The sequence below is a fragment of the Dromiciops gliroides genome, chromosome 3 (assembly GCF_019393635.1).
Source record: "Dromiciops gliroides isolate mDroGli1 chromosome 3, mDroGli1.pri, whole genome shotgun sequence".
In the NCBI taxonomy this organism is placed as follows: Eukaryota; Metazoa; Chordata; class Mammalia; order Microbiotheria; family Microbiotheriidae; genus Dromiciops; species Dromiciops gliroides.
The window spans coordinates 109043692-109332049 of NC_057863.1; the positions used below are offsets into that span (position 1 = coordinate 109043692).

At 35.1% G+C, this 288358-nt stretch overlaps 1 pseudogene; it reads right to left on the reverse strand.

The window, feature by feature from the left end:
- Window positions 1-203838: 203838 nt before the first annotated feature.
- On the reverse strand, window positions 203839-204474 carry LOC122751930 (annotated as a pseudogene).
- Between the last annotated feature and the right edge of the window lie 83884 nt (window positions 204475-288358).

Sequence of the window (288358 nt, forward strand, 5' to 3'; positions counted from 1 at the left end):
ATGTATGCTCAATTTATGTTTTTATAAAAATATGTATTTTAAAGCTATGAATCATTTCTAGATTCTTCACAGCCACAATTGGTAGCTATACGGTTCAAGGGACCAGTACATTTTCTCCTGAACCTTGGTATTACAGACAATGTGAGTTATCTATATCTCAAAAACAAGCAGAAGTCAGTATCCCTTATCTTAACACCTTGACATAAAACCAGAAGTTGAGTTCAGCCTTGACTGATCCTCCTGAGGGTCTTGATATTGTGATTAAGTAGTGGTAGACTTTTGTCCTATGTTTAGTCTTCTGATCTCTAATTTCATCATATGAAAAATGTATCTGAATTAATTATATTGGCAAATGTATTTTTCAGGTGCCTGTCAGGTAAATTATCTCTGTAGAAAAGAACCAATTCAGAATAATGAAGAGCAAAATAGTAAGTCAGATTGAAATAACCCCCATATCTCTTTATTGTCACTACTAACCCATATTATTTGATGTGGGTAGTTCTCATTAAGGTTACATTCAATTTTAACTAATGTAGTTTTATTGAAAGTCTGCATCTAGAGTATGTCATTCAGCTACTACAAATATAATGTAGAATACAAATAGAAAAGAAAATACACTCAGAGATCAACACACCTGTATATATTCTGGAATACATGGGACAATGTACATGCTACAGTTAGTCAGCTACAGTGTATAGAGTGCTGGTTTTAGAATCAGGAAGATATGGGTTCAAATAAAACCTGTGACATTTTATATGCCTGAGAAATCATTACTATATTTGCGTTTCAAATAACTCCAAAGAATTTGAGGGAGGCAGAAATTTAGAACTGGAGAATTTTGATTCAAATCCTACCCTTTGTTCTCTATCAGATACCATAATCTTTCTATACAGGAAACACACAGAAACTGATTTGTTTAGTGATAGGAGATTTTAGATTTCCTTTCCAAAAGGACTAATTTATCCAAGATCAGAAATGATTTCTCATCTGAACTGTTTCAAAGAGGGAATGCCTATGTGTATACATTTTTACTTGTGTATACACACATGTGTAAAGGCACATAGGTATATGGATATATGTGTATGTGTACCTATATATGCAAATGTACATGCATATGCATATATGCATATACACACATATATATTGGAGGGGAAGGGGATAAGAAAAAGAGGGCAGATAAGAGGAAGTGCAGAATAAGGGAGACAGTGGTCAGAAGCAAAACAGATTTTTGAGGAGGGACAGAGTAAGAGAAAGAAGGATACACAGAAAGAAATTCAGAGAGGTAAATATACAATTAATAATCCTAACTATGAATGGGAATGTGATGAACTAACTCATAAAATGGAAATGGATAGCAGAATGGATAAGAATAACATAAGTAAAACATGAAGAAGAACCACACAATTTTTTTTTTAAGTGAGAACTAGGTTGTTGTTTTTTTCTTCTTTTTTATTATAATATGTATTTGAGGGATTCATGGGAGGGGAAGTTCACTGAAAGCTTAATTATCACAAAAACATAGAATTTCAAAGTTGGAAGAGGCCTCAGCTACCATCTAGTTCAGCTCATACCTGAAAGGGAAGCTTTAGAACAATATACTAAAACAAGTGATCATTCAGCCTCTGCTTGAACAATGGAGGAGAATCTATTGCTAGGTGGCCCAGTCCAATATCGTATGCTTCTAATTGTTAGTAAGGTTGAGTTTTTTTATTGTTTACTTGATAAATTTTCCATGTAGCAAATTCCAAGAAAGGCTCTTAGTTCTGTCCTTTAATGCCTCATTTACTAATAGTCTTTCAAATGTTTGACGACAACAATCAAGATCCTCTTCCCCTCAAATACAGTTGGTTTTTTTTTCTGGCTAAAATTCCCCAATTCCTTCATTGGATTTTAATAAAATATTGATTTTCAATGCTTTACTGTTCTGGTTATTTTCCTCTGGACATTCTCCAATAATGTGTAAAGCCCAGAACAGAGAACTGGGAAAGAAGAGGGAGTTTTGACAAATGACCTTATTCTTTTCACTGAACTATTAGGCTGGGTTCTCAGCTAAGAGGGTGGAGGAAAGGAGTTCCATGAGAGATTTTAGAATAGAGCAAATGCTTTTGAAGAAATGTTACTGTGAATGGCATAATGAGTCAATTAGGGAAATATAAAAGAATTGCCATGCAGCAGTCATGGCCCAATTGTGTTTATATAATAAAACCATAGTGGGCCTGGTCAGCTTAATGTTATATAATTCTCCAGGATCTTTCATCACCAAAAAGATAGTGAATGGTAGTCATACATACACACATCAACCTCACGTTTATACTTGCTAACATCCATTAAGACACTCATTCTTTTAGGTTCCAAGGTTGCAACCTTTTTAACTGACTCTTGTTTCTTCTTTAACCCCTATATGAAAGCAGTTTTCACAGCTTGGTGACTGTGTCTCCATCATCACAGAAGTGCATAGATTATGCACCAGTTTTGTCCTAATGTATTAGCACACATTAAGGTAAACACAGTCATTCTTTCTGCTCTTGACTTAGAATATCTAGCAAGTCTTTACCCTTCTCTTTGTTCCCACAATGACCACACATATTATGACCCTTGTCACTAGCAAGTGCCCCCATACCCAATTCATCTTTTAGATTATAGTCTATCTTCTCTCCAATTATTTTCATAAGATTGTTGTAAAAAACCTTCTTAAATCAAAGATCACTGTTGCTTCTCTCTTCAAAAATCTTCAGTAACCACAAAATACCTCTAGGATAAAATGCAAACTCCCAGTTTTATACATACTGACTTTTATAATCTGGCTTTAAATTCTCATTCTGTTTTAAATTCCAATTATACAGCTTTATGCACCCTACATTCCACCCAACCATAGTCTTTCCTTAACCAAGAATCCCATCTCTGTGTCCTCCATTCAGGTTTCCCTATGGCCCAAATATTCTTCTTACTTCTACTTACTGTACTTTCTTTTAGTCACAGTTAATGTTTCTGCTTTCTCTACAAACTTTTCAGAAGTACCCCTACACATTATAATTCTCTACTTCAAATTTATTTACCTTTATTTAGCTGTTTTGCATACACCTCCTTCCAAATAGAATGGAAACATTTTGAGATTAGTGGTTATGTGTTCATTTGTACAAAGCCACAGTCATTTTATAAACACTTAGTACCTTGCACAGTCATATTTTATAAACACTTATGGAATTGAATTGACATTTATTTTAATGCTGTAAATATCAGAAACAGCTTCAACACCAAAAATAATAGATGAGAACAGAATATATTTTAAGTAATTAATTTAACAAACATAAATAAAGTTATTTTTCCTGCAAAAGTGGTTAAGAGATACTATGTTAATTATTTGAGATCATGAACAAGCCAGAAAAAATTTGCTAACTGGAAGTCAAAAAGAGATCTCAAAGAGAAAACCAAGAGATCTAAAATAAATCATAGGTTTATGAAGTTAATTATTCTTATTGTGAGGCTAAAATGTTTATTAGAAAATATTGTTAATAGTGAGATTTATCTTCTGATGCATATTGAGAAATAATTGCAAAAATAAAAAGTAAAAGTAAATTTCAACACTAAAAACAATCTCTTATTTTCTAAAGACCCACTAGAGAAACAAAACAAGCTACTGAATTCAGCTAACAAGTACCTCCCCTAGTAGTATTCAAAATATATACATAAATATACATATGTATAGGTTCATATGCATGCATAAATTTGGAATGCTACTAGGGGAGGTACTTGTATGTATGTGCATGTGCATGTATGTATGTGTGTATGTATATGCTTGCATATGTATACATACACATATATGTGTATATATGTGTGTATTAAGGCATTTATTTATATCTATCTGATATGTCTATATCTTATGTACATATCTATTATACCTATACAGAGACAGATAGATAGATAGAAAGATAGATGGATATAGAAATACAGGGGCAGCTAGGTGGCGCAGTGGATAGAGCACCGGCCCTGGAGTCAGGAGTACCTGAGTTCAAATCCAGCCTCAGACACTTAACACTTACTAGCTGTGTGACCCTGAGCAAGTCACTTAACTCCAAATGCTTCATTAAAAAAAAAAAAAAAAGAAATACATAGATAAACATCCCACATATGATTCAAAAGAAGTAATGCCTAAGGTTTAGAGTAAAACTAGACCTTACAAAACAAGTAATTTAAAGAAGCTTACAACTTAATGATGGTTAAGAATTAGCAGTGAGGGGCCAGGGGAGGAGATAGGTATAAATAGCTATGACACAAGGGACAGTGCTTTAAATATAAAGCATAAGTTAAATTCTATATTTTTAAAAATAATATACTTTTTAAAATTTAAATATCTGGGTTCCAATTTTTATCCTTCTTTCCTTCCCTCTCCTCCCCCTCCCAGAGGCAGCAAACAATTAGATATGTATGAATATGTAAAACATTACCATATTTGTCATTTTGTATAAGCAAATTTGATTAAAAGAAAAAAATGAAACAGTGAAAAATAGCATGCTTCAGTCTGTTCAATCAATATCAGTTCTTTCTTTGGAGGTGGATAGTATATCTTATCAGTAGTCGTTTGGGATTGTCTTGCATCATTTTATTGTTGACAACAGTTAAGTTATTCACAGTTCTTCATCAAACAGTATTGCTGTCTCTGTGTACAGTGTTCTCTTGGTTCTGCTCACTTCACAATATATCATTTCATACAAGTCTTTCCAGGCTTTTCTGAAGTCATTCTGCTTGTCATTTCTTAAATCACAATATTATTCCATCATCATCATATACCACACTTTGTTTGGCCATTCCCCAATTGATGGGCATTCCTCTGATTTCCAATACTTAGCCACCACAAAAAGAGATGCTAAAAATATTTTTGTGCAAATAGGTCTTTTTCTCTTTGGGGGGATATTTTTGGGATGTAAACCTAGCAGTGATATTGCTACATCAAAGGGCATGCACAATTCTATAACCCTTTGGGTATATTTCCAATTTGCTCACCAGAAGGGTTGGTTTGTTCACAAGTTCATCAATAGCAGATTAGCATACCAGTTTTCCCACATTCCAGAAAACATCCAATATTTTCCTTTTTTGTTATATTTGCCACTCTGCAAGGTGTAAAGTGATACCTCAGAGTTGTTTAAATTTGCAATTCTCTGATCAATAATGATCTAGGGCATTTTTCCATATGATTATAGATAGCTTTGATTTCTGTCTGAAAACTGCTTGTTCATATCCTTTAACCATTTATCAATTGGGGAATAACTTGTATTTTTATAAATTTGACTCAGTACTCTATATAGTTGAGAAATAAGGCCTTTATCAGAGATATTTGTTTCAAGAAATCTTTCCCAGTTTTCTACATCCCTTGTAATTTTGGTTACATTAGTTTTGTTTGTGCAAAAGCTTTTTACTTTTATATAACCAAATGGTCTATTTTACATTTAATTTTATTCTCTTTAAATTCCTTGGTTCTAAATTCTTCCCCTGCCCACAAATCTGACAGGTAAACAATTACATACTCCCTTAATTTACTTATGGTATCATCCTTTATGTGTACATCATTTTGACCTTATTTTAGTATATGGTGTGAGATGTTGTTTTATACCTAGTTTTTGCCATACTGTTTTCCTCTTATCCCAGCAGTTTTTGTTAAACAATGACTTTTTGTTCCAAAAGCTTACATTTTGGGGTTTATCCTATACTAGATTACTATAGTCATTTACTATAGTGTAATTTCTATCTATTTTATTCCACTGATCTACCTGTCTATTCCTTAGCCAGTACAAGATTATTTTAATAATTACAGCTTTATGATACAGTTTAAGATTTGGTACTGCTAGACAACCTCTTTCATAATTTTTTTCATTGATTCTCATGATATCCTTGAACTTTTGTTTTTCCAGATGAATTTTGTTATTATTTTTTCTAGCTCTATAAAATATTTTTTTATAGTTTGATTGGTATAGCACTAAATAAATAAATTGACTTAGGTAGGATTGTAATTTTTATTATATTTGCTCTGCCTATCCATGAGCAGTTAATATTTTTTCCAATTTTAGAGATCTGACTTTATTTCTGTGAAAAGTGTTTTGCAGTTCTGGTCATATAGTTGCTGTGTTTGTCTTTGGAGTTAGACTCCCAAGTATTTTATATTGGCCACAGCTATTTTAAAAGGAATTTTTCTTTTTATCTTTTGTTGCAGGACTTTATTGGTCATATATATAAATGCTGATGACTTATGTCATCTTTATTTTCTATCCCACAACTCTGCTAAAATTGTTAATAAATTTAAGTAGTTTTTTATTTGATACTCTAGGATTTTCTAAATATTACATCATACTATCTGCAAAGAGTGATAATTTTGTTTCCTCATTAACTATTCTAATTCCTTTTATTTCTTTTTCTTCTCTTTTATTTAAAATTTTTGCAACAATATTCATTAGTGCGATTGGTCTATAATTTTCTTTCTCTTTTGGCTTTTCATGGTTTGGGTATCAGCACTATATTTGTCTCAAAGAAAGGAATTTGGTAGGACTCCATCACTTATTTTTAAATACTTTATATAGTATTTGGATTACTTGTTCTTTAAATTTTCGGTGAATCCATCTGATCCTAGGGATTTTTTTCTTAAGAAGTTCATTAATGGCTTGTTCAATTTCTTTTTCTAAAATTGGGTTATTTAAATATTTTATTTCTTCATCTGCTAAACCATGTAATTTATATTTTTGTAAACATTTATCCATTTAATTTAGATTGTCAAATGTAATGGCAAATAATTGGGAAAAATAGTTCCTAATAGTTTTGTTAATTTTTTCTTCATTGGTGGCAAGTCCACCCCTTTCATTTTTGATGGAAGTAATTTGGTTTTCAGGTTTCCTTTTTTTGATCAAATTAACCAATGCTTTATCTATTTTATTGTTTTTTCCATAAAACCAGCTTTTAGTTTTATTTATTAATTCAATGGCTTTCTTACTTTTAATTTTATTAATTTCTCCTTTCATTGTCAGGATTTCTAATTTGGTGTTTAGTTGGGAACTTAAAAAACACACACACACACAACTCCATGGTATTTAAATTTTTTCTTTTTGGCTGCTTGCAATACTTTTTCTTTGATCCATGATCTTTGAAATTTGGCTATAATATTCCTGAGCGTTTTCATTTTTCATTTTGGGATCTTTTTCAGGTGGTGATCAGTTGATTCTTTCAATTTTGATTTTGTCCTCTGGTTCTATTATTTCAGGGAACTTTTCTTTGATAATTTCTTGAAAGATATTACCTAGGCTTTTTTTTTTTCTCCAGGTAGTCCAATAATTCTTATATTATCTTTCCTGGATTTATTTTCTAAGACACTTGTTTTTCCTATGCAAAATTTTACATTTTCTCTTTTCTTTCTTTCTTTCTTTTTTTGATTTTGTTTTAATGCATCTTGGTATCTCATAGAGTCATAAATTTCCATTCCTTCAATTTTAATTTTTAAATAATTATTTTCTTCAGTAACCTTTTGTACTTCCTTTTCCATTTGGCTAAATCTGTTTTTTAGGGAGTTATTTTCCTCAGTAAATTTTTGTATTTCTTTTTCATGGTTCTCTTACATTATCTTTATTTCTTTCCCTAATTTTTCTTCTACTTTTCTAATTTTATTTTTAAAGTCCTTTTTAAGTTCTTCCAGGAATTCTTTTTCATCCTGAGACCAATTTGCATTTCTTTCAAGCGTCACCTGTAGCCATTTTGTTACTGTCTCCCTCAATGTTAATGTCTTGATATTAATATTGACAGTATTAATTGTAAATAGTCAAGGTTTTTTTTGCTCATTTTTGTCTCTTGATATTTTCATTTGATTTGTGCTCTATAAAGAATTAGTTGTTATTTGAGGTTTTCATGACCCCATTATTTGGCTAGAATTTAAAAAACCTGTAGTGTGCACTGGCCTGGGGCTCAGGTGCTGTGCCTTAGCAACAGCAGGGTGCTCCACCCACTGGTTGTAGCTGTTGCCATGGGCCTGGCAAAATTATAATGACTGCAAGCCCAGTGAGGGCAGTCAAGTGACTGTCAGTCAGGGCTACCAGCCAATTGGCTTGGGGCTGTGTGTGGTTAGCCTGGGGTCTGCTGGGAAGGAGAAGGGAGGATTTTCGCCATTCTAGCTTGAAGCTGGAAAACGACAGGATGCAGCTGTGTTTTCTCAGCTGATCCCTGGACGGTACTGTTATTCAAGTTGTATCATTTCCCTTCCCCCATTTTTTTTTCCTTTCCCTTAATTCTACTGATCTTGCTTTTGTTTTTAAGTTCGTTCTTGTTAATAAATAATGTTCTGTTTTTGAGGGAGTCTTTTGGTCTCCTTCCTTGCCCCAATATTGTGGAGAGCCTCCTAGCTAATACTCCCCAATTAAAATTTGTCCCCTACAGCTCTCTTTCTAAACTGTCCTAAGGTTTGTTCTGAGGCTCTGGATCTTATTAGTTGTTTTCATTGGCTTCAGGGCTTAGCTGCTTGCTTTTGATGGGTTGCTAAATTTAACAAAATCTTTCTGGTAGCTGACCCTGGAGTAGTGATCTTGTTGTTGGTTGGCCCCAGGGATAGTGCCTTGCTGCTGGGTTGTTCTGTTAGCAGGGCCCCTTTGTTAGTAGGCCCTGGAGGAGTAATTTTGTTTCCAATCTGCCTAAATGTGTGTGTTTTGGGGGAGGGGGTGGGGGCTCTGAGGCTGGTTTGCTATGGTAACCAGGTACTCTGCTACCAGGCCCTAGAAGGGTAATTTTGTTGCAATCTGCTGAGTCCATGGGGTTGCTTTTCCCTGGAAATAGTGAGGTCACAGGGGTGGGAATTTGCTGTTGACCAGCTTGGATGGGGCTTCACAACTGGTCACCGGTGAGGTTAAAGCCTCCCTGGTGGTGTGTGTTAGCTTTGGAGTACCTGGTGAGGGTCTCTGCTATGCTGCCGAGACAACTAACCTGTCCAGGGAGCTGCTCGCTTGCAAGTGGCTGGAGCCTCTTTGGTAGATTGTGCCAGGCTCAGAGCCCTGCCTCAGACTCCTTCTGTGAGCCCAGAAGCTCACAGAAGCAGCTACTGCTCCTAGATCACTTCCCTTCCACCCAGGTAAGACAGACCCTTTCTGCCAGGCTTGCAGGCTGCTTGCCTGCTCCTGGGACTGTTCAGAGGCAGTTTTATGTTGGTTTGGAGGGGAAATCTGGGAGAGCTTCAGTGGGTTGCTTTCTCACTTGGCCATCTTGACACAGAAAATTCTAAAGTGCTATCTTAAACTCATATGAATGAAGCACAGTAGAAAAGGAGAATCTATGGGGTAATCCCTATAACCTAAAAGGCAGAAAGTACCTGGAAGACATAGCCTAGAATAAATATCTTGGAAGCTTTGATTGAATAAAGAATATAGAGAAAAGAGAGAGGCTAGATACTTATGCAACTTGTAAATAACAGAACTAGGGTCTAGGGTAAATATAATGAGAAGATGGATAATGAAAAGACTGAAAGAAATCATTTTATATTTTGTGAAAGGGGACCAAAATGAAATTTAAAAATCTAAAGAAATCTAACAGAAGGGACAGAGAAGGGAGAATCTACTGGAATGAATAAAAAGAGAAAGGGGGATACGTAACCAGCTAAAAGCAGGAGAGAGGAACCAATAAACAAAACCTAAGGGGGAAAGGGTAACAAAAGAAAAGTAGGGATCAGGATGGGAAGGGATCCAGGGGGAACAGGACCACTTTATTTTTGTTTGTTTATTTATTTATTTTTCAGGGCAATGGGGGTTAAATGACTTGCCCAGGGTCACACAGCTGGCAAATGTCAAGTGTGCAAAGTTGGATTTGAACTCAGGTTGAATCCAGGGTAGGTGCTTTATTCACTGCACCACCTAGCTGCTCCTACAGTACCACTAGAAGAAGAAGAAGAAGAAGAAGAAGAAGAAGAAGAAGAAGAAGAAGAAGAAGAAGAAGAAGAAGAAGAAGAAGAAGAAGAAGAAGAAGAAGAAGAAGAAGAAGAAGAAGAAGAAGAAGAAGAAGAAGAAGAAGAAGAAGAAGAAGAAGAAGAAGAAGAAGAAGAAGAAGAAGAAGAAGAGATGTAAGTGAAGGGATATAAAACTGTGTTTATAGTAGAAGGGGGAAAAGTTTATACTGAAAAAATTTTGAGAGATAAATGGAGAAAAATGTAAACAAATCTTATAGCTTCATCTGTTTAAATTAATTTAATTCTTAACAAATTGAATAAAACAAACATTTCCATAATATAATACAATAAAATTATTGCACATGAAACAGAAAATCTTATACACCTTGCTATTCCTTTCTAATATACAATAAAATTATCATGTAATTTTCTAAAATTTTTTTCTTCTGTACCCTAGAGCATAGAGATGGCTATCATTAGATACACACATACAAATACATATATAAAATTATTCTATATATACTTCTATTTATCAGGTTATTTTTTTCTGGGTGCAGATAGTGCCTTTCCTCATATGTCCTTTATGTGGGTATTTTATCATAGTCAAAATAACTTATTCACTCAACGCCATTATTATAACACTATCACTGTTACTGGATACAATGTTCTCTGGGTACTGTTCATTTCACTCTTCATCATTATTATTATAATTATTTTGGCAGGGCAATGAGGGTTAAGTGACTTGCCCAGGGTCACACAGCTAGTAAGTGTCAAGTGTCTGAGGCCATATTTTGAACTTTGAAATCTTGGTGTGGTGTTTCATCATTATAATTTCTTTTATATAGTTATATCTCAGAACAATTCTTTCATACACACATTTTTTTTTGGGTCTGTGTCTTTTGTTTATAGTCCCTGAATCAATTTCAATTTTGTGTGTGTTGTGGTTCATAAAGCATGTATTCATTATTTCAACCTTTTTACATTTGTTTACAATATCTTTGTACCTTAATACATGGTCAATCTTTGTAAACGTTCCATGTAGGGAAGAGAAATATGTATATTCATTTGCCATCCCATTTTGAAGACGTTATAAATTTTTTAACTCTAGTATCTCCATAAATTTGTTCAGTACCAAATTTTCCCTTATGTTTTACTTTCTTTTAGACTTATCAAAAACTGATAAAGGGATATTGAAGTCTCAAGTCACCATTGTGTTACTATCCATGTAATTTTGAAGTTCTAATAATGTTTCCCTTATGAATTCGAATATAAGTTTTTGAATCACTTAAGTTAATGACATTGATTTGTTGCCTATGCTGCCTTTCAGCATAATATAATTTCCTTGTTTAACACTTTTATTTTTAGACATTTGATTTTTTTTTCCTGATAGTATGATGGCAACTCCTACTTTTTTGGACTGACTTGATTGTGAATTGATTTTGAAAAAAAAATCCATCCTCTGAGTTTTATTTTATATATGCATTTTTTTTTAGTGAGGCAATTGGGGTTAAGTGACTTGCCCAGGGTCACACAGCTAGTAAGTGTTAAGTGTCTGAGGCCGGATTTGAACTCGGGTATTCCTGAATCCAGGGCCAGTGCTCTATCCACTGCACCACCTAGCTGCACCTATCTATGCCTTTTTTCAATGTGCTTCTTGTAAAAAAATGTACTTCTTGTAAGTAACATTGTAGAATTGTGTTTTCCTTTTTTGTTGGTTTTTTTTTTTTTTTGGTGAAGCAATTGTGGTTAAGTGACTTGCCCAGGGTCACACAGCTAGTAAGTATAAAGTGTCTGAGGCCAGATTTGAACTCAGGTCCTCCTGAATCCATGGCCGGTGCTCTATCCACTGTGCCACCTAGCTGCCCCTAGAATTGTGTTTTCTTAACCAGTTATTCTTTTTTGCTTTATGAGATTGTTTAATCCACTCATATTTAAAGTTATAAGATTTATTTGACACAGTAATACCAATGCTAGGTCTATTTCCAAAGGAAAACAAAAAAAGAAAAAAAAAACTATATATTCTCAAATGTTCACAGCAAATCTCTTTGTGGTAGTGAAGAACTGGAAATTGCAGGGATGCCCATCAATTCGGGCATGGCTGAAGACATCATGGTATTTGATTATGATGGAGTATACTACTGTGTTATAAGAAATGTTGAGCTCAATGATCTTAGAAGAAACATGGAAAGTCTTGCACAAAATAATGAAGAGTAGATGGACAGCTAGGTTGCGTGGTGGATAAAGCACCAGCTCTGGATTCAGGAGGACCTGAGTTTAAATCCAGCCTCAAACACTTGACACTTACTAGCTGTGTGACCCTGGGCAAGTCATTTAACCCTCACTTCCCTGCATAAAAAAAAAAAGAAGAAAAAAGAAAAAGATGTCATCATGGGTCAACATAGTCTTGTTTTATTTGAATATATTTTCCTTCCTCTTTGAAAGTTTTCTCCTGATGGATCACCAAACATATTGTTTACTAATTGAATTGTTAATTTCACCCACTAAGTGATGTGAAGTCTGTAGCTTTGGGTTTTATTCAAGAAGCAATCTGTAATTCATTTTTTAAATATTTCAAAATTTCATTTTCTATATTCAGAGAATATCTACAGTTCTCTTTTACTACTTCCTCCAGTGTGCTTTTTTTGTCACATCATATTCTTCTAGGAAAATTAATTTACTTTGTAATGGATAGATTTTTAAAAAGAAAGATAATATCCTCAGTATGCAAATAATAAAGATCTCAAAGACAGGATATGTAGGACAAATTAAGAGTTATAGTTTTCCTAGATGAAGATTTTTCTGATAGAATCATGCTTATCATTTTGTTTTATAGTAAACTACATTTATATACTATAAAAAGGGATTTGCTTAAAATAAACCTAAGAGGTTGATAATTTCAACAACAGTAATCGATGACATTTATATAATACCTTAGACCTGCAAAGAATTTTCTTCACAATAGCCCAGAAAAATAAGTACCATACGTTTTATCATCATTAATCAATCATCATAATCATCCAACCAACCAAACAATCGTCATCATCATCATCTTACATTGCTCTTGCCTCTGCTTCAAATTTTTCCCAATTACTGTTGCTAATTGTGTTTCCCTCCATCCTATTCACTCCCCATAATATTTATTCTATTTTCTATCTTCTTTTACCCTTTCCCTGCTCAAAAGGGTTTTGCTTCTTACTGCCTCTCCCCCAATCTGCTCTTCTTTCCTTCATTCTTCCCCCCTTATTCCCTTCCCCTCCCACTTCCCCTCATGGCAAGATATGTTACCATACCCACTTGAGTGTGTATGTTGTTCCATCTTTGAGCCAATTCTGATGAGAGTAAGGCTCATTCATTCCTCCACTCTTCCCCCATCTTAAGCTTTTATTTGCTTCTTTTATGTAATCTACTTTGCCCCATTCCACCTTTCCCTTTCCCTTTCTCCCAGTGCAATCCACTCACCCCTTAATTTTATTTTAAAGACATCATCAATGGGCAGCTAGGTGACAAAGCAGACAAAGCATCCACCCAGGACCCAGGAGGACCTGAGCCCAAAGCCAGCCTCAGACATAAGACACTACAAAATCCATTAAAATGTGAACTGATTACAGTTGGAGCAAGGAGATGCGTCTGGATAAAAGAAACTTTTTAAAAGTAGAATTTAAAGCACTTCAGGAATTATTGGATGGGCCATGTGAGTGAAAGGGAATGGTAAGCGTCTAGATTTCCAAATTTGAGTGCCTGAATGGATACCACTGATATCAATAGAGATATAATTTGGTAAGAAGGATGGAATTTTTTTAAGAATTAAGGAATTCAGTTTTGTTCATGTTGAGATTTTAATACTGTCATTAAACTTTTACATTTTTACAAAGTGCAAAGATTTCTTACAAGTGTTTGTCAGTGTTTTCAAAAGACTGAGATAGAAAATAAATACATCATTCCTCTGATCTTCCAATATAATTATCCTACCAAAAATGTAATGAAGTTAATTCTATGTATTTTTTTAATGAGATAAGTTAGGATTCATTGAAACATGTAGCTTCTAAATATAGGAAAGTAATAGGTTTCTGTTCAGACCTTACTAGAGTCTGGAGACACATTGCTAAATGCAATTCTGGGTATAATAATAGAAGAAGGAGGAGAAGGAGAAAACAGAGAAGAAGAGGGAGAAGGAGAAGGAGGAGAAGGAGAAGGAGAAGGAGGAGGAGAAGGAGAAGGAGAAGAAGAAGCCACCTCCATGTCTAATTCCCTTACTTTACCCTTAGGCCTTTCAAAAGAAGCTACGTGTCCAACTGTTGGATATTATTTGGAGATCCTTTTCATGTTTGAATAGGACTAGATGGCTACTGAGATTCCTGCTTACTTTGAAATACTTTCATTTCTGTGAGTACATGTTGCCTCTAACAATCACTGTATTCTTTTGTATGTCCATGCAACCATCTAAAATGATCTAACCTGAAAAATACTGGCAATCAATGTCTCACCAAACAATAAGTAGTATTTTCTCTTTTTTCACCCTTTGAAAATTAAGGTAATTGATCTGTTTGCTTTGTTTTTTTATTCTTTTTTGATCCTTCAGAAATTCCCTAAGATTACCTAGAAGAGATAAATGATTTTTTTCAGCTCCAGGTAATTTAAGTAATCTAAATCTGAATATTTGATTTCATCTAAAGCAGTCATGTGTTATTCTACTATTTATTTTAGTAACTTAACCTCAATTTTCCTCTACATTCTGCTTCTTATAACTTAATGACCTTTTCTAGGTAAATTTTAAAAGCAAAATTATCAAAAAAGCAATAGCAGGAATGATGGCAGCAGTAGCATCAGAACTCATAATTGTATAGTTCTTTAAGTTGCAAAAATACTTTCCTATTAACAAGTACTATGATATTATCTCATTTAACAGGTGATAAAAGCAAGGCAAAAATAGGCTAAGGGATTTACCAAGAGTCATATAGCTATTAAGAGTCATGGGACTGGGGCAGCTAGGTGGCCCAGTGGATAAAGCACTGGCCTTGGATTCAAGAGTACATGAGTTCAAATCCAGCCTCAGACACTTGACACTTACTAGCTGTGTGACCCTGGGCAAGTCACTTAACCCCCATTGCCCCTCGCAAAAAAACAAATAAACAAAAAAAAACAGAAAGGTTCCTAAAGATTCATGGGATGTATTAAAACTCAAGTATTTTGATTCTATAATAAGCCATTTTTATGCCATACAACAAGAAATTTCATCATAATGCATTACCAACACAAGTATGATTTTGGAAATTTATCAATTACCAAAAAAAAAAAATGTTGGTGCCTTTAAGATCAAATAAGAAAAGGAAAAACTCCAAAAACTACCAAGAAAGTTTTTTGACTGACTTTAGCAACTTTACAGGGATGAAGGTTTATATTTTATATTCCTGTGTGTATACTGAACTACTGATGAAGTAAAAACAGAAAATTAACACTGGGCCTGATTCTTCCAAGTAATGTTCATATGGGAGTTTTGTAGAATATCTGAGATTGCAGTTTGGCTTCATTCATTTTTGAAAACTAAGAGCTATTGAATAAAATGATAACATTTAAAGCCTAGTGACATTTTTTTTTCAAAATAGTGTTCTCTGAATTTTGTGCTATATAGTGGATTTAATACAAGAAATATCTGGAGCTCAAAAAATAAAATTGCCGAGAATACAATACCCATACTTGCAATTATTTTGTTATCTGTTTAATAATTTAATCCTCAATATACCTCCTGCAGATGAGAAATTCCAGACACTAGCCTCAAGGGTCTATTTGTTAATTTAAAGTTGATGAGGAGAGCTATCCTATATGTGTAACTATCTGAGAATTTTTAAACTAACTTCTTTAAGGTCACAGAGCATCTTTGAAGTCCTAGTCTCAAATGAATAGAATTGTTTCTGTTCAAATCTGTGCTGCCATATTCTGGAAATATTTAAACCTAAATGTCCAAGCCTATGGCTAAATATGTCAGTGCAGCATATTTTAGAGTTATATGAAATGAGAGAAACCTAGTTGAGTGGATAGAGGGCTAGATTTAGCATTAGGAAGATCATGTGTTATATCTGAAATATAGTTGTATGATCATTAATCTATCAACCACTCAAAAAAGTTATTAAAAACTTGCTGTATGATTGCTAAGAAGTCTCTGAACTTTTCAGTGCTGTATATAACTCTTCCAATTCAATTTGATTCAATTAAACTTTAATTAAATACCTACTGCAAGATGCTATTTTAGGCATTGGAGTTACTAAGTCAAAACTGAAATATTCGGGGCAGCTAGGTGGCACAGTGGGTAGAGCACTGGCCCTGGAGTCAGGAGTACCTGATTTCAAATCTGGCCTCAGACACTTAACACTTACTAGCTGTGTGACCCTTGGGAAGTCACTTAACCCCAATTGCCTCACCAAAAAAACAAACAAACAAACAAACAAACAAAAACTGAAATATTCCTTCTACTTGAATAGTAAGGGCCTATGTAAGAAGGGACACTTGAGCTTGAGACTTGAAACAAACTGATTCCAAGAATTAGAAGTGAGTAATGGAGCAATTAAGGCATGGGGACTGTTCTATACAAAGGCATGAAAGCAGTAGATGGAATGGCAACTATTGGAACCAACAAGTAGGTCAGTTTGTTTGGGTCTTAGAACACATGATATAGAATGATAGGAAATAAGATTAGAAACATAGCATAGCACCATTTTATGAAAGATGTCAAATGTTATACATCGGTTTAGCATTTTATCCTGTGAGATTATTAATTAATAATTATCCTGTATAATTATTAATAATGGACTTTTTGAGGACACAAGGACCACCCTCCACTCAAAGGCTTAGCTCAGAAACTTTAGCTAATCTCTTTTGGGACCTGCCCAAGAGCCCATGGGTGGATCAATAGAAATGGAGAGTGAATAACTCAATAGAGATTAAAATCACATCTTTTCCAGAGAGCCTTTCCCCTCAGAGGATTTGTCTTTCACTAGACCCTGACCTCAACACTGCACAGCTCATTTTAATATGGACCAACCTTAGGTCACATAAACCAAATGGAACTGAATGATACTAGCCAGTTTGCTTTGATCAGTATGTAAGAGCCACCTCTATCAGAAGAGGAAAAGAGAGTGAGATCATGAAGTGAAGGCCATTCTGGGGGACACAGTAGGCACGGAAGGCTGCGGTAGCTAAGCGCTCTCTCTCTCTCTCTCTCTCTCTCTCTCTCTCTCTCTCTCTCTGTAATGTAGGACCTCTGAACTCTGCTTGGAACCAAGTGCTCCCTCTCTCTCTCTCTCTCTCGCTCTCTCTCTCTCACTCTCTCTCTTAGACAAGATAGTGATGGGTTTTTGGGGGGCTTGTGTTCAATGCAGTCAATACTCTCCTAACATTTAATATGATTTAATAAATGCTTACTATCTAAATGGGTGCAATAGCCATTAATTTATAAGTAGAAATATCTTAGAAACTCCAGCTGAGTTCCCTAATAATTTAGAACAGAGAGAGGGAGGCCCCCAATATTTTAAACAGCACAATCCTAGTTTGGGTTGTATCCCTACAAAGGTGCATAAAGACTGTAGGAATACTATCATCAAATAAAATGCTTCTTTGCAACCTATTTATTAATATAGAAGAACAACAATGAAAATATTCTATAAAATAAAGAATAATTAGTCCAGCATTGATTTTAGTTCTGTTTCCTTTCACATATTTCTCTAGGCTCTTTCACAAAATTTGGCCTCTACAACCAATACTAATCCCACTACAATGCAACAATGGGAAAGGAGGAAAATGTCTAGAAGTCAGTTTTACTGTCTAATCTCTACCTAGTCAGAAGAAGGTATTACAAATATAATGATTAGAATGTCGCCACCTGCTGGAGACTTACTGTAGGAAAGCTCCAACATGAGGAGAGGGTATCTGAGGGCTTTCTTTGGTGTCAGGAAGTGACGTTGGCTTGGAGGAGGAGGAAGGGGGAGGCTGGCACACTGGCTCACTCTCTTTCCTGTGGACTCTGGCGGAGGGTGGAGCTAGGAATGCTCTCTCCCTTTAATAGATAAGTGAATCTAGGCCTTTCTCTTTCTCTTCACCAAATTTTTATTCTCCTTAATAAATGCTTAAAAGTCTAAATCTTACTAAAGCTTATAATTTATTGGTGACCACTCATTAGATTTTAGACAGACTAGCTACAATTTTAGCCTAACTAAGAGAGTTAATGCTTGATAGAGATTCATGGAGTCTGATATTATAAGGAAAGAATCTTGAAGGGAAGAAATGCTAGAGCATTTAAAGAGTTCTTATATGTAAGTGTGATCATATGAGGCAAATTCAGTGAGTCAGTGAAGTGAGTTTTGAGTAGAGTTCTGGGTGGTACATTTTAAGAGTAGCATTAGCAAAGTGAAGGATATTTTATGAATAGTCACCATAATAATATGTGTATAACAGTTTATGATTTTAAAGGGCTTAAGGGATGGTTGAAGGAACTCTATATGGTAATTTATAATGTCAATTGGATCAGAACTGGCCTTTAACCTGTGAATGACTAGAGCCGAACCGAGCAGGATAGAGACAAGGGAGCCTGGAATTAAATAAAGTTTTATTTTCAGAATGACGTAAAAGGCATGGAAGCAAGGAAGGCTATAATAAACACATGTTCCAGGGCCACACCCCTAGTGGGAGAGACCTGAAGTAGTGTGGGGTGATCTCAATACTTATACTAGTGGCTGCCCAGTGGGCTGTAGCCCTGACAATGAGGGAGCAACAAGAATGTGACAAGTTTGATTGATTTCAGGACTTCCCGAATTTATCCAGTATTTGTCTTTGATCAGAGAACACCCATTGAATTCTATGGAAAGGATTGTTGTCCTTCTAAGCTCAGGGTACAGCTTGCTTGCTAGGCCTTAGCTCTGGAAAGAGGTTTAAATTTTATTGTGTCAATAATATATAGTGCTTTATAAAGTGTATATATGTGTGTATGTATATATAGATGTGTGTGTGTATTCATTTGTATAGTATTCATGTTAAAAAAGTATGGAGAGATATGTTTCCATTTTATAGGTGAAAATAATTGGTGAATAGAGGTATTGAATAAACATAAAGCTAGTAAGTTCCAGAGCCAGACATTAAACCCACATATAAGATAATTGGGAAGAAAAATTTTCCCAAGCCCACTGATTGAGTATTCTGCACCCAAAATCCATTAGGATGCCAGGTGCCCATAGACTTTTAGGACTTGGTCTTAGAATTCTTCCGAAATTGAACCTCACAAAGCTAACTATATCGATCTATCTTAGAGAGATATATTTAATTGGATAATCAAATGACATAATACTTATAAAGTGCTTAGCATGGTGCCTGGCATGTAGCTGCTTAATAAATGTGTGTTTCCTTCCCCCTACCTTTAATAGATATTAAAATGTATCACTTTACATATATTCGCTTGCCTATGATTCATTTTACCTTATGTTAGCCAAACAAAATGAGTTTATAATTATTTGGTTACTGTAAGCCTCTATAAGACATAGTGAGGATTATTTATCTAGAATCTATTTCTTTCATGTACTAAAGCCTATATTCATTATTGCTTATTTTTATAACCTAATGCTTCTTCTTGCTAGTGGAGGTAACTTTGAGTTCTCAAAGTCCAGGAAAACAAAACCACATCCTATCAAGCAAGAAAGGTTTTGATAAGGGGACTTATGATGGACTGTCACCCAGAAGCTAGACTAAAGACCTCCTTTTGAAAAGTTGTTCTCTAAATTCTGATTTTTCTTGGGAGGCAGTAACTCATGCAATTATCTTCTAAGTTGTTTGTGTCAGGGTTTCAGTCTGCGTTGGTGGAGTGAACATCCACAGGGATGAAATAACAGATCATGGGGAAATTCTAGTAAATATTGTGTATGATTAATATATCATTGCTATATGTATATTAAGATAGTTCATTTGCATTAATGTTTTAGTGCTATATTTATAATTTATTTTATTAAATCATATATATTGGAGAAAGGAAGTAGCTATTATCTCCATTGTATAAGTAAGCAAATGAGGGTTTATCTCTATATTATATTAACATACCAGATATGGTGATGAGGTTCATTAAATATTTACTCAATTTTCTAAGGTAATTTGTCTTCTTATAGCTGACAAACTAAAAAGAAAATGCGCATGAACATACATATGAAAGAAAAAGTAATAGGTAAGAAACTAAAAGTCTAGTGTTTCTATGACCTGGAAAACTTCCATATAAAAGAGTTGTATTAGCTACTGATTCCAGCAAGTAATATTCTGATTTGTTTAAGGTGGTTAAAAAGCAAACTCAGCCTTATTGGGTAATTGGATAAAAAAACAAACAAACACACAAACAAAAAACCCAGATACTTAGCTTGACTAAATAGCAAAATGACTTCTGGGAGAAAAATAGCCAAAAGATAGCTCAACCAATTGGGATTAAGTGACCAATGCGATTGCTTAGGTTAAGGTAATTATTGGTTTTCTATTTATTTTGATTTTTATCCTGCTTAATCATTCAATTAAATTTGCTGACTCTTCTATGGTTTACAGTACAGTCTTGCCTGTTAATAAATAATCCAACTGAAAATTTACAAGCCATTTTTCCATAGAAATGAAATAGTGTCATTGCAAAGCAATTCACAATAATAGAAAAAGAGACTCCCAAGAGAGTTAGTACTTGCTCTCCTTTGAGCATGATTTAGGCTGATTTTGCTTCTTTCATCAGAAAGGCATAAACTCAAGGGAATAACTTTCATTATAAGCAAAGGGTTTGAAAATTTGTTATTCATTATTGAAAATTAAAGACTAACCAGATTCATTAAGGAAATTAATTACACAGACAATTAGCTGTTGTTCTGTTGGAATTGCTTAAGATTTTAATTGTTTTGTTCCTACTCCAATATTATAAGCATATGACTCTGCTAATCTCTTAGCTGACTTTAAAAATAAAATTTAAAAGTGTGTCGATGTTGCACTTTTTAAAGCTACCATGTGTTACTGTTTTGGAAAAGAGAGAGGCCAAACAGAAAGTAAGGGTTCATGTTGAACTATGAAGTCTTTTGAATTCTCATTGCAGTAATAATGGAATAGAAATTGCCACAACGTGTTTAATACTTTGATTTTCTAGAAAGGTTTTATACCAAAAAGATATACTTCTGACCTCAAATGTTCTTTTTCTCATGTCCATTGAAAATTTCAATTTCCCTTTAGAATCAGGACACCAAAGCTACTCAGAAATTATATCAACATATTTAGTGTACTTTGAGGATCTATTTCATTAAAGGATGATATTCTATTACATGTGTAATAGGGCTGATAGTTCCATAATACATGTTTTTTCTTGTTTGTTTTGTTTTGTTTTTAGCAGGCATAGTTCAGTGTATTCATTGTTTATAAAAACAAAAAACAAAAAAAGCCATTGTATGCGGTTGCCACAGCAGCTGCCTGGGTCCTCTGGACAGACACTCAAGTGTGAGTCTTCACAAGATGGTTGGTGAATTCCTGAGAGGGAGACTTAGTAAACACATTCTCCTTCCACAGGTCTGGGGTTAGGTAGCTGTATGTTTTGGAGATGCTATCGAAGGTATCTTTAGCAAAGTTGCCCTGAGTGGCAGTACAGCCCCTTGAAGAAGTATAGCAGTGTGGGGCAGCTAGGTGGCACAGTGGATAAGCACCGGCCCTGGATTCCGGAGTACCTGAGTTCAAATCCGACCTCAGAAACTTGACACTTACTAGCTGTGTGACCCTGGGCAAGTCACTTAACCCCCATTGCCTGGCAAAAAAAAAAAAAAAAAGTATAGCAGTCATCAAGTCCAGCCATCACCAGGAGCTTCTTAGGCACAGGAGCTGAGACAATGCCAATACCTCCAGAGGAAGGGATCAGGCCACCAAAACTGATCCACAGCACCCAGGTCACTGTGTGAGGCTTGCCAATTTTGTTTCCCCAGTAGCCATGTCTCACAGGAATGATGGACAGCTTAGTCAGAATGATAGCACCATGAATAACTGTGGCTACTTCCTTGGACCACTTGACTCCCAAGCCAATATGGCCACTGTAGTTGCCAATGGCCACAAAAGCCTTGAACCTGGTACTCTGTCCAGCTCAAGTTTCATTCTGAACGGGCATGATCTTCAGAACTTCATCCTTCAATGAAGACCACAGGAAGAAATCTATCCTCTCAGATTCCTTAATAGGACGGGAGAAAAGATAGATCTTCTCCAAAGACTTGATATTTGTCCTTGACTAGCTGGCCCAGCTTGGTGACAGGAACACACTCCTTATCTTCGGCCTTAACTCCTCCTTCTCAGGCCCTGCAGCTGGGACCCAGGCTTTGACTGTGCCCCGCCCCCCCCAAGCCACTGCAGAAGCCCCCTTGACCTCCGACTCCGGGGTCCCGGGCCTCCAGCTCCTCCTGCAGCACCAGGGTCATCTGCCATTTGCTGTGAAAGAAAGGGCCTGGTCACCGGATGTGGAAGCAGATGCTTAAAGATCCCCTTCCTGGCCCCATTCAAAAGCTCAGACTAGCAGCAAAGGTCGCCCAGTGGCCCTCAGGGGTGCCACAGCTCCCAGCTCTCCAGAGAAACACCAACAAGCAGAGGTCTGACAAGGGAAGCGGGGCCCCATGACTGCCCAGCAAGAGCCTCCGCGGGGCTCCCCAAATGCTTCCATAATACTTTTTTTTTGGGGGGGACAATGAGGGCTAAGTGACTTGCCCAAGGTCACACAGCTACTAAGTGTCAAGTGTCTGAGGTCGAATTTGAACTCAGGGACTCCTGAATCCAGGGCCGGTGCTTTATCCACTGCACCACCTAGCTGCCCCCCTCCATAATACATTTGTACAGACAACATTAGCTTTGAAAATGAAAGGGATAGGCAAAATTATAGTTCTGAAACCAAGAAACTGTTGGAAAATTCACTCAACAATACATATATATAAAATTTAAAAACCCTTTTTAAAGCACCTACTATATTAAGTGTGTTGATTTTTTGTTGTTGTTCTTGAAGAGATACAAAGATAAAAGCAAAAATTGGGGAAAAGTGGGGCAGCTAGGTGGCACAGTGGATAAAACACTGGCCCTGGATTCAGGAGTTCCTGAGTTCAAATCCGGCCTCAGACACTTGACACTTACTAGCTGTGTGACCCTGGGCAAGTCACAACCCCCATTGCCCCGCAAAAAAAAAAAAAAATTAAAATTAAATTTTAAAAAAAATTGGGGAAAGTTTATAAAATAGGTTAAAGATTTCTTGTCCCCAAATGCACAATACATTTTAGTTTTTTTTCTTAATTCAGGGAAGAGTTTTTGATGTTTACAGAATTCTGTATCTGGTGCTAAAGAATATAAAAAGTTTAAATAAGACAATCTGAGAGGTTAGTATATTAAAATGCCATAATATCTATAGAACTTTTAGCATGGAACCTGGAACCAATTAAGTGCTTAATTAATACTTGTTCCCTTCCTACTCCTCCATTGTCAGTCAACTTGAATGCAGCAATTTAAACCATTGGCATCACTATTACACTAAAGAGAAAAATTCTAAGAATATAAACTATCTTAACTATGTGGGCAAAGTTCAGAAGTTAAAGGCAAAATCAAGCTTGGGTCCTATGACTCCTTGTTTACCACTCTTTTCAGTGAAACATGCTGCCTTACATAATGCTTCTATTAGAAGCATTGCTTCTATTAGAGTAACATCCCTTTGAATTACTCTTTTTTTTGGACCATAAAATTTTTATTACTTTCCAGTTATATGTAAAAATAGTTTTTGACATTTCTTTTGTTTGTCAGTTGCAAGGCAATGAGGGTTAAGAGCCTTGCCCAAAGTCACATAGCTAGTAAGTATCAAGTGTTCTGAGGCTGGATTTGAACTCAGGTCCTCCTGAATCCAGGGTAGGTGCTTTATCCACTGTGCCACCTAGCTGCCCCACAGCATTTATTTTTTATAAGATTTTGAGTTCCAAATTTTTTTTCCCTCCCTTTCCTCCCACTTCCCCAAGACAGAAAGCAATCTGATACAGGATATATATGTACAATCACATTAAACATATTTCCGCATTAGTCATGTTGTGAAAGAAGAATCAGAACAAAAAAGAAAACAAACAAACAAAAAAGAAGAAGAAGAAGAAACAGTATGGTTCACTCTGCATTCAGAATCCAAATTTCTTTTTTCTGGATGTGGAGAGCATTTTCTATCATGAGTCCTTTGGAATTGTCTTGGACCATTGTATTGCTGAGAAGAGCTAAATCTATCACTGGTGATTTTCACACATTGTTGCTGTTGCTGTGTACAATATTCTCCTTGTTCTGCCCACTTCACTCAGCATTAGCTCATGTAAGTCTTTTTTCCAGTTCCAAGTTTTTTTCTGAAATCTGCCTGCTCATCATTTGTTATAACACAATAGTATTCCATTACATTCATATACCAAAGCTTGTTCAGGAGTGTCCCAATTGATGGACATTCCCATTGATTTCCAATTCTTTGCCACCACAAAGAGAGCTGCTATAAATATTTTTGTACATGTGGGTCATTTTCTTTTTTATTTTTTTAATGATCTCTTGGGATACAGACCTAGTAGTGGTATTACTGGGTTGAAAAGTATGCACAGCCCCACAACCCTTTGGGCATAGTTCCAAATTGCTCTCCAGAATGGTTGGATTGTTACCACATGATTGACTCAGAAAATACTCAGCCAGGTACTCAAGGTAAAGAGAGAGACAGTTTATTATGTGCGGGGCCCAAAGTGGGGTCAAACCTCCAACAATGGGCCCCAAGTCATGTATATACAAGACTTGTTATATACAAAAAGAATAGGTGTGGTATACTGGCATAGTCATCACTACAGGACAGCAAGATACATATGTGTATCAAACAAGGATGAGGTCAGTAATTACCTTACAAAGGACAAAGGAGAGACAGGCCTGCAGCTGCAGCTGGAGCTGGAACACAGCAAGGCCAGGGCCTGCCTGAGACAGACAAGGTCAGAGCCTATATGTGATTTTTCACATCAGGATCACTTCACAACTTCAAAAATGCCTTAGTCTTCCAATTTTTCCACAGATTCTTCAACGTTTATTATTTCCCTTTTTTGTCATATTAGCCAATCTGATAGGTGGTACCTCAGAATTGTTTTAATTTGCATTTTTCTAATCAATAGTGATTTAGAGCATTTTTTCATATGGCAATAGATAGCTTTGATTTCTTCATCTGAAAACTGCATGTTCATATCTTTTGACCATTTCTCAATTGGGGAATAACTTGCATTCTTTTAAATTTGGTTTAGTTTCCTACATATTTTCGAAATGAGGCCTTTATCAGAAACAGTGGCTCTAAAAATTGTTTACCAGCTTTCTGCTTCCCTTCTCATTTTGGCTGCATTGCTTCTGTTTATACAAAACTTTTTTTTAATTTAATGTAATCATATTCATCCATTTTGCATTTTATAATACTCTCTATCTCTTGTTTGGTCATAAATTCTTCTCCTCTCCATAGATCTGAGAGGTAAACTATTCCTTTCTCTCTTAATTTACCTATGGCATCACTCTTTATGTCTAAATCATGTACCCATTTTGACCTTATTTTGGTACAGGTTGTAAGATGTTGTTCTATGCCTAGTTTCTGACATCATATCTTCCAGTTTTCCCATCATTTTTTGTCAAATAGTGAGCTTTTATCCCAGAAGCTGGAGTCTTTGGGTTTATCAAAGAGTAAATTACTGTAGCCATTTACTACTGTGTCTCCTGTGCCTAACTGATTTCATTGATCCACCAAACTATTTCTTAGCTAGTACCAAATAGTTTTGATAACTGTCACTTTATAGTTTAGTTTCAGATTTGTTTGCATTACTCTTAAGAGAAATCTAGGTCAATTCACTATAGGGATTAATCTAGATTAATACAAGACAAGAAATAATGCATTTCTTTGAAGACTCATTTTTTTATTCCAATTAAAATGGTACTGACATGTTTTACATATCTGTTCATTTTATATATCTTTTTCTGTCCCATCTTCTTTTTTTCCTAATATTTTTCTCTAATTCTCACCAATACATGGAAAATTATATATTATCCAAAAATCTTTCTCTCTTTGACTATATTTGCTTTCATTTTGCTTCTTATGCTAATTTTCTTGTATTCCTTTTTACAACAATCGCATACTTCATTAAAAAACAACAGTAACAACAATAAAATCACCTTTTCAGCCCCACAACCCTTTGGGCATAGTTCCAAATTGCTCTCCAGAATGGTTGAATTGTTACCACATGATTGACTCAGAAAATACTCAGCCAGGTACTCAAGGTAAAGAGAGAGACAGTTTATTATGTGCGGGGCCCAAAGTGGGGTCAAACCTCCAACAATGGGCCCCAAGTCATGTATATATAAGACTTGTTATATACAAAACGAATAGGTGTAGTATAGTGGTATAGTCATCACTACAGGACAGCAAGATACATATGTGTATCAAACAAGGATGAGGTCAGTAATTACCTTATAAAGGACATGAACCACCATTTCTTTGCATGACCATTTCCCCTACACATTCAGTACTTCAAATTAATTATTCCCTGTGGAGCCCATTTTCTACTGAAAGAAAAGCCTCCTTTGTTCTCAGCATAATACCAATTCCTTGAAAACATCAAATATTCTACAGTCATATCCTCTTCAGGACTTACCTTGTCATACTTACCACCTGTTCAGTTGAAGACACAGAGATAGAAGTTTACTTAACAAGATTTAAAGTTTAAAATTAACCTAGAGTTCATCATAGTCAATTTCTTATGTAATAGGTGGGTACTTGAGAAATGACTCCCACATTCACTGTAGTTCTCATACCTTTTATATAGACATATGAATTACTACTAATTCTTTGGGTTAGCTTGCATATTCCCACATACTCTGTTACTGTCAGGCCTGGGTTGCCAGAGGACTACCACAATATGATTATATTTGAATTCTTTAAGAGTCTTAAAGATTATCCTGTTGTACAGGAGTCCATACCACTGCCCTACTAACTTCATTAGCTTTGGAGCTCCCTCCCACCAGTGAGTTTCAATTGCTTAAACTAGTCACTATCAATGATGTCACTGTTAGATCTTAAACAAGCAATTATTTAGTAATAAGGCAAAAAGAAATAATATTCATGTTTGAGGGAGATTTGACACATAGAGGAACATAGCAAGAAAATATTCAAAACATGAAAATGTATATTCCTCTAGTAACTTAGAACTCCGGAATCTAGGTTTTGATGTCATTGATCTATTCAGAAATATCTGCAGTAAGGAAAGCTGCTTCTCTGCTAAGGATACATCTCGCGTCCTCATCCCTCCCCAGCTGGGAAATCCTTTGTTCTACTATACTTAAAATTACAACTTGCAATTAACCCTAAAAGAGCCTTATTGATTTGGACTTAAGTTCCCTTTTAGCAAAAAAACTGCAAGCCTCTTTGGGTTGGCTATCTCTGGGCACTACCGAATAGTCTTGTCAATCTATTTACTACTCAAGATGCTATGTTGTCTGATAAAATTGTAGCAAATAGAGATCACTACAAAAAAAAAAATGTTCAAGTTGATTCTCCAGGTAAAGCAAACAAGCCTGGTCAAATTTTGACTTACCCGAATTCTTTATGAGACAATTAAATCACAGTATGATTTCCTATGATGCAGCTGTCAAAATGATCTTTTACATCTTTCATTTTTTTATCCTCAAACAGAAGGGAGCACAAAAGTCCAACAGACACTTCTCAAGGACTTCACTTCCCTTGAGCTTTAGGGGAAGCTGAACAGGGATATGTAAGACCAAAGTTCTTAGCCAGAGGTTTGTTCTCTTTCCAAAGAACCAGGAATCACATCTCTAAAACCTCCTTTCAAATGATTTCTCCTACTACTGATCTCTTGAGCCAGTTCTGACAAAGCTGCTTTTTTACCCCATGATGAGTATTTTGCCAGTTTTTCACTCTTCTGCTTTAGCCTCAGATTTTTATCTCCTGTATCTTTCAGCAGTTGAAATTAGAAGCTCAAGGAATTCAATCTCTCACTTTCACTTAAAACACACCCATTCAACAAAATTTCCCCTATGAAATCAACAAGCTATTTTAAATAATCTCAGTCTATAAAAAATAAATGATTTCTCATTTTTAAGTATTTAGTTTATTAAGTCTCAAAACAGTTACATGTATTTATGAGGTATCAGATACGTTGCCCTTATGGCTCTTTGACCCCTTTATTAATCTCTATATTTAATTCATAGAATTTTTAAAATGTAGAGTTTTTTGAAATGGACAGACTTAAATATTTTAATACAAAGCTAACCAAAATAATTTAAGGAAATTCCTAGAAGGTTAACCAAATCATTGCTAGAAGAATGCAGATTAAAAACCATATTTCTGACTTTTTCTATTGTTTTTTCTTCTACTTCATGCTACCTTGTTCTTCATCAAGTACAATTTATCATTGACTCTATTATACAACTAGAGATGCTATATCAAGCTTCATACTTGTCAATTTGTACTACATCTATCTTACCCTCCCACATGCATTAAATGTGTCCCTTGACCAACTGCTGAATAGATTTATACCAGGTGCTATTGGCAGGGAGGAGAGGAGAGGAGAGGAAATTAATACAATGTTACCTTTTATCAAAAACTTTAAATCTTGCAGGAAAGAAAATAAATATGTGGAAATCACTGTGATACAATAATGAATGTGATAAAAAGGTAAAAGCACATTGCCTCCAGATCATAAGCTAAGGGGAAATTTTTGTGGATTGTTAATCTGCAAGGTGTCCAGGAAAATGATGTATTTGAATATAAACTTGAAGCTTAGGGAAGATTTAAACATGTAGAGTTGAGGAGGAAAGGCATTGCTGGCAAGAAATATGTCTAGAGGGGCATCTAGGTGGCACAGTGGATAGAGCACTGGCCCTGGAGTCAGGAGGACCTGAGTTCAAATCTGGCCTCAGACACTTAACACTTACTAGCTGTATGACCCTGGGCAAGTCACTTAACCCCAATTGCCTCACTTAAAAAAAAAAAAGAAAGAAAAAAGAAATATCTCTAGAGATGATAAAGTGCATGATGTCTTTGGGATATGGCAAGTAGTTTAGCATGGTAGAAATATAAAATGAGAGGAGGGCATTAGAAGAGACACATCAGGGAATATAGAGTAATTAAGACCTTGACTTTGTTTCACAGGTAAAAGGAAGCTATTGAAAGGTTTTGAGCAGGGGAGTGACATAACCCTAGACTTATGTGTTAGGAAGATTACTCATGCAATAGTGTGTGGGATCGGAAAAAACATGCAGACCAGCAGACATTTTTGAAGTTTGTTAAAATAATACAGTAGAAAGGTAACAGATATCTAAGCCATGGACGTTACAGTAGAAATATACACAAGATGCTGGATAGAAGTTATAATTTAGAGCTAGAAGCAAAAAGATGAGGTGCCTTATCATATGAGATGGGGCATAAAGTAGAGGTGGAACTAGAGAACAACTCAAAATTTTCTTGGGCAAATTAAATAGTAGCGATTGATATGTGGGAGATAAGGTGTAGAACAATTTAGAAAGAGGAAGATTAGGCAAAATAGATTATACATTTATTAAGATGAATGTATAGACACTAACAGGACATTCATATGTACCTAGCCAGTAAAAAGTTAAAAAAAAAAAGTGAAACCATACCTCTGAAGAAAGATTTGGTCTTTGGGAACAGAGGGCCCTCTTTCCTCACCCTCCATTCCCAGATGAAGAGTATAAGGAATTAATTGTGATTTGGGGGTTTTCATAACCCTATCTTTGCTTAATTATGGTCAGACTAAAAAAATGTAAGCTTGAAAAACCTACAAGAAGATGGGTGTATACTTTGGGAGATAACTGAATAAACAAGAGGAACTCTGACCACTGGGAACACGTATTGAAACTACATAACTAATCCTCCCTCTAATAGCTCCCCCATGCCCACATAGGTCTGGCCAGATTATAATGGGGACAGTCCATGTGGGTGTGCTGAGCCAATTGGAGACTCAGCATGACTAAGAACCGACCTCCCCCCTTCCTGTGGCGGGGGAGACAGTTAGAGAATGCTCTGAGAGAAACAGGGAAGAAAGGCAGACAGTTAGAGGAGCTGTTGGTGTTTGACCTTCTGACCAAAACAGAAGAGACTACAAAACTAATTCTCCTTAGAGCTACAGATTTCAGGTGGTGATGAGTTTTTTTTGTTTTGTTTTTGAAGCAAAGCTAGCTCTTTGGAGCTAGCTGGGCTGGAGGTGGGTTCAGGGTGCCTGGGGTCTTTTTACCCCAGAGATTTAGATTCCCTAGCTGTATTAACCTCACTTGTGTTTTGAACTTGTTCCCATTAATACACCTGTTTTGTTTTTTGAAAAAGGCTGTTTCCTTTCTTACTTCAATACTACAGCAAGTCACCCACTTAACTCTTCCCATACTAAATTTGGCCCTTACAGGAGGAAGGAATGAGAGTTGATAAATTTACTAAAGGAGGTAATTATCTGAGACAGGAAGAGCCTATACTTAAGGTAATGACAATTTTCTTCCTTACTTTAACTACTATTTCTTTCTCCTCTTCAGCTTACCCAATTGTCAGTGCAAAGAGGCCATTATCTTTGTAATTCCCTCAGACTCAGCCATACCTGTTGTTTCCTTTTTAAATAAACACATATTCTTTTTTTGGGGGGGAGGGGGGCTATGAGAGTTAAATGACTTGCCCAGGGTCACACAGCTAGTAAGTGTCAAGTGTCTGAGGCCGGATTTGAACTCAGGTCCTCCTGAATCAAGGGTTGGTGCTTTCTCCAGTGTGCCACCTAGCTGTCCTCAAATAAACACATATTCTTTCTTACCTGATGAAGTTTGGTTGTTGGAAAGTGGAAATATAGGTGATGGTAAGGTAACAAGTCCTCCTTAACTACTAAAAAGGAGTTAAACTCTTTTTTATATTATTCTTGAACACATATTACGGCTAGCTAACATGTATATAGTACTAACTATATGTTAGGTACTGTGCTAAGTACTTTACAATTATTACTCATTTGATCCTCACAATAACCCTGAGAAGTAATGGATATTATCTTCATTTTCAGATGAGGAAACTGAAGCAAACAGATTAACTGACTTGTTCACACAGCTAGCAAATACCTGGAGCAGGCTTTGAACTGAGATCTCCCTATACCTTGTCAATTCAATTTGATTTAAAAATTTATTAAGCATCTCTTATGTGCAAGACATTGTGCTAAATGCTGGGGCTACAAATAAGAAAAAAAAAACTGGCCTTGCTCCCAAGGAGTTCATACTCTAAAGGGGGAAGATAATACATTAAAGGAAGGAAAGAAGAGGGGAGAGAGGAAAGAAGGAACTTAGGGGCAAGATGATGGAAAGTGGAATTCAAGGAACCTAGCTGATTGGAAATTAAGAGTTACCTGGTCATATGAAGCCTCTTTAAATGGAGGGTTTGGTAGAAGTTCCGCCATCCAGTCAGAGGGGCTGATGCTACTGAGAGGACCAACACTCCAGCAATCTCCATGATCATGAATTTCCTTATCGTGGGGGATATGATGATGGTGGTGGTAGAGTCAAAACCAAGGAGTGCAAAGAAAAGTCCTTTCTCAAAAATGAGAGTCTATCCTGCTACTCAGAGCAGTAACTTCTGATCCCCGTTTCTGTGCATTTGGGACAAGTTGATTTTCTTTTCCTTACTACCCTTTTCACTTCAAATTTAAGGACTTGAAAGCTACTTAAAAAGTGCAACCAATTATAATGAATCTTAGGGATTTTATTAATTAAGCAAATCTTGCAAACAATGTACTCTATTGGGAAAAAAAATCATGGTTTATGATTTAGTTAACTTCACTGTGATACAATGAAAAGTCTCAGAAAAAATCTCTTGAATTTTAACAATTATAAATATTTATTGCAAATTAAAACATGTAAAAATAATTTTAACCATTTTTATAACCAAAGATTATTCTTCTGATTTAAACTGGTAGAAATCACTCAGTAATTTTCTTTGAGGGATGATTATTTTTATTGCTAAACTATTTTATATTTTACACCAAGCAAAATGCCAGTTTTCTTCTGTAGTCTACATAGAAAAGTTACACCTTACTCCCACCATACATGCAAACACACGCACATACAGACATTTAGTTCAGGTGTCATTTTGACTCAGCTTGGCATCCAGCAGTAAGTAGTAACAGATAAAAATAGAATTAGTAAAAAATGTTCATGGAACAGCTCACGTGATCTTTTATCTAACTCACTTTCAATACTGTTACTAAAATAACAGAGAAAACCAATGTGTCTATCTTTCAAATCCCTTTAAATAATAAAGTCCAAGTGATATCATGTTTTTTTCTATGCTTTGTAGGGTTTTAATTTTTTTTTTTTTACTTTTCTTCTCATCTTCCCTTCTGTCCAAGAGTAGTATAACCCTCTTTCCCACTCTGACTAAGGCTGTTTTTCTTCTACCTGTGACCTTAAATCCATCTTCTCTAACTTCTACCATAGGCTTGCTTGATAAATCATTCACTTTCCCTCTTTAATCTTTAATTTCTTCCTCTCCATTGGCTCTCCACCAATATTATACCAAGATACTTAAATCTCCCCTATCTTGAAGGAAAATCTCTCTGACCTTATAGTCCAAAAAGCTACCCAAAGGAGAAAATTTTGACCTGATTTTTTTTACATCCCTATGTTATTTTTCTTCTCACCCCACAGTAATGTATAGTATCCCTCAAATTAAGGATTAGAAAGCTCATTACAAAATCTAGTAAAGTATTTAATAAACATGCATAACACATTTCATTGAAGTCTCATTTTATTATCTACTCGAATTACAATGAAAATTAAATGGATTACCTTTAGGTTACAGGTTATATTATAAAAATAAATTCAAGATTCAATTCATTCAATAATATCCTAAATATACGTTAAAACACAATTTGGTGCTGTGAAATGGTTGGGGGACCTGGAACCAGGAGAGCAATCTGGATATATTTTCTTAACCTCCAGTGCATACTACTTTTGTTATTGTAAGCAAGTAACCTAACCTTTCTTCAGTTTCTTTTTCTAAAAAAAGAGTATGATTTCTGTAACCATGCTCATGATTTTATAGACATTGAGCTTTCATGCCTTCTTGATCTACTTTACACTGTTGATCTCTCCTTTTATTTTCAGCCAATAGAATTATAGACATTCAAAGCCTAAAGGAACTTAAAGATAATTCCTCACACATCTCCCATTTTCCATTTCCGATACTACTATCTTAGTTTGGGTCCTTATTCATTATCATGTATCATATCACAATGCCCCTTTACCTACTACCTCTATACTAGTCTGTCCTCATCCTAATATAATCTATAAAGTATGATTAGGTGGATGTACCTAATATATAGCTCTGACTGCAACTACATAACAAACCAAAAGAAATTCAAATCAAGGACTTTACTTCCTAACTAATAAAATGCAAAATACTTAGCCTGATATCCAGAGCCTTTAATAAATTGATTCTAGAATTTCTAGATTTCTAGAATGAAATGATACTACTTGCTCATCATGCAATCAATACTCTAGCTGAAAAGGACAACTTGTTTCCTGGTTATTCTCCATATTTGTCATATCTCAGTATGTTCATGAAATCTTTTACTTCTGAAAGTCCTCTTTCAGCACTCTTAAGTTGTTGACAATCTACCCTTCTAATCAAGGTCTTGCTCAAATGTTATTCTTTATGAAAAATTCCCTTACCAAGGCAGAAGGATTCTCCCCCTACTCAAATATTCAGAGCTCTTTGTCACCCTATGTCTTACATTATGTGTTGTTACTTACATAAATATTTTGTTTCCTCACATATATTATGGTGTCCTTGAAGACAGGGACTGTTTCTTCATCTTCTCTATCTAAGTACTTGGCATAATTCCTTCAATACAAAATATGCATCATAAAATCATATAGAAATTTATATGGGATATTTTTGTATTCATCTATTATTTTCAATTATTTTATCACAGATTACATATCTCATTGTATCTAGAGGAACATTTTACCTGTGTCTCACATTAGTTTTTGAAACTTAATGCAGCATTCTCCTAAACATTCTCTCTCTCTCTCTCTCTCTCTCTCTCTCTCTCTCGCTTTCTCTCACACGCTTTCTCTCTCTCTCTCACTTCCCCTGCATCTCTCTCTCTCTTTTTTTTTTTTTAGTGAAGCAATTGGGGTTAAGTGACTTGCCCAGGATCACATAGCAAGTAAGTGTCAAGGGCCTGAAGCCGGATTTGAACTCAGGTCCTCCTGAATCCAGGGCTGGTGCTCTATCCACTGTGTCAACTACCTGCACCACCACCCCCAACTCTTTCTATTTCACTCTGTATCTCTGTGTTTCAGTGTGTCCACAGGTCTCTGTCTCTGACTATCTGTCTGTCCCTCACTCTGTGAATCTCTGTCTCTCTTTCCCTCTCTCCCTCTCTCTCTCTCTCCCTCTCTCTCTCTCTCTCTCTCTCTCTCTCTCTCTCTCTCTCTCTCTCTCTCTCTCTCTCTCTCTCTTTCTCTCTCTCTCTCTCTGTCTGTCTCTCTCTCTCTCTCCCTTCTTCTCATTTTTTATTTGTAAAGGGAAGGTATAATTGCTTTGGAGTCCACTCACTAAAGCAAAATCTATGGTGTAACCCTCAAATGTTTGTAAGGTAGAAATTGCTAGTGTACTTTTGACTCTCTATTCTTTGTTATCTTAATTAATTATAGATGTGATCCAAATGAGAAAATAAAAGTAATCTAAAATGAAAGAAATAATGTCAAAAAGTAGGAAGCAAGACAAGAGGATTTTATAAGAGCTTTCAAAATAGCATACTTGGTCTTATTCCACTGATTTTTGCAATATAATCATGATTATTTCTATAATATTTTCTATAATTTTGTAGCATATTTTCAAATTAATTGGGGCACACAGTACTCAGTTTTTAAAAATGAATGATGAATGAAAAATTTCTATGTTAGCTGTGGATTTAAATGTGTGAGAACAATGCCCCCACAATGATCCTCAGGACCACCTACAAGAAGTAGTGAGTAAAACAAGCTTTATTTAGCAGTCTGCAGAGTGGGTGGACACATCAGAGAAGTGCCACACCAATTCCTGTCATAGCAGGCTTTTTAGCTCATAGTCCCTATTGCAAGTTCCCTCCCCTTGTTCCTCATTGGTGGAGTACTAGAGAGTCACAATCTTCATGTCCATCCTACTTCATGAATCCACCCTCCACATACGATACTCCTACTTCATACATTGCATGTCTCATTATGATATAAAATCTCCTCCTACGGGTGTGTTAGTTAATATTAATAAGTATTAAGCAAGTAAAGTTTAAGCTAGAGGTCTACTCCAGGTCAACACTAGGCCAGTTCTGGCTGGTCTGGCTAACTTCTCTATTCTGTGGTATGCTATTCTGTCCCTGCTCTATACTGATGGGCTGAAGAATGAGTACTACTTTCCTGATCCTTCTTGTTGCTACAGCATAGGGGAAGGGGATTTCCAAAGGTCTTGTGGCCTGTGGAACCTACAATTTAGAATCTTTTCTCTCAAATGTATCTTATTATTCTGTACATTGCCTAACTATTATGATCAAAAGGGGTAATATTTTAATAGTTATTAAGGTGAAGATTATTTTTAAAAATCCAGAGGACATGAAATATGTGTTTTGTTGAGAAAAATGGTTTAAAAAAGTCTATAAGGAGGATTCTTTAATATTATTGTAGAACAAAGTTTTACTAAGTCATGTTTTGAAAATCTTCAAAGAAAGTCTATTCTTTATTAATTAAGATTGACAGGAAGCTAGGTGACGCAGTAGATAGAGCACCTGCCCTGGAGTAAAAGGGGACATGAGTTCAAATCCAGCCTCAGACACTTAACACTTACTAGCTGTGTGACTCTGGGCAAGTCACTTAACCCCAATTGCCTCACAAAAAAAAAAAAAAAGACAAGAAAAATCTTGGTTATTTTATGTTTTATGATAAACATCATGATGATGGAGTTGGTGATAGTGTTGGTGGTGATGACTAAAGCTTTCACTGTCATTTTGTTACAACACGATTGACACGGAAAATACTTAGCCAGGTACTCAAGGTTGAGAGAGAGAGGCAGTTTATTACGTGTGGGTCAAATGGGGGAGTCAAACCTCTGTGGTAAAATATGAAAGTTTTTAACAGTCGGTTAGGATAACTGAAAGACGCCAGTTTTTCAAGGACCACCCTTTTGGGGAGGAGATGAACAGTCCGCCTGCTGCGCATGTCAGACTGCCTGCCAGGTACAGTCCGCCTGCTGCGCATGTCAGACTGCCTGCCGGGTTTTTTGACTTCCAGGGTGGAGAGAACGAGAGTAGGCCTTTTTGCCTGCTTGGCGGGACTCCTGGCGGCACGGCACAGACGGTCTCCCTCACTCCAAAGGTGGCCTTTTTGGTTTGGTGAGTTTTTATAAGGAATATAGACTAAGCCTAGATTTAAGACGATTTGTACTGTATTTCTATTTTCCTATCCTTCTAATCAACAACACCTTATATACAATAAAGGCTCTATCTAGAAAACCAGAAGCTTCTTCCATTTACTAGTCTGGGAGATAAATTAAGGGAAAAGTTAAGTAGGGGAGATTTATGATCTAATATCCAATTTTAAATCTCACACCTCCAACAATGGGCCCTGAGTCTTGTAACCCACCTGCTTATATACAAAAAGAGTAGGCATGCTATAGTGGTATAGTCATCATTACAGGACATACAAGTGTATCAAACAAGGATGAGATCAGTGATTACCCTAAAAAGGACAAAGGAGAAACAGGCCTGCAGCTGCACCTGGAACACAGGAAGGCCAGGGCCTGTCTGAGACAGACAAGGTCAGAGCTTACATGTGCTTTTCCATATCACTTTAACACTTGCAAGTCAAATTTCATATTATGTACTGTTAAGGGCTAAAATTCTAGCTAGTCTGTCTAAAATATCTAATGAGTGGTCGCCAATAAATTATAAGCTTTAGCAAGAGTTAGGTTTTTAAGCATTTATTAAGGAGAATAAGAATTTGGTAAAGAGAGAGAGAAAGGCCTAGATTCCTATCTATTAAAGGGAGAGCACATTTCTAGCTCCGCTCTCCACCCGAGTCCAGAGGAAAAAGAGCCCCAGAGTCAGCGCCAGTCTCTTCCTTCCTCCTCCCACTAGCCCGCGTCACTTCCTGACTCCTGGTCTTGCCCTCAAAGACCTTCCCTTCATGGGCAGAACTCTTCTACAGTAAGTATCCAGCAGGTGGCGTCATTCCAATCGTTACAGTCCTCCCTGTTGTTCCTCAAGAAACAAAATGTTTCCTTGACGGAACAGTAAAAACAATATAATAACTATTGCTAACTAATAATATGTGAACAACAATATAGAAAAGGAAGAGAGGAAAGTTTTGTCCAGAGGGGCGATTTTTTTTTTTTTGTCCTCATGAACCGACGCTTTGACATTAGTCTTGCAAAGGGAGGGCCTCTGCAGAGAATACATGTTACAGATGGTGTATATTATAACAGAGAAACAACAAAAACAACAAATCAAAACTGTTCATTTAAAGTCTCTGAAAGTCTTTTCTCAGATGTCCTCTAGGTGTAGTCGTGGAATGGAAGTCTTTTCAGGGATTGATGTGTGGATGCTGGTAATCAGCCAGGAAAATTTCCTACAAAATTGAGCTTAACACAACTTTAAAATAGCTTTGTCAATAATCAAATCAAACAATGAAAGTTCTCAAAAACATGTCTAAGGGAATTCAGAATCTTAGTTGTTACACATGAAACATATAATAAAACAAAAATTGTAACATTCTTTAAAATTAATATTAATATAGTCCCCCCCCCTTGTGGAGGGTAATTGAAGAGACAATTGCTGTGATATTAATTCTTTGTTTCATCACTTTTTGCATCATCTGCCTAATTATCCTCATGCCATTATGAGAAATTTTTAAATCTAATATAATTGGTAACAGATGTCAAGGCCAAATTCAACACTGTTATTTATCATGGCATCTGAGATAATTATGGGGGTTACCATAAAAGAACAAAGAAATGATGGGATATGAGCATTCCCACACTTGAGCAATATATACTGCTCATACAGTATGCCAGGCTTAAAATAGGTGGATGGAATATATGTCCAAGCCACCGAACATATTGGAAGAAACTGAGTCAGACTTAATCAGATGCATGGGATTGAGATGTCCATGGCATCAGGCATATAGGAGGGAGCATAGAAGCCAGGTGTAGAAGTGAGATGGGTGGGATCAATACTTCCAGCCATCTGTACAATATTGTGGGGAAAAATAAAATAAAATATTAAACCAAGAGAATCCAACCTCAACATTTGTCAAAAGCCGTTCCCTCGGCCATACCTTGACTTCATGCATGTCTCCCCTCATGTGACAGTTCAGTGTCTGCTCTTGCACGTATTCCTCTTGTGATTGGACTGGCATCTGATAACTCAGAATAAAGGCAATTAATGTCTTAAATGATAAGTTCCCATAATCCAAGTCTCATATGGATTTAAAAATTGAGGATAATAAATGATTGCAAAAAATGTGAATACATCTTGACTCAGAACACAATATATAATTATGCAACAATTTCAAATAATACCCCTTTTTTGTACTTAGTATACAATTACTTTTGTGAAAAATCAGAACATATTTAAATATAAGTTAAAGCACAACAGAATCTCAAAGAAAACTTTTTTTAAAAAAGAAAACTTTTACAAATGTTCCCCTCTTTTTTTTTTTTTGGAATATGCTTATCAAAAATAATACTTCTAGAATCAATTTACACTTGCCATGGCAACCAATTTGCCAGGGAAATGCTTTAAAGAGTTTGATCAAATAATCAGTTGAGAAAAAATAACAAAAACAAACAACTCAGAATATGGGAGCACAATACTCCTAGAATTAACATTGTATTATGAAATCAAAACCATGTTTCAAAATTAGATAGATGAATGAATAGAAGAAAATACACGTGGAATAATAAAAGACAATGAAATTCAAACTAGGGAAATCTAAATGAATATGAACTTAATATTAATAAGAGTATTACAAAATATAAACTTGATCGCATGACTATAAAAAGCTTTTACAAAATATTATCCTTGTTTTAGAAACTAAGTATAAGACACAATCTCAAAAGCATTAAAATCTCTATGAAAATAAACCTATACCATTAATTCCAAAATGTATATGTAATAGCATAGAAATCCTATGTAACCTCTGAACTGACATTAATAATCTGAGTGAATTCAGAACACTCTTGATTCCGATATCTAAAATCCCCAATACTCATATCAATACCTTGCTGCTTACTTCTACATTTCTGTAAAATATATACCCTTCCATGGCAAAAGAAGCAGAGTCTTGAACTATGTTGATGATTGTCATTCTTATTCGGCTTAAGTTTTTCTTCTTTAACCCCTCTATATTGTCTGTCAGTCTTTTCACCATACAAATGCTTTATAAGATTACTAATTAAAGACAAAAGCAGGTTAGCAAAATTATGAACAAATCGAGCATATCTGGAATTTAAAGGGTTTTCTAAGGTTGTCTCAGAAGCACAGCCAGGCCGGGGAAGGGCTGAGCCTGAAGCTGCAAATGCAGGTAGAAAAAGTTGAGCATGAGTACCAGATCTCTGGACTTCCCAGGCAGGGGAAGCTATGGGCTTGGCCATAGGAGGAGTAGAGGGTGGGGTCTGGAGAGGAGGGGAGGGACCAGAGCAATTTGAATCAGACTTGATTTTGAACTCAGGCCTGGATTCCTCTTCCCCCACTTTGCCTCCAGGTGCTAGGGGATTAAAAGCTTCTAGAGGGTGGGTCATTGCCTCCAGGCATGCAAAATTAGAGCAACAATTAGTGTTAGAACTGGGAAAAGCTGCAGGAATCTCTTCAGGTTTCTCTGAAAATGCATGGTTGGGAGAGGGAGAGATATTTCCTTGTGTGAGTAAGTTGCTGGCTCTTTTAACAAAAATAAAAAGAAAAATAGAAAATCCACAAAAACAAAGCATTAACATGATCTTATCTCCCATTTGTCTGGTTAAACAGACTAAAATAAAAAATAGGGTAATTAGGGAGGTCCATTCGAAAAAATTTAAAGGAAAACACAGCCAGTACACCAGTACTTAGCAGTTAAAGGGAGAGGGAGGGGAAATTTCTTACCCAACCAGTAGATCAGAAGAAGACTGAGGTTTAGCTTTCCTCTTCGTGGTCAGCCATCTGTTAAGGGGTAAAATTCTAGCTAGTCTGTCTAAAATATCTAATGAGTGGTCGCCAATAAATTATAAGCTTTAGCAAGAGTTAGGTTTTTAAGCATTTATTAAGGAGAATAAGAATTTGGTAAAGAGAGAGAGAAAGGCCTAGATTCCTATCTATTAAAGGGAGAGCACATTTCTAGCTCCGCTCTCCACCCGAGTCCAGAGGAAAAAGAGCCCCAGAGTCAGCGCCAGTCTCTTCCTTCCTCCTCCCACTAGCCCGCGTCACTTCCTGACTCCTGGTCTTGCCCTCAAAGACCTTCCCTTCATGGGCAGAACTCTTCTACAGTAAGTATCCAGCAGGTGGCGTCATTCCAATCGTTACAGTACATATGCATGTATGCATGTATGTATTGTGATAAAATAGGTCACCTTCCTATCCAAGCTAAAACTTTTCCCCCCAGTTTATACATCACTGGTGGGAGATGATACTTCTGTTGCCTCCTATATACAGGAATTACAGACTAGGCTACGTGAACTCCATGAGGCAGGAGCTGTGGTCCAGGCTGGTCCTTTAGATTTTTCCTTCCATGATTTAAATCTAGGGGACAAAGTTCAGGCCAGGTTGAATGTATGAATAACGAGCTAAAGAGTATGTGAGAGTGATTGACTGCTGATTAGCCTACTTCGAGTTAACTGGATTGTAATCACACCTGGCTAGCCCTTAAATTATATTAGATTTTAAAATTTCTCATAATGGCATGAGGCTAATTAGGCAGATGATGCAAAAAGTGATGAAATGAAGATTTTAAAAAATTCTTGTCTTCTCAATTCATGTTTTTAAGAACGTTCATTGTTTGATTTGATTACTGGCAAAGCTATTTAAAGTTGTGTTACAAAGACTGGTGCTGAAGCTTCTAATTTAAGGCGACTACAATTTAGATTTTAAACATCACAGTATGTGTGTATATATATATATATATATATATATATACACATACATACATACATATATATACATACATATATATACATATATACATATATATATATTATATATATATATACATATATATATATATTATGTTGATGGATGAAATATATATATATATATATATATATATATATTTCATCCATCAACATAATCTTTTAAAATATGTTTAAAACCTAATCTCAAAGTGGGGGACTGGGGGTATTCAATCCCTGCCCAAAAAGTACTTAGAAGAGAAAGGACATTCTAAACTGAATCAAGAATCTAGGCAGTATTTTATATATTCAATTAAGAGAAATGCATCCTTAGAGTTGAGTTCAACATTATCTTAGGTGTTTCTTAATACATAAGTTTATAAGATACCACAAAATGAAAATCCTAAATCAGGATTTAACATATGTTATATGGAATGTAGATTTAGAATTCTTATACTTACTCCTTTTCAAGAGGCTTTTCTCAGAGGAAAACAGACTCTTTCATTACTAATAGCATATTTTTATTTTATCTTGTTCTTTTTTGATAATTAACATCAATTAAAATTCTTTTGATAAATTAGTCAGATCACGAGGACAATTTACAACCCATATTTTATGAAAGCATTTGAAACAATTTGAACAATATTATACATTAGATTGTTGAGAAATAGAATGACATAATAGATAAAGCATCAATCTTAGAATGAGGAAGAACTATATTCAGGCCTGCTCTCCAAGTATGTTAGTTGATTGTCCATGGGCAACTGACTTATCTTCTATGTAGCCCAAACAACTATTTTAAGACTAAGTTATAGGTGAGTCACTGATCTGTAACCACGCAGGGAGTTCACACAGATGAAATCATAGGTGCCAAACCTATTTAATATCAAAAAAAGCAAAAGCTTAAATCAAGTTGATTTTATTTACTATGAACATTAATTTATTTACAATTTGTGATTGTACACCCTCCCTATATACTCAAAATAACACAGTCCCTAATTATCATCCATATTTCATTTGAAATGCTGGCATGTCACAGATTCTTGAGTGCTATTTGACTGATTAGATGATTGGTATTTTACCTCAACCAAAACATAAAAATCAAGAAATTTACTCAAAATGTATATACCAGAACATCTAATGTCATTATTGTTATTACACGTTAACCACAAGAAACTTGTTTAAAAGAAACATTGAAATTCTCAAAGAATATTATACCCAAGTGTCCCCATGAATTAATACTAGTTGTGAACTGCCTGGCTTTTAGAGAAGTCTTGTCAGCAACAGTTCTAACTTCAGAAAGTGAAATGATTCAAGTACTTTTAACTATTAAAAGCAGGTGTTTCCTTGGAAAAAATAAATGAATGGTGAGGATTTTGTATTATGTTGTTATTGACTTGATTCTTTTCTAGTTCACCAGATGATCAAATATGATGAGCCACTTGTTACTAAATGAAAGGATATAGGGATTTCTTTCATAAAATGCAAAAATTAAATTGTTCTTTTTAAAAATAGTATGGGGGAATTAAAGAGATAGATGAAAAATTAAATACTGACTTCTGCACTTCTTATGTGAGGGGTTGGTCTCTAAGTATCTTGGAAATATTTTGACATCTCTCCTCTCTGTCTTTCTCTCTCTTTCTTTCCCTCCCCCTACTACTGTTTCATTTCAGGACAACTGATTTCGTATGATATACTTTGATTCTGCATATATCTGAATGTGTCGTGAATGTGACATGGATTTCATCATTACTTCTAAGTATGTAATTTCTGCTTATAATTTACACTTTGGCTTTTAGACCATAACTCAATTTTAAATTCTACATGTTCTTTATATTTTGGGAAACAACTAGAGAGAAAATAAAACTTTTAAGTACAAGTTTGAAAGTTTGAGTTATTGTATATTTTATCTATAATGGATTTGTTGGTGGAGAGAGAGAGAGAGAGAGAGAGAGAGAGAGAAAGAGAAACACTGAATGAGAAATTACTTTGAGTGAATTAACCTGAGTTCATCTCTATATTACTTCCCTTGCTCATAAGAACAGTGGTATGTACCACTGGATAGAAGACACAGATTAATATCTTGGGGACAAAGTTCTAAGATGTTTTGTGGAATGACTGGATCTACCAATGGTAGAATTTGACATTTTCATTTGTTGTCAGCTAAAACAATCTGATGTGTGTGAAATAGAACCTCAAAGTTTAAAAAGAAATATTTCTATTGTTATTAGTAATTTAGAGCATTTTTTCCCCATATGACTATGGACAGCTTATATTTCTTCCTCTGAAAAGTGCCTGTTGTTATCCTTTGATCTTTTTCAATTTGGGAATAACTTTTATTCTTATGAATTTGAATCAATTTCCTATATGTGTTATAAATGAGACATATCAGAAAAACTCACTCATTTACCTGCCTCTCTTCTAATTCCCTCTCTATATGCATATATATATTTCATATATCATTATTATTTTTGTAATTTTAAAAATTGTATATGTTCAAAATTTTCCATTCTTCCTCCTCTTATCTCATGTTGGGTCATAATCTCATTCATTGTCCATAGATATGAAAGGGAATTTCTTCTTTGATTTTTTTTTTTTTGTGGGACAATGAGGGTTAAGTGACTTGCCCAGGGTCACCCAGCTAGTGTCAAGTGTCTGAGTCTGGATTTGAACTCAGGCCCTTCTGAATCCATGACCGATGCTTTATCCACTGTGCCACCTAGCTGCCCCTCTTCTTTGATTTTTAAAATTTGTTTATGATGTTAGCTTTTATGTCCAACTCATATCCATTTAGTGCTTATCTTGATATGTGGTGTGAAATGTTGACCTTTATCTTGTTTCTGTCATACTATATTATAGTTTTCCCAAGTTTTTGTTGAAGAGTGAATTCTTACTGTGATGAAATAATGAGATTTAGCAGATGCTCAAAGACCCACCTGGAGATTAATCTAGACTGATTGAATCAAGTGAGAGTGATTAACTGCTGATTAGCCTACTTCAAGTTAACTGGATTGTAATCACACCTTGAGAACATCTTCAGAATCAATGGATTTGTATGATGCCAACCAATCAGCTTGAAGCAGTGTGTAAGGACCGCCTCTGTTCCAGAACTATAAAAAGCTTCCACAGTCAGCTTGCTAGAGAGTTCCTGATTAAAGCAGGCTCGTGGAGGAGGACTTGAGGAAGAACCCAACCAGACTGGAACTCTAGGCTAGGTAGGACTTCTTTTTCTAAACTTTCTGAACTCATTGTAAATATCTGTATGCTTTAATAAATGTTTAATGCCCAAAGACTGGTACTGAAGCTTTTTAATTTAAGGCAACCACAATATAGATTTTAAACATCATATTACCAATTCTTGAGTTTATCAGATATTAGACTATTGTGCTTGTTTGCTTCTTTATACTGTGTAGCTAATCTGTTCCACAAACCAATATCTCTGTTTCTTTCTGTGATAGGACAGCAGTTTGTTAACACAGTTTTCCTTACCCTAATAAAGATTTCTCCCCATGTACCACCTGCAAACATTTTTCTTCTGTCCCAGTTTCCTTAAGGGATTCCCTGGTGAAGATTCTTCCTTCCATGAAATTTGATTGGCCCCAGATTTCTTGACATAGCTTCCTAGGTTACCATCAATAAAAAGATAGTCATACACACTTTGTGTCTCTCATACATGATGTGTGCCTGAGGTAATACAAGTCACACACTGACTGTTTGAGGACTGACCAGATGAATTTCCAGATAGAGATGAAAATGGCTTCATCCAGAGAAGGTAAGTACTTCATCTTTTTTACATATGTTTGCAGTGTTAGGACAAATTATATATCTTGCTTTGTTAAAAGTTTGAGTAACTTGCTGGTGCTTCATTTCATTCCAAATTTAAACCTAAACAAGAAGCTGCTGGCTTTAGAGCTATACCTACAACATGTAACCAGTATCAAATAGTTTGTATTATTACTGCTTTTTAGTATAATTTTATATCTAGGACTGTATTCTGGTCATCTGTAGACCAGACTAGCCAAATTTGAGACATGCATTATTATCCACTTCCCCATAGTATGATTTTTTCCAGTAATATTTTGAGTACTGTTTCCTAAGATTCGACAAGTGGAATTGGTTCCTGTGTGAAGTGAGGATATACCCACAGTGGAGAAATCATAGATTATTATATGTTGAGGTATCAGTAATTCATTTCTGCCTGAACTTGCAACATCATAGTAAAAACTTAGAATTTTGCTATAATTCAGGCAAAAATAAATAAATGATTTTCTTGTTCATCCTTCATTTTGGGGAGGGGGGGTTGTTTTTGTGTTTTTGTGGGGCAATGAGGGTTAAGTGACTTGCCCAGAGTCACACAGCTAGTAAGGCTCAAGTGTCTGAGGCCAGATTTGAACTCAGGTCCTCCTGAATCCAGGACCAGTGCTTTATCCACTGCACCACCTAGCTGCCCCTCATCCTTCATTTTTAAAGAGGACTGATGACATGACAGGTTGATGCCTTAACTTGCATGTAAATTGAATTTAAGTGAAGCAGAGTTGCACAAAGTCATCAGCATCATTCTATCTTCTACAGACATTATAGTCTACTAGCCAGACAAAAGTCAAGATGATTTGTGATAGACTGGGAGGATCTTGAGTTTTCCTTGTCTGACCAAGCTTTAAGTACTCCATAGTGTCTACTGTAGCCAACTTCATGGCTGTTGAGCCAAATTGTTCTCATCTGCCCATTCTGCCAAGAGAAGTTTTCATATACTTGGATAGGCATCCCCCTCCCACACTGATATGCTTGAGGTCTGCCATTTTATTCAACCTGGTTTAGCACATCTTCTGAGATGGTTTTCTGGGGTGTGGCCACTGTGCATACCACAGCTTCTTAGAATCACAGGTGAGAATTGGATGAAGGTGGACAACCAAGGAGGATGAGAAGCCCTTAAAAGGGCTGTACCCTTTGACACAACAATGCCACTAGATGCCTGTATATTCTAAACCATTTATAGCATCTCTCCTTGTTGTAGCAAAGAACTGAATTTGCAGGGATACCAATCAATTGGTGAATAGCTAAACAAGTTGTGGTTTATGATTGTGATGGAATACTATTGTACTATAAGAAATGATGAGCTTGATGATCTCAGAAAAACATGGATGAATTCACACAAAATAGTAGTGGAATGAGTAGAACCAAGAGATAATTATATAAAACACCAGCAATATTGTTTTAAGAACATCTTTGAATGACTAAGTCATCTTGACTATAAGAAATACCCAGATTAACTACAAAGGACCTATGAAGGAAGACACTAACTGTATCCAGAAAAAAAAGAACTTATAAGAAGAAGCATGTATAAAATTATTTTATTTCCATACATATACCTATGTATGTCTAATAATAGCCATCACTAGGTTGGGGGATGGGAAAAAAAGTTACATGATAACTTCATTATATATTTAAAAGAAATAACAAGTTATGCATAATAGATTTGCAGTTTCATATGCAATCATTTTTTCCATTCTACTATGTTGTAGAAATGTTTGTTTTATTTCCTAAACTAAAAATTAAAAAAAAAACATTAAAAAGAGCCTGATGAGCCCTCACACCAAAAGTGCTAGTCCAATATAAAGGTAGTCAATAGAAGGGCCTAGGATTGTCACAAGTATTCTGTCCTCAAATCATATTCTATTTCATCTACTATAACAGAAATTCATATTGCACCTAAAGTCTGCAAAGCACTTAGTATTTATCATAATGATAGCTTACATTTATGTAGGCTTTAAGTAGACAAAAAACATTCTATTTATTATCATATTTAATTAACAGAACAACTCAATCAGGAATCCCTTCAAGATATTATAATATACATTTTTAAAGGATGAAACTCAGGTTTCACAGAGTTTAAATGATTAGTCCATGCTCACATAGCTAAGAAGTGTCAGAGGCAGGATTTTATTTCATGTCTATCTCTACTATTTCTTTTTCCTCAGGACAAGTGCACATGAATGTTTGTATAAGTATGTTTTAATATGTAGGTGTGTTTGTGTGTGTGTGTGTGTGTGTGTGTGTGTGTGTAGGCATGGAACTTCCTTCTTTAAAAAGGTCTTTTGACAGATCTGACAATTCTAAAATTATCTTATGTTCTCAATTTGTGAAAATAAATTTTTGTCTCCCATTTTTGCATAGTGAGTCTATGTTTTACCATTTCTTTCTTAGACCTTCATACAAGAGCCCATATTTTTGAGATTACAGAAGGCAAAAGAAATAAAAAACACAGACTAAGTTGTTTCCCTGCTATACGTATGGCAGTGTTAGTTACAAGGACATAAGGAGATTCCAGAGAGATCAAGACAACACAATTTATTAGCCATGACAGAGTGAGCAAGTTGAGTGTGGGTGGACAGAAAGCACGATGTTAGAGATGAAGGTCACAGGTATGGTAGAAGAAAATACTAAAAGTTATGTAGAAGGAAAATAAAACAAGAAGGCCAAACCAGGACAGAAAATTACATTTGAAAGCTCTATGCATGGAGGACATATATCTCTATGAATTCCCTCAGGCCCACACATACAAAAACACATATAATATACCCTGAATAAAAAGATGCCCACGGGCTAAATGACTACACTTTTGAAGCTTATATTGTTAGAGTCTAGTGTAGCATTTCAACAGGATGTCATTGAATGTCAAGTTTTATGACAGTGTTAGAATATATAGTGGTTTAAAAAGGATATGATTAAAAAAGATCAGAAAGAAACACTGCATATACAATGTTTTTAAAAAATGAGAATCTAAACCCCCTGTTAAATTCTTATAGGGATAAAATGGGAAGAAAATCATATAGATATTTTTTTTTAATTTGAATGTTCATTGTTTTATGGCAAAGTTTAATTGGAAAGAAGTAATGATGATAGTGACGATCATGATAATGATTACCTGTAATTAAGAAAAAAATGTTGACCCAAATAATATAAACGGATGACGGGTTATAGAATCCCTTTAATTTTAGGTCTAGAAAAAGAGAATTTAGTTGATACAAAACTTATAATTCCTCTTCATTGAACTAGGAATGGTTATTGGGAATAAAATGAAGAACTACCCTCTAATCTTTAAATTCTATATCCATATTTCTGAAAGAAACAAAGCAACCCTTCCCCTCCCGATTTTTTTTTGTATAATGTAATTAAAATACTTAACCTACTTCTAGCTTCTTACATTTTCTACTATTTCTAGTATTTTAAGTGGATCCCAAATAATAGGGAAATATTTAAACCTTAAGAAATCATTAGCAAGAATAAACTCAGTTATCATGACTTATTAAAAAAACTTCATCATATTGGAGTGAAATCTGCATAAACTGATTTAAGGGGGATAAATATGAACACAAGGTGGCTTTTTCCTAAGTATTCTCTATATATTTTGATGTTTTGGGAGTTCCTCTCTATATTACTAATCTCATAGTCTCCTTCATAGTGCTCAAGGAGGCAAAGAAATTTTCCCCATGATGAGTCAAGGTCTTTTTCCAGGTCTATAAATTTGTGAAGATAAAAATATTAATTTTTTTCTGTAAATACCCTAGAATGACCAGTGATGAAAATAAAAAATGAATTTCATAGTAAAGCCAAAAAACAGTTCAGAGGAAAAAAAAAAGAGATCCTATTTTAATATCATTTTAAGTATTCCAGCTGCTTATTCTATGGATTTTATGAAAATTAGTTGTTGTGAAGTTACCAGTTGCAAATCTCATTGTAAACCTTATTTAAAGCACTACAAAAGGTTATTCTACTAAGGAAACATAAAGATTTATCAAACAGTCAAAGAACAACTTTTCTCTAGGGATCTCATTGTTTATAAGAACAAAAGAACCTACTTTGTCAGAAAGCATCTACTGAATACATCAAAATGCTGGTAGTTTGAAATTTCCCATGTCACTGTTCACAATAAGTAATGCTTGTTCTTGTAGCACATCTTGAAAGAAAAGTGTGTGTGTGTGGGGGTACATTAAAAAACCAGGGTTCCTTGCAGGTAGTCCCTGGACAGATTTTATAGGCTAAGTCAACTGATTGGGGGAAAAACACATTTTTATTTTCACTACTCTTTAACCACAAATTTAAATTTTCTTCAATGTTGGGTTTAAAAAAATGCATGCATTTTTTTTCCTGAGGGGTGTTGATATAGTTCACCAGAATTTCAGAAGACAATCACACACACACACACACACACACACACACACACACACACACCCCTTAAGAACTGATGTTTTAGACAATTGCACTGAAACAAATGAGTATACATCTATTCTCACAGTTCCTAATTATAGTTTTCATAGGTGGAGAAAAAAATACCTATATTCAATTCATTTCAATTTAATCCAATGAATAGTTATTGATCAAATGTCTACTACTGTCTAAGGTATTCCTCTAGGTGCTGGAGATAAAATGGCAATTAACATACAATCCCTGCTTACAAGGAACTTACACTCTATCCACACACTCATATATACATACATACTCACATGGAAACACATGGTGTACATATGCATATATATGCACAATTCACTATCTATGCACATATACACTGTATGTGCAATTGTTCATAATAGATACATTCACGTGTGCGCGCACACGTGCGCGCGCACACACACACAGCCACAGCCACAGTCACAGATACTCTGTCATCAGAAAGCACATAAAGCCTGTTATCAAAACCATCTTTGAGGCCTTTCCAGCATAATAGACTCAACCAGAGTTTATATTCCACTGTAACCTTAGGAAACTAGAGTCACTTCCTTGTTGCATTGAAGCATGGAAATAGGGCTTTAAGATAGTTCCTCCATATAAATAACAATTTATTTCTTAAGGGACCTAATTTTAATCATTCTGTTGACAGTAGTGATATATTGCACTGACCCATCTATACTCTAGGTTTCATTAACATCTAGTAGGAGTAGTTGAGACAACTTGCACAGATGTGGAATATTACATATATGTATTTATGTGCACAACTGATAAGCATTTTCTTTGAACATTTAATAATTACCAAGTTGGTTTGAGTTTTCCCTTTCCTCTGAATTAAACATCACTCAACACAAGGACACCATCAATTTCAAAAGGCTATATGGGCTATTCCACCCACTAAGTACTCAGGAATCCACATGCCTGCTGCTTTTGAACTCCCTATAATAGTTGCTTTTAGAGTTATGATCCTAGTTCATAAAATAACTACAAAGGCCTTAGCAAAATGGTTGATGGATGACCTAGAAAACTGAAGCATTTGGTTTTTTTTATTCAGAAAGTCTAGACATATTCAAAAAGGATTTCAAAGTTTAGAATCAGCAAGTTCACAGACAGCAACAAGCTTCGTCATTAAACATTTCATTATTTTCAATATGCTTCATAGTGAGTATAAAGCATGATGAAGCTTTATGTGTGAGAATCATTTATAAAAGCCTACTCTCAATTTTTACTCATGTAAAAACAAGAAAAGAGCAAGGCTATGGCTTAATATTTGAGGTAGCATGTGGTATCAGCAATGAAGCAGTCACTTAGTAGAATGTGTCCAGTTCCTTTCAAGCTGTAATAAGTTGCAAAACTTTAAATTGAATATGTGTACTTTAAATGTGAAAGGTCACTAGCCAATTTATATTGAGTTATAAAGCAAGGATCAAAAGTAGATAAATAAGAATGGAAAAATGGAAAGTTTAATTTCATAACTAATTGGCCTCAAATACATAAATAAGTAGTTGTAATGCTAAAAATGAAAATATATTTTAAGACTCACAGAATAATAAAATTTTGGATCTTAGAAAGAAACTCTCTGGCCTAATGCCCTTATTTTTCAGTGAAGCAACTCGGACTACAGAAAGGTTAAGTAACTGACAAGGTCATATAGATGGTTACAGGACGAACCAGGAATAGCATTTGGATTTGCTAATTTCTAATTCACATGCTCCAGTATCATAACTATGTTCTCTTTTGGAATTTTGATATTCAAATTTTTTCACTGTTGATGTAATTATTAAACAAAGTAATCATCATAGAAGTCAGATCCTATGGTTCCTATTGATGTAGGAGGCAAAAAGGGGTTAATAGAAAAACCTAAGACCCAAGCTCTAATTCAGATACTAGCTCCAAAAGGGAGTCAGACACCAGTTAATGGATAACTTATACTAGGTTCTTGTACCCACAGAAATCAGTGCCCATAATGGGAACAGAGGGAGAGAGGCCATGATGACCTTAGACTAAACGACAAGGGTATAGAAATTCTAATGAAAAATGGAGATAATCTGAAACTAGTCATGGGAACCAGAAAGAGACATGCTCAGAAAAGGCCAAATTTGTTCCCAGATTCACCTTATGACACATAAACCCCCAAAACACACCTCCACTAAAAAAGGTACCCGCCTTGGGGGTTGGCTTAGGACCCCAGGAACTCCAAATTAGGATAAACCCTCCCCTGAAACATCCCAAAGGTGGAGAATATTAAAATGAGAACAGGCCCTCCCCTGTACCTCCTTAAGATGGAGATGATTATAATGAGACTGATAATTAATTTATCCATACTATAAATATAACTGTCTTTTCTTTCACTATTTGAGAGATACCTTTACTCTTTTCTGGTTCTCTCCCTGTGGTCAATCACAGTATTTCAATAAAACTTGGGAAACTGAGTCACTGAGTCTTGTAATTCTTTTGGGACGACTCACAATCAATTTGACCCCAAATTCCATCCCAAATCACTATGATCTAGAATTAGAAGGGAATTTAGAGATCACCTAATCTAACTCATTTTACAAAGTAGGAGACTGAGGCCCAAAAGTATTAACTGACTTACCAAAGGTCATAGAGGTAATAAGCTCTAGAGTCAGTATTTGATTTCAGGTGGGACTCCAATTTCAGCATTACCTCCACAATCCCATAATAAAGATAATTAAACTCATTTTATCAATGAGAAAATTAAGGCCAAGGAGGGAAAAATGATTTGTCCAAAATCAAACAGGTAATAAGAGAACCAGAATTTGAACTCAAGTCCTTATGTTTTCATTTCCTAGTACTTTTCTCATACATTAATAAACATTTTAAACTACATATAATGTATCAGAATATTCCACTAGACATTTGCAAGTAGACTTTAAACCACAAAATAAGTTTTGTATCCTAAATGTATATTTTCCACAAGAATATTGTAAGAAACTGTTTCCTCCCAGTAAAATGTTCATTGTTGTGCTGAAATTATCTCGAGACTCTCAAGAGCCATGTATACCTTGGGAATCAGCAACAACTTCAAATTAGGGCTTATTTTTTTTGTTTTGTTAACTGTCTAGAATTAAGTAAGTAGTGGAATAAATAGAAATATTTCAGATTAAAGTTAAAGGTGTGTCATACATGAATCCTGTTGGAAAAGAGGTTCATTTTCCCACAGCACCAATACCAAATGAGGACTTTTTGACCCTGGTAAAGGTAGAATCCCAGGAATGGCAGCCTGTCCACACTCACAGACCTACTGTCCCATTTCCAAATGGTCAAATGGTGCAATATCAGAAATTATTATGGTCATATTAGTGGAAGTGACACAAAAGGTAATTTAATACAATTCAAGTTGCCTCTACATTTTTAGAATTTGAAGGCATACTCATCTGAATTGCTGATGATTCTTCCTCTATGTTTTATCTCCTCCTATGAAAATATGAGCTTCTCAAGAGCAGGAATTATCTTACTGTCAGAAACAACCTCCTTTCCTTTTTTTTTTTTAGTGAGGCAGTTGGGGTTAAGTGACTTGCCCAGGGTCACATAGTAAGTGTTAAGTGTCTGAGCCCGGATTTGAACTCAGGTACTCCTAACTCCAGGTCCAGTGTTTTATCCACCTAGCTGCCCCATAGCAGGAATTATCTTGCAAGATAATTGTATCACTAGTAAGACTTTGGTACATGACCAGGCCACTTAAAATGGAGGTGCCCTGGGGTGGCTAGGTGGCACAGTGGATAAAAACCTGGCCCTGGATTCAGGAGTTCCTGAGTTCAAATCCAGCCTCAGACACTTGACACTTACTAGCTGTGTGACCTTGGGCATGTCACTTACCCCCCCATTGCCCTGCAAAAAAAAAAAATGGAGGTGCCCAACTGGGAAACTCCTAAGACCAGGTTCTAAGAGAAAATGTGACTATTACATCTTGGCAGATTTCTCATTAACCTATTGTGTTTTGGAGCAACTTCTTTCTTCTGGCTGAAGAGTTGGAACAGCCTTTAAATCTAACTGGAACAGTCTTTCTCTTTTTTTTTTTTTCCTGAAGTATTCAGTGGTGAAAGATTTGTTCATTCACAGCATGTGGCATCATGCATTAACCTGGCAAAGACCTGAGGGCTATTTATCCTTTCCCTCAGCTAATGGCTCCTTAAGTAAGAACCTTGGGGTTTTTGTCTGTTTCATTTTTCCTCTTCAGTGCTATGTTCCTAGAGTAGAATACATGATCTGATATCTGGAACTATAGGGATCTTTTAGCCTTGGATTCTAGGGCGGATGTTGCAGTCAATCCAGCAGTCAAGTTGTGAGAAATCAGGGTCTTCAGAAGCAAGGGCAGAAGTGAGAGAAGGACAAAGACCTTTGGATTCACATTTAGAGGTAGAAATCGTGAGAAATATTTATTAATAATCGATATCTTGGTGGACCCAGTGATCTTCACTTCTTTCTTAGTCCTTATTCCCCCCTCCCCATACTACAAAGTCAAGTTTTCCTTGAAAGTAAGATGCATCTGGGTCAAAGGCGTCCTGGGTGGAGAAGGATCAATTTGTCTAGATAGCTGAAGGACTTTACTGATGGGATTTGGCATTGCACAACCACACTTAGGTGGAAACTATTGTGCTCTGATCCTGTGGGTGGGGGTCTTACATTCTTTCTCTGCTTTCATTCATGTTAAGATTTGAGTGACCAAAGTCACTTATTTCAGAATTCATTTTAATAACAACAAGCCTCCAAATCATGTTAGATTTGATTGCTATGTGATGGACCTTCTACAATTAGAAAGGTAAATAAACTGAGATCCCATAGCCATTAGGGGTCTTTAGGCTGAGAGAGATGCATAAATGACCATCCTTTTATTAATAACTTGCTGACCCATTGATAAAATTATGAAATTACCCAGAAACTATGTCTTATATTTTTTATTCATCACAGAACTGAATTAAACTATGAAAGTAATCCCTTTCCTCTCAGAGACAGATATAGGATAAAGAAGATTAGACCCGTAAGATGTTAGGGGAAAATGTTTGAATGTTTTCTATTGTTATACTTCTCAAGAAAAGTTCCTTTGTAAAAGCTAATCTGACAATTAAATGGAAGAAGAAATTGGAGTGCTTCAATTCCTAAAATTTGGAAAACTGCAATAGGTGGAGGCTTTAATGAGAGATCCACCTCCCAATTATTCCTAATAGAGAGGCTGGAGGTGGTGGTGAAAATGTAACAAACCTGACCGCATAGTAGGGGCCTAAACTAATCTATATTACATATATTTAGCATTTAGCACAATGCTCTGCACACAGCAAGTCTTTGATAGATGCTTTTTCATTCATTCATTCATTCATTCATCCATCCAAAGAAAGGGGAAATAAGATGAGTCTGGCACAGCATAATATTGATAAAATTATTCTGGTTCTTTGTGATCACTTTTTCTTTATCTAGATTTTTACTAGTCATCCTGTAATAATACCTTCCAGAATATTGCCAAGAATTTAAGTCAATACCATTTTTTCACAGCTCTCTGAATTCATTTCCCTGCTCTATTTTTTTAAATTGGTGCAACATTTTCTTTCTCCAATACCTATGGCATCTCTTCATTTAGCCATTGTACTTCCAAGCAATTGTGACATCTGTTCAGTACTATAGGTGTTATCTTGAACTTAGATTCATTCAGGAAGACCTGAGTTTATATTCTGTCTCAGACTCTTACTATCTGTGTTGCCTTAGCCAAGTAAATCATTTAATTTCTCTTATCCACAGATTTTTAAAAAAAACATAAAATGGAAATAATACCTTCCTAGTAGAATTGTTAAAATCAAATTAGATAATATATGTAAAGCATTTTGGAAACATTAAAATACTATAAAGATGATAGCTATATTTACCAATTTACCAGGGTTCTCCTTTCAGAAAGTTAGAATGAGGTTCATTAGTGCCTAGTGACTTGAACTCATCCATGGTAGCTTCTAAAGTCCCACTTATATCCTTGCTTATCTTTAAATTCAATTCCTTGTTGGCTATTTTTTTTAAGTATGAAGATTATGCTCCTTTGGAAGAAAAAACAGTCTCAGTCATTTGGCAATTACCATTGTTCCATCAAACCAGAGTTGCAGCCTTAATACTTTATGGAATTTCAGTGGCTCCCTATTGTCTCTAGGCTAAAACCAGAATTCTTCTGTTGGTATTTACAGCCCTTTGCAATTGTTCTCCAGTTTCTTTTTCCCAATCTGTTATAAATTAACCCCATTTATCTTCTAGTCAGACTGCCCAATTTGCTATTTCCTTTATACAAGGTTCTTTGTCCTCCCTGCATACCTTTGCATAATTTGTCCCCCAGGCTTGAAATACTTTCATTCTTTACTTCTTCTTTAAATCCCTAGCTCCTTTGTAGGATCAGTTTAAATGCTAGCTCCCACAAGAGGCCTTTTTCTGATTTTCACAATTGTTAGTACTCTAGTCTTCAAATTTCAAATATATATATATATATATATATATGTGTGTGTGTGTGTGTGTGTGTGTGTATATATATATGCACATACATAAATACTTATATACTTGAAATTTCAAGTACACATGTATATATGTGTGTGTATATGTGTGTATATATTCATAAATTTGTGAATTTATATTTGCACATATATATTTATATACATTTATTTGTGAATATATACACAAACTTACACATATATACTTATATATTCATATAGTAATATATGTATATGCATATACAAGTACACATACATGTGTGTGTCTATGTATCCACAGGTGCATTTGCACATGCACATGAATACCAATACAAATATGAATATGTTGCATCTCCCCAAGAGAAGGTCAGTTTCTTATAGGGAGGGACAATTTCATTTTTTTTCCATTTCTGGATCCCCTGTCAACTAACACAGTAATGGGGACCTTGTAGACACTCAATAAATGCTTGATGTTGGATTAATTAATACTTACTTCTTTTCTCCTTTTCTTTTCCTTTGCATTACTCCCAAACTTCTGCTTCTTCTTAGCTATAGCACTTCTGGCACTTCTTATTGTACTTTGCTAGATTTGTTTATTTATCCTCTGTTAACTGGCCTTGTTTCCATCTTCTGGACACATCTTTTTAAAATTTAAATTGGTCTATAAGTTCCTTCTGCATCAACATTAGTCTGTTTAGACAATTTTCCCTTTCCTCTTCACTGTAATTTTCATTTTTCTCTTTTTGTCTTTAGCTTATCATTCCCCAAAGCTAAGCATCAATCCTATGCTTCTCTTCCCATGTAGAATTTTAAGCCATGGATCTTACCTAGCTTTTCTCTGAATCCTTTGAATCTGCTTTCCTTAAAGCTAGTGTGCATGTGAGAATATTTTCATGTTTCCCCTTTCTCTATCGCAAAGTTATTATCATTTCTACACCCAGCAAATTGATAATCTTTGTGAGAAGCAGATCCACAATAGTTTTATTTTTCTTCTTAGTTTCATTTATCTCTTCCTGAAGCATAGTTCTGACCAGATTATTCCCCATTCAGTAATCTCTATTGACTTCCTTTTACTTCCAGGATCAAAATTAAAATCCTCTATTTGCCCTACAAAACCTTTCATAAGCTGGTCTGCTCCTACATTTCTAGTATTTTTATATCTTTCTTACAAACTATCCCCCCTCATTCCATCTCTGCCTCCATGTACTATACAATCCAGTAAATTGGGCCTCCTCTCTATCTTTGGAAAAAATACTCAATTATACTACTCATATAATTTCACTGGCTATCTCTCCATCTCTGGGATTTTCTTCCTCCTAATATCTTTTTTTCTTCCTGCATTCCTAGCTCCCTTTAAGTCCAAGCTAAAATTTCACCTTCTATGAGAAGCCTTTCCAGAGATTATCTCTCCCATTACAATTTGAGCTCCTTGAGAATAGGGGCTGTGTTTTGCTTTCTTTTCCCTAGTCCTTAGAACAATGCCTAGGATATTGTTATTTCTTCATTTGTTCATATGTTGGAGGAATCTGGGTGGCACATTGGATAGAGTGTTGAACTTTGACTTAGAAATAACAACAACAACAACACTTAAATAGCACTTTGTCCTCACAACAAAATTGGGAGGTAGATGTTTTTATCATCCCCATTTTAAAGATGAGGCAAATGAGGTATGGAGAGGTTAGATGGTTTGTCTAGGATCACATAACTAGTATGTGTCTGAGCACAATTTTGAACTCAGGCTTCCTGACTTCAGGTCCTATGATCCATTGACTATCCCATTTAGTTGCCTATCCCCAGTTGGCCCTAACTACAAATACAAATGAGGATGAAAGGCAGTTGAGTGGCATAATACTAGGCCTAGAGTCAAAAAGACCTGAGTTCAAATCCTGCCTCAGATACCTATTAGTTGTGTGATTCTGGACAAGTCACAACTTCTGGCTCACACAATTTCCTCACACACAAAATGAACAAATAATATATATTATCAAGGTTTTTGAGAGGATAAAAATAGATAATATTTGTAAATTACTTTACAAATACTTTTTTAAAAATAAATATTTCTTGAATGATAACTGAGTGATCAAGCATGGTGCCATTCAGTCAATTAAATTGTGTCACTCTTCATGACCCTATCTAGGTTTTTTTGTGTGTTTTGTTTTGGCAAAGATATTAGAGTATTTTGCCATTTCCTTTTCCAGGTCATTTTACAGATGAGGAAACTGAGGCAAAAAGGGTCAACAACTTGCACGGGGTCACACAACTAGTAAGGCTCTGAGGCCAGGTTTGAACTCAGAAAGATGAGTCTTTCTGACTTCAGGACAGGTGTGTTATCCACTGTGCCACCTAACATTTTAGATGAATAATATTTGGGGAATCTTTTTCTCCTGCCTTTTGTTTCCTCCCATTTTCTTTGAGAGAGGCAAACATCAATGTATTGAAGGATAAAATATAAATGCAGCATTTCCCAATGTAATACAATTGGATTTTTACAAAGTAAGATAATAAGAAAATTTTTCTTAATTTCTTGTGAGCCACTGCCAGATTACCTAATCCTGAGCAAAAGCTTTCCCATGTAACTCTTACTTTGGCATAAATCTACTTAGGACAACAGCATTTTATTTCATATAATTTCAATGTCCTATCAAGTGATGTTTTATATAACTACAGAGCAAGATCTGGAAAGACATCAAAGGAAGACTGAAAAAGATCTGAAGGATGCATAAAAGATCTAGATCGGCTAAACTTACACTGTTCCCCTTTGCCATTACCTTGGCTTTATAGCTGTGATTTAAAAGTATTTCATTTTTGGTCTATGCTGTGATTTTTATCAGAGAAATAACGATCAAACTAGTCTGAATTTATTCAAGTAGTGAGAAAAAAACACAATGTCTGATGATTAGAATCTGACCAACACCCCCCCCCCCCATTTGCTATATGTTATATGGTCTCCAATGTCTAGATACATTCATAGATTTTGAACAATTATAAATTAAATCAGAGAAATTATAAACAGATTCATACTTCACTGAGGATATTTGTTTAATATATCAAGAAATAAAAGCAATTTTCATAATACTTCAAAAACTGGTAATTCACATTTCTTTATTTTAATTTTCCATCATCTCCTTAAAAATGTTTTACTTCTCTAAAATGAGAACTCCATTATTTGGGCATTTTCAGTGACTGGTTTACTATGCCTGGAAATATTTCCCTCTTCCTCAACACCTCCTGACTTCCCTGACTGCCTTCAAATTTCAGTCAAATTTTCCCCTTCTCAAAGAAGTATTTTCAGTCCTACTTAATCTTAGTACCTTCCCTCTGAGATTAGCTCGAAATTATACAATATGTGCCATATTTATGTATAACTGTTTATTTTATTTTATTCATTATTTATTTATTTTTGCAGGGCAATGATTATTAAGTGACTTTCCCAGGGTCACACAGCTAGCAAGTGTCAAGTGTCTGAGGTTGGATTTGAACTCAGGATTTGAACTCTGAATCCAAGGCCAGTGCTTTATCCACTGTGCCACCTAGCTGCCCCAATGTATAGCTGTTTAAATGTTGTCTCCTCCATTAGACCATGAGCTATTTTGAGAGCAGGGAATGTTTGTTGTTTATTTGTTTGGGATATTTTAAGAAATGCTAGTTGACTGCCCTTCTTTAAATGATAAGTAAACAAGTCAATACCTGTGGAATATTACAAAAAGCCACATCTAAGTTTTATTAGTTAAGTAAATATTCAATGCAATAGAATTGGAATTTGGAAGATCATAGTTTTTCCCCTGACTGCCATTTGCAACATGAGTATTCTATCTGAATTTATGTATACATATGTAACATGCATACAAATACATGTATTATATAATTCTATAAAATGGACTTGCATGTGTGAATGTATATATGTTTGCGTATGTAGGAAATAAGAGCTTTGGCACCAAGAATATTTCTGGTTTTGAGATCTTTTAATCTGGACCTATAATACTATACTATATAACCATTTATAGCACTAATAGATAACCCTAAGTCTATGGGATCATAGACTTGGTATTGGAACAAATTGTTGAGGTTTAATTGAATCTCCTCATCTTCCAGATAAAGAAACCAAGATAAAAAAAAAGGTTACATCGTTCGACCCATGTCACATGACTAATGACATAGAAGGAATTCCATTTCTAACAGTCTTTCCACCAAACCATAGAGCCTCTTATAACCCAGAACATTCACAAAGACCTTTCACTATCAAGAAACAATTTGGTGTTAAGATTATAGCATGGGATAGTAGAGAGAAAAGATGTCCTTGGATACAGGACAACTTATGTTTAATAATTTCCTCTATTATAAGGTAGTTCCATAACTCTGTACAAGTATTTCAATCTCTCTGTAAACCAAGGAACTGTCTAAGACTATGATTTACAGATATTTTGCAGATTTGCATCAGTGGAGAAAGTGTTCACACTAGAAGCATCCAACAATAGTGAAATCATAATTCCAGACAAAATAATTATTATTTGGGCATTAATTCAGTTATCTTATACAGAGATTCGATGGAAATTCCTCTCAGTTAAGTGGGATGAACATTAAACATAATACTTTATTTAATTCAGGAATACTTATACTTCTTTTTTTTTTTTGTTTTGGGCCCATTAGGCCCAGACTCTAAACTCTGGTAAAGCCTATGAGGCCTAGTCTTATCTAAAGATATTTTTAATATGATACACAAAATAAAATACATAGGATTACAAAACAAAACAATTAAAATGAGATAGTATCTATATGTAGGCAGGGAGACTGTGATCATTTGAACTATGTAAATGTGTCCAGTAACAACTGAAATTTCTTTTTTTTTTTTTATGAGATATTTTATTTTTTCCGTTACATGTAAAGATAGTTCTCAACTTTTGTTTATACATGCTTTACAATTTCAGATTTTTCTCCCTCCCTCCACTCCCTCCCCCCTCCCCTAGACAGCAGGTAATCTGATATAGGTTATATCTATATATCTCTATACATATACATATATATACACACACATATATATACACATAATAACATTAATCCTATTTCTGCATTAATCCTGTTACAAGAGAAAGAATCAGAGCAGTGATGCAAAACCTCAAAATAGAAAAAAAAAACAACAGCACCCAAAACAAAAGAAATAATATGGTTCAATCAGCATCTATACTCCACAGTTCTTTCTTTCTTTTTTTTTCTTGGATTTGGAGATCCTCTTCTATCATGGGTTCCCTGGAACTCTTCTGTACCATTGCATTGGTGAGAAGAATATAGTCCATCACAGTAGGTCAACACTCAATGTTGATGATACTGTGTACAATGTTCTTCTGGTTCTGCTCATCTCACTCATCATCAGCTCACGTAAGACCCTCCAGGTTTCTCTGAACTCTTCCTGCTCATCATTTCTTACAGCACAATAGTACTCCATTGTATTCATATACCACAACTTGTCCAGCCATTCCCCAATTGATGGGCACCCCCTCAACTTCCAATTCCTTGCTATCATGTAAAGAGCAGCTATAAATATTTTTGTACATGTGGGTCCCTTTCCCCCTTCCATGATCTCTTTGGGAAAAAGACCTAAAAGTGGGATTGCTGGGTCAAAGGGTATGCACAGCTTTATCGCCCTTTGGGCATAATTCCAAATTGCTCTCCAGAATGGTTGGATCAGCTCACAGCTCCACCAACAATGCATTAGTGTTCCAATTTTCCCACAGCCTCTCCAACATTTATTATCTTCCCTTTTTGTCATTTTAGCCAATCTGATAGGTGTCAGGTGGTACCTCAGAGTTGTTTTAATTTGCATCTCTCTAATCATTAGAGATTTAGAGCATTTTTTCATATGGGAATAGATAGCTTTGGTTTCTTCATCAGAAAACTGCCTGTTCATATCCTTTGACCATTTCTCAATTGGGGAATGACTTGGATTCTTATAAATTTGATTTAATTCCCTATATATTTTAGAGATGAGGCCTTTATCAGAAGCACTGGCCTCAAAAATTGTTTCCCAGCTTTCTGCCTCCCTTCCAATTTTGGATGCATTGCTTCTGTTTGTGCAAAAATTTTTTAATTTAATATAATCAAAATCATCCATTTTGCATTTTATAATATACTCTATCTCTTGTTTGGTCATAAACTGTTTTCCTTTCCAAAGATCTGATAGGTACACTATTCCTTTCTCTCCTAATTTACCTATGGTATCACCTCTTATGTCTAAATCATGTATCCATTTTGACCTTATTTTAGTATAAGGTGTAAGATGTTGGTCTAAGCCTACTTTCTGCCATACTATCTTCCAGTTTTCCCAGCAGTTTTTGTCAAATACTGAGTTCCTATCCCAGAAGCTGGAGTCTTTGGGTTTATCAAACACTACATTCCTAGTGTCATTTACTACTGCATTTCCTGAGCCTAGCCTATTCCATTGATCTACCACTCTATTTTTTAGCCAGTACCAGATAGTTTTGATGACTGCCGCTTTATAGTAAAGCTCCAGGTTTGGTACCGCTAACCCACCTTCCTGTGAATTTTTTTTCATTATTTCCCTGGATATTCTTGATTTTTTGTTTTTCCAGATGAATTTTGTTATTATTTTTTCTAGCTGTATAAAATAATTTTTAGGTAGCCTGATTGGTATGGCACTGAATAAGTAAATTAATTTAGGCAGTATTGTCATTTTTACTATATTAGCTCTGCCTATCCATGAGCAATTGATATCTTTACAATTATTTAGATCTGATTTGATTTGTGTGAAGAGTGTTTGGTAGTTGTGTTCATAGAGTTCCTGGGTTTGTCTTGGCAAGTAGACTCCCAAGTATTTTATATTACCTACCGTTACTTTAAATGGAATTTCTCTTTCTATCTCTTGCTGCTGGACCTTGTTTGTCATGTATAGAAATGCTGATGATTTATGTGGATTTATTTTATATCCTGCTACTTTGCTAAAGTTGTTAATTGTTTCAAGTAATTTTTGAGTTGATTCTCGAGGATTCCTTAAGTATACCATCATATCATCTGCAAAGAGTGATAGTTTTGTTTCCTCCTTGCCTATTCTAATTCCTTTAATTCCTTTCTCTTCTCTGATTGCTAAAGCTAACATTTCTAGGACAATATTAAATAATAGGGGTGATAATGGACATCCCTGTTTCACCCATGATCTTATTGGGAAGGCCTCTAATTTATCTCCATTGCATATAATACTTGCTGATGGCTTTATGTAGATACTGTTTATTATTCTAAGGAAAGCTCCCCCTATTCCTAAACTCTCTAGTGTTTTTATTAGGAATGGGTGCTGTACTTTGTCAAAAGCTTTCTCTGCATCTATTGAGATAATCATATGATTTTGGTTGGTTTTCTTATTGATGTGGTTGATTATGTTAATAGTTTTCCTAATGTTGAACCAGCCCTGCATTCCTGGTATAAATCCCACCTGGTCATAGTGTATTATCCTGGTGATCACTTGCTGTAATCTCCTTGCTAATATCTTATTTAAGATTTTAGCATCAATATTCATTAGGGAAATTGGCCTATAATTTTCTTTCTCTGTTTTTGCTTTGCCTGGTTTTGGTATCACCACCATATTTGTGTCATAAAACGAATTTGGTAGAACTCCTTCTTCACCTATTTTTCCAAATAATTTGTATAATATTGGAATTAATTGTTCTTTAAATGTTTGGTAAAATTCACCCGTAAACCCATCTGGCCCTGGGGATTTTTTCTTAGGGAGTTCATTAATAGCTTGTTCAATTTCTTTTTCTAATATGGGTTTATTTAAGGATTTTATTTCCTCTTCAGTTAACCTGGGCAGTTTGTATTTTTGTAAATATTCATCCATTTCATTTAGATTGTCAAATTTATTGGCATACAGTCGGGCAAAATATTTCCTAATTATTGCTTTAATTTCCACTTCATTGGTGGTAACATCACCCTTTTCATTTTTGATACTGGTAATTTGGTTTTCTTCTTTCTGTTTTTTAATCAAATTAACCAATATTTTATCTATTTTATTGGTTTTTTCATAAAACCAGCTCTTAGTTTTATTGATTAATTCTATAGTTTTTTTGCTTTCAATCTTATTGATTTCTCCTTTAATTTTCAGGATCTCTAATTTAGTGTCTAATTGGGGATTTCTAATTTGTTCTTTTTCTAGCTTTTTAAGTTGCATGCCCAATTCATTAATCTCCTCTTTCTCTTTCTTATTCATGTAAGCATTTAGAGCTATAAATTTTCCCCTAAGCACTGCTTTGGCTGCATCCCATAGATTTTGGTATGTTGTCTCATTATTGTCATTCTCTTGGATAAAGTTATTGATTGTTTTTATGATTTCTTGTTTGGCCCATTCATTCTTTAGAATGAAATTATTTAGTTTCCAATTGATTTTCATTCTACTTTTCCCTGGCTCTTTCTTACATGTAATTTTTATTGCATCATGATCTGAGAAGGATGCATTTACTATTTCTGCCTTTCTACATTTGACTATGATGTTTTTGTGCCCTAATACATGGTCAATTTTTGAAAATGTGCCATGTACTGCTGAGAAAAGGTATATTCCTTTCTATCCCCATTCAATTTTCTCCAGACATCTATCATGTCTAACTTTTCTAGTAATCTATTCACCTCTTTCACTTCTTTCTTATTTATTTTTTGGCTAGATTTATCTAATTCTGAGAGGGGGAGATTCAGATCCCCCACTAGTATCGTATTACTATCTAATTCCTCTTGTAACTCATTTAACTTCTCCTCTAAGAACTTGGATGCTATACCACTTGGCGCATACATATTCAATATTGATATTACTTCATTATCTATAGTACCTTTAAGTAAGATGTAATTTCCTTCCTTATCTCTTTTAATGAGATCTATTTTTGCCTGCACTTTGTCTGAGATAAGGATTGCTACCCCTGCCTTTTTTACTTTACCTGAGGCATAATATATTCTGCTCCAGCCTTTTACCTTTACTTTGTGTGTATCTCTCTGCTTCAAATGTGTTTCTTGTAAACAGCATATTGTAGGGTTCTGGTTTTTAATCCACTCTGCAATTCGCTTCCGTTTTATAGCAGAGTTCATCCCATTCACATTTACAGTTATTATTACTGACTGTCTATTCCCCTCCATTCTATTTACCCCCTTTGTACTTTTCCCCCCTTCTTTCACCCTATTCCTCCTCACCGACATTTTACTTCTTACCCCTGCCTCCCCCGATCTGCCCTCCCTTTTTATCACCCCCTCTCTTTTCTTTACCCTTTTCTCCCTTGCTTTTGTCCTCCCTTCTATCAGTCCCCCCTTTCCCTTCCCCTTTTGTTTCCCTAAAGAATGAGTTAAGTTTCTTTATCCCAATGAACGTATATGTTATTCCCTCTTTGAGTCAAATCTAATGAGAATAGGGTTGAAACCATGTTCCCCCCTCCTTTCTTTCCCTCTATTATAATATGTTTTTTCCACCTCTTCATATGATATAATTCATCCCATTCCACCTCCCCTTTCCTCTCCTCCCCATAGACTCCCTTTTTATCCCCTTAATTCTTTTGTATCATCACATCAAAGACAATTTATATTTATACCCTCTATATAAAGTCCTTCTCTCTGCCCAAATACATTTACAGTTCTTAAGAGTTATGAGTATTATCTTCCTGTGTAGAGATATAAACAGTTTAACCTAATAGGGTAACTTTTTTTTTCCCCTCTGTTTACCTTTTTAAACTTCTCTTGAGTCTTGTATGTTGAGATCAAATTTTCTATTCAGTTCTGGTCTTTTCACCAGGAAAGATTGAAAGTCCCCAATGTCATTAAATGTCCATCTTTTCCCCTGAAAGAAAATGCACATTTTTGCTGGGTAATAGATTCTCGGCTGCAATCCAAGCTCCTTTGCCTTCCGGAATATCATATTCCAAGCCTTGCGGTCCTTTAATGTTGAAGCTGCCAGGTCCTGAGCAATCCTGACTGTAGCTCCATGATATTTAAATTGCTTCTTTCTGGCTGCTTGGAGTATTTTCTCCTTCACCTGATAATTCTGGAATTTGGCTACAATATTCCTTTGAGTTTTCCTTTTGGGGTCTCTTTCAGGAGGTGATCAGTGGATTCTTTCAATGATGATTTTATCCTCTGATTCTATGATATCAGGGCAGTTCTCCTTAATAATTTCCTGGAATATGGTATCTAGATTCTTTTTCTGGTCATGGCTTTCAGGCAGTCCAATGATTCTCAAATTGTCTCTCCTCGATCTGTTTTCCAGATCAGTTGTCTTTCCAATGAGGTATTTCACATTTTCTTCTATTTTTTCATTTTTTTTATTCTGCTTGACTGATTCTTGGTGTCTCATGGATTCCTTATCTTCCAACTGTCCCACTTTAATTTTTAAGGCATTGTTTTCTTCAGTGAGATTATGCACCTTTTTTTCCATTTGGCTAAGTGAATTTTTTAAGGTATTGTTTTCTTCAGTGAGATTATGCAGCTTTTTTTCCATTTGGCCAAATGAATTTTTTAAGGCTTTGTTTTCTTCAGCTTCCTTTTCCAAGCTGCTGATTCTTTTTTCATAGTTTTTTTGTTTTGCTTTCATTTCTCTCCCCATTTTTTCTTCTACCTCTTGCAATTGATTTTTAAAATCCTTTTTGAGCTCTTCCAGGAAGGCTTTTTGTTCTTGCGACCAATTCACCTTCCCTTGTGAGGCTTCAGATGTAGACAATTTGAGGCTATTGTCCTCATCTGAGTTTGTGTTGGCTTCTTCCCTATTGATACAGAAGCTCTCAATGGAGAGGGCTCTTTTTTGCTTCTTACTCATTATTGCAGCCTATTTATTTATTCTTTAAGTTGAGGTCTGCTCTGGGGGCACCAGGGTCCCTGTTTTGGGCTTCTTGTGCAGGTGTATAGGTGCTGTGTGACCGGGCTTTTACTCTGAGGCCTTTATGGTGTGTGGAGATGCCCCGCCCTGCACTTCCTGTCTGATTGTGCTCGGCCAGCCAGGCGAAAGACCCCGGCGTCTGATCCCGCCGTTCGTGGCCCTCTCGGCCGGTGCAGGTAAGTTTTTCCACTGTCCTTCTTGGCCACCAGATTTTTGAACCAGGTTCCGGGAGCCTCAGTTGTTCGGCTGTGGCCCGCAGCTCCTGCTGACTTGCCCCGACCCCCTCGGTGCTGGGTTGCTGCCCTGCACTGGGCCTCCCTTTTGCCCGAGTCAGACCGACCTTTTCCTGAAGTCTTCTAAATTATCTCTGGTTGGAGGACTGTGTCTCTCTGTCTCTTTGCAGGTTCTGTAGTTTCAGAATTCTGTCCAGAGGCTTGATTTAATGTTCGTTTTGAGGGAACAGAAGGAGAGCTCAGGCAGCTTGCTGCTTCCTCTCTGCCATCTTGGCTCCGCCCCCTCAACAACTGAAATTTCAAAGAAGTGTTGACAATAAACAATATTTTGAGAAAAATGAAACAAATATAATGTGAAATGAAAATATCTGTGATTTTTATTTTGAGAAAGTAATTAATATTACTATTCATACTACCATGATCTACTGCCTATAACCATAATAAAAAAGAAATTATTAATTTCAATTTTGCATCAGTGAAAATAAAGATATTTTTTCCTCCTCTATGTTGATAGTCATCCTGAACCAGGTTAAGAATCCCTCAGATTAGAGTCATTAACATTCAGTGAAATATATATCTCAGAATTCTGTCTAGTCTTTGAGTTAAGTGACTTGCCTAAGGTCACATAGCCAGTAGTATCTTTGCCTTGGCTTTGTAATAATACCCTGAATTGTGCACCCTGAGCAAACAACTAATAGTATATTTTCCTTAGAGGGTCTTGACCTCACAAAAGACACCTGCAAAAAAGGAAGCCAAAAGGGATATGAAAATGTTGTAGACCAGTAAGAGGAAAATGCTATTGCAGAAATCAAAGTATGAAGAAGAGGAATATACTTAAAAACTAAATTTAAATTTAAATTAGTATTTAATTTAGTATTTAAATTAAAAAAATAATAGTTAAATACATTTTTTTTAAAGTAAAACACTGGGGGCAGCTAGGTGGCACAGTGGATAGAGCACTGGCCCTGGATTCAGGAGGACCTGAGTTCAAATCCAGCCTCAGATACTTAACACTTACTAGGTGTGTGACACTAGGCAGGTCACTTAAACCCAATTGCCCCCCCCCAATAAAATGCTAATGCCCTTTACATAGAATGCCATGGTAACCTTAGGGTTTTCTTTAAATCATTTAAAAAAAACAATTTGTAATTATGTCACTTATCAATCAACTGACATCCTATATTTGATATTTTCAACTTGGTGTTCTTTTTTATGGTCTTTGCCTTTACCATCAATTTATGCTTATCACCTCCCATTTCAAGGTCTCTTTTTCTTCCTCTGCCTCTTACAAAGAATCAAGATTCTTCTTTAAGTTTTATCTTCCTCCTCTGCTTTCAAACTTTCTATAATTTCACTTAATGGAGAAAAATAATCTGCTTGACCTTTTTGACATTTTTGCTATCTTTTCCTAATTGCCAAGTGTATTGGTTGTATAGTCTAGATTAATCATATTATTTCCTTCAAATTCAAAATTTATTAAGGAAAATATTAAGTTCATATGAATTGTATCATATTGAATTATTTCTAATTTGTTATTCACTCATATTTTAACCAAGTAATTCCCTAAGAACATCTTTGTCCCTACCTTATTTGTCTTTTCATTCTAAAATTTCAAATCTCTCTTTTTTTTCTTCTAGGGATTTTTTCATTGTTATTCTGCCTTATAAGTCTTTTTGACAGGCTTTGGGGGGGGGGGGAGACTGGGAATTCAAGAAAACAGAAGAGGAAAAAAGGTACCTCCTGTGAGTGTTATAATCTTGGGTTTTTGCCCATATCTTATTTTGTTGTCATTATAGAAAAAAATCAACCAGGCATTATTTCACTCTATTTATTCTATCTCTTATGTACACTGTCAGTGAATAACCAATACCATTGTCACTTAAAGAAATATTGGGCAAATCGCACGATCATACTCTGCCTGCCTCCAATTGTTTAAAACTCCAACATAAATATCAAGGTTGTGTATCTAATGACACTGGACTTTAGAACATGCCCCAAACCTCAGGAATGTTTTGGAAAGATATCCATTTTAACTGTAGGCTATACAACCTCAGAAATATCTCTGATTATAAAACTAATGTTCATCCTTTCCTCGATATTTTGAAAATAGCTCTCACTTATCTTATTTTAAACCAGAGTAATTTTATTTTGTTTTATTTTTATTTTTCTTAGTTTTTACTTTATATTGGGAAGAGCATGAATTATTGAATATAATTTAGGGACTGAGTTCACAAGACCATAGTGACTATAACCTAGTATGATAATTTTAGATTTCATGTTTTTTTTTTTTTTGCATATTTTCCCCTACATCCATTCAGATAAGCTCCTTTATAGAGTAAATAAATTTGTAAAATTGGAAGAAGGGAAAAAGCGTTGTTCATTGTGAAGCACAGCACAACACAGCACAACAAACTCTAAGTGGAGTCAAGAGAATACTGAGCATCTTCCTACATAGAAGACTATAGGTATCCAGAAACTTTCTTAACAAATGGATTGGGGAAAAGGGAAGAAAAGCTGAAAGATTGATGTTAACATGTAGCAACTAAATCTGTGAATTCCATGTAAACAATACTCATCCTCCTTCTACTTCTTAAGAAGTAGAAACATTTTACCCATCTGTGCAACAGATTTATTCTAAAATAAACTGAAATAGGACAACAGAATATCAAAATTACTAGGAGAAAAACAAATTAAATTCACTGAACCAAGAGAGATATAAAGGATAACTTACCGAGGGACACTAGCTGTTCAAAAATGCTTTAGGCAATAAAATCAGTTAAAGGAAGAAACTATCTAAGACTGGTGGCTTTCTAGTCACATACCCACTAGCCCCTCAGGGAAAAAGACTTTACTCTGAGGTTAACAAATCTATTTCACTTGCTAAAAATTGAAGAAAGAATTTCCAATAATAAAGCCCAATCAAAAATGACGAGCATGAACTTCACATTTAGAGAATGCAGGTATATAAAGGAAAACTGTTTAGGATCAAACTGCTTATAGCTGGAAGTCCTAAAATATATGGAAACTTACATAATTTGGGATCTTAAATAAATCAAGGGACCCAGGGAGTCTTATATAACTATGCATAAAGACATCTGTATTCCTCTAGTAGTTTTCTTGTATTAATTTGTGACTTTGTAGTTGCTGCTTATGGCCATACATTTTTTTTTTGTGGGGCAATGAGGGTTAAGTGACTTGCCCAGGGTCACACAGCTAATAAGTGTCAAGTGTCTGAGGCCAAATTTGAACTCAGGTCCTCCTGAATCCAGGACTGGTGCTTTATCCACTGTGCCCACTAGTGGCCTCCCCATGGCTATACTTTCTTAAGGACTTCTGAACAACTCCAGAAGAAAACTACTTAAGACATCACATTTACTTCTAAAGATAGACTTTTTCAGCCATCTTGGTGTTGGTTTGTGATCAGAGAAGGGAAGGCAGCAAGAGTTTAAATGTTTGCAGGTATATATGGATGTGTGTACATCTACCATGCATGTATACATATTTTTATATATGCACATACACACAGCAGAAATACATACTCTCGCATGTGTTATTGTCCCTCACTCTCTTGGCATTCTGAGGAAATTCCTGGTGAGGAAGCCAGGAGTTATTTCTTGCCTCTAGTCTCAGATCTATCCATTATGGCCTTAAGCTTAGAGGGCAAAGAGTTCCAATATGATTTGTGGTAGGGACATGTCTGAGACACTCATGAATGACTGCTCTTACTCTCTTAGTCACAGTGTCTTCTTTTCATTGTCATGACTAAATCACATAAACATTTTTAGAACCCAGAGTCCCAACCTATACAAATATTATCATGAGCAAATAAAGAGTTTCATGGCAAAAAAAAAAAAGGAAATAAAAAATACCATGGTTTGTTCATGATCTGAATGCATTATTTCACACAACTCTCCTGAATCAATAGGTTAAATTTCTTCATGACATTTATATGTCTTCATATATTGTGTGTTTATATATCTAAGACTTTTTAGCTAGTAACATGTTTATAACATAACCATAATCTTAAAGAAAAAAAAATATATATCTTTAACATTTGTAAAGTACTTTACATATATTATCTTATTTTATATTCACAACAACCATATGAGATAGGTGCTATTTTTGGTTTTGGGGGTTTGTGTGTGTGTGTGTGTGTGTGTGTGTGTGGCAATTGGGGTTAAGTGACTTGCCCAGGGTCACACAGCTAGTAATTGTTAAGTGTCTGAGGCCAGATTTGAACTTGGGTTCTACTGAATCCAGGGCCAGTGCTCTACCCACTGTGCCACCTAGCTGCCCCCAGAGATAGGTGCTATTTTTAATCCTCATATTATAGATGGGAAAAGTGAAGTCAATAGAGATATAGTGTTTTGAAGAGAATCACATAGCTAATAATTGAGGCAGAATTTGAAATGAGGTCTCCTTGACTTAAAATGCAATATGTGATATACTTCTTTGCTTTGTTATATAATAAGAAATGACACTTGCAATAATAATATGAATATGAATAATATGACTATAAATCCTATACTTTTTTATAAATAGTATTTTATTTTTCCAATTACAAGTAAAGATAGTTTTCAACATTAATTTTTTAAATATTTTTTTTCAATTTTTTCTCCAGCCCCACTCCTAAAAATTGCAAGAAAGGATGTGTTATACATTTGCAATTTTTGCAAATGTATTTCCATATTAGCCATGTTGTGAAAGAGGAAACAGAAAAAAAGGGGAAAGCCTCAAAAAAAGTGAAAATAGTGTGCTGTAATGTGTATTCAGACTTCATAGTTCTTTCTCTGGATATGGAAAGCATTTTTCATCATGAGTCCTTAGGAACTGTCTTGAATCAATCATTTGCTAAGAGCTAAATCAGCCATAGCTGATCATCACACAAGGTTGCTTTTACTGTGTACATTGCTCTCCTGGTTCTGCTCACTTCACTCGGTTTAAGTTTATGTAAATCTTTCCAATTTTTTCTGAAATCTTCCAGATCATCATTTCTTATAGCACAGTAGCACTCCATTATTATGAGAATGCATCTAGCATAATTTCTTATGTTTAAAAGTGATATGTAGAGAAGTGAAATAATTTTCAAAAAGTCACACTGTAACTATGTGGTGGACAATGTAAATCATGACCCAAATCATCTGACTTCTACTCTTAGGTTCACTATCATTCCATTAGAAAGGTAAACAATATACATTTATATTATGTTTATGATAGAAGAAATATATCATGTAACTTTTTTTAAAGAAGTCAGTACAGGACTAGCTTGTGCCCAAAAGCTATTATTTTACTCAGTTTATATTGGCTCTTCAGAGCTAACAATTTAGATTTTAGATTTTAATGTTCTGCTGGTCAATGAATAAATGATGCCTGGGAGTTGATGGTAAGAATACGAATGGCCCATTAGTTCATATCATGCTGAAATCCCTGTTTTATTGTATACTAGATTAGATTTTGTACTTAGGTGACATCTGGACAGGTCAAGGAATCTTTTGAATTTGGTGCCTATTTCTCAAAGAAAAACCATAATATTCCTTGAGACACTGTGTTTTGAAGTGACCATATGATGAATTGAATTCCATAGAGACAGGGGTAAAAGAAGTGATATAGTTACATGAATAGTGTTATATAAATGGAAAATACATGTAATAACAGAATCAGCCAATCATTAAAGACATGTCAGAAGGACGCAGATGTATTTCAAAGATAATAAGAAAGACAATGTTATGAATCTTGGTATTCAATACATTTTCTGACTAAAGCATAAGGAAATATTAAGCGATCTGGTTGGATTTCTTGAGATGTAGTAAGAAGAACACCTTCAGTTATATTTGTAATTGTGGCTTCTGATAGCTTATTGACTGAAAATAGCTCAAATCAATCTCAAGATTATTGGGGAATATTTTCTTCTTTCAAAAAGAACATAGCTAATGCAGCAATAGATAAGTGAGAATATGATCCTTATTTTAAGGAGCAATGTATAGCATTCTCACCATAAATAGCCACAGCACCTAATTGTTTAAAAAACATAGAAAACAGTCAGAAATAGGTCAATGTAAAGGGAAAGAAACTAAAAGTACCTTACAGGGAATCATAATGGATATAAATTGCCTACTAAGTTGTTAAACATACAGTCTGATGTATAGAGAGAGAAATAAAGTTTTCCATGTAGAAAAGAAGCCATGTAGAATACCTATTCCTTATCTGTGTTAGAATATCAAATTGCTAAAAAAAAATTTAAAAACCAACACCAACTTAGGTTCTACTATTGGATTTTTTGTAGATGATGCTAGAAAGAGAAGAGTCCAATCCTTTATTTTCCCCTATAAATATGATTATAGAAGAAAGCCAAGCCAACCAAGGAAACTCTGCCAGGAAGGAAACTACTACACTCACAAACAGCAAACTGAAAACAGCAGATATTGAACAAAGTGATTCTAAGCTGAAAGCATATAACTAGAAATATTCGGAACATGTGCAGGGAAACGGCCAACTCAGGAGTCATACTGTAAAAGGAAATTTACAAAAGTGATTTGAGGAAGAGATTTGATTGATGATATTAGCTTTTTTTCTCTTCAAACTTTAATATATGTTTCTACATAGCCAATTCAGGGTCATATTGTGAAAAATAAAGAGCTTAAAATTAATTTATGAGTAATATTATTTTCCTTGAATAGTCTTATATACCACACACCAGTTAGCCCCCATCCTGTATGCTTCTCATTATCAATTCTCTAGCAAGAATTATTGAGTTTTTTAAAAAAATAATATTTCTAAGATAGTATAGTAAGAATAGTTGAATAAAGAATAATTTCCTTAAAATTTGAGATATTCTCTCTCATAATTGAACAGAGGATCCATGGAAAAAGTTGGATCAAGCTTAGCACATGTAGCAAAGAAGTGACTTATAGTTCCTGTTTATCAGAAATCATTTTCCTTCTTAAAGGAAAATTCATGACATTCTCTTTAGATATGGATCTCAGGTTGGTTCTGAGAATCAGTGCCCTAATAGAGTTCTGAATCTTTCTTTTTTCAGTGTGTACAGTTTATTATTGGTATGTTTCTGAGCTTCTCATGCAGATTCTAAAACTAGTCATTGCTTTTCTCTTAATACTGCTACTGATAGCAAGGTTAAAGTCATTTTTTCTAACTTTTTAAAATTTTCAAGGCTTTCATGTTTTCAAATTTATTTTCTTAGAAATGAGAAACATTGAAACTAGATAATAGCATGTATAAGAAGTAAGCACTTGATTTCTACTGGGTCAGTATATTATGCATATATTCCTATGTATGTGTTTATGTGTATATACACACATATGTATGTATATTCATGTGTATGTATACAAATATGTCTAATGGAATGTAGATAAATTGAGTTATTGATTATCCCAAGACACTTGGTCTTTATATCTTTATCAGTTGAGAAATCTTAATTGAATTAATCAATCAGAAATGTGAACTAAGTATGAACAAGGTCTAGATATCTTCACTGAATAAATGAATGAATGAATGAAAATATTTTGATTAGTTGTGATAGAAAGTCTTGTTCATATTGGTTAAGGGAGTTACTCATGCCCTGTATAATAATCATCAATTTATTTATGAATGAAGTATTAAAGCATCTGACAATTTTAGGTATAAGCCTTATAGACAAGCCCCTGAGAAGCTATGGCTTTAAGTGTGGGTGGGTAGGTGGTCAGAGTGCTCAATCTTTGGCCTCAGCCTTGTTTCATTCTCTTTTACTTCTCTACTTCCATTATTTAGAGAGGGACTTTGTGAACTTTTAATGTTTGGAAGATTTTGAACTTAACATCCTAGTTCTAGCAACCTTCCTAAAACAGTTGAATCAATACTTGAATTGGAAACAAAAAGAAACAATGTTTCCAAATGCCATAAGAACCCCTTAAACTGATAACAAATGCAAATGTAGCTTTCCTGAAGGAAATACTATTTGTACCACCATAAAAGGGAAGGAAAGGACTTTCAGCCACACAGTGTTCTGAATTACCCATTATATATACTCTAAGCTTGAGAACACTTTACTCTGTACAATGGACATGTGAAAAAAATTGTATCACCGACATTGGTGAAGGTGATATTTTTAAATCAATTTTTCTCATTATACTACCTTATTAAATTCCCCTTTCTAAAAGTTTACCAAATCTCTCTAATTGATATAAATTAATAATCATTATACATATTGATGGGGGCTTTATGAATCATAACATTAGAAAGGTAAGTCCTTAGTTCCTTGAGGTTAACTCTAAATTCCTAAAGAAATTAAATAAGTTCTTTATGGGCTCCTGGCCTGCCAGTAAAATTGCAGGTTGTTAGAGGAGCTCCAAAATCAATATATTTAACCAATATATTCCATATGGTGTTAGTTGTGGAAGGAAAACAATAGTATTCCTATTTATTAGCTCTGAAACATTTGCTAATTAGATTTCTGAAACATTGACTTATATGCACACATATATACATACAAACACACACATATGTCTCTCTCTGTCTCTCTCTCTCTATATATATATATACATATAAATGATTTCATACTTTTAAACACAAAAACAAAGCATTTGAAGGAAATTTATTTCAGGTTATCAAACATGAAATTTCATGTTATCAAACAATAAACGTATAAGTCCAATAAAATTGTAAGTAGGTGATTTTTTTCTTAAAATATGTGGTTGCCAATTGTATTTTGTGATCCAAATTGTGTTTGCTAAATTATTGCTACTTATATTAATGGCTATTTATATAATAATGGCTATTGTATCAGTTTAGGCAGTAAGTATTTATCATTAAAGTATGTTAAATATTAGAGAAGTTTTGACCACGAGGCAAGTTAACACAAGTTAAAAAACCCCCAGTGCCATATTTGTGAGAGAGCACATGTCCTAACAGCCTACCCTGTGCTAAGAGGGGAGTTCTCACCAAAGGACAGCAGGTCCAGATCAAGTGTGTTACAAGATGGTGCTGGCCAGGAGCCTCGTATGTTCATTCTTTTTATTCTCTTTTGATAGAGGCATGTCACTACATACTGATCAAAGCTAATTGGCTAGCATCATTCAGTTCCCCTGGTTGGGATGACCTGAGAGTGGTCCATATTAAAATGAGCTGTACCTTGATGATATCAAGGTATAATAGGAGGGACCCCCTGAGGGGCAAAGGCACATTCAGAGAGATGTGGTTTAATCCCCTAAATTCACTACCTAGTCACAAAAAAGTCTATCTCCATTCCTATTGTACTTCTTGCACAGGATTAGAATTCCCTCCTAAAAATTGACCTCTCTAAAGTGGAGGGGGTGGGGGAAGAAACCCAACTAGAACTTTGTCCCTGGGTCCCCCCAAGAAATCCCTTATGTTGATAAAAATTTTCCCAAATGTTATATCAGTGACAATGATATATAAATATCCCAGAATGGCATCAAAATCTCACCAGTGTTACTCTCAACTATTCCTCATTAGTTTCTGAATTTTATAAGTTTCTGTGGAGTAGCTCCAGCATCAGGATATTATTATCCTGTAAACTCAGTTTCATAACAGAGATAGTATTTATTTATTTAGCAGTTGAGAATATATAAGCAAAAAAAGCAGATATTATTAACTCAATTTAGCTTGAAATCTATGACTTTGTTTTTTATAAGGAAACACTATCAGGAAGTTATATAAATTAGATATAGGTCAAGGGGATATTTTTAAACTGTGCATTCCATAAACCTAAATAAAAAGTAACATTAGTGTTACTGACACCATGAATATATTTAATTGTGCAAGCTTACAAATTAAACAAATTTAATTCTCATATATAACAGCATATAAATTAACCCTTACTTTCCTCTCTTTTCAAGAGTCCATGCTACATTTTCCAAATGTTTTCTGCTTTTTTCTAATAATATCCATAAAAGATAACTTATTAATAAAAGTAAATAAGGAAAATAGTCTACATTGTCATATTGGGATATGTTATATATGTGCATGTGTACATGTATGCACGCATGTATGTGTATACACATGTGTGTACATATACACATGTGAACATTTACATATAGGCAGATGGTTTTAGGAAGAATTCTAGTTAAGTTTCACATTCACTCGTTCTTAAATCATTCTTGTGAAGCATCAAGTACTGAACACATTTTTGCATTAGTCTCTTCTTCCATTGCCAGTGTGGAAAGGGAGAGTATAAGCACTCATAACCTTTGTATCTGGAGGCATTCATTGTGAGACTACGTAGTTCCTAAGAAATCTCTCATCAATTTCAAGAAGAGTGGATGACAATGTTGATCTGTCATTTAATCATATTGCTACTACTGAACATAGTTTGACATATTTTGATTAAATATGTAGGGCAATAAATCATTCCCAGATTTAAGGGTAGAAAATCCTGCTGGCATAGTGTCTGCCAATCTATTTGTAAGGAAGTATACTTCTGGAATATTGATTAGCATGTACAAGAAGGTAACTCAAATAAGTAAATGGCAATAGGAGTGGAATCTGAACATCGATAAGGATATTGTGGTGAGAGAAAAGCATAGTAAGTGTTTGTGAAAAGGAAATTTGACTTCTTATGAATGTATTTTCCTTACTTTTGTGTTATCCTTACTGTAAATTTGAAACTAATAATAGTATTGAGTGTTTACTTATTATTCTTTGATTAAATAAGCAGTGGTGTCATTTTGTTATTTTATACTGACAGCTGTAAAAATTACAAATGTTCTTTTCATTGGTGAAAATATCTAAGCAGCCAGACAAACATTACTACTCTGATTTCCTTCAATTTAAAGCCATTTGCTTGTCTTCTGACTCTCTTTTCTCTTTAAAAGTTAAAACTAACACAGTGGGGGCAGGTAGGTGGTGCAGTGGATAGAGCACTGGCCCTGGAGTCAGGAGTACCTAAGTTCAAATCTGGCCTCAGACACTTAACACTAACTAGCTGTGTTACCCTGGTCTAGTCACTTAACCCCAATTGCGTCACTAAAAAAAATAAAACAACCTAACACAATGGTATGTAACTTAATACTGTCATCATTGGTGACAAGCTTTCAATGTATTTGTTTTTAAAAATTTTTTTCTATTATTAACTTAAAAACTGTAAACAAAGATTTCAATATATGTGCTATTATTAGGGAAGTTCAGAAGATGTATAGCTTTTGGGTGATACAGGCTGAAATTAATTCACTCTGCTCATCCTGTGAAATTCACACTGTCTTACCCAAAATGAAAATCATAGAAGTAGAATTCTTACTAACCAGTCACTGACAATGAGGCACAGATCATCTTCCATGATGATCTTAAGAATATGGCAGTAGGAAATGAGTATTCTTGAGTTTGTGAGAGGTAGATATTTTCTTGTTTTGATTTTCATTTCTCTTATTATTAGTAATTAGGATTCTTCCATGTGACTATGGCTTACAATTATTATTTTGAGAATTATTTGTTCATATTCTTTGGGGATATATATATATGTGTGTGTGTGTGTGTGTGTGTATATGTGTATATATACCCACGTATTTGTGTATGTATTTGTATATATGTGTATGTGTATATAGATATGTGTTATAATATTTATATACACATATACCTTATGTATTGTGGAATAGGGGAGGGAAGGAGGGTGAAGGAGAGAGAAACAGAGAGACAGAGAGAAGCCATCCCCAGTACCCCCAACAAATAAATGGACAAAGAATATGAACAAATAACAAATACACACACATATAACTTCTGGATTTATATGAAGTTTATAGAATCCCCAAACATAATATATAATACATAAATCCAAATACATACATATATATATATATATATGTTTATATATACATGCATGCATAAAAGTGGATTTTTTTGTTGTCCATATATCTTTTCATCCTAGATGCATTAATTTTGTTTGTATGAAACTTTTTAGTTTCATATAATCAAATCCACCTATTTTACCTTTTGTAATTTTCCACCCATTGTTTCATTAAGTATGTATTCCCAACCCTTAGCTGTGAAAAGTATGTGGATAAAGTACCGGCCCTGGATTCAGGAGTACCTGAGTTCAAATCCAGCCTTAGACACTTGACACTTAGTAGCTGTGTGACCCTGGGCAAGTCACTTAACCCCCATTGCCCCCCCCCAAAAAAAAAGAAATGTACCCTATACACACACACACACACACACACACACACTCTTACACTGTTACACACAATTATGCCTCTGTGTTTTGACACACTTATTTCTTTAAAATAGTTTAATAGTAAGTAATTAAGCATTTATTAAGTGCCTACTCTATACAATGTGTTGTGGTAAACCCTGCAGATGTAAATATAGGCAAAAGACAATCCATGCCTTCAAAGACTCATGGCCTAATGGAGACAAAAACCAATCATATACAAGATATATAGTATATAATTAAAAGAAGGAAGGCACTAGAATTAAGATGTGTAGAAAAAGACTTCCTGTAGAACATAGGATTTCAGTTGGAACTTGAAAGAGGACAGCTAAGCCAGGAGGAAGGAAAAGGAGACAAAGAATTTCAGGTATTGGGAAAAGCCAGAGAAAATGACCAGAGCAGTGATAGATTGTTTTCCAAAGAATAACAGTTATAAAAGCCTCATATGCAATAAGTCAGTAGAGCTGGATCAATTGTGTTTGGGGGCTCCCAAATCTCCCTCTGAAACAACATTAAGTCAAGCTTCTAAATGGATTCTGGAGCTGTAGAACCTACAAAAACACAGAGTGAAACAATCTTCCAATTTAACATAACTTAGAAGGACTTCAAAAAAGGTCTGTCTCACCTGGGTAAAAGGAGAGTACAGCACGGTGCAGGTGTCTGGGCAAGCCAGCTGAAGGCTCTTAGCCAAAGCCCAGATCAGCAGCTGAGGACTCTCTGTCTGGGCTCAGAAAGCTAGTGGAAAAGGAGGTAACTTCTGAGTTCCCCCCAGATCTGTTGCATAAGACAATCTGCTAGCTGGGTTATCTGTTACACAACAAGTGCTACTAGTCTGGGCCACACCTGTGCAGTGAACTAACCACCGAGAAACCCTGAGGTCTCAGAGCAGAAAGCTATTGATCAGACCTCTGGCCCTTAGCACAAGAAGCTTACGAAAAATGAAACAAAACTCAAATGAAACAAAACTCAAATGAAACAGTCACAAAATGGGTTAAAATATGAGTAAAAACAACAAAAAAAAAGAACTCTCATGATAAAAAACTACTATGGTGACAAGGAAGGCCAAAAATGCAAAACAGTGTAACACTATCAAAATGACCACATGTGAAGCCTCAAAAGGGAAGATGGATTGGTCTGAAGACTAAAAAGCCTTCTTGGAAGAGCTCAAAAAGGATTTTAAAAATCAAATAATAGTAGAACAAGTATAGAGTCATCAACAAACTTGGCTCATATTGATTCTTGCCATTACAAGGTATGTCTTTGAACCTCAATTTTATCTTCTGCAAAATGGGAGTAAAATACTTTCAGTACCTTCCTCAAAGGAATGTTAAGATCAAATGACGTATCATATTTAAATGCTTTCTGCCATTTTATGATAAATGTCATCTGTTATTAAGAGACCAAAGGAGTGGTTCCCATGTTTATGATTTCAGGTTCTAGGATCAGGACAATAGAAAAGATATTTTGACATGATTGGGGTGGGGTGGTGGTAATGGTAGATAGGAGAATCTCTCCTATCATACACTGCTTGTGAATACTCAGGGGTATTTATATGAATGAGAGCAGTAGACATATTTAAGGCAAACTTATGAGTTATTTGAGTTAGGAAAAATAAAATACTTTGAAATACTTTTAGTCTAAAAAACACATACACATGTCACAGGATATATTTCTTTAAAATAGAAATTTAGAATTCCAAGGTAAAGTCTTCTGTCTTTTACTATGGTATACTTCTTTTATCTGCCTATAAAATTATATAATACATAGAATTATATTTATGAAATAGTTTTTGCTCCCCCTGCAAAGAACACTGCTGGTACTCAGATGCATAAGAAATCACGAGGCTATCCAGCCTAAAGGTAAAAAAGAGCTATATTGAATTCTCTCGAGGTTTCCATAGTTGGAACCAGAATGAAGTTACTTAGACCTAGCATTTCCTCAAAAAACACACACACTAAGATGAAAAGACCTTAAGATTCAACTTCTTTTGTTGGTTGTACTGGTGACGCATATTGTCTTGTCACAAAGACAATTGGTCGACAACATCTCCAACCTTGCTGTTCAGAATATTGTTCAAGAGTATTATGCTTGGTTCTTTAGGTATAAGAAGAAGCCAAAGGACTCTTTATCTGCCCAGTGACTGCCAGTTTTTGCTGATGCCTAGTCACCATCTGAGTCACCTTTCTTGATCTCTTTGACATACACCCCCTTTGAAATTTCTAGTTGATCATTGTCACTGGCTGTATGCTGCAGGTATAAGCCACCTCAGAATGGCAGCACAAAGTAATGGATAGACAGCTGGACTTGTAGTTAGGGAGACATGACTTTAAATCCCACCTCAGACACAGACCAGCTGTGTGAGCAAGTCTCTTAAGTTCACTGTGCCTTATTTCCTCACCTATAAAATGAAAGAATTTAGCTCAAAGGCCTCTGTGGCTTCAAAATCTATGATCTTGTGATCCTATGATTTTGTGCTAATTATTTAGAAAATAAAATGTAATTATGTATTATATTTTATTATTTATTATTACAGAATATAAAATATTGTTAGAAAATATAATAGAATGTTATTGGAAGCAATTCAATTTATAAGAACAATAATATGATTTAGAAGCAATTAATACCATAAAAATTAAATTTAACACATGATACCAATGAAAATACTAATATCTACTTCTAAGTCCTAGTGATAAACCAGTTTCAAATATACTGGATGAAGTGAAGACAGGGAAGATAACATCCCTTACAATTCTCTTTTGTGTATTGGAAGAGTAGGAAGTCTCATCTGTGCTGGTCCTATCCCAAGAAAATGGGGAAGGATAGAGGGAGCTTGGCCAATGCTGCTCTAGTCTTTCAGCTGCAATCCAAGGTGACAGAGGGTAAGAGAAGTAGCATATGGTCATAGATTCCTATTAATTTGGCAGTACCGAATCAGGCTTTTCAACAGTCAATTGTTTATTAACATAAATAATACAGATCCCTTTGACCATCTTACTCTTGACTCCTATCAGTCAGAAAGAGATGTTAGCATCCAGGAATTACCCCTCTTTAAAATGAAGAGATATTGCATTATTTTGAAAAAAAAATGAGACTCTAGGAGCTCTGATGTTGGATATTTTTAGACTCATCCTTTATTTCTAAGAGATTCTTGCATTATGTTAAAAGATGCAAATTGAAAAATGGTATACTGAGTATCTCTACGAGTCCTATAAATCATTTTCATAAGACATATTAGATTTGTCCCGTATCTTTGAATCTTAGATTAGTATCTATCATGCCTACAGTATCATATTTTAATATAATTATATACTTTAATATTTCTACATGTGAAAGTCATTATATGGATCATGGCCTGGGCATTTCTTATTTTTCTCAACTTTCATAATTGTGTATAATATCTTTATTTTTTAGAAATCCAATGAATTCATAGAAAGCTATTGTTTGCTTTAACTGAAACTTTTCTTTTTGTTTTTTGTTGTTGTTGTTGTTTTTTGAGGGCAATGGGGGTTAAGTGAGTTGCCCAGGGTCATACAGCTAGTAAGTGTCTGAGTCTGGGTTTGAACTCAGGTCCTCCTGAATCCAAGGCTGGTGCCTTATCCACTGCGCCACCTAGATGCCCCAAACTTTTCATTTTAAAGAAACACAGAATACCAGAGTTGAAAGTGATATTAGAAAATATTCAATTTAACCTCTTTTTCAGTGTATGAATTTCTTCCACAGTATACCCATTCATTAGTCACTGAAGGTTCATATGGATATTTCCAATTACAAAAACCCTTTATTTTGTGAATGATTACATATTACACTATTTCCTCCATTTATCGTTATCAGTCCAGTTTCTGTGACTTTTAATATTGTCAAAAACATTTGATAATATCTATAATGTCTACAACCAGAGTGACTGAGTATCTTAAATACAAATGAATATAAGGAACTTTCAGTTACTGTTATTGCTATGTCTCTCATGTATATTTCTTTTTCAATCACATTGTTAAAACTGGGTAAGATATGGTGAAGAGCTTTTGTTTATGTTTGTTTAAAAAACTAAGCAAGATTTTTGAGGGAAATTTAGAATTTTAGAAATTTTAGAATTGTCATTACAAGTCTTTAACTTTAAATTAAATAATTATATATTGTAGGGATTCTAGATATAAAGCTAGAATATTATCTAGTCCCATGCCTTCATTTTATATATGAAACTAATGTCCAGAGCGATTATGTGTCCATGGCCTCAAATATAATATCAGAGTCAAAATTTAAATCAAGTCAGTCAACTATAAAAATGTATATTTTCAACACATATCTACATACTGGGAAATGTGTTGAAGGCTAAGGATGCAAAGAAAGGCATGAGGAAATGTCCTTGACTTTGAGAAATTCACATTGTAATGCTAATAACTATGTATATAGAATTATGTTCAGGGAAAGTGGCAGATAATCTAAAAGGAAAAAATAGAATTAGGGCATATAGACCAGAAAATCCTTTTGTCGAAGTTAGAATTTGAGGGGCAGCTAGGTGGCTCAGTGGATAAAGCAACGGCCCTGGATTCAGGAGGACCTAGGTTCAAATCCAGCTTCAGACACTTGACACTTACTAGCTGTGTGACCCTGGGCAAGTCACTTAACCCTCATTGCCCTGAGGGGGGGGGGAAAGAATTTTTACTGAATCTTGAAGAAAGGCAAAGAAACAAAGATATGAATGTATAGAGGGAAAGCATTCTAGAAATGGAGGACAATCAGTAAAAATGCATAGAGTCAGGTGATGGAGTGTATTGTGGGAGGAACAGGAAGGTCAGTTTTACAGGATTGTAGAGTATATGGTAGTAGAGTACAAAATTACTGTAAAGGTAGAAAACAGTCAAATTTATAAGACTTTAAAAGCTAAATGGAAGATTTTATATTTGATCTTGGAGGCAATATAGAACCTTTAGATTATATTAGGTGAGGTCCAATAACATGATCAGATTTGTAGTTTAGTAAGTTTAATTTGGCATCTCAGTGGAGGATGGAATACAGTGGGGAATGAATTGAGGGAAGTAGAACAGGCAGTAAGCTACTGTGTTGGTCCAGGTATGAGGTGATGAGGGGCCTCTACAGTAGGGTAGGTAATACTTAGTAAGAAGATTTCACAAGAAACTAGATATTTTGGGTTAGTGTGGGTGAGAATAAGTGGATGTATATGAGCATTGACATGAAGGTACAAAGAAAAATATTGGCAACAGATAAGATATGTGACTGAGAATCAGTAAGGAGTTGAGAATGATACATAGGTAGTGAGCCAGGGTACCTGGGAAGATGGTGATCTGGCATCGATACAAATTTGGTAAAGATAATAAATTATATTTTGGTAAATAATAAATTATAATTTGGTAAAAAATAAATTATAATTTGGTAAAGATAATAAATTATATTTTGGAACTCTGAGTTTGAGATATCTAAAAGGAAAATAGTTGTAAATCAAATTGTCACTTGGTGATTCAAGACTTGGATGTCAGGAGAAAGGTTAGGGCTAGATAAATAGATTTGAGAATTATTATCATACTATTGATAATTGAGTCTGTAGGAACAAATGAGATGACAAAATAAGATAGTGTGTAGAAAGAAAAGAGGACTCAGGATGGACACCTTTATTTCATGAGAGTGACCTGGAGGAATGTCAAGCAAAGTAAACTGAATAGGAGCAGCAATGCTAGGAGGAGAAATCAGAATGCACAGTACCATGTGATGTGCTCAAGTGAAAAAAAAACCAGAACAGTGTGAATGATAATATCAAAAGCTTAATAAAGGTCAAAAACGATGAGGATAAAGAAATGACCATTAGATTTAGAAATTATGTGACAATTGATAATTTTGGAAAGGACAATTTCAGTAGAATGTTGAGATTCAAAGCCAGACTGCTGAGAGTGGAAAGCAAGGAAGCAGGGCATCAGTTATAGACAGCTTTCTCAAGGAGCTTTGCAATGACAGAGAAAAGACATATAGAGAAATATCTATTGATACTGATAAGTATTTATATCAGGGAAGGGAGTTTTAAGGATGGGGAGAGATGTGTATATTGGTGAGTAGCTGGGAAGTAGAAAATATATTGGAAGATATTAAATATTAGTGAGAGTATAGAAATGATAAGTAGGGAAAATCTTCTGAAGAAGATGGGATGGAATAAAAAAAGATATATACACACACACATATATATATATATATACACACACACACACACACACATATATATATATATATATATATATGAGTTCACCTTTTCATAGAGAAGGGCCACCTCTTCATGTGAGAAAGGAATGTAAAGGAGAAATAGTAAAGGAAAGCATTTGTGATGTGACATGAAGATTAGGAAAAAAGAGATAGTTCTCAATGAATGACTTTAATTATTATGGGGAAATGTGAAGCACACTGGATCTGGTGGCCACAATAGAATGGGACTCTTGTCATAGTTCCAGGGCAGAAAATCAGGCCTGTGGTTGTTTACAGACCAGAGAACAGGACAGGAGAGTAGTAAACAGACCTCTTATTAAATCATGCTACCTTGGAAAAAACTAAAAATTTGCAAATCCCTAAAAGTATTTCTGAAAACAACTGCACAAACCCCCTGAAGCTTGAGACAGTGTGCCCTCCACAATGGAAGCAGTTCCCCACATTAACAAAGAGTTAAAAGTCAAGAAATAGACAGGAAAAATGAGCAAACAGAAACAAATTCTGACCATAAAAAGTTTCTTTGGTGACAAGGAAGGTCAAAATACACCCACAGAAGCAGATAACAAAGCCAAAGCTCCAAAACCCAAAGCTTCTAACTAAAACATGAATTGGTCTCAGGCCATTAAAGGACTCAAAAAAGATTTTGAAAATAAAGTGCAAGAGTTAGAGGGGGGAAAAATAAAATGTTTGGGGCAGGCTAGGTGGCACAGTGGATAGAGCACCAGCTCTGGATTCAGGAGGACCTGAGTTCTAATCCAGCCTCAGATACTTATCACTTACTAGCTGCATGACCCTGGGCAAGTCACTTAACCCCTATTGCCTCACCAACCCCCCCCCCAAAAAAAAAAGAGTTGGAGGAAAAAATGGAAAGAGAAATTAGTGTGTCATGAAAAAAAAAGGCAATAGCTTGTTAAAGGAGACACAAAACATACTGAACAAAATAACACCTTAAAAGACAGACTGGGCCAAATGGTAAAAGAGGTACAAAAAGCCAATGAGGAAAAGAAAGCCTTTCAAAGCTAAATTGGCCAAATGGAAAAGGAGGTACAAAAGCTCTCTGAAGAAAATACTCCTTAATAATTAGGATTAAGAAAATGGAAGCTAATGATTTTATGAGAAATCACAAAACAATAAAGCAAAATCAAAAGAATGAAAAAATAGAAGGCAATGTGAAATATTTAATTGGAAAAACAATTGACCTAGAAAATAGAACCAGGAGAGATAATTTGAAAATTATTGGACTACCTGAAAGCCATGCTCAAAAACAGCTTAGACATAATCTTCCAAGAAATTGTCTGGGAAATTGCCCTGATATTCTAGAATCAGAAGATAAAATAGAAATTGAAAGAAATCTACCAATAACCTCCTGAAAGAGATTCCAAAATGAAAATTCCCAGGAATATTATAACCAAATTCCAGAGCTCCCAGGTCAAGGAGAAAATATTGCAAGCAGCCAGAAAGAAAGAATTCAAGGATTGTGGAGCCACAGTGAGGATAACACAAGATTTAGCAGCTTTTACATTAAAGGATCAGAAGGCTTGGAATAAAACAATCTGGAAGGCAAAGTAACTGGGATTACAAACAAAAATAACCTACCCAGCAAAACTGAATATAATCTTTCAGGGGAAAAATGGGAATTCAATGAAAGAGAGGACTTTCAGTCATTCTTGATGAAAGGAGCGGAGCTGAATAGAAAATTTCACTTTCAAATATAATACTCGAGAAGCAGAAAATGGTAAGCAGGAAAAAGAAATCAAAAGGGATATTAAAAGGTAAAATGGTTTACATTCCCACATGGGAAGATGATACTTGTTAATCATAAGAGTGTTCTCATTATTGGGGTAACTGGATGGAGTATATTTAGACAGAGGGAACAGGTGTGAGTTTTATATGAAGGGAAGGTATCTTTAAAAAAATAAAAATTTAGTGGTGAGAGAGGAATGCATTGGGAGAAAGGGAAAGAGAAAGGTAGAATGGGATAAAATAGCTCACAAAAAAAAAACAACTTATACAGTGGAGGGGAAAATTGGGGAGGTGCTGGGGGGTGAGTGAACTTTACTCTCATCAGAATTCACTCAAAGAAGGAAAAGCATACACAGTCAATTGTGTATAGTAATCTATATTACCCTACAGGAATGTAGGGAAGGAAGGCAATAACAGGGGAATGTGAAAGAAGGGAGGGCAAATTGGGAGAGGGTGCAGTCAGAAGTAAAACAGTTTTGAGGAGGATCAGGGTGAAAGGAAATAGAAAATAGAGGAAATTCTGTGGGTCAGGAATAGGACAGAGGGAAATACAGTAAAGAATAACTGTGAAAAATATTTGAAGCAAGTTTGTCTGATAAGTGCCTCCTTTCTCAAAGATATAAAGAACTGAGTAAATTTATTAAAATAAGAACCCTTTTCCAATTGATGAATGATCAAAAGATATGAAGTTTTCAGATGAAATAATCAAAGCTATCTATACCCACATTAAAAAAAAAAAGTTTTAACTCACTATTCATTCGAAAGATGCAAGTCGAAACAATTCTGGGATACCACCTCCTACCTATTGTATTGGATTATAGGACATCAGAGGAAAATGGAAAATGTTGTAGAGCATATAGGGAAAATGAGGTATTGATGAGCTTTTTGTGGAGTTGTAAATTGATTCAGATATTCTTTACAGCTATTTGGAACTATGGTAAAAGGGCTATAAAACTATTCAGACCAATGTCCAAAAAGACATAAAAAACAAAAAGTTAAAGGACCTATACATACCAAAAATATTTATGACAGCCATTTTCTCATGCAAAGAATTCGAAATGGAGTAGATGCCCATCATTTGGGGAATAGCTGAACAAATTGTAGGATGAGATTATGATGGAACCCTCTTGTGCTCTAAAAAAATTATGAGTAGAATGCTCTCAGAAAAGCCTGGAAAGACATAGATGAGCTGATGCAAAGTGAAATGTACTGTATGAAAAATAACAGCAATATTGTAAGATGATCAGCTGTGAACAACTTACCTGTTCTCAGCAATGCAATGATCCAGGACAACTCTTAAGGACTTATGATGAAAAATGTGATCTCTCTCCAGAGAAAGAACCAATGGTGTCTGAAGACAAAGTGAATCATAATTTGGGAGAGTTTATTTTTCTTGAGGTTTTTTGGCCTCTTTCCTTTCATGGCCTGAAAAATATGGAAATATTTTGCATGACTATTCATTTATAACTTGTATTGAATTGCTTGTTTTCTTAAGGGGGGGCAGGGAGGAGGGAGGAAGGAAGGTAGTTTGGAAAGCAACATTTTTAAAATGGACATTAAAGTTATTTTTTATGTAAAATTGGAGGGAAATAAAATAAAAAAAATTATCTTGTAAATTCAGTCGCAAAATATTTTTCTCCTACCTCGCACCTCCCATTGAGAAGGCAAGAAAGAAAAACTCATTATAAATACGTAATATCTTGAAAAACAAATTACTGCTTTAAAAAGTCTTTTAAAAAGCAATGTGTTCCTAAAATTATAATTATTATCCTTATAATGCTTCTAAAACAGAAAGAATGCTTCTATTTGCACTCTAAATCCATGAACTTTCTTTTGGAAGCTGAATAGAATATTATATCATGAGTCCTTTGGCAGTATTGTTGGTCATTGGGTTGATTAGTGTTATTGAGTTTTTCAAAGTTGATTATCTTTACAATATTGTTGTTATTGTAGAAAGTGCTCTCCAGGTTCTGCCCACTTTATTTTATCTTAATTAATTTATTATTATTTATTAATTTATCATCATCATCATTAATTATAATTTAATTAATTAATTTCCCCCTAATTACATTTAAAAGCAAATTTTAACACTCATTTTTTTTTTTTGGTGAGGCAATTGGGGTTAAGTGACTTGCTCAGGGTCACACAGCTAGTAAGTGTGAAGTGTCTGAGGCCGGATTTGAACTCAGGTCTTCCTGAATCCAAGGCCGGTGCTTTATTCACTGCGCTACCTAGCTGCCCTTAGCACTCATTTTTAAAACTTTGTGTTCCAGATTCTCTTCCTCCCTCCCTCCCTATCCCCCTAAAAACTTAAGCAAGTCAATATAAGTTATACATATGTAGTCATGGAAAACATGTCTGCATTAGTCGGGTTATGAAAGAAAACAGACCAAAAAAACCTTTAGAAAAAGGAACTAACAAAAAATTATGTTTCAATCTGTATTGATACCATCAATTCTTTCTCTGTAGATGGATTGCATTTTTCATAAGTCCTTCAGAGTTGTCTTGGATCATTGTATTGCTGAAAATAGCTAAGTCATTCACAGAAGATCATCTTACAATATTGCTGTTATTTATATACAGTACATTTCACTTTTTTTTTTTTTTTGTGAGGCAATTGGGGTTAAGTGACTTGCCCAGGGTCACACAGCCAGTAAGTGTTAAGTGTCTGAGGCTGGATTTGAACTCAGGTACTCCTGACTCCAGGGCCAGTGCTCTATCCACTGCGCCATCTAGCTGCCCCCAGTACATTTCACTTTGCATCAGTTCATGTTAGTCTTTCCAGGTTTTTCTGGTTCTGCTCATTTTATTTTGAAATAAGTCCTCTCAGGTTTCTCTGAAACCATCCCCTTTATCATTTCTTAAAACACCATATTATTCAATCACATTTATGTACCATAACTTTTTCAGTCATTTTCCAATTTATAAACATCCCCATTTCCATTTCTTTGCCACTACAAAAAGAGATGCTTTAAACATTTTGCACATATGAGCCCTTCTTTTCCATCTTTTATCTCTTTGGAGTGCAGGCTTATGATCTCTTGAATGTATTGATTGTTTCATTGTGTATGGTGTGGGGGAGAGGAGGATTAATAGTACAAATTATTGAGGGGGTAGTGGCAGAAGTGCTGCTAATAGAAATTCCTGGGGGAGGAATTCTTTTCTTTTTTCTTTTCTTTTCTTTTTTTTTTTTGGCTAGGCAATGGGGGTTAAGTGACTTGCCCAGGGTCACTCAGCTAATAAGTATCAAGTCTCCGAGGCCGGATTTGAACTCAGGTCTTCTTGAATCCAGGACCAGTGCTTTATCCACTGAGCCATCTTGCTGTCCCCTAGAGGAGGAATTCTGATGATTATTCGGTCACTAAGATTAGCAGGTCACAAAAGCAATTGTTGTGTGTCCATTATTGATTGGAATCACTACATATACCACAGAAGTGGGCAGAATGACAGCAACCGTATAAAACATCAAACATATTAGAGTTCTAGATGTTCTACTCAGAGTTCACTTATTAATAAAACTTAAGCAAGATTGCATTAGTCCATTTCTAATGTACTAATAAATTTCAGGTGAAAATGGATCTCCATGGAATACTTCTAATGAGATTATAGCAATTTAGCATGTTAAAACCTTAGTAATAATCAGTGTATAGGGTAAAGATGCCACCAAAATGCTTAAGGCAATGACTACACCTGATACTTTCACTTTCTAGAGAATAACATGTGAATAACATATATGTATAAACAGGACTTAATCACCTATTTTTCCAGATCTCTCTCAAGAAGCTATAGATGGGACAGAACTTGGTCACACATTAGTCATTTTACAGATGTAGCATGCTCTCTGAATTATTTTTCCAGCCCATATCAGTGCTGACAAAATGGGTCCTCAGGAATGTAGGTATCACTGATCTGGATGTCCTAGAGGTGTTAATATCTTAACACCATATAAGCCACAGCTCATAAATCACCACCACAGGTATGACTCAGATCTTTAGCAAAGTCATCTATTAAAAGGCATAGCAAAAACTAATTAAAAGGCATCTGCCACCACAAGAACTGCAGTACAATTTTCCAATAAATAAAGAGTCCATGGGGAGGGGAAGAGTGGGAAAAACTTATAATAACTATAAAGGACCATAATAAGGTAGGGAACATATGTGGTCAAAGCAACTCAGAATTCTAAAATTATGGCATCTTGGTATCCTTACTTTCTTCAGAGAGACTTCATGAAGTTTTCTGTGAGCAATGCCATTGGTGTTTTACTGCTCATACCACTGCTCAGCAGTGTTTACCCTGAACAGGTTGGTGAGTTGGATTTACTCTTTAGTTATCTAAGCTTGCAATCTAGGTGTTACCCTTCATTCTTAATTCTCTCTTACCTCCAATATCCAAGTTGTTGCCTTTGTCTGTCTATTTTACCTTTGTAAGATTTCGTGAATAACCACACGGGTGCCGGCACTCATCCTGTACTCTCTACTATAGCAATGGATTGCTGGTTGGTCTGCTTGTCACAAGTCTCTTCCCACACCAGTCCAACATCCACTCAGCTGTCAAAGCGATCTTCCTAAAGCATAGTTCTAACCTTGTCACCTCTTTCCCCTCTACCCCCAACACACACACACACACACACACACACACACACACACACACACACACGTGTATGCATGCACACACACACATGCATACACACACAAAGTAACTCTAGTGATTCCCTATCATATCAATATCAAATATAAATTCATTTATTTGGAAATTAAAGTGTTTCATAATATTCACACACACAAACATGCACATGCATTACCCATTATAGTCTTCTTGAATTTAACAGCCCTCCACATGTGAACTTTTCAATCCTGTGATAGTGTCATCCTTGCTGTTCCTCATATGACATATACAATCTCATGTCTCCAAACCTTTTCACTGGCTGTTTGCCATGAATGGAATGTTTTCCCCCCTCACCTCTTGGCTTTTCTGATTTCCTCCAAATACCAACTAAAGTCTCATATTTCATGGGAAACTTTTCCTGATCCTTCTTAATCCTAATGTGTTTCTTTAGTCAGTTATTTTCCATTTATCCTGTATATAACTTATGTAGATGTAACCTCTTCCTTTAGACCATAAGCTCCCTGAGAGCAGAAACCTTTTTAAACCTCTCATTGTCTCCCTAGCACTTAGTAGAGTGCCTGGAACACAGTAGGTGCTTAATAAATGTTTATTTGCTGACTGTATGACTGACATCTCAGCCAATCAGATCAATCTGCTTCTGAGGTGAGTCAAGCAGATTTCTTGCCTTCTGAAATGACCTTTCACTGTGCTTGTCTACTGTTGAGCTAGATCAGTTAGCTGAAACAATTGCTATGCTCTTCTCAGGGCACAGTATCTCTTTTTCATGGATTGATTTGTCAATGTTCACTCTTCAGTTTTTTCTACTTTCAACCATTGGCTCAGCTGGGTGCCATGGATTCTCTTTAATTAGAATGTAACTGCTCTTTCCATTAGAGGAGGAACCCATAGCCTGTTACCACAAAAGCATCCCCAATTTGATTTTGAGCTGAAGTTCTAAGTGTATGCTCTCTTCAGGCAATATGTGGAAGGGGTCTAGCCTTTCCTGTTTTGCAACTCTTCCAGTCTCACAGCAAGTTCTCTCAATCAGGGACTGTAGCTTTAGTTTGATCTGGACAGTTACACCTCCCAGATTCCTATTGGGGTTGATGCAGAGGGGCTTGCAACAAAGGTATAAATGCTTTCTATGCTCTAAAGGGATTATTTCTGCGAGGATTTCTATATTCTGTTGAATGCTTCAGTACTCCCCTCTTTCTAAAGTGTGTAGAGCTTTCTTCTGGCTCTCAACACCTTACTATTCATATTTTAGTGACTGTCTTTTCCTCTAACATTTCCTCCCAATTTCAATTTTGTTAAAATGCAAATGGGGCATATTACCCTTACCAAGACATGATAATACGCATTGTTTAGCATCACACCTAGGCTACTTTTCACTAGATCAAATGAACTTGATCTCACCTGGTCACAAACCACAGCTTCAAAAATTTTGCAGATATCCAGATAACTGCACTTACTTGATAGAAGAGGATGATTGGCTACAATGGAATTATCTTTTTTCTTATACTTCTACATAATCTGATAAAGGTTCAATAAATTTAAAGTTTTTATGGTGTTTCTCATTTGATCATCACAATTTTAAGATGCTCCTCTAAAGTAGAATTTGGAATGCAATCAAGTTTTTTTTTTTGTTTAAATTCAGATATTGCTATATTACCAAAACATTAGTATAATTAGTGTTCTCCTTCTGTTTTTCTTTCTGTTCCTCATTTTTTTTTTGCTATAACATCCTACAAAATATATCAGGAAATTAATTTTTCCTCAAAATTCATTTTTGAACATGTGTTTCTCATAAAAGTATTTGTGTTGATATGCATTACTAGAAGATTAAAGCCATTCCTATTTAGATGAGGTGGGGTATCATCAAACCATTAAGGCACTTGTGCCTTTTGAGAAAAAAAAGCAGCATAAAAGAATAATATATTTTCAGTATTATTATTAATTTCTAATGCTTGCTTTCTGCCTTTCTCCCAACCCCAAGATAATGGAAATTTTCATAGCAAAGGCATAAAAACAGCTACACTTTTTTGAATGAAATGTATAAAAAATATATAAAAGTATACTTTCATTTCTCATAATTTAAATGTCATATATGACGATAATAAAGCACAAAGAAAATTGCTTTCTTCCTAACTTTCTGTCTGTATTATATGGCTCTCCATTGTTGAGCCACAAAAATGAAAGTGAAAGTTATGGGATTTTTTTTTTTAGATGATGACTATTAAGGTTATATGATCAAGATTCATGTAATAAATTTGATGCATTTCTTTGATGAAAAGGGGAGTCTGTTTTAAAAGTCACCATTTTGACAGTTTTAATATTTGTTAGTACATTACAAAGCAAACAAAAGAAAATAATGGAGTGAGGAAGATAAGGTGGGAACCCTGATTTAAGTTGCAGAAGAAAGAAGGAAGTCTCTCTCTGGAGAAATGGGCCATATTGAGACAAGGAATTCTTTTAGTAAGATACTGAAATGCACTTCCAAGAGAAAATGCAGAGTTGTCTTCTGTGTTTATGATATTTTTAAAGGTAGATAGATGTCTTTCCAAAATGATTTATTAGCAATTCCTAAATTGAAGCCAGTTGTAAACTAATTGTGCTCTTAACTAAGGTTTCCTTCATACTTAGGATTTTGTAATTAGGAGCATCCTCTTAAGAATCACATTTATGATTTACTTTCCTCATATATTACTGTCTTTTTCTATATAATTATTCTAATACCAACAAATCCTTTTGAATAAAACATATAAAATACAAAAGTCCAAATGGATTTCTCTGGATCTCCATGATGTGGTCATTGTTAGACACTGCCAAAGAAATAATAGTCTACAGGGAAGGGAAGGGAATATAATTCACATTTATATAGCAACTACTATACGCCAGGTGCTGTGCCAAGCACTTTATTATCTCATTTCATCATTATAACAACCCTGAGAGGCAGGTTCTATTTTTTATCATCATTTTGCAGTAGAGGAAATCATGGTAACAGGCAAACAGACTCTGACATGCCCAGTCTCACAGCTAGTAAATGTCTGAGGTCTGATTTGAACTCAAGTCTTCTTGATTCCAGGTTCAGTTCTATACACTGTGCCACCTAGCTGACTGAAGATTTATCTTTTTAAAGTGCATTTGATCACCATTGAAAAATCATTTAAACTTTTAGGGACTTATTTTACTCATACATAAAATGAAAGTATTAGTTGTATGAATTTATTTTAGCCTCTCTTAGGTTGAAAATTTGATGGCCATGATTCTAATCTTCCCAATTATTAAATGAAGATACACACAAAAGAACAGAGTAGATTTGCAATAAGGAAGATGTAGATTCCCATGATTGCAGTTTGAGAAGGTGATATTGTGATAATTTCACATTTAATATTAATTCTTATAAATGCATTTATTTATACTAATACCAGTTAATTCCACTCTTTTGGAGGCACTGGTGTTGTGAGAGTGTGTGTGTGTGTGTGTGTGGTGTGTGTATATGTGTGTGTGTGATTTCAAGTCATATTTGTTACAATGAAGGCCCAAAATCCTTAACAAGCAATTATACATGTTTAGGGACACATAACAACCAAAGTTAACATACAAAAGAAAAAGTTATTGATTTTTGTCAGCTAGGATAAGATGATGTCCTTGGCAACTGTTATTCAAATACAGAAAAAGCAAAAAAGCATTTCAGACAGAGAGACAGAGAACAAGAAAGTGAAAGAGAGAGAGGGGGGCGGGAGAAAAAGAAAGGAAGGAAGGAAGGAAGAAAGAGGAAAAGAAAGAAAGAAAGAAAGAGAAAGAAAGAAAGGAAGAGAAAGGAAGAAAGAAAAATTATATTATAAGCAATTTGTGAGACTCTTGTCCTTAGGGAACCTAACACCTAATATGTGTTTAAAATTTGTATTGCAAAGTTTGTAATTTGCCATATTGTATATACTAAAAGAATCATAAATCTTAAATGTCACTTGTTAGTTAAATTTCCTAGGTGGATTCTATACTTCAAACTGATTATTTTTTTTCCCCTTGAAGTAACAGGACTTCATAACTACCCTTATTAATATATTGTTGCAAATTTAATTATAATTGCAGTGTACATTTTCGGATCTAATGTTTCTAATTTCATTGATCAAACCATTAAAATAAGTGTTCTTTACAATAGTCTATTCAATATAATGCCTATTTAGATTTCAGATTTGATCTTGCCCATAAACTTCTTGAATAATATTAAATTATTTTTAGTTTTCAATACTTTACATTACCTCTTAGTACATACAAATATATATGTATATATACATATAAGCACTCAAGTATATATACATTTATATATACAAATATGCATGTGTATATATATTTGTGTGTATTGAAAAGGTATATATATATATACACACACACACACACGCACACACACATACATATACATATGCATATACACATATGTATGTGTGTGACTGGCTTTCAATTTGTCCATGAATCCCCTCTTATTTTAATACTATGTTTAATGACAAATCACTATCTTTTCTATAATTTGCTCCATGTCCTCTTCTAAGGTTCTCATGAGGAATGTGTATCAAGAAAGCATAGAAGAACTAATATATAAAGATGTTTTTAAAAACTGGATGGGATCTCAGAGATAACTCAGAGATCAACCCCTCCTCTTTGCAGTTTGAGTAGAGTGAGACATAGAAACATTTAATTACTTGACCAATTAACTATCAAAAAGAGTCAAAAGTATGAATCCCAAATCATGAAAAGATCCGGGAAGCTGAATATTTTATCAATTAGAGAATGTGGAACAGAGTTGAGGTGGGGGTGGAGAGAAATAACAATTATTATAATTATTTTTTAAATGTAAGGTGTTAGGTTCCTAGAACTTTTAGCAGGATAGAACCTTAGTACTTATTTCGTCATTTTACATATTTAGATAGAATACTGATAAATGAAACAATTATAAAAGAGGGTGTACAGTATGGTAAGGGGCTTCAATGCCATCTGAGGCTCAATTTGAAGAGAGTTTAGTTGTTTAGCCTGGAATGGTATATACTTTGAAGTGGGAATAATGATATCTTTTAATTGTTTTTCTAGCTACAATGTTTTGGAATAAAGAATTAACTTTTTTTTCCCTTGGGTTGAGAAAACAAAACAAGGAAAATATGAAAGTTGCAGATGGACACATTTTACCCTCTCAACAATCCATTTAAAAAAATGTAATCTGGAGTATTGGGAAGTTGTAGATTTCCTGTAATTATCGGTCCTTAAGGAGGAGTTGGATGGCTACTTTCCAGAGATATTATAAGTAAAAGATTCCTTTTTAGGTACTGGTTAGTCTAGATGACCTCTCTAAACTCTCCAAACTCTCCTAATTTAGATTTTGAGAGGCAGGGTGGTAATTAAGCCCAGGGAGATTAAGAGACTTTCTGTAGTTCACAGAGATCAAAGGTATCAAAGTTAGGATTCAAATCCAGGCCCACTAACTCCAAATATACCTCAATTCCCTTTTCAGCAAGACAGAACAGATAATAATGTACTGAGATCATAATAATGGTTATCAAAGAAGAAATCAAAAGTTAGGGGGAAATATTGGGTGCTTTCACTAATAATATGCAATGTTTCCATTTTTCTTCCTCCTTAGTAAGAGTACTAACCACCAATTATTATGAATCTGACAGTGAGCACATTATAGAGTCAGAAAAAGAATTTAATCAAAGTACCAAGTTCTATCTCTCTTTTTTTTTAAATTGTATTCCTACTTCATTGGAATTATTAAAGATTTCCTTATTCCCTGAGAATCCAAGAACTCCAATATGTAAAAGAAGGAAAATATAATCCTTGACTTTTTTGTGTTATTGATAAGAAAAATGCAATTACTCCGAGATTGCATTATTTTAGAAATCTATTATTAGCCTTTAAAAATAGAATCAGAGATTTAAATATATATTTACTAGATGGCTACTTTATGTTATTAAAAATGATATCTGGGCAGCTAGGTGGCACAGTGGATAGAGCACCGGCCCTGGATTCAGGAGGACCTGAGTTCAAATCCTGCCTCAGATACTTGACACTTACTAGCTGTGTGACCCTGGGCAAGTCATTTAACCCCAATTGCCTCATTTAAAAAAAAAAAAGATATCCTTGGAAATATAAGGTATTTGGGCATGCTGAGAAAAAAATTCTTAAATAAATCAGACTGAGGAAAAAAACATTTAAGTTAATCAATATGAAGGTCTTTTCCTATAATATCACCCCAAGCATACAGTCATTCTCACACCCTGTTTGCTAGAGATGTTTTCAAGGAATAACAGAAATCTTAATTCAATTTTTTTCATTTGAAATGGTTTCTCCTTTTTGTAAAAATGACTATTGTAGTATCTTATGTCATTCACAATTGAATACAATGTTGCTTTGAAAAGCTGTAGATTAGGAAATTCAGTAAAACTTCCTGGGTTAGGACACCATGTAGTATCCAGGTACAAACAGTCAGTGGGGTGTTAGGATATTTGGAATCCAGTGATACCTATACCATGGATAGCTTTATTGCCTTAGAAAAATGCATCACTTCCAGGGACCCCAATTTCAATGGAAATAATACTACACTTGGAGTCAGAGAATTCATGTTCAAATACTGGACCTGCTCCTTGCTATCTATTTGATTTTGGAATAAGTCATTTAATCCCTCTATTTACTTTCAATAAAATAAAAACTTTGAAATAGAAGACTTGTTAGGGCCTTCTGGTTCTGAATTTTGAAATTCCAAAATGTTCTTTAAAATTAAAAGAGTTGTATTAAATGAAAGACGTCTAATTTTCCCTTTCTCTTTTTTTCTTTTTCTTTTTTTTTTCCTTTTCGGTTTTGGTTTTGATTTTGGTTATGGACTCCTTAATTAGTCTGGTACAATCTATCAACATATGGATCTCTTCTAAGAATAATATTTTTAAATAAATCAAATCAAATCAAATATGTAAGTCTCCAAAGGAAGCCAAGTATGTTGAAATATTGGTTACTACATACCTATGAGTGTGTTTAAGTTAACAGATATTTAGGTTAAAAAATCAAGGATTAGATAATCACTGAGATAATTTGCAAACTCTATGATCTGGCAGAGAGATGAGGGCTAAGTAACTGTTCCATTTCTTCAACATTGACATTCTGAGAAGAGCGGTCAAGAAGGTATGGGGCTTGAAAGACATTTAAATTGTACTCAGGGCTCTAGGAATCCACTGGGTTTTATCTTCTTGTTCACAGTAAATTCTGATGTTCTAGCTATTTTCTGACATGTTACTTATCTGTTGATCTATGTACAATATGATGTTTAAGTGATAATATGTTTATAATATATCAAAGAATAATATGGATGGGGGGACATAATTGTTTTTGCCTTTGACATGTGTGTGTGTGTGTGTGTGAGTATGTGTGTGTCCTTTTTTAAATGAAGCTGTGGCATTAAAGCTAAAAAGTTAAAGGTAAAATGTAACAGTTTGTCACAATTATGTTTCATATTGGCAGGTGTTCTGAACTTTCTGTTTGATAACTAGACATATAAATTTCAGTTCTTAAAGCTTTGCAGCCAATTTAAGGCCTCATTTATTTCACTGACAGCAAGATGTATATGCTGCCTGGCATACTGGATGTCTGGGGCCAAAATCGGCACTTTGTTGCTTGCTTGTCTCATAGGAAGTAAATAGTAGCAATTTTTCAGCATAGGCATACTAGCACAAGGTGTTTAGCAAATAAATGAGCATAAGATGACCTGTGGTGTCCTGAAATTACTAAAATTCATGAATAATAAAATGATCTATAGATTGTTAGCAGAGGGCTACAGCAAAGGCTAATTTGCAGCCAGTGAAGCTTTGAAGGATAATTTATAACTTTTGAAAATTTAATGACTTCATCAGTTTTTACCTATTTTTTACCAATATAATCTTCTGAATTCCACTTTGAGCCAAGATCATCTCCTCTGATAAAATCATAGTCAACTACATTTTTGGATTATGAATATTTATCTTACTTTATATTTCTTCCCATCTTTTTGTATATACTTATGCTAATGACAATAATTAATGAATTGTTTCTTTTTTGAAAAAGTGAGACCCATGTATAGAAAAAAATACAATCAGTATGTACCTGCTCATTTTACAGATAATAAAATAGTGATCATCACTTCCATTTATGAGAAGTGTGGTCTTGGTAAATTAATTTAATTTCTCTGGACCTCAGTTTCTTGTAAAAAGAGGGAGATTTGATTAAATGACTAAGGTCCCTTCTAGTTCTAAATTTATGACCCTAAAAATGCTCTTCCGACATTTGTTTTTTCAGAATGCTAGTTTTTGTCTCTCTATAATTGCTGGCAAGTTTAAAACTGACGTAAAATGCTTTAAGGTTTTTGAAGAAAAGTTGTCCTCATAAAACTAGGTCAAAGGTATAAAACAAACCTAGACAATATAGATGATAATTAAAAAATAGTCATATTTATCCTTTTGATTTAGGGCTATTTATAAAGAGTATTGTGGCAATGGAGACACAGCATTGAATTTGGGCTTCACAAGATCTGGGTTCAGATCATATATCTGTCTAGCTCTGGAGAAAGCAGATAAGTGTATATGCTACCTAAGCATTAATTTTCTACAGAAGCCTTAATTTCCTCATCAGTAAAGTCAATAATTCCTGTAATATCTATCTCACTGAGTTCGTGTAAAGCTTAAATGAAGTAATATGCTTTGTAAACTTTAAATCCCTATAAAAATGCCAGGCATTATTAAGAAAGAATCTCTGGCCATAATTTTGTAGTATGATCTTAGAAACTATAATGAAATCATAGTTCTTTCCTTAAAAGTCAGAATTAATTAATTTTACCAGCTTCTCTTTTATAAACATACATTTGTTAAAATATATTCTTTGAATCTCAGACTTTATTTGGTCTATTTCTATTAGATAAGGATAGACAATGATGCTGTGATTTCTTTCCTATAGGGAAATCCTGGATAACGAAATTCTTTGCATCTTTGAGTTGGCACTTTCCCTATAAATGATAGACTCCAGTAACTGACTGGTCTCTTAAAAATTAAATGTGCTGCCCGAGGTCACATATCCAATAAATTGGAAGTGGAACTTGGACCCAGATTTTCCTTCCTCCAAACCTAAGTCTCTACAAATCGTTATTTTGACGTTTCTCGGTGACTTTCCCACCTCATTCCTATCCCTGCCACAGATTTCTTTTCTATGAAATTTTAAATTAAAATTTTATTCTATTCAGAACCAGTAATGCAGGATTTGGTTCATTCTCAATGGAAGCAAATATTCAATCTCTGAGAATGGATTGATTTTTGGAAGAAGTAAAAAAAATCTTTTAAAATAGAATATGGTATATATTAAATTGACAGATAAATTGAGAAATACAATTTAGGATAAAAATAAAGTTGTCAAATAATCAGGTATTGCAAACTGGGTAATACAATTTGGGATTAAAAATACTATAATGAAACATTTCTTTCATCAATTGTCTGTGATACTAATTCCTAAAAAGGAATTGCTAGAACAATTCTGAATTACTTAATTATTATAATAAGATAAGTAGCCATTGTCAGTGGGGATAAGGAGAAAGAAGCAGGGGTGTCATGTATTTTGATTATATACTTTTCTTGGATTTTTAATTTCATTAAAATTTTTTCATATTTTATATTCCTACTTCATATATTTAATTCGGTCCTACACAGTTTCAGTATTTTATTCTAAAAATGCCATCTGATAAGTTACCTAGTAGTTCAAACATAAAATATCTATTTCCTGATAAATTATATTAGCACCAGTAAATTTGAGTCCAATTTTATGTTTTATATTTCAAACATCTTTTTCCTTCTAAACTTTGTTGTCCCTCTCCCCATTGTGAGCTTCAGTTACCTTAGTTTGTGACAAAAATAAAATAAAATAAATATTTCTCTACATTTTTACTGATTCACTATCATTTTCCTCTGTATTTCAAAATTTAGCATTAAGAAATGATATTTTTAAGAAATATTTTTCTATTACAAATGAATTTATGACTCATTTCAGTGGCTTTTAAAAACAATTACATATAACATTCCTAAGTACAATAAATTTTCAGCTATTTATAATCCAAAACTTTATAATTTCAATTTCAATTTTAAAATTTAATCAGTTAATTATCATATATGTTTTAACATAGATAGAAAAAAGTGTAATTGTGGTATCAGAGATTTATTTAAAATACAGTTTAGACATATGAAATGATCAGTAAAAATCAGGTGTTTCCATATTTTGATCACCCCAAAAGCATTGTTTTCCATTATGTCAATTAAGATTTATTGAGAATCTACTATTTGTTAGACACTGTAGGTGACATGATATAAATATAAAGCATGGTCACCTTCCCCAAGAGATTTAGTTGGGAAAACAAAAACATAGATGATACATAGATACATGGATAAAAAGATACACACATGTGTGCTTATGCATATGCATATATGCATACATGCACACACATGTACATACACACATACATAGATGTGCATTTGTATATATAATAATTGGCAAACATATTGACTCATATACTCAAATGCTGATTTATAGGGAGTGGAGAAATTTGAGAAGGGTGGGGTTTTTTAAGACTTATGGAGTTATATCATAGATTAAACTAAGGTCAAGGACAGAAAGGACGTAGTGCAATACTCTCATTTATTACAAAGAAAGAAACAGAATTCCATATCAATGAAATTACTTGCCTAGGATCATCTGTGAACATATGGGAAGACTTCATGGAATCACTGGCACTTGAGAGAGAGAACTTAGAAGACAGAAATAAATTATTTACAAATATGGATCCTGCTACTACTTTAATTTATATTGATGTTGGAAACAATTGCTTATTATTTCATAAAAAAGAAGAAAAAAGATAACTTTCTAAGACCTTTTCTAACTCTAAATATCTACTCCTTACAACAACAACAACAAAATCACTTAGAAATATACAACAATTAGGTGTCACCTTGCAATCCAACTCTATAAAATGGCTGTCTTCATTTTTTAAAGGTTTCATTTAAAAAAAAGAAATATTCTACTTATGAACAGAACAGTGAATTACAGTTTGTAAGTGATGGGAGAGTTTCAGTATATCTGCATTTAGTAGTTTCTTTTCAATTTCCCTAGATTATACTTCTGACAGTTTCCCATAGAATTAGAAATATACTATATGACATATGTATCAGTCCATGGACAGAGGTGAGGAATAATCTCATGTGAAGTAGGAGAGATATGATTTAAACCCAAGTATTCTGGATCCAAATCCATTGGTCTTCTACCACATCATACTGTCTGTCGCCAAATATATCTTATGTTATACCTATAATATGTTGTTAAGTAAGACATATTTAATATTATACAGGTTTGTTGTCCCACTTCCCTTTGCCATGGATGATTTATGTGTGTGTGTATGTGTGCATGTGTGTGAGTGTGTGTGTGTGTGTGTGTGTGTGTGTACTACAGATAGCTATCGAGATGGAATGTTTGTTAATTGCAGAATTGATAAGAAGGAAAAAAAATGTTTAAGTAGCTGTGGGGTACCATGTACTCACAAATAAACACTCTTCAACAGCAGTCACAACACAGTCTTTTTGGCTCTCTGAGATCCAACTACTTATCTTTCTTTAACTATGAATGGATTTGTGGATATAATTGACTTATCCTACTGTAAAAAAGTTTGTATTGTGCATTCTCTTGTCAGATCATATGGATCAAGGTCTCCATCCTATTTTAGAAAACCTTACTGTTTTGATCTGTGAGATGTTTTCTAATTACCTCAATCTTCATGAATAAATGTTTACCCTAAGTCATTAAACATAAAATATAAGAAATAATGAGGCTAAGCACTATCATTCACTTATTCAAATAATAAAAAAAAATCCCTTTCTAGACCACTGAATTGTTCCCCAAACTGAAAAGCAAGAATAAGAAAAGGAAATTAATTCAAGTTTTGGGAGATCCACTTTCCCCTCACCACAGAAAACATAACATCTTACCATCTTAAAGACTTATCCTCACTATAAGAACTCAGATCACTAAAATCCTTTGTCTAGTTCTGATGACAATAGTCCTAATTTGCCATCCTGTGTACTCTGGTCCCCCATCAACTCTTTAGTATAGTTCTTGATTTGCTAGTTTCCAGCACAGGTTTGTAACGATTTCCAGAGCACAATCTTCTCTGAGGTTTCAAGCTTCTGCATTTACCTGATTTGTTACTAAATTCTTGAATTTGACTCTGTTACCAGATTGTGGTTATCTTTTCATGCAGTTCTAAACTGGATGGGGGTGGTTTTATTCTGCTCTCATTTTTTCCCCTACATTTATCATTTGAATTTGTTGGATCCTTTTAAACTATTTGATGGAATTTATATGGACAAGCTTCAATTCTCTCTGACCTTTTATGATACCAATCTTAACAGGAAGTCGTCTAAAAATTTGAAAAAAAAATATATCGATGAAAATATTCATGAGATTAAAGAATTAATTAATAACTATGTTGAACAACATGGGATCAAGGCCATATCCCCTGGGATTAATTCCATATTGACATCTACTATTAATGACTATTCTTTGCTTTGTGTCCATTCAACAAGTTCTGAATTCACCTAGTATATCCTGGTGACATCTCTCTCTCTTGTTCATAAGTATCTTGAAAAAATGACTGGGTAAATTATAGTCATATTTTTCAACTACCCATTATCTGCAATCCTAGTTATCCTATCAGAAAAAGGTAAAAAGTTTAGTCTTGCATGACTTGTTCTTGATCATATTATATTTGGTTTAAGTTATCACTGGCGGGGGCAGCTAGGTGGCACAGTGGATAAAACACTGGCCCAGGATTCAGGAGATCCTGAGTTCAAATCCGACCTCAGACACTTGATACTTACTGGCTGTGTGACCCTGGGCAAGTCACTTAACCCCCATTGTCCCGCAAAAAAAAAAAAAAAAGTTATCACTGGCTCTCTTGTAAATGCTAAGAAACCAACTCTAAAAAACACATTCTGGAGCCCTAACAAGAATCAAAGTCAAGCCAATAGGCATATATTTTGAAGACTCTACCCAATTCATGTGCGCACGCACACACACACACACACAAATGCTTATATATCTATTCATATATATATTATATTAGAATATATAATTACTACTTAATTGTATTACTACAGAGTACCATATATGTATGTGGTATACAGAATACCACACACACACACACACACACACACATGCATATATATACACATACACATACATACATATACTGCATATTGTCAGAATACACAATTATATTAATATATTTTACATACATATATATATGTGTGTGTCCTATATAGCACCTGTCCTCACCATTTTCACTGCCTTACATCACTCAGATGTCTTCCCATACTTTCTCATCCTTTACACTAGTTCCTGATGAAGAAGTTACCCTTCTCTTTACCACTGCAAACACTTTTACACATATAACTGATTAAATTCTCTGCTGTCTAAATTCTCCAAAAGGTGACCCCTTAATTAATTTTTGAAGCTCTCTGATAGTCACTCAATGATTATACTAACCACAATTATGATGGTAAGTGGGATTTATTTTATGTTTCAAAGTTTTTAAAGCCCTGCAAATATTTAATTTCATTTGATCCTTAAAAAAAATATCTCTAAATTATACACATACATACACATGCACAGGTAGCATGATTTAAGGAGAGGCATGTTCCTGGGCTCTCTGGTCTGCAAGCAACCAGAGGCTAGCTTTTCTGCCCTGGAGCTATGAAGAGAATTCAGCTCCACTGTGGCTTCAGGCTCTTGTGTGCTTGTGCTCTTCTCCAACCTGGGATCACCACCCAAGACTGTGATCTGGATCTGAGTATGGGCAAAACAATAGAGTCCTGCCTGGGTTCTAGCAAAGAGACCCCTGTAGTCTCCTTCTTGCTAGTTGTTCAAACCCATTACCATCTGTGGCTTAAGAGTTCCAGAATCAGTTATTGCTGCTGCTGATTCAGAAGCTCCCAAGGCCTGTTCCTGATTTGCTGTGGCTGTGGCTGTGCTGGTGGGGCCTGTGCTGGACTGCTCTCCACTCTTACCCTGGTACAACAGACCTTTTCTACTGACCTGTCTTTGGCAGGAAATTTATTTCACTCTCTCTTTTTTAGGTTCTGCAGATCCAGGAATTGTCTAATGGCATTATTTAAAGGTATTTGAAGTGGTCTTAGGGAGAGCTCAGGAAAGTCATTGCCTTTCCTCTACCATCTTGTCTCCACCCCAAATTCTTTTATTTATACTTTTTCTTTTTTTTAGGGCAATGGGGGTTAAGTGACTTGCCCACGGTCCCACAGTTAGTAAGTGTCAAGTGTCTGAGGCTGGATTTGAACTCAGGTCCTCCTGAATCCAGGGCCAATACTCTATCCACTGCGCCACCTAGCTGCCCCCTCATTAGCTATTAATGATTCAATTATCATGTCTTTGTAAGCATGTAGGTGGTACAATCAATAAACACTGAATCTAGTGTCAGGAAGATCTGGGTCCAAAACTAGTATTAGACTTTTATTGGCTGTGGAAACTTAACTTTAGTTTGACTCACTTCCTCCAACTGTAAAATAAAGATAATAATGGCATTTACCTCCCAAGGTTGTTTTGGTATTCAAATAAAATAATAATAGTTATAAAATTTAACACAATGAAGGGAACATACTAGATGTTCATACATACTGGTTATCATTGTTGTTATTATTTCTTCAAGCTATTTTTTTCTAGCCCTAAGCTCTCATTTGACCTTCAGGCTCATATATAAAAGATTCTCTTAGACGTTGTAAACCAAAAGTCCCATAGGAATCTTAAACTCATCTTGTCCAAAACTGAACTCATTATATCTCCCACCCCCCAAAAAAACCAATGTCTCCCTCTTCTTTTCTTCCTTTCCTACTACTATAATGTGTACCACCATCCTCCCAGTCACCAAGGCTCATAACCTTGTAGTCATCTTTGACTCCTCATTTTTTCTTATCCCCCACATCCAGTATGTTGCCAAGGTTTATTGATTTTGCCTTTATCTCCAATATGTTGCCTTCTCTTTCACATTGTCACCATGCTAGTGCAGTTCCATATCAACTCTTTTTTTTTTTTTTGAAGTGAGGCAATTGGGGTTAAATGACTTGCCCAGGGTCACACAGCTAGTAAGTGTTAAGTGTCTGAGGCCGGATTTGAACTCAGGTACTCCTGACTCCAGGGCCGGTGCTATATCCACTGTGCCATCTTAGCTGCCCCCCCACATCAGCTCTTGCCTGGACTATCCCAACAGTTTGCTGGCTGATCTCCATGGTCCTTGAGTCTTTCTCCACTCCAGTCCATCCTCTAATAAATTCTCAAGGAATATTCCTAAAGAACAGATCTAACTATGTTATTTCACTATTCAATAATCTTCAGTGACTCTTTACAACATTCAGTATTAAATATAAAACTTCCATTTACCTTTTAAAGACTTTCATAAACTGGTCCCTTCTTCCATTTCCAGGCTCCTTCTACCTTATTTGCCTTTAAATACTTTGCAAGTCCAGTAGCACTGTTCTCCTTGATGTTTCTTCTAAATAAGATTATATCTACCAAGTTTGCGTTTTCATTGCCTGATAACAATTCCTAGAGTATTCTTCCTTGCATCTTGAATTCCAGGCTTTCCTGACTTCCTTCAAGTCACAGATAAATCCTTTCTATAAGAAGTCTTTCTTTCCCCTCCTTACTGCTAGCACCTTCCATCTTAAATTGTCTTCAAGTTTTCCTACAAAAATGTTTTTATTTACTTATTTAAATATTCTTACCCTATTAGATTGTGAGCTCCTTGAGGGAAAGGATTGTTTATGCTTTTGTGTATATCATGGATCAGTGATAGCACATTACCTGGCACATAGTGGGCACTTAATAAATGTGTTTTTACCTGGAAAGACTTAAGTGGACTGATGCTAAGTGAAATGAGCAGAACCAGGAGAACATTGTACACAGTAACAGCAACATTGTGTGATCAATTGTGATAGACTTGGCTCTTCTCAGCAGGGCAATGATCCAAGATAATTCCAAAGAACTCATGATAGAAAATGTATTCCACACCCAGAAAAAAGAACTGTAGATTCTGAATACAGATTTACCCATAATGTTTTTACTTTTTAGCTGTTTTTTTCTCCTTTTTTGAGTTTTTTTCCCTTGTGTTCTGATTCCTCTTTCACAATATGACTAATGCAGAAATATGGTTAATGTGATTGTACACATATAACCTACATCAGATTGTTTTCTGTCTTGGTGGGGAAGAAAAGGAGTTAGGGAGAAAAAATTGGAACTAAAAATCTTATGAAAACAAATGTTGAAAACTATCTTTACATGTAAATGGAAAGTAATAAAATACTTTTATGATAAAAATGTGTTTTACTTAATAAATAGTTGTTAATTTGGCAAGTTACACCATTTATTAATATAAAGTTTCAGATAGCTTAGCATTTGTTTTGTTATCCTTGCCAGTCCATGAAGTTTTGCTACTTGAAAAAGAAGTCAAAACATAATTGTATTATTCTTTCTTCTCTCTTTCCTCCTTTATAATCTATTTATTGATCTTCCTTTATTTATTCATTTATCATTAATCTCAAATAGTGGCCCAACCTCTCTATTGATTACTTTCATTATTTAGCCATACCTAAAATGCATCATGTTGTTATTGCTCTTGTTATTGTTATTATTTTGGTTGTTTCTGTTTTTTTTGTCCTTAGCATTCTTTGTCAGCCAAAGTCCATTGTGAATATGCAATCCTATTCTTATTGAATGGTGATAAATTTTGTATGATAAATCTGACTTCCATCTCCTAAACAAGTCATTTAAATATATATATATATATATATATATATATATATATATATATATATAGTTATAGTTATAGTTATATAATTTTCCTGATATATCTCTCTTGTTTTTTTCCTTACTCAAATTATTGGGGTTTATATTTTTATTATTTCTTTCTTGAGAAACTACTTGGGCCCACTACCTCTGTCAGATTTTAGCCCATGTGTCTTAACCTTTACTTTATCTGAATCCTTGGAAATATGCTATCCCCAAATCTAGGTTTTATTTGAAAAAATATGCATGGCTTCACCTCTTTTTAGACTACTGTGAAGCACCAGTTACAGTAGAAGTCTATTTTTTGCAGGATTTTTCAGTAGGAACCTAGTCTTTGTTTCATTTTATTCAAGGGTTTCCTCACTCTTTGTATTTATTTTCTTTTTCCTCCATATTATAGATCCCTTTATGGGTTTTCTTCCTCCATTAGAATATAACTTCCTTTAAGGTAGGGGCTATCTTCCTTAAGTTTTATTCCCAGAGGCCAGTATTAATAAATATTCTACTTATCTATCTATCTATCATGTGTCTATCTATATGTCTTCTGTCTATCTGTCTATTCATCCACCCATCTATTCATCCCTCCATCCATTTACTTATCTATCTCAAATGGCCTTTATGCAATGTCTTGATATTTAAATATGGCTACTTTCCTTAGGCACTGGAGCTGCAATAATTTATCCAGCATCCGGTAATTTGTTTGGATCTCCAGATGGATCATTGAGGATCATTGTGAAGCTCAACATGTTTATCTGAGCTGTGACAGGTTAGGTCAGTCTATAATTAGCAAGATTAATTAGAATCAAAAGCTAATTTTGATGAAGCTTGCCTTATGATGGCTTTTCTCAGTGTTCACGTAACTTGACATATCTCTAGCATTTGATGTCAGTGAGTGCCTCTTACCTTAATTGGTTTCCATAGCTCAGTGCTCTTTTGGCTTTTCTGCATTTATGATCACTATTTATAGTTCTCTTTTATTGTTTTTTTACATGCCCCAAATAGAGAGACTTCCTCAAGTTTCTAACCTATACATTCTTCTCTTTAACCTTCCTTGATGATTTCATTGATTTCCATGGCTTCAATTATTACTGTATTTTCCCTCTCAGAGTTACAATTTTATCACCACAGCTTCATAGGTCAAAGTTCACAATTCTGCTTACCTAATGGCAAAGGCAAACTCAAAACCTTTCCCCAAAAACTTTATCTTATTTCTTCCCTCTTGCTGTAAATACTATTTGCTTAATTCCCAGATGTGAAAACTGGTATCCAAATTTGATTATTCCCAGATTGCATAAGCAATTTCTTAACAGCTCCTATTATGTCTTTTTTTTTTTTTACTATATCTCTTAATTATCAAGTCTATTACATCCCTACTACTACCACCACTCTGTTTTGGGTTTGTGTTACTTCTTTTCTTAATCATTATACTAGCTTGCTATCTAATCTCCTAACCTCTAGTTTTTCCCTGTCAGTCCAAACAACACACTATTTAAGATGTTGATTCCTAATGAAACCTTTTCATTGTACCACCTCATGCATAAAAGCCATCAGTGAATGAATTCCTGTTTCCTACTTAATTATTTCCAGACTCTTTAGACTAGCATTCAAGGTTCTTCATGGATCTAGCTTTTCCCTACCCTTCTGTCTTTACCTCTTAAACTTCCATTTCTCCTTTACTCATTTAAACTGGATTGTTAGCCTCCTAGGAAACACATCTAGAAGCTATTTGTGCTTTTTTTTTTTTTTCCATTCCTTAAGCCTGGAGTGCTTCCACTCTAACAACTGGAATCCTATCATTCTTTCCAGTTCAAATGTAGTGTCTTGCCTTAAAGATTTTAACTAACTTCAATTCAACAAACATTTATTGAAAACCTGCCATGTGTAACGTTCTGTGTTAGTTTCTAGAAAATAAAGATGACACATAACACAGACTCAATTCTCAAAGGATGCTATTAGTAAGAACATATGTTCATACAAATAATAAAAATAGATTATCTATTTCAGGCATGAAAGATGGATTGTACAATTGTAGAGGGAAAGAGAACAGGAGGAGCTCAAGGAACAATTTTTTAATTTGACTCAAATATAGCATGGAGAGAAGAATAATATGAAATGACTTGAAAAAAAGAGGTTGTAGGCAGATTGTAGAAGGGGTTGAATGACAAACTGGTGAAATTATATTTTATTACATAGGCAATGTGAAGTCATTAAGGGTTTGAAAGCAAGAGAATAGAATTCTCAGAGTCATGTATTTATGTTCTTTCTTTTCCATTTGTATTATATAAGAGAGAGGAAAGAATAAAGTCAAGAATATTCATTAGGAGACTATCAAACAGGCAAAAATTAAGGAAGTACAAACTATCCAGGCAACAAGTGAGAAAGTCATAACCTCATTTGTGGCAATGGAGATAGGAAGGAAGATACCGGTGTAGGAAAGAATCACTAACACCTAGGTATTTACTGGATATAGTGGTTGAGATCATGGGCGTAGGAGTTAGAAAGACCTGTACTCAAGTCTGGCCTTAGATATTCACTAGTTCTATTATCCTGGGTAAGTCACTCAACCTTCTTTGACTCGGTTTCTTCTTCTGTAAAATGAGAAGGAAATGGCAAACTACTCCAGTATCTTTGCCAAGAAGACCCAAATGGTGTCTTGAGGGATCAGACACAACCGAAATGACTGAAAAACAACAATAAAATGACAGTGTTTGAAAAAGATGAAAAACCAAAAAGGTGATGAACCTGGATACCACGAAGATTGTTGGTTCTAGTGACAGAAAAGGACAAATTAAGAGGTGGCATATATTTTGGGGGAATGGTGTTGAGTTTTGGATGGCCTGATTAAAAATGATCTTCCTCATCTCTAAATTCTCATATGGACAAATTAAGAGGTGGCATAGATTTTGTGGGAATGGTGTTGAGTTTTGGATGGACTGATTAAAAATTATCTTCCTTACCTCTAAATTCTCATAGCCCTTAGTACCTCCTTTAAACATGTAACCTTCTTCTTTGCTTTATTGTAACATGTATATATAGCTTTCTTCCATTACCATATTGTAATTTCCTTGAAGGCAGTACTTTGTCTTTAGAATTCTCTCTATCCTGCATAGTTTCAGTATTTCGTAGCCATGTGATTTTAGAGAAATCACCTAATTTCTCTTTCTCAGTTTCCACATCTACGAAATGCTAAAATTACCTCACATAATTATTGTGAATATCAGCAAAAGTTATCAATAAAATATAGAAAGATCATTCCCAATCAGGCAATATAGAATTTGACACCATTCCCCCCAAATCAATGTTTCCAAAGCACATAATAACAACAATAATAATAACAATGCTATATAACTGTATACTATATTGATAACATTTATTTAATGTTTTAAATTTTATAATGTTCCTTTGTCACAACCAGTTTGAGAGATAGGTAAGTTAAGTAATTTTCCCAGCTATGAAAGATAGTTATTTGCCTGGAACATCAAGTGATGATGGCAGTAGTTAAAGGAGAGGTTTAAGAAAGGAGAGGTCATTTGGGGGAACACCTAACATCTATTGTGATGAAGAGTTTTACTTTTTTATTTCAGGGCAATGAGGGTTAAGTGACTTGCCCAGGGTCACACAGCTAGTAAGTGTCAAGTGTCTGAGACCGGATATGAACTCAGATCCTTCTGAATCCAGAATGGGTGCTTTATCCACTGTACCACCTTGCTTCCCTCAAGACTTACTTTTTAGGTGAGTTATTTAACTTACATGAATAGGATATGATAATGGAGTCTGAAAAGCAAAGTGCATATCAAAGAAAGCCAGAGAAAAAAGATGAATCTTGATCTTATGTTTAAAATAGATAAAATGAGGGACACATAACATATCTGCAGGATAATCACACTGAAGGAACAAATCTTGATAAAATATAAGTAGAAGTTGAAACTAGCTCTTGCACAAATTTTATGTCGTCTTTCAGATATCATTTAAGCAACAATTGAAGTTGACATTGCCATTAGATGCAAAATGGGTCAATAGTTCCACTTGACTGAAATGCATTAGATAATCTCTCCAGTGTCTTTGGTCCAACTATGTATTCTAGCAATACCAAAATATACATGCAATCTTTCTCCATGCTTTCTATTTCTTGGAAGAAGCATATATATTATGGTCATGATGAATAAGATCTTTCCTTAGATTATTATAAATTTATTTTGTTTTTCTTTAAAACTCCATGAAAGAAAGGAACATTTATGCATGTTTATTCAAATTGTATAATTGGATTTGTTCTTGCAATTAACCTTTAACATTATTGCCACAGATCTTTTCTAGAACCAGATATGTCTTTGGAAATTTAAGTAAGATTAGAGATACTGAATTAATTAAAGGTCTTAGAGCTATAGTGGTCATATAATTAAACCCCTTCATGTGATATAATTTGATTGTACTGACATAAAGGGAAGTTGATTTATCAAGGGCCATGGAATAAGTTAATAAAAAAAAAAAAAGTTGATATAATAGTACAAGCTTCCTCAATTCAATTACTGTCCAAAAACAGTTATTGAGTACATATTATGTTTGAAGCATTGTCAAGGTATGGAGAATACAAAGACAAAAATAAATAAAATAGCTTTTGTTCTCAAGAATACTATATTCTATTAGAGAGACAACATATACAATGAGAGGTATATGACCAATGCTTCCAAAACAAATAATGAGTAATTTTTGTGTGGCTAGAGATGGAATATTACTAAAGGCTTGAAAGATCAAGAAGGATGGCCTATAGAGGATGTGACATAATATTTGTATTTTGAAAGAAACTAGGTATTCTACCTAGAGTTTGTGGGGATGGAGCCACAGTAGCAAAGAAAAGGCTGGGACTTTCTAGAGTTCTTCAAAATTTCCCTCTAAACAACTTTAAATAAGACCTCAAAATGAATTATAGAGTCAGAATCCACAATGGGACAGCGTGAGAGTGGAGTGAGCTTGAGCAAAACCCTTGAAAGGCAGCAGCAGGCCATTGAGTGAATTTAATTAACAGTCAGCAGTGGCTCCCACATCTCAGCTCACAGAGGGTAACGGGATAAGACAACTAGTAAGAATGAGATTACAGTGATTTCTTTGATGGCGTTGGGTACAGGATTCTGTTACATTGACTATCTGTGACTGTGGAGAATAGTCCTGGGTTGCAGTCCCAGAGAAAGGAGGGCAACTAGCATATGGAGAAGGGCACAAGCCAAGGAATGAGTAAACAAACTTCTCCTTAGATTATACCACTCTGGAAGTACTAAAACCTAATAGATTTATAGATTGAAGAGAGGTAATTTTAAAATTATTCAAGTACCTGAAAGTCATGATCAAAAAAAGAGCATAGATTTCATATTTATTTGTTTTGGGAAGCAAGGCAATGAGGGTTGTCACTTGTCCAGCTAGTAAGTGTAAAGTGTCTAAGGTTGGATTTGAATTCAGGTCCTCCTGAATCCAGGGCTGATGTTTTATCCATTGTGCCACCTAACTGCCCCAAATATATCATATTTCAAGCAATCATATAAGAAAAATTCCCCCTTATCTTCCAAGAATGATTTTTGATCTTGAGACCAATTTATCTTTCCTTTTGAGGTTTTGCATACAGGCATTTTGACAGTGTTTTCCTATTCTGAGTTTGTATTTTGGAAGAGGGTAAAATAGAAATTGGTTAAACCCACCAATCATCTCCCAAAAGAGATTCAAATATTAAAATTCCAAGCAATATTACAGATTCTGTTGGATTGATTTCTGATGTCTCATGGGCATTAGTTTCCATCTGCCCAATTCTGATTTTTAAGGAATTATTTTCTTTAGTCAGCTCTTGCACCTCCTTTTCTATCTGGCCCTTGTATTTTTAGGGAATTCTTTTCCTAGGTCAATTTTTGTTCCTTCCCAAAGCTATTTACTCTCTCTCTCTCATATAAATTGCATTTATTTTCCAAATTTTTCTTCTACTTCTTTTATTTGATTTATAAAAAACCTTTTTGAGCTCTTCCAAGAATGATTTTTGATCTTGAGACAAATTTATCTTTCCTTTTGAGGTTTTGCATACAGGCATTTTGACAGTGTTTTCCTATTCTGAGTTTGTATTTTGGTCTTCCTTATAGCCATAGTAGCTTTCTATGGTCAGTGTTCTTTTCTTTTTATTAATCATATTGTAGACTATTGGTGCCTTTTAAAGGTGAGTTTTGCTTCTGGGGCACAGGAGGCAATGTCTCAAGCTTTGTTTGCTGGGTTCTAGGGTCCTGATTACAAAATTTCTGCTCTGAGGCCTCAGGGGCCTCCCTACAATGCAGTGGCCTGGCCTAGTTGTACCCATTGTCCAGGGGTTATCCCACCTGAAAGTTTGTCTTCTACATTGGTGCCTCACAACTGGCCTGCTGTGCCACTAGCCTGCTGAACCAGGACAGAGGGGCTACAGCTGCATATCTGGATTATGGCTAAGAACTTCCAGCTGGCATGCACAGACAACCTCTGTGCCATCCTGACCTTTTACCCAAGTGAAGAAGACCTTTCCTGAAGTCCTTCTAAGACAGATTAAGCTGGAAGATTGTTTCACTTCATCTTGTTGTATGTTCTGTAATTCCACAATCTATTTAAAGGCTTGATTTAATGTTGTTTCCTAGGGAAATTTGAGAGAGCTCAAGCAACTTCCTTGCTTCTCTCATTTATCTTGGATCTTCCCTGTGTTTTGCTTTTAAAGCCCTTCATAATCTGCTTTCTTCTTATGTTTATAATGATTTGACAACTTACTCCCTTCCATAATTCTGTAATTCAGTGAGACTGGATTTTTTTTTTTTTGCACAAAACAATCCGTTTCTCAACTCCAGCCACTTTGTCTATCTTTTATCCCTATAATGCTCTTTTTTCCTCATGCCAACTCCTAGCTTCTTTGGCTTTTTAGAGGTCAACTGAAATTCTACTTTCTGCAAGAAGCTTTCCCCACTTCTCCTTATTTGTAGTGATTTTCTTCCATTGATTAGCTCCAATGTGTGTGTATGTGTGTGTGTGTGTGGCACATACACACACATAAATACATATAACATATGTATAATATACACCTTGTTTCTACATAGGGGTGTGTGTATAGATGTGTGTGTGTATAACATTCTATCTCCCTTATCAGACTTTGAACTTCTTGAGAGTAGGGACAGCTTTTTCTTTTCTTTTTATTTTTTCTCGTTCTTCTATTTTCATCCAGGGCCTTAATTATATTACTTGACATAGAATTGGTCCTTTACAAATATTGTTGAAAAAATATATTCTACATTATAATTAAACTAGTCTATTTCCATAGCATTCAATCTCCCTTCTTATTGCCTTTATCCAAGTAATACCCTATGCTTGTAATGTTATCCCTCTCCACCTCTGCCTCTTGGAACCCTTAACTCCAATCAAAGTTCAGCTCAAATGCTCTGTCCTTCAAGAAGCATTTCCTAATTCTTCCACTTGTTATCCAACACTATTACTGTAGATTTATTTTGAACACTTCCTGTATTTAGATTTCTGTGAACATGTGTTATCTCACTAGGAAAATATAAGAACCTTGAGGGCAGTGCCTATCTCACTTTTAGTTTGTATTTTAGCACTTAGTATTCAGTAGATAATTATGATATAGAGGCTGACTGCTTGATTGACTGATGGGAAGCACTTTATAAGAATTCTAGGGAGAAGAAATATATTATTTTAGTCATTAAAATATATAATTACATTTGAAGAACATTCTGTTAGCAAGATTAAATATCTGCTATCTTCCAGGTACTGTGCAAATGCGAAGGATACAAGCAAGGGAAAAGCACAATTCTCTTTCTCAATGAGTTCACATAATAAGCAATGAATGTCTCTGACCTCTTATCAAGGGTAAGTATGGAAAAAAAAAATGGAGACCCATGAGATATAACTCTAGTCACAGACAAGAAGGCCCCAAAACATGCCCCACTTTAAAAAATCCATTAAATGAAAACCTAAATTCAAAATGCAGGTAAATTAATTTTGTATTATAAATCAATTTGTAACACCTCATGCTTATTACTATTATTTAATTTATCAAATTCAATTTATATAGTTTTCCATAAAAACAACTTTATCACCTCTAATGTGATATGTATTGGTAGAAACAGACTTTCTTTGTGATTTCTGCGTAGTTATTAGGTATGTTTTAATTATTTACTCACATGCTTGTTGATCAGTTTGAAGGTAAGCTTTTTGAGGGTCAGTGCTATATTTATTACTTACAATGTGCTTGAATAGTTATATTTCCTGTTAGAGCTCAGCAAAATTACCTTCACATTACCTAGGACCTATCTGTGCTTCCTGAATAATTGCCACCTCTTTTTTTTAATGGAGCTACAATCTCTTGGGGCTTGGACGTGTTCGAGAGAAATCCTGTTTGCACAGGCAAATCTGAGGTATGTAGGTTTTGATTTTCATGTGCTAGATTTGCACATATCCACATTGGGATAAACATGATTCAATGTGTCTAATTGGATGTAATGATAATTACATTAGTGATTCTCTTTAAACACCAAAATAGGATTTTAGAAAATGAGTTTGAAAGGGATGTTATTTATGTGTTGATATATATAAGCATTCAATAATATATTCAATTAGGGATTGGATTAATATCCTTATTAAATGAATAAGGCATCACTGACCTAACAGTGTCATTTATCATGATATACAAGTACTTCTGCTTTGTGATAAGAATATGCTGAAAAGACTACTTAAAGCTACTGCACTATAGCAATTGTGATATTGAGAGGATTTAGCTGGGAAATGATGAGGGCAGTTTATCTGTAGCCAGCTGAAAAGGTAAAGCCATTTGTTGTCACAAATTAGTTCTTAAGTCATCAACTTTTATTTGTGAAATTAATTAAACAAGTAAGATTACATGTTGACATGATGAGTATTTTGACTCCTTTTCTCTAATGTAGAATACTGTTTCTTTCTGAATTAAGAACACTTGGCCATGATGTATAAAGAAAAAAAAAACTTAATTTCTAAAGGATTGATTGATGATATTCAGCCTCCCATGGATGCTGTCTTTCTTTCAGCAGAATGTTTAGCATATAGACCAGAGAGTTTCACATATCATATAAAACTTGCTCTGTCATAACCAAAGCTGGTAGTTTTGTTCTCCCTACAATAAGAGACACAGGCTGTGTACAGTTTAAATTTCTGCAGACATTAAAGAGAGAATAAAAATAAGTTTAGTTGTAAGAGAAAAATATACTTCTTAGTAGCATTCATGTTTCTATTCATGCTGGGGAAAAGAAAGCATTTGCCGTGACAGATATCACTATTTGCACAGGAAGCAGAGTCAATTTGCAAGTTGGTCTGAATCTAAACAAGTATTTTATACATTTCCTTGTATTGCATTCTGATGATAAATCAACTCACGGGGAAGAACAGAAGTCTAATATGATAAATTTAAAGAGAATGTTCAATATATTTTATAAATAATAAGGGCATTTTGATATTCCTTATATGTGAACATATTGGTATTTTTTTTTCTTTGTTTTGTTTTGTTTTTTAGAAACGAAAGAATTGTGTAGTTGATCTAATTGAGCCTCATAAAATTGGGGGCACTGAAGGGTATCTATTCCCACCTGGTACGTCATTAACTGTGTTTGCCTAGAACGGCAGAAGAGGAGCCCTAAGCAGAAATTTGATCAATTGACATAATTCTCTAGAAAATTTTTCCTAATTTAGAAACTTTAATTATAAGAATATGCTTATGAATATCATGAGAGCTGAGTGGATAAAGGTCAGTGAACATTTCCATTTACAAGATATTTCATGTTTATGGAAAACAAATATTCACAGCAATGTTTTCAATAGCAAGCAGATGCAAATTCATTTAGCTTTTCATTCTTAAGGTAATATTCAAGAATAACAAACCCTCCTATTTAAAAGAAAAATGAAGTAAAACATATTTGTAAACATATAAAACCTTTCAGTTTTTATTTTTCAGATTCAAATTTTCATCATGTTTATGAAAATCATTTTTAAAAGTATCATAATCCCTCATAGCAATCTGTCCATCCCCCTCATTATTAGGAATTTTACTTTTTATTCCCTTGCTTTGCCACTAGATGGAAGTAGTAGCCCTTGTAATTTTCATTAATGCCCCTTTTCATACGTGTATATATACTGAGGATCTATTCAACTAAAGAAACATCAAAATTGGTCAACATGAAATTTCCCAAACGTATGTCTGGAAAGGTAAAATTTGAGCAATGTTCATGCCATGGAAAATCACTGTTGTTGGGAAATGTTCATGCCACATAAGTGGCTAGTTAAAATATATCAACAGAGGCTGTACAATATTGTGACAGGTTTAGAGAGGGATGCACAAAGCAATCTCAGGAACCCTGGTAAATCACGCTAAAAAAAATAATACTGATTTTTTTTTCTGTCAGAAGTATTTGACATGTACCAAAATAATTTCTAACCACTTTCAACTTGTATATTTAAATATGAGAAAAGGAAAATAAAGATTTTTAAATGAGTTTGTGTGATATGCATGTATATATATAGAGAGAGAGAGACACACACACCTATATGTGTACATAGGTATGTGTATGCATGTATATATTTGTGTGTATATATGTATATATCTATAAACATACCCATATCTATCTATCTGAACTTCATAAATCATTCCATTATTTATAAGTAATAGATTGTTCCTATGTTGATGTTTTACTTCTGACTTTAATAATTCTCTCTTTTTCTGTGTTAAAATCCATTCCTTCTTTCAAAGGACAACTCTGGGACCATCTTCTATAGAAACTAATTATAAAAAGCTCCAAAGGAAAATTTATCTTTCTCTCTTCTCCACTTGATCATAGAACTTGGGCTAGGCTTCTCATTTGTGCTTATCACCCTCTGTCTTGTAGCTCACTCATTTGCGTGTGTATTGATAATTCCTCAAGGGAAGGATCCCTTGTATGTCATCTTTATATCCCTAATACCTAGTACAATGCCATGTTCATAATAAGGGCTTAATTATTTTTAAGTGAATTGAATTGTTCTTAAAAACCAAAGTAGTAGACAAGGAGGGATATTTGATGAGTATCTGGTTAACTTTACCCATATCTCACTAATAACATTTCCTATAATTGAACATGCATTGGTTTAAATATTAATTTGTCCTTCTACATAGTAAAATTAGTCAGATAATGATTAACTATACTCTTTACTTTTATACTGTAAAAATCCTCTCCATGTATGAAATAAAGATAAAATAGAAAAGGGATAAATCTCAAGTCTTAAACTTTGGTTAAAAATTAATATAGTAAATAGGTGAGAAATACCTGAATAACTGAATGTCTGAAAAAGATCCTGAGATTTTAATGAAATAGAAATTCAATTTGAATAAAATATATAATAGGGTAGACAAATAATTTAATGTGAAAATGTTAAATTAAGAGAGTCAAAGTATCCATAAATAAGATTATTCCCAATGTGTATTCTGTCCTAATCAGATCACATCAAGAATTTTATGACTTCATGACAGCATCAATTCTCAGTTGCCAGGTCTTCAGAATTGTATTGATGAACTTGAAAGCCTACAAAGAGAACAATCAAGACGGTGGGTTTTTTTTCAAGCTTTTGCCATATGAAGACAGGTTGAATGAACTAAAATGATTTATTCTGGATATGAGAAGGCATACAACTACCTATATATATATTTTCTCATCAAATAATTGAAAAAAATGTCATGTAGAAGAAAAATCAGATTTGTTTTCTTGACTTCATAGTGGGAAAATGAATGCAATGAACAGAAGGTTCCAGAGGGCAAATTCTTCTTGGAATAAGGAAAATTTCCCTAACAAGCATAGTTGTACAAAGTAGTATGTGTTGCCTGGATTTGTGATGGATTTTTCCAATTGCAGGACTCAATCAAAGACTGGATGGCCACTTGTTATATATACAATAAAATAAATATTTTTTCTTTTGATATAAATATTTGGACTTTTTATATGGATTGGACTAGATGGCTTCTTAGGTTTCTTTCAATTCTGAAACCCTGTGACTGTAGTGAACTTAGATTTGTTTATTGTTAGTCTCCCTACCACCACAGCAATGGAAGTGATGGATATAAGAAGCCTCATTCTTTACGTCACCAGTCAGGAAGGTAGAGATAACAGAGGTCTTTATGGTGTGCTGGAAAAATTTTCTCAAGTGCTCAGGATCCAGACACATTTCTGACACAGAAAATCATGTTCATTATAGAAAAAGTCTAAAAGAAAAGAAAACCCATTATGCAAAAAAATCTAGATTAAAAAAAGAAATTAGAGAATAAGAATTAGCAGGAATAAAAGATTTTATATTTTATAAAAGAAGTCACAGGAGATGTTTTTAAATAGCAAGCTCCCTAAGTACATTTAAAATATGATATTTGTATTTTATTATACAAATGGATCTGGTGCTTTATCAATGACATCATCCCCACTAAGGTTCCGGTTTCAAGTTATTCAAGTCTTTAACCTGTGTATTCTTGTCCACGTTTTCTTAAATCCTTCATAGATTTGCTATGCATCTCCTTAATTGATAAATGCAGTCCACTATATGTAATGACCAGCAGATAAGTCTATATTTTACAAAGCATAAATTGTATGCTTTGATCATAATAATCAAATCCAAATAGCTTGCTTCTGGGTAAGCTATGTCAATCAGTTGTGTGAGGGATGAACTCACCATTCCAAATGTCTTGACCCTGGTTACCATTTCCCTAAATGTGCTTTCATTCTACTATTAGAATCTAAGCCCCTTAAGTTTAGAAGCTATTTGAGTTTTTTATTTGTCTTCTCAATACTGAGCAATGTGGCTGACACAAAGAAAGAACTTCATAAATAAAGTAATTCTTTCATTTGCTTGTTAAAGGAGTTCCTCCAGTATTTTAAACATATTTGGTTATTAACTCATGATTTCAGCTAATTATCTGTTATACCTTGCTTCCTACATGAAATATTCATTTAGGAATTTGGTAAATATCCTGATTAACAAATAACCCATTTCTAATCTGCCTACCTATGTCAATAGTAATGATATGCCTTGGAAATCCTACCTCCCTTTCCTTGCTCACATTTTCTAGATGTTACCTTTTACACTAATTCTTTTGTGAAAGTCATCATAGCCTTGCCCCACTTCCACAAATCCTCATATTATGTATAGTTTTAACTATTTAGTGTCCATGTGAAATACACAAATAATTAAACTATGTTTTAAGATGCTTGAGAAATGTCTCTCTTTAAATTAAAACAAAACAACAACAACACACACAACATAAACAAAATGCACCCTCATCTCCAAACTAAACTGGTACATAATTAAGTCAGCAATAGTCTCAAAACTGAAGGAGACTTCAGTGATCATGTAGAATAATATATACTTGAGGATAAATTCCCTCTATAATTTACTTATAAGTAATTCTCCATTTACAAAATCCAAGTAATATCCCACCAAAGGTCAAAGCATACTGTTGCACTTTTACCTGGCTCTTCAATTACTAGGTAATTGTCTTTCATAATAATCATAATAATAAAAATTTACCTCAGAATTTTCCATGAATTATTCCAAATTCTAACATCTGGTAAACAAGGGTGAGTGTATGTGTGTGTGTGCGCACACACATACACACATGTGTGCCTGATATGTGCCTAGCACTGTGGCAAACATAAAAGAAAGTAGAGATATGCTCATTATCTTCTTAATTTGATTTTTGTAGACCATTAATCTGAATAATTTGAGTGAGAAAATTTACTTGAAAGGCTGAATTGTGCTAATAGAAATGAAGTGTAGGCAATTCAAGCTTATCATATGTGTTATAACAAATAGGGATTTGAAATTATAAATTAAATTTGTATTTCTTACTAACAAGTTTGGTAATAGTTGATATCCCCCACCACCACCACCAAAAAAAAAAAAGGAAAAGAGAATTTAAAAGTATATAGTTTCTCTTGGTTTCTGGCATATTTTGGGTTAAAAATCAATCAATTAATAAACATTTCTTAAGCACCAATTATGTGCTAAACACTGGGCTAAGCTCTGGGGATACAAAAAGAGGCACCAAAACCCCCCAAAAAACCAAAAACACAAATAAAACAAAAACAAAAACAACAGACCCTACTTTCAAGGAACTTGCAAGAGAAAACAAGCTTTTTGTAGGATAAATAAGAAATAACTGAGTAAAATAATTAGAATTAAAAGTGGTTGGGGAAGGCTTCCTGTAAAAATGTTGGGAATTAAAGGAAGCAAGGGATATTATTGGTTGGAGAGAAGGGAGAGAATTCCAAGCCTGAGGGACAGCTAGATAAAATGCCTGGAGCCTAGAGTGGAGTGTTTTGTTTATGGAACAGTTGGAAAGTCAGTGTCACTGATTCAAAGATTATGTGTCAGGGTAGTAAAGTTTAAGAATACTGGAAAGGTAGGAGAAGGCTAAGTTATCAGGGACTTTGAAAGGCAGTGTATTTTGTATTTGATCTAGGAGGTAATAGGGTGGGCCACTGCAGTTTATTAAGTAGAGGGGTAACTAGATCAAACCTGCATTTTAGAAAAATCACTTAGAGGGCTAAATGAATGATGGACTAGAATGGGGTGTAATGATTGGAATAACGCCACCTGCTGGAGACTTACTGTAGAAGAGTTCTACCCATGAAGCGAAGGTCTTTGAGGGCAAGACCAGGAGTCTTTTCTTTGGCTACAGGAAGTGACGCGGACTAGTGGGAGGAGGAAGGAAGAGACTGGTGCTCGGTCTCGCTCTCTTTCCTCTGGACTCGGGTGGAGAGCGGAGCTAGAAATGTGCTCTCCCTTTAAATAGATAGGAATCTAGGCCTTTCTCTCTCTTTACCAAATTCTTATTCTCCTTAATAAATGCTTAAAAGTCTAACTCTTGCTAAAGCTTATAATTTATTGGCGACCACTCATTAGATATTTTAGACAGACTAGCTAGAATTTTAGCCCTTAACAGATGGCTGACCATGAAGAGGAAAGCTAACCCTCAGTCTTCTTCTGATCTTCTGGTTGGGTAAGAAATTTCCCCTCCCTCTCCCTTTAACTGCTAAGTACTGGTGTACTGGCTGTGTTTTCCTTTAAATTTTTTCGAATGGACCTTTTAAACTCCCTAATTACCCTATTTTTGATTTTAGTCTGTTTAACCAGACAAATGGGAGATAAGATCATGTTAATGCTTTGTTTTTGTGGATTTTCTATTTTTCTTTTTATTTTTGTTAGAAGAGCCAGCAACATACTCACACAAGGAAATATCTCCCACTCTCCCAACCATGCTTTTTCAGAGAAACCTGAAGAGATTCCTGCAGCTTTTCCCAGTTCTAACACTAATTGTTGCTCTAATTTTGCATGCCTGGAGGTAATGACCCACCCTCTAGAAGCTTTTAATCCCCTAGCACCTAGAGGCAAAGTGGGGGAAGAGGAATCCAGGCCTGAGTTCAAAATCAAGTCTGATTCAAATTGCTCTGGTCCCTCCCCTCCTCCCCAGACCCCACCCTCTACTCCTCCCATGGCCAAGCCCATTGCTTCCCCTGCCTGGGAAGTCCAGAGATCTGATGCGCATGCTCAACTTTCTCTAACTACATTTGCAGCTTCAGGCTCAGTCCTTCCCCAGCCTGGCTGTGCTTCTGAGACAACCTTAGAAAACCCTTTAAATTCCAGATATGCTCGATTTGTTCATAATTTTGCTAACCTGCTTTTGTCTTTAATTAGTAATCTTATAAAGCATTTGTATGGTGAAAAGGCTGACAGACAATATAGAGGGGTTAAAGAAGAAAAACTTAAGCTGAATAAGAATGACAATCATCACCATAGTTCAAGACTCCGCTTCTTTTGCCATGGAAGGGTATATATTTTACAGAAATGTAGAAGTAAGCAGCAAGGTATTGATATGAGTATTGGGGATTTTAGATATCGGAATCAAAAGTGTTCTAAATTCACTCAGATTATTAATGTCAGTTCAGAGGTTACATAGGATTTCTATGCTATTACATCTACATTTTGAAATTAATGGTATGGGTTTATTTTTATAGAGATTTTCATGCTTTTGAGATTGTATTTTATACTTAGTTTTTAAAACAAGGAGAATATTTGTAAAAGCTTTTTAGACATGTGATCAAGTTTATATTTTATAATACTTTTATTAATATTAAGTTCATGTTCATTTAGATTTCCTTAGTTTGAATTTCACTGTCTTTTATTGTTCCATGTATATTTTCTTCTATTCATTTATCTAATTTTGAAAAAATTGCAAGATGGTTTTGATTTCATAATACAATGTTAATTCTAGGAGTATTGTGCTCCCATATTCTGAGTTGTTTGTTTTTGTTATTTTTTCTCAACTGATTATTTGATCAAACTCTTTAAAGCATTTCCCTGGTAAATTGGTTGCCATGGCAAGTGTAAATTTATTCTAGAAGTATTATTTTTGATAAGCATATTCCAAAAAAAAAAAAAAAGGGGAACATTTGTAAAAGTTTTCTTTTTAAAAACAAAAACGTTTTCTTTGAGATTGTGTTGTGCTTTAACTTGTATTTAAATATGTTCAGATTTTTCAAAAAGTAATTGTATACTAAGTTTTAAAAAAAGGGGTATTATTTGAAATTGTTGCGTAATTATATATTGTGTTCTGAGTCAAGATGTATTCACATTTTTTGCAATCATTTATTATCCTCAATTTTTAAATCCATATGAGACTTGAATTATGGGAACTTATCATTTAAGACATTAATTGCCTTTATTCTGAGTTATCAGATGCCAGTTGGCCAAGATGCCATCCAATCACAAGAGGAATACAGGAAAGAGCAGACATTGAACTGTCACATGAGGGGAGACATGCATGAAGTCAAGGTACGGCTGAGGGAACGGCTTTTGACAAATGTTGAGGTTGGATTCTCTTGGTTTAATATTTTATTTTATTTTTCCCCACAATATATTGTACAGATGGCTGGAAGTATTGATCCCACCCATCTCACTTCTACACTTGGCTTCTATGCTCCCTCCTATATGCCTGATGCCATGGACATCTCAATCCCATGCATCTGATTAAGTCTGACTCAGTTTCTTCCAATATGTTCGGTGGCATGGACATATATTCCATCCACCTATTTTAAGCCTGGCATACTGTATGGGCAGTACATATTGCTCAAGTGTGGGAATGCTCATATCCCATCATTTCTCTGTTCTTTTATGGTAACCCCCATAATTATCTCAGGTGTCATGATAAATACAGTGTTGAATTTGGCCTTGACACCTGTTATCAATTATATTAGATTTTTTAATTTCTCATAATGGCATGAGGATAATTAGGCAGATGATGCAAAAAGTGATGAAACAAAGATAAAAAATTATTTTTAATAATTAATATCGCAGCAATTGTCTTCTCAATTACCCTCCATAAGGGGGGGACTATAGTAATATTATAATTTTAAGGAATGGTTCAATTTTTGTTTTATTATATATTTCATGTGTAACAACTAAGATTCTGAATTCCCTTAGACATGTTTTTGAGAACTTTCATTGTTTGATTTGATTATTGACAAAGCTATTTTAAAGTTGTGTTAAGCTCAATTTTGTAGGAAATTTTCCTGGCTGATTACCAGCATCCACACATCAACCCCTGAAAAGACTTCCATTCCACGACTACACCTAGAGGACATCTGAGAAAAGACTTTCAGAGACTTTAAATGAACAGTTTTGATTTGTTGTTTTTGTTGTTTTTTTTCTCTTTCTGTTATAATATACACCATCTGTAACATGTATTCTCTGCAGAGGCCCTCCCTTTGCAAGACCAGTGTCAAAGCGTCGGTTCATGAGGACAAAAAAAAATCATCCCTCTGGACAAAACTTTCCTCTCTCCCTTTTCTATATTGTTATTAACATATTGTTAGTTAGCATAGGTTATTATATTCTGTTATTTTTGACTGTTTCATCAAGGAAACGTACCGTTTCTTGAGGAAACAAAGCGGGGAACTGTAATGATTGGAATAACGCCACCTGCTGGAGACTTACTGTAGAAGAGTTCTACCCATGAAGTGAAGGTCTTTGAGGGCAAGACCAGGAGTCTTTTCTTTGGCGACAGGAAGTGACGCGGACTAGTGGGAGGAGGAAGGAAGAGACTGGCGCTCGGTCTCGCTCTCTTTCCTCTGGACTCGGGTGGAGAGTGGAGCTAGAAATGTGTTCTCCCTTTAAATAGATAGGAATCTAGGCCTTTCTCTCTCTTTACCAAATTCTTATTCTCCTTAATAAATGCTTAAAAGTCTAACTCTTGCTAAAGCTTATAATTTATTGGCTACCACTCATTAGATATTTTAGACAGTCTAGCTAGAATTTTAGCCCTTAACAGGGGAGAGAGAGAGAGACTTGTAGCAGGCAGACCCATCAGCAGTCTACTGAAATAGCCCAAGATGACAGTGTCAGAGGAGAGAAGGCAGGATATTCAAGAGTTGTTGCAAAGATGAAATTTATGGTTAGCAAATTGGATATGAGTGATAGTGAAGATTTGAGGATAGATCTTAGGTTATAAATTACAAGAACTTGGAGGATGCTTTTGCCTTCTATACAAATAGAACAGGTATAAATGTGAGGTAGTTTTAGAGGGAAAGACAATGAGTTCAGTTTTGGATATGTTAAGTTTTAAGATATTTTTAAGATAGATACTTAACATCTATTTTGAAATACCTGAAAGGCAGTTGGAAATGTTAGATTGGAATTCTGCAGAGAAGCTGGAGCGGTATAAGTAGACTTGAGAATCATCAACATAGAGATGGGAACTAAATCCATAGGAGCTGATGATATCATCAAGTGAAGTAGTTTAGAGGGATGTGATGATTAAAAATGTGAGAAATATAGTTTCTGGGTAATTTAATAATTTTATTAACATGTCCAGCTGGATATTAACAAAAGGAAATCTATGGTCACCTCTCTCAGACCAAAGACCACAGCGTGATGGGACAGAGAGCTTATGTACCCTTGATAGAGTAGGTGGTCAGTAGGGCCAAGAATTGGCCCCTGCATGGAGATATGATCTCCAGCCATGGGCTATCAATTCAATGAATGTCCTTGGGGTGGAGGGGAGGGGCTGAATGTCCCCCACCCTGGGTAGAGAAGCATTCTGGTATCTAGATAAACAAATCTGTCTCCACCCAAGATTCCTTATGAGATTGGGTTGGGCCTGAGAAAAATGAAAAGATTTAATGGAATCTCTCAAGGAGAGCTTGCCTTTGAGTGCAAGGAAGAGAGAAAGGACTTGAGAAAGGTGAGATCACTGGGTCCCCCAAGATATCAATTATTAATAATTATTTTTCACATGGAAAAGAGAAGACCCAAGACCTCATATATCTATTTACCTATGTCTCAATATATCTATGTCTTTCAACAAATAGGAATTACTGATGAGATTCACAGGACCAGAGTACCTACCAATTTCTGACTTGTATCCAGTCTTGCTACTTAACAAGTTAAATTCTAGGGGAAGACTGATTTCTGTTTAGGAAATTAGGCTTCATATTTTCACACTCAGTGGCTCACTACCCCCTCCACATTTTCCAAGAGATTGTAGTTAAACCTTAAGCTTCATTAGAAAGGGAAAGGGGGCAGCTAGGTGGTGCAGTGGATAAAGCACTGGCCTTGGATTCAGGAGGACCTGAGTTCAAATCCAGCCTCAGACACTCGACACTAGCTGTGTGACCCTGGGCAAGTCACTTAACCCTTATTGGCCTGCCAAAAAAAAGAAAAGACAAAGAAAAAGACATTAGAAAGGGGAAGAGGATATTACCAAATACACAGTATGAATTGGGCCTAAAACAAATAATTTAATCTTACATTAAATAATCCTAACATGGGAGAATCATAGCATGTCTTAATGGAATGATTTAAATAGGTTGCAGTAAATCATAACAATGGAATACAGTTGACTGGGTAAGGGGGTACTTAGAATTATTATCAAAACAGAAAACATTTTCAAGCAAGGCTATTAATTAGACATTTTGTATTTCACCTCTGCCCTGGATAACCTTGAACTTATGTGTTCTCTCTCTCTCTCTTACTCTCTCTCTCTTTCTCTCTAATGTAAATAATTCCCTTGGTGCTAACCTTCTCCTGCTGCTGATGCTACCCTGCTTTTATCAATGTCATAAGGTTACCTACAAAATGGAAGGAAACTCAAAAATACTGGACAAGCAGTAACACTCAGGATTGGCTAGCCTGGATTAGACCCCTGGCACTAGTGACCATGTGGGAGGGAACACCATTACTTAAGGATAAAGAAAGAACCCCACCTTTTTTCTGTTTTTCTATGATGTCCTATGTTACTGTCTATCTAAAAGACAAGACGAAAGCTCTATTAAAAACAAAACCAAAATGACAACAACAAAAGCACAATTGAGATTTTTAAGCTTTTCTGGCTCAGTGGGCAATTAGAGAATCCCGAGAGATGATTCATACATGACCATAAGGTTGACATAAGAATACCCTCTTTTTCTATCAGGAGCAGAGAGTATACATGCAAGCTCCAAGGGTTGGCAGCTGAAAATTCACTAAAAGGATTGGAATAGGTTATCCAAAAAGCCTTAGTAAAATTTTAAGCTTTAAAAGCTTATTGAAATCTGGAAGTTATAGCTATCACCTGCTAACACTATGACTCTGAACAAGTGATGTAACTTTATTTAGCTTCAGTTTTCTCATCTGAAAAATAAGAATAAAAATAGGATCTAGCTTGCACTATTGTGAAAACCTGATATAAGCAAAATTCTAATTTTCCTTTTTTTCATTGGTATATCTGTGACCCCTCAACACATCTATTTGTTAGCATTTACACAACACCTCTGGAGATCATTTATTAAGGTGGATACAAATTGTAATCAAGGGCAGTAAAGGAGAGCCTCACTGTTGAAATCATAGGTCCTTGAAATATTGAAGCATGGTAATAAGAATATACATAACATGAGATCATGGATCCTATGTTCTGAACTAAAAGAGAACACAGGGTTCCTTTAGTCCTCCTTCAAATGTTCCCCTTTTATAGGTGAGGAAGCTAAAGCCAAGAGATGTCAAGGAAGTGGCTAAAATTCACATAAGTAAGAAATTGGGGCTTGAACACACGCAAATAAATTTCCATTTATATGTAGACCAAAATGTACACATATGTTAATGAATCTATATATTATGAAAATCATAAATCATAATAAATAATGTTTGCCTTATATTTTGTCTATGTCCATTGTAGTCCAATAGCCATGCGTCTATACTTTCAAAGAGAAGAAAATGATTGCGCGCCTTACCAGTGAATGGAAAACAAAAACAGCAACTATATTCTGGTGTGAACTGTATATCCAAAAAGTTTACTTGTTTTCATGTTAACACACCTATGTATACTTGCATGTATGCATGTATGCATGCATGTATGTATAAGTGTATACACATATATATGCAATGTGTATCTTTAGTTTTTAAAACATCCTATATTCATTGCAAAGCAACTGTTAATATAGAGAATAGAACCTATACATATATGATACAAGAAAAAATGAGAAATATGAATTATCAATATTTTTTCTAACATAAAAATATTTGGGACAGTACAGGCATGATACCTGAGGGATACTATCTTTATATGGTGTTTGAAACTATCTGGCTTTTGATTTCATACCTTATATGGTTTCGTGGATTATGTTGAATATTTTTTTAAAAAGTATCAGTGTATGACAATGGACCTGGTAACATTTCTTTTCACCATAACTCAGAAAAGATGGAAGTATTGTTAGTGCAGAGTGGCTGTGTCCACCCAGCTGAGAGATTTACTGTTATTAATGAAAATGTCAGCAAGCTAGAAGGTGACCTCTCTATACAAAAGCATATCACTGGAGGTGAAACCTCAACTTTTTTAGTTAAATTTGTAATTATGTCTAAGCATCCAGAGACAAGAGCACAAGTGGAGCAAGGGGCAAATTCATCATTACCACTTGTGACCTATCCCAGCACTAAGGAATAGTAGAACTAATTAAGGATACAAGATATCATTGTCATAGTGAGTTGTTCACAGGTCAAAGGAAAAATGAAGAAGAAAAATCCATAGGAGCATGGGGTGGGTGAAAGGAACACCTTTTGAAGACTTTTAGAAACTCAAATGGGAAAACAAAATAATATTTTATAAAAGGAATTGGTAGTGATTAATTTTATAAAAATTCCATTTTATTCATAATTTTTTAACTTTTAAAATGGTGAAGGTTTTAAAAACATCAATGTTTATTATTTTCTATATTTGTTGAAAATATATTTGTTATTTTGAGTCAATATATATTGCTGATGAAGTTTGAATTTTAGACTGTTTTACACACATATAATAAATTAAATCAGTGATAGTGTTTTATATGTTCATTTCAGTTCAAAGTGTTTTTGTCTGAAATTTTCAGATAATAAAGGAGAAATGTGCTAGAGTCTGCTATTACTAATATAAGAGAACTAATTGTTAAATTTTCCATGTGAGAATTTTTAATGTAGAAAATCAGCAAATGTTACAAAACAGAGGCAGATTTGTTGATTATATATAGACAAGGAAGTGATGTAAAAGTGATTTATATGTTAATAATGCATATGTAAGTTGAGTGTATTGTGCATGCATTTTTGAAGAGCTAGTTGTTAAATATTTTCCCAAAGTACTTCTGACATATAGAATACCAGCATTTTGTACTTGCCCCATATTGTTTCCTCATTTCACCAAGTTTTTTTTTAATTTCATGTGATTCAGCCTATATATTGCATGTCAAGTAAAAAAAAATGATTCACTCCTCTTTGAACAACAATTTCTATTACATCTTCACATTCAGATATGAGGAAGTTTTAATCTAAAGATTTTGATAAAGAGATAATGTATTTGATTTAAACATAAAGGGTGATACCATAGGTGAATTAGGAGAGTAAGGAAAAGTTTATCTCTCAGATCTATGGGAAGGAGAGCAATTTATGACCAAAAATAGATAGAGAATATTATGAAATGAAAAATCGATGATTTTGATTACATTAAATTAAAAAGGGTTTGTACAAATAGAACCTATGCAGCCACAATTAAAATGAACAGAAAACTGGGAAACAATTTTTACAGCCAGTGTTTCTGATAAAGGTCTCATTTCTAAAATATATAGGTAACTAAATCAAATTTATAAGAATGCAAGTAATTCCCCAATTGAGAAATGGTCAAAGGATATGAACAGGCAGTTTTCAGATGAAGAAATAAAAGCTATCTATCGCCATATGAAAAAATGCTCTAAATCACTATTGATTAGATAAAGGCAAATCAAAACAACCCTGAGGTACCACTTTAAACCTATCAGATTGAAAAGTATGATTAAAAAAAGGAACATAATAAATGGTGGAGAAGCTGTCGGAAAAGCAGAAGACTAATCCATTGTTGAAGGAGTTCTGAACTGATCCAACCATCCTGCAGAAACAATTTGGAACTATGCCCAAAGGGCTATGGGACTGTGCATACCCTTTGACCCAGCAATACCACTATGGATTCTGAATGCAGATTGAACCATACCATTTCTACTAGGTCTGTATCCCAAAGAGATCATAAAAAAGGGAAAAGGACCCACATGTACAAAAAATATAGCTGCTCTCTTTGTAGTGGCAAAAAATTGACAATTGAGGGGATGCTATCAATTAGGGAATGGCTGAACAAATTGTGGTATATGAATCCAGGATGGAAAATCTCCACATCCAGGAAAAAGAACTATGGATTCTGAATGCAGATTGAACCATACCATTTCTACTTTTTCATTTTTTTTTCATTTTTTCCCTTGTGTTCTGATTCTTCTTTCTCAACATGTCTAATACAGAAATATGTTTAATGTGATTGTACATATATGACTTAGATTGCTTTCTGTCTTGGGGACGGGGAAGGGAAGAGAAGAAGGGAGAAAAATTTGGAACTAAAATCTTATGAAAACAAATGTTGAAAACTAACTTTATATGTAACTGGAAAATAATAAAATACTTTTATGATAAAAAAGAAATTATTTTTTCTAAATGTTGTATTTATTGGTATTGATTGCAGAACTTGATTTTGAAGAAAATATTTTCCCTTATACTCATAACCAGCCTACTCTTAAGGGTATTTGGTTTTACTAAGAGCTATTTTTAAGCAGATGAATCTCAGGTAGGAAATAACTAAAAATTACCAAAGGAAAAAACAATATTGTGCAGGTGTCATACTATAAATTCTGTGGCATTACTATGAAATTGACATGTAAATACATTTTTAAGAACCCCAAAATAAGAAGCCAAGCTAAATTTTCATGTTGTAAATCAGATTTCTGTTGAAACATTTTCCTGGAGTACCTTGTTAATGAATCTATATAGTTAATTTATCATTTGAAAATTTATTTAGTTGTAGAATGTAAGTTCAACACATTTGCTATATGTTATCTAAATACATATAGCATATATATACATGTTATCTAAATATATAGCACATATATATTATCTAAAATATATAGCATATATATTATGGTCAAAAGTACCCAAAGTCATAAAATTGACATTTGAGACATCCAGGCATCAAACAAGTGTGATTGGCCTCCAATTTCTTATATTGAAATTTGGGTAAATATGAAAATGTGCCTCATGCAATTGTTTTGCTTGGATTTTAATGGCTTCTATCATAAAGCAAGAAGATTTGGGAAGGAACAGTTTTAATTTTAATAAATTAAGTGTCATAATTTGTTCAATAGTAATTTTTATTATATCTCAATATGAGTTTTATAGTTCATTTATGTTTTTTTATTTAATTTAATTTCATTTTTGCGGGGCAATGAAGGTTAAATTACTTGCCCAGGATCACACAGCTAGTGTGTCTGAGGGCAGATTTGAACTCAGGTCCTCCTGATTCTAGGTCAGGTGCTCTATCCACTGTGCCACCTAACTACCCCATATAGTTCATTTATGAAATGACATAAAGGTATTTCTGTTTGATACTATTTAATATATTTTTTACTTAAAAGAGGCGATCTGATTTTAAAAGTATAAAATCTTAGCAAGGTAGCAACCCATTATTCTTTTACATCATTGAATATTTTGCATGCTTTAGGTGTCAATAGAAGAGATGTATGCATCAATTAAATATCAGAGTTTCATATTAAAGTTTTTTAGAACTTGATGACTGTTTCTGTAAGCAATATCTATATAGTTTGGGATTGGAAGAATACTGAAATTCAAAAATATACTTCCCAGGTGAAATTATTAAAATTCCAATATTTTATATCATTATTTTCAACATTAATGCATCACTCTATCTCTTTTTTTGCCACGGAAAGAAACAAATCAATAAGAAAAACCCCAAGATGTATCAGATTATTATTCCCTTTTGACATTCTTCTCATATTGTATCCAGTGGTGAGAACACTGAATAAACATCATTTACCATGTTTAAGACGTTTACAGCCTTTTGTGAGTTAGAATGCAATCTGCTGCTAATCATGTAAGTCCAAGAAATAGTCTTTAGAGAAAAGCCTGTTTCCTTTTAAAATAGATAATTAGCTACAATGTGATTTATAGTTTTAATTGTTTAATCTAAGAAATGGCTTGTTTCATGTTTAAATTATCAAAAATATAATCTGTTGAACTGAGAATGTTGTCTGACAATATGGAATTTTTAAATGAATTTTGACCTACTTTAACTTCTGACTGTCATTCCTATCAAATATATCTAATGTTTATATGCAATTTGTAGAATAGGTTTCATTATATAATATTCAATCCTCATAGTAAATCTATTAATAAAATAGAAAATATGTTTTTAATAATTAAATTTTAAAATTTAAACAAGAAATAGCTAGGGAGTGAACTAATTGCTGCCTTTGGGCAGATAAAAGGCTCTAATAGGGAAGAGGACTGCTGATGTTGTCCTGAGAATGATATAGTCAATGGGCTTAATTAAAATTGGGAGAAAGTTGAGTTGAACATGAATAACTCCTTGATTGTTAATAGTATAAAACACTGAGAAGTACTGCTAAAGAAAGGATTTTAGATTCCAGTGCTCCTATAGATAGTCAAGAACAAAGAGCTATCCGTTTTGGATAACTTAGTGAAATATTTATATAAAGGTAGGGCTTTGTAAAAGGTGATCTTTCTTTAAGGATAATTGTATGCTTCTATCTTTCTTTTGAAGAGAAGAGACTAGACAAGACAGGAATGGAGCAGAACAGAACAGAACAGAAAAAAAAAGTAAAAGAAAAGAAAAAATAGGGGAAAAAACCACCAAAAATCCCTTGTTTAAATTTTCTTTCCTTATTATACTTCGTACTTTGTTAAGAAAAGCACACATTTCCATGACCTATTATACAAATCATAGGATCACAACATAATCTCATTAAATTGACCATAAATCCTTTTACATAGGCAACCTAGCTCAGAATGCAGAATAGTCAAAGTAGTATTGATGATCAAGAAAATTAGTCATTCCCTTAAGGTTTAAATGAATTGGACTATATAATTGATTATACAAGTATTAGGGAAAGTAATATGATGTTATTCATACTTCCTCCTAGCCTAGTAGAGAGCCAGGATTGCTATCCGACAATTGTTAATCATCCATTCTTTTTGCATATTGTACTCATTCAGGTCAGAAATCACCTAACTTTTTTTTTCTGGAACTACTTAATGTGGGTGTTTACACATGCACACTAATGTATGCACACATAGACATATTTGCACAAACATGAAAACATATGCATGCACATGTATGTGTACATTCACACACTATACACATATTTCAAAGGTTATATTAAAGTTATTTTTAGGTTTAGGGTGGGGATTTTGTTGTTTTGGAAGCAATTTAATGTTTCTCCATTGAAACTTCATTGTTATGCATTCTCACAGAAATATTTACTAATAATTTATTAAATCATGCAAGCAGAGAGAGATATCAATGGCAAAAATAATAATAACAGATTGGCTTGTCAACATGGCTAATTGTTAAAAACAAAACAAAATAAAACAAAATAATAACAAAACCACATGTAGGCAAAGGCTGATCTTCAGAGGTGAAGACTTTCCACACCATTAGCCTGGGAATATCTTCTGGATAATTCTGGTTATGCCTATATAAAAACCTAATGGATTTTTTTCCTTCTTCCTTCCTTCCTTCCTTCCTTTCTTTTTTCTTTCTTTTTAATTTTCTTTCTTTCTTTTTTTTTCTTTGCAGGGCAATTGGGGTTAAGTGACTTGCCCAGGGTCACACAGTTAGTAAGTGTTAAGTGTCTGAGGCTGGATTTGAATTCAGGTCCTCCTGACTCCAGGGTCAGTGCTCTATCCACTGAGCCACCTAGCTGCCTCTCTTTTTATATTTTTAATAAGGCTGCTCTCTCTCTCTCTCTCTCTCTCTCTCTCTCTCTCTCTCTCTCTCTCCATATACATATACATATACATATACATATACATATACATATACATATACATATACATATACATATACATATACATATACATATACATATACATATACATATACATATACATATACATATACATATACATATACATATACATATACATATACATATACATATACATACAGAAAGTCTACTAAGCCACATAGGGAAGAGATCAGTTTAGGCAGGGAGACCTTCAACCCTGTTTAATTTTTGTTCTTTCTAAGAATACTTTACATATCAATGTCTAAAACATATTGGAACTTGCTCCAAAATTGACTGGGGCCTCTGTCTTATGTTAGCAATTAGACTCTGTTACAATTAATTTCTATAAGTGGTAATAAAAGGAAAAGTCAATCTTCAAGGTTAGAAATTATATTAACCCTCTTGCTAGTTATGGAACTACAATCAAATCAACTTTGTCATTATTACTAGAAGGGATATATTAACCTACTCCCCTAAGACCTCATTCACCATTCCCAAACGGCCTACGTTCAAGCGTCTATTTGTTGTCCCAACTCCCTGGCCACTACTCTAAGGGGATAGGTGTGTTGTTTTTTAAACTTCTATTAGAATGTAAGTTCCCAGAGGACAGGATCTTTATCTGCTTTTGTATTTGTATACATAATGTTTCATACAAAAAGCTTAGCACATATTAAATATTTATTAAAGGGTTTTTTTAAAAAAAAATGCATTCATGCATTCATTCAAATGCAATCCATTCATCCTAGACAGATACTTTAATGTTATTACCTAATATAGCCATATAATTTTGCACTTCCAAATCATTTAATTAAATTAGTTATGCTTATTGCTGAATTATTACACAGATTATTAGCTACCACAAATGATCTCCTTTAGTTGTGTCCATAGCACACCAAGCCATTCTATCCTCTGCTATCTTCCAAAATTTATCCAGGCTCATATTTGTGGTTTGTATGACTCTATCTATCTATCTATCTATCTATCTATCTATATCTATCTATCTATCTATCTACCTATCTAAATTCTCTGCTTTCCCCTTCTGCTTTTGCTTTACATCATTTACAGAATCCGTTTTTTTCCAGTGAAACCTGTCTTCTCATTACATGTCCTTTAAACTTCAGCTTCAATAGTTGACATGCCAATTAGTAGACTGAATTAATTTCCTTACGTATTGACTGATTTGATCTTCTTGATGTCCAAGTACTCTCAAAAGTCTTCTCCAACACCACAAATCAAAATTTTTGATTCTATGGTACTCAGTTTTCCTTATAATCCATGCTTCACAGTCATATATTACTACTGTAAAAAAAACAATTGTTTGACAGTAATGGAATTATTTCCTTACCACATTAAATATATATTATATATAATATAGTTATTTAACATATGTGTGCATACATAATATATGTTATATATAACATATAAATATATAATGCATTTAATATGTGTGTATGGCTACTTAAGGAGTTTATAACGTCATTGGGGTGAGAGTCACAGCTCAAAAGTTATTTTGTTTTGTCTAACAGCAATGAAATATGCAGAAGTTGAGACCTTTAATCTAATCATTACTCATTATTCCAAAATCTGTTCTAAGAAAACCATATTCTCAAATCATAGATGCATATAACTTCTGAGACTCAAAAGGCCCTGAATTTTCTATTCAGTAAAATAAGCATGTCAGAATAAATTGGTTCTAGTTTGCTTTCCACCCTAAAATGCTATGCAACTTATGAAAACATTAATATGAAGTTTAACGGGAATAAAAATAGTGTTGAATCCAATAACTTGCTGGCATTCACAATAGCTTTCTTATTGTCTCATGTGTGCCTTTGTCTCTCATAATAACTACTATCTATTTTTTGTGTGTGACTTACACCTGATGTTCCTAGTTTTAACCTTATGGACAAAGCAAATCAATCCCATCTCCTTTGTGACAGTCCTTCAAATACTTGAAGGCAACCATGTATTTCCTAGATTAAATAACCTCCGATCCCCTCAGAGAAAAGTTGGTATTCAAATATTTCAAGGTTTATTGCATGAAGAAGTATTCTACTATTTTCTGGGTTCCAAATCATAGCCACCCAAGAGTATCCATGAGTGGAAAACATGGGAAATTACATTTTAGCTCAATATATGGGAGAATTTCCTAATGATCCAGAAATAGAACTGACTGACTTGGGAGAGGTAACCCAATCCTTGTCAGTAGAGGTGGTTGGTCCACATACATCTTGATGGGTATGATGTGACAGCATTCATGTTTCAGATTAGAATTTGACTAGATGCCTGCACAGGGCAACTGTGGTTCTATGAATTCATGTGTACTATTTTTTAGCTTCAAATATCTATATACATCACCTAAAACACCAAAAAAGTACCCAAACAATATTGGCTAGTTGAACTGCATGCCTACCTGAATGCTGGTTGTCCATCTGAAAATTGTTTTCTAACTAATTATAATACAATATTTTTCTTTATTGTCTCAAACACATGCCTTTTATTGACATTCCAATGGGTATACCATAAGTTTGTCAGAGAGCAATAAAAACAATTATTTGAAATGTTAACAGAGGAATCATGAAATTCCAGCAAACTAACAATATCACTTGAAATTTTTTCCACCTTCTGGATAGATTTTCTATTGGTATAATCATGACAATATTAGTGTTTGGCTAATCCATTTATTATACACAAATATACAAACACATATAAAAACTAATACACACATACTAAACCTCTCAACTGCTTTAAGTCCTAAAATTCTGTATTCACTACACATCTAAAAGCAGAAACTGTAGAAAAGGATTTCTTCATGTTGTAAAAAATGGCATCATGAATTATTTACAGTAAATCACCTTTTATAACCCTACTCAATCTTTCATAAACTGTATCCTCCTATTCTTTTTGATATTTTATCCAGAGTCTTAATGCAGAATAAGTCGTGGAAATCTCTTAAAATCCTAAAAACCTTTTAACAGTACATGGTTCCTGCATTTCATGTAACTCTTTGAAAGGTTGTATTGATATTCTGTAATTATTTTTGCTTCAGCCTTCAAAAAAGATGCTGGGGGCTTTGAAACTACAGGTAATTAATACAAAGTTCTAGAAGCTTTGAACTTTGCAAGAACATCTGTTTTGAAAGATAAAATTTTGTCTTGCCTTCCTGACATGTCAGAATGTCTGATTATAGTAACATGTGTGTTTATCTTTCTAAAGTCCATGTTCTGACCTTCATTTCAAGCCTTTTATGATGTGGTGCACTCAGATTATTAGATTATTTACCATTTTATTTTGAAGGGATGGTCATCACCTATGGTACATGTCATATGCAGGTTCAATTTTTAAAGGTTAGAAACTTTTCAGACATTGTTTTTCTGTTCTATGCAATGCCTATCCAATTCAGAGCAAAGTGCCCTAGATTCAGGTTCACTTTCACATACTCATCATGGGTTTTTTTTGTTTGTTTTTTCATATTAACAGAACCCTGACTTTTCCCATAGGACATCACTTGTCCCATTGCAGCTCCAGTGGAGTCTCTCAATCACTGGTTAAGAATAATGGATTGGTGTACTCTTTATTTTGCAGTGACATTTGATAGCAAATATTCTACCACCATCATTCAACAATTACATGAAGTCACTGTCAACCATTTCTACTATGTTCTTCTTTGTTCTCATGAAAATCTGTGGTCTTCCTATACACATTCAGCTTCCTCAATTATTTTGAACACTAGCCCATAATTTTCTTTTTTATTCACCTTGTGTTCTGAGGATTCACATTGATATTTTAGTGATTTCCCTAATCTCACAATTATTTTATGTCCTCAATGCCTTCTTTTAATTTCCACTTTTCTCAGTCATATTCCTACACAGTACCATCAGGGAAATCATTATGTATCTCACTTTTCTCCATACTAAGATTAAGGGAATGATTTCTTCTCAGGTAGTAAGTTCTTCCTTTGTAACTGATTCTCTTTTTGGTGCCAGTAGTGTATTCTGCAGAGTTCTCTTGCCTTAACTGATTGTCTTATTTTTTTAAATTGATCATAAAATTATTTTATTATTTGAGTTACATTTAAAATAATTTTCAACATTTGTTTTCATAAGATTTTTAGTTTCATATTTTTCTCCCACCCACCCTTCCCTCCCCCCTCTCCAAGACAGAAAACAACCTGATATAGGCTATATATTTACAATCACATTAGACATATTTCTGAATTAGTCATGTTGTGAAAGAAGAATCAGAACACAAGGGGAAAGCCTCAGAAAAGGAAAAAAAGCAGAAACCATATGGTTCAATCTGCATTCAGAGCACACAGTTCTTTTTTTCTGGATGTGGAGAAAATTGTCTATCATGAGTTCTTTGGAACTGCCTTGGGTCATTACACTGCTAAGAAGAGCCAATTCTATCACAGTTGATCATCATACAATGTTGCTGTTACTGTGTATAATGTCCTCCTGATTCTACTCACTTCATTCAGCATCAGTTCACTTCTTTCCAGGTTTTTCTGAAATCTGCCTGTTCATCATTTCTTCCAACACAATAGTATTCCATTACATTCAAGTACCACAACTTGTTCAGCCATTCCGCAATTGATGGGCATTCCCTCAATTTCAAATTCTTTGCCACCACAAAGAGAGCTGCTATGCATATTTTTGTAAAGGGTCCTAATTTTTAAATGACCATTAAGCTGAACTTTATCTGGCTAATAGCTATCTTCTAAATTCTGGGAAATAAATGTAAATTTATTTTACTCATCATTCAGGATCATGATATTTTCTTTTCTCTCTTACTTGTTCATTCATTATGGACATATGTTATTATATCAACTGGGATGGAAAAATCAATTGATCAAAATTATCTGCTCCTTACTTATAATTATAATTCACAACAGCTCCACTTCCAGATCTTGAACTATGAACCTTACTTCTCTAATCACAAACTGTTTTATTTCCATGTCTCTTACCCCCAACTCCTATTGAACATAAATATCCTTGAAATGATATTTAGTCTTTAGGATCATTCCTATTCTCCCTGTTTATCTCAGCCTGCTTTGTGGATTCATTCATGTGATCCTAAATCATTTATTTCTAGAAGAGCTGTCAGTAAAATTTCACTAGCACTAGATGCAGCTCCCCTCCCAGCTCTTTAATGAAACATTATCTGGTCAGTAATACAGGTTAGGCTTTGGGGACTCCTGTGGTCCCAAGACTTCAACCAAGTCTGAAAAACCTGGACTTCTGAGATTAAATTTCATTACAGTAAGACTTTTTGTGCCCTTGGGATGCCAGAAAATTATGTGACTGTGGCTAGGGGCAAAAAAAAAATAAAAGTTTGTGTCAAGTCAGGCAAATTGGCCAGCAGGTTCTGAAAAACTTCTTTTTTGCCTCTTAAGTAAAATGAATAAAACTCATTGCTAGGGAAGATCTCAGAAAATCCTGCCATATATTAGTCTATTTATACTCTCACCCTTATATCTCCACACTCATTTTCTTAATTGAACTTTAAATCTCACATCACCAATTTTATATCAGACATTTCAAATTGGATGTCCCATGGACATTTCAAACTTTACTTGTCCAAAAATGAACTTGTTACCTTTCTTCCTAAACTCTTCCCCCTTCCAAACTTCTCTATTTCTGTGGAAGATATCTCTCTTCTTCCAGTATAATAATCTTGTCATTTAACTACACACCTTATTTTCCTTCATCCCACCCTCTCAGTTGCCAAATTTTACTATTGCTAGCTTCATAACATATCTAATATCTGACCCCTTTCTACTCACATAGCTACCATCTCCAAATCTCATCAACTCATGGCATGCCTAGATTATTGCAAGAGTCTCTCTCTGTCTCAAGCCTCCCTCCACCAGAATATGTTTTAACCTTTTTCCAAAGTAATTTTTTTCTCTCACAGAGCTAACCTTGTAACTCTCTTATATGATTACTATAGTAGCCTCTTTTGTCTGTAGGATGAACTCTATTTAGCTTTTAATATCAAAACAATCTGGCCCAATCTTTAATACTAGAATCATTGGACATTATGCCTCATTCTTTATTCTGCTATTCAGCCAAAGTGGCTGGAAAGTCAGAACATTTGTGAAAAGGCTTTAGAAGCCAAAGTATTGCTTATCTGATCTTAGATTCATAATGAATAACTGGAGTTTGTTGTTATTTGCCCTTCATTTTCTTTTGCTTTTTGGCAGGGCAATGAGGGTTAAGTGACTTGTTCAGGGTCATACAGCTAATAAGTGTCAAGTGTCTGAGGTCGGATTTGAACTCAGGTCCTCCTGAGTCCAGGGGCAGTGCTTTATCTGCTGTGCCACCTAGCTGACCCGCCGCCCTTCATTTTCTCTTTTCTTTTCTTTTTTTTTGTGGGGCAATGGGGGTTAAGTGACTTGCCCAGGGTCACACAGCTAGTAAGTGTCAAGTGTCTGAGGCCGGATTTGAACTCAGGTACTCCTGAATCCAGGGCCGGTGCTTTATCCACTGCACCACCTAGCCGCCCCCCGCCGCCCTTCATTTTCAAAGAGGACCAATGACATCTCAAGATGATGTCTTGATTTGTTTTGTGAATTGGATTTAAGTGAGGCAGAGTGGCATAAAATCGTTATTCTCACTCTCTCTCCCAGAGTCATTGAAATTCAGTGTCAAGATAAAAATCGAGACCACTGGCAATGGTCTGGGATTCAGTAGATGACCTTGTTGTCTTCCATGTCTGACTAAGCTCTAACTGCTCCATAACATCTGTTCCAGCTGCCTTCCTAGTCATTGGAACAAATTGTTCTTAGCTACCCATTCCACTGGGGGGAATCTTCACATGTTTAAGGTAGAAACCCTCCTAATTCACCAACAATTTGGGTCCTGTCTATTACCCTCAAGGTATATTAACCCATCTGCCTAGACAGTTTTACCTGAGTATGGCTACAGTACATGCTGCAGTTTTTTGGAAGTACAAGTGAGTTGACTGCCAGATAGACACAAAAGTGCTTGGCAAGCCCTCACACCAGAGAAGCTACTAATCCTTGAACACCCCAAACTGTAGTTTACTGAATAGATGGATAGAGAGAGATAGCAACTTCAGTTCAGCAACTGAGTGGAGAACAGATTGGTGTGAGACAAAAATCGATGGAGGGAGATGAACCAGAAGGTTACTGAAAAAGTTCAGGTAGGAAATGATGAGAACTTATAGGAGGGTGGTGATGACTGTGAGTGGAAAGAAAGATGTATGACAGATGTTTTGAAGCTAGAAACAATGAGACTTGGCAGTAGAGTGCATATGTGGATTGAATTCAAGGAAAAAAAACAAAATATTTAGGAATGATAATGAGGTAGTATGTCTGGATTCCCTGGCAGTAACAGGAAATTTCAGAAGAGTGTTAGATTTCAGGTAGAAATGAATGAACTTTACTTAGGATAGGTTGAATTTGAGAGATGTGTGGCACCTTGAGATGTCCAAAAAAAAAGTTAGTGATAAAAAACTGAAAATTGGGAGAGAAATTTGGGTCTGAATATATGGATCTGGGAATCATTAGATCACCAAATGAGATAGTACATAGGGAGAAGATAAAAGGGCCTAAAACAAAGCATTGGTGGATACCTAGAAAAAGTGGGTTTTATAGAGATAAAGAAATAACAGGAGGCAGAGCCAAGATGGCAGAGAGAAACCATTGAGTTGCCTGACCTCTCCTTTGGTTCCCTCAAAAAGAACATTAAATCAAGCCTCTGGACAGATTCTGAAACTACAGATCCTGCAAAGAGACAGAAAGACACAATTTTCCAACCAGAGCTAATTTAGAAGACTTCAGGAAAGGTCAGTCTCACTCAGGCAAAAGGGAGGCACAGATCACCACAGCGCAGCTCATTGTAGAAGGGGTCAGGGCAAGACAGCAGGAAGTTGTAGGCCACAGTCAAGCAACTGAGGCCCCTGGATCCTGGCTTAACAAGCTGGAGGCACATCAGGGCACTGGTGAAACACACCTGCACTAGACAAGAGGGCAGGTTGCCAGCTGGATGGCCACCCATAGGACAGGTGTGATCACGCCTAAGCCATCACAGGACATGCCCAGGGAGGTGAGAAATCCACAAGCCATAGAGGCCTCAGTGTAGAAAGTCAGTGAAATGGATAAATATGTACAAAAATACAAATTTCCTAGGTTAACTGAAGAAGAAAAAGAATCCATAAATAATCCCATATTTGAAAAAGAAATTGAACAAGCCATTAATGAACTCCCTAAGAAAAAATCTCCAGGACCAGATGGGTTTGCAAATGAATTCTTCATAACATTAAAAGAGTAAGTAATTCCAATATTATACAAATTATTTGGAAAATATAGGTGAAGGAGTTCTAGCAAATTCGTTTTATGACAAAAATATGGTGTTGATACCAAAACCAGGCAGAGCAAAAACAGAGAAAGAAAATTATAGACCAATTTCCCTAATGAATATTGTTGCTAAAACCTTAAATAAGATTTTAGCAAGGAGATTACAGCAAATGATCACCAGGATAATATACTATGACCAGGTGAGATTTATTACCAGAAGTGCAGGGCTGGTTCAACATTAGGAAAACTATTAACATAATCAAACACATCAATAAGAAAACTAACAAAAAATATATGATTAACTCAATAGATGCAGAGAAAGCTTTTGACAAAATATGGCATCCATTCCTAATAAAAACACTAGAGAGTTTAGGAATAGGTGGAGCTTTCCTTCAAATAATAAGCTCTAAATATCTACCTAAAACCATCAGCAAGCATTATATTTAATGGAGATAAGATAACTTAGAGGCCTTCCCAATAAGATCAGGAATGAAACAGGGATGTCCATTTTCATCTCTATTGTTTAATATTGTACTAGAAATGGTAGCTTTAGCAATCAGAGAAGAAGAACAAATTAAAGAAATTAGAATAGGCAAGGAGAAAACAAAACTATCACTCTTTGCAGATGATATGATGGTATACTTAGAGAATCAACTCAAAAATTACTTGGAACAATTAACAATTTTAGCAAAGTAGCAGGATATAAAATAAATCCACATAAATCATCAGCATTTCTATACATGACCAACCAAGTCCAGCAGCAAGAGATAGAAAGAGAAATTTCATTTAAAATAAGGGTAGACAATATAAGATACTTGGAAGTGTACTTGCCCAGACAAACCCAGGAACTCTATGAACATAATTACAAAACACTTTTCATACAAATCAAATTAGATCTAAATAATTGTGAAAATATCAATTGATCATGGATGGGTCAAGCTAATATGATAAAAAATGACAATTCTACTTAAATTAATTTACTTATTTACTGCCATACCAAACAAACTACCTAAAGTTATTTTATAGAGCTACAAAATATAATAACAAAATTCATCTGAAAAAAAACAAAATGTCAAGAATATCAAGGGAACCAATTAACCAAAAAATGCACAGGAAGGTAGGTTAGCTGCATCAAATCTGAAGCTCTACCATAAACAGGCAGTCATCAAAACTATATGGTACTGGCTCAGGAATAGAGTGGAGGATCAATGGAATAGGCTAGTCACAGGAGACACAGTAATAAATGAGTTTAGTAATGTACTATTTGATAAACCCAAAGGCTCCAACTTCTGGGATAGGAACTCAATATTCAACAAAAACTGCTGGGAAAACTGGAAGATAGTATGTCAGAAATTAGGCATAGACGAACATCTTACACCTTATACTAAAATAAAGTCAAAATGGGTACATGATTTAGACATAAAAGGTGATACCATCGGTAAATTAGGAGAGGAAGGAATAGTATACCTTTCAGATGTTTGGAAAGGAGAACAAGACAAGAGATAGAGAATATTATGAAATGCATAATGGATGATATTCATTACATTAAATTAAAAAGTTTTTGGAGTAATAGAAGCAATGCAGCCACAATTAGAAAGGAAGCAGAAAACTGGGAAACAATTTTTAAAGCCATTACTTCTGTTAAAGGCCTCCTTTCTAAAATATATCTGGAACTAAATCAAATTTATAAGAATCCAAGTCATTCCCCAGTTGAGAAATGGTCAAAGGATATGAACAGGCAGTTTCCTGAAGAAGAAATCAAAGCTATCTATTGCCATAAGAAAAAAAAGCTCTAAATCACTATTGATTAGAGAAATGCAAATTAAAACAATTCTGAGGTACCACCTCACATCTATCAGATTGGATAATATGACAAAAAAAGGAAAATAATAAATGTTGGAGAAGTTGTGGAAAAATTGGAACACTAATGCATTGTTGATGGAGCTGTGAACTGATCCAAACAGTCTGGAGACCAATTTGAAATTATTCCCAAAGCGCTATAAAGCTGTGCATGCCCTTTGACCCAGCAATACCACTATTGGATCTTTTTTCCAAAGAGATCATAAAAAAGGAAAAGGACCCACATTTACAAAAATATTTATAGCTGCTCTTTTTGTGGTGGCAAGAAATTGGAAATTGAGGGGCTGCCCAGCAATTGGGGAATGGCTGAACAAGTTGTGGTGTATGAATCTAATGGGATCCTATTTTGCTGGGGTTTTTTTTGTTTTTTTGTTTGTTTGGTTGTTTTTTTTTTTTTTTTGGTAGGGCATTGAGGGTTAAGTGATTTGCCCAGGGTCACACAGCTAGTAAGTATCAAGTGTCTGGGGCTGGATTTGAATTCAGGTCTTCCTGAATCCAGGGCTGGTGCTTTATTCACTGCACCACCTATCTGCCCCCAATTTTGCTGTAATAAATGATGAGCAGGCAGATTTCAGAGAAACCTGGAAGGACTCACATGAATTGATGATGAGTGAGATGAGCAGAACCAGGAGAACATTGTACACAGTATCATCAATATTATATTTTCATCAGCTGTGATAGACTTGATTCTTCTCAGCAGTACAATACAAGATAGTTCCAAAGGACTCATCATGGAAAAGGCTCTACAAATCCAGAAAAAGAAAAAAAAAACAGAACTGTGGAATATGAATGCAGATTTAAACATACTATTTCTTTTGTTTTTGGTTATGTTGTTTTTCATTTTTGAGGTTTTTCATTTTTGCTCTGATTCTTCTCTTATAACATGACTAATGCGGAAATATGTTTAATGTTATTTTACATATATAACCTATATCAGATTACTTGCTGTCTTGGGGACTGAGGGAGAAAAATTTGAATTTAGAAATCTTATAAAAACAAATGTTGAAAACTATCTCTCCATGTAACTGGAAAATAATAAAATACTTTTATAATTAAAAAAAAAAAAGAAATAGCCACTGATAGTTTTTTGTAAAAGAGGAAAAGGAGGACCAGAAGAGAATTGTGTTATAAAAACCTTTAGAGGAGAGAACATTAAGAAGAGGGTAGTAAGCATCATAAGAGTCTTCAAAAAGGTTCAAAAGGATGAGGAGTAAAAAAGGTAATTACATTATTCAATTAGATCATTGATGAGGCCTAAAGCCAGACTGCAGCAAACATATAATCAAGTGAGAAAATATGAACTAGAGTTATTGATTATAAAGGACATTCTGAAAGAGTCTAGCCAAAAAGAGAAAGAAAGATAAATAATGTGAAAAGGGAAGACAAACTGATAGTATCTTTACAGATGGAGACTCGAGGATATTTGTAGTTATCAAGGACAGAGTGAGTATATAAGAAAATATTTTAGATTAGAATGAGGATAAAGAAGGTTTTTTTTTAATAAAAGATAGAAGCATAGATGCATGAATTATTTTTTTTTTTGGTAATAAGAAGAGCTACATTCTGTTTGTTTTGCTAATGAAGAGCTACTTCTCCAAGAGACATCTTACTAATGTAAGATGAGAGAAAATGAAGATGGGATTCTTAGTTAATGGATTCTTAGTTCTCAGTGAAAAATGTTGTAAGGGCCTCAGTTGAGAATGTGGGATTGAAAGTGACATAAGAAATTTGATGAGGAATCAAAGGTTTGGAATATCCACAGTGGTAAGATAATACTTATGGGGATGTCATAGAATTACCTTAATGTAGTAAAGTAATAGTTTAGATTATCTAACATTTATTATAATGCGTCCAGTTTCCATGGTTGTGAAATTTTACTAGATATGTTCAGCAGTTTATGAGCAGAAGTAAAGTTGGAGGATGGTGGGAATAATTCAGGATTGATATTGCTCAAGGTATGATAGGCAATAGGATAAGGGAGTAAGGAATTCAAGCTTATAGGAAAGTGTAATGTTGAATTGATTCAACAAAATGTCAAGATAGGGAAGCAGGGAGAGTATGGCCTTTGAAGGAATGATGACTTAAGAAAAAACTGAAGGATTAAAGGCCTTGAAGTCACAGAGAAGAAAATGAACCAAGTAGATGATTGTAAGGCAGAAGGAAAGGTAGAATCCTCAAAAAGTTTTGATCAGACAAAATAATTTCAAAGTTCCTGAACATAAAAGAGGAATACTTGTCAATGATGGCAAGGTCAAGGATATAAACCATCTATATGTATATCTGAGGTGAATTGAGCATATAGGTCATGAGAATTGGTAGATTAAGGAAATGGAAAATTAGTACATTTGAGGCAGTATCATTGCATATGTTGAAATATTCTAATGAGGGCAAATACTGAGGAGAAAACGGTGATACAGGCAATGAACTCATTGAGAAAGAATATTCAGGGATTCAATAGATAATGACCATCAGAATCTGGATTAGTTCATAAATTCTAATACTGTGAATTTCAAAGGTGCTGAGTCATGGTAGCAGACAGCATCTAGAAATGGGAATGAGAATAAAGGTATTTTCTGACTCCCTCAACAAGTGGAGGCATGAGTAAAAGTACAACCAGTAATACAATGGTGGCCAGGGAATTAACATCATCAGAAGTAGGGCAGGTCCCAGTGAATACTAGAATATGGAAGGAGGGGAAAAATATAAGATTATAATAAATATGTTAATTTTCAAGCGAGCTTACCAAAGAACACAGTGGAATGAGGAAGGTAGATTTGTAGTAGAATATTTTCTAAAACATAAATATGGCCATGTTACTTCCTTACTCAAAATCTTCAGTGGAATTTTATTGCTTCTGTGATAAGTATATACCGAATGTGGAATTTAAGACCTCACCATGTAGTTTTAACCTACCTTTCTAGAATTTTTTCTTTCAGTTTTCCTTCATACACAAACCATTTCAGTTCACTAGTACTGCTATTTCTTTTCCTTAACATGAAATTCCATCTACTACTTTCATTATTGAGAACAATTATCCCCCATACTTGGAATATACTCTCACCTTAGATCCTTTAAAGTCTTATCTGGGAAGTTACCTTCTACTTCAATTATTTCTTCCTTCTCTACTCTTCCCTCTTGTAATTTCTACGGATTTTCCCTTCCTCAATTATTTTTACTTATTTTGCATAGATTTTGTTGTTTTTTTGTTTTTGTAAATAGCATTTTATTGTTTTCAATAACATGTAAAGGTAGTTTTAAACATTCATTTTTTATGAGATTTTGAGTTTCAAATTTTTTTCCCTCCTTCACCTTCCACCTCCCCAAGGTGATAAGCAATATTATATAGGTTCTGTATATGCAGCCTTGTTAAACATGTTTTCATATTAGTCATGTTCTGAAAGAAGAAACATCACAAAGGGAAAAAACATGAAAAGCTTTGTTCTACTACTACTAAAAGGAAGTGAAGAGAGTAGAAAAAATTCTGTCATGTGAATCAGTTCCCTTGTATTCTGTTCTCTGCATTTTTACATAAGAAGGAATATTTTTTTACTTCTTTTGTTTTTCCTTCAATTTCATATTAAAAATAAAAAATAAATGTCTTTTCTAGCTCTTGTTATAACTCATACCATTTCTATAACATTTGAAATGTTTCAATCAGATAATCTCTTTAAAGCAAAATCAAATGTCTCATATATTCAATAATAATAATGATAATTCTTATATTTATTATTATTATTATTCAATGATTTGAAGTCTGGAAAGTACTTTGTGTATATTTTCTTATTGGATCCTTACAACTATAATAGCTACTATTATTTTCATCCCCATTTTTTAGATGAAGGAACTGAGTGATAATTGCTAAGTAACTTTCCCAGGTCATACAACTAATGATTTTTGGAGGTGTGACATAGACTTAAGTCTTCTAACTCCAAGTCCCACACTTTATCTGCTATACCAATCTGAATCTCTATCAACTAATGGCACAATTTTTTCAATATATTATTTATATTATCCAAATTGTATATACAATCTATTTAACCTTTTCCCCACAAATAAATACAAGACACCTTTTGTTTGGCATTTCTAATTGTAAAACACTTTAAACTATAAAAATTTTTATAGTCTACAAAATTGTAATTACTGTTGTGGATATACACTTCAAGGGACCTGCCACCAGTGGTCAAAAAGCAAATTCATGTTTTTATTCATTTTCAGATTTACCAAATGTGTATTACTGATTTTTCCAACTTTCAATATGTGCTAAATAGTTGTGGTAAAATAGGAAAGGTCATAATGAATAGAACAGACTAGTATGGAACAGAAATTTAGAGGTAAAAGGAAATTCATAAATTATTTAGTCCAACACCATCAACCAATCAATAAATATTAAGTGATAAGCTTTGTTGTACTTGACAATGATAGATTTGGAGTCAGGAAGATTGGAGTTCAAATCCTCACTCAGAGACTTAATTGCTGTTTGACCAAGGGTACATCACTTAATTACTGACTATTTTCTGAAAGGATGGATGAGATGAGAGTTTTAGATTAAACAACCCCTTAAGACATTTTTTCCTATAAATATATGATCCTATTAGTGCCTATTATATGCTAGAGATAGTTTGAAAGATAATAAAGTAGAAACCTAACCATCAGAATATAGATGAAAAAAATAAACTTGAATCCTGAGACAGTATTCAATACCTACTATGAGTATAAATATTTTCTTTTTTCCTCATTTGAATTATGGGAAATGAGATGGTAGTAAAGTATGATATTATTTTTTCTGTCACCTAGTATTTTACCCTATCTTATCACATGGGTAAAGGATTTGTTGTTGTTATACAGTCATTTCAATTAAACCAGAGTCACACAGCTAGCAAGATTTGAGATCAAGAAGATAAGCACTCTATCCACTCTACCATCTGTCTGAAACAGGTAAGGGGCATCAAAAATCAATTTTAAAAAATGTAACACTCTCATTCACTGTTTTTTTTTAAATTTGATTCATAATTTGAAGAGTCCTCACTCTTCCAGGTAATAACAACAACAATAACAAAAAAGGGACGTTTACATACCCAACAATATATTTATAGAATGGTAGGGGGAAATCTGTGTTGACTTCTGAAAATTTTATTTCAAATTTAAAACCAGTGAAGATGAATTATGAGTATAGCTGAAAATGAATAGCAATAACAGTCCTTCTGGTAGCATTTATTCCTAACATTATTGTATACAATTTGCCATGCTAGTAAAATATAGAAAGCTATTTATACCTTTAAATATAAAATGCTATTTTTCTTCATGGATATAGTGTTTTATTGAATTTTTACTGACTCAGAGATGACTGTCCATGTAGCCCAAGTTTGTAATATTATGATTATATACTGTGTTGTTTAAAAATCTAAATGTGGGTTCTAATCTGCCCCCCCCAGTTTTGGGGGGGAACTGGCTAAAATCACTGATAAATTCACCGTGAGTTTAGGCTTTTAAGTGTTTATTAAAATATATAAGATAGTGAAGAGAGAGAAAGATTGAGAATAGATTCCTTATAGCATAGAAATCCTAGGCTTCCTAACAGCCCACACGAAGTCCTGCCACCAAGTCTATGTCTTGAACCAAAGAAAGAAGAATCCCGTCTGCCAGCCTCAGTTTCCTACTTCCTGTCCTTCTCCAAGAAATGGCAGGTTCTTCAAGGTGATTGGCTGAAAGAGGTCTGCTGTTGATGTCGCAGTTCATAGCCACTGAAAACCCTTGATGTCACAGTCCATAGCCTCTGAGAACACACTCTCCTCAGGGTTGGCTAAATTTAAACTAGGTACCTATTTTACCACATTCCCCCCTTTGTTTTTTCAAGGAACACAGAGTGTTTCCTTGAAGAAACAATACACAGAAATGTTTCTAAGTAGTTAATTACAGGTCCATATTTTATTTTTAATTCACAAAAAAGACATAATTAAGGATGGTCACTTTAGATATTTTATCTTCAAAATATAGTGTTCTTGTTTCTTAATATTTACTAGAATATGCAAAAATACTTGTGATGGAATTATTTGAGTTAAAATTCCTTTAATGAATAAAGTTGAAGCTTACCAAGAAGGCAACAGAGAGGCCAATGCTGAGCTTAAATAAGCAGCAACTTACTACAAACCAAGAATTACATAGAAAAAACATTATTATGGAATTTTTAAAGATGTATGATTAGGTAGAGCCAGAGAACAGGGTAATTAACGGACCATGGGAATGTCAAGATATCTAGAGGAAGTCCCCAAACTTGTTGAGTAATCCCATGTGGAGGATTTATAGGTGTACGTGGGCAAAAGAGAAATGAGAGTGATGCAGGAAAATCATGAAAAAAAGTCAACAGCTTAAAAAGCCAAATGTAAAAGGAGATACAAAAGCTCTCTAAAGAAAATAATTGCATAAGAATTAGGATTGAGCAAATGGAAGCTAATGAATTTATGAGAAACCAGGACACAATAAAGCAAATCCAAATGAATGAAGAAACAGAGGGTAATGTGAAATATCTCCTTGGAAAAACAGCTGTCCTGGAAAATAGATTCAAGAGAGATAATTTAAAGATTATTGAACCACCTGAAAGACATGATAAAAAAGGGCTGAGACATCATCTTCCAAGAAATGGTCAGGGAAAAATGCCCTAATATTCTAGAAACAATAAGTAAAATAGAAATATAAAGAGTCCACTAATCACTTCCTGAAAGAGATCCCAAAATTAAAACTTCCAGGAAGGTTATAGCCAAATTCCAGAGCTCCCAAGTCAAGTAGAAAACATTACATGCAGCTAGACAGAACCAATTCATGCATGGTGGAGCCACAGTCAGAATAACACAAGATCTAGCAGCTTCTACATTAATGGATGCAAAGGCATGGAATATGATATTCCTGAGGGCAAAGGAATTGGGATTACAGCTAAGAATCACCTACTCAGTAAGACTGCGTATAGTCTTTCCAGAGAAAAAATGGGAATTAAATGAAAGATAGGACTGTCAGGCATTTGTGATGAAAAAACTTAAATTGAATAGAAAATTTGACTTTAAAATACAAGGTCCTAGGGAAGCATAAAAAGCTAAACAGTAAAAAGAAATCATGAGGGAGATTAAAAGGTTAAACTGTTTACATTCTTACATGGGAAGATGATAATTCTAACTCATAAGAACTATCTCATTATTAGTGCAGCTGAATGGAGTATACTTAGAGGACACAGGTGTGAATTGAATATGAAGGGATGATATCGTTAAAGCATTTTTAATTGTTTTTTGTGTGTGTGTGTGTGTGTGGGGGGGTGTAGTCAGTTTTGGGTGGCTTGCCTAGGATTGCATAGCTGGTGAGTGTCATGTGCCTGAGGCCAGATTTAGGTGAGTGTCATGTGCCTGAGGCCAGATTTAGGGTCACATCTTCCATAGTTGGTGTTTTGTCTACTGAGCCACCTAGCTGCCCCTGTTGATATCTTTTTAAAAAATTAAATTAAGAGGTGAGATGAATGCACTGGGAGAAAAGGAAAGGTAGGGGTCAAATGGGATAAAGTATCTCACGTAAAAGAAGCAAGAAAAAGTGCTTGGAGTGGAGGAGAAGATGGGGCAGGTCTGGGGAAGTGGGTGAGCATTAATCTCATCAAAATTGGCTCATAGAGGGAATAACATACACACTCAGTTGGGACTAGTAATATATCTTGCCTTGTGGGAAAGTGGGAGGGGAGAGGGTTAAAGGGGGAGGGGTGAAGGGAGGGCAGATTGAAGGAGCAGTCAGAAGCAAAATACTTTTTAGGAGGGACGGGGTTAAAGAAGATAGAAAATAGAGTAAATATCAAAGGGAGGGAATAGGATGGAGGGTAATACAATTAGCAATAGTAACTGAAAAAAAAAACACTTGAAGCAACTTTGTCTTATAGGCTTCAGTTCTCAAACACATAGAGAACTGAATCAAATTTGTTAAAATAAGAGCCATTCTCCAATTTTATAGATGATCAAAAGACATGAAGTTTTCAGATGAAAGAACCAAAGCAACCTATAGTCATATGAAAGAAAAATGCTCTAACCCACTATTGCTTGGAGAGATTCAGGTCAAAACAATTCTGGGTACTACCTCATACCTATTGGATTGGATAATAGCACAGTAGAGGAAAATGACAAATGTTGTGGGGGATATAGGGAAAATGAGACATTAATACACTCTTTGTAAGTTTTAACCTCGTTTAAACATTCTGTAGAGCAATTTGGAATTATGGCCAAGGGGCTATAAAACCATGTGTACTCTTTGACTTAGCAATGCCACTACCAGGTTGGAGTCCTAAAAGAGATTTTTTAAAAAGTTGAATTCCAAATTGGGGTAATGCCCATCACTTGGGTTGAACAAGATTAGGATGGAACTCTATGTGCTGAAAGAAATGATGAGCAGGATCTTATCAAAAGGACTTATGAAAAATGTAATCCATCTATAGAGCAAGAACTGATGGTAGCTGAATACAGATTGAAGTATATTTTTTGTTAGTTGTTCTTTCTAAAGATTTTTTTTGTCTGTTTTCTTTCACAACTTGACTAATTTGGAAATGTTTTGCATGACTGTACATGTATATTGAATTTCTTGAGTTCTTAAGGGGGTAGGGAGGGAGGGAAAAAGAAAATTTGGAACATAAATTTTAAAAAATTGATGTGAAAATTTCTTTGTACACGTAACTTGGGGAAAATTTTAAATAAATAAAAAAATTTAAACTTCAAAAATCAAACAAATAAATGAAAAGAACCAGAGGCACCACTGAACTGATGAACCAAGAAGACAGCCAAGGTCTGGAAAACTCCTAACTTCCTAGGGTCTTGAGGAGGCCTACCTTTGTACTTATTTCAGAGGGTACCTCTGTGGAGTCTACAGAGGACAGCCCAGGGGGAGTGTTCCACTTCTCCCCACTCAGACCCCATACTGTAAGTATGATGAGTGGGAGCTGGAACAATGAGCCTAGAGGAAATTTAGACTAGTCTGTACACAAGCTTATCCTCCATTTGGCCTGACTTGAAAGTAAGCTCCTTTAGGGGAGACAAATCATCCTTGTTCTTTTTGAATCAGCAGCACTTTGCATAGTACCTGCCACAGACAAGTCCCCTCATACGTCTTTGCTGAGTATGAAATCAATAGCTTGGAGGACAGGTCCTCAGCTGCATCAATGACATGTGTTCAGGGCTGTTTAAAGAATCTAACAATGCAAAAGCTTGATACAATGATATATTATACTTGTAGTAGAGAATTATAAGAACATCTACTAAGATAGTGCCTGGCACATAATAAATGTTTAATAAATCCCTTTTTTGATTAAAAAAAGAGTCCAGCATTTTGCAGGAAAAAAGAATGAGGCTTTTAACATCACCTTCTTCCGTATCATGGAGACTGTTCTTGTCTTTTTTTTTCTCTCATGTTTACTGCACTGTTCTCCTCCAATATCAAGACTCTTCCTAGGATCGCCTCCTCCCTTTGTCTAGCTATTATAAAAATGTAAATTTCTACAAAGTATGGTCACCTTTGAGGTTCCATGTGCATGTCCATTTCTCTTGCAATAAACCTGGTTTTCACATAAAAAAAGAGTTGTGAACATGGAATAAGTTGCCTTGCATTTAAGTTGTGGCCTCAAAATCTATTTTTCACCTATGTGACCCTAGGAAAACCATTTGGCCCTATGAGTCTTGGTTTCCACATTGATAAAAAAAGATGGTAGTATTTGCAGTTTCTAAATGGCAAAGTTTTTTTTTTAGAGAAAATTGCTCTATAATCTGAAAGTCCTATAAGTATGACATTAATTTTATTACTGTGGGGTTTTTTTGCAATAATATTGATATCATTTATATAGTATTTTAAGTACCTTAACATGTTATTTCATCTAAAGGCAAAGGTCCAAATGGACACTAAGTTTTGTGTTCATTAAGTAATTTTAATGATGAAACTAGTTCACTGTTAATGTCTACTACCTTCCACTATGTTAATGCTTCTCTCTCTGTGTCTGTTTTTAGCACAATGACATAAAGGGCAAAATGATATATGAAAAATAAGTTAACATTGAGACAGGATGCATGGAACATTTACAGAACAATCCAGTGGTATACCAAGAGTGTTCTCCTGTCTTTAAAAAAATTAGTGGGGAGAATGTGCATCAATGTAAGTGATAAACAGAAGAAAAAAAAACTGTCAGATTTTGAATGTGGAGGCTAAAAGAATTAGAAAGAAGGATTGTGGTAGGAGTAAGTTAACTTGAGAGATCACATCAAGTTTCAGACTTACAGGATGGACTTTTGGTAACAAAGTAGCAGAAAGAGACTCCTTCTAAGTTGAAATGCTAACAGATTTTTACAAAGAGTGCTACCTTGTACTTGCAAAGTTACTCAGTCAAGTGTATGTCAGAGGATTGAAGGAACGGTCTTAAAAGAATAATATCACAATCCTATTGACTCCATCCCCCCCCCCATTTTTCTATTGTCTCTCTGATTAAGAAAGTATTTTCCTTTGAGTCTCTGAATGAGAAAGGTAGATAATGAGTCTGGCTTTTTTTTATAACCCCTAATGTATGTGTAATTTTGATACAAGATGGACATTCAAAAGACACCGACCTTACTGAACAGTTTTCATTTTGCTTAAACCACAACTCACCTCTCCATCTTATGGGAAATTTCTCTGACTATTGCCAAGATAGCAACAATTTTGTGATGAATCATTCTATCATCAGGCATTCATGACTACACAATGATGAGGATTCAGGGGTTGAAATCATTGTTAATTTTATTTCTAACCTTGAATGTGTACATGCTTATATGGTATTTTTCATAACCCATTAGCCTTTCTAGAAAACCAAAAACAATTTGAGATATTTTATATAACAGAGCTGTTTAAATGCTTACTCAAAGCAAGAGAAAACCGCTTACAGGAGGGAGAACAACAACCCCAAATATTTTTGAATGATGATCTCAAGAATGTAGTAATGCATTATTCTATTGAAAAAATATCCTTTTTTATTTACATTCCAGTATCAACCTTCTTGAGAAATATACTATTGAATTGGACATTGTCTCAAGGAGGAAAGATAGCCACCTAAATTATGAAGGAAAATTCACATTTCAAAAGTTATTTACCAGTTCTTTAATTTGCTCATATGGAATCCAATCAAGAGTACCTAAATAGAAGATATTTGGGGAAGAGAAAACATTTGGTTGTGCCTATGGTCAGATAATGACTATGGTTCTCCATAAAGGAGATATGATCATGGAATGAATCAAATATTTGCTTTTTTCAAGAAAAGGATGAGGGGTGGGAGAAATCTGAATTTTTTATAATGAGACAAACTGAAACCCTGTGTAAATGGATTCTCTAGGTTAAAATTCTAGCAATTGTAGTAATTTAAGTAAAAAATTTGTAGTTGGAATGTTAGAATGCTCTGTCTTGTGATGAAACCAAGACATGATAATATGATCAGGAATTGAGTTCCTGGCCTTAATATTACCAAGGTTATTTGGAATAATGAAATAGTTGCTCATACCAATCAAGGGGAAGAATATAGGAGGCTTTGGCCTGGCCTATACATATCACTTAGGTTTAAATAGTCCCTATAATGTAGTTATAATTTCAAAGGTAAAAATCTCAATAATGAGGATTATAAATCACATGGTAATTTAGAGAATGAGCTCAGGAGACACAAAGAGATGGAGGGAGAGCGAGTAAAAGAGACAGAAAGAGACAGAGACAGAGTCAGAGAGACAGAGAGAGACAGCAAGACAGAGACAGAGAGAAACAGAGAGATAGAGGGAAAGAGAGAGACAGAGACAGACAGACACACAGAGAGAAAGACACACAGAAAAGATACTGAGAAACGAAGAAAGAGAGTTGGGGTCAGGGGTCTTCATTACCATTCCACAGAATCATCCACACGTAGGATAAACATTCCACTCTCTGGATGGTTCACAATGGAATCACCTCAGGTACTTTCTTTTGATTTTCTGATTCTTTCCAGAAGCTCCAATTTAAGGAAAACACCCATATCCAGCCATGTCTTCATTACGTTCCAGGTCCACTCCTGACTCAGAACTTTTTCTGCCATTCCTACCCCTCACCTTTCAACTTCCTTTTATATGTTGTCTTTCTCCATGAACCTAAAAGTTTCCTGAAGGAACTGTCTTTCATTTTGCTTATATTTGTATTTTCAGTACTTAGCACAATGCCTGGCATATAGGAATCACCAAATAAATGTTTATGGATTGATCGATTTAGAAAGAGTGACATAAACACAGAGAGAGACACAGAGAAATCCAGAAAGGATGGAAAAGATGATTGAAGAGTAAATCTTCTGATGAAAAGTGGAGATGGGATCAAGCACATATAAAGTGGGGCTAGTATTAGTGAAGAGAAGGGCCAAATCATTGTCAATGAATTATTTAGAGATATTATTAAAAGGTTTTGCAATAACAAATAGCTTAATTTTCTCAGGGAAGCAAGAGATAGAGTCCTAGGCTCAGAGGACAGGGGGTGAATGCATAAGGGGAGAAAGAAAAAAAATGCTAGGAATAGCCTTTTGGGAAGTAGGATAGGGAATAAGTTTTGGAGGAGCAATGGATTTTCTTGTTGAATTGGGGAACCAATCAATGTTAGATGACAAACATTTAGTGTATTTGGTCAAATTAATAATGAGACTTTCTCCATGTTTTCAGCAGCAAGTAGGAACAGAAGTTTTGGAATGAGATGAAAAGTTATGGAGAGTGTGAAAATAGATACCTTGATTTGCTTGAGTCCCCTACTTATCCAGCTAATCAATGCAACTTATGAATACTTTCTGCATTGACTGATAGACCAATAATCCTTTGCAGTGACCAAAGTCAAATTAGCGGAAGAATTAGTGTCTTTGAAATCAATTGAGCTCATATCAGCATTAAAGCAGATCCTGGAATTTTTGCTGATGGTGATTTATGGAACTTCAAGAGACATTCCTATCTTATCTATCCTATTTTTAATCTTATTGTCTTCAGCTCTCCCCCAACTTTGGTTATAGGACTCCTGTGTTTTTGTTTTTTTTTCAAACATCTCCTTATCAAAACATCTCCTAATCAAGCCTTGAACTGTGAAATACTTATCACCAAGTAGGCTTTCTGATTTGTTTATCAAAGTCCACCTCCTTGAACCCAGAGATTCCTCACCTTGCCCTACAAGTGGCTCTTGGTAAGAGTGGGTGTTCTCTTTTCCATAGTAACTATATCCTGAGATTGTAGCTGAGAGAGCTGAACTGGAAACAGATTGACAGTTAGGGCAGAGGCAGGCTGCCATTCTTGGGGCTATTTGCTTGCCTGTGATTCAGTGGTGGTTTGACTTTGACTTACCTAGCACATGTTGTCTTCTCTCTTTTCCTTAGGAAGTCTTGATGCTTTAGAAAACAGGAAGGTTTCATAGAAGATTTCATACAGTATTTGACTGAAGATATTGCATTTACAAGATCTGATTGTTTTTTTTTGTTGTTGTTGTTGATTTAAAGATTTGATTCAGTAAAACAAATCTTAACCTTAATGGTTATATTTGATGTAAGTCACATAGTATTTGATAAATTCAATCACAATGATAAATATGATCAATAATCCTCTGATTAACATTTAAAGAGTTATAAAATAAGTAAAATACAGCTTTCTAAATGTCATGGATGATATCCTGAACTGTGTCACTGTGTCTCTGCTTTTTTATTTTTTGGTGAGGCAATTTGTGGATTAAGTGACTTGCCCAGGGTCACACAGCTAGTAAGTGTTAAGTGTCTGAGGCTGGATTTGAACTCAGGTCCTCCTGAATCCAGGGCCAGTGCTCTATCCATTGTGCCACCTAGATGCCCCTGTTTCTGTGCTTTTCATGAAGTGTAGATTTACTATGGCACCAATACCACCATGATTTAATAAACTCCATTTTCTTCCTATAACTTCAGAGATCAAATCTAAAATCATCTTTTTGGCTTTCAAAGTCCATCGTAATAAAAATAATAACAAAATTCATTTGGAAGTATTTAATTGGGGATTTTTAACTTTTTCTTTTTCTAGCTTTTTTAGTTGCATGTCCAATTCATTGATTTCCTTTTTCTCTATTTTATTCATGTAAGCAATTAGAGATATAAAATTTCCCCTAAGAACTCCTTTGACTACATCCCTTAAGTTTTGGTTTGTTGTCACATTATTGCCACTCTCTTGGATGAAGTTATTGATTGTTTCTATGATTAGTTGGTTGACTTACTCATTCTTTAGGATGAGATTATTTAATTTCCAATTAATTTTCAGTCTATTGTTCCATGGCTCTTTATTACGTGCAATTTGTATTGCATCATGATCTGATAAGTAGGCATTTACTATTTCTGTCTTTCTGCATTTGACTGTGAGGATTTTCTGCCCTAATCCACGGTCAGTTTTTATGTATGTGCCATGTCCTGCTGATAAAAAAGGTATATTCCTTTCTATCCCCATTCAATTTTCTCCAGATGTCTATCATATCTAAACTTTATAAGATTATATTCACTTCTTTGACTTCTTTCATAATTATTTGGTGGTTAGATTTATCTAGTTCTGAGAGGGAGAAGTTAAGATCCCCTACTAGTATATTTTTACTGTCTTTCTGCTCTTGTAACTCATATAACTTCTCCTCTAAGAATTTGGATGATATACCACTTGAAGCATGTATGTACCAAATCTGAAATTATAATATAAAGCAGCAGTCATCAAAACTATTTGTTACTGGCTAAGAAATGGAGTGGTAGATCAATGGATAGGTTAGGCACAGGAGACAGAGTAGTAAATAACTATAATAATCTTTTGTTTAATAAACCCAAAGACTCCAGATTCTTGGATAGGAACTCAGTATTTGACAAAAAATTCTGGGAAAAACTGGAAGATAGTTTGGCAGAAATTAGGAATAGACCAACAACTTACCCCATATACCAAAATAAAGTCAAATGGGTACATGATTTACATATAAATGGTGATACCATAGGAAAATTAGGAGAGGAAGGAATAGTTTACCACTCAGATCAATGGAGAGAAGAATGAATTATGACCAAACAAGAGATAGAGAATATTATAAAATGCAAAATAGATGATTTTGATTACATTAAATTACATAAGGTTTTACACACAGAGTAGCAATGTAGACAAAATGAGAAGGGAAGCAGAAAGCTGGGAAACATTGTTTTACTGCCAGTGTTTCTGATAAAGGCTTCATTTATAAAATATATAGGGAAATAAATCAAATTTATAAGGATACCAGTCATTGCCCAATTGAGAAATGGTCAAAGTGGGGACTGCTAGGTGGTGCAGTGGAAATAGCACCAGCCCTGCATTCAGGAAGACCTGAGTTCAAATCTGATCTCAAACACTTAATACTTACTAACTATGTGACTCTGGGCAAGTAACTTAACCCTCATTGCCTCACAAAAAGAAGGAAAAAAAAAAAGAAAACCAGAAATGGTCAAAGGCTATGAACAGGCAGTTTTCAGATGAAGAAATAAAAGCTATCTATTTCCTTATGAGAAAATTCTCTAAATCACTATTGATTATAGAAATGCAAATCAAAACAATTCTGAGGTACCACCTTGCACCTCTCCTAGGCTCAGAGGGCAGGAGATGAATGCATAAGGGTGGGGGGGAGGGAGGAAGAAAAATTTGGAACTAAACAACTTATGAAAACAAATGTTGAAAACGATCTTTGCATGTAACTGGAAAATAATAAAATATTTTTATGATTTGAAACAAAAAAAGAGTCTGTAATAATTTACTCAACTCTAACATTTTAAGTCTTCTTATAACTTATTACCTTCACTCCCCCCACATGCATGCTCTGAGATTCAGTGATAATGCTAGCCTTCTTGTACTGTTACTTGCACAAGACATTCCATTTCCTGATTCTGAGCATTTCTGACTGTCTTCCATGCCTGGAAGTCTCTCTCTCTCTCTTTTTATCTCCATCTCTTGGCCTTTCTGACTAGCCTCAAATCCCAGTTAAAATGATACCTTATCTGTGATTATTAATTTCTATTTGGAAATGTCTTGTTTGTTCCCAGTTTCCATGTTATCTTCCCCATGAGACCATGAATACCTTGAGAAAAAGGTTTGTTTTTGCCTCTCTTTGTATCCCTAGTGCTTGGCACAATTCTTGGCACATAATAGGACCTTAATAAGTGTTTTTGATTGATTGAATAGAGAACTAGTAAGAAAATGTAATTCTGTTGTCTTCATACCAAGCCAGGCAATTTTAGAGAAAATCATAATCTCGTATATGATAGAGTAATGAGTTATGTAGCCATAACAAAGGATAGTCTTTTGCCTCTTTTTGTATCCTCAGTTTCTGGAATATACTAAATACTTAAAAAATGTTTATTGATTGTACTCTGAATCAGTGACACCACAGACTCCTGAATTATCCGATCATTTGCTGCAAAAGATGATGCTTCATATATATATATATATATACACATATATATGTGTGTGTATGTATATACACATACACACATATATATGTGTGCATATATATGTATGTATATATGTATGTATACACACACACACATATATATATAAACATACACATACATAGTTATTCTTTCTGCCTTTCCACATTTGACTCTGAGGTTTTTGTGCCCTAATCCATGGCCAATTTTTGTGTATGTGCCACGTACTGCTGAGGAAAAGGTATATTCTTTTCTATTCCCATTCAATTTTCTCCAAATGTCTTTAAAGAATATATATACTAATAAAGCAAAGTGCATACTTAAAGCAATTATTGGGACTTTTTTTATATTCCCTTAGAGCGAGAAAAGGAACAGAATAAAATGCTTTATATTTGAAAGATTCACAGATTTGTAAGCAGTGTCCTTTTTAGATTGGAATTTTTTTATTATTTATTCCAAAAGGTTGTTAGCAATCTTCTATGTAAAATGGGATTTTGGGATATTTCTTAGTAAATATAATCCCTGCTGCTAAGTAACTATAATCCCTTTTGGTAAGAAATTTTGTCTAAGACTTATTCATAGCTGATGACTACCAATATTATATGTAAGTACATATGAATATATGTCCACAAAATTAGCATAAATTGGTTAATTTTTTAAAAAATGCTGTATTGGGGCAGCTAGATGGTGCAGTGGATAGAACACCGGCCCTGGAGTCAGTAGGACCTGAGTTCAAATCCAGCCTCAGACACTTAACACTTACTAGCTGTGTGACCCTGGGCAAGTCACTTAACCCCAATTGCCTCACTAAAAAAAAATAAAAATTGCTGTATTAATTATTTGATACCTGCAAAGAACCCTGTGTACAATAGGAAGAAAATAATAGTCTTTGTTCTTAAGGAGCTTAATGATTATCAGAGACTTACCATACACAAAAATAATTATTATAGAATCAGATTTAGGGTGATACCCCCCTGCTGAAAAAGACTGTGAGAACCAGGGCAGTGCCACACTGAGGAGAAAGCATGTGAATAGATTCCAGAAGTTACATCTATTCATTGAACCACTTCTAAGTCATCAATCAATGCTACCAGCCAATTAGCTTGGAGATGTGTGTGGAGACCACCCCTCTGATGGTTCCACATGGAGCTTCCATTCTAGGAAAATGGGAGATATTTCTTTCACTTGGAGGTCCCAGCAGAGTCACTAGGGTAGCAAGGCTTTTCCTTTTTGAACTCTATGTGTTCTTCCTCTTTCTTTTGATAACTTCTAAATACTTTAATAAATGCTTAATGCCCAAAGACTGGTGCTATAAGCTTCTAATTTAAGGCCATCACACATTAGATTTTAGTCACAGTTAGATTTTAAAACATCACAATATATGTATGTATGTATGTATATATACATGTCTCTCTCTCTCTCTCTCTCTCTCTCTCTCTCTCTCTCTCTCTCTCTCTCTCTCTCTCTCTCTATATATATATATATATATATATATATATATATATATATATATATATATATATATATATATATATATATATATATATATATATATATCCCAGATGGTTCTGGAGGAAAGAGTGAGGTTTCTGACCTTTCACAGCCCTTCCTCACTTAAATCCATTCAGTGCAAGTCACGTCATTACCTGGGTATCATGGTCCTCTTTGAAAACAGAGGACAAACAACAAAGAAAGGAAATATTTTCAGTGAGCACTTCTGATTAGAATTGTGGGGATATTCCATGTTAGGCATGGGGAATAGAGCATGTAAAAGTCCATGCAGATGGGAGAGTGCAGGATGAGACCCCACAACTGCAAGGAGCCTTAGAGTGAGGTAAGGGGCTAGACTGATTATTCAGGTATTGGGTGATTATTCCCTGTTTTGTATCTAATATCTTCATTTTTCCATTCCAAGTGTTAGACAATTTTCAGGAAAAGGAACAATTCATTTCAAAAATTCATGTTATTAAAACTGTTGAAGTTATAATAACTACATTGAAAGTTTACCAGATGGATGGGGCAGCTAGGTGATGCAGTGGATAAAACACTGGCCCTGGATTCAATAAGACCTGAGTTCAAATCCAGCCTCAGACACTTGACACTTACTAGCTGTGTGACCCTTGGTAAATCTTCATTGCCCTGAAAAAAAAGAGAAAAAAAGAAATTTTACCAGATGGGACCCAGGGGTTTCAAAAACTTTGTGAACCTTCTAGAAGGAACAATGGTTTGTTTTCATATCAGTCACATATTATTATAAATGTTTGTATAAATGATGGTACATTTAGGGACCTGAAATTGTTTGTTTGTTTGTGGTTTTTGTTTTTGTTTTTCAGAATGGTGTTCTATAACCTTTTTTTCAGAGTCCTATGCAAAGCTTAAAGAGTTTTTAAAGAAGAAAGATGCCCCCTACTGAGTTAATTTAAAAATTACAAAGAAGAGTTAAGGAAGGTTAAAGGAGTAGACTGGACATTAGGAAACTGAGCTCTATTATTCTACTATTTGCTTAAGAAAGGTTTTTGTTTGTTTGTTTTTAACCACAATGGACCTATGCTAAATTAAATATAAGATTAATTGTTCAGAACCAGATAATCTTTAAAGTTCCAACCAGTTATATTGTACAATTTTACTTATACTTTATTTTTTTGTCTACTTTAATTTTAATTTCTAAATTTCACATATCAATACAATCAATTGAACCTATAAAAAATCCTAATAGCTTTTTACTTACTCCCTCTAAGATTCAGTTAGGTGAATTCCCTTAGTTTTCCTATTTTCACTCTCCATTTATAAAGGGTTTTTTTTTTTTTGCATAATTCCCTATAGTCTCCATATTTGTCACTATTAATTCTGTTAGAACATTGGGAAGAAATATAGTAGGTATTACTATTAATTTATTTGATTTTTCTAAGCATTCTATTTAGAAGCTTTCCTCCATTTCCAGTGAAGACCAGATAAAGCAGGTTTAAAGTATAGCAGGAATTAGATGAGAGTAAGCACTTATGAAACACTATAAGGAAAGAAGGTATTACCTAATGACCAACCAGCTGACGATGAATGGCACTTGACCAAGATCCTATGTAGAGTGATGACATTGTATAGGAGAGAAGAGACTGGATTTTTATTTAAGAGAACTGGTCTTTAAAATGGAATGATAGAGTTAAAGCTGGAAGTGATCTTGAAGGTCATCAAAGACAGTGAGTGAGTATCTATATTCTGATTCTGACACTGTGTGTATACTTGAAAAAGTCATGGAACCTTTCAGTCTTCATTTTCCTTATCTGTAAAATGGGAAACATGGAAATGTGCATTTATTAAGCACCTACTGTGTGCTAAGCCCTAGGAATTTTAAAAATATCTCATTTGATACTCACAGCAAACCTGGTAGATAAGTGCTATTATCATTCTCATTCCTCCTTCACATTCTCTAGATGCTTCATAAGGGCTATTCCTTTGTTATTCCTATGTTTTGGTTTATGAGCAACACATGTTTTATGCTCATACAATTTTTGATGATATCCTTTTCATCAATCGTCCTTAGTAATTCCTTGTTTGTGATGGGTTACCACCTTGCCCACTATTACATTTCCCTTGGGATGATTCTCCCCTACTTCAATTCTTCAGAGACTGCAATGTTTCATGATTTGCAACTATACAGTTATACCAGAAGAAAAATTACTATTTTCTTTAAATGAGGCTTGATGCTGTGAGAAGCTTGGGTTCATTAAAAACAAAGGCAAAAACAAAATCACTTAAATTTCTCTAAGACAAACCAGGCTTTTATTATTCTCCTATTCAATCCTGGGTGTAATTTTGTATTCATTTGCAGTGATTGCTCATTCTCCTTTTCATTCTAATCTTTAATTTTCTACTTCATATAAGTAATGTTGATTTATTACAAGATGCAATGGATTCCAATCCAATCCATTAAACATTTATTAAGATTCTATTACATGCCAGGTATTGTGCTAAGCACAGGGGATACAACAGATGAAAAGAAAGACAGTTCATCCAGTTCTTGCTCTCTATAAATGAAGACATTGGGAGGAGTTTGCCATTCTGCTTTCTAGTCCCCAGTCACAGGAGAGAGAAAGCTGAGGGAGGCTATGTCAATCAAGGCTTAAATTAGCTTGTTGGTGGTGAGAGTAGAGGTGATGAGCTTCTTCTAGGAGGGGTATCTTGTGCTATGGAGTAGAAACCAGGCAGAATAGCAGATGCAAAGTAGAATTAGAAATGAGCAATTGTAGGCTATGGAATTGTAGCAGATTGAATGAAGTTTTTTTTTTTTTTAATAAATAAGAGCTAATAAGGATGAGCTAAATATTGATATGATAAAGGTGAGTGGTACTGGAAAGAGAAAGATAGACTAATCAATCTCTTCAGCCTCTTCCAGCTGTATATATTCTTTCATAGTATAATGTCTAGGAACATGGAGTTTTTTTTTTAATTAATTTAATTATTATTATTATTTTTTTTTTTTGCGGGGCAATTGGGGTTAAGTGACTTGCCCAGGGTCACATAGCTAGTAAGTGTTAAGTGTCTGAGGTCTGATTTGAAGTCAGGTCCTCCTTAATCCAGGGCTGGTGTTCTATCCACTGAGCTACCTAGCTGCCCCTGAACATGGAGTTTTAATGGCTCAGAAATTTACAACTTTTAAGTACTCAGTTCACAATGAATGCCAACAAGGTTTCTACCAGAAGAAAGATAGTAGGACACTAAAAGTAAACCAGAACAAAACCCATTTGTACACAAATATAAGATTCCTTTTTTTCCCTTTTTAAAAAAAAATGGCTTATGATAATGGCTGTAATGAGATGAGGTGTTATAGAAAATAATGAATACCATAGAGGAGTAAAATGACAGGCATGACTCACTCTGTTCTATAATGTAGAAGCAGGGAAAGATTAAAAAAGATTAGGAAAAAATACATTTGAAAGATAATTTTTTTCAAAACAATACATAATTAGCTTGTGAATTTGTCATGAGATTCCACTAAAGCAAGCATGGTATTAATAATAACAAAAATAATAATGTGAACTACATATCTATATGAATTAGTTTAGCAACAATAATTCCAACTTGTGTAATGAAATAATTAATTGCTGAAAATATTTTTTAAAAGTACATAGAGTGAACTCATGTTCATTGTCAAGTTATAGAAAGAAACATGAATTAATATGGCAATTTGGTAGACATTTTTGAACTTCCTCAGTCATTTCCTAGTTCATGTTATGTATTCCTAGTCAAATTCATTTACATGGAATGCTGAATAAAATTAAAGTTGAATTTTGAATCAGAGATTCCAGTTTTGAAATTTGCCTTCTCTCACAATAAAGGAGATGGTGGTCATGGTAATGGTAGAAGCCTCACCTGCCCAGAATATGCTGCATCCCAGAAAAATTCTTTATCTCAGAGTGTCATAATGTATAAATTAGGCTAGTCTTGGGGGAAGTTAGGTGGCATAGTGGATAAAGCACCGGCGCTGGATTCAGGAGGACCTGAGTTCAAATCTGGCCTCAGACATTTGACACTTACTAGCTGTGTGACCCTGGGCAAGTCACTTAACCTTCATTGCCCCGCCAATAAAATTATGCTTCAATCTGTATTCAAATACAATCAGTTCTCTCTCTGTAGATGGATTTCATTTTTCATAAGACTTTCAGAGTTGTCTTGGATCATTGCATTGCTGAAAATAACCTGATCATTTATAGCCGATCATCACACAATATTGCTATTATTTTGTATATAGTACATTTCACTTTGCATCAGCTCATGCAGGTCTTTCCAGGTCTTTCTGATAGCACCTTGCTCATCAGGGTTTTTTGTTTTTTGTTTGTTTGTTGTTGTTGTTGTTTTTTACAGTAAACTCCGTTTACATAGTACTTTAAAGAGAGATTTTTACAATATACCCACGAGGTTGATTATTGCAACAAAGTAATAGATAACATTTATATAGTACCTTATGCCTGGTAAAGAATTTTCTTCGGGATAGCCCAGCAAAGTACCATACATTTTGCCATCACCATCAATCAATCCTCATCTTCTTTGTTCAATGCTCTTCATCATAAATAAGTCCTCATAAACAATTAATCCTCATCTTTCTCCAATCATCATCAATCCATCATGATCATCACCACCATCATCTTACATTACTCTTGCCTCTGATTTCACAATTACTATTGTTAACTGTTTCCCTCTATCCTGTTCCCTCCCCATGATATTTACTATATTTTCAATCTTCTTTTACCCTATCCCTCCTCAAAAGTGTTTTGCTTATGACTGCCCCCTCCCCCAATCTACCTTCCCTTCTTTCACTCCTCTCTCCTTATCCCCTTCCCCTCCTACTTTCCTGCAGGGTTAGATAGATTACTCTACCCAATTGAGTGTATATGTTATTCCCTACTTGATCCAATTCTGATGACTGTAAGGCTCATTCACTGCCCCACTTCTCCCCCACTTCTCCCCTTACTCCATAAGCCTGCTTCTTTCATGTGAGATTTCACTCCATTTTATCTCTTCCCTTCCCCCTCCCCCATTATTGTATCTTGTTTTCTCATAAAGTCACTAACTTCCATTTGTTTAATCCTAATACTTAGGTAATTGTTTTCTTCAGAGAGCTTTTCCATTTGGCCTTTCAACCTGTTTACTTTTTTCTCATGACTTTCCTGCATCACTCGCATTTCTCTTTCCATTTTTTCCTCTACCTCTCTTACTTTATTTTCAAAGTCCTTTTGGAGTACCTCTATGACCTGAGACCAATTCATATTTTTCTTGGAAGCTTTGGATGTAGGAGTTCTGATATAGATACCCTCTTCTGAGGGTGCACTCTGATCTTCCTTGCCACTAAAGAAACTTTCTATGGTCAGCATGAATTTAATTAAGGTAAACCAACCTTTTCTCCTTAAGGTCAAGGGTTCTTAAACTTATTTTGGTATTATAGATCTCCATGACTATCTGGCAAAACCTATGTACTCTTTCTCAGAATTTTTTAAATACCTAAAATAAAACAAATAGGATTATAACTGAATCAAGGTATATTTAAATACATTGCATATACCTTGCATACATATAAATAAATATATATATATATATATATGTATATATGAATATGTTATATACTTACATAATGTGTATATTTTGTTGTTATTCAATTGTGTCAGTCATGCGTAACTTTCCATGACCCCATTTGGAGTTTTCTTGTCAAAGATACTGGCATGCTTTTGCCATTTCCTCCTCCAGCTCATTTTACAGATGAGGAAATTGAGGCAAATGTGGTTAACTGACACATGTAGTTTCACACAACTAGGAAATATCTGATGCTGAATTTGACCTCAGATCTTCTTGACTCTAGACGCAGCATTCTCCTCACTCTGCCATCTATAAGTCCTTAGTGGATACAGATAGAGAGACAAATAGACAAACAGACAGACAGACAGGCAGACAGAAAGAAGACAAATAGAAGTGCATAGATCTTAGTTAAAGAAGCCTTGCTTTAAATTGTTTGAATCATGCTGACAAGTCTAGCGCTTCTCGTCATTGGCAAGATGCTTCATTTGGGCATTTTCTTTTTTTCTTTTTTTTTTTTTTAGTGAGGCAATTAGGGTTAAGTGACTTGCCCAGGGTCACACAGCTAGTAAGTGTTAAGTGTCTGAGGCTGAATTTGAACTCAGGTACTCCTGAATCCAGGGCCAGTGCTCTATCCAGTGGGCCACCTAGCTGCCCCCATTTGGGCATTTTCTTAAGGTAGAACAAGTTATGAATATATCCTGTTTATTTTCCAGGGTAAAAGAAGGCAACTCAAGCAGATGTATATAACTAACATGTTTGTTCTCTAGATGTCTAGAGTATTCTGGCAGAACTTGGTATCCTTTTTACATCATGAGAGGTTAATATTCTAGTGATTACAGAAGCTCGGAACAAAAGCTCTATGATAAAATGCTTATTTAGAGACTGCTACATTATGATAAGAGCATGTTCCAAGAGTCCAGAGAGAACAGGAGAGGTGACGGGTGTCCAAATTATAGTGATAATGAGATGCAATGTGGCATAGTGAATATAGAGTTGATCTTAAATGAGGAAGACCTTAGATCAAGTTTCATCTCTGACAAATACAGACAAGGTGAAACTACCTAAATTAGTTACCTTCCAGGATTCTAGTCATTTATCTAAGATGATATAAATTGCAGAGAAGTTGCTGACCTCAATTAATAAAGTGAAATTCCTAATCTGGGAGTTCCTTATACCAGTGAAATCATAGATATAATCCTTGTCTCTATCCCTGTAGTACTAATGTAGAAAACCCAGGAAACAGCATTTTCATGCATCCAAGTAGGAGATATTAAGAAGGGGAGGGATTTGTCAAATGCTACAAAGTTCCATCAGAATGACTACATAGAAGTGATTGAATTTGACAATTAGAATGTTATTGCTAACATATGTGTGTGTGTGTATATATATATATATATATTAAATATAATTACAGTAGACTGGTAATGGAGACTAGGTTTCAAGTGAATGTTTTAAGAAAGTGAGGAAATGGAAAAGCCAGTGTAGATTACTTTTTTCCAAAATTTAGCAGTGAAAAGGGCAAAAGATAGGATGCACATTTAAGGTGGTAGCAGAGCTGAAAGAAGGTGGATTCTTTGTTTGTCTGTTTGTTTCTGACCAGGAGAAAATAGGGGATTTTTATGAGATATTTAGAAGGTAATAGAAGAGGAAAGAATTTTAAATTAGAAGGAATGAGCAGATGACCACTGAAGAAGGATAGGATAACAAGCAAAGATTATAAGCTGGCAACAGGGTAAGTCATCTCTTTTCTCTGACAGCATGACTATGAAAAAAATAGAATTGTGGAGAGTACTTGAGACAGTTCATATGAGGCCTGACTTTTCTCAGTTAAATAATTAAGAATACCGTATTCTTTGGTTCTTTTTTTTTTTGAGGCAATTGGAGTTATGTGACTTGCCCAGGGTCACACAGCTACTAAGTGTTAAGTGTCTGAGGCCGGATTTGAACTCAGGTACTCCTAACTCCAGAGCTGGTGCTCTATCCATTGCACCACCTAACTGCCCCCAAGAATACCATATTCTGATGTTAGGGCAAATGTGTTTGGAGCTTTGAGGAGAAAAAAACACAGCTTTTAAAATAGCCACCATATTTAATTTGGTGAGTCAATAAAATGACTAGAGTATTATTGAATATATGAGGTTCAGTGAGGTAGCCTTGACTTGAGTTGATCTAAATCATTAGAAATCTGTGTAATCCCTGAGAACTACAAAATTTACTGAGAACCAATTCCGCACTCAGTCCCCTTTTCCCAGACAAATGAATTGCCTGGGGCTGACCAATATTTGTCATTTCCAGACTCTTGATTGCTTATGGATCTCCCCCAATCAAACTATCCCTTCCCAAAGATTCCCAAGCTTACTTCCTAGACTTTAGGTTATTATGTAAAAAGATTCATTCACATTAAATAGTTTCTGTCTTTGAGAAATTTACCTTTCCCAAGGGTAGTTTCATAGCTCCCTGTGTTCTGTTACTTTATAAAAACCCTGTCCTTGTTTCACATCTTTGGGTATTCCTAACTTCTGAGCTTTGCTATACCACGAGGTATAGTTCCTTTGCCCTGATTAAAGACCTTATTTCTCCTCTATTGATTGTTTCCTTAATTTCCAGGTTAACATCTCTGATCAGTGTTTGTCATTTTAAGAGAAGGAACACAGAAGATTGTAGTTGGAGGGTTATCTTGGGCTGCAGGTTAGAAGACCAGGAATAGCAGGTTACAGAGAAGTAGGAATCAATAGCACAAAGGACTAAAGTGTTGAAAAGACTAACCACAGGTTCAGGACATCATGAAGCAGATCAAGGGTGGTGAACTAATACAATAAAGAAGAATAAAAGATTTGGAGGTCAGGATAACTAATGATAGAAATAAAGAATCTTAAATTTGGAAGGGTTTTAAAATGTTATCCAATTTATCTAATGTCCAAATCTTATATTTTAGCAACAATAAACAGATATTTTGCCTCAGTTTAAAGATTACCAATGTATTGTCCCCATGGTCCATTTATGCATTATAAAACAGCTCTAATTCTACATTGAGATTTACTGATTTTGAATCTGGACATGACTGTAAATTTCACTGATTACTCTTAGTTCTAGCTTCAAAAACAAAGGACAGAATTTCTAGTCTCTTATACATGATATCATTTCAAATATTTGAAATTAATTATTTCGGCACCTTTAAAACTCATCTTCTATATATGGCAATTGAAAAGTTGAGAGACATAGTTTCTCAGTAATTTAATCATTTTATTAAAAAAGCCAGTAGGTTATTAATAAAAGGATCATCATTTGGATATCTCTCTCAGACCAAAGACAATCATACTTGAAAAAATTCGTGGTCAGTGGGACCCTAGAGAGTTCACCCCTGCACAGAGAGATTATCTTCACTCAGACCACTCTCAGCCTTGGCTTTCACTTCAAAGAATGCATCCCTTCTTCAATCAAGGGCCCTAAGTGACACCCCCACACAGAGAAAGAAGTCTTAGGCTTTTTAGACAAAAGGATCTGTCTCCACTCAAGCATGAGTAGAACACAATGGTTTTACTCAACCTAGACTAAATTCCTTTCATGTTTGGGTGGGTTCTTACCAGGATGAGAAGAGTTAATGTAATCTCTTTCAATAGTATCCCCCCACCAAAAAAAAAAAGGGACTTAAAAAAAAACATGAGGAATTTAGAAAAAGGGGAGAATCTCTGAATCTCACCCAGGATATTGATTATTAATAATAATTTCTCATATATGATTTAAATATTTTAATTTCCTTCAACTAATCCTCATACTATGGCATTATTGTGGCTTTTATGTGTACTGTAAATATATCCTCAAAAATGAGTGTGAGGGGACAGCTAGATGGCACAGTGGATAAAGCATCAGCCCTGGATTTAGGAGACCTGAGTTCAAATCCAGCCTCAGACACTTGACACGTACTAGCTGTGTGACCCTGGGCAAGTCACTTAACCCTCATTGCCCGCCCCCCCCAAAAAAATGGGTGTGATACTATAGATGCAATTTGACCATGACAAATTACACGGAAAATAATCTCACTTCTAGGTAAAGGATGAGTAAGAGGATAGGGATAGAAGGACCAGATCTTGTGGTGAGAAAAGATTACATAATTTAAGACAATAGGATTTAGAGAAGTAAAGGGTTTGGGAGAAAATCTAGTCAAATGCCTTCATGTTACAGATATATAAACTGAGGCTCAAAGGGGTTAAATTATTTGCTAGTCACTGAACAATCAATCAATAAGCATTTATTAAGTACTTTCTCTATGACAGACACTGTATTAAGTGCTCAGAATACAAAGACAAACATATAGTCCCTGTTTAAAAGGAGCTCACAGGATAGATGTAGTTCACTAGGTGGTTATATAGACATCTGTATCTCTCATTATATATGCATATCCACACACACACACACACATATCACATATCACATATCACATATACATATATCAAGGAGCTAAGTGGCACAGTGGATAGAGTGCTGGGCCTGGAGTAAGGAAGACTCATCTTCCTGAGTTCAAATTGGCCTTATCACTTATGACCTATGTCACTATGGGCAAATTACTTAACATTACCTCCATTTTAACATTTGTGAAAGGAGGTAGAGGAAGAAATGGCAAACAACTTCAGAATTTTTGCCAAGAAAACCCAAAATTGGGTCAGGGAGAGGCAGACACAATAGAAAATGACTGAACAACAACAACAACAACAACAAGAACAACAACATCTATCTATCTGTCTTTCTGTCTGTCTATCTATCTATCTATCTATCATCTATCTGTCTCCCAAATAAGCAAAATACTTGAACTTCTGAGTTCATAGTTTAGTTATATAAAGATATAGTCTTCCCCTAACCTGTGTCAAAATATTTTCTTTAAAGTTAGACCTTCTTTAAAGTGTATGCCTGTGTGTGTATATAAATACACATATACATACATGTAAACACACACACACACACACACACACACACACACATATATATATATATATATATATATATATATATATATATAGTAATGATTGTAATGATGCCACCTGCTGGAGACTTACTGTAGTAAAGCTCCACCATGAAGTGAAGATCTCTGAGGGTAAGACCATGAGTCTTTTCTTTGGTGTCAGGAAGTGACATTTGCTTGTGGGAGGAAGAAGGGGGACCCTGGAGCTTGGACTTGCTCTCTTTTGCTGTGGACTCTGGTGGAGAAGGAAGCTAGAAATGCACTATCCCTTTAATAGATAGATGAATGTAGACCTTTCTCTCTCTAAGAATATTTGTAAAAGCTTTTTATAGTCATGTGATCAAGTTTATATTTTATAATACTTTTATTAATATTAAGTTCATATTCATTTAGATTTCCCTAGTTTGAATTTCATTGTCTATTCATTCATCTATCTAATTTTGAAACATTGTAAGATAGTTTTGTTTTCATAATACAATGTTAATTCTGAGAATATTGTGCTCCCATATTCTGAGTTGTTTGTCTTTGTTATTTTTTCTCAACCCATTATTTGATCAAACTCTATAAAGAATTTCCCTGGCAAATTGGTTGCCATGGCAAGTGTAAATTTATTCTAGAAGTATTATTTTTGATAAGCATATTCCAAAAAAATGGGGGGGCATTTGTAAAAGTTTTCTTTTTTTAAAAAGAAGTTTTCTTTGAGATTGTGTTGTGCTTTAACTTGTATTTAAATATGTTCTGATTTTTCACAAAAGTAATTGTATACTTAGTAAAAAAAGGGGGGGTATTATTTGAAATTGTTGCATAATTGTATATTATATTCTGAGTCAAGGTACATTCACATTTTTTTGCGATCATTTGTTATCCTCAATTTTTAAATCCATATGAGATTTGTATTATGGGAACTTATCATCTAAGACATTAATTGCCTTTATTCTGAGTTATCACATGCCAGTTGGCCAAGATGCCATCCAATCACAAGAGGAATACATGCAAGAGCAGACATCGAACTGTCACATGAGGGAGATGTGCATGAAGTCAAGGTATGGCCGAGGGAACAGCTTTTGACAAATGTTGAGGCTGGATTCTCTTGGTTTGATATTTTATTTTATTTTTCCCTACAATATTGTAAAGATGGCTGGAAGTTTTGATCCCATCCATCTCATTCTACACCTGGCTTCTATGCCCCCTGCTATATGCCTGATGCCATGGACATCTCAATCCCATGCATCTGATTAAGTCTGACTCAGTTTCTTCCAATATGTTCGGTGGCATGGACATATATTCCATCCACCTATTTTAAGCCTGGCATACTGCATGGCTTGAGCAATAGCTCAAGTGTGGGAATGCTCATATCCCATCATTTCTCTCTTCTTTTATGGTAACCCCCATAATTATCTCAGGTGTCACAATAAATACAGTGTTGAATTTGGTCTTGACATCTGTTACCAATTATATTAGATTTTTAAATTTCTCATAATGGTATGAGGATAATTAAGCAGATGATGCAAAAGTGATGAAACAAAGATAAAAATTATTTTTAAAAATTAATATTGCAGCAATTTGTCTTCTCAATTAACCCTCCACAAGGGGACCTATAGTAATATTAAATTTTAAAGAATGTTTCAATTTTTGTTTTATTATATGTTTCATGTGTAACAACTAAAATTCTGAATTCCCTTAGACATGTTTTTGAGAACTTTCATTTTTTGATTTGATTATTGACAAAGCTATTTTAAAGTTGTGTTAAGCTCAATTTTGTAGGAAAATTTCCTGGTTGATTACCAGCACCACACATCAACCCCTGAGAAGATTTCCATTCCAGAACTACACCTAGAGGACTTCTGAGAAAAGATTTTCAGAGACTTTAAATGAACAGTTTTGTTTTGTTGTTGTTGTTTTCTTTTCTCTTTCTATTAAAATATACACCATCTGTTACATGTACTCTCTGCAGAGGCCCTCCCTTTGCAAGACCAATGTCAAAGTGCCGGTTCATGAGGACAAAAAACCACCCCTCTGGACAAAACTTTCCTCTCTCCCTTTTCTATATTGTTATTAACATATTGTTAGTTAGCATAGGTTATTATATTCTGTTATTTTTGACTGTTTCATCAAGGAAATGACCTGTTTCCTGAAGAAACAAAACAGGGACTGTAATGATTGGAATGAGGCCACCTGTTGGAGACTTAATGTAGAAAAGCTCTGCCATAAGGTGAAGGTCTCTCAGGGCAAGACCATGCGTCTTTTCTTTGGTGTCAGGAAGTGAGGTTTGCTTGTGGGAGGAAGAAGGGGGAGGCTGGCGCTCTGACTCGCTCTCTTTTGTGTGGACTCTGGTGGAGAAGGGAGGTAGAAATGCACTCTCCCTTTAATAGATAGATGAATGTAAGCCTTTCTCTCTCTCTTTACCAAATTCTTATTCTCCTTAATAAATGCTTAAAAGTCTAACTCTTGCTAAAGCTTATAATTTATTGGTGACTACTCAGATATTTTAGACAGACTAGCTAGAAATTTAGCCCCTTAACAATGTATATATAGATAGATAGATAGATAGATAGATAGATACATTAAGTGAAGTTAATAAATGTGGGCATGCCATACAGTTTTCATTCCCATTTAATAAAAACCTTTATTCTCTATGTAATTTAAAATTTAAAGCATTGGTTACATTTAATGCATTTGTTATAAACTTGTTTTATTTGATTCTTCTACATCTTTTAATCTTTAGGTTATGTCCTACATTTAAACAATCAATTGTCTAAAATCAATTTCTTTTTACATAAGTGTACAATAACTAAAATATAGATTCAATGAGGTAAAATACAGAATTTGAATTTTGAATTTTAATTGAAATCCTATGATGCCATAATATTGTTTTCTCAGAGAGAACAATTCAACATAATAGTCACTGAGCTTTTTAGCTCATTTGTCATTTAGTTCATTTAGTCCATCATTCTGACTGGATTGCTTTTACTGTAAGCATTTAACATCATTTTTAAGCTCAAAGAAATGTACTGATATTTCTAACTAAAAAAGGGCATTTTTATCTTTGGAATACCTGACCTTATTTTCTGTGTCTTTTTTACATATATCTATCTTCATTTTATTTATTGATGGATTTCTTGATTTGTTTGTTTATTTATTTATTCATTTATTGATTCACTCATTTATTTATTTATGTATTTATTTGTTTATTTATTTTTCTGGGCAATGCAGGTTAAGTGACTTGCCCAGGGTCACACAGCTAGTAAGTGTCAAGTGTCTGGGGCCAAATTTGAACTCAGGTCCTCCTGAATCCAGGGCCAAAAGTTATCTCTCCTAATTCCTATATATGTAACCTTGGTCAAGTTGTGACTCTTTGCTGTTCTCATTTTCCTCACCTGTCAAATGAGGGGACTGAATGAGATGATCTCTAACTATTTTTGGAGTTTTAAACTTTCCAGTTCTTAAGAACTTACTCTGTACAAGGCATGTCGTAAAGAAGCTCACTATATAGAAATCTATCACTGCTATGTAGATATAGCAGATGGAAATATGGAAGGTAATCTCACTTACTTAAAAAGTAAGGACTTGAATTTTAAAACTTTTGGTCTTTTTAAAAATATTTTTTTTCTAAAATCCTTAATCAGAAGACCAAAATTAAAATCTGTTTAGATAGTTGTTAATAATTTGACCATGGGAAAGTTAATTAACATTATTTATATTCAGTTTTATCATGTGTAAAATGAGGACAAATAATAATGATGTTATTTATTCACAGAATGATTTTAAGGAAAGTTTTTTTAAAAATCCTCCAAATGCTATAAATGATTGATTATATTAATTGTTTCTAATTCTTTTCCTTCTCCTTACCCCAGCCAACTCTTCATTTCCCACTAGTTGGAACTCTAAATTTCTCCTTTATGTTCCCAAACCTCCTCAACATAGAAGATCACTTCAGACCTAAAATTCAGACCTTAGAAGTGTTCTCTCACCCTACATCTCCTCTCTCTGATTTGGAAGTTGGAAAGCCTCTCAGAAACTCCCCTTAAGGGAAGACACACAGATAAGTCATCTTTTACTTTCACATTAAGCTGTCTCCATCATACCCCCACTCTAGATACTTTCTTTTCCTTACATTAGCTTTTTCAGCTTCATTTTATAGTTGAGTTTCCCACTTGATTGTAAGCTCCTTGAAGGCAGGGGCTATCTTTTTTGCTTGTATTTGAATTCCCAGCATTTAACACAGTGACTACTTCTACTGAGTAAGTGATGCTACTGAGATAGAATGAAACACTTTTATGACACAATACACAGACATTAGGGGTTCATTTGGCTAAAACTTTCACAAAGCTTTGGCCCATCTGTAGATGAGCTTCTTGGAAACTAGCTATGTTCATCTTTGACAAATAGCTGATGGCTCACCAATTCTGGCCATGCCTTTCAAACTTGTTAGGACTTAGCAGAACTTGGCTTCCATTGCTATAGTTTTTTTAAAGGTGTTGTATGGGGTAATATAGTGCTGGGCTGTGAATTTGGAACATCTAGGTTCAGATTCTACCCCAGATACTTAATAGCTGAATGACTCTAGACAAATTATTCAGTTTCTTTGAGTTTCTTTTTATCTGTGAAATTAAGGGGTTAGTCTTCATGCCCTCAAACATCCCTTTCACCTTTAAATCTATAGTCTTATGGATAATATTTTGGTGGAGTTATTTGGTACATGAAAAATAAATATAACAATTATATTTATATTTCAAGAATTATATTGGTATAGTTTCATGAGAATACATAGCCGTTTTTTGTATTTTGTAGATGAAGAGATTGGGGTCCTAATATTATTCTATGAGGGCACAATAGAATAATTTAATTGTCAGTGACACAGACATGATTTTACATGTGTATAATAGATTAATATTTATACATGTGTGTTAATAAATGCATTTTGAGATTTAAATTCTTAGGATCCTCCTAAAATTGATATCAACTATCTAAGATGCTTATGCTTCAAATGAAGAGACCAATAAGTACATTTAATGATGAAAGTAAAATGAAAAGATGTTATAATCAAATACCACATAATCATTTAGGGTTATATTTTTGGAAATGTGTCAAATTATTCAAAATAAATATATCTGACATTTTCATTTTACTAGCATCATCATCATCACAGTTCACATTTATTTAGCTCTTTAAGCTTTATAAATTGCTTTCCCCACAATAACTATAAAGTCGTAACATAAATACTATCATTCCTATTTTCCATGAGAGGAAACTGGTGTTCCATGCTCATAATCACTTTTGCAAGAACTGGGATCCTAGAATTCTAAGATAATAAACAGTGCCCTTTTCTTCACCATGGTGACTCTAATGCCATAAGACATAATAATAAGTTTGGAAGTGTAGAAATGGGTGTCATATCTAAAGTGTAAATTATTGTATTACAAAATTTTAAGTATAATTTGATATGTGCAATAGTCACCAGATGTTTGTCACCTCCACTATTATTTTTCAGATAAACAGTATGAGATACTGAATAGAAACTCAAGGAATACTAATAGTTAAATTGAAAGAATAGTCACACATTATATGTGTATAGATATATAGTTTTATGGAGAAGAGGATATGATTGATATTGATGAATTATATGTTTTCACCATCAGACAATTTTCTAAAACTAAAGCTTTGATTTTATTTCTAAATCTTTGCTAGACACAGTTCCTCTGGCAGAGATAATGCCTATTTAAAACACTCTGAAACCGAGTTCTGAGTTCCACTGAAATCCATGATTGTCCTATCCATCATACCAAAAGAAGTAGGGAGAAACTTCTCACTTTGAGATTGCATCTACGCATGACAAATTCACAGGCTGTGTTTTAGATAAGAATGTCTTATGTTGACAGTTAGCAGTCTTAGCTTTCAACATGGATTGGCCCACAGTGGAGGCTATAGTGATACACATCAAACACAATCAGTTTCCTGATTCATCTATTGAGGCAGTTCCTGATAATTCTATCAGAGACGTTCTTAGTCTAATATCTAGTGTTATTCTATCTGATATAAAGATGTGTTACTTGGGTTTTCAGAATTCTAAAAGATTAATGAATTAACACAGCAAGGATAACACTACAATATACTTATGTTTTTAAGTCTTTTAAGATGATATTTTTGATTCAATAAAGGTATTAGACTATTTCTATAATGTCTTACAATTAATAAATATATTTTACATTAACTCAACAAAATTATAAAAGCACACTAAAATTACTTTAAATAAGTTACAGATTCATTAATTTAGATCAGGAAGGGACTTTAGAGATTTGTTCCAAGTCATTTATTTTACAAATGAGGAAAATGAAATCTAGAAAGGTAAATTGTGACTTAGGTCACATAGATAATAAGAAGCATAGCTGATGTTTGGAATCACATATTCTGAGTCTTTACATATGTCCAGCATCCCCACTATCACTATCCCAGTTATCAAAGTGTCTTCCATATTTTTCCTCAGAGTTGTAAATTTTCAGGGTAACATTATTCTGCCATATTATATACAATAGACTCTTCACTGATTCATTGAATATTGACTTGTTTATCATCTGCCCCTTAATGTGAATTTATTTTAGTTCCTTTCCTGAAAAAAATGCTGATAGAGATGAGAAAAGAAAGGCATTGGGTCCTTGAGCAAGGGAGAAGTGACACTAAGAAGGATAAAAGGATACTGAATGAAAAGGATCAATGGGGGTGGGGGGGAGGGCTGAAGACATACTTTCCATGTTATCTACATCAATTTTTGGCCTCAACAAACAGGATTTTGCAAGGCCCTGCAGTGAATTCTTTAGCTAGAGTAGCTGGTTAAGAGTCAGAGTAAAGGGAGGTTAAATTAGAAAGCTGTGCCTTCAGAAGCCCAGTTTGCTTATATATAACTGCAAAAAGCTGAGCTGCCATTGAGTGGTTTGTATACGCTACTTTCATTTGCATATATGTATGTATGTTTAATATCCAAGTCCCTTCATCTCTACACTGAATTCAAGCATTTTAAGAATATGAATAAAAAGAGATGCTGCAAACAATTAGAAACTCCTTAGCACTGTTGGGTGTTATTTTTCCTCTATTTGTGACACTTTTCATAACAAATGTCAACCCTAAATGAGATGACTTCAGCCCTTCTAGCAGATTCAAGTAGTGTTGGAAATAGTGGCAGATGGGAAGCCCACTTTTGACATGGAGACTGAACAGCTGAGGGGAGTTTCAAGACATCGGGTTGCTTTGGTGTTTTCATACAGTGCAGGGAACTGGATGGGGCAGCAACACATTTGATTCAGCTCCAGAAAAAGCAAACTTCACACGAGGGGGAGTGTAAAATGGATCAGAACCAATAACACCTGCCAAGTATTAAAAGCCTGCTCTAGCATGCCAGTGACAAGACCAGGGAAAGAAAGACATATTCCACAGGGTTGTACAGACTTACTGGAGGGCAATTTGGACTCAGATTATTTTTCTTTCTTTCTCATTTGATTACAACTGGCCATAGGAGAGTTTAAATATAATATACTAAAATGAGATCAGATTACTAGGGTCAATTCCACATTGTCTTTCTTAAATATTTAAGAAATAAAATCTATTCCACTTCATCTTATTCCATTTAAGATGATAGTATAATAATTGTGTGTATATATGTATGTATGTGTGTATATAGTTTCGATAATTATCCTTTGAACTTCATGGGTGTCAAATTGCTGATCCTTATTCCTTCCCCAAGATAAACTTAGAGTTTGGAGTATAGAAGATAATTCTAGTATATTGAACATTTTTTGAGGTAGGGCAGACACAGATAAGGTAGCATTTTGAGGAGATTTTGACAGAAGGTGACAGGAGGGCACTTGTCAGCAAGACAAATATAAGAGAGAATATTCAAGGGAGTCAGAGAGGAGTGGAGAAATGGAGGTGGTAGTATGTCATAAACCACATTTGTCTAATTTGTTATTTTATACAAGTCATCTTGGAACATGTTCCCAAAGCTAACATTGCCCACCTGCCCTTTCCTATATTTGAATAAGGGATCTCTAGCATGTGGCCCCATCCAAATTTGTTTCTCCAAAGAACATGCCATCTGTTTTGGCAGGAAGATTGCTTCACTGCACTATGAATTTGCCAGGATCCTTCTTGTTTCTGTGACTTTGCTCATGCTGGTTCCCTCACCAGGAATGTCCCATTTTATAACTATCAAAATCCGACATCCTTTTTAAAGCCTATTTCATGTCCTTCCTTGACCATTCTAGCCATCTTCCCATTTTTGAATGCCATAAAATAGTAACAATAGTAACAAAAAATACCAAGAGAAACAATAATAGCAGCAACATCCCCTTAAAAACTCAACCCACACTATGCAAAGGGATGTATGCAGCAGCAATACAAAATGCAAATCAGGGTGATGCAAAGTAGGGGCATCTTGTTCCCAACACCATTATGGTAGCTGTGAAGGCTGAACCAACTCTGAAATGTTGGAAAATTGGTCTTTGGTGACATTATTGATTGGATTAGTATCCTGGTTAACATAATGTAACTGCTCCTAAGAGTCAAAGAAGTAACCAGAGCAACATGATGTTTTACACTGTTTTACTTTTGTAAAAACAAATGTTTTACTTTTCAGTTATAGTGATTACCTTGATGTAGAGGATATAAGACCAACTGATATATCTCCATATTCTTGTACCAATAACAAAGCAAGATAGAGTAAAACAGATTAGAAATATTGATACCTACCCCACCCATTAAAATGCTTCAGGGAGGTGGCAGTGACCACTAAAGTTAGTGAAACAAAAGTGTTTATGAATTCAGATCTCACTGGCAATGGTTCCATACTGCATGTTGTCAGTATTCAAGTCATACAACAATTTATTACTGACCATTACAGAAGCCAAGGAATTCTAACATCTGAAGAGAGAAAAATATTATGAAGCTGAGGATATTGAAAATAGACATGAAGGAAAAGTAAAGAAATATTATCTAACAGAGAAACAAATGACAAAAATCACATTGATGTCTCACCTTATTTTTAAAAGATATGAATTTTAGATTAAATTTTTAAAGTCTTTCCTTGAGGTTTATAGAATGAATTAAACTTTCAGAACAACTATCCTAAAGTAAAATACATTTTAAAAAAACTTTAGACTTTTTTTTCCAAATTACATGTAAAAGCAAATTTTGACATCAATTTTTAAAAAATCTTTATGTTCCAACTTCTCCTCCTCCATCCCCTCCCACCTCCACCCCAAGGACTCAAACAATTAAACATAAATTATACATAACTAGTCATGGCAAACAATTCTACCTTATCTAGGTTGTGAGTGGAAACAGATAAAATCAAAACTTCAGATTAAGGAATTGTTCTGTATATATATATATATATATATATATATATATATATATATATATATATATATGTTTCAGACTGTTTTCAGATATCATCAGTTCTTTCTCTGTAGATAGACTGCAATTTTCATAAGTTCTTCAGAGTTTTATTGGATCATTGCCATGCTGAAAATAACCATGTGCTTCCCAGCAGATCATCTTACACTAATGTTATTTTGTAGACAGTACATTTCTCTCTGCTTCAGTTCATGTGGATCATTCCAGGTTTTTCTGATGGCATCCTGTTCATCAAAATTTATAAATAGTACCTTGAACTTGACAAAGATTTTTCTTCACAATAGCCCAGCAGAGTAGGTACCATACATTTTGACCTTGTAGTCAATCAACATAACTATTTCCCTGCATCCCATTCCCTTCCAATGATATTTATTCCATTGTCTACCTTATTTGCCCTAATCCTCTTCATAAGTGTTTTGCTACTGACTGCCCCCGCCCCCACTCTACCCTCCCTTCATTCTCCCTTCGCTCCTTATCCTCTTTCCTTCCTACTTTCCTGTAGGGTTAAATAGATTACTCTTCCCTATTGGATGTGTGTTATTCCCTCCTTGAGCCTACTCTGATGAGGTTTTGGCCTTTGAGCTAATTCTGTTTTCTAAATTTTTCTTCCTCCCTCCCTCCTCAACTTTCCCTTTGAAATCAAGCAATTCAATATATGTCATACATGTGATGTTATGCTGAACATCTTCACCTTCCTCTAAATTGTTTCGATTTTTACAGCTCCCTCCCCCAAACTTCCCTTCCCTCCTTACCCTCTTCTCCCCCCACCATCTCCTTCTCCTCCAACTTTTCCTCAGGGAAAAATTCATTACTATATCCACTTGAGTATATATGTTATTCCTTCTTTGAGCCAAATCTGATGATTGTGAAGTTCACTCAGTCCCCCTCTTTCCCTCCCCTCCATAGGATTTTTTCTTGTTTCCTTCCTATGAGCTACTTTTCCCCATTCCAGCTCTCCCCTCCCCCCTCCCCCAGTCTATTCCTCCTACCTCTCCCCCTTATTTTAAAGATGTGATCATGGGTTAGCTAGATGGCACAGTGTACAAAGCACCAGCCCTGGGCCCAGGAGACCCAGAGTTAAGATCTGGCTCCAGACACCAGAAACCCACCTTGTTTGCTTTGCAAAGAATGAGGATATACAAAAAAATAAATGCTTTATAAATACCATCACTTCATATTCCATTCAGACCTATGTCCTCTGTGTATTTCTTGCTGAAAAAGTTCTTATGAGTTGGAAGTATTATTTTCTCATGTATGATTATAAACACTTTAATCTTTTAATGTCCCTCATTGTTTCTTTTTTTCTGTTTACCTTTTTATTATTTTCCAGGGTCTTGTATTTGAAAGTCAAATTTTCTTATTCAGTTCAGATCTTTTTATCGCAAATGCCTGAAAGTCCTCTTTGTAATTAAAATTCCATTTTTTCCCCTGAAAAATTATGTTCAGTTTTGCTGGGTACATGATTTTTGGCAGTAGTCCCAGTTGCTTTGCCCTCTGGAATATCATATTCCATGCCCTCCGGTCCTTTAATGTAGAAGCGGCTAGATCTTGCTTTATCCTTATTGGAGTTCCACAGTATTTGAATTCCTTTTTTCTAGCTGCTTCCAATATTTTCTCCTTGACTTGGGAGTTCTGGAATTTGTCTATAATATTCCTGGAGGTTTTCCTTTTGGGATCTCTTTCAGGAGGTTATTGGTGGATTATTTCAATTTCTATTTTAGCTTCTGCTTCTAGAATATCAAGGCAATTTTCCCTCACAATCTCTTGGAGGATGGTGTCTAAGCTCTTGTTTTGGTCGTGGTTTTCAGGTTGTCCGATGATTTTCAAATTATCTCTCCTGGCTTTATTTTCTAGGTCAGCTGTTTTTCTAAGGAGATATTTCACATTGCCATCTATTTTTTCATTCAATTGGATTTGCTTTACTGTGTCTTGGTTTCTCATAAGGGCACTAGCTTCTATTTGTTCAATCCTAATTCTTAGGCAACTATTTTCATTAAACAGTTTTTAAATCTCCTTTTCCATTTGGCTTCTCAAACTGTTGACTTTTTTCTCATGATATCCTTCATCGCTCTCATTTCTCTTTCCATTCTTTCTTCCCTCTCTCTATATCTTCCTTCTACCTCTCCTACTTTTTCTTCAAAGTCCCTTTTGAGAGCTTCCATGGCCTGAGACTAGTTCATATTTTTCTTGGAAGCTTTGGATGTAGGATATGGTTGATTTCCTCATCTGAGACTACACCTTGATCTTCCTTGTCACTGAAATAGTTTTCTAGAGTTTTGATCTTTCTTTGTTTGCTTATCTTTTAATTGATTTTAAACTCTCCACTGGTGGGGGTAGGGGACTTCTTCTCGGCTCCACTCCTGTTCCTAGCTCCAGAGGGTCCCAGGTGTTTTGGTTTGAGGGAGGGTTGGTTTTGCTTTCACCTGGCCTGTTCTCTGGTCGGGAAATAACCTCAAGCCTACTTACTAAACAACCCACCATAAAAACTTTCTGTGGTGTGGTTGTTAGCTTCAGATGAGCCTATGCACCTCCCCTACCTGAGCTTCCCACTGCTCAGGATGTCTTCCTGGTTCCCCCCTGGGGTGAGACAGCTGAATTCTTCCCTCGACCCACTGGTACCCCTTCAGTTTCTGTCTGTCCCCATCCAGCCAATCAGCCCTCTCACCTGACCATATGCTCAGCTCCAGAAGATGCAAAATATTTTTTTTAACCAGGCATTTACTAAAACAATCATGAATTTATATAACTTCCTGCAATACTTAAAATAGAAATACATTCCAGGACTTGTCTACAATTATATAAATAAAAGCTTCTTAAACTGTGGGTTGTAACCCCATATGGGGTCATATAATTGAATGTGGGAGTTGCAAAAAATTTTGCAACAGTAAAAGGTTACCTATTTTATATACCTATATACCCAGTGTCACATGAAAATTTCTCAGGTAAAAAGGCATTGCCAATGGAAAAAATTTAAGAATCCCTGGTATAAATGGCAACAGGTGCCATGGTAAGGCATGAAGGTGGAAAAAGGGAACTATCAAAGAATAATACTAAGGACAGGCTTTAAGCACTATCAAGGTATGAGCAACTTGATATAACCATTAAAGATATGTACAAAAGTAATAAAAATTCAAAGTAATTTGTAATGAGTATACATAGTAAACAAGTTAAATATCATATCATTCAACTAAAGGCAACAAAAAAGAAAGATGTGGAATGAATACAGGGAAAAAAGTATATCATCAGTGCTAGATTCCCTTAACCAGTAATAATAATTAAGAGGTTATGACAATGAAAATAATTAAAGTGGTGCAGATAACAAAAAGAAACAATATCAATGAAAATGTTTTTTATTAAATTTGCTTAACAAGCAAAGATATTAGGGGGAAGAGAGAAAAAAGCAAGATAAAAAAAATGTAGATAATATCTAGTCATCAAGGTAGTAGAAAGACTAAAATGCCAGAGACATAAGTTGGATTAAATGCAAAACAGAAAGTTCACACATTGTTACTGTAACTAATGACAGAACAATGATTTCAAGTAAAGAGAAGGAAATTCAGGTTTTTCTGCACAACAGTAAGGTATTGAAGCCAGCTGACATACATGATTATTTCTGTAAGTACTTCATGATGGCACATGATTACTAGCTCAGCATTCCTCCCAGATGTAAATTTGATCCCATTTTTCTTAACATAAGTTATCATATATCTTACAGATATTCTTTGAGAATTAGAAATCCTAACAGGATAAAAAAAATAAATTAAGAACCTGAACAAACTATTATAAAATGAGATATGTTAGGACCTTTTCAATTACTGAATGAGATGCAGAAGATACATGCATATTGTCCAACTTTGCATGCCAACTTTACAAAAATTGACTATAGAACAAAACAAGTTCAAGTCATTTCAATGTTAAAAAGATGACATTACCTAAATTCAATTTTGTGATATATCAAACTACCAATGGACTAGTTAATTGAACAAGACAAAATAATAATAGTATTCACGTGGAGGAAATAAATGTCAAGAATATCAGAGAGAAGAATGAAAAATGAGAATAAAGAAGGAATAGTATTAATAGACCTCAAATTATAAGTATAAATAGCAATGCTATTGGTTACTGGTGAAAATATAGAAGAGTTGATCAGTAGAATAGGATAATTAAATAATACCCAGATGCAACTGACTATAGTATCTAGTGCTCAATAAACCTAATACAAACTACTGAGATAAGGATTCCCTATTTAACAAGAACTTCTGAGAAAACTAAAAAGGAACTTTATAGAAACTAAGTTTAGACTATCATGTTATATATTTCATCACAAAAATTTCCAAATGTATTCATCATCTAAATATTTTTAAAATCCCATTTTAATGATAAAATGAGGGAACAATGACAGTAGGTACATTCAAAATTAAGGTAAGAAGTTTTCATCAAAAAGAGTGGGAGGTAATCATACAATATATAACAGACAAATGTAAAAGTATTTTATTCAAGAATAAAAACAGTGTTAGTAGGATAATAAGAAAAAAATGTTGACTCAAGTGAGAAACAGAGACAGAGAGACAGACATTAGCAGTAAAAGAAAACAATCCCTAATTGAGATGTCACTAAAAGAGATAATCACATAGTCTTTGAAAGAAGAAATCTGAGCTGTCAAGAATCAGATGAATATTTCATATTGCTAATAGGAGGAATGAAAATTAAAACAACTTCCATATCATATCTCCTACTCATCACATTGGGAAAAATAACAGGAATTAAAAATTGGCTGATATTTCAGGGAATTTGGGAAGACAAGCATACACTAATGCATATGATCTGTTATTTGGTCTAACTATCCTGAATGAACTTGGAGTTATACCAGACAAAACATCAAACCATACATATTGATTGCCCTAGTGATACCACTACTTGTTCAATAACTCAAAGAGATCAAAAGACAGAGGAAATTTTTCCATATCTTCAAAAGAATTTATAGCATCATCTTGTGTAACAACAAGAAACTGGAATCAAAGTGGAGAATGGCTGAAAAAGTTGTAGTCTAAGGATTTAATGAGAGATTATTGCACCACAAGGACATATGTAAAGAATTAAGACTTCTATGAAGTGATGTAGTACAAAGAAAACAGAGAAATATGTATTAGTAACTCTATTGTACAAGTAGTTATATAGCACTGACATTATTTCATTTGACCCTGCCCAAACCACTGTGAGGAAGGGACAAATCATCTCCATTTTATAAATAAGGAAACTGACACTAAATGGGGTTATTCAATTACCTAATGTTGCATAGCTAGTAGGTAAAAGATAGATTTAGAATTAAACTCTTTTTCACTCCAAGCCTATATTTGACTCTATGCCCTATAACCGAACTGCCTAAGTTTCTTTATGATCTTTACTAGATAAACCTCCCTGTCTTTTCAACTTGTCCATAGGATGAGCTATAAGATATTTGCTCAAACCTATTTCTCATGCCAATAACTATAACTTAGCAAATCGGTATATACTCAGACTACCTAGAATTTATTTTTATTAGCCTTTAGTTCTGAGTTTCATACTTAGGTTCTGGGACAAGTACTCCCTTTTCAATTCCCCTTCTAATCCCCCATAGTTTCTTTTTTTCCCCTGAGTTTCAAATGATCAAGAAATGTATAATTAACTTACTCACTTTAGATTCTCTGACAATATGCATCATGAAATAAAGTCTTTGCCTCTGCTTCCCTGAATAGGGGAAACATTTTTTTGCATTTGACCTCCCAAAATGCCTTTAATTTTCAGATCATTTGCCATGATTCATACCTTGTCCACTCATTTTATGGAAACTATTCCTCTCTTATTTGACCTTTTCTTTCCATACTGGTTGTTTTGCAAATTGGTTTCCAGTCATTGCCTGCCTCGTTCTCCCCTGGTTTAGAGCCAACCATTCCCTACCTCAAGACTAGGCTAACATATGTAGTCCTTTCTATCAGTATGTGCCTGCGTGCGTGCGTGCCTGCGTGCGTGCGTGCGTGCGTGCGTGCGTGCGTGCGTGCGTGTGTGTGTGTGTGTGTGTGTGTGTGTGTGTAGGGGATGCTGAGTTGTGGACTCAAGAACCATATTCCCCTTAGTCTTATTCTTCACTTACCACAGTCCAGCATTGTGTTCCCCTCCAGACTATTTAAAAATCATTATTCTGTCTGAGGCTTCTAAAGTTAGTTTCCCTCTTTCTAGCCTTTTTCTATTTAGCTTATTGGTAGTTCTGTGATAACAATCACTGATAACACCTAATTAATACTAGCCACTTTTCCTTTATTCAACCTTTTGCTCCATAACCCATTTCTTAGCTTAGATCTCTATAACATTTTTCATTCAGTCAATACTCCTGAGGAATGACTGGTTAAACTTGAGGTTTTCACCAAAGTTAAATATAACACATTTCCTTCATATAAAACTCTCACAGTATCTTTCAACTGCTACCTCAGTAATTGAATCAGTCACATCAACAGAGGGCTTACTTTTTATGATATGGTAGACAGTCCATAATAATAATGTTAACAACTAATACATTTTCTCACATGATCCTCACAATAATCCTTGATGCATTTTCTCCATTGTATAGATGAAAAGATTGAGACAGAGTGGTTCAGTGATGGACATCTCAAAATTAAGTCCTTTTATTCCAAATGCAGAGCTCTTGTTATGTTGCATATCTTAAGAAAATTATTCTTGTGGCTAATTAGGCTAAATAATTTGGCAAGAATGAAGCTCACTCTTCTGGACAGAATTTAAATAATACTGACAGGGAAAATTATGTAACTTTAAAAAATAGGTAACTAGAGGAAAAATGGGAGGAGAAGGAGATGGGGGTGTGGAGAAGAGGGGAAGGAGGGAAGGGAAATTTCAGGGAGGGAGCTGTAGAAAGCAAAACAATTTAGAGGAAGGTGAAGATTTTCGGCATAACACCACATGTATGACATATATTGAATTGCTTGATTTCATAGGGAGAGTTGAGGGGGGAGGGAGGAAGAAAAATTTAGAAAACAGAATTAGCTCAAAGGCCTTAACCTCATTAGAGTGGGCTCAAGGAGGTAATAACACACATACCCAATTGGGAAGATTATAATCTATTTAGTAGGAGGGGAAGAGGATAAGGACGGAATGGTGAATGAAGGGAGGATGGAATGGGGGAGGGGGCAGTTAGTAGCAAAACACTTTTGAGGAGGATTAGGACATTGGAAGGGAATGGGATAGAGGGATAGTTATGATGATTGACTACAATGTCAAAACATATGGTAACTACTCTGCAGGGCTATTGTGAAGAAAATTCTCTGTCAAGTTCAAGGTACTATATAAAAATTATGAAGAACAGGATGTTATCAGAAAAACCTGGAAAGACCCACATGAACTGAAGCAGAGAGAAATGTACTGTATACAAAATAACAGCATTAGTGTAAGATGATCTTCTGGGAAGCACATGTTTATTTTCAGCAAGGCAATGATCCAATATAACTCTGAAGAACTTATGAAAATTGTAGGGCATCTACAGAGAAAGAACTGATGGTATCTGAAAACAGACTGAAACACATTTTTTTTTTAGCAATTCCTTAATCTGAAGTTTTGTTTTTCTGTTTTCTCTCACAGCCTAGATAATGTAGAATTGTCTTCCATGACTATTCATGTATAATTTATGCTGAATTGTTTGAGTCCTTAGGGTGGAGGTAGGAGGGGAGGGAGGAAGAGAAGATGGAACACAAAGTTTTAAAAAAATTGATGTCAAAATTTGTTTTTACATGTAATTTGGAAAATAAAAGTCTAAAAAATAGGTAACTAGCTGTTTTTAAAGAATTGCAGTTATTGGTTATATTTAAGTGAGTCTCAAAAGCTACAAAAAGTTGGAAGGATCATTGTATTACTTTAATCTGAGTAAAATAATCTTTCTGGTTATCAATAGAGATTTGTGCTCATTTGGATTCTTGCAGAACTTGCACCACCAAATGATCAACAAGCATTTTAAGTGCTTTCTATATGCCAGGTACTTTGCTACATGTTGGAGACATAAAATCACAAATAGATTGGTCCAAGCCTTAAAAGAATTTACATTTTACAGGGGAAGGCTACAAATTCACCATCTGTGTTAATATCTATTTATACATGCTATATATTCCCTGATATTCAGGACCGAAGTTTCCAATTGGAATATTTTCTTTCTTTTTTTTTTTTTGCTGGCATATGTTGTTTGTAAAACAAACAAACAAACAAACAAACAAAAAATAAGTGAAAACCTAAAGCTTTTGGATTGTTTGATCTAAGTTCCATTTTAAGGGTATGAAAAATGTTATGCTGATTTTTTTTTTTGGTGGAATGGGGAGTAATTTTAACAATTTTATTGAACCTAAAGTCAGGGTAGTTCACACACAGAATAGTCAAATCCAATTTTAGCCTGAATGTAATCTGTTGATGTATAGTCAGAGTAGAAGCTTAACCCATAAGATATTATGACTGGACTGCCATTATTTATACATGAATAGGTCAGTTGGAGAATTGGGGAAATTCCTCATGACACCTTAACCTCTTCATTCCCATAGTCTCTTCATTCCAGTCATCTGAGTTGTAGTATGGGCACCAGTATTCAGGGGTAGAGCAAAATGATGAAGAAAGCTATCATCGTCTGATGAATCTAAAATACCCTTAGAAATAACTAGTATAGGTAAGGTCATTAACTGATCAATAAGGCTAGACCATTTTGGGGATACCAGTGGAATTCCCCCCTTGAATTTATTCAAAGTACTGCCTTTTAAACTTCATTAAACTGTGTTGATACATTATTTTAACCAACTATTTTCTTTTTGATTCAAGGCTGCTAACCCTGGAGAAACGGCCCATAGGAAAGTTTCTTTCTGGTCTCAATTTTCTATGGATACAGGTTTGCCAGAACCATTGTAATCTTGGCAATTGTAACTCCTAGAATTCTGTCATCCAATGGATACTTCTAATATAAAATTGAGATTTGAACTTATTTTTAGACATCTGAAGGATTAGACTACATTTCATGTTAATCCTATCCTCAAGCAGGAACAAGATTGAGATTGAAAAGAATAAGCATTTTTATTGATTTATTTAAAATATATACAATATATCTTAGAAACTGATTTCTGATGCATACTAAAATTGCCAAGTCAAGCCTATGGTCTTGTTGTTTGTCATTTTCACTCATGTCTTGACTTTTCATGACCATATTTGGGGGTTTTCTTATTAAAGATACTGGAATGGTTTTCCGTTTCCTTCTTTAGCTTATTTTACAAATGAAGAAACCAAGGCAAACAGGGTTAAGTGACTTGCTCAGCGTCACACAGCTAGAAAATGTTTGAGGCAGAATTTGAATTCAAGTATTCTTGACTCCAGCCCTGGCCCTCTATCCACTGTACCACTTAGCTGTCCAGTCAAGCCCGTATTTGTTTCTATAAAAGTTTTCTTGAATACCCGAATGAAAGAAGTATCCTCCATTATGTCTACAATTCCTTCTCTGTTCTTTTACCCACCCTTCCCCTGGGGGGAAAAAAAATCACAGAAAGAGATAGAACTACATGGATATATTTTGAAGTTAAACTTGTGAATAAAGGACCTATACCTTCACGAATGTTTATTTTATGTTTTTGTTTGTTTGCTTATTTGTTTGTTTTTGTCTCCATGATAAGAGTTGATCTTGGAAGTTTTGCTAATCTGTGGGATTTGTTTCTATGGAAGCTGTGTAAATAAAAATTTTATGTAGGCCAACAATTACCTTAGAGGGGGGTAATGAGCCAAGGAAAGCAAAACAAAAAAAAATCAGAATCAGTCTTATGACATGCAAGTATTATATTGTAACGATTGGAATAACACCACCTGCTGGATACTTACTGTAGAAGAGTTCTGCCCATGAAGGGAAGGTCTTTGAGGGCAAGACCAGGAGTCAGGAAGTGACGCGGGCTAGTGGGAGGAGGAAGGAAGAGACTGGCGCTCAGTCTCGCTCTCTTTTCCTCTGGACTCTGGTGGAGAAGGGAGCTAGAAATGTGCTCTCCCTTTAATAGATAGAAATCTAGGCCTTTTTCTCTCTCTTTACCAAATTCTTATTATCCTTAATAAATGCTTAAAAGTCTAACTCTTGCTAAAGCTTGTAATTGATTGGCGACCACTCATTAGATATTTTAGACAGTTTAGCTAGAATTTTAGCCCTTAACAGATGGCTGACCACGAAGAGGAAAGCTAACCCTCAGTCTTCTTCTGATCTTCTGGTTGGGTAAGAAATTTCCCCTCCCTCTCCCTTTAACTGCTACGTACTGGCTGTGTTTTCCTTTAAATTTTTTTTCGAATGGACCTTTTAAACTCCCTAATTATCCTATTTTTGATTTTAGTCTGTTTAACCAGACAAATGGGAGATAAGATCATGTTAATGCTTTGTTTTTGTGGATTTTCTATTTTTCTTTTTATTTTTGTTAAAAGAGCCAGCAACTTACTCACACAAGGAAATATCTCTCCCTCTCCCAACCATGCTTTTTCAGAGAAACCTGAAGAGATTCCTGCAGCTTTTCCCAGTTCTAACACTAATTGTTGCTTTAATTTTGCATGCCTGGAGGCAATGACCCACCCTCTAGAAGCTTTTAATCCCCTAGCACCTGGAGGCAAAGTGGGGGAAGAGGAATCCAGGCCTGAGTTCAAAATCAAGTCTGATTCAAATTGCTCTGGTCCCTCCCCTCCTCTCCAGACCCCACCCTCTACTCCTCCCATGGCCAAGCCCATTGCTTCCCCTGCCTGGGAAGTCCAGAGATCTGATGCGCATGCTCAGCTTTCTCTAACTACATTTGCAGCTTCAGGCTCAGCCCTTCCCCAGCCTGGCTGTGCTTCTGAGACAACCTTAGAAAGCCCTTTAAGTTCCACATATGCCCCTTTTGTTCATAATTTTGCTAACCTGCTTTTGTCTTTAATTAGTAATATTATAAAGCATTCGTATGGTGAAAAGACTGACAGACAATATAGAGGGGTTAAAGAAGAAAAACTTAAGCTGAATAAGAATGACAATCATCACCATAGTTCAAGACTCTGCTTCTTTTGCCATGGAAGGGTACATATTTTACAGAAATGTAGAAGTAAGCAGCAAGGTATTGATATGAGTATTGGGGATTTTAGATATCGGAATCAAAAGTGTTCTGAATTCACTCAGAGTATCAGTTCAGAGGTTACATAGGATTTCTATGCTATTACATATACATTTTGAAATTAATGGTATGGGTTTATTTTCATAGAGATTTTCATGCTTTTGAGATTGTGTCTTATACTTAGTTTCTAAAACAAGGAGAATATATGTAAAAGCTTTTTATAGTCATGTGATCAAGTTTATATTTTATAATACTCTTATTGATATTAAGTTCATATTCATTTAGATTTCCTTAGTTTGAATTTCACTGTATTTTATTGTTCCATGTGTATTTTCTTCTATTCATTTGTCTATCTAATTTTGAAACATTGCAAGATGGTTTTGATTTCATAATACAATGTTAATTCTAGGAGTATTGTGCTCCCATATTCTGAGTTGTTTGTTTCTGTTATTTTTTTCTCAACTGATTATTTGATCAAACTCTTTAAAGCATTTCCTTGGCAAACTGGTTGCCATGGCAAGTGTAAATTGATTCTAGAAGTATTATTTTTGATAAGCATATTCCAAAAAAAAAAAAAAAGAGGGGAACATTTGTAAAAGTTTTCTTTTTTCAAAAAAAGAAGTTTTCTTTGAGATTCTGTTGTGCTTTAACTTGTATTTGAATATGTTCTGATTTTTCACAAAAGTAATTGTATACTAAGTAAAAAAAAAACGGGTATTATTTGAAATTGTTGCATAATTATATATTGTGTTCTGAGTCAAGATGTATTCACATTTTTTGCAATCATTTATTATCCTCAATTTTTAAATCAATATGAGACTTGGATTATGGGAACTTATCATTTAAGACATTAATTGCCTTTATTCTGAGTTATCAGATGCCAGTTGGCCAAGATGCCATCCAATCACAAGAGGAATACATGCAAGAGCAGACACTGAACTGTCACATGAGGGGAGACATGCATGAAGTCAAGGTATGGCCGAGGGAACGGCTTTTGACAAATGTTGAGGTTGGATTCTCTTGGTTTAATATTTTATTTTATTTTTCCCCACAATATTGTACAGATGGCTGGAAGTATTGATCCCACCCATCTCACTTCTACACCTAGCTTCTATGCTCCCTCCTATATGCCTGATGCCATGGACATCTCAATCCCATGCATCTGATTAAGTCTGACTCAGTTTCTTCCAATATGTTCGGTGGCATGGACATATATTCCATCCACCTCTTTTAAGCCTGGCATACTGTATGGGCAGTACATACTGCTCAAGTGTGGGAATGCTCATATCCCATCATTTCTCTGTTCTTTTATGGTAACCCCCATAATTATCTCAGGTGTCATGATAAATAACAGTGTTGAATTTGGCCTTGACACCTGTTACCAATTATATTAGATTTTCTAATTTCTCATAATGGCATGAGGATAATTAGGCAGACGATGCAAAAAGTGATGAAACAAAGATAAAAATTATTTTTAAAAATTAATATCGCAGCAATTGTCTTCTCAATTACTCTCCATAAGGGGGGACTATAATAATAATGTAATTTTAAAGAATGGTTCAATTTTTGTTTTATTGTATGTTTCACGTGTTAACAACTAAGATTCTGTATTCCCTTAGACATGTTTTTGAGAACTTTCATTGTTTGATTTGATTATTGACAAAGCTATTTTAAAGTTGTGTTAAGCTCAATTTTGTAGGAAGTTTTCCTGGCTGATTACCAGCATCTACACCTCAACCCCTGAAAAGACTTCCATTCCACGACTACACCTAGAGGACATCTAAGAAAAGACTTTCAGAGACTTTAAATGAACAGTTTTGATTTGTTGTTTTTGTTGGTTTTTTTTCTCTTTCTGTTATAATATACACCATCTGTAACATGTATTCTCTGCAGAGGCCCTCCCTTTGCAAGACTAATGTCAAAGCGTCGGTTCATGAGGACAAAAAAAAAATCGCCCCTCTGGACAAAACCTTCCTCTCTTCCTTTTCTATATTGTTGTTCACATATTATTAGTTAGCAATAGTTATTATATTGTTTTTACTGTTCCGTCAAGGAAACATTTTGTTTCTTGAGGAACAACAGGGGGGACTGTAACGATTGGAATAACGCCACCTGCTTGATACTTACTGTAGAAGAGTTCTGCCCATGAAGGGAAGGTCTTTGAGGGCAAGACCAGGAGTCAGGAAGTGACGCGAGCGAGTGGGAGGAGGAAGGAAGAGACTGGCGCTGACTCTGGGGCTCTTTCCTGAGGACGCTGGCGGAGAAGGGAGCTAGAAATGTGCTCTCCCTTTAATAGATAGGAATCTAGGCCTTTTTCTCTCTCTTTACCAAATTCTTATTATCCTTAATAAATGCTTAAAAGTCTAACTCTTGCTAAAGCTTGTAATTGATTGGCGACCACTCATTAGATATTTTAGACAGTTTAGCTAGAATTTTAGCCCTTAACAATATTGATAAATAGACATGAATATAATGTTATTTTTTTCCTGTTATTCTTCCATAGTGTGGTTGGCTACATCTCCTCATCTGCTCAAGCTCTATTCCACTTGCTTAATTGTTCTTTCAAAGACTCAGCTGTTAGCCATCACCTCTATTTAACCAATTACCTCTGGAACATTGGTCAGGTTTTGTGGAACAATTGTGGAAGTTTATAGGGAATGTTTGATTTAGTAGGCAGACTTGTATAAGGCCTATATAATTCTGAATACAAGAAAACATTTTCTAGAAGTTACCCTGAACTGTTTTTGAAACTGAGTTTATTCTTCTCCTTTAGTTCAATCTGTTGAAAGATCCTTGATATCATTGTTGCTGATACTGTTGTTGATGCTTAGTTCACAAGTATACTAAGCCTTCTCACAGAGAATAATCTTATCCAATCCACCATTGGAGCTTCATTCAGCAAGATTTTCTGGGAGTTTATTTTTAGAATTCTTGGAATTAAAGGTCAAATAAAACAAGGTCAAATAAGATAATGTATCTTGAAGGTTTGTAAACTTAAAAAAGCTATGGAAATGTTAGCTAATATATGTACTAATGGCAATACTTTTTCTCCATTACTTGTTTAACCCTCAATTTTGTGACTTGACAGGCTCACCTCCTTTTCTGAGCATACCTTTCTCTAATAATATCTTTTATTCAGAGGCAACAGGTGGCATCATGGATAGTGTTGTGTCTAAAGTCAAGAAGACCTGATTTCAAATTCAGCTTCAGAAAGTCACTAGCTGTGTGACCTTGGGCAAGTTACAAAGTCCTGTCTGACTCACTTTCCTCAACTATAAAATGAGGATAAATAATATTACCTACCTTATAAGGTTGCTGTGAGGACCAAATGATATAATATTTTTAAAGCACTTAGCACAATGTCTGACACATAGTAGGTACTGTATTCATGCTTATTCTCTCTTTGTGGGCAATGAGGGTTAAGTGACTTGCCCAAGGTCACGCAGCTAGTGTCAAGAGTTATTATTTTCTCTTAATGTCTCATGTTTCTCCTAAACAGCATTCCGTATTTCATCTCTGCGCCTTTAAGGAGGCATATGTGTACAATGTACCCGCTTTTCCTCAGATAATCTTAATATGAAACTATTCTTGATTCTCCCAAGTGCATATCTCTTCTCATAAAAATTTTTCATTGTTTATGTATGTCAAATTAACAAAGTAGTAAAAAAATCTGTTTTTTGTACCTACTTCTGTACTTTTTTGTATTCTTCCATAAAAATGTTTTTTGTTTTATTAATATAATTAATTTTCTATGTATGTCTAATTGACCTCCCCCATTCCCTAAAGAAGCTCTTACACCTGAACAATGTATTAATTTGATTTGTCCATTCCCTCTTTATTATTGAAGTCACATCTGAATTTTGCACACACACACACACACACACACACACAGAATCAAATGTGACATTCAGGAGTCATAGTCAGAACCTGCACAAAAACTACCTTATTGTTTCCTTTACCTTATTTCTTTCCTCCAAGGTAAATGTGGACATATATAAAATTTGTGTTGACATATTTACCTTTCTCATTACCTTGGTAATTTATTATATAGGGAGAGAGACTATCCCACTCTTCAAGTGTTTTCACAGTGGTGGAGTCCCAGCAGGAGCCATTGAAGGCTGTATTTGTTTCCACTTGTCCTCCAGAGGAAACCTTTGCTCCCTAGAGCATTTAAAATCAAGTACAGGAAAGACTACTAACCAGAGGCGAAAAAAGATTGAAGGTAGGGATAACATACCCTTCTATTGACATGAAACAGGGAAATTTCCTGTTTCCTAACATGAGAGATTCTAATATTATTGTAAAACCTGGGATTAAAACATGATATTACTCCTTAACTGGTGACTATGTAACCGTGATCAATTCAGCTCATCTTAGTAATATATGACTTTTAAGATTCATATTGTGCTCTGCACATGTAATTTCATCTGATCCTCACAAAATCCCTGTGAAGTCGATTCTGCAATATTTGCTAACCCCATTTTGCAAGTGAAAAAACTGAGTCTCACAAAGATTAAGTCACTTACTTACCTATAGTCATGCAGATTTTAAATATTTGAGATCAAATTCAGATCTCTGCTGATTTTAAATCCATCGATTTTTTTTCCCTTTCTACCAAACAGTTTTGTAGTTGTTTAGGCATTTTTTAGAAATGTCCAGTTTGTGACCTTTTGGGGGGTTTTCTTGGCAAAAATACTGGAAGGATTTGCCATTTCATTCTCCAGCTCAACTGACAGATGAAGAAACTGAGGAAAACAAAATTAAGTGACTTACTTACCCAAGGTCACAGAGCCAGTAACTGAGGTCTGGATTTGAATTCTGGAAGATGAGTCTTCCAGACTCCAGGCCCAGCACTCTACCTACTGAGCTACCTAGCTGCCCCCAAACCATTTGATTAATCTTCAATGTTAGGTATTCCAGTAGTTATCATTGTTATTTATGATGCAGACAATATTTCATTGGTTCGGTGAACCTTTTAGTACTATAATTTGCAGTACCTGTTTCGCCTTGCCTTAGTAGAGGAAATTTTCTCACCAGGAATTCACAGTACTAAATGCAACCACTGTTAAGATATCACAATAAAAAGAAGAGAGGTGAACATGCCTATGAGGAAACACCCTTTTTATCAACTGCCAATTACCCCCTAACTTAGGATCATAGTTTTAGAGGTTGAAGTGACTTTAGAGGATACCAAGTACAACATTCTTATTTTATAAATAAGTATCAGAGGCCCAGAAAAGGTCCCAAGTTCACAGAAGTCATAAATTGGGATTTAAACCCAAATATTTTGATACAATTTCCCTACTGTATTGATCTGGTTGCTATAGTCCTAGAGAATTGCATGGAGTAAAGAGGTTAAATACCTTGTCCTAGGTCACACAGTCAATATATGTCAGTGGCAAGATTTGAACCCAGGTTTTCTCAAATCTAATATTGCCACACTATCAAATATAACACTTCCTGCCTTTATGAGATAATATATGTAAAACAATTTACAAGGTATAAAACATGACATAAATACCAACTACCATTATTATTGTTTACATATGTGTGTGGGTCAATTAAATTCAATAAACATTTATCAAGCACCTGATGTGTGCAAGGCAATGTGGTTAAATACTGGGGATACAAATAAGAAAAAGACAGTCTCCTCCCTCAAGGCACTAACAATCATGAAGGGAAAACAACACACACACATACACACAAACACACAAACACACACACACACACACACACACACACACACATACCCATAGAATTGAAAAGGTGTGTGAGGGAGAAGAGGTACACAGGGGAAGGTCATTATATTCTGAGGAGTCAAAACCAAGCTGACTTGCTCATGGAAAGGAGAGAAATACCCAGAAAGTTCTCAAAGTTCCAAGCTCTTTATAAAGGAAGGCTTCCCTAGGAACTCTATACTCTAGTCCTTCAATCAGAGGGGAGGAGCAAGTGAAGGAGCTGAGGTCTTGAATATCAAACCTAGGTCACTGTGCATGGTGATAAGATTTCAGGTGATCAATTTATCATGGGGGAGGGCATGGCATACTGTGCAGTTAAAACCAAACTAAGTTGCTAATGGAAAATGGAGAATTATCTGAAATATACATATATGCATGTTTATGCACACACATACCTCATGCCTTAAAAGTTTTACTGCAGCTTAATGCAGGTTCTGAATGGCTTTGAACAGCCAAGAAAAGTGGGTCTTTTTATTTATTTTTAAATTATATTTATTAAACCTGAAGTTTAGAGAGGAAGCACTAAACTAATTAGACATCAGATTGGCTTGGAATTTTAGTTTGTTAAATTCTCAGTTTGTGAAAAGATTAAGGTAAAAGAAAAGTTGTAGGGAATTATATTTTGTTCATGCTCTCATTACATTTAATTTTTCTTATACAAATTTATGTTTGTTGAATGGGCCAAAGTTTAAATTTAGCTAAAAAGGTATATAAAGCATTGTTATAAATCAATATCCCAATACTTTTTTAATTGAGATAAGGAAAGCAATTTCTCAGGTGACACTTATATAGAGGTAGCATACAATAGTCAGTGCAACCACTAAACCTTTAATATTGTTGTGTGGCAAAATAATGATCTGAAACAATGACATTATAGAGAAATGTGACTACAAATATTTTTTACTTTCATTTGAAAGTTTGCATATTTATGCTTTGTGTTACTCTGTAGTATTTTGTACCTATGATGGCTAGTTTTTTGTCTAAAAATAATTTTGGAATATTGCTTAATGTTTTGATTTTATGATAGTGATGGTTATATTCAATGTTTTGAATTCAATTAATATAGCATATTTGTAATAAAAGGAAAAAAGAAACTAAAGAAAAAGTAAAAAAAAGGAGTTTATGGTTACTTTTGTAGTTCTGAAAGTCTATATGCTTATATTAAGATAGTGTGTAGCTAATTAATATCTTAAAATGTGTTCTTCTTTGAAAACCTTTGAGCTTTAGTAAGTTTGATACTGAACTGACTTTTGGAATATTCTGAACATTTCATCTATCTGTCTGTCTATATCTTTCTAGAGAGAAGGGTTGGACTAGATTATATATAAGGTCCCTTCCAACCCTGCTATGGGCAATGATAAGAATAGTTACATAATTTTATACAGTTTCTATAGTATTTTATATTTTTAATCTTATGTTGTCTTTATAATATCCTATGGCCAAAAACAGATATTGCAAGTATCATTGTTACTGATGAGCCAATGTATTGTTGAGGAAACAATGCATTAAGTGACTTCCATGAAGTTACATGGCTTTTGATTGGTGAAATTAATTCAAGTGTATCATTTCATGTATAACATATCCCTTGGCATATGCCCAAATGTTTTATTTAAAATTTTAATTCCTCTTGCTCAACCTTAAAAGGTGAAAAAAATCTATTGCATAAGATCACAGTCAGCTGTTTCAACACAGAGTTTGAAAGAGAAATGTTATTTCAGAAGTTTGCAATGAATTGTCTCTAGTAAAAGAACAACTAATTTTCTTTTTCACAGTTCCTTCTAGCTGTGCCACTAAAAATTGCCTTGTGTAAATTAATATGAGATTTTTGTTGGGAAAGGCACAGCTTGAGGTTGTGGAAACCCTCTAACACTTATGTCTTATCAGCAATATGCTTTTCTGTTTTGTGATCACAAGTTTTCCCTCTGTCTCATTTCTAGTGAAAAGTCCTGCTGTTTTCTCCACACACACAGCAAGTGTTATGTCCCCCTGGGCTCCAATGCTGAAAATACTGACACACACTCAGTTCTGTTCCCTTGATGGTGATTTAGGCTGAAATGATTTTATTGGATTTTCTCCAACCTTTGCCAACATAATGTGTTTGAGCTTTTTAACATAACACTATAATTAACAACTATTCTTTTTAAACTGAGTAATGTGAAAAAAAGAAAATATATTTTGAAATCTCCAATCATGAGACTTTGTTAGAGTTTTAATGAAATGAGGACTTTGGCGTCAGAGTTTCATTATTAAGTGACCTGTGCTATTTTCCTTAAATTACAGACTGGAATTTTAATGAAACAATGTTCCCTTTGCAAGAAGAATATTTAGATGCTCTACTTATAATGATAATGAAGTATTCAATTCATAGTCCAAATTGAACTCATTATTCCCCATGCCCCCCCCAAAAAAAAATTTGTTCCAGCCCTTTGTCTCTATTTTTTAATGGCACGATTTCTACTCCTGTCTGTACCAGAGAAGAAAATACTTTATATTCTCACATTCCTATTAGGATTCATGTCTTCTGGACTTGATATCTTACTTTGATTCAAGTAGCCTATATTCTGCTGTTGTTCAGTCATCTCAGTTGTGTCCAACTCTTTGTGACCCCATATGGGTTTTTCTTGGCAAAGATACTAGAGTGGTTCGCCATTTCCTTCTCCAGTTCATTTAATATATGAAGAATCTGAGTTAAAGAAGGTTAAGTGATTTACCCAGGGTTCTACATCTAGTGTCTGAGACCATATTTGAACTCAGGAAGATGATTCCTGACTCTAAGCTAAGCACTTTATCCACTATACTACCTCACTGCTCCAGCCTACATTTATATGACCCTATGAGAACTAAAAAGAACTTCATATATTTCATCTCAGTTTCTGAACATAGCAATTTTACAGACAAGGAAAATGAATCTTGTAAATATCTAGGATTACATGATTAATTAATTAGCCAAAGTTCCGTCTATTCTTCTATCTCATTTCATATCCTCTTCCAGTGACTTCTAATTGCTTTTTTAAAAAATAGTAAACAAAATTTAATATGGTCTTACATGCCCTGAGGGGGGTGGTGCCTGATTTGGAGAAGTAATTGCTATATCCAAATAATCTCCTATTTGGAACTTCTGAGACTGTAGGGTCATGGAGTCATCAGTTCCCTTTCTGCCAGACATTGTACTGCCAATTTCTTTCACTCTATAACCAAGTCTTTTAAGATCCATAAAAACAATAGCAAAATTGAAGTGTGTATCCTTTTTTCCAGCTTCTGGGTAGACCTCTTTTACTAAACTAGTCAATTCTTTCAAGGTTGCATCCATCCAGGTGTAGATCTGTAACTTGCTCAAAGGCATATTTCCTAAGGAGACTTCTTCCACCCAGTGGTGAAGACCCGCATGAGTAATGGACATATCTTCACCCAGTCAATGGGCTTCTCTGGTTCCTTCTTTTTATTTTTTTTTTATTTTTTGTGAGGCAATTGAGGTTAAGTGACTTGCCCAGGGTCACACAGCTAGCAAGTGGTAAGTGTCTGGGGCCGGATTTGAACTCAGGTACTCCTAAATCCAGGGCCGGTGCTTTATCCACTGTGCCATCTAGCTGTCCCCTGGTTCCTTCTTAATTTCCTCCTGAGTGACACGGGACTCCACTGCCATCTTCCTCCTTTGTCCTCCTAGACTCTTACTGTCTCTAATTGCTTTTAGGATAAAACAGAAACAAATGTGTTTAGTTTTTTAAAGCCTTTAACAACATTACTAAAAACAACAACCACCACCAATAACAGCAAAAATTTTCTATCAATGCACGATGCTTTCCCATCCCTTCACTACAATACAGCAAACCTGGGGGCCACGAGGTGGAGCAGTGGAACCAGTTCTCCCTCCATTTAGCTTGTAGCCTTTTTTGAGTCAAATAATTTACTATCACTGTTGTAGTTGTCTTTGATGCTGAATTTGTCTTCATTGAAGATGATGGACAACATTGCTGAAAACCATGCTAAAAAGCATGGGAGCATGCCCACAGACCTGCTTCACTCCATTAATGACTGGGAAAGTGGGAGAGCATTGTCCATTATTCAGAACCTGTGCAAGCATGCCATCATGAAACTGAAGGATAGTATTGATGAATTTCTCTGGTCAACCAAATTTTTCCATAATATTTCACAAGCCTTCACAATTGACAGTATCAAAGTTCTTGGTTAGATCGTTGAACATTGTATACAGACCTTGTGAGAAAATTATTAATAATGGGGTGTTTGGTGGACTCAAAGACCCCCCCCCACACACACACACACACATACACAGGAACTCTGGATGGGTTTGCATGGCCAGCCCAGAGTCAGTAGAATGGCAAAGGAAATGTAGATTGGCCTTCCTGTCTACTTAAAGGAAGTTAACTCACCTAGAAGTCATGCCAATCAATGAACTTCAATGTTATAGGTCAATTAGCTTGAGTCAAGGTTCAGGGACCTTCCTCTACCTTTGAGAGGATAAAAACCCTTGGAGAGGGATGACTTCTCTCTCTTGGTGCTCTCTTCTCTCTCCCATGCTGTCCTCTGGCTCTCATTCTCTATCCTAGGTATGCAGGACTTCTGAACTTTTGGAGTCATGTGCTCTCTCTCTCTCTCTCTCTCTCTCTCTCTCTCTCTCTCTCTCTCTCTATCCTTGCTAATATTTAGTATCTGTTAATAAATGTTTAATGCCCAAAACTGCTGTAATAAGCTCTTATTTCTAAGAAACAATATATTAGAAACTCCCGATAAATTCCCTAAAACTTGGGACAGAGATAGGCACCCCTATATAATTTCAAACGATAACCTCTCTTCTGTTCTTGACCATTCTCCTGAAGTTGTTGAGAAGTAAATACCATATCATCTGTCAATGTTTACTGTGAGGATACATCCAAAAAATTTTATTCATTTAGGTAAATGGAAGACAGTGTTAGTTATCAGAAGGTCATGAGTTTTACAAGTCTTTAGTAGTTAGTGAACACTGTTTCACTGTTCTTGTTTCCAGCTACATTCCTCCCAAGGATTGCTGCCATATCTTAAAGTCTGTGCCTACTCTTACATTAAATCCACCTAGGATTATAAGCTTGTCCTCTTTAAGCACAGTGATGATGTAGGTCTCCAGGTGTTCATAACATTTTTCTCTGACCTCAGCAGAGTTTGCCATGTTGGGAACATAGCCACTGATATCGATGGCAAGTATCTTTCCTATAGGTGGCAATAGCATTGTAATAAGCCTGTCACTCTTTTAGGTAGATATACAAGCATGTTTACTAGATTAATTTCAATTGAAACACCTACACCAGCTTCAAAGTTCTCCCCATCACTCTAGGCATTGTAGAAAAACATGTATCTTGTTCCAACTTTGGTAAGGTGGCATTCATTTGTCAGCCTTGTTCTACTCAGGGCTACCATTTAGTTGCAACACCTCCCAATTTCTCTCACAACAAGAGCTTTTTGTCTTTCAGGTCTATTGGATTTCATGTTGTCCACAAATGTGCACACATCCTATTTTCTGAAAGTAAGTGAAATCATTTTACCAAAAGTTTTTGTACTTTGTGTTTCAATCACAGGATCTTTGCCTGCCATGGTAAGTACACAGAATTGGGTGAAGCAAACAATTTCAGGGCATCTTTTCTAGTCCCTTCCTCATGCCAGAAGTTGAGCAGTGCAGTCTTTAAAAAAGGCTTCTCGTTCAACCAGGGAGCTGCCAAATCCAACTGCTGCTCAATCCAGTGAGAAGATGACCCTATGGCCTGAGCTGCCTGTATGCAAGTTCTGATTATAGCTCCCTGTCAATCTGCTTATGATGCTTCATAACTTTCCTATCCGCCAGGACATTGAAATAGGTAAAATTGGTACAATTGTATGGGTAATGTTTTTTGACTTGTGCATAAATTAGATTTACATAAGGCAGAGTTGCAGGAAGTGGTCCACTTGTTTCAATCTCTCTTCCACAGCCATCAAAATTCAGTGGCAAGACAAAAGTCAAGATGACTGGCAACAGCTCAGGATATAGTGTATGCCACCAACTTCTAACCAAGCTCTGCTTCTGCACCTTCATGACCATTGGAACAAATTATTCTCATCCCCCTATTCCACCAAGGGAAGTCCTCATAAATTTGGGGTAGACACTCACAATTCACTGATGGGTTGGAGACCCTACAGTTACTCTCCATCTTATTTAGCCCATCTGAAAATTGTTTAGCAGGATGTGGTCTCTGTGCATGCAAAAGCTTTTTGAAGACACAGATAAGAGGTGGGTGAATCAGGTAGACTTCAAAAGTGGAAAGACTCCTTGAATAGGGTTGAGCAGCCTTCACATCAAAGGTTCAAGTCTTCTCTGAACACCCTACATCTCAACAAGAGTGCTAAGGAAAAATTAAAAGAATTAATCAATCATCTAAAAGAGATCCAAAAATGAAAATTCCCAGGAACAGCTTTGCCAAATTCTAGAGTTCCCAGGTCAAGTATAAAATACTAAAAGCATCCAGAATAAAATAATTCAAATACCATGGTGTCATAGTCAGATTAAGCAAAATTTAGCAGCTATCATGACAAGGAATACAGGGCTAAGTATATGATATTCTGGAAGGCAAAGGATTACAATCAAGAAAAATTTACCCAACAATACTCAATATAATCCTGCATGGAAAAAATAGATATTTAATGAAATAGAGAAATATAAATCATTCACAATGAAAGACCACATCTGACAAGGAAATTTGATATTATGACACAAAACTAAAGAAAGGCACAAAAAGGTAAATATGAGTGAGAACTCTAAAGGGACTTAATATGATTAATCTGTTTACAATACTATGGAAGTATCATACATGGAACCCCTAGAACTTCATTGTCCTTAGGACAATTAATATTCTACTTAGTACAGGTATGAGGCCATTATGTTGGGATAATCTCAAAAGAAGAATGGAAGTATAGGACAGAGAAATGCACTGGTAGAAGGGTGAAAGAAGAAGGCGATTAGGGAAAATAATCTCACATAAAATGTATTCAAAGGATATTTTGTTTTTGTTTTTCCCAATACATGGAAAAGTGGAGGAGACAGGCAATGCCTGAACTTATTCTCAACTGAATTTAAACAAAGAATAAAGTACACACACACACACACACACACACACACACACACACACACATGCACACATGCACACACACAAACATGCACTCACACCAAGCTGGGTATAGAAATTAATCATACCTAACATGGAATTAAGAGGGGAAGGCAATAAGAGAAAAGGTTAGAGGTGATAAGAGGAAGGGTAGCTTAAGGGAAGCAATGGTGTGAAGCAAAACCAACTTTTGAAGAGGTGACTCAGTAAAATGGGAGATAAATAAATAGAAAAGAATGAAGAGAAATAAATAGCAATCATAACTGTGACTGTGACTGTGAGATCTTACCCATAAAACTGAAGCAGATAGCAGAATGAATAAGAAACCAGAATCTAACAGTATGTTGTTTACAAGAGACACTTGAAAATGACAGACAAAGAGAATTATAAAAAAAGGGATGAAGCAGAATTTGTTATGCTGAAAAAAAAATTCACAGGTAGCTATCATGATCACAAAGAAAAGCAAATATAGAACTAATTAGAAGAGATACACAAGGAACTTATTTTGCTAAAAGGTACCATGGACAAAGAGGTAATATCAATACTGAAAATATATGCACCAAATGGAATAGCATCTACATCCTGAAAGAAAAATTAAAGGAGTTACAAGAGGAAATGAAAAGTAAAACTATACTATGCTATACTCAATTTGCTATACTAAACTATTCTGTACTATACTAAACTATGCTCAACTTACCCCTCCTAGACCTAAATAAATCTAACCATAAGATAAACAAGAAAGAAGTTGTGATAAATTAAATTTTGGAATGGTTAAATGTAATAGACCTCTGGGAAATATTGAAGGGGATAGAAAGAAGTATACCTTTTTCTTGGGTGTACATGGCCTTAATAAAAAAATAGTCCTTTTTATGGTAAAAAAAAAAAAGCCCTCTCACAAAAATGAAATAAAAAAACAAGAACATAGAAATATTAAATGTCCCTCTTTCAAACCATAATGTGCTAAAAATTATTCAGTGAAAGGTCTTTGGTATATAGGGTAAAAACTAATTCAAACAAAATAATCCTAAAAACTGAATGTGTAACAGAAACAATAATTTTATTAAAGACAATGCCAACAGGGAGACAGCATACAAACATACTCAGGTAGCAAACAAAGCAGAACTTAAGGTAAAATTTATATCTCCAAAAACTTACATCAATAAAAAATAAAAGATAAACAAGTTGGGCATGCAACTTGGAAAAGCAACAATAACCACTAAAAAAAAGAACAAATTAAAAACACCCAATTAAACACCAAAGTAAAAATCCTTAAAATGGAATGAAAAATCAGTAAAATGTAAAGGTAAAAAAACTAACATAAAAAAAGTGAACTGGTTTCCTGGGACAATAAATAGATAAACTAAAAAAGAAAGAAGAAAACCAAATTAGTAATATCAAGAAAGAAAAGGATGAACGTGCCACCAATGATGAAATTAAAGTAATTATTAGGGACTAATTTGTCCAACTTTATGCCAGTGAATTGACAATCTAAACAAAATAGTGGAATATTTATAAAAATATAAATTGCCCAGTAAGAGAAAAGAAAATGAAAACTTTTAAATACCCCTATCTTAGAAAATGAAACTGAATAAGCCATCAATAAGCTCCTTATGGGAAAAAAATGTCTGTACAAGCAAGTTCTAACAAACATTTAAAGAATAATTCCATTATGTAAACTGAAAAATTAGTAAAGGAGTCCTACCAAATTTCTTCTATGATACAAGTATAGTTTTGATATCTAAGTAAGGGATAACAAAAACAGAGAAAGAAAACGATAGACAATTTCCCTAATGAATATTGATTCAAAAAATGTTAAATAAAATATTGTCAAGGAAATTAGAGAAATATATTACAAAGGCCCTACACTATTATTGAGCTGGCTTTATCCAGAAATGTAGGACTCCTTCAATATTAGGAGAACTATGAGAATAAATGACTGTATCAATAACAAACAGCAAAAATTATATGATTATATAAATAGATCCAGAATAAAGCTTTTGACAAAATGAAACCCCCATTTTTATTAAATAGACACTAGAAAACATAGGGATAAATGGAGCTTTTTGTATCTATCTAAAACTAAGAGCAAACATTATTTGCAATAAGAATAAATTAGAAAGTTATATAAAAAATTCAGGATTAAAGCAAGAATTTCCATGTATTCCTCTATTATTATTCAAAGTTCTACTAGAAATATTCACTATAGCAATAACAAAAGGGGAAAGATTAAGGAAAAAAGCATAGACAATGAGGAAACAAAGCTTTCATTTTGACTTATGATATTCTCTGAGAAATTTAGAGTCAATTAAAAAAAACTACTTGAAAAAATTAACAATGTTAACAAAATTACAGGATATAACCAATAACTCACACCATATTTCTAAAATAAGGACAAAATGGGTACAAGATTTATACATAAATATTAGATGTGTGACCCTGGGCAAGTCACTTAACCCCAATTGCCTCACACACACAAAAAAAAGATGTATACATAAATAAATGGTGATACCATAAGCAAATTAAGAGAGCATGGAGGCAGCTAGGTGGAACAGTGGATAGAGCACCAGCCCTGGAGTCAGGAGGACCTGAGTTCAAATCTGGCCTCAGACACTTAACACTTACTAGCTGTGGGACCCTGGGTAAGTCACTTAACTTCAATTGCCCCCCCACACACGCACACACACACAAACAAATAAAATATTTTTTAAAAGTTGAATTTTGGGGCAGTTAGGTGGCACAGTGGATAAGGCGCCAGCCTTGTATTCAGGAGCACCTGAGTTCAAACCCAGCCTCAGACACTTACTAGCTGTATGACCCTGGGCAAGTCACTTAACCCCCATTGCCCTGAAAAAAAGAAAAGAAAAGAAAAGAAAAGAAAAGAAAAGAAAAGAAAAGAAAAGAAAAGAAAAGAAAAGAAAAGAAAAGAAAAGAAAAGAAAAGAAAAGAAGAAAAGAAAAAGAAAAAGAAACAAGAGAGCATGGAAGAGTTTATCTTTCAGATTTATGGACAGAGGAAGAATTTGGGACCGAAGAAAATATAATGAGCAAAATAAAATGTAAAAGAGATAATTTTTATTGCATGAAATTAAAAAGTCTTTGAACAAACAAAACTAATGTAACCAAGATTATAAGGGAAGCAGAAAACTGGGAATTAACTTTTGAAACAAGTATCTCTTCTAAAGTCCTCATTTCTCAGATACATAAAGAAATGAGTTAAATTTATAAAAATACAAGGATTTGAACAGGCAGTTATCAGACAAGGAAATCAAAGATTTCTATAATCATATTATTGGATGTTAGAGGGGATGTGGGAAAACTGGGACACTAATCTACTGTTGGTGGAGTTGTATAAAGATCCAACCATTCTGGAGAGCAATTTGGAACTATGCTCAAAGGGCTACAGAACTGAGCACACATTTTGATCCAGAAGTACCACTTCTAGGTTTATATGCCAAAGACTTCTACAAAAAGAGGGGAAAAACTATTTGTATAAAAAAAAAAATTCTATCTACTCTTTTTGTAGCGACTAAAATTCGAAATCATAGGAATGACCATCAATCAGGGAATGTCTAAACAAGCTGTGGTATATGATGGTGATGGAATAATATTGTGCTTTAAGAAATGGCAAGCAGGGGGCAGCTAGATGGCGCAATGGATAGATCACCTGCCCTGGGGTCAGAAAGTCAGGAGTACCTGAGTTCAAATCCGGCCTCAGACACTTAATACTTACTAGCTGTGTGACCCTGGGCAAGTCACTTAACCCCAATTGCCTCACTAAAAAGAAAAAGAAAAAAAAAAGAAATGGCAAGCAGGATGGTATCAAAAAGGCCTGGAAAGATTTGTATGAAATGACTTATAGTGAACTGAGCAGAACCACGAGAACATTGTGCACAGAGACAGCAAAGAAGAACAGCAAATGAAAAACTATGAATGACAACTATTCTCAGCAATACAATGAACCAAGACAATGCCTAAGGACTAATGATGAAGCATACTATCTGCCTTTAAAGAAAGAACTGTTATTGATTGAACATGGAATGAAGCATTCTATCTTTCACTTTCTTTCATTTTTTCTTTTATTTAAGTTTTCTTATACAAAAAGAGTGATATGACAATGTTTTACATAATTTCATTTGTATAAACCATATCTAATTCTTTACCATGTCAGGGAAGGGGGAGGGGTGGGTGGGAAGGAGGGATAGAATTTGGAGCTGAAAACTTTCAATAAAACTGTTTATTTAAAAAAAAAGTTATAGGTTGTAAACCCTCTTACATCATTAGCATACCTGTATATTACCAATATAACCCAACAGAAAGAGATAGAGAAATTCAATTTAAAATAAATGCAGAATAATTGGCTGGATTTGAACTCAGGTACTCCTGAATCCAAGGCCGGTGCTTTGTCCACTGCACCACCTAGCTGCCCCCCATTATTATTATTTTTTGTGGAAGCCGAAAGCTTGATTTTTATGTTTATTAAATGAATAAGATGTTTTGATTTAATACCATCGTTTACTTGGAATTAAAACTTAATTTTATTAGGAGAAATGATTATGTAAATAAGTATTCAAAGAATCATATTGGGATTAAACTTTCTCTATGGGAAAAAATGAAACATGCCTTGCTAAATTGTTCTTGGCATTATTATACTGGTGACATGTTTTGAATAGAGAACATTTTTCAAATGGAGATCAATTAGTCTAGAGTTCTAAATACACTGGTCTAGTTTGTTCCTTGTTTATTGGTCAATTCATGAGAGTAGAACTCAAATAAATTCCTGGGAATAATAAATGAGAATGAAATTTCCTCACAAGCAATGCCCCCCCCTCAATTGTTTCTTCCTCTAATTCAATTAGTGTTTTCCTTCAAGTATTGAGGTATAACAATAATTCTTGTCTATGGGACCATTAAGCCTTATAATGTAGTTTCCCTGTTCATATCTAGTGACCATTTCTATTTTTCTTTGTTGCCTTCTCAGAGATATTGATTATAACTTCTTTTTTTTTAAATTCATCTGAGGCAAAAAAAAGATTCTATTTCAATCTTTCATTTATACCCCCTGTTTGAGTCTTAATGGTCCAAGTATAAAACAATTCATTATGAACATATGCTATTTTTATTTCTTATTTAGAAAATTATTATGAACATAAGACCATTTCTAGCATTCACTGATTTTTGAAACTATATATATAAATGTGCATATATATTTATATGCATACATACGTATGTATGTATACATATATACATATGCATATGTATATTCTTAATTAAATGGTCAAAATATTGGACTTTTGGCATGATATAAGTTGGGTGAAGTGACGCACTGTGTAATTTTTATCTTTGTATCTAAATCACATGGTCTAATATTTCCCACAAATAGACTTTTAACCAAAATTTCCTGAATTATATTAAACTGAAATAAGTGTTTCTGAACACAGTAAGAAATTAGACAGACAAGGGTACCATGATTGACAAGAATGCAGAATCATTTTCTCCAAACTTATGCAGTCTAAATCTCAGAATGTGAACCAAGTTTGTAGCAACTAGTGTTTAACGCACAAAATAAGAAAATCAACAGGAAATTATGTTGTATAACTTAAATAATTCAAATTATCTCTTTCTTTCCATACATTATACCATTTCATACTTTGAATATATATTGTGTCTTAGGATATGGGCATTGTAGCAACTCACTAGTATCCTGCACATGACAAAGTCTGAATAACCATCTCCAATCCTCCAATATATAAAATTTTGCCTGAATCTTTTTTTATTTTGGGGCAGGGAAATGGGGGTTAAGTGACTTGCCCAGGGTCACACAGCTAGTAAGTGTCAAGTGTCTGAAGCTGGATTTGAGCTCAGTTCTTCCAGAATCCAGGGCCAGTGTTTTATCCACTGCATCACCTAGCTGCCCTCAATTTTGCCTGACTCTTAAAGGAAAAGGCATATAGCTGTTTGAGTCAGGGAGATATTCAGAGGAATAAGATAAAGCTATGTCAGCTCATATCTAGCTGGAGAAAGCCTCCCATTTGAAATAGAAAACAGTCTAGAAATGAATTCCTATTGAATTAGTCTCTCCCTCGTCCTAACATAACTATGAACCTTGAAAAGAAAAATGAGTAAAAAAAGTTTTCATGACACATTGAGAAGAAAGCAAAAAAGCCTCTGGGTCATGTGACCAGCAAACTGGAGGACCAGATTTCAAAACTTCCTAAAAGAATTAATATGTGTCATAGGTTTAAATGTTATACTGTTTTCATAAAGCATGGTATCAACAAGATGAACAATATCAGATCCTTATGAATTAACAGCACAGAATACTAATTTCAAACATTCTTACTTAGCATCCACCTACTATCCAACAGGTAGCAGAACACATAGTCTGACTCATGGGCTTGTACTCTGAGATTAACCTGAGAATTTCCTTGCTTCTTTAATAGTCTATGTTGGTACCTCTTGACCCTGCCTTTAGCCCACCATTTTTTAGCAATAGGCAACAGATCTCAATTCAGTCCTACTTGCAAAAAAAGGAGAAGATATAGAAAGGAGAAGATACTGCCTGAGGGTAAAAATGCTAAAACACAGAAAAGAATAACTTGAAGGCAGACAGATTTATAGAGGTAGAACTGAGGAAACAGGGGCAGGGCACCAAAGTGTATGCATATAGAGTTGTATAGTCTCAGAAAAGGGTCCTGGGATCTAGTGGAGAGTAGTCCTGCCTTTCACAGAAGTCATTCAAGAAAGAGATTGTGGCCTATGAAAAATGAATTCTTCAATGTGTGAAGAAGCTGAGGCAATTTTGAGTGTGTATCTTTTGGGGATCCACCACAAAAGGGGAAAAAGACAGAAAGTAAGCAATAGGGTAATATAAGGAAATAAGATTAAAACTAGCAAATGTCTCAGGAAGAAGAAATCTCATTTTAAAGCCTAGCTAGAGAGAAGAGTAGCTGGCTAACACAACATCCACATTGTTGTAGACTTCTCTAAATAAGTATTTGATGACTGAATTTTAAGGCTAGATTTGAATGTTTTCCTGACCCGAAGAAAGTAAGTCAATACCTGATGAAACACAGAACTCTGTGGATTCCCAAGAACACATGAAACTACAAAAAGCTGATTTTATGTGGTTCAAAAGAAAAATCAGAATCAAGGAAGAAATTAAAATGGAACAAATGGAAGAATATATAGTACACATATCACAAATAACTGACAGAATAGAAGAACTTGAATTTATGGTGTTGAGTCTCCCCCTAAGAAGTTAAAGAGAGAACAGTTGATTGGTAATTTTTTTTTTTGTGGGGCAATGAGGGTTGTGACTTGCCCAGGGTCACACAGCTAGTGTCAAGTGTCTGAGGCAGGATTTGAATTCAGGTACTCCTGAATCCAGGGCCAGTGCTTTATGCACTGTTCCACCTAGCTGTCCCCGGCAAAACAAAATATTGATGTGAAAAACAATCTGTAAATGAAAAGAAGCAAAAGTAACAATATTAAAAGAACATATGAACTATGCCCAAAGAGCTATGGGACTGTTCATGCCCTTTGACCCAGTGGTACCACTGCTAGGTCTGTATCCAAAAGAGATCATAGAAGAGGGAAAAGAACCCACATGCACAAAAATATTTATAGCAGCTCTCTTTGTGGTGGCAAAGAAGAAAATCGAGGGGATGCCCATCAATTGGGGAACAGCTAAACAAGTTGTGGTATATGTATACAATGAAATACTATTGTGCTGTAAGAAATGATGAGCAGGAGGAGTTCAGAGAAACTTGGAAGGGCTTACATGAACTAATGCTGACTGAGAGGAGCAGAACCAGGAGAACATTGTACACAGTAACAGCAACATGGTGTGATGAACAATGGTGACAGACTTGGATCCTCTCAGCAGTGCAATGATCCAAGACAATTTCAAAGAACTCATTATAGAGAGTGTTATCAACATCCAGAAAAAAATAACTGTGGATTATGAATGTAAATTGAACCATACTGTTTCTACTTTTGGGCTGTTTTCTTTCCCCATTCTTTTTTGAAGTTTTTCCTTTGTGCTCTGATGCTTCTTTCACAAGATGACCAATGCAGAAATATGTTTAATGTAATTGCACATATATAACCTATATCAGATTGCTTTGGGGCTTGGGGAGGGGCAAAGGAGGGGAGGGTGGAAGAAAAATTTGTAAGTGAAAATCCTATGAAAACAAATGTTGAAAACTATATATATAACTGGAAAATAATAAAATACTTTTATTTATTAAAAAAATTAAAAAGAACATATGATCTTTAAAAAGCAAAGCATTGATTTGAAAATAGAAAGTGTAAGAGATAATTTAAGAATTATATGCATCAGTAAAACACAAGTCAAAAATATGAATACCATAATGCATGTAATAATAAAAGAAAACTTCTCAGAACTTCTAAGTATACAAAATGAAATACCAATCAAAAAATACACAAACCATCTCTACAAAGAAAAAAATAAATAAATCCCTGCTTTAAAACTCAAACACACAAAATGGTTAAAATTGAATATTTCCATTTGTGAACAAAAAATTTTGCGAATGACAGAAAAACCTTCATATAAAAAGAAGGAAGCAAATTGTGAAAGAAAAATGAAAAAAATCACCAAGAAAAATATAATACTTGAGACTCCTAGTAGATCATGGAAAAATCACACAAAATTACAAAATGCATCAAACAACAAATAAAACTTTTAAAATATGTCAGGATAGAAATAATGTCACAAATTAGAAATATCTGATCAAAATTAATGAGAGTAAACAGCAAAGGAGACTACTAGCATGAAAGTGGAGCATCTCTCAAAGTTATACATAATCAGAAAGAAAAGGAGAATGACAGATTTGGGACTCAAAAAATTATAGAACTGGAAGGCAATAATTTTGGAAGACACATGAACAAATCTGATTAAACTTGAATATAAAGATCACCCAGATTAAATTACATTCAATATCAATGTAAAAATCACCCAGATTAAAAAAGGAAGAAGAGGAAGAAGAAGAAGAAGAAGCAGAAGAAGAAGAAGAAGAAGAAGAAGAAAAAGAAGAGAAGAAGAAGAAGAGAAGAAGAAGAAGAAGAAAGTTAAATAAATCACAAAGTTCAAGAGGAAAAAATCTACTCAGAACATAAAATATAAATAAACATTTATAAATATGAAAATAATTGCTAACATTTATATAACACTTAGGTTATGCACTTTATAATTATCTCATTTTATTCTCACAACAGCTCTGGGTGTTTGGTGTTCATATTCTCCTATTTAACACATGAGGAAACAGGTAAATTAGAAATTAAGTTTCTTACCCACTATCACACAGCTAGTGTCTTCTTTCCCCAAACTCTCTAACTGGTTTAAGATGTAAGAGTATTGAGGCAGGTTGGTTTGTTTGTTTTTTTGTTTTTTAACCCAATAATGGAGAGCAGACATAATTAATGTCCATCTAAAAACATCATATCTTTAGTAAATGGTATATTAAAATGTACACATAATTTAGTACTGAGAAAGGCTTCTCCCCTTTCTAGATAAATATTTCTTTTTCTTTTAAGTGTATTTATCAAGGAGAATTATGAACTCCAACATGTTCCTGTTTCTGCCTTACCTGCTAACAACTTCAGAACTAAATTTAGGTATCAACTATAGTAACCTGGATATATTAATTTGTCAGCTTTTTAAAAATGGGGTTTGTTCTGGTTTCATTTTTATTTCCCTATTTTGTACTTCCATGATCTGTGAATTTTTTTTCTTATTAGTATACATTCTCTTAACAAAAATAAAATTCCCTCTTTCAATCAATCAAAAGGCATTTACCAGGGACTTATAATGTCCCAGGCACTATTACATATACTATTACATTACATATAAATTACATGACCCACTTAAATGTAACCCTTTCCCCTTTTAGATGGGAAAGAGTTCTGTTGTTGTTGTTTTGTTTTTGCTTACATCAAATTTTTGTTCTTACGTGAAGTCAACCATAATCTTTGAGAAGTCAAGTTTGCCTCTACTTCACAATAGGACATCAGAGTAAAAACTAAATGGAGGGTCTCAATCTTTATTATATTTACATGTATGACCATTTAAAGATAATTTTTGGAAGAAGTGTGTATGAATGTGTTATGTTATCCCTAGCAGTAGAATTTTTATGGATTGAAATGGCATAACAATTCTATATAACATTCTACCATTTTACTATGTTAAGCCATTTAACCTTTCTATACTTTCACTTTCCTTATTGAAACAGAAATAAAGAAATTGTTTAACAGGATCTCTAAGGCTATTCAAGGATTTAAACTCAAAAATAATGTATTTCTAAATGCATGAACAGTATATGGCATAGGGAATTTAGTGTTTATAATTAAGCAAGCTTAATGGATACTTAAGTGTCAAAACTAAAATCCAAGTCTTTTGTTTCCTGGCTCTGAGTTGATACTCCCTTCCCACCACCTACTCCATCCCCTAACTACATGGGAGGACCTTAATTCAAAACCCATTGCAAACACTTACTAGTTGTGTGACTCTGGGTAAGTAACTTAACCCCAATTTCCTTAAACATCCAGGGCCATTTCCCATCATCCTGATATATTTCAAGCTACTGGACCCAGATGGCTCTGGAGGAAAGAGGGAGTTTGGTGTCCTTGCACATACTTCCCTCATTTAATTTACTGGAAGTCATGACATTACCTCCCAAAGTAATGGTTCTTTTTGAGAGCAATGAAGAAACAACACACCACCACCACCAAGGGCTAAGAAATGAAGAAATCTCAAATTATTATTTTTAAAGTATTTATAAATCAAGATTCATAATTTCTTAGCCTAGTGTACATATAGAAAACAAGTTTTGAGGAAATACTTTAAATATTTCTTCTCAATTAAACAGGCTGAAGCCAGAAGTGAAGTGTCAGATATTGCACATGGCAGAAACAGTGGCGATAATGGTGACTTCTGGTTGGTGACAGAGAACACTAGAATGATGCTAGTCTCTCCCTCCTGCCCATCCCACCCTCACCTTGTGCCTCCTGACTCTGCCCCACTGACCCACCCCAGGATAATAGTGAATCATTCCCTGGGGCAAAGTGTGCTCTGGGGCTCCTGGGATGGAATGTTCCTGTCTAACCACTATGGTAAACAAGTGCTAAGGTGGATAGGATGCAGGGCAGGTGACTAATGACCTGAAGTTTATGGGTAACTAAAAATCAAATAAAGTAGAATGAAATCTTCTCATTCTAGATAAATAGCAACTTGAAATTTCTAAGACACTATTTGAAACAGCTAAGGAAGCAACAGAAAATACAAACGAAACTGTTCTAATGGCAAGAGAAGGCCACGGACCTGGCCAGAAAGTCAACCACCAAGAAATAACAGCTTAAAGTTTAAAAGCAGTTTAAAGAAGTCACCCTATTGTGCTGCTTCCCACTTCTCTCTCTGGTGCCAGTCCCTAGGACTGAAAGCCTTCTGACAATACTTGTCACTGAGGTCCAAAGAAGCCTTAGGACTCAAAGAGACCATAAGTGCAATGTAAGCATACACCCAATCCAGCTATTGTCCCGCTGACCACACTGATTTGTAATTTATCATTAAAAATCAATTTCCAGCACTGGACCTGGATTCAGGAGGACCTGAGTTCAAATATGGCCTCAGTCACTTGACACTTACTAGCTGTGAAACCCTGGGCAAGTCACTTAACCCTCATTGCCCTGCCAAAAAAAAAAAAATCAATTTCCAGTAAAGTTGGGAATAATTCCATAAATTGCATGATGTGGGATAAAAGCCCTTTAGAGTGAAAACCCTCCGTAGGACTATACCTAGAAAAACTATTTCTAATATCCTAAAGGAAAGGATTCATCCATAATGTTTAGCACAGTAGTTGTTCAATATTTATTTGATTGGTAGATTAAGTAGGATTATCTCTTCTCTGACACTTCCATCACTCCTCATCATCATCTACATCATTGTATACAACATGTTTACTCATTTACACCTCAATGGATGCAATTTTGGTTGAATATTGCTTCTGATATCACAAAGCAATCTTTTTTTTTTTTTTTTTTTTTTTTAGGCAATGGGGGTTAAGTGACTTGCCCACGGTCACACAGCTAGTAAGTGTCAAGTGTCTGAGGCCGAATTTGAACTCAGGTACTCCTGAATCCAGGGCCGGTGCTTTAACCACTGCGCCATCTAGCTGCCCCCAGCAATCTTAATCTTAATATTTAACAAAAAATTTCTCATGGTCCTTCTGGTGATAAGAGTCATTGGTTTGTGTCCATTTTCTTATTTCAGTCAAGCTTTCTGTGAGCAGCTTAGGGTTCTTCATATTTAGTCTTTATATATATGTGTGTGTGTGTGTGTGTGTGTGTGTGTATGTTTATATATACATATATATGGAAAGAGAGACAGAGAGAGAGGATATAGCTTTGGGAATTCTTAGTCTATCATATGAGTCATTTTCTTAACACCTTGGTTACATATTCATAGCAAAAGCCTCTTGTGAAAGATGTACATTTTTTATGCTTTTGAAATGAACTTTTTCAATATTCCACTTAGTAACTTACCACATTCTACTCATGCTAAGTTGTGTATAATAGGGTACATGACTGTTTTACTTCTAGAGTTTATTGGGGAATCACAAATTATTTTGGTTTGGTTTCTTTTTCTTCTGAGGGAAAGGTTATAAAGCTAGTAACTGTAAGAATATTAGCTACATTTTAATTATTCCTATATGATGGTCGTTGCTCTTTTGTCTAAAATGTGACATCATAAAGATGCAATCCACACACATCCCCTTTGAGCTCAGTTTTACTTGAAATGATCCGAACACATCCTATTTTATTCATTCATGGTGGTATTTTTATGAGCATGTATAACGCTCAGGTTCAAGTCATTTTTCTTTCAAGAAAACTATAATTTATTAAGTGCCCACTATGAGTCAAGCATTTTCCTAAACACTATTGTTACAAAGAATGAATCTTAAGGAGCTCACTGTCTAATAAGGAAGACAACATGCAAACAACTATGTACAGATAAGATATATAAATTTGCTGGTAGTCTGAGGAAAAGCCCCCAAATTTAGAAGGATTAGCCAAAACTTCCTGTAAAAGACAAGAATTTATCTTGGATTTGATGGAATCCAGGAGGGGAAGATGAAAGAGAATTCCATGCAAGGGAAGGGGAGAACCCAAGAAAATTCTCAGTAAGGAGATAGTGTCATGTTTGGGGAACACCTAAGAGGTCAGTATCACTGTTTAACAGATTACATAGAGGGGAAGTAACATTTAGGAATCCTGGAAAGATAGGTGAAAACTAGATTATGAAGAACTTTAAAAGTCATAGAATATTATATTTGATCTTGGAAGTAATAGGGAGCCAGCTGAATAAAGGGGTGACAGTTATGGATAATGCTGAATGAAGATGGATTATAGTAGGAAAGACTTGAGGTATGGAGGTGAACAAGCTGTAACAAACTGTAACAATAGTTGAAGTATGAAGTAGTGACAGCCTGCACCATGGTGTTAGCACTGTCTGAGGAGAGAAGAAGGTATAAATTAGGGATGTTATGAAAGTAGAAACAATAGCATTTTACAACTTATTGGATATGAGGTATGAGAGAATAAGGTGTCAAAGATGATACTTTTTTGGTTTTAGGCCTGTGTGTTAGGGAGGATACAGGTACCTTTGGCAATAATAGGCAATTTAGAAAGAGAGAAGAGTTTTGGGGCAAAGATGACTTCTGTTTTGGACTTATTGACTTTAAGATTCCCATGGGTCATCAGTTCTACATGTCTAATAAAAATTTGGTGATATAAGACTAGAATTTGAACAGAGATTAGGCCTATATTAGTAGAACTGTGATTTATCTACATAAAGATGATAATTAAAACTATGAATGTTATTGAAATTACCAAGTGAAATAGTATAGAGGGAGAAGAGAAGTAGACATAGTGGTAGACCCCTAACATTAGGAGGTTTTATACACATGAAGACAGAGGAAAGGAAGCAGAGAAGTAGCAATTATGTAGATGGGGGAGAACTAAGAGAGAGCACTACAGTAAAAACCTAGAGATAAAAGAGTAAATAGAGAAGAGATTGATTGACCATATCCAAACTGTTCCAAAAGGATAAAGATTGAAAAAAGACAATTAGACTTGGCAATTAAGAGATAGTTAATAATTTTGAAGAGAGTAGTTTAGTTTAAATGATGAGATCTGAAGCCAGACTGAAAAGAGTTAAGAAGAGTGAGAAGAAAAGAAGTGATTGTACCTATTATAAATGGCCTTTTCAAGGAGTTTAGCCACAAAATGAGATATAGAATGAATAGCAATGGCTGAATCAGGAGGGTTTTTTTGAAGATGTATAACTGGTAGGGTGGAAGAGTAAATTATAGGGAATGAGTAAGTTGAAGAATTCAATGGTATGTTGACGCCCACTAATATGAGACCAGGATTTGGGGAAGAATCATGGTAAACCCCAGGCACTGACTCCATTAACAAAGAAGGAAAGGACCTTAGAGGTCTATAGACAACAGCTACTAGAATCTTGATACTATAGAAGAGGTTACTAAGTGACGGGGTAGGGGAAGAAATTATAGTAATAATGTGAATTGGATGAATGTTAGTGAAAGTGCAACCAGTGCTAGATGGGGTAGCAAGGGAAGTTGTATAATCAGGAGAAATCCAGGTCTTAGTGAGTGCATAAAGATGAAGAGAATGAGAAAGCCAAGGCTTTCAAATGAAACCAAATTTGTTACCTATATATTAGGTATTCTGGGGGCATCTAGGTGGTGCAGTGGATAGAGCATCTACCCTGGATTCAGGAGGACCTGAGTTCAAATCCGGCCTCAGACACTTGACACTTACTAGCTGTGTGACCCTGGGCAACTCACTTTACCCTTATTTCCCCGCAAAAACAAAAACAAAAACAAACAAACAAACAAAAACAACAATCCAGTATCTTTGCCAAGAAAACTCCAAATGAGATCACGAAGAGTTGCACACAATTGAACAATAAAAGTAGAAAAGAATACTTTGGGAACTGGAGGATTCCCTATATATTAGGTATTCCATAGAACATATTGGAAAGGCTCAGTAACTTTAAAGTGAGAATTGGGGGGGCAGGGTTTAAGGGTATGGGAATAGGGGAATAGTTGAGGGATGGAGAATGTCGTTTGAACAATGACAACTATGAGTTCAGATTCATTGAAATACATAAGATAGTATAGAAATATAGCAATCATTGGGGAATAAGTTTAAGTAGCTTATCATTTTCCATAGGGGTTTATCCTCAACTAGAGTTGTCCCAGGGTGTCAGTTGACTGTGAGTGCTTAGAAAGTACACAATAAATGTATAACCTATATCAGATTGCTTGCTGTCTTTGGAAGGCAAGGAAGGAAGGGAAGGTGAAAAAATTTAGAACTCAAAATCTTACAAAAATGAATATTTAAAACTATCTTTACGCACAATTGGGGAAAATACTCTTTTTTTTTTTAAGTGCACAGTGGCTTCTGGAGAAGGGTAATACATTGCATGGAGGTTGTTAGACAAGGAAAGGTAAGCCCATTGGAGTTGTAGATAGCCAGAGGGCTATAGAAAGGTATAGGCAAGTCGGACTCTGGGAAACTATATATGGCTATAATATGTGTGATCATTTGTTTGTAATTTGTTTGCTCTCAGATTTGTCATCCATAAAACTGCAATAAAATGTTCAGTGTTTCCCCTCTATCCCCACAGGATTATTCTGAAGCCCAAATGGGAAAAGGTGCATAAAGCATTTTGTCTACACACACACACACACACACACGTATATATGTATGTGTATATATGTGTATGTGTACATATATATACACATACATATGTGTATGTCTATATGTGTATATTCACATATACACAATAACAGCAAATAGATTTTATTTATATAGGTTTAGATATATTTATATTTTCCTCTACACACACATATATATATATATATATATATATGTTGTTATTGTTGTTTGTAATATCTAGGTTCAACAATCTTTATTAAACACTGTTCTAGGTGCTGGGGAATACAAAGACCAAAGAGAAAAAAATGTTCCAATTACTAATGTAACACAGACCACCCTACTCCCCACAGCCTGAAGGCTAGGTATATTGTATTTCACCCCATTATCTGATTTCTCCAGTACCTTTAAGGGGAATTAGATTAGCTAGGCTTTCTGCAAATGGTTTCACTTCCCACTATGTTCAGTTAATTGTAAGGAGGTCCAAAGCACCCTATTTCCATTTAGCAACTAACAGTGGGATTAAGTTTTACAAAGAGATATTTATTTCAAAAGAAATAATCACAAATATACAAAATTACTCTCCCCCCGGCCCCAGTATGTGGGAGACATAATTCCTTTTCCCCTTGTTTCACCTGAGCCTTCGGGAAGAAGGTTCACAGCTTATATCAGTTCCTCTAGAGCACAGTTCCAGTTCTATGTCCAGAATCTCTCTCTAGCTCTAGTCACAGTCATCCTGGCTTGTCTGATATTCCCAGCTGGACTGGCTGACTGTAACATCCCTTCAAGGTCACCGTACCTTGAACTTGTTACATTGAAGGGTATCACTGTTGGCACCTGAAAGTGAGAAGGACATCAAATATAGAGAAGAACAAATATCTTCTAGCCAATGTATCAGAACTGGGGTAAAAGAGAAGGGAAAGGACCTCTCTTCACTATTCATTCAATAGCACCCTAAAGTGTGATGTTCATTTTCTGGGCACACCAGGAAAGTACATAGGAAAGACTACAAGCCAGAAAATTCAATAAAAAGAGAAATGGGAGAAAGCACTTAAGTTGAGCTTTGAAGAGAACTAGGAATTTTAAGAGCAGGAATGGAAGAAGGTGGACATTCCAAGCATGGGATGATAGTCTATACAAGGGGGGCAGCTAGGTGGCACAGTGGATAAAGCACTGGCCTTGGATTCAGGAGCACCTGAGTTCAAATCCAGCCTCAGACACTTGACACTAGCTGTGTGACCCCGGACAAGTCACTTAACCCTCACTGCCCTGCAAAAAAAAAAAAAAAGAATAAAAAAAGAAAGTCTATACAAGGGCATGGAGGCAGGAGTGCTATACATAAAGGACAGAAAGCAGGCCAGGTTACCTTAAAAGTAGAGTGTGTAAAGGGAAATAATCTTCACTGAACCTGGAAAGATAGATTGACATTCCTGGATTATGCTTAAATGTGCCGAGGATAGAAGCTAAGTTTTATGTTTCAATATCCCTATATTTCTTTTGTGTTGAGGTATTAATACTAATCAGCTTTGAATCAATTCCTTTTCTGTGATTTGACTTTTGTTTTCTTTGCTCTAAAACACTTTTGTCTCCAAAACCCATCAACTTGCCCCAAATACTACTTATATCCAAAGAATTAAAGAGTTATTCTGGGTTTGATATTAAACATCTGGTAAATTGGAAAGCCTGGTAGTCAGTCAATAATTTATTAAGTGCCAACTATGTGGCAGGAACTATGCAAATTTTCATTTGTTCTGTTTTTCCTTTTTAATTAGTGAAAGAGGAACCAAGTTAGGATAGAGAAAGCCTGGGTTGCAGTTCTAGCTCTTTATTGATTAAAATTTCCTAAGGCAGCCAATTCTACTCAAATTTTTGGGAAGATTTTCCCTAACATCAAGCCTAATTGAACTATTTTGAAACTTCCACCTATTATTCCTAATTCTGCAAAATGGTGATAAACAGAACAAGTTTAGTTCCTTTTCTGGGTTTGCATCTGATTTGCTATAGGTGTTTGACCACAGCTAGTGTTAGTCACCTTATTCAATCTTCCCTATGTTACTGCAGCATTTGTTTATGTCTCTTATAAAGAAAAGAAGTCAAACATCTAGGAGATAGTTAAGTTGATCGAATTGTCTCTCTTATTTAAAATGCTCATACTAATTTCACAGTGAAAATGTTTCAATTATAATTTTCAGAAAGCTTTGTAAAATGGACACAAGCATTTTCCTAGGCAGATAAGTATAGACTTTGAAGGGGGAGGTATCAACAAGGAAAAAAGATGGGAAAAGGTAACCTCATTCATCACAGAAATCAAAATGGGAAAGATTTTGCTTCTCCCCATTTCAGCAATTCAAAGCAAATGACAAGCATGTATTAGTCACCTACTAAGTGCCAGACACTGTGCTAACTGCTGAGGACACAAAGAAAGTAAAAAACAGTCACTGCTCTCAAGTTTACAGGCTAATAGGAGATACAACAAGAAAACAACTCTTCCTTCCTTCCTTCCTTCCTTCCTTCCTTCCTTCCTTCCTTCCTTCCTTCCTTCCTTCCTTCCTTCCTTCCTTCCTTCCTTCCTTCCTTCCTTCCTTCCTTCCTTCCTTCCTTCCTTCCGCTCTCCCTTCATATATGTGTGTATGCAAATGCATACATGTATGTATGCATATATTGTGTATATGTATTGTGTGTATGCTTATATGTGTATGCACACATGTGTATCTATGCATGCATGTGTATGCACCCCAACATAGGTACACATGTGTATGTTGTGTTGTATGAATACATGCATAGGTACATACATGAACATATATACCCATATACATGCACATATATACAGTAGACACACATATACTGTGAGTGATATTTTTCCCCACCCTTTAGATTTAAGTGATTTAATTATGGTAATAATCAGTATGTAAACTAAAAATTGTGATTCAACATGTTTAGGTATTCTTTTTTAGTGTGTGAGGCAATTGGGTTAAGTGACTTGCCCAGGATCACACAGCTTATTAAGTGTTAAGTGTCTGAGGCCGGATTTGAATTCAGGTCCTCCTGAATCCAGGGCCAAAGCTCTATCCACTGCACCACCTAGAGGCCTCATGTTTAGGTATTCTTTAGTAGGTTATGCAGGTAATAATAGAGTAAGTAAGATAGATATTGGTAGAACTAATATACATGTCATGTTGTAGTCTGGTTTTGGATAACTCAGAGTCCATCATTTCAATCTCAACTCACCATCATGTGGTTAGGTGTCTACCAATCAGCTTAAAGGTCAAATACCCAAAATAGTAACTTCTGAGCTAGAAAAGACCAATCAAAGCTTAGAAGAGAATTCAGCTGACAATAATGGATAAGCCCTTATGGTACCATCCAAACATATGTCCAAGAGTGAACAAGCTGGATGATGGCACCAACAATTTGGACAAATCCAATTGCAAGCAAGGGTCAGCAAGTTGGATGCTAGTTGGATGATGAAGTTATATATCTCCCACTTGGCTGATGTGCAATTGTGGGAGGAGTTGGTCTAAAAATAATAGTGTATAATTATTTTTGAGCCCTGTATGGGTATAAAATCCTGCTGAGGCTGAGGCTGAGGCTCGGGGTCTTTGGGTCCTAGCCCTGAGAACATCTTTATTATGAGACAGGATCCCTCTCTCAATAAACCTATTTCCATATGGCTTGGAGACTTTGCTATTTCTCTTCTTTGTCAGACTTAGAAATTTTTGCAACAATTTATATATGTATGTATACATATATGTATTCTTATTAGTGTACCCACCTGTATTTGTGTACATATATGAAAATATACACATACACACTCATACAGGTATGCACATGTGTGTATATATGCACATATGCATGCACATGAGTGTGCATGCACGGCAAGAGAGCAAAGAAAAGGAATAAGTATTTATACAGATTCTACTATGTGCATGTACCATGCTGTGTGTTTTTTCCAAATATTATTCTCATTTGATTCTCCTATAAGTCATCAGTAAAATGTATAAATGATGTCAGTTGGAACAGCAGATAGAAATGATTACTGGATTTTAGAATTGTCAGAGTATACAAAAATATTTAAAAATAATATATTTTTACCTATCCATTTTAATATATGTAGAAGCACTTTTTGGTGCTCTGAATGTATTTTGAAATACAACATGGGGTATATGTCAAAGTTTTCTTTGCCAATAAAAAAGGATGCCATCATATTAACATGAAAGTATAATTCTACTTTTCAGAATTATTTAAAAAGGCTTTATAGATTTGTATAAATTAGAGGATTTCCCAATTTAGTTTAATTGTTTCATAAAATGAGGTGATCCAGAATAATGACTAATCATGATTAACTAGGCAAGGAACATGCTTCACTTCGCTTTTCTCTGACTGTTATCAATGTCACTATCAGCTCTCTGCACATGGAAACTATTATTGCAGCTGTCACTGAATTAAATGAAATCTATCCGACAACATCTGGCTCTGAGGAAGAAAATATGAATAATTCCATCAGCTTTCCCAGCTCTGCCTGCCTCAATCTAATTATGATGTAATGGAGAACATCAGCATGAGGTGGACTTGGTGATTAACCCAGGGCAGCTGAAAAATAGGTCTAGTGAGATGAGCAAAGGCACTTGGATCAGCTCAATCAATTATCTTTTTTTTTTTTTTGCAAGACTCTTAAATACCACAATAACCTTGTGATGGGTAAGGGTAAGTTACATGTGAACCCATTTAGAAGGTCAAGCCTTGAATAGTGTACTACAAGTAATAAATGCTTATTTTTAATTCATTTTTTATGAAAATGGCATATTAGGTATCCATCTGCAAGTCCCTATTTTACTTATGACTCTCAGTTTTTCTAATGCGGTGGAAAGAGTTATAGATTTGGAATAAGAAGACCTGCCTTTAAAATCCTAATTTTGACATTTTCTACATGCATGGTATAATGAAAAGAGTACTGGATTTAAAGACAGAAGATTTGTCTTTGACATCTAGGTCCATCATTTATTCTCCATACTACCTTTTTGCAAGTCACATAATGATTTCAAACCCCAGTTTCATTGTTGGCAAAATCAGGGAGTTGATAAATATGATCTCTAAGATTCTATCCAGCTTTGATTATCTCATCCTATGTGTAAAAGGTTTAAAAATTTGCTTAACCCCTCTGTGCTTCTGTTTCCTTTAATGTGTAAGTATCTGTGATTCTATGTCAATAGATATGTTCATATATCTTTTTTAAAACACGTAAATAAATATGCATGTATATACATACATGTTTATATAAACAAACGTGTTTACACATAGATGGACCTGTGCACATATGATTTAACTGTCCTCCCATTTAGTCACTATCTTGGTGATCCATGCAAATTAGAATGATCAATATTCTTTAATGATATCCTACCCTTGCCCTTTTCTATGCCTTTGTTCATACTGCACCCACCCCCATTCCACCATTGCTAGAACATACTATTTGACTATCCCTTCCTATTAACAGGCTTCTCCTCCTTTGAGAGAACATTCAGGTATTCATCTTTTCTGCTCCCTGCTCTTTGAATCATTCGGTTTATATCTTATATAACTTCACATCGAAACTTATTTTACTACTTACCTGCACTATAAAAATTAGAAATCTAATCTCAAATATAATTTGTCCTAAGTATTTAAGAAATACTTGAGAATATATTTAACTTTTGCAATAATGTTTTAAGTTGTTTTTTTTCTTTAAAAGGAAAATTTTTATTTAGAAGAACCAGCCATTTGAATTGCCACAATGATTTTATGTAAATAATTTTATCATTATTTTCTTTAGCTTCTCTTATCTTTGCAAATACACTCTGAATACAAATAATTTATATACACATTTACATGCACATACATATTAAATATATATAGACAGATGTGTGTATACTATTCATATCACTACACATATATGTCGATACATATGTTTTTACATACATATGTATACACACATACATACACATATATGTGGAGAGATATATACTCTTTCTCTCTGTCTCTCTATTGTATGCAGAAAAACACTGGCAGTTACAAACTGATCTTTCTTTGCATTCTTTCATTACCATCCTTCTAGTTTTATAATGTGAATGAGAATAATCAATTAGTGAGTGTTTACTATATGCCCCAAACTACACTAGTGACTATGTCATCATAAGAGATGCGTGAAAAAAGATTCTTATCCTCTTGGAGCTTTCAAGATATTTGGTAAGTTAAAACAAAAACAAAAACCAGCTTTGAAAACAAAAAAAATCACAAAGGGGTCTGATGTTTTAATAACTTTTTGAAAGTGAAATGAAGATAACAATGCTTGATGGATTGATATCCCCACAACATGTGAAGATTGTGAAGAATACCCCCATCCCAACTGGTAGACATACTTTGGATGACTTAAGGATGAATGTGGATTAATGTCAGAAGTTATTCAGGTACAGGTGTTATATAATGTACTGTGGTGGAGAGAATACCTGTGTCAATGAAATTAAATACTCATTGGGGAGTGGGAGGTAAAAGGAAGCTGCTTTAGACTACTGATGAGTGGAGAGATAAGACAAAACAGATGCTTTAGGACAATTTGTTTGACACTAGCTTGTAGCAAAGAATAGAGATGAAAGAGATTGGTTAGGAATATGCCACTTAGAAAGGAATTTTTATCATTTAGGCATAAAGTTTTAAGGGCTTGCCCTATTATGTTTAGTGACTTTTGCAAGAATGAAAGGAGAAAACTCAGAATACCCAAGTCAAGTCATAAAACCAGCTGAATACGTGTATTCTATAGAAATGAAATTTTAAAAACTATCTCTCTTAAATTAAGCAAAGATTTATATAATCAACAATTATTCATTTAAACATCTACTACATGTAAGGTATTGAGTTACAAGGGGAAAATATCCATAGCACTAGAAAAAAGAAAAATATAAGTACATCAAAAAGTATATACAAAGAAAATAATAATGACATTTCTGAGAGAAAGGTAAGAGAAATAACAACAGGTGGTGGCAGTGGGGAAGGAAAAGCTTCTTGTTCGATGTAGCATTTTAGTAGAGCATTTCTATAATTTGTAATTAGGGATGGAAGAAACATCATGATGATTTCCACGTAAAGAAATGGTATAGGTGATAGGTACCAAGCCTGAATTTCAAATTAACTGGAATGGATCACTGTTGAGAGGTCAAGTTTCAAGATATAGATTTAAATTTCAACATCACACGGATGAGATCAATAATAATAATGATGACAATATGCATAAAATAGAGAGCATTAATATAGCTCATTTAAGTTTATAAAGCATGTTATAGCTGTTAATTCATTTTATACTCACAACAACCCTGTGAAGTAGGTGTTAATTCTATCCTCACTTTATAGATGAGGAAATCAAGGCCAAGAGAGGTTCAATGACTTGCACAGGGTCCCACACAATTAGGAATTGTCTGAGGCAGGAATGGAAATGTTTTCAAATTCAATACTCTATCCATTGTAACACCTATCTCCCTTTATATATAAAAGAACAGCTTCTCTATTGATAGAATTGTATTCTAGCAAGATTAGTCTTTCCTCTGTCTAAAGTCATTAGGAACTAAGGATATTTGACTTCAAGGCCTCATTTAATTCCTCATATTTACCCACAGCAGAGCTCCTAATTCATCAACTCCCCACCAAGCATTGCCTTAATATCAAGGCTATTGTGTGATTTTACCTGGTTTAGCACCATCACATATGAGCATCTATGAATAATTCCAATTTAAATTCTAATATTGTTGTATATAAATAAGAAATGCTTGCATTGCTTCATTCATAACAATCTGAACTTACAATACTTAGGTACTGAAGTAGAGGTTCTCAAGACCGTCTGGCAACATTTTCCCTGGTGTTTGGATTTTAATCTGCACCTTTTGCAGATCTGTTCCTGACAGATAGGCCAAAACAATGTCTGGTTTGTCATCATGGAATTCTGCCTGTAGTTTCTGGTATTCTAGAAATTTGCTTTGCTTGATTTGTAAAGATGACCCAAGCTTTGACCTGCTTTTTATAATTGTCCAATTGGGAACTTTAGGACATTATACCATTAAAAGACACTATCTTTATTTTTTCCCTTACTGTAAAATGTAAAAATAGAAATCTTATAATAAGGTACAAAATATTGTAGAATATTGAAGGAAGATTGTGAGAAAAGGAAAGAGAGAAAGAGAGACAGAGATAGAAACAGATAGAGAGCTTATTTTCCTTCTTGGTAAGTTGTTTGGCAAGAGCCAAACACATTTTCTAAAAACTGAAGGGGAAAAATACCTCACACATTTTATAGGTGAAACTATTCTTTTTTATAGTCTCAATCCCTCATGTTCAAGTTAAAATTTCATGTATTCTTGGAACATTCCAGGTTTTTATTGCCCAAAGTGAGCTGCAGAATCAGAATTATCCTGAAATAAGGATACAAGGTCACATCCCCTATCTCAAACTACAGTTGTAACCATGCGGCTAACAAATCTTTTCATCCTCTAGGAGTGCAAACAAATAGGGTGCTCATGGTTTGCCTCACAAAACTTAGCAGAAAGTGGATCAACCACCTGAAGCTCATTGGCACAGTCAGCTGAAGTTATTGCCATCGGGAATCTAAACTGGAACCGATCCGGAGTTCAGAAATAGCTAGTTCTGAAGGAATTTTTCAGCAGTGAAACTTATTAATAAAGCATAACACAGGAGATTTGTTAATAAAAATTTCAAATGCACAAACTTTCTCTATTAAAACTATGGGTTGAAGAAAAATGGGGAACTTTCAGGATTAAAAAAATATTAAAGTCCATTAGACAGAAGATTAATAACAATATTGTATATATTAGGAGCTGGATAAGAAGCAGTAGGTGCCTTTCTTTTCCCAATTAAGATAATACCTCTCTTTCCAATTCAATATTATTCTTTGTTAATGGTATTTTTTTCCTGAGGAACATTTCACATTTTCTAAGAGACCCACAGATATTTTTGTCTCTAACTTTCAGAAGAAATGTTCTTAGGAAACAAGGGTCCTGTCTAACAAAACAGTACCCTAGTTCTGGGAAAGTGATTTGATCAAAAAGTAGCCACATGAAATTGATCTCTCTTATAAGCAGAGCAAGGACAATATTTGAGAATGAAAATGGCAAAGCAAAATTACAGAATTTTCATATCAGAACGTAATCACCAGGTAATAAAACCCCCACTAAAACTTACCCATGGGGTCATTCAGCCTTTCCCAGAACAGTTACATTTAGAGGGAAGCCACCATGTCCCAAGGCAACCAATTACACTCTCAGATAACTAATTGTTAGCAAGGGTTTTGTTCATTTGTTTGCATGTTTATTTGTCTTTCTTGGCAGACAACCTAAATTTGTCTCCTTGTCACTTCCACCTATTGCTTCTGCTTTGGCCTTTTGGGACTAATCATAAAGAGCTGATTTTTTTTCCCCCCACATGACAGCTTTTGAAGTACTTGATGACAGCTATCATGTCACCCTAGGGTTTTCTCTACTCCAGGCCAAACATTTCTAGTTCCTTTTACCGATCCTCATGGGGAAGAGACCTGAGGGCCCTCAACATTCTGGTGGCCCTCCTCAGAAATATTTTCTAGTTTATCGATTTCATTCCTGAAATGTGGCACCTAGATTTGAATGTAATATTCTACATGTAGTCCAATCAACCTTCAATAAAGAAGATTTACAACCCCGTTTTTTTCTTGGAAGCTCTTTTCTCATAATGCTGCCCAAGAACAAAATAGTTGGGTTTTTTGGTGCCATATTGTATCATTAACTCATTCTGAGCACAGAGTCAAATAAAACACACTATATCTTTTTTTTTCTTTTTCAGGAAAACTGCTATCTAACTATGACATTCTGATTGTGAAATTGCAAAGCTGATTTTCAAACTCAACTATAGAAGATTGTATGATATGTAATAATATTAAACAAAGTTGTGAAAATGTTTTAGTTTGGACCTGATTGTGAAGGGTTTTAATTACCAGGATAAGGGGTTTTTATTTTATTCTAGAAGAAATAAGAAACCTCTGAACATTTGGATGCAAAGGAAAAAAATGTTTACACCTGTGTCCACACAAACTTAAAAGGAACAAAATACAACAATTTCATAACAAAATCCCAAGGTAGAATCCTTAAATTTCCATGGGTTACAGTTTGAGAAACCCTGCGTTATGAGAGACGATGTGTTTGTAGTACCACAGCTACATGACAAAGTTTCATTCTCAGAGCAGAGTTTCTTTATTTATGGTCCCAGGACAGACTATGAAAAGGAATCGAACAGGGGTTCTAGTCCCAACTATACTTGGGAAAAAACACGTATTCCATGATGTACAATAGAGAATAGGTCTCATGTGTAATGGTGGCCAGTATATCTAACATTTGTACATTATTTAGTTTTACCAAGAGGATATATTTAGTAGAGCAAACAAACATAATTATTCTGTTCCACTTGATATAGTCAATTCTCAGAGCACAGCATCCACTTAAGGGCAAATTCAGTAGAAAGAAATGTGAACATATTTTTATGTGTTTTCAAGAAAAACAGAGGAATGACTAAAAGTTTATAAAATAAAATATATGTCAAGGTTGGGAAAATGAGTGTAGCTTAATAAATACTAAAGGAAACTAAGGAAAAATATTATAATGGTTTTCAGATAAATATATACAATATAAAAAAGTATACTTTAAGAGGGGTAAGTCAGTTACAATTATTAACAAAGAATATGGAGTAATAGGCTAAAGAAACATTTGGCCTAAGAAAGATTAGTCTTTATCATTTCTATTTTTTGTTTGTTTTTTGTTTTTGTTTTTGTTTTTTTGCAAGGCAATGAGAGTTAAGTGACTTGCCCAGGGTCACACAGCAAGTAGCTGTCAACTGCCTGAGGCCACATTTGAATTCAGGTCCTCCTGAATCCAGGGCCATGCAGTGGTACACTACCTAGCTGCCCTCTACTTCTGTTTATATCAAAGATTTAATTACCACATGCATTTCTTGTCACAGGATAAAAGAAGAAAAAAAGGGAATAAAAAGCCCTTCTTCAGCCTTACCTTTTTCATCAGCGGAAATGCGGAGCAGTATGATATAAAGTACTGGCCTTAGAACCCTTCAAGAAGAAAGACCTAGGTTCAATTCCTGCTTGTCAGATAAGCTATCTGGGTGACTATGGGTGAAGCATTTAACCTCTCCATGTCACAGATGACAATCTACATAATAGATTATGAATTATTTATCTGAACTAGTGGAGAATACTTCCATACAGATATAATCACAAGTATAAACTCTTTTACTGCCCTACTCCCCCCACCCCCCCAAAAATCCAAAAAACAAAGTTTGAGCTAGTCAACAAAACCATAAAAACCATAAACAACTGTTTAGGTCATCAAAATAACCATCCTGATTTTGTGAGAATATTCAATCAGGTTTATTGAGAAGCAATGCAGCCTTATGGAGAGCTTTGAAATCCACGTGACAGAAGAAACCTATACTATGTTCCCCTTGAATCATTTCAGAGATCTTGCTGCCACCTCTATGCGAGGGAGGAATTGGTTCTCCCAAGCACCATGAAAAGTTTCATAGTGTGGTTCCCAGACTAAAATCACAGAAGTGAGTATTGTAGTAGTTATCCAATGAACATGCGTCCTTGGTAATGAGCCTCTGCCCTTACAAACCTCTTGATAAAGGGTATATGTGTCCAGATGATCCCGCTCCATAGAATAACCCTTTGTTTAAGAAAAAGGTGTTACTAAACCACTAAATACAGTGATGGATCAGAGACACAATTTCTATTAATATTCATGTTGTGAACTTTAACAGTTCTGAACCAAAACATTGGTCTTCTGAGCCAAATTGTCACCTGATATTTGTTCATTTTGCTGTATACTAGCTTTAAAATGATCTTTATTCATGCTTTTGTAGATATCTGAAGGAAAATGAGAGTTACGACTATTGTCTTCATAAAGTCAAACAGTAATTGAATCAAGCAGCTCAGGGTACGGTTTCTACACACATCCAAAAATTGGAAGTTTTTTTTTTTTTTTTCAGATCACATGCTAAATGTATCCAAATGTTCAGTATATTTGATCCCCAATGTCTCTTTGCCTGGGGGAAAATAATAAGCACAAAAACTGTCTTGTATCAAATACTATAGTAATATATATGATTCTGGTAGTGGATTTATAAAGACATATGATAATGAATATACAAGTATTTTGTTCTAAAGAGATATTTCAGGTGAACATACCTTGGATGTCATGAATTTCTTAATAGCTAAAGTCAGTGCCTATGAATCAGGCAGGTAGAGATGAGATAGGGTCAGAGGAAGTTTATTACCTACATCAAGAATAATATAAACAACCATCTTCATGATGACAAATGCTTTGTTTGATTAATATATTCACAATAGAGCGAGTTAATATATTCAGCTATTCATCATTTGAAATGAAATTAATTGTAGTATGTTTGACCAGAAGATAGTTTTATAATTAGGAATTCTCATCCCAAGTTTATTTCTTCCTGAAAAATACTTTTGTCATCAAATAGAAATGGAATTAATAACATTGTGTTTACTTATAGTATTGTAGATCTAGAGCTGGGAGATATCTCAAAGGGAAGCTAGTATAAACCCTCGTTTTACTTATTAGGAGATTTTAGGCCAAAGCAAAGTGACTTGTCTAAGGTCACTTATGTAGTGTCAGTCAGTCAACAAGAATTTATTAAGCACTGACTATGTCCATGTACTTTATGCCTCTAACTCCAGTCAGAGCTCTTTCTGCTGAAGCAAGTTTCTTATATTTAATTTGAATGTTTTACCCTGTAATACACACACTGCCTAAAACATTGAATAAACTTATCTAAAGACTTGTGAAGTTTTTAGTTACCTATTTCTAGTTTTGTTACTATGGGAATAAAATAATGTCATCTCATTTAACTGTGTCTCAGTTTCCTCATTTCAGAAGCAGTAAATATAATATAGTTTGCCCTAGAAGTATTTTGTGGACTTACCAGAATATACCCATAACTTATACTCATCATTTTGATAACAACATACATGAACTTAAATTTCAGGATTCTTTTCTTTACTTCCAAATATCCTCCAAATATAAAACCATTAATAGTTATTCCTTATACATACATAATAGGCAACAATATATAAAATATATACCTTCTGAATAGTCACCTAAGTTCAAACACAGTCTCTGACACTTATTATCTGTGACACTTTTTCCCACTTTACGTTTTAGAACAGCAATGAATTCACCTGTAAAGATATGTGTGTGTGATAAATTAATGACTCTAGTCCTAAGCTAATATAGTTTCATGAGGCTCAAATGAGATAATGTCTGTAAAATATTGTGAAAATAGTGTTATGTGAGTGTGTTATTATTACTTTCCTTTATTGTTGCTATTGTGAGATTTAAAATTGGATACTAGAGCATTAACTTCCCCTTTGAAACATTTCCCTTATTTATCTCCCAGACTAGTAAATGGAAGAAGCTTCTGATCTCTAGGTAGAGCTTTTATTGTTTGGAAATTACAAGGTGATGTTAATTAGAGGAATAGGAAAGTAGAAATACAAACAAATAGTCTTAAGTCTAAGTTTAGTCTATATTCCATATAAAACTCACCAAAAGGGGCAGCTAGGTGGTGCAGTGGATAGAGCACTGGCCCTGGAGTCAGGAGTACCTGAGTTCAAATCCGGCCTCAGACACTTAACACTTACTAGCTGTGTGACCCTGGGCAAGTCACTTAACCCCAATTGCCTCACTAAAAAAAAAACAAAAAAAACCAAAAAAAAACCAAAACAACACCTCACCAAAAACCCAAGGCCACCTTTGAGGGGGAGAGCCGTGTCAAGCACGCTGCTACGGCAAGCCGGGCTGGGTCCAACCTCCGTCAGCCTCTGTGTGTGCAGCTCAGCCAGCGGACAGGGAGAGCCAAAAAAAGAACTCACTTCAGTTCTCTCCTTGCCTTTTAAGCTTGCACCCCGGAAGTGGAGTACTTAGCAGCCAGACTGGTGTACATAGCCCATGCACGGCTGTCGGTCTCCTCCCTGAAAGGGTGGTCCTTCAAAAACTGGCATCTTTCCGTATTCACTAACCAACTGTTAAAAACTTTTTACCACACTATTATCTTATTTTTACCTTTCTCTATGAAATTCAGATAGGAAGAATCCTGGGACCAGATGCTATCCTGCTATTGTTATATTTATAGTTCTAAGATTATTGCATAGGTAGATAAAATAACTACTTCATGTGATTGCTTGAAAGAATTAGGATGAAGCAGGAGTATGCTGGTAAATGTTTAACAAAAGGACCTCCAAAAATTTATATTATTACCTGCATTATTAACATTTTTTCCTTCAAGACAATCCACAAAATAAATCAAGCCCTGATTTATAGGGTTTGGGAATTTCCAAGGTGCAAATGCTCATAATGAATATTTAACAACCAGCTCTCAGAAGCTGGTTTGAGTTGACTCCAGAGTATAAGTTCATCTTTAGTAGGTCTATTTAATTAATCTTAATGATAACCATAGGAATAGACAGGATGATGGAGATGATATATTCTTTATACTATTCCCTCTTAGTTCTTGTTTCTTCAAATAGTTTTCTACATTTTGAAAGCTTTTAATAATTCTACATGATTTCAAGATATAAAAAATAATAATGAAAAATAACCAAGATTAATTTAGAGCTTTAAGGTTTTGCAAAGACCTACATGTATGTTATCTCATTTGGGATGATGACATCTAAAATGCTCATAATTTTTTTTTAAATCCAGTATTATTGTGAACATTTCTGCCTGCTTCCACTACAATTGATTTAGTGTCTTATCAAGAATATTTTGAGGTCTAGTTTTGTGGTATGGAATTTAGTCTTCTGTAGTATATGAAAGATAGCAAACTGCTACTGTATAATTCACTATCAAGTATTAAACTTTGCAACTTGTGGTTATATTTTCCATAGTTTCTACTGAGTCCTTGAAAGGACTTTATTAATCAACAGGTCCAGGATCCATGGTAAACTTTCTGTACTTTCTGGTGATCACTTGGTCTTGAACTGATATCATAAACCCATTTGTGTGTGTGTGTGTGTGTGTGTGTGTGTGTGTGTGTGTGTGTGTGTGTACAGGCATACATATTTAACTCATGTAAAATTTGTCCATTTATTATTATTTTATTTCAATCCTCCTCTCTTCTTTTGATGGGGTTTAGTTATTATTTCCTATTATTCATTATACTATAAACTACTGCTCAAATGGATAAAACAACTACTTTTTGTAAGTGCATAAAACTATTAGAGTATAAACCCATCCTCTAGTTTTATTTAAAGCATCATTGGCACAACTGTAGCAGATATGACAGCAGGGATAATGTGTACATTTTCCTATTTCCACATTATTTTGATAATGAAAGAAGTCCTTGAAAGAAGTCCCAATGATTATGGGATAAAACAACAATTACATTTTACTTCTACACAAAATTTCTGGCTAGGATAATATGTGTGTGTTGGCTTTATTGATTTCTACTGCATTTTGGATGGGCAGCTTCAACCAAAGTAAGGGAGGGGAAGGAGATAAGGGAGGGGGAGGGGAAGGAAGAAAGGGCAGATTGGGGGAGGAAGCAGTAAAAAGCAAAACACTTTCAAGGAACTTGAAGATGTTTTGCATAACTGCATATGTATGACTTATATTGAATTGGTTGATTTCATAGGGAGGGTTGAGGTGGGAGAGAGGAAGAAAATTTAGAACTCAGAATTAGATCAAAGCCCTTAATCTCATCAGAGTGGGCTCAAGGAGGGAATAACATACACACCCATTTTGGAGGAATAATCTATTTAACCTTGCAGGTAAGTAGGAGGGGAAGAGGATAAGGAGGGAAGGGTGAAAGAAGGGAGGGCAGAGCAGGGGAGGGGGCAGTCAGAAGCAAAACACTTTTGAGGAACAATAGGGTAAAAGAAGATAGAAAATAGAGTAAATATCATGGGAAGGGAATAGGATGGAAGGAAATTGTTATGATGATTGATTATAATGATAAAATATATGGTACCTACTTTGCTGGGCTATTGTGAAGAAAATTCTTTGTCACGTTTAAGGTACTATATAAAGGTTATGATGAACAGGATGCTGTAAGAAAAACCTTGAAAGACCTACATGTACTTTATACAAAATAACAGCAATAGTGTAAGATGATCTGCTGAGAAGGAAGTGGTTATTTTCAGGAGGCAATTATCCAATTTAACTCTGAAGGACTTAGGAAAATTACAATAAATGTACAGAGAAAGAACTGATGGTATCTGAAAAGAGATTGAAGCATAATTTTTTTTGACAATTCCCTAATCTGAAGTTTTGTTTTTATTTGTTTTCTCTCACAACCAGGCTAATGTGGAGATGTTTTCCATGACTACTCACCTATAACTTATATTCAATTGCTAGAGTTCTTGGGGGATGGGGGTGGGAAGGGAGGAAGGAAGAGAAATTTGAACACAAAGGTGGTTTTTTTTTAAGTGATGTCAAAATTTGTTTTTACATGTAATTTGGAAAATAAAATTCTAAACAGAAAAAAGAAATAAATTCAAAGCTAGTGAATGGTTTGGTATGCATATTTCAGTTCCCCTTACCTTCAATAGGAGAACTAAGAAGAATTTGTTTGTTTAAGTTGAATTAACTACTTCTTGTACAGAAACTTTTATGCATCCTTAATTCCTGGTTCAGTACCAACTGCAATACATGATTTTGGGAATGCACATGCCCAGTCGATAACTTGTGTGCTTGCACACACAGACATATGCTTGGATATCTCTATTTACATTAATATGGTCAGTTAAAAGTTGTCTTGAATTTAGACCACAAATTTACATTTTCTTTTTGATAATGTATTATTGCTATAAGAACTAAAATCATAGTCAGAAATTACTTTAATTCCAAAAATGGTTAAATCAACATTAAATTCAATGCCTGGAATATAATCATTTTCTCCTAAGCCAGACTGACAGTATGGATTTTTATTAAAGCTCACCCCAGCCATTTTTTTTTCTGGCAGGCATATAACTCTAAGATAACTTTCCCATTAGAAATGCTGATTCCTATCAATACTCCTTCTTCAATATTGGGTCACAGAATAAAGTCGAACGTAGGATATTTCAGAGAGGAATCATAATTAGCTAGGGGCCTCAGCTAAAATGTCCAGATTGACTATGAAATCAATAGCTGATGTAAAAGCTGAAATGGGCTCAAGCTGTCATTGCAACTAGGGTTTCACAAGACCTCTTGTTTATTTCAACCAAATGGACAAATCAATTGAGTCAAACAAGTTTTACCTGCCCCCCAACACACACTTTGAACCTCTCTCATTAAAATATTGAATTGAGACAATTTGCTAATTGTTTTGGAATTATATGGGAGCAAAACAACTAACTCATTGGTTGCTTCAATAATCAAGTCAAGATCATTGGCTGTTTACTATCCACTTGAAAGAAAAAAACACCCAATTAGCTAATTGATTTGATTTTTTTTTTTCAATTTTTGATTCCTGGAAGTAACATCATGTCCATAGAAAGGGAATTATCCTCTTCCTTCTGTTAACTTATTTATTGAATACTTAAGAATGCAAATGCACAACCTATATCTGATTGCTTGCCACCTCAGGTAGGGGAAAGGAGAAGAGAGAGAAAGATAATTTGGAATTCAAAGCTTTAAAAAAAGTCTTAAATTATTTTAATATGTAATTGGTGAAAAATAAAATACTATATATAATTAAAAAGAAAATGCTTAACATTTAACAAATTTATACAATTTAGTGAGGATCAGTGGCATCGTGTGTACAAAATGCTTTGAGATCATAAAAATTCTATAAAACAAGGAATAAATACTATTTAGAATAAAAATGTTTCTTTGAAATGTCCATGGTTTTTAGACATGACTATAACATATTCAAAAAGACCTGTTCTTTGAATGAGATCATACCACAGAACCACACCCTGAGCCACCATGTTGATAGTTGATGCATAGGGCAGCTAGGTGGCGCAGTGGATAGAGCACTGGCCCTGGAGTCAGGAGTACCTGAGTTCAAATCCGGCCTCAGACACTAAACATTTACTAGCTGTGTGACCCTAGGCAAGTCACTTAACCCCAAATGCCTCACTAAAAAAAAAAAATAGTTGATGCATACCACACTGTGGCTTCATTAGAGCATCAAAGAAGGAACCAGTCAGGTCATTACATTACTTTGGTTCACAGAGATATAGTGCTTTGCCCATTCTCACACAGTTTCTAAGTATCCAAAAGCACAGTCTGAATCTAAGATTTCCTGATTCAAAGTCCCGTATCCTATCTTCTGTGCAATTTGGCCTCTTCTCTTGTTTTCTCATTATATGATGGTAGCAAGTTTAGCAGGACTGCACCATATTTTCAATAACTTTGAGAGTTTTTTTTGTCTTTCAATTGTAGGAATCTAGGGCTAGTTCTTAGGAAAACTAGGAATTAACTTCCCTTTTTTGCATCTTCCATTGTAAAGAAAATACAGGATTGTATGCCAGTTTGAACTCATCTAGGACCAGGCCCCTTTCACAAGGTCAGTGATGGGAAAAATTAAGAAGAAAATTTTCAGAAAAGCAGGAAGAGCTTATAGAGTACAAAGTTTTAGAATGAAAACAACTGTGTTGGCACAGCTGCATGGGAGTGAGACCTGAGACCAATGAGTAAGAAACACCTATATTATCTCAGGTTTCCTTTGGTTGTGTTCCCCACTGATAGTGAGGATTCTTACAAGATATTTTTTATATAACACTCTGTCAGCTATGCTTTCTCAAGTGCCAGAGAACAAGAGGCCCTAGGGAGGGAGAACTCTCACCATCAAGCAAGTGTTTTGGGAAATGCAAGGCTTCCCTAAACCAAATCCTAATCTTTGAGCAAATTACATTCAAAATTCTAAAATGGACATTGCAGAAGTAAGAGGATATATAAAGGCCTGTATGTCAGGTAGAGTTTGGAAGCTGAAACTTAGATAATCTTTTCGCAGGTTTGGCACTAAATGTTAGGGATGGAAACATAGGTTCACGAGATCAGGATGCAAGTCTAAGTGGAAAGATTGAGTATGATACACAGTCTAAAATATGAGTTGTCAATAACTCCCACAGGGGAAAAGATGGTTCTTGGATGAGTTCCAATGACAATCAGTATCAGTGGGACACAGATGCATTGTTTGGGAAATAAACTCAGGGAGTCTTTCTATTCAACCTCCCAAATATCTCTCACCTTGCCTACTGTAATAGCCACATAATTGGTCCCTTTGCTTCCAGTTCCTTCCCTTCAAATCTTTCCTCTACAGACTTCTTACAGCAGGCAAAATAAGGCCCAGATTTCATTTTGGGTGTGCATGTGTCTTTATGTGTGTATATTGGAGTTGGGATGTGTGTGTGTGTGTGTGTGTGTGTGTGTGTGTGTGTATGAAATCCTTTCTGTGATTCCCTATTTCCTCTACAATAAAATACAAATTACTTAGCCGATCTTCTGCAATCAGGCTCCAACACCCCCCTTTTTTGCCTATTTGTCAATTAGCATTTATTAAGTGCCTACTGTATGCCAGGCACTAAGTTGAGAACTAGGTATGAATGGGAACACAAAAACAAAACAGAACCAAAACAGCCCTTGACCTCAAGGAACTCACATTCAAATGGGAGACACAATGAAAATGACTGTGTTCAATTAAGCACTATATAGAATCAATTGGGGGTACCTGGTATCAGAATTTTTTTTATTTTTTAATATTTTTTGGTGGGGCAATGAGGGTTAATTGACTTGCCCAGGGTCACACAAGCAATAAATGTCAAGTGTCTGAGGCCAGATTTGAAATCAGGTCTTCCTTAATCCAGGGACGGTGCTTTATCCACCATGCCACCTAGCTGCCCCCATGGCATCAGAATTTAACATGTAGTCACTTTCCTCTTTATATTTGCCCAGATACCATTCCCTCTAACAATAATGCACTCATACTTCTTCCATTTTTATAATTTTTATGTTCTTTCAAGGCTTCTGCTCATCTATGAAGCTTTCCCTTACCCTCCTAGCTGAAAGTTTCATCTTCTTTCTTCTCAAATTCCTTTAGATCACTAGGTCAATGAATACATTCTTTACCTATAGTACTCCAACTTTTGAGTTGGGTTTATTTGTGTACAAGTTATATGTTGTCCTACTTTACCCAGTTAATGGCAAAGTCCTTGAGGATAGGGACGTGTGTGTGTGTGTGTGTGTGTGTGTGTGTGAACACAGATAAGACTTAGCACACTGGCTTAAACAAAGTAGTATTTTAATAAATACTTCTTTCTAAATGTAGAATGGTTATAATCAGTATCAGTACCTACAAGGAATAAATAACATATTTTTAAGAAGTTGAAATAACAACCACTAATTCATTGTGGGTGGAGTTGTGAAGTGATGCAACTATTCTGGAGAACAAGTTGGAACTATATCCAAAAAGCTATAAAATTGTGTATATTCTTTGATCCAGCAATACCACTATTATGGACATATCACAAAAATACAGTAAAAAGGGAAAAGGACACACAGCTGCTTTTTTATGGCAGGAAAGAATTGGAAATTTAGGGAATGCCAATTGATTGGGGAATGGCTGAACAAGTGGCATATGAATTTAATATAATACTATTATGCTATAAGACACGATGGGGAGGCAGATTACAAAAAGTCATAGAAAGACTTACATGAACTAATGCTTAGTGAAATGAGCAGAAACAGGAGAACATTGTACATAGTAACAACAATATTGTGTTCTGATTAGCTGTGATAGACTTAGCTCTTCTCAGCAATGATCCAAGAAAATTCCAAAGGACTCATGATAATAAATGCTATCTGCATCCAGAGAAAGAACTATGGAGTCTGAATGCAGATCAAAGCATATTATTTTCACTTTTTGTTGTGTATTTTCTTTCTCATGTTTTTCCTCTTTGTTCTGATTTTTCTTTAGCAACATGGCTGATGTGAAAATATGTTTAATATGATTATATATGTATTACTTCTATCATACTGCTTGTTGTCTTGGGGAGTGGAAAGAGGGAGGGAGAAAAATTTGAAACTCAAAATCTTACAAAAGATGAATGTTGAAAGCTATCTTTACATGTAATTGGATAAAAATAAAATACTATTAATTGATAAAAAAGAAAAAATGAAATAGTTCCCTAACAGCTGCCCTATCTTATAAATGGGGAGTAAAATTCTTTCTATTCCTATTTTACAAATGAAGAAATTATTCCTAAGTGAATTAAGTTGGATTTACCCATACTTCAAGAACTATAATTGAGAAAGGCACTATGAAAGCCGAGAGGCATATGGGGTGTTGAAGAATTTGCACCTCTGTTATGAGGATTTACCAAGCCCTATATAGGGTCATTCTTCCAAATTTGCTGGCTACCTCTCATTCAACTTTTACCTTTGACTCCAAGAAGCTGTACCATGCACAATAGCCACATAACAGTAAAACAGTCTAGGCAGATAAGCCAAACCAGGTTAAAGGTAACTGATAGGTCTCAAACCTGTAGATGAATTAGGGAATGTCTATCCCAAGCATTTGAATATATCCTATGGAAGAATTGACAGATGAGAACAATTTGTTCCAACAGCCATGAAGGTGGCTGAAGCAGGTTTTGTGGAGTACTAAGAGATTGGACAGATATTAAAGAATCCAAAGTCATCCTGCGTTCTGGGCCATTGACAGTCATCCTGACACTGAACTTTAAAGACCAAGGAAGAGTGAGTGAAGCTGAGGACTTTGTGTAATTCTGCCTCACTAAAATCCAATTCACCCACAAGTCAAGTTATCATCCTGTGATTTCATTGCTCCTCTTGAAAAGGAAGGACAAACAACAACAAGAAAGCCTAATGATTATTTCTTTCCTCTCTCAATCACTACCATTAAATCTCTTTGATTTGTTGCATGTGTGCTTTTGACTTTTTTTTCTTTGACAATTCATATCATTGCTAATTCCAGCAAGGTTAACCAAACTTTCCTTGACAGAATCTTAATCCCCATATTTCTGTAGTTTGCCAAGCTGTTACACAGAGATGTTTTTTTTAATGTAATTTTGAATGTTGTTTCAGAAATGCATAATTTACTAAAGACACAGATGTTCATATCCAATTACTCTAAAGGATAATTCCTATATATGAAATATTTCTTAAGAAAATTCCAAGTAGCAGTGTACTGCTAAATCAATTCCAAAGAACAAATGCCAAATTAGCTTCTTCTGACAAGTGTTTGCAGCATGAGGTTATTTCAGCACACTTGGGCAACACTTTAAATTAAGATTCCCAGATAGGTACTTAATTAAGATTTAACAAGACCTTCACTGCATGTTATTTAAAATATTTAATGAATAACATCAATTTTGTATATGACATGTGTCATTATGTGGCTCTTAATGCTATTGTAATAACCAGTTCCAAACACATTTGGAAATTGTTTCCAACCAACCTAAAGGCAAAGACATAGGCAGAATGACATCATATAGCTAGTGGCTGAACCCACGTTTATAAGGTGACAAACACATGTTTTTGGAAGAAATAAAACACCCATACAAATATAGGATCATACATTTAAAACATGAAGAGACTTTTGCAGCTATATAATCTAAGACACACATTTTACAGAAGAGGAAAATAAGACACAGTCATTTTAGGAACTTGGCCAAAGTCATACAGATAGTAAAACAGTGGCAACTAGTTTACACAACACTGCATACAGAGTCAGGAAGACCTGAGTTCAAATTGAACTTCAGACATTTACTAGCTTTGTGACCCTGGGCAAGTCACTCAATCTCTGTTTGTCTCAGTTTCCTCAATTGTAAAATGGAGATAGTAATACTACCTATTCATGCTGTAAGTGAGATACTATTTGTAAAACACAGCACATTGCCTGGCAGACAGTAAGCACTATATAAATGCTTATTCCCTTCTTTTCCCCATATATGCCTGAGAAAGGTCTTGAAGCCAGGTCTTCCTGACTCACAGTTCCCATGGCCTATATTTTTCTAAAAAAAACTTCATACTTAAGAGTAAAAGTTTATTGAGATCTTTGCAGCGACAGCCAAGATGGTGGAGGAAAGACATTAAATGCACAGAGCTCCTGAAACAATTACACCAAAAACAGCAATAAAACTACTGCTGGAGCAGCAAAACCCACAAAAAAAAGGGCTGAGATTATTTTCTAGCCAAAGACAGATTAAAGGGAGCCATGTTGGGCTGTAAGAAGAATCCAATCCATTGATCATGCTGACACAGTCAGCAGGCAGGCTGTGCCAAAGAAACTTACCCCCAAGCCTGTGAATCAGCAGCAACACCAGCATCTTCTGGAACTAAGCTTACAGTCAGGTGAGGGGGCTGAATGGCTGGCCAGGGGAGGTGGGGGTGGGGGTGTGAATACAGGAGTGTCTGTGGGATCCAAGGAGGAATTCAGCTATCCTACCCCAGAGGGGAAACAGGAAGAAATCTTTAGGGGTGGGAAGCCCAGGTGGGGAAGGGACACAGGCTCACTGAAGCTAAGAACCACCATAGCACACAAAGTTCTGCTGGCTGGTTAATTAACATGTTGGTTTCAGGTTATCTTCAGACCAGAGAATAGACCAGGCAAGAGAAAAACCTGCCCTCCCTCAAAGCAAAACACCTAGGACTCTCTGAAGCTTGGGACAATGTAGCTTGGAAGTAGCACCTCACTGTAACAGGGAGATAAAAATCAAATAAAAGATGGCAAGATGAGCAAGCAGGGAAAGTTGAGAATTATAGAAAGTTTCTTAAGCAACAAGGAAGATCGAGGTACACACTAAGAAGAGGATAGTAACCTCAGGGACCCTAGATCCAAAGCTTCCAAGAAAAATATGAATTGGTCTCAGGCCATGGAAGCTCTCAAAAGGGACTTTGAAGAGAAAGTAGGAGAGATAGAAGGAAGATTTAGAGAGGTAGAGGAAAGAATGGAAAGAGAAATAACAGTGATACATGACAGTCATGAGAAAAAAAGTCAACAGCTTGAAAAGCCAAATGGAAAAGGAGATGCAAAAGTTCTCAGAAGAAAATAAATGCTTAATAATTAGCATTGAGCAAATGGAAGCTAGTGGCTTTATGAGAAACCAAGACACAGTAAAGAAAATCCAAATGAATTAAAAAAAAAAATAGAGGGCAATATGAAATCTCCTTGGAAAAACAGCTGACCTGGAAAATAAATCCAGGAGAGATAATTTGAAAATCATTGGAATATCTGAAAACCATGACCAAAATAAGAATTTAGACATACTCTTCCAAGAAATTATCAGGGAAATTTGCCCCGATATTCTAGAAGAAGAAGGTAAAATAGGAATTGAAAGAATCCACTAATCACCTCCTGAAAGAGATCCCAAAAGGAAAACCTCCAGCAATACTGTAGCCAAATTCCAGAGCTCCCAGGTCAAGGAGAAAATATTGCAAGCAGATAGAAAAAAGGAATTGAAATATTATGGAGTGACAGTAAGGATAACACAAGATATAGCAGCATCTAAATTAAAGGATAAGAGGGTATGGAATATGATATTCCAGAGGGTAAAGGAACTGGGACTACAGCCAAAAATCACCTATCCAGCCAAACTGTGTATAATCTTTCAGGGGAAAAATGGGACTTCAATGAAAACAAGGACTTTCAGGCATTTGTGATGAAAAGACCTGAACTGAATAGAAAATTTGACTTTTAAATACAAGGCCTTAGAGTAGCATAAACACAGAAACAGGAAAAAGAAATCATGAGGGTTATTAAAAGATTAAACTGTTTACATTCCTACATGGGAAGAAAATACTTCTAACTCATAAGAACTTGTTCAGTATTAGTTTAGCTATAAGGAATACACTTAGAGAACACAGGTATGAACTGAATATGAATATCTTTAAAGCATTTATTGTTTGTTTATCCTTGTTTTTTGTGGGGAGGCAGGGTGGGCTGGCATATGTCTTGGTGACCAGGTTTGGGCTTAGGGACTCCTGGGTACAGGGCTAGTGATTTGTTCACTGTACCACCTAGCTAACCCATGAATACATCTTTAAAATAAAGTCAAAGTGTAAGAAGAATGAACTATGGGAGGGGGAAGGGGAGAGGTGGACTGAGGAGAGGTAGCTCACATGAAAGATATAAGAAAAAGCTTAAGGAGGGGAGCGGAGGAGGGGGAAGGAGTTGCAGAGTGAGTGAACCTTACTATTATCAGAATTGGCTCAAAGAGGGAATAATACATATACCTAAGTGGGTATAGTAATATATTTTCCCCTGAGGGAAAGTGGGAGTTGAAAGAAATAGTGGGGGGGGGGCAGGGGAAGGAAGGAAGGGTAGATTGGGGGAGGGAACAGTAAAAAGCAAAACATTTTCAAGGAAGGTAAAGATGTCCTCCATAACTGTACATGTATGACTTACATTGAATTGCTTGATTTCATAGGGAGGGCTGAGGAGGGAGAGAGGAAGAAAATTTAAAACAAAGAATTAGATCAAAGACCTTAATCTCATCAGACTTGGCTCAAGGAGGGAGTAACATACACACCCAGTTGGGAGGAGTAATCTATCTAACCTTGCAGGAAAGTAGGAGGGGAAGAGGATAAGGAAGGAAGAGCGAAAGAAGGGAGGGCAGAGCAGGGGAGGGGGAAGTTAGTAGCAAAATCCTTTTGAGGATCAATAGGGTAAAAGAAGATAGAAAATAGAGTAAATATCATGGGAAGGGAAAAGGATGGAAGGAAATTGTTATGATGATTGATTATAATGGCAAAATGTATGTTACCTACTTTTCTGGACTATTGTGAAGAAAATTCTTTGTCAAGTTTAAGGTACTATATAAAGGTTATGATGAACAGAATGCTATCAGAAAAACCTGGAAAGACCTACATGAACTGAAGTGGAGTAAAATATACTATATACAAAATAATAGCAGTAGTGTAAGATGATCTACTGGGAAGCACATGGTTATTTTCAGGAGGCAATGATCCAATATAAGTCTGAAGGACTTAGGAAAATTACAATGAATCTTCAGAGAAAGAACTGATGATATCTGAAAACAGATTGAAACACATTTTTTGTACAATTCCTTAATCTGAGGTTTTGTTTCTAACTGTTTTCTCTCACAACCTGGCTAATGTGGAGATGTATTTTATGACTACTCATGTATAATTTATATTGAGTTGCTTGAGTTCTTGGGTGTGGGGGATGGGAAGGGAGGGAGGAAGAGAAGTTGGAACACAAAGTTTTCTTTCTTTCTTTTTTCTTTTCTTATTTTTTTTTTAGGGCAATGAGGGTTAAGTGACTTACCCAGGGTCACACAGCTAGTGTTAAGTGTCTGAGGCTGGATTCAAACTCAAGTACTCCTGAATCCAGGGCTAGTGCTTTATCCACAGTGCCACCTAGCTTCCCTGGAACACAACGTTTTAAAGAAATTAATGTCAATTTTTTTTTTTACATTTAATTTGGAAAATAAAATTCTAAACAGAGAAAAAAAGAAATCTTTGGAGCAAAATTTCAACTCTGGTACAACAAAAGAGAGTTCCTAGTCATAATATAGGGAAGCAGTGGAAGGAACTTAAACCAGGTGTTGAGACTAGGGAATAATTCCCAGTTCTGCCACTAACTAGTTGTTTTGCTATTTGGCATATTATGTCCTCTCTTTGGGCCTCAGTTTTTTCATGTGTAAAATGAGGGCATTAGATGAATCTAGTTTTTCTTGGTCAGAGAGACAATGAATTTATTTATAGTAGACAATTAAGTTAATCAAATTCTCTTGTACTCTAGAAACACATTTCCATGTTCACAAAAGCACATATACATTCAGTTCACAGAGCATTTGTATGGCTTGCTTGAGGTGAAGCTAATATGAAAGTGAAATATATGCAATAATGAATAATACTCCTATACAATTTTTAAGATGCAATCTGAAAACCAAAGGGTCTAAATCCCTGACCTTCAAAAACCTCTTTATAATGAAGTGTTTTAATTTGTTTGTTTGTTTATTTTAGAGGGAGTATAGAAGAATCAGAACTAGTATGTGTTCCCCACCCACCACAGTGAGTCAATAATGGTTAAGTGACTTGCCCAAGGTCACTCAGCTGGTAAGTATCAAGTTCCTGAGGCCAGATTTGAAATCACGTCCTCCTGAATCCAGGACCATTTCTTTATGCATTGTGCCATATAGCTGACCCAGCAATATATATATATTTTAGTGCGGCAATTGGGGTTAAGTGACTTGCCCAGGGTCACACAGCTAGTAAGTGTTAAGTGTCTGAGGCCGGATTTGAACTCAGGTACTCCTGAATCCAGGGCCAGTGCTCTATCCACTGCACCACCTAGCTGTCCCAGCAATATATTTTTAAAAATTTGTTTGTTTGTTTGTTTTTGTTTTTTGCAGGGCAATGGGGGTTAAGTGACTTGTCCAGGGTCACACAGTCAGTGTTAAGTGTCTGAGGCTGGATTTGAACTCAGGTCCTCCTGAATCCAGGGCCGGTACTCTATCCACTGCACCACCTAGATGCACCCCCCCCAAATATGGTTTTAAACATAGATTGTTTTTTTTTTTAATTTTCAGCATGGAAATGGATTGAGGGTCTCATCCACATAGGTTCTCTTTGGAGATATAGATCCCAAACCCATCAATTCCTGTTCATCCTAATTCAGTATTAGAAACCACTTCTAACTTATCAAATATTTATTTTTATTTATTCTTCATTTATTTTAATTTTATTTTCTTTTAAAAAATTTAGTTCTAAATTCTCTCCCCCCCCCATCCACAGAAAGGTAAACAATATATTACTTATACAGATGAAATCATGCAAAACATTTTCCCATACTACCTATGTTTCAATAAATTAAGAAAAATAAAGTGAAATATATATATATGTACATACATACACACACACACACACACACACATATATATATATATATATATGTATATATATATTCTTCAATTTTCATTCCGATTTTGTCAGTTCTCTCTCTGGAGTTAGAATAATAGTTTATTTTTTAACCATGAGTTCTTTGTAATTGTCTGAAATCACTGCATATTGTTCAGAGTAACCAAGTCTTTCATAGTTGATCATCACTACATCATTGCTATTTCTTTTCACAATGATCTCCCAGTTCTCACTTCACTTTGCATCACTTCATATAATTATTGTCATGTTTTTTCCCCTGAAATAACCCTTTTCATTGCTCACATCAAAATAGTATTCTACACAATCATATGCTACAACTTGTTCAGCCATTATTCAGTTGATGACCTTACCCTCAATTCCCAATTCTGTACTACCACAAAAAGAGCTGCTATAAATAGTTTTGTATATACATGTCCTTTTCCTTCAAGTCTGATTTCTGTGCAATATAGTGCTAGTAGTGTTTTCCCTGGATCAAAGGTTATGCCTAGTTTTATAACTTTTTGGGAACAGTTCCAAATTGTTTTCCAGAATGATGGGAGTACTTCAGAACTACCTACTTTGTTCCCACACCCTCTAAAGAATATGTCATTTCTGATAGTTGTGAGGTAGTACATCAGTGATGTTTTAATTTCGATGTTATCAATAGTGATTTATGAATTTTTTTCATATGAGTATAGATAGCTTGGATTTCTTCTTCTAAAACTTGACTGTTCATATCCCTTGAACATTTATCAGTTGGGGAAGGACATGTTATGAATTTTAATCAGTTCTGTACTCAATATGTTTTTGAAAAATAAGATTTTTACCGGAGAAATATTCTGTAATTTTTTTAGCACTTCACTGGAGTATCTTTTTTAGAAACATGTTATTGCCCTAATTATCCCTTTTAATTAGATATATTTTGGCTTTTTCTCTGTCTGAGATCATGATTACTAATCCCATTCTTTTAAAATTTCAGCTGAAGAAAATTTGATTTTGTTCCAGGCCTTTATTTTACCTCTGTGAATGTCTTTTAGTTTCACAAGTTTCTCTTAAATAGCACATTGTCACATTCTGTTTTCTAATCCATTCTGCTGCTTCCATTTTATAGGTGAACTCATCCTATTTATATTTAGAGTTTTTGATTCCTGTGTATTTCTCTCCATCCCATCTACATGTATACATACATACATATATACATATACATACACATACATACATACACACACACACACATATATTGTTAAGGCTAAAATTCTAGCTAGTCTGTCTTAAATATCTAATGAGTGGTCACCAATAAATTATAAACTTTAGCAAGAGTTAGGTTTTTAAGCATTGATTAAGGAGAATAAGATTTTGGTAAAGAGAGAGAGAAAGGCCTACATTCATTTATCTATTAAAGGGAGATCACATTTCTCTCTCCCCTCTCCGCCAGAGTCCTCAGGAAAGAGTGTGAGTCAGAGCGCCAGGGTCCCCCTTCTTTCTCCCACCAGCGAACATCACTTCCTGATGCCAAAGAAAAGACATATGGTCTTGCCCTCAGAGATGTTCACCTCCTGGAAAAGCTTTTCTAGAGTAAGTCTCCAGCAGGTGGTGTCATTCCAATTGTTACTATATATATATGTAATTTGTGTGTATGTATGCATTCTGTCCCTCCTCAACAGTATTTTGCTTCTAACCATTGTCTTCTTCAATTCTCCCTCCCCTTCACAATCCCCCTCTTTGTCTTATCCCTGTCTTCTCCTATTTCCTTATTAAGTTACATTTCTATACCTAAATTATTGTGTATATATTATACTCAGTGATTTTGGGTTGTAATCCTTGTTCCTTTGTTTTCCAAAATATCATATTCCAAGTCCTTCATTCCTTTAAAATGGTAGGTGGTAAAACTTGTGTGATCCTGACTATAGCTTCACAATATTTGAATTGTTTCTTATAGGCTGCTTGAAGTATTTTCTCTTTTACCTGAGCACTCTGGAATTTGGCTATATTATTCCAGAGATATTTATTTTGTCATCTCTTTCAGAAGTTAATTAATGGATTATTTCAATTTCTAATTTGACTTCTGGCTCTAGGATATATGTCAGTTTTATTTTAGTAATTTCTTGAAAGATAATGTCTAGGATCTTTATTTATTTATTTGTTTGTTTGTTTGTTTGTTTTATAATGGCTTTCCAGTTAGTACAATAATTCTTAAATTATCTCTCCTTGATCTATTTTCCAGTTGAGTTGTTGTTCCAAGGAAATAGTTCACATTTTTTTCATTCTTTTTAAGTGCATTATTTCCCAATGTCTTTTGGAGTCATTAGGTTCTACTTGTGAAATTCTAATTTTTAAGGAATTTGTTAAGTGAACTTTTTGTACCTCCTTTTCCATTTGGTTAATTCTACTTTTCAACGAGCTATTTTCTTCAGTGAATTTTTGTACATTTTTTCCCCACTTGGCCAATTTTGCTTTTTAAAAAGTTCTTCTCTTTATTGGATTTTTGTGCCTCTTTTAATTTTTGCTTATTTATTGTCTTAAGGTGTTATTTTGTTTATTATTTTTGCGCCTCCTTTACCAAGCTATTGCTGCTTTTTCCTGATTTTCTTGCATTATTCTCATTTATTTTCCTATTTTTTCTTTACTTCTCTTAATTTACTTTTAAAATTCCCTTTCATTTTTTCCTAAAGGCTTGAGACCAATTCATATTTTTCTTTGGTGCTTTGCATTTAGCTGCTTTTATTATCTTGTATCTTCAGAGTTTGTGTTTTGATCTTTCTTTTCACCATAGTAACTTTCTATGCTTGGGCTATTTTTAGTTATGTGTTCATTTCCCCAGTTTATTTCTTGACATTTAACTTTATGTTTAAGTTGGCCTATGCTACTGGGGTGAAGGAGACATGTTCCCAAGCTTCTTGTTTTTTGTTCTGCTATTTTCAAAGCTAGTGCTATGGTTATTTGGGCTCTCTGTTCTTCCAAAATGGTATCATACAAGAAGGGATATTGTTACAACTCTCCTGAATTGTGCTCTGGTCTATGAGCAAGCACAACCGCACTTTTACACCCAGAAGTCACAAATAGGTAACTGCTCCTTTCAGTGCTTCTTATTAACTTGGGATATCCACTGGGAAATTGTGTATGGGAAATTCTAGAATTCTATTCCCAGTGCCAGCAAAGGGTACAATGTAATCTCCTGACCATTCATCTGGCACCCTTCTCATCTGTGTGCTAAGAGATCTGGAAGCCACTGCAGCTATAGATTCAGTCACCCTCAAGGTCTGCTGGCTTGCAGCTGGACTGATCTCCACTCTCAGTAAGACAGTAAGGCAGACTTTTCCTGCCAACCTTCCAAATTTTCTTGTGCTTAGAAAAATGTTTCACCTACTCTTTTTGTTGGTTTCACTGCTCAAAAAATTAATTTAGAGGTATTATTTTAACATTGTTCATATTTAAATCTGGTAGAGATTCCTTGCTTTTTCTCTGCCATCTTAACTCCACTTTCATGGCTGTACTTGTTTATTTTTTTTCTTTTTTCTTTTTTTTTTTTGTGGGGGGGGGCAATGGGGGTTAAGTGACTTGCTCAGGGTCACACAACTAATAAGTGTCAAGTGTCGGGGGCCGGATCTGAACTCAGGTACTCCTGAATCCAGGGCCGGTGCTTAATCCACTGCGCCACCTAGCTGCCCCGACATGGCTGTACTTGTAACAGAGATAACAATTACTTCCCAAAAACATAGATATGATCATGCGACATTGTTATTCAATGGACTCCAGTGGCATACCTTACTCCTATCCATGTACTCAACAATCTAGTGATACTGTCTTCTTTGTGTTCCTTGCACAAGAAACTCTATCTCTCAACTCAGTGAATTTCCCTGGGTTGTCCCACATGTCAAGGTTACTTTATCTCCTCTTTCCACATTATACTTTATAGGGGAGTTACTGATTTAGGAAGGCTATGTCAGTAGAATACAATTTGTCACATTTCTCACAAAACTGAAAACATTTCATAAATATGACCAAGCATACACTTCATTTTTGTCTAGCAATCTTTGTCCAGTAATCAGCCTAGTTTAATTCAGAGATGCTAATCAACAGAAGATTGGCCATACACAGGACATTTGGCTGTAAAATTAATTAAGAGATCTGCTAAGATGTGGAGAGGTTGCACAATTTTATAGTTTGTATGGCCATAAATGATATAATAATGGATCTTTTAAGAAGTTAGGGAAATATGTATTTTCTAAATGAGTCAAAAATACATCATTAAATTACTTTGCATTTATTGATCTGTACCTGTTATACTCCTCCTACTGCTACTCCGCACCCATTATTAAATTTAAGCTTTTTAAAGAGTAAGATTGTTTCATTTTTGTATTTGGACCCTTAACAATTTTCACAGTATATTGCACACAATAAATGTTCAAAAATGTTTGATGAATTTGATGGAATTGAAAGAATTTACCTAATTTAAAATGATTTACTAGTTCTTCATTTTCATAATAATAATTGTTATTAGTAAGATGTATTTGTCAGACTCCTAACTAAGGAGATTGTGACAATAGGAGTGATGCCCCCTGCTGGAGAGATACTGTAGGAAAGCTCTGCCATGAGGAGAAGGTGTCTGAGGGCAAGCCATGTGGCTTGGAAGGTCAGTTCCCTGGTGTTAGGAAGTGACATTTGATGTTTCCGGTTTAGACAGGAGGCTTGTGGGATGAAGAAGGGTCAAGGCTCTCTCTTTTTGCCAGAACCTTGTGGGGAGTGGAGCAAAAATACTGGCTCCCTGAGATAGATAGATAGGCCTCTTTCTCTCTCCTCACCAAATTCTTATGCTCCTTAATAAATGCTTAAAAGTCTAAACTCTTGCTTAAGCTTCTAATTGATTGGTGACCACTCATTAGATTTTTAGACAGGCTGGCTAGAATTTTAGCCACATTACAGACAGAAACTAATCAGATGGTGACCACAAAGTTTTCAAAATCATTTTGATGAAAGGCAAGCTCATTTAGTTCTTTGTTATCTAGTGAAAATATCTGAAAATTTTAAGCTAGCTAATTTCTTACAATCCTCTACTTTCCTGGAAATCATCACACATCTCATCACTTGTGCTAAAAGACAAAACAAAACAGATTATTTTTTAATGCATGTGTCTGAACTTTAGTGTATGTGCACATACAATAAATGTTTCATTCTTTCTATTTGTATTATTAATGCTTGCACAAATATATATGTATATATAATGTGTATATAATATACCCATAAATGTGTATGTACACACATATAAATTCATATATGTATGTATTCATGATAATACAAAGAAAAAGAATAAAGCAATTCCTAAGATAAATAAATAGATAGAGAGAGAAAGAGAGAGAGGGAGGGAGGAAGGAAGGAAGGAAGGAAGGAAGGAAGGAAGGAAGGAAGGAAGGAAGGAAGGAAGGAAAGAAGGAAGAAAGAAAGAAAGAAAGAAAGAAAGAAAGAAAGAAAGAAAGAAAGAAAGAAAGAAAGAAAGAAAGAAAGAAAGAAGGAAGGAAGGAAGGAAGGAAGGAAGGAAGGAAGGAAGGAAGGAAGGAAGGAAGGAAGGAAGGAAGGAAGGAAGGAAGGAAGGAAAAATTCCTATATAGATATCTATGTATGTAGAGAAAAGACACTGGTGTTTGAGTGTACATTGTATGTTTTGTGGGAGAGAAAATAATCTAGTCAGCCTGGTGACTAAACTGTATGGGGGAAGGGAACAATAGAATGAGATAAGGAAATAAAGCCAGCATAGTGCCCTAAGATAGAGTGATTGTTGGATGATAGATTTAGAGCTGGAAGTATATTAGATATACAGTTGAATAAACATTTGTTACGCAGTTACTATGGACAAGGCATTTTGAGGTCACAGACAAAAATAAAAGAATATTTTTTTTTATTCAATTATCCTCAGTTTACAGATGAGGCATTTTAAAAATAAAGCATTTTCAGAAAGGTAGAAACTCACCTAATTACACTAGGCATTAAGAAAGCCTATATTTTAACCCATGGTTTCAACTCAATATTCTGTATGTTTTTTACTAAATAACTTGTCAAAAGGTTTTGTATTGACTTTACAGAAAGAAGCTACTGAAGCAGCTAGGTGACTTGGTGTTTAGAGTGCTGGTCCTAGAATTAGAAAGATATGAGTTCAAGTCTGTCCTCAGATTTTACTAGTTTTCACTTAATCTTTGTTTGCCTTAATCCACTAGACAAGGAAATGACAAACCAGTATTGTATCTTTGCCAAGAAAATCCCACATAGGGGTTATGAAGTATTTGACATGACTAAACAAGAAGAATGAATTAAAGATATGTGAGATGAGGAAAATAATTATCAAATCTATGTAACATTAAGAAGGATAGAGTAGGAGCATTAGAGTTCAGGTAAGAAGATCTGTAAAGAGGATATAGCAGTAATAAGAAGTAGATGTTAATAAAAACCAAATAAATGAATTACCAGATCTTTACATTGTTAGTACTGCACCAAGTAGTAGCAGCACATTTACTGAATGATGCCATCCCTGTGACCACATAGATCCCTAGTGCATGTGCCTTTGGAACCCAATGGCTTCCTAGTACATGTGTGGCACTCCTTGATGGAAACATTAAGGTACATACTACTCCCTAGGGCATGTGGCTCCCTAGATCATACAAGTCCTTGGAGCAGATGATTCTCTGAAGGCATAACTTCATATATTTGTTTCTGTCTCAATTCCCAGCACTTTCTCTTTCTCTAGAGTACTGGACCTGGAGTCAAGAAGACCTGAATTCAAATCCATCCTGAGAGACTGTATTAGTTGTATGATGTTGGCAATTCACTTAATATCTGTCTGCCTCAGTTTTTAAACTTTAAAATGAGGATCATGATAATACTGTCAAGGTTTGTTATGAGAATCTCACCAGATAATATTTATAAAGTAATTAGCAGAGGGCTGGTATGTAAGAGATATTTTTTGTTTTGTTTTGTTTTGTTTTAGCTTGTTGTTTTTTTTTGATAGAAAATATTATTAATAGACAAGGTGGCCACTGAAGATATTTACTTCTTCTTGGACACAGCAACAGTGGGACCACAGTGGTTGGTAATCTTGGTGTGCTGGCCCTGGACTCAGAGACCCCAGAGGTGCAAAAGTCCACAATGTGCCTGAATCTTCTTCACTCACTTCACATCCTTATGAAGCTTATTATCCAGACTGTTGGCCCGAACCTGGCTATATTTTTCATCCTTTACATCCTTCTGCCTGTTAAGGAAACAGTCTGGTTCTGCATGATGGTGATCACACACTCCACCTCATTTTCAGTGAGCTCACCAGCCCTCTTGGTGAGGTCAATATATGCTTTTCTCAGTACTACGCGGGCATATCTTTGACTTACACATTTGGTGGCTGTGATGGCAAATACTATTTTCTGCTTTCCATCAATATTGGTATTGAGCACTCTCAAAATGTGCTGGAAATTCTCAGGGATTACAAGAGACTTGTCTTCAACAGTGGCATGAGAGCCTTCTCTGGAAGAGGATAGTAGTAGTATTTGGCTTCCACCAGTCGCAGACGACCATGGATCAGCACCTTGAAGAACCACAGGCCACAGTGTGGCTGCACAGTCCGATGTGGGAGCCACAGCTCCTGAGTGACTTATAACTGGCAACTGCCGCAACCCGTGTTGTATCTACCCCATGAGAAGTAGCTGGAGTGTCCTCTCCAGGGCGCTGGCCTGGGCGGATCAATATGGAAAACAAGCTGTTGCCCACACAGCAGGTTTTCCCTCTCTGCGACATTGGTGGATCCAAAGGGGAGGCAGAGCCAATATAGTTTGGCACCAGTGCTGCCGCAGAAGTTGCCAGAGGGATGTGATGTCAAACATCCAACTGCCTAAGGGACTCCAACTATGATTTTTTCCTCGGGCTTAACGGTTTAAAATCAGGGTTTTCTTCCCCTAGGCGGGTTGCCTGCCAAGGCTAACGAGCCCCACCTGTTGCCTTTGCCCCTTCTCCTGTTAGTGGAAACAGTTCCACCACGAGAAGGCCAGGAGTTGGGCTTTGGTTGTCAGAGGCAATTTGAGACGCACGCTATTAGAGCATTTTATAAAGAGTGGAAGGTTATCCCTACTCCCACTGCAGGATAACAAACCTTTGGAACCTGGAAGAGGATAGATGTATAATAAATGTTTTCTTCCTTCCTTCCTTTCTTCCTTCCTTCCTTCCTTTCATCCTATGAAGGTAAGTTGGATATACTAACCTGCTAGTGAACCATGTTCAAAATGGTTTCTATGTGAATAAAACCACAAAGGAGATTAAAAAAAAATTTCAAGACCTTAGCTTTATTAAAGGAATTTCACATAGTGTTAATGAAATGTCTTCAATGTCAGAACAAAGTTTGACTTCGTAGGGCAAGAAGGACTTTTAGATTTCAAATAAGGTGATATCACCTAAAGGAGTCACTAGGAAGTTAACCAAGACTCGGGATAATTAGAGGATATAACCCCTATAACCCAACTGGTCATAGATATTCTTCTACATATAGAATACAGGGAATACACACATACATAGAATCATAAGTAGAATATTGAGCTATGACAGAGAAAGTTAATATGGATGTCTTTTTCTCCAAATTTCTTTGCCATGTTTGTCTACCCACAGATATTATATTTTGCTATTTCATTATTAAGCATTTGTAGCAAATTTAATTTTTCCTTAATCACAATGAGACCAGAGATTAATTAGAGATGAATACAAATATAATGTTAGGCAAGGAGTCAAATCTTTGTCTAAATATTAGGAAGTTTCCTAAGGGGGGGATCAGATCTGTGGTAAAAATTATTTTTGGTAAAGATTAATATTCCCATTTTTAATTAACTCATTTGGGAGGGGCCACACCTGTCCCACCCCTAGGTTATGAAGGCAGCTTTTTGAAGGACCTCCATCCACTTTGGGGGAAGGGGAGATTGAAAGTTCCCGGAAGGGAGGCGGGCTACTTCTAGTACGGGAGCTCGCTCTCGGGGCTTTTTGGTCCTTGTGGTGGTGTGTGCTGGTTCTCGATCTGGCGGGCTGTTCAGGCTTGGGTGAGTTAATGATGGAAAACCCTGCATTCCTTTGAACTAGCTTAATTGGAAATCAGTCTGGGGTTGCATAGGTTAAGTTTAGAGTTGATAATATTCATCTGTATTTCCATTTTCCTATTTCCTTATCTTTTATTTTTTATTAGTTTCACCTTTGTTATTTAATTAATTCCCAAGTAAAAAATCTGATCCTTTTCTGAACTAAAGCTTAGAGGTTCTTTTCTTATTGGCCTGGGAGAAATATTTAAAAGGCAGCTCAGAGGGGAGGTTTAAACCTAAAAGGTCCCTCATGTTTCTGGGACCCCAATATTAAGGAGAGTCACACAAATAATGCTCTGTATATCAAATTTTGGCCCTCAAAGTTTAATAGTGAAAAAACATTAATTGTTCATTTAAAATAAACTCCTCAAAGCTAAATAAGATGGAACAATGTGGATCTTAAGTGCCATTATATTGAGCCAATTTTTTTTCAAAATATGAATTTTTATATCCGAGAGTATCATAAGAATAAGAGATCAAGGTATCATAAGTTTAGAGCAAGAAGGGACATAAGAAGCCCTTGAGGATAGCCCACTTTGTTTAGAATTTTATTTTCCAAATTGCATGTAAAAAAAAATTTTGACATCATTTTTGTTTTGTTTTGTTTTTGTTTTTGTTTTTGTTTTTTTAGTGAGGCAATTGGGGTTAAGTGACTTGCTCAGGGTCACACAGCTAGTAAGTGTTAAGTGTCTGAGGTCGGATTTGAACTCAGGTACTCCTGACTCCAGAGCCAGTGCTCTATCCACTGCACCATCTAGCTGCCCCGACATCATTTTAAAAAAACTTTGTCTACCTCTTTCTCTTCCTCCCTCCCTTTCTACCCCCAACCCCCAAGAACTCCAGAAATTCAATAAGAGTCATAGGTGAGTAGTCATGGAAAACATCTCCACATTAGCCAGGTTATGAGAGAAAACAAATAAAAACAAAACTTCAGATTAAGGAACTATCAAAAAAATATATGATTCGATCTGTTTTCAGGTACCATCAGTTCTTTCTCTGTAGTTTGATTGCAATTTTCCCAAGTCCTTCAGACTTATATTGGACCATTGTATTGCTGGAAATAACCACGTGCTTTCCTGCAGATCATCTTAAAATATTACTACTCTTTTGAATACAGTAGTTTTCACTCTGTTTCAGTTCATGTAGGTATTTCCAGGTTTTTCTGATAGCATTCTGTTCATCATAACCTTTATATAGTACCTTAAACTAGATAAAGAATTTTCTTCACAATAGGCCAGAAAAGTAGGTACCATACGTTTTGCCATTAAAATCAATCATCATAACTATTTCCCTCCATCCTATTCCCTTCCCATGATATTTACTCTATTTTCTATCTTCTTTTACCCTATTGATCCTCAAAAGTATTTTACTTCTGACTGCCCCTTCCCTTATTCTTCCCTCCCTTCTTTCACCCTTCCCTCCTTATCCTCTTTCCCTCCTACTTTCCTGCAAGTTTAGATAGATTACTCCTCCCAACTGGGTGTGTATGTTACTCCCTCCTTGAGCCAAGTTTGATGAGATTAAGGTCTTTGATCTAATTCTGTGTTTTAAATTTTCTTCCTCTCTCCCTCCTCAGCCCTCCCTATGAAATCAAGCAATTCAAAAAAATCATACATGTACAGTTATGGAGGACATCTTTACCTTCCTTGAAAGTGTTTTGCTTTTTACTGTTCCCTTCCCCAATCTGCCCTTCCTTCCTTCCCCTCTTCTCCCCCTGCCCCCTTATGTCCTTCCTCTCCCACTTTCCCTCAGGGGAAAATATATTATTATACCCACTTGAGTATGTATGTTATTCCCTCTTTGAGCCAATTCTGATGATAGTAAGGTTCACTCACTCCCCAACTCCTTCCCCCTCTTCCCCTCCCCTCCATAAGCTTTTTTCTTTTTTTCTTTTATGTGAGCTAATATTCCTTAGTCCAGCTTTACCTTTCCCTTTCTTCCAGTACATTCCTTGTAAGCCTTAACTTTATTTTATTATAGACTTTTTTTTGTGGCGCAATTGGGGTTAAGTGACTTGCCTAGGGTCACACAGCTAGTAAGTGTCAAGTTTCTGAGGCCAGATTTGAACTCAGGTGCTCCTGAATCTAGGGCTGGTGCTCTATCCACTGTGCCACCTAGCTGCCCCTCTTAACTTTATTTTAAAGATGTAATCATGGGTTAACTATGTGGCACAGTGGACAAAGCACCAGCCCTGGACCTGGGAGGTCCTGAGCCCAAATATGGCCATAGACATAAGACACCCTACCCTGCCTGCCCTCCAAAAAACAAAGATTAACAAAAAAGGAATGCTTTACAGATATCATCCCTTCATATTCAGTTCATACCTCTGTCTTCCAAGTGTGTTCCTTTCAGCTACCCTAATATTGAACATGTTCTTATGCGTTTGAAGTATTATCTTCCCATGTAGGAATGTAAACAGTTTAATCTTTTAATATCCCTCATGATTTGTTTTTCCTGTTTACCTTTTTATGCTTCTCTAGGGTCTTGTATTTGAAATGTAAATTTTCTATTCAGTTCAGGTCTTTTCATCACAAATGCCTGAAAGTCCTCTTTTTCATTGTAGTCCCATTTCCCCCCCCCTCCCCCGAAAGATTATACAAAATTTGGCTGGGTAGGTGATTCTTGGCTGTAGTCCCAGTTCCTTTGCCCTCCAGATTATTATATTGCATGCCCTCTGATCCTTTAATGTAGGTACAGTTAGATTTTGTGTTATCCTCACTGTCACTCCATAATATTTGAATTTCTATTTTCTATCTGCTTGCAATATTTTCTCCTTGACCTGGGAGCTCTGGAATTTGGCTATAATATTGCTGGTGGTTTTCCTTTTGGGATCTCTTTCAGGAGGTGATTGGTGAATTCTTTCACTTTCTATTTTATCTTCTGCTTCTAGACTATTAGGGCAAATTTCCCTGACAATTTCTTGGAAGATGATATCTGAATTCTTATTTTGGTCATGGTTTTCAGCTCATCCAATGATTTTCAAATTCTCTCTCCTGGATCTATATTCCAGGTTAGCTGTTTTTCCAAGGAGATATTTCATATAGCCCTCTATGTTTTTATGCTTTGGGATTTGTTTTATTGTGTCTTGGTTTTTCATAAAGCCAGTAGTTTCTATTTGTTCAATCCTAAATATTAGGCATTTATTTTCTTCTGATTGCTTTTGTATCTCCTTTTCCATTTGGCTTTTCAAGCTGTTGACTTTTTTTTTGATGACTCTCCTGCATCAGAGGCTTAGGGGTAAGTTTCTCTGGTGCATCTTGCCTGGGGACTGTGTCAGAATGATTGTGGGGTTGGATTCTGCTTATACCCCAGTACGGCCCACTCTAAGCTATCTTTGGCTGGAAAATAATCTCAGCCTATCTTTTTATGCATTTTGCTGCTCCAGGGGTTGTTTTATGGCTGTTCTGTGGGTAATCATGTCATGAGTTCTATGGGTTTAATGTATTTCCTCCACCATCTTGGTTCTGCCCATGAGCCAATTATTGAAGCATGATTATATAAAGTACCCTATGTGAGATTTAAAATTGGATATTAGATCATAAATCTCCCCTACTTAACCCTTCCCTTAATTCATCTCCCAGACTAGTAAATGGAAGAAGCTTCTGGTTTTCTAGATAGAGCCTTTATTGTATATAAGGTGTTGTTGATTAGAAGGATAGGAAAACAGAAATACAGTACAAATCGTCTTAAATCTAGGCTTAGTCTATATTCCTTATAAAAACTCACCAAACCGATTTAGGCCACCTTTGGAGTGAGTCAGACCGTCTGTGCCGCGCCGCCCGGAGTCCCGCCAAGCCGGCAAAAAAGGCTACTCCCCTTCTCTCCACCCCGGAAGTCAAAAAACCCGGCAGGCAGTCTGACATGCGCAGCAGGCGGACTGTACCCGGCAGGCAGTCTGACATGCGCAGCAGGCGGACTGTTCATCTCCTCCCCAAAAGGGTGGTCCTTGAAAAACTGGCGTCTTTCAGTTATCCTAGCCGACTGTTAAAAACTTTCATATTTTACCACATTTCCCCCCTTTGCTTCCTCAAGAAATGGAATGTTTCCTTGATGGAACAGTAAAAAGAATATAATAACTTCTGCTGACTAATAATATGCGAACAACAATATAGAAAAGGAAGAGAGGAAAGTTTTGTCCAGAGGGACGATTTTTTTTTTTCCTCATGAACCGACGCTTTGACATTGGTCTTGCAAAGGGAGAGCCTCTGCAGAGAGTACATGTTACAGATAGTATATAACAGAAAGGAGATAGTAAAAGCTAATAAAGCAAAACAGTTCATATAAAGTCTCTGAGTTCTCTTGTCTTCTTGAAGTGGTAAGATGTGATCAGGAGGAAACTGGATTCTGGTCTGGAAAACTGGATTCTGGACTCTGGTCTGGATTCTGGATTCTGGACTCTGGTCTGGAAAGCTGGATTTCTTCTTTAACTGTTTGAATTGCTGTATTTTTTTTTTTTTTTTACTAAACCTTAGCATAGCATTTTGCAATCAGTAACACTTTTTACCACCATGTGTCTGGATCAAAGTCAAATTTAGTATGTGTTCATGACACCTGAAAATGTTATGGAAAGGTTATCATACCATATCTCATGGTTCTGAGACAGCCAGTGATTGTGCTAGGCCACAGGTGAATTCAACTGAGTGAGATAAAAAGATAAGTAAGTTCAGTTAAATTAGGTTAAATTAGGAGGGAGAGAGGATGAATACTGGACTGTGCCTAGTAATTGTGCTCTACATAGTCACCATCATAAGCAAACCATGGACTTATGTATACCTGTCTCTCCTTTTGTTGCACATATATTCTCTCCAGGGCCTGCATCAGAGTTCACAGCAAGTTAGTCTCTGAAATGATAAGTTTCCATATTTCTGAAATCTCATTAATTTCACCAAAGACAATATGATGGTAAAAATGTGTGCTATGCTGCATAACTGAGAATATATTAGTGATATATACAATAATTCCAAACCATACCCAGAGTATAATGACATATAAATAATAAACGAATGTAAATAGCTGATTATATTAGACATTGTTACATAATCTTCTTTTAGACATTATTACATAATCTTCTTTTAGCAAGTAGACCACATCATCTTATACATGAATTCTCTAGTATAACAGTAGCAGATACTTAAAGTGGTGATTAATTCATCAAAAAGAAATAAGACTTCAATAAGCAAGATTCAATATTCAATAGCATATACTTAAAATGCCTTTGAAAAGTCACTTAGTTTACAAAATCGGGTTTTTAAAGAAAAGCAAAAGAAACAAAAGTAAAAAAAAACAAAGCAAAACCAAAAACCAAAAATAAAAGGCAAAAGATTCGCTAAGCACCCTTTTGTGCTCTTAAAGAATTTAAAGGTGTGGTGAATTCCAGGTCTTTTCAGTGCCTTTCAAAAGTCAAAACAAAACAAAAAGCAAAAAGGATTAAAAAAAAAATAGGTATAGGGTAGGGAAAAGGGTGGGAGAAATTGAGGTGGGCCAGAAAACTAGGCCATGTGTTTCAGTGCTTTTGCCTGTGGAAGGAAATGCTTGTTAAATTTTAAGGTATTTAAGCTGCTAGAGTTTGGGGTATGCCACATTGTTTTAACTGGTTCCCCAATTCTCTGCATGCCAAAGTGGCAGGGGTTTCTGAATTGTCATTGATCTTTCTAATGCTGTCATAATGTTCTTTATGGTAGAAAATGTGGAGTTCTCTAGCATCAGTTTTGTCTGTGCCACTGATTTTCAATAAAGGCTGATTTAATTGATGAACCACAACATTCAGCTGATGCTGCTTAGCAAATGCTACAATTGTATCATTTCCTCCCCACTTTCCAAATTTCTTTAATTCATCAACATATTCTTCAAAAGGGGAGTCATTTACTATAAAAGACTCAAACTCTTGTCTATGGTTAATCATATAAGAAGCAGCTTCTTGTCTGTGTCTGAGATGATTTCTACAGTGACCTTCTAGCTGGTCTGCTAAAGCCCTAAAAAGGCAATTTCCGTCTCCTGATACTTTACGAAGACTGAGTCCCAAAGCATTTAACTGATCAGTGGGATTATTAAATGGGAACTGCCTTTTTCCTCTGAACTCTCTTTGCTCTTTAACAGTTGCTATCTTTAGGGTTTTTACCTCTTTAGCGTCTACCTCAGGTCTATCTGAAATCTCTTCACCTATGAATGGTGCAGGCTTTATATGAGAGCAATGAATCCATGAGTCTTTTTCACCAATTTTAATGGCAGTAGGAGTTGTCAATAATACCTGAAAAGGTCCTTCCCAGGCAGGTTGAGTTCCACTGGTTTTCTGAAAATTCTTTACATATATTTTATCTCCTGGGTTGAACTTATGCAATGAAAAGTCTAATGGTCCTGCCTGGACCACAGCTCCTGCCTCATGGAGTTCACGTAGCCTGGTCTGTAATTCCTGTATATAGGAAGCAACAGAAGTATCACCTCCCACCAGTGATGTATAAACTGGGGAAAAAGTTTTAGCTTGGATAGGAGGGTGACCAAAAAGCATTTCATAAGGAGATATATGAAGTTCTCCTCTTGGTCTACTTCGTAGATAGAATAATGCCAATGGTAGAACATCAGGCCATTTCAAATGGGTTTCAGTACATAATTTGCCAATCATACTCTTAAGCTCTTTATTCATACGTTCGACTTGGCCTGAACTTTGTGGATGGTAGGGCGTGTGGAATTTTGGAGTCACTCCCAAGAAAGAGTAGATTTGGGATAAAATCGAATCAGTGAAATGTGTGCCTTTGTCAGAATCGATGCGGGCTGGTGGGCCAAAACGAGGTACTATCTCTTTAAGAAGAATTTTGGCAACAAAGGCAGCTGTGGCTCGGGGGCTGGGAAAGGCCTCCACCCACCGAGTGAGCTGATCAACTATAACAAGGCAAAATTTATAATGTCCTGCTTTTGGCATAGTAATATAATCAATTTGTAAGTGCTCAAAAGGTGTATATGCTAGAGGACGCCCTCCATAAGCTTTGGCCTTAAAAGCATACTGATTATAAGACTGACATGTGGAGCAGCCCGAGCAGATTCGAGATGCTGTATTAGTCACACCTGGTGCTATCCAGGTTCTCTTAATAGAGTCTACAATGCCTTGTGTACCAAAATGGCCTTTTCTGTGAACAGAGAGGCATACCTGGTGGTAGAATTTCCGGGGAAGAAATGGCTTACCTTCTGGAGACACCCAGATGCCATTGATCTGTTTCGCCTCAAATTTCTTTTTCCACTTTTCTACTTCAGAATCGTCATAGGTTAGGTTGGAAGGAATATCCTCAGAAGGTGAAAGGTTAAATACATGTTCAGGAGCTTCTAATGCAGCTAGCTTGGCTGCAGAATCGGCTCGTGCATTTCCCTTTGAAACAGGATCACTATTCCCTGTGTGGGCAGGGCAATGTACAACGGCTAGGGAAGAAGGCAGTTTTAGGGCATCTAAGAGGTCCTTGATAAGGTCCCCATTGGCAATAGCCTTGCCCGAGGATGTTAGAAAGCCTCGTTGACGCCAAATCATACCAATAAAGTGGCATATGCCAAAGCCATATTTCGAGTCAGTAAAAATGGTGGCACTCTTATCTTTAGCTATATTACAGGCCTGTGTAAGAGCCACAAGTTCAGCAGCCTGTGCACTAAAATGGGAAGGCAGAGAAGCTGCCCAGAGGGTGTCATAATCAGAAACTACAGCAGCTCCAGTAAAACGGGTTCCCTCTCTCATAAATGAGGAACCATCTGTATAGAGGACAAGATCAGGATTTTCTAAAGGTGTATCAAAAAGATCGTCACGGGGTTTTTCAGCCATAGCAACTAAAGAAGCACAGTCATGCAATGGTTCCCCCGAGAATGGTAAGTTAGGGAGTAGTGTTGCTGGATTAAGAACTGTGCAGCGTTTTAAAGTGATATTCTCATTACCTAACAGGGTTATTTCATACTTAGCCAGCCTTTGATCTGAAAAGGCTTGTGTCCTGTGACGTAGTAAGAGAGCCTCCACTTCGTGAGGGCATTGCACAGTTAGAGGGTTACTTAGGACCAAATCAGAGGCTTTTTCTACCAAAAGCGCTGTGGCCGCCACTGCTCTAAGGCAAGGTGGCGCTCCAGCCACTACAGGGTCCAGCTGAATTGAATAGTAGGCTATAGGACATTGGTTAGGCCCCAGTGACTGAGTCAGGACTCCAGAAGCCACCCCCCTTTGTTCATGCACAAAGAGAGTGAAAGGCTTACTATAATCTGGCAGTCCTAGGGCAGGTGCTGATAACAAGGCCCGTTTTAATTCTTTTATGGCTGAGAGATGCTGGGGATCCAACTGTAAACTGTCTGGAACAGAACTTTTTGTAAGAGCTATGAGGGGTTTAGTAATTTCACCAAAAGAGGGTATCCATTGTCTACAGTACCCAGCTGCTCCCAGAATGGCTCTCAACTGCCTCTTAGTAGTGGGGGCAGAGAGTTGTTGAATGGCCTGGACTCTCTTAGAAGAGACAGAGCGAGTTCCAGCAGCCAAAATAAATCCTAAATATTCTACCTGGGGCAAACACCATTGTACCTTTGTCTTGGAAACCTTGTGTCCTCTCTTGTGCAGCTCCAGCAGTAAGTGACGGCTATCTTCCTGACAAATTTCAGCATTAGGAGAGGCCAAAAGTAAGTCATCAACATATTGTACTAGTATGGAGCCCTTAAAGGTAATAGAGGCCAGATCCTGCTGTAAAATTTGGGAAAATAATGTGGGACTGTCTACAAATCCCTGTGGGAGTCTAGTCCAGGTCCACTGTCTATTTTTCCAGGTAAAAGCAAATAAATATTGGAAGTCCTCATGTACTGGTATGGAGAAAAAGGCAGAGCAAAGGTCTACCACTGTGAAACATGTAGATTCATAGGGAATCGATGAAATTATCGTAGCCGGGTTTGGAACTATGGAATGTCTAGGAATAACATAATTATTAATCGCTCTAAGATCTTGCACAAAACGATAAACAGGTTTACCATCTGGCCCAGGCTTGGGTTTTTTAACTGGCAAAATGGGAGTATTGCATGGAGAGTGATGACATGGAATAATAATACCCTGGCTTTTCAAAGCCTCAATTATAGGGGTGATCCTTTCTATTGCTTCCCTAGACAATGGATACTGTGGAATGGAGGGGGGTGGTCCCCCCTTAACTTTAAAGGTAACAGGCATGGCAGACTTAAGGAGCCCCACCTCATTAGGGGATGAGGCCCATAAAGACTCAGGAATGTCAGAGGGGATTTTGGATACCTCCCCTGCTGTTCCTTGAGCTTCTGTAAGTAAAATTGGTAATAAATGAACAGTATCCTCTGGCAATTGTAAGGAGACAGCCCCATCTGGAGCACAAGATATGGTTGCTCTAAGCTTGCAAAGGAGATCACGACCTAATAAATTTACAGGGGCATCAGGCATGAGTAAAAATGAATGTTCCACTGTTAAGGGCCCCATAGATACCATGCGAGGATTCAATTTTGCCACTCTCTGGCTCTTTCCTGAGACTCCCACTACATTCAAAAATCCTACAGGTCTACACCCAGCATCTGGTTTGCTTACTAATACTGATTTAGAGGCTCCTGTGTCTAGCAGACAATCATAATAAGTCTCCCCCACTTTTAAGGTGACATGTGGTTCATTACTCTGGGGAGGTGAATGGACTGGCACAAGTGCATTCAAAAAATCCGCATCTGGGAATATATGGCTTTCATTATCTATGTTCCATTCCTCCCCAAGACACCATCATTCCTGTGTCCTCTTCTGAGGGGGGTCTTGGTTACCATTATTCTGGTACTGCCTTTCTGTATTCCTCCAAAAAGATCTATTTCTATTTTGATTTCGCCTGTAATTAGAATTAGAATTTCTTCTCCAAGTCCTACATTCTCTCAATTCATGCCCCTCCTTACGACAGTAACAACACACCTTAGTGTCCTTGTTCCGGTGTCCACATGGCTGACTAGGAATCGCTGGTGCCAGAATGCTCTGTTTAGGGTGATCTGGATCTTCCTCACGTGAGTCAAAGACATAATTTGCAAGTTCCTTAATTCTATCTACTGAGAGATTTCTCCAGTCTGGACGTTGTTTCAGAAAGTATCTGCGTATTTCTGGCAGTGAATTATAAACAAATGTGTTGAGAATGATACAGGAATCTCTTAAATCTACTGGATCCAATCTGGTGTACTGTCTAGCGGCCTCACAAAGTCTATCATAAAATCTGTTTGGTCTTTCATTAGCCTCCTGAGGTAGGCTTAAAAATTTCTGCCAGTTTTCCGGTTTTCTAGAGCAAGATTCCATTCCCTTCAGAAGTGTTTCTCTAGCATCTTTTAATCTTTGGAAATCCCTATCATCATTATAATTCCACTCTGGATCCTTTAGAGGCCATTCCACATTGGCCTTACCTTTCGCAACAAGGGCATTTCCTGCTGAGATAATATCTGTAATCTCAGTTGGGGACAGTAAAGTTTCCAAAAGGCAAGTAACATCAGCCCAACTGGGTTGATATGCATTAAATATAGTCCTTAACTGTGAAATTACAGTGTTTGGATTTTTCTCAAAACTAGGGATGATTGATTTCCATGCGCTCAAGTCACTTGGTCTAAAGGGGCTATATTTTCTGACTTGAATTGGCACTCCCTTCTTACTATGTTCTATAGCTTCCTGCAGAGGGAGTAGTTTCTGCTGATCTGATTCTGAACTTGGATCATCTCTAGTAGAAACAGCCATTTTGAGGTCTCTCTCCATATGTGAGAGTTTCCCCCACATCATAACAATGATAATAACAAAAACAATGATAATAACAAAAACAAAAAAAAAAAACAAAAAAAAATAAAATCCTTAGTCGTATGAACTATGGATGTGGTATTAAAAGGTATTTCAATTGCAGGCATAAAATTTCTACTTATATTAAACGTATTTTCCCAAAGATTCTCACGTATACTATTATACAAAAAACTTTTTGCTGCCTGAATGAGGAAAAAACCAATAATGTTATGAAGGACCATTGAGTAAACTATTCCTCTAAGTCGGGATGTTATGCTGTCCCAATACATTCCGATGAGAAAAATCAAAGGGATGGTAGAATATTCGAGCATCTTGCCCTTTAAACTGGGCTGGCTTTTCTGTTTAAAGCAAGACTTTTAGAGGCTTAAAGTCTTTAAGGGAGATTAGACAAAGGGAAAGTCCGGGGGGGGGGGGGTATTTGGAAAATCCACCGAATTAGCCGGCTTATGGCCAAACTAGGGAGGGTGGGAGGGTCCTTAAGGTCCCTTCGGGGTCGCCAAACTGTGAGATTTAAAATTGGATATTAGATCATAAATCTCCCCTACTTAACCCTTCCCTTAATTCATCTCCCAGACTAGTAAATGGAAGAAGCTTCTGGTTTTCTAGATAGAGCCTTTATTGTATATAAGGTGTTGTTGATTAGAAGGATAGGAAAACAGAAATACAGTACAAATCGTCTTAAATCTAGGCTTAGTCTATATTCCTTATAAAAACTCACCAAACCGATTTAGGCCACCTTTGGAGTGAGTCAGACCGTCTGTGCCGCGCCGCCCGGAGTCCCGCCAAGCCGGCAAAAAAGGCTACTCCCCTTCTCTCCACCCCAGAAGTCAAAAAACCCAGCAGGCAGTCTGACATGCGCAGCAGGCGGACTGTACCCGGCAGGCAGTCTGACATGCGCAGCAGGCGGACTGTTCATCTCCTCCCCAAAAGGGTGGTCCTTGAAAAACTGGCGTCTTTCAGTTATCCTAGCCGACTGTTAAAAACTTTCATATTTTACCACACCTATAAATTGTCCAGAAAGAATTATAAATTCCTTTGCATTACAGAATGATTTTACTTGTAGCTATAAAAAAGTCTAAGAAACAAATATTTCCTTATATACTTCATAAGAAAAGTCATAGGGATAACATATAGTTATTAAATGAATCAGTTCAGTCATAGATTAAAGAATGAAAAAAATTCATAAAAAGGTAAATGCAAATTGGTAAAGGGATCATAATCTTCAATGAGTTTAAATTCATTGTAATGCTAACATAGACTAAGGAAAAGACATATGCAAGCAGAGAAATTAATTTTGTACATAGGAGGAAAATTTTAAGCTTTATTTTTATAGCTATCAGTGACTATATTTCATATGCAGATGGTTAATATACATTGTGTGTGGCTCTGATCTAATCATTTAAATAGTAGAAAATTTAAAAATGCATTATAGAAATTTAATTTTAATTATTTAATCACACAATTTCAGTGTATAATCACATTAATAATTGCAGTCATGGATCTATATAGAACATATGACAATATCCTTATGATACTGGAAATACTTGTAATATAAAACTTTTGCTGAATTTTTAAAAATTTAATTCCCATTTATTATACTCCTGAGAAAATTCTCTCCTAAAAATGTCCTGACTTTCAAGAAGGCAAGTTCCAATAGAAACATCTAATTCTGTAGCCAACTTGAGATCATGCTTCTCTGGGGTTATAGAGCAAGGGCTTAAGAGAATTACTGCAGAGTTTCAAAGTCACTTTTCTTCAGTTCAATGAAAACATCTATTTATTTTAATGGATGTGACATCAGGCAATTTGCCAGAGAAATTTCACTATCACAGCTGTTTTCAAATATGAGATTTGATGGGGCATGTCCAAACAGAAGGTCAAGATTAGAGCTTTGATTTGGATGCTATTTTTTGTACTTCAAAAAACATTACATTCAATATATAAACATATATTTAAATAGTTATAAGGAATATTATGTAGAAAAATTGAAATTTGTTTTTTATTTTCAGTTTCTAAAAGATTGGCTGTAGTTCACCTTGTTTTAATTTTTCCCCCTTTCCCATATATTTAGCTTGCCAGACTTCTACAAATTTCCAGGGTAAATGGCCAAAACAGACAGTGAGTCTCTTTATTAAGTTAAAAAAAAGATACCTATTTAAATAGTGCTGATTCATGATTGTTCCCTAAAGTCTTTTTCTGATCTTTCCTGGTAGATGGAGGTATCCTTCAGCTGCTAAGCAGAAAATACTTTGAGAATGATTCTATTGAAAGAATATATAGCTGGCATTCGAAAATGTGTCTCACTAAAATCACAGAGGATTTATTACTGAGGTTTTATTTGTTTGTTTCTTTGTTTTATTTTTTTATTATTTTTTTTAATGAAGGCTTGCCAGAGCACATTTGGGGGCTGTTCATCCATCTTTGCTATCTCCTCATCCAACTCCCACCTGCAGCTCCAAGAAGCTATAGCATGCTCAGTAACATAGTTTGGAAGACAGGCTAAACCAGGTTGAACATAAACAAAAGGCCTCAAACCTGTCAGACAGTTTGGGGAATGTCTACCCCAAGCATGTGAAGACTTCCCCAGTGAAATGGGCAGATGAGGGCAGTTTATTTCAACAGCCATGAAAGCAGCTGAAACAGACACTGTATAGTGCTTAGATTAGATGCTACTACATCCTGAGTCATTACCAGTCATCTTAATTTTTATCCTGTCACTGGACACTGATGAAGAAAGAGTGCAGCTAATGATTTCTTACAACTCTGCTTCACTGAAATCCAGTTCACATGCAAGTGAAGACAAAACCCATGATATCATTGATCCTCTTCAAAAATGAAGAATGAACGATAACATGATTTTTGTCCACAGCAACACAACGATCTACAAAGGTATAACATGGTATGATCTGTATCCATGGATGAAATACCCAAATTGACAAAATCATAGAACCTTGAATTGTTGAAGAATTAGATTATTTAAGCATGCCAATATAATATTAATTAAAATTTAGAAGGTACAAAAATGAGCCCACATCTTTAACATAATTCTAAATCTATTGTAAATTTAAGACTTGTACCCTCATTATCAAAATGAGGCAGCTGGTAGACTGAAGAAATCTTTTCCATCATTTCCCTTACATAATTAATAATTTTTTTTCCCCACAGTGTTCTTTTCTTCTTAGGAAATTCAAAATAAGGCTGTCAATACACATTGTGTACACTTCAGAGTTGTCTAGAAAACTAAAACACGTCAGGGAAGAGCCCAGTCAATCACTTTAGCACCTCGATAAGATCCATTTCTAAAAAGCTAGATCAATTTCCACTTATTCGATAACTATACTCACTGGAAATGTCAGGTGAATCCTGCCCTAGCTGATTTTATCAAAGTATGTAGATCATCTTTGTGTCTTACTGAGAAGCTTTAAGCCTAGCTACAATCATAGTAATTATAGTCACATCTCTGTGAGGGGTTATTGTCCTGCAGGTAAGTGTTGATATAATCATAGATTTAGAGTTGAAAGGACCCTCAGATGTTAACTAATCCAAACTGAGGTCTAGGGAACTTAAGTGACTTGCCCAGAAATAGACAGGTAGTTACATCAGAATTAGTATTTGAACCTCAGTTCTCAGACTTCAAAGACAAAGTCCAATGAAAAACATATTTCAGGTTTCCTTTATATAATCCATTTCTCAGTTTGCTTTATGTGAAATACCTTAAACAAAATAGGCACTTAATAAGAGTTTAGTAAATAAGTATACGTATCTGAAACTTTTTCTTTAAGTTTAGATTAAAATTGTTTGAATTCTCATTTGCAAATTTCTAAAGGGTATTCAGAACTTACAACTTAGAATTTGACAATTTTAACCTATTTTTCACTACATCTACAGTAATGCAAATGGAATAATATTTCCTCCCATAGAATAAGAAATAATTCTGGCTTTATGAAGAAGGTATAATATATTACAATATATTATGTAATTTGAAACTGTTTAAATGATTGGGCTTGATTTAAAGATTGTTATACTGAAAAATATCTAGAAAACCATTTTCCAATATGGTTATTTCCTTTTCTAAAGAAATTTAAATCCTAAAGATAAAATAGCACTTTAATAGAGAACCTTTTTATAGAATTTAAGAATTTAGGCATGAATGATCACAATCTTATATGGTATATTTTCACCATACTCATATTATTAAATGGATTTAGAATCTCATCAATGTCATGGCTCTTTCTCCTACTAGAGATCAAACTCATCTACACTTTTCTTCTTGTAATTTTTATTTATGTCCTTCCCTCCTACACCAGGAACCAGCTTGTCTACTAGAAGCTTTACCATATTTCTTTGAATAATGCACAATATATATAATACACAGCATTAATGCTATCTTCCTGTTGTCCATGATTCATAATCATTTAGCATCACTGAGATGATATCAGAATTAAGGAAATGTACTAAAGGGAAGTATGCACACTTAAAGGAAGTGAATAATTTCTTACATCTGTTCAAATCTGGGCACAAATTATTTTATATATGCAGTGTTTGTTGAAGGTTTCTATACTGTATACAGGAAATGTTGATATCTAGGTGGCACAGTGAATACAGTGCTGAGCCTAGAGTCAGGAAGACTCATTTTGCTGAATTCACATCTAGCCTCAGATACTTACTCTCTGTGTGACTCTGGACAAGTAACTTAACCTTGTTTACCTCAATTCCTCATCCATAAAATGAGCTGGAGAAGGACATGGCAATCCATTCCAGTATATTAGCCACAAAATCCTAAAATGGAATCATGTAGAGTTTGACATAACTGAAATAAATGAACATACTCATGTGTTTATACGCTAGCATAAAGATACACATATATGCACTTAGACAGACAGATAGATAGATAGATAGATAGATAGATAGATAGATAGATAGATAGATAGATAGAGACATATATATTTCACTGTATTTTATAGTCTAAATTGCTGTGTTTCTTTGGTTTTTAGAAAAGGATGGTGGGAAGGCATAATTGGCAAAGCAAGGGTTCAATAATACCAAGGATTAGGATTTAGATTAGGATTAGGTCATCTAGAAAATATCCAAGGTGCATTCATTAAAAGAACTTATTTTGTTACTAAAGCCACATTGGTATAGTCATTACATTTTTCATCTCAAACTTGCCTAACGTAGTATTATCCATAACATGTATATGTACATACGTATATGTATAGTTATAGATATATTATAGGCATAGGTATATATGTATGTATACACACATGTATATGTTTATTGGTATGATCAAGAATACAACTACACATAGACTCATGCATACATAGGTTTTGTGGGATGTATTTGTGTTTATATATACATACCACATGTATACATACATATACACATGTACATCCATGGATTTGTATGTATTATATATGTATATGTGTTGACGTGTGTGTATATATATACATACATATTTATATATATATGTATTTATTTCTAGTTTATCTAAGTGTTTTGTGTTTTAATGCTTCAGAAATGCACTTCTGGGAAGGAACATTAAAAGGAAGGAAAGCTAGAATGACTGCAGTCATTGCCAAGGTATCTAAAGAAGAGACACCACTTTATATACAGTGGTTGAAATGGAAAACCTATTAGTAACAAAATGGCATATAGCCTTCTGTGAGATAACTTCAGACTAAGAAGAATATAGCTATGTGGCTTGCCTAGGGAGATATTGACCTTTGCAGAGCTATATTAGTAACAATAGAAGTTTAACCATTCTTGCTCAGTTCCTTCTTTTATTTAATGAGAGAAAGACAGAGATAGAGATATATCATGGATAGATAGATGATAGATAGATAGATAGATAGATAGATAGATAGATAGATAGATAGATAGATAGATAGATAGACAGACAGATAGATCAGTCAATAGATAGATGTGAGGAAGAGAAACACATAGGGAGGGAGAGAAAATAATAATAATAGACTAAAATGCATTGAAGAATAGCCATGATTTAAATAAAAACGTTAGGTTAATTAAACCTCCATAACTAGTTTATACATGTAGACATAACCTAAGGGTGGTCAGAATGTTGAAAATTTTCTTAGGCTGGTAATAATTGTCCTAGACTATTAATTCTGAGTCTAGCTGCAAGATCACATTAAGAATACAACAACAGATGGGAATTTCCCTGAAGAGGCTATATAGCCTTACTATACAACAAGATTTATTTACCTAATCATGTAAATATATGGTGGGTCAGAAAAGACAATCCTCTGGGAGTCCTGAGCCATTAAAAAAGCATATGCAGTTTTCCCATGTTGAAAATGCAAGATAATTGTTGTGGCTGAATTCTTCAGAGAAAAAGTGAATTCCCCAGTTGAGTGGTTTAGAAGCAGCCATATTCTCTAGGGGCCTGCAGAACCTCCTGAAGAATTTCTCTTTTGTAGCTTTGGCCCTGGCACTTATCAGTGCCAGGCTAGGGATAGGGCAATCTTATCTTCCTATACTTAGTTACAGAATATAATAGTGGCAAAGTGAAATTGTTTAGGGGCAATAATTATGTCAAAGTGTTTGTTATTTGTTTTTGTTTTTCCCTTAAATGCTGAGTAGCTAAATTTCTGTAATTCCAGAGCATATCAATATATACCATCTATATTATAATATGAATATGTATTCTATTGTAGCTATTACAATGGTTCCTAAAAATCAGAGTTGCCTACTGCAATTAGGTCCTGACTTTTGAAATACCATGTGGAAGGTAATTTTAAATTCTGATTTTTAAATCTACCAAGAGAAAATGCCACATGCGCATAACAAGGTAGCTAGATACCAAAGGTCAAATTTACAATTCATACACTGACACAGGGAGTTTAATTAAAAGATAATAAAAAAAAATCTATCATTTATTGATGATTTTAGCATGCGCTAATGGATTTGACCTTAGGCTAGCCTAAGGCATCTCTACAGCTGCTAGGTTTAACTGACTATGGCTGCTAAAATCAGTTCAGTATTGTATATGCTTCACATCAGTAATGCTCCTCAGTTCAAAACTGAAAGAAATAAGTGATCAAACTGTCTGGGTGTTGATCAGCATTAGTTAATGGCCTGATCACTTTCTGATCATTGCACCTGAAATGTCAAGTTATGGATATTAAAGTTCAAGTATTTAAAGACAGTTGCATTCGTGAATTCAGTAGAAGGTATGGGATTGATATTTCCTGGATTTCTTTCTTTTGTTGTTGTTTTGGATCTTAGAATATCAGAAAGTATCATTTCACTCTGACTTCTCCTTATATAATATTATTTATATACATTTAGACATAGACTCATGCATGATACAGTTCAACACCAGGCTCAAGGCTAATCTCAAATTCTGCAACTTGATTCTTCACATTGGTGCTGATTTTTCATTTATCCCATATCTACTGCAATATGTGTCTTGTATTGGAGCACAAACTCTGTGTATATACTCTTTCACACAGGGAATCTGGGCCTATGTTTCCTAAAGGCTACTGTTTTTGTGGTTCTTTTGGCTTTTTCCTGAAGATAATCTCTCTCTCTCTCTCTCTCTCTCTCTCTCTCTCTCTCTCTCTCTCTCTCTCTCTCAAAATAGCCACTGGTATATTGTAAAATTAAGCAACTTAACCTACTCGAAATGGTCTCGAAGCTACCTAAATGTCACATAGGCCAGTGTAGAACCAGAAAAAAGTACACAACAACTGAGATCATACTGTTGTTCCCCAAATCAGGTCCTAGCATACCAGCATTTTTTTTTAAATAAACATTTTTATTTATAGTTTTGGGTTCCAATTTTTATCCCTCTTTCCCTCCCTCCCCTCCAAGAGATTCAACTACTGTCAGAGAATGGTTTCCCATGATGAAAGGGTTTGTATATTCATAACATCACAATGATACCTTACAGAGAATGCTGAAGAGTCATGTTACCTCTCTGAATATGTGTTTATTCCATCAGAAGTAGCATGATCATTTAACGCAGGCTTTTCCTGCTCTGCTACTAATATTGTACTCCATCTTAACTGTAAATTTTTTGTTTTCCTTAACTTTTCAGCTTTTGAGTAAAACTTCTCAATTATATCACATTCTCCACTTAATCTTTCAGTCCCAGCTAGCTCAGCCATATTTTCTCTCTTCCACGTTCTCCCATTCAATCCTTCTACTAATCCCTTCCACTGTTCTCTTTTGTCTCCTTCCTTCATCTCTTTTGTTTAACTCCAAGTAGGATTGCATTTCAGGTTTGGGGGAGAGCCAATGCAAATGTAGAGAATGGAGATGGTATGTCATGTGTGAGGAATAGCTTGAAAGTCAGTTTGGCTCTACTGAATTATGGGAAATGGTGTGTAATAATTCAGGAAAGTTAGATTATAACTATATGTAGGATAACACTGACATATGATATTTAGGAGATATAACCAATGGCTGAGAGAAAATGAAGTTAAAAAACATTGAGATTAGAATAGTGGAGAGGTTTTTAAATCACTGAGATAGTTTGTGGTGCTAAGCTTTTTGTTCTTTTAATGAAAATGACTGCTAACAGTAATGAATAAAGGTAAAATTTAAATGACATTTATTCTGATACAAATAAATTTTGATTTGTTTGTTGATTTCTAGACTTAAGAATAGAGATTTTAATAATAATTCAGATTAAACTTAAAAGTATTTTGTATATATATATGCATGTATGTATTGTCGAATATTAAAATATAGCTTTTGTATCGGCCTGCCTCCTACAAACACATCAGAGAAATAATGTTTCATCTCTCCTACAAATTAATAAACAGATCAGAGAAATTACAACATTTTATATCTCCTACAATGAACCAGATCAGAGAACATGATATATCTGCCTGTCTCCTACTGAGACAGACAGAAAAAACATACCTTTCCTCCTACAAAAACAGTTCAGAGACAGAAAAAAATATCTATTTAATATTTTATTGTCCCAAGAAGAAAGTTAACAAAACATGATCAAGTAGAGACTTCCCTCCTAAGAGAGAAGCTCAGAGGACTCCCCATTTCTGAGGGTATATGTGGTTTTAGTTCACTGATTACAGGGTGATGTCAGTTTCAACAGTATGATACAGAAATCAGCCCAGAAGCAAAAGGAATGTAACAATTTCAGTTATAACAAGTATAGAGGAAATACAGAAGCATCATGATAAGACAACAGGATTCCAAAAAAAGTGTTTGGCAAGGATGAAGAAGCTCAGATGTTACCATAACATAGGGACTTACTATCCTGAGAGAAAAGAAGTCACTAGGTAGGGTCTCTTATCTGCTAGCTATCTGAGTTAAGTTTGGAGTTCGGTTGAAGGACATTTTGCTCCTATTGATCCTATTAATCCAAGGTTTCATAAAACTCCCCTTGGATAATAAGGTACCTCCATCAAATCCAGATGATCCATGTATTCATATTAACAGTATGTATAAACACACACACACACATACGTACGTATATATACACACACACACACACACACACACACACACACACACACACACATATATATATATATATATATATATACACATACATACATACATACATACATACATACACACAAAGAACCAGTTGTGTGTCTGGAATTCAATGACACTGGCCTCCTTTCTGGCCTTCTTTCTATAACTTAAACAAGACTCTCCATCTCCAGGCTCCAAGTGTTTTCATTGCTTTTTCTCTATACCCAGAATGCTTTCCTTCCCCATCCCCTAATGGCATCTATTTTTATTTTTTTTTTTAGTGAGGCAATTGCGGTTAAGTGACTTGCCCAGGGTCACACAGCTAGTAAGTGTTAAGTGTCTGAGGCTGGATTTGAACCCAGATACTCCTAACTCCAGGGCCAGTACTCTATTCACTGTGCCACCTAGCTGTCATGACATCTATTTTTAATGTGATAGATCAGAATAGTTCTCTGATTGTGTACTGTACAATCCTGTGGCGTGCTGGAAAAGAAGAACGCATAGGGTGGAAATGATCTAAGGATGGGAACTGGCATGTTCAATGTGGCAGAGGGTTTAAAGTGTTCATGAGAGACTCATGTAAATGGCTAAAGAGCAAGCCAGAATTGAAGATAGTCATATAGAGAGAATAAATTGGACAAATTTAGAAAGAATCAAGTGACTGGAAATCCTTAGTGAGTCAATAAGCATGTAATTATGTTACCCTCTACTCTCTGTTCAGTGGTTAATGTTTCCTTTTTGTCTGTATTATGAATTTGCTTAATTGGGCAGCCAAAGCCTTCAAAATCTAGCTATAATATTTCCTTCTAGGCTTACCACTCATGTCCTCCATGTGAAATAGTTGTTCCCAAATTAGCTCCTCTCCCCAACACATCTTCTGTTTTCTTATGTTGCTTTTTGCTGTGCCTTTGTCTGGAATATTATCCCCTTCCATCCTCTAACTATCAAAAATCTTCCTTCAAGGATTTTCTCAAGCCCCCTTTTCAGACCACTAGTTTAAGGAAATCTCCCTTTCCTCTAAAAGTCTTAGTCATTGTCTGTAACATTCATTTACTACTACATCATGGATTGCCTTGCTATAAACCAAAGTATTGTTTTGTCTTATTGAATTTTTCTTGTGTGTATGTATTGTCCATCTAATTGTTTTCTGAACGAGTTGAGGTAGAAACTTCTGAATCTTTCATCCTACCTATTCCATTGATTAATAATCCCCTTCCCTTTCCCTGTCTGACACCAAAACACAACTTGTGTTTCCTTGACATGCCTCCCAGTTGTGCTTTTGTACATACTGCTTGGCTGCTTATATGAAAAAGTGCCTATGTAGAAGCTGTATGGGGTTTAATACCAAATCCAATTATGCAGCATGCCTGAAGGTCAAATCTTTCTTATCTCTTACATAAATAATGCCAGAAACCTGGGATGCTTCAGCTACCACAGAAATATTCAAAGTCTTCTGAAAATAAAGGTTTTCTCTTTTTCTTTAAGTTTCTTTTTATTTTTTGCATTATGTTTTCTATTTTTTTCTTTGTCTCCCCCGCCCCATTTTCTCTTTTGTTTCTCTTCTAGGCATTTTACTTTGTAAGCTTCCTCTTCATTGGAACTTGGCATGTAAGATCTTTCTTACCTTTCCTTTTGACTTTTTTTCCTTCCAATTTTGTTTGTTCTTTGCTGTAGCTGTCTCTCATTTTTACTTTCTCCTCCACCTCATTTATACCTCTAGTATCCAATTTTAAATATCACATATGACTAAGTACCTTAGTCCTGTACAAACACGTGTGTATATATGTATGTATTTATTTATGTATATGTATATTATATATGTATGTAATTAAAATCTCCATCAATAAAGCTCTAACTTTTGGTGATCTCATTCTAGACTCACTTAAGTGATGAAGAAAAGTATCATAATATTCTAATTTGCCTTTCCTCTAAATAACAAATTCACCTTTTTATCAAATACATCAGAATATAATCATGACCACATTAGACCACTGTTAACAAAAACATATAAATTAAACAAATTTTATTATGGCAAAAAAATTTCAAAGACATTTACAACATAAAATAGGAATAAAAATGTTATCAAGCAATGAAAGGTAGGAACGATTGGCTGGTTCCATAGCAAAAGTGAGGGATGATGATTGGCTGCCCAGAGTGCTTCACTAAGACTTGAAATGCTAAGAAAGTCAGGAAGGCCTCCAGCATTTAAAATGAATCTACAAAGAACATTCTGGGGGGAATAGCATAGATGAGTTCACGGGATAAGCAGGTGTAGAGGAACTGAAATCTCTATCACTGGAGGGAACTACCAAATCAATGTAATCACAGATTCCTTTGAGTATTGAATATAATCAAATATATGTACTGACTTTACTGCTATAAGCAAATCTCTTTTCAAATTTGACTTGTCATAAGAAGAATCTGAATTTGATTGCTGAGTGATTTTTCTTGTAAAAAATAACACTGACAGTGTTATCAATTGTGTCAATATTGTTAGAATCCTTGTGTAGGAGTGAGAAATCTCAGTAGGGAAGTTATAGTCTCAATTAAAAATTTTAAAAAGAATCCCATTAATCAGCAGAGTATCATGTTGAGAATAGCATTTCCCCAAATGAATCATTTTAACCTCTCTCTTTATAGCATCGGGGACAGAGGAGTCAGCCATGTGCAGAAACTTAGAGGGAAATCTTAGCTTTGTGTCAGATTCTAAAAACAAAACAGTACTTTAAGACCACCGTGATGAATTTAAATGGAATTACCTGAGAGCTGCTGAATTATACAGTATTACTTATGGTATGAGTGCTTTTCTCGGTAGGTTCCCCATTCTACAGATGATCCAACTCTCCTTTTTTAAGAGCTTAGATTGCAGTGTATTTAGTGTTGCTATTCATCACTTTACATTACATTAACATTCAATTGGCAACATTCTGTAATAGAATACATTGCTACAGTGGGTAAAGCACTGTTTCTAGCAGCAGAGGACCAGGATTCAAATCTCACCTTTTTTATCTAATGCCACCTCTGATGGTAAGTTGCTTAAGCCTCCCTAGGCTTCATTTTCCTCAATAATAAATTGAAAGAATAAGATTAGATTCCATGTCCTCTTAGGTCTTTTCTAGCTCTAGCTTTAAGCTATAATCTAATGATTTTATCTGCTGGACTTGTGGGCAAGTGACTCCTGGGCTTAAAATCAAGTCTCTGACTCTATTTATGTGACTTAAGGCAAATTATCTATCATCACTGGGTTTCATTTTCCTCATTTGTAAAAGGTAAACATTAGATAAGATGGCCCTCAAAATTTTCCTCTATAGAACTATGATCATATTAAATTTTCTGACCCTCAATTTCTTCTTACATAAAACAGCAACGGTAACACCTAAAGTATTTAACTCAATGCTTTATTGTGAGGCTCAAATGATGTATTGCATGCAATATAAGGTCTTACATATGTTACAGTGCCATATTAATGCCAAGTGAAGTATTTTATTCTATTATCATCTGTGATAAGTTGACGTCATTTCCAAATTCCAAAAAGGAATCATGAGAGAACCAATTTTGGGATATTGGGTACCCAAATCACAAGAAGCCTTGGTATGGCTAAGTCTATAAAGAACTGTCATAAGCTGAGTCCAGAGAATAATCCTTTTATGTCAGGAAAAATGTTTTATAGTATAAAAATACCACTGGTAATAATCACACCACACAAACCCCCCATTACTGATTTATAAGCATCATCAAGCTGTCACTTGGAACAAGACAACTTTTCCCCTATAGGGCATCCCTACATTTCCTCTGTTGAACAATATTTTCATTTTTCAAACAAAGATGACTCTCTTATAAATACTTATCTAGTTTTATTTGAAGAACATATAAGATTCTAAATATGCTGACATATTGCTTAATTTTTGCTTTATTGAACATGCACAGGTGAGAACTTAATAAATGTCAAGACTTCTATCAGATATATCTAGAAAAGTTCCTTATTTGGTGGTCTCCAATACATTTCAGCCAAGATGGCAATTCTATTAGTAGAGTTCAATGGGGAGATTTCTATAGAGTAGTTTTTACATTATTTTGGAATCCCACCCAAAATCATTTCTGTTTCCTAATAGCCTAGACAATTAAGACTAGTATTCACACACTTCACGAACCTTTTAAAGTGAGTATCAGCCTATACTTGACTCAAGAATAAACTCATATCCATCTCTGTTCAGAGTCATATAAGTGATTTTTTATTGGTTATGTGCATGTATACATAATATTCTATTACAAGAGGACATTTAAGAGATAATAAAAAAATAGAAAATGAATCCACCTTTTTAAATATAGTCACTTTCTTTTTTATATGCTACATGTTTGTCTATTGGTTTAAAATATGAAATACTGAGAGATGGATTCATTTAAAAAGTATTTTCCCAAAACAACTTTAAAAGAAATATATTTGGAAATGTCTCCATAAACAAAACAATACAATAACAATTGCTTTTGATTTCATTGTCTTTTCTTGACTCAGAGGCTTCTTATTCTTACAACTGAAATAGAAATATGAATATTATTAGAGGAGTGGGGATGGGATAGTCACTTACTTTGTAAGATTAATAAGCAAATGGAATTGAGTTTGTAAATGATCCCAGAGGGGTTTGTCCATCAAAATCTGAATCTCTTGAGAACAAGCTCCTGCAGTTCTTGTAATAATGTAGTCCTTTAATTGGTCTGGATTATTCTTTTTAATTGAGACAAATAGCTGGCTTGTTATAACATATGTTAAATGAAGTTAGCAAAACCTGAAGAAGAAAATAAATTGAGTAGTTGAAAAGGATATGGGAAAGCAATCAATTTTGGAAAGAAATAAAATTATATTCATATTACAAGAAAGCATGAAAAATACTTTAAAAACTATATCATTTGATGCAACTCAAACATTTAATACATTTACACAGAAACAAACAGCATTGTGTTTACAATAATTTTATTTTAATATGCATAAATTACACATTTATTCTGTTGTCATGGATTTTCTATCATCCTATATGAATGAATAAAAAAGCATTTATTAAGTACTTACTAAGAACCAAACACTGTGCTAAGCCACAGGAACATAAATAGCAAAGTAAGATAGACTTTGCTTTTAAAAGAGCTCTCATTCTACATAGAGGGAGGCAACACATTTCACTGTAAGATTTGGAAAATGATAATATCTATCTCCCAAGATTGTTGTGAGAATCAAATGAGATCATTTTTGCAAAGCACTTAGCACAGTGCCTGGTACATAGTAGGTACAATTTAAATATTAGCTGCTGCTGCTGCTATTGTTTTTGTATATAACAAAGCCTAGAACTCTGACAAATCAGATGGCAATGCTCACTAGTTTGGGGATTCATTGGCAAGATAGATGATAAGGCCCTTTTTTACTTCCTGGCTAGACAGTCAGTGACACAATAAGTATTTATTAAGGGCTTACTATGTGACAGGCATTTGCTGGGTATTTAGGGTATAAAGAAAAAAAAACTTATTCCCCCCAAATTACATTTTTTAAAGTTTTGAATTCCAAATTCTATCGCTTCTTCCCCTATCCCTCCCTGAGATGGTAAGCAATCCAATATAGATTATATATGTGCAATCATGTAAAACATTTCCATTTTAGTCATTTCGTGCAAGAAAAAAAAGAAAAAAAAAGTGGAAGGAAGGAAGGAAGGAAGGAAGGAAGGAAGGAAGGAAGGAAGGAAGGAAGGAAGGAAGGAAGGAAGGAAGGAAGGAAGGAAGGAAAAATATTATGTTTCAGTTGGTATTCAGACAATATCGTTTCTTTCTTTGGAGCCATAAAACGTGTTTCATCAAGAGTCCTTTGGTATTGTCTTGGATCATTGTATTGCTGAGAATGACTAAGTCCTTCACAATTCATCCTACAATATTCCTGTTATGATGTACAGCATCTGATCACTTCACTTTGCACCAGTTCATGTCTTTCCAGGTTTTTCTGAAATCATCCTGCTTGTCATTTCATACAGAACAATAATATTCCATCACGATCATAGATTGTGATTACAGCTTCTTCAATTTTTCCACAACTAATTGCCATCCCTTCAATTTCCAATTCATAGCCAGCCACCACAAAAAGAGCTGCTATAAATATTTTGTACAAATATGCCCCTTTCCATTTTGTGGATGTCTTTGGAATACATACCTAGCAGTGGTATTACTGAATCAAAGTTGAAGTCACAGTTTTATATCCCTTTTGGCATAGTTCCCAATTGCTCTCCAGAATGGTTGGATCAGTTTATAACTATGCCAAAAGTATATGACTGTCCCAGTTTTCCCATATAACCTCCAAAATTTATCATTTTTCCATTTTTTGTCCTATTAACCAGTCAGATAGATGTGAGGTGGTACCTTAATGTTGGGTTAATGTGTATTTCTCTAACCAATAGTGATTTAGAACATTTTTTCATGTGTCTATAGGTAGCTTTAATTTCTTTTGTCTGAAAACTGTTCATATCCTTGAACCACATATCATTGGGGAATGACCTGTACTCTTAAAATTTGACTCAATTTTCTATGTATTTGAGAAATAAAGTCTTTATCAGAGATATTGGTTGTAAATTTTGCTCTCAGTTTTCTGCTTTCATTCTAATTTCAATTGAATTGGTTTTGTTTGTGCAATTTTTAAAAATTTCACATGAGTAAAATTATCTTGTTTATATTTCATAATGATCTCAATATCTTGTTAGGTCCTAAATTCTTCTCTTATCCATAGATCTGACAAGCAAACTATTTTGTGCTTTCCTAATTTGCTTATGGTATCACCTTCATGTGTAAATCCTAAAGAAAATTTAAAAATCATAGTTCCTGGCCTCAAATTGGACACAGTCTAATGGAAGAAACAATACACACAAGTAAATCAATATGTTTTTTTCCCTTTTTCTCACTCTTTCTCTATCTTTGTTTCACTTTCTGTTTCTATGTGCACTTACATGTGTGTGCACACACTTGTGTGTGCAAGTATTCATGCACGCAGACACACATATGCACACAGAGGAAGATGATCTTAGAGAGAAAAACCTAATCCTTATCTTCTTCTGTGAGTGAACCCAATGTTCCTTCACTGGCAGAGTCCCAGTGTTGGCAGGGAACTGGGGGTTGGGGTGTTGGAAGAGGTTCTTCCTGGGCCTGCTCCTTTGAACCCACAAAATAAAATAAGGGCTGGATTGGCAGATAGACTGCTGTGGAGGATTTGGAGAGGGAGGACAGATTTCATCAAAGAAAATTAATTAACAAATACTTATTAAGTATTATTTGCTAAGAACTATGCCACAGATTCAAGTATAGGGGTGATACTTGAAAACAAACAAACAAAAGCAATCCATACTCATTTACTTAGTTTAGTGGATAGAATGCCAGGCCTAAAGTTAAGAAGCTTC